The sequence below is a fragment of the Podarcis gaigeae genome (assembly GCF_964106915.1).
Source record: "Podarcis gaigeae genome assembly, chromosome: 2".
In the NCBI taxonomy this organism is placed as follows: Eukaryota; Metazoa; Chordata; class Lepidosauria; order Squamata; family Lacertidae; genus Podarcis; species Podarcis gaigeae.
In genome coordinates, this window is record NC_139679.1 from 105,092,603 (window position 1) to 105,353,495 (window position 260,893).

The 260,893-nt window shown below is 43.3% G+C and overlaps 1 protein-coding gene and 2 long non-coding RNA genes across 8 annotated transcripts; 2 read left to right on the forward strand and 1 right to left on the reverse strand.

Moving 5' to 3' along the window:
* The first annotated feature begins 71,437 nt into the window (after positions 1–71,437).
* CFAP20DC (CFAP20 domain containing) lies at positions 71,438–222,815 on the forward strand. 6 transcript variants are annotated; one of them, XM_083723738.1, is made up of 16 exons: positions 71,438–71,967; positions 84,607–84,699; positions 92,374–92,463; positions 93,299–93,392; positions 100,642–100,714; positions 124,638–124,752; positions 130,667–130,825; positions 136,279–136,444; positions 146,288–146,427; positions 148,341–148,521; positions 156,422–156,741; positions 160,658–161,047; positions 170,832–171,035; positions 176,205–176,266; positions 216,391–216,482; positions 222,248–222,815. In XM_083723738.1, the coding sequence occupies exons 2-16, from the start codon at positions 84,679–84,681 to the stop codon at positions 222,358–222,360; spliced, it is 2,220 nt and encodes a 739-aa protein (XP_083579864.1). In that variant the 5' UTR covers positions 71,438–71,967; positions 84,607–84,678; the 3' UTR covers positions 222,361–222,815. The 6 variants fall into 6 exon arrangements, with proteins under 6 accessions (XP_083579864.1, XP_083579865.1, XP_083579866.1 ...); XM_083723739.1 differs by having other exon boundaries at positions 130,667–130,823; positions 136,304–136,444; XM_083723740.1 differs by having other exon boundaries at positions 130,667–130,823; positions 136,304–136,444; positions 146,291–146,427.
* LOC310838324 lies at positions 166,664–169,316 on the forward strand. The gene is made up of 2 exons (XR_014560928.1): positions 166,664–168,944; positions 169,089–169,316. It is a non-coding gene; the product is annotated as an uncharacterized lncRNA (long non-coding RNA).
* A 6,129-nt stretch (positions 222,816–228,944) lies between the features above and the next one.
* Positions 228,945–230,885, reverse strand: LOC310838319. The gene is made up of 2 exons (XR_014560924.1): positions 230,730–230,885; positions 228,945–230,069 (listed from the first exon to the last, which is right to left on the reverse strand). It is a non-coding gene; the product is annotated as an uncharacterized lncRNA (long non-coding RNA).
* Between the last annotated feature and the right edge of the window lie 30,008 nt (positions 230,886–260,893).

Below are 260,893 nucleotides of genomic sequence, written 5' to 3' on the forward strand. Positions count from 1 at the left end.
CAGGATGCATTTCTTAACTTTTATGTGAAGAGGGTCATGATCGTTCTATTCATATAGTTGCTGCCGTTCACCCACACATGCTATTAAAAATTATGCAACATGTTTTTTAATGCTTGGGCAGGTGTGTGTGTGTGTGTGTGTGTGTGTGCACATGCGCACACCAGTAATTATGTGTTTTGGTTGCTCTAACCTCTCCACATCACAGTGGATGACTTTTGTAACTTAAAAAAAAATTAATTACACAGACAGCCTGGGACGGTGGTTGCCTCTCTCACTTGAAAAATGCCAACACCCCACGCTAATCTGTCACGACTGCTATGCTAACGTACTAATTTTGTTTGACAAACTCTCTGCGAGAGTTTGGCTCTTGCAGTGCGAAGCAAAAAAAGAAAAGGGAAAGTTTTCCTTTCACTCTACACTCAATGTTTTTGATTCCCGTGATTCTTAAGTAACCATTGGTGGGTGTTATCTCTGAGGCTACAGATCACCTGGGAGGGGCTGGCTCAAGTGGCTTCACACTGTACAATTCACTGTGGTGATTGCATGGGCCAGGCAGGCTCAGGCAGGCTCTCTTGAACCCTCTTAGTGTGCCGCATTCCATTCAGAGCAGCGGTTCTCAACCTGTGGGTCCCCAGATGTTGTGGGACTACAACTCCCATCATTCCTGAGCTCTGCCCTTGCTAGCTAGGGGTGATGGGAGTTGTAGTTCAACAACGTCTGGGGACCCACAGGTTGAGAAAGGCTGATTTAGAGGAAGGAACAGGAGTGCACCTCCAGACTCACCCCAAGTCACATGCAGTAGTCCCACCTAAACATAAGTGCATGCACTGACTGGCCTCGCCCCTGAGTAGCCACATGTTTCACATCAGTATGAATGGGCCCTACATGGATAGAACATTCAATGCATTTACATTCAAAAAGCAGGACCGCCGATTAGCCAGAATTCCTGCTTGAATGGTGGAGCCCCTTACAGGTGTGAATCTGTGTGCCCAAAGGGGGTCTCCACATTATGTAATCAATTTTATTAACAGTTTTGAACACAGAATACAATAAAAAAGCCAAACTGATTTTGATAAAAATGAAGCAGAGAGAAAAGAAGAAGAAGAAGAAGAAGAAGAAGAAGAAGAAGAAGAAGAAGAAGAAGAAGAATCTTAAACCTTATTCCACACAAAGGAGGCGAGTCCTCTCAGCTCTCACCTGGGAGCTTCCCCCTTTTCCCCCAGCTTCTCATTTTCCTCCCTAAAAGTGACCCTGCCCACTTTTGGTTCAGGCCCCGCTCGCTGTTGGTTTCTGGCCCTCAATAGATTACCACTAAAGGAATGCAGCTCTCATTTTTTTTTAAAAAAAAAGGCTGCCTGATGTAGAGAGTAGAAGGAATCAGTGTGACTAAGCCCTGTGTTTCCAGTTCATTTGTGCACTCTTGCAATGTTGATAAGTATGCCATTGCACTCCTGTCACTTCTTCTGGGCATTGCCTGGTAATTGAGGCAGGATGCTGTGGGCTGCAGCAGAGTTCAAAAAGGAATCTTTAGTATCTGCAGATCGTGGAAGGGAAGGAATCCCATGGGTGGGGCGAGAGGGTCTCTTCTTCAGTGGGAGACCCTGCAGAAGCGACTGTTGTTTGTGACCGCTTTCTTGTACCCCATCCATCTGACCGGGTTGCCCCAGCCAATCTGGGCAGCTTCCCACAAAGTATAAGGGAAAACACCAAAACATTAAAAGTGCCCTGAAACAGGGCTGCCTTCTGATGCCTGAGAAAAGTCATATGATTGTTCATCTCTTTTACATCTGACGGGAGGGCATTCCATAGGGAGAGCACCACTGTCAAGAAGGCCCTCTGCCTGGTTCCCTGTAGTTTCACTTCTTGCAATGAGGGAACCACCAGAAGGCCCTCGGAGCTGGACCTCAGTGTCCAGGCTGAACAATGGGGGTGGAGACGCTCCTTCAGGTATACAGGCCCAAAGCTGTTTAGGGCTTTAAAGGTCAGCACCAACACTTTGCATGACACTAGTGCAAAGGAGGAGAGGAACCTCTCCTAAGGAGCTTATGATCTAAACCCTCCCACAGAGCAAAAAGTCCCAGCTCCCTTTAAGCAACTACAGTTCCCATGATTCTTTTGGGAAAGTCATGTGCTTTGAATGTATGGTGCCTCCACAGCCAGTATCCCTTGAAAGTATTATTACCATGGGTAGGCAAACTAAGGTTCAGGAGACAGATCTGGCCCAGCTGCCTTCTCAATCCAGCCTGTGGACGGTCCGGGAATCAGTGTGTTTTTACATGAATAGAATGTGTGCTTTTATTTAAAATGCATCTCTGGGTTATTTGTGGGGCATAGGAATTCATTCATCCCCCCCCCAAAAAAAATGTAGTCTGGCCCCCCCACAAGGTCTGAGGGACAGTGGACCGGCCCCCTGCTGAAAAAGCTTGCTGACCCCTGATCTAAACTCAGTGACCCAGGAATGAGGTCCTCTTGAGCTTTGGGCCTTGAAGCATCTCCCTCTTCTGAAGAGGAACTTCCCAAATCTACATCTGGATAGCAGCTTTGACAATTTCATTTGCACATCAACTTTTTAGCATGGTCCATTTTCAGGTCCTGTTTGTGATATCTCAAAAAGTTGGCCAAGACAAGTGAAGAATAATAATAATAAAAAAAAAGTTGCTCGAGTCAAGCCAAGTCAGCCTAGGTTTTTACCTCCTCTTCCCCCAAAGAAATTACATCTGAACATTACCTACAAAAGAGCAGAGGAGGGAAGATTAATTCAGCCACAGTCTTTATGATCTCGCAATACACTAAAGAAGGGTAAATAATGCAAGGGTGTCCCATTTTCCCCAGCATAATTTAACTAATTACACAGTCGGTCCTGTACCATAACCAATCTTATGTAAACATAATGATCTCTTATTTGCAGAGAATTCCCACAGTTTAGTTAACCAATTGCTTCTGTAATTCTTGAGTTGTCATTAAAATCTCCCTAATTTAAATACAAACAGCTGTGTACCATAACATCATTGTCAAAATGTAACCCTTGATACTTTGGTAAATAAGGGGAAGGAAAAAATTCTATATTCCTCATGTGGTATTTAATTACAATGCTTGAAGAGGAAATAATGACTGCTAATGATGGAATTAAGAGCCTCCCAATCTAATTTGATCTAGCATGGCAGTATGTTTCTGGTGTCATGCTGTATAATTTAGCCAAATGATTCCATCCGTGTGTGTGTATATGTGTATATATGTATATGTATATATGAAATATGGATTACACCACTAGCTATTGAGCCAGTTCCATAGCTGCATAATCAATGCATTGTATTTTGTTTAGTCTTTTTATTTACATCCTTTCTATAGCACTTTACATTTCCAAACAGATTCCTAAGGGGTTTATAACCCATGTTGGCTAGAGTTGATGGACTCCGAGGACCACAAGTTCTCACACCCCTGATCTAGCCCCATAAAGGTAAAGGGGCCCCTAACCATTAGGTCCAGTCGTGACCGACTCTGGGGTTGCTGTGCTCATCTCACTTTCCCGCCGGAGCGGTACCTATTTATCTACTGGCACTTTGACGTGCTTTCGAACTGCTAGGTTGGCAGGAGCAGGGACCGAGCAATGGGAGCTCACCCTGTCGTGGGGATTCAAACTGCCGACCTTCTGATCGGCAAGTCCTAGGCTCTGTGGTTTAACCCACAGCGCCACCCACGTCCCTGGGTTGGCCTTAGGGGTGCCCTTTATTTTAGGGTTGGCATTCATACATTGGTGACGACCGGACAGTCGGGCCAAGATAAGTGTGTTAGCTTAACATACTCAATGAATCTACTTCCAGTCCCTTGCCGCGTGGCTACAGACTGTGGCTGTAAACATGCTCCAGAGAGGGATTGAAGCCTTCCATATCATTTAACCTTAACTGCTCGGATTACAGTCGTTCTTTAGATCACAAATGCCTTGGAACTCAGACGTTTTGGCTCCCGAATGCCGCAAACCCAGAAGTGAGTGTTCCGATTTGCGAACGTTATTTGGAACCCGAACGTCCGATGGGGCTTCTGTGCCTTCCGATTGGCTGCAGGAGCTTCATGCAGCCAATCAGAAGCTGTGCTTTGGTTTCTGAATGTTTTGGAAGTTGAACGGACTTCTGGAATGGATTCTGTTCGGCTTCCAAGGTATGACTGTACTATGATTTTGTTAATGGGTTTGATTGGTAGCAGAACTTCTAGACCGTTTATATTTAACAAATGTAACCATTCGCACCACACAAGCCAAATAACATATCGTCTTTATGACTGTGTCGACAAAGCGAGAAGTCGTTCCAGGACATACAACTCCCACACTGAGGCATCTGATTAAGGCCTGTATTTTAAAATGAGCTTAAAGATATATTTGTAAATGTTTCATGCCAGGCAGAAACCAGCTGGCTAAGTACTCTGGCACTTGTTTATCTTCCTGCTCTCCTGGACGAGGGCCCCCCTGATTTATAGCAGTAGCAGGAGACAAGTTTCTCAAAGTTGTAAAAGGGAAATGCAGGCTGGGAGCAAATGTTACACTGACCCTACATATTACAGAATACAATCAAGCTGCAAAAACACTAATCAAGAGTTGGTAAATAGCAAGATTTATTGTTTAACAGAAAATAATACCATGTGCCTCTCGTCAGACTCTAGATACTGAGAGAGTTAAAGGGCAATAAATTTTGGGGGAGAGCTAATGGGAAAAGCAGCTGGCTGGGAAAGGGGGGTGTAAACTGAAGAGGCTTCTTTTAAAAGCTGTTTTTTTTTACTGAGTTCCTTTTTACGTTGCAAAGGCCTTTTCTTCTAAAAAGCTATCTATGTTATGTATGAAATTTGTTGGCTTAATGTAATTAGGCAAAGGATTTAGAAAGTAAGAAATGTTAGATTTTTATGTTAGATTCTTATTTCATTGATGGTGTGTGAGAATGTGAACCCAAGATCTCTGTTTAGATAGAATTTAATACCATGAGCCATCTGTTTTAGCCATTTGTTTTGGAATGCAGGGGCAACAGGGGCAAAAGGTGATCTGGTAATTAAGGTGCCTTGTCGAGGCAAGTGTAAGATATATGGCTACTTGTCTGCCATTTATGGATAGAAGGAAATGTGGCTCTTTGTCTCCCATAAAAGGTAATAGGAAATGGGTGTATCTTTTATGATTGGTTCTAGCAAACAGCCAATAGGAATTTCAACCAGGCTGATTGGACAGAGGCAGCCAAAGGAGGAGCAAGGGGGCTGGGCTGAGGAAATATAAGTGCTGACCATCAGGGCTGGAGGGGGCAGAGCTTTGGTAACCATATACCACTGTGCCTATCATTTACTTGTCTGACAAATAAATTATTATTTTAATTTCTCTATTGCTGCATTGAATATTTCATTCCAGCTAAACATTAACCACAAGCAGAGTGCTACAACACGAATCTGCAGTGGCTCCCAATTAGGCCATCAGAAATGCAAGAATATGCTGTCTGGATGTACCCTGAGCAAAGCAAGTTTAATACATGACATCCAATGAGCAATTGAAGCAATTTGAGTCATTTGAACACAAGAGAAGTCGGCAGCCGGGGCGACAGAATCTTCGTTTTTCCACTTGCAGTGAACTCAGGTTCCTGCTGTTGACTTTAATGGGACTCAATCAACTTGAATCCCGAGTACTTTAGCTTAATTGGTTTGTGGAAGTGGCTGTTAGTCACCTTCTATTTAACCACATTATATAACTCTGCACCTGCAAGTTATGTTTATGGGCTTTTAAAAATCTGGTCCCTGGAAGAACCTCTGTATTCCACCCCCACCCCCTCCAGCTCTGGCGGATGTAATGAATGGCTTCGAGAAGGAAAGGGAGAGAAAATACATCTCTAAGCAGGTCTCCTTGCCCAAGACTTTAGATATATTTTGCACCAGACTGCACTTAAACCATATAATTAACAAGCCATATAATTAGACTTCTATGCAGCAACTTGAATTCATGGAAATGGCGACATCTTATTTGATCTGTTTCTTGCATGCCCCTGAGTCCCATCTCCTGATTTAACTGGCAGCAAGAAGGGTTTCCTCTTTTTTTTTAAGGAAAACAAAATTTAAAATGGCAATGTGGACTGAATTGCATACTGTTCCTGTATGTGTATCTGTATCACATTCCTGAATTCAGTTATAGTTGTCATTCCCCTTTAAGTATTCTCAACGCCCTCTCTCCTTCCTTACAGAGTGTGGGCTTTGCCAGTTGTCTTAAACAGGGCTGAGTAGGATTTTTGGAGGAAACCCCTGATTGGCCTTTGGGATTCCCCCCCGCCCCAATTTCACACTACCGGAGGATTCTAATTGACTTTAGAGTGACATAAATGGTCCTTTAGTTCCTTGGCATGTTGCCAAGGAAATGTGGAAGAACTGGTCTTCAGATGAAGGGTGGTATACAAATTTAATAAATAATAATAACAACAACAATTTTCAATAAATAAAATATTGAAAAAAGAAACCCAGCTTATTGTTCCCAAACTTTACCACAGAAAGACAAATGTCACCTCTTGGTTGTGTAAACTCACCCTATGCAAATGTTTGTGAAGTTTTCACCTATGACCATAGTGATGTGGGCTTGTGCTTTCTCCTACCTAGAAGAGCTTTCACAGTAGAAAGTTGTAATAATAATTTTAATTTGTAATAGTTTTATTATTTATACCCTGCTCATCTGTCTGGGTTGCCCCAGCCACTTTGGACGGCTGCCAACACACGTAAAAGTATAATAAAACATCAAACATAATAATATCCCAGAATAATAATAATAATTTTATTATTTGTGAAGCAGCCCCAATCCAAATCTCCATGCCCTTCTGCAAGGAAGCAGATAACTTGCAAATCTGAATAATTCAACTACTGTGTGGTCAATTACAGATAGCGTACATGTTGCTATAGCTCTAAGGGTGTCTAGAGCGGTTGGAGGATGGATGGCGGCTAACAGATTGAGGTTGAATCCTGACAAGACAGAAGTATTGTTTTGGGGGGGACAGGAGGCAGGCAGGTGTGGAAGACTCCCTGGTCCTGAATGGGGTAACTGTGCCCCTGAAGGACCAGGTGCACAGCCTGGGAGTCATTTTAGACTCACAGCTGTCCATGGAGGCGCAGGTCAAATCTGTGTCAAGGGCAGCTGTCTACCAGCTCCATCTGGTACACAGGCTGAGACCCTATCTGCCCGTGGACTGCCCTGCCAGAGTGGTACATACTCTGGTTATCTCTCGCTTGGACTACTGCAATGCGCTCTATGTGGGGCTACCTTTGAAGGTGACCCAGAAACTACAACTAATCCAGAATGCGGCAGCTAGACTGGTGCCTGGGAGAGGCTGTAGAAATAATGTAGTCACTGCTACTAACAATATTTTTTGAGAAACATATAAAGCCAGGGATCCGTAGTTGGCTTTATATGTTTCTCAAAAAATATTGTTAGTAGCAGTGACTCTTTTCATTTATATACATTCATTCAAAATAAGATGGGTTTATGAAGCATTCTATATCCATCCACCACGCTGATGAAGAATTCTACGAAACAGTAGTCAATATCCGGAATTACTGTTCAGTATTGGACATCACTGTTGAATACACAAAGCTTCCACCATATAAAGTTTGGTACCTCGCTTCATTTAAAGATTTTCAGAGACTTTGAGACTAAAGATTTCATTTTGAACTTTTTATGATTTGAAGGAATTCTATAAAGATTGTCTATTACATATATATATGGTCATCGTGTTGCCTAGACATTGCAGACATTGCTAGAGACAGATGATGTATGACAACCTTATTGGAACCAGTTCGCTGTATAAAGGTTTAATTTACACATTTTGCTCTTCCCCCTTTCTCCTCTGGCTCCTCACACCTGCCATGTGGCCCCTGAAATGTTGTTCAGAAGGAAATGTGGCCTTGAGGGTGAAAAAGATCCCCCATCTCTGACCTTTTTGGTATGGTGACCTAACTGATTTGGTCAAGCTCATCTCCTTTCTTCCTGATTTGGTCAAGATAATCTCTTCCTTAGTATGAAAGGTCGTCTGTGGAAGAGAAAGAGAGGTGCCATTCTCAGAGGCATGGGAGTAAGAACAGTTGATAGTTGGAAGCTGGAATTATGGAGAAAGAAGGAGCTTAACAAATCGGCTCCTACATTAATAGCTATAATAGGATGGTAACTGTTTCCTAGACTACAATGTTACCATTTTCTCAAAAACTGTTAATTGTCTAATATACCCTAATAGAGTAATTTATCGTGTTCTAATCCATTTTAGGGCGTTTCACATTGCACATTATCTACCTTCCTAGGAGATTGTTCATGGTTTTTACTGTGTTTGCTAAACTGCAATATACCTGAAAGCCTAAATATTGGATGACAATCCAATAATTGCTGCTTTTTTAGATTCACAATAATTCGCCAGAATTGCCCACGAAGAGGAATTTGGGCGTCCTTTAAATTTAAGCAGATCACAAACGAACTCCTCCATCCCTTTTGATTTAGCTGAAGTGGCAATCGTTTGTGAAAACAAGACATTTAAAACACACCTGGAGGGTATCAATAGCTACTAACCATTGATAGCATGAGATAGCATGTCTCTGAGTACCTGCGTACAAGTGGGTAGAGAATGCTGTTGTGCTCAGGTCCTGGTTGTGTGCTTCCTATATGCATCTGGTTGGCCACTATGAGAACAGGATGCTGAATTGGATGAGCCTTGGGTCGGATCCTGACAGGTTCTTCTTATGTGGCCTGTTGACATAACTGGAGAAAGAAAATGGCTAGTGAATAAATTCAATTCAGTTAATTATAATTGTGAGCTGCAGCTGTGCCCTATTTCCCAGAGCTGGTGTCAGACAAGATTCTTTGGGATAGAGGAACTTGTTTGCTGGTAAATATGTGGCTAGTAAATATGTGGCTAGGGATGAGGGTGGCGCTGTGGGTTAAACCACAGAGCCTAGGACTTGCCGATCAGAAGGTTGGCGGTTCGAATCCCCGTGACGGGGTGAGCTCCCGTTGCTCGGTCCCTGCTCCTGCCAACCTAGAGGTTGGAAGGCACATCAAAGTTCCAGTAGATAAATAGGTACCGCTCCGGCGGGAAGGTAAACGGCGTTTCCGTGCGCTGCTCTAGTTCGCCAGAAGCAGCTTAGTCATGCTGGCCACATGACCCGGAAGTTGTACGCCGGCTCCCTCGGCCAGTAAAGCGAGGTGAGTGCAGCAACCCCAGAGTCAGTCATGACTGGACCTAATGGTCAGGGGTCCCTTTACTCTTTACCTTTACTAAGGCCCACCCAAGCCAAGGTGGTAGGAAGTGACTGAGGAGTGTCCTTCAGAGAATAATGTTTCAGGTTTACCCATCCAGTTTTTCCACATTTCCTTGTGGGCCCAGGCTAAATGCCAAGGAGATAATGAAACACTTAAGCCACTCCAAAGCCAATTAGAATCACCCGAAGGTGTAAAGTGGGGTGGGGGGAGGATACCCAAAGGCCAATCAGTGGTTTGCTCTAAAATTCCTACTCAATCCCATAAAAGACAACTGGCAAAACTCACATTGTATAGGGAAGAGAGGGAGGGCATGGAGAAAAATGGAAAAAAGAATGGCTATTATGTGGCTCTTGCAACAGTTCTGCAGATTGAAGTGGTTGAGTGGGCATACATGGTTAAAGTGCAGGGAGACCATTTCATCCTTTACCTCTGGCCTATTCTCAGATTGGTCCCATGTACTCTGGGTGGTTACTGTGGGAATGTTCAGGGATGCAGGAGAGGATATATTGTTTGATTATATCCTTTCCAACTTGTGTCAACAAGTTCCACAATTTAGCAGAGTATCATTCCCCTTTTTAAACTTATACAGCGGATGCATTTGCTCAGGCTCGCAAAAGCCTCTATAATAAGTTTCATTGATAATTTCCCCTTTAGTCCCTCATAAAAAGATAGACATGACACAGTATTCTATAAAAGTATAAAAAGAGTTTACTCACACATTCTATTCAAAATTGGATCCCAGAAGGCAGACTTAAGTTAGAAAAGTAATATACCTGGAATCTATCCCATAAAGAGACAGTCCCTTTGTCCTCTCTTGACTGGAAGCCAAGAGAGCATCTTAGGCTAAGCAAATGTTGCTTCTTTGACAAATGTGGTCAGAGAGAGAGAGATGGCTGACCAGTCCTGCTCTTTTGTTACCTGGGCAGGTGAGGTCACACCCACCTCTAGTCCCATGCAGAGGAAGTCTGTCCCAGCTTAGGAGAAACAGGAAGTTCTGACTGGCTGGTCCAGGCATCCCCTTTTCCACTCTATGGATGTTGTACTTGACTGCTCTTGTGTTTCACATCCCACAGTTACTGCATGGTATCTATCAGTAGGGATATGAGAAGGCATCGTTTTCTGTTCTTCCCTGTTTTGGTCACATGCAGCCCTGTTTCTGTTTTGCTGCAGTTCGCCTCCTGCTGAAAACAACAGGTGGTATTCAACTAACTCCCACGCAGAGCACACCCATTAAAAATAATGGTCATAACCAAATTGGGTTCATTAACTTCAGTGGATCTATTCCGAGCAGAATACCACCCAACGCTATTTGTCTCACCGTCAAGTCTTGCAAAAAGTATGCAACGAATTCCATAAATTACATTATCGTTGTGCTACTCCACCTGTGTCCATATAAAGGAAATGAAATGGGGAGGGGAGATACTCACTTATGTATTGTTTGTGGACTGAAACAACAACAGCAGCAGAAATAAATAAATATATGTATATAAATAAATTGTCCAGTAGCACCTCAGAGACCAACTAAGTTTGTTCTGGGTGTAAGCTTTCATGTGCTTGCACACTTCTTCGGATACACCTGAATCAACAGCAGCAGCAAATACTGGTTGTATTTGCTAGACTGATTTCCGTTTCAGACACGGGATGAAAAAACAAACACCAGCAATTTCCGTTCCCGTTTCTGTTTTTGTTGGAATTCTCCAACACCCCTATCTGCCAGGGATGGTGGTGTCCCAGACTGTGCCTTGATGCCGTGACCAAACTCCAAGAATCTCAGCCCCTTCCAAGCCTGCAATTCATAGCCAGCTCTTCACTCTCTGCCACATAATACAATATCACTTTATCGATGTGTTATCTCCAGAGGAAAGGAGAGAGGTCCGTATGGTGTAGGCATCCATTCCTCTTCATCTTGGATTTGAAACCAAGATTATTTATCCTGCAAGGGATGGTGCTAATGGAGCTGCGTGTTGAGACCAATTAATTCTCTCAGTGTTCATGGAAAACCCATTGCAAAGTCAAAACATACAGGCTCATTAACATTTTCTCTTCATTATCCAAGAGTCATTTGTGCTAATAGTAACAAAGTGGAAAGAAAATATTTGTAGCCTCTTGCTTGTGCTAATAGTGTCTCTGGCTAGTGTTTCTTGATTGTGCTACTAGTGAGCTGATCATGCCAGCTCTCCATAAATTAATGACCATCTCATTAAGCAACAATAATAGCCTGTAAGCAACTGTATCCATGCAATTAGTGCCCCAAAGCTTCAGTGGCTGTAACTCCCTGTGGGCAATATTTTCTTTCCCTAGTGACACTAGTCTCACCTACTAGTCAGTAAAGGGCCATTACGCTTCCCCGCTAAGAATGTTTGAAGAACATCATCATCATCTGTTTATTTCTATGCCACACTTGGCGCCCAAAGCAGCTCACATCATACCAAACATTTTTAAAAGAAACAATTGGAGGGAATCGCAATATCAGTAAGTTAATACAGAAATAATCGATCCCTGCAACATCGTATAAAACAGTGCCAATAACCTAACCATTTAACAGCTGAAGCTAAACAGGAGAGAGAATAATACCCAAATAAATATAGCACAGCAGAGCACCAAAGAGCACATTGTTCCGGATGATACACCTAGATACAATAGTTTGGATTCAGGACTGAATCTCCAGACATCCAAAGACCCCCACTGCCTTCTGGGTAGTTGCCCTGCCCTGTGGAAAGCCCTTCTGGCAGATGTCAAAGAGATAGGCAATCATACGATTTTCTGCAGATATCTGAAGGCAGTCCTGTTTCGAGAAGCTTTTAATATTTGATGTTTTGGTAATTTGGTGTTTATACTTTGTTGGAAGCCATCCAAAGTGGCTGGGGCAACCCAGTCAGATGGGTAGGGTACAAGAAATGTCTTCTTCTTCTTCTTCTTCTTGGATTGTCCCATGGAAGATGGAGCTTGCTTGTTTCCTGCTGCTCCAGAGGGTAGAACCACCAAACCAATTTATTCAAACTACAAGAAAGGAGATTCTGACTACACATTAGGAAGAACTTTCTGAAGGTGAGAACTGTTCAACTGTGGAACAGACAACCTTGGAAGGTTGTGGAGGTTTCTAAGCAGAGGTTGGATGGTCATCTTTCAGGAATTCTTTAGCTGAGATTCCTGCTTTGCAGGGAGTTGGACTAGTGACACTTGAGGTCCCAATTCTACAATTCCATAATTCTAAATTGATGGCCATCACTGTCTCCTGTGGGAACCAGTCCCATGGCTTGGCTTGACTCACTCTGGCCACCTTGGGCAGAAGAGACTTTGCTGCTCATGTGGCTGGTCTTCTTGCAGTTTCCTCCTTTGGCCAGAGCTGTGTGGCGGTGCACAGACTGAATTACCCCTGCCTTGTATCCTTCCCATTGCTGGTTCAAAGCCAGTCAGTCATGTCCTGCTCAAAGGTACCCTGAGGGATTTGCCTGCAGCTGCGTACTTATCTTGGACATCACTTTTGTTGTTGTTGTTGATATTGTACTTTCCTCACGTTTTCTGCAGCAGCAAGGACAAATGCAAATCCGCCACATATTCCAATTATAGCCGAAGTCACTTAAGTGTTTTGCAGTTCACAGTTTTACACTTTTGACTTCCATATATATATATATATATATATATATATATATATATATATATAGTGTGTTTCCTGTAATTATTACAAGTCTCTGGTTTAATTCCAGCTGAGGCTTTAATGGGACTCATTCTGACAAGATATAGGATCCTGTCCTGATAGATCCTCATTTGGAAACAGGCCATTTGCAATTACCAGTGTGCAGAGCCTGTGTAAGATTAAAAGCACAGCCAGGATAATTTCTTCCTTGTGTCCCAGGCTCTGAGGATTTGTTACTCATCCTGGCTGTCCATCTGGGGAGCAAACAGCATGTACTCCTTGATGAGAAACTCTGGCCAACCGACCAGCTGTGAAAAAAATAGATTACTCTTGTCATTTTTTTCTCCTAGGTAATTTGCCGGGAGTAAAAATATAATTTCTTTGAAGGTATGCGGTTAAAAGAAAACCAGAGGGAGAGGGCTGATTTATATTTAAAAGTTCACTACACTTTTATTTGCTAAATCTCATTTTTAGAGCTATATGCCACCCTCAGAATAATATTTCCTGTCATTTAGGTCAGTGCGAAAGAAAGGGGGGGGAGCAGATTTTTCTGTTCTTTGAAGACTTCGGAGGTGATCTTTTTAAACTACGAAAAATTCAGTACAAAAACTCTGGCGTGATTGTTAAAGGGAAAAAGGGTTCCTTGTCAATGCACCAGCGCACTTGATAAAGGTAAAACAGGCATTATTAAAAAGGGATTAAGGAAATGGCGGAGGAGAACACGACTGGCCCCGCTGTGTCCAAGAAACTGAAATGATAGATTAGCCTCTTATGTGACAGCATTTAGGTAATTCTGTGTGTAAAATTCAGGCGGTCTAGGAAGCAGGGGTTAAGTGCAGGCAGCTGACCCAGAACCATTGCTCAAAGAAGAGAAATGCAAATCGGATGGCAGACGGTTGCGATATAATATGCTAATGAAAGTGGGTGGTTTTTAATGCAAGGTCCATTTCCCATGTATCTGGGACAAATGCAGGTGAATGGATACTAAGCCTGAACATGTAAGCAAGTGCTAAGCTGATCATCTGTAGCAATGGGTCAAAGCAGCGAGGAGAATATTCTTACTTCTCTGCATCTGTGCATTTGTCTGACCTGGTAAAAAATATTTGGTGAAATTCTCTCAGCCATGTGGCATTGGCATTCTTGACAGCCAGCTTCCTTCTGAGGGGATGGGGATGGTAATCCTTGTGGGGTCTCAGCAGAAGAGGGAAGAGGAGTTTAATCCTTTCCTCACAGGTGATGGTCCCAATGAAAATAGATGATAAAGAAACCTTCCCCTAACCTGCTGCCTTCCAGATGTTGCTGGACAAGAATCCTCATCATACCCAGCAAGCGTGGGCAAATATCAGAAACAATGGGAGCTGTAGTCCAGCAATATCTGGGCACTGTGGCGTTCGTATGGAGCCCCTGGTCGTCTCACGGACTATTGACCCATACACCACTAAACCGCTGCCACCAACCAGGTTCCCCCTGGTAAAATCACTTCAGTTTCAGTCAGCTTCTCAATTAATAAAGAAGAGTGTGTTTTATTTCAGACACAAACAAAACCTTTAAGGCATTCCAAACGTTGTTGCTCTTTACTTTCTTAGTCTTATTTTCTTCTCTCTATCTCTTCTACCTCCCCACACTCAAGAACCCACTGCCCTAACTGTCTCTCTATTACCAACTGCCTTTCCCAACCAGCCAACCCACTAAAACCCACCAACTACCCACCCACAACTCCCAACGAACTCCTCCCAGAACTCCTCCTAGAACTGGTTTTATAGTCCCACTGACTCCATCCCCCTGGGTCCTGACTGTGCAACCTGTTTAACTATTTCACCTCCAGCACTCTTTCTTATGTTAACATGACAGGCACCATCAGGTGTCATGATGTGGCTGGGTGCAAAAGAGTAGTGGGAGGCACTAGCTGGGGAACCACCAAAGGAAGAAGGCTCAGACTCAGGGGATTGCTGGTGGGATGGTTGGTCAGAGGGAGAGGACTGGGAAGAGGAGGTGTCGGAAGCTGAAGAGGTAACAGGGCTTAGTGAGCAAGAGGAGGCTGTGACAGAGAGCAGTCCAGACTCAGTCTGATGGGCTGGGGTTCTGATTCTGAGAGTGAACCGGAGGAATCCCAGCCGGCACAGGAGTCCCCGCCTCCAGGGCCGGCTGAACTGGGGCAAGGCCTAGATTCTGAGGAGCCTGCACCTGTGCCAGATCCTCAGGAGCAGGCACCAGGTGAAACCATTCTGGCCCCAGAGGTGCTTGAGGACTCAGTGTCTACAGGTGAGCCTCCCCCGGGGCCCAGTAACCCTTCGGCCTCTCCTGAACTGCAGAGGCTTAGGGCAGAGAGGCGAAGGGAACTGGTTTCTCCCAGGAGGAGTGCTCGCCTTAAGGCCAGGAGAGGCGGGGCTCCTGGGGGCGGGACCGCCCCTGGCCTTAGAAGAAGATAAAGGTCAGTCAGCCCGGTCCCAGGTTGCAGGAGCAACGTTGTTGTGGAGTACCTGCTCTTACCCGGACTTAGACCTGTACTTCCAGGGTTCCTGTTCCCCGCCCGGCTTCCTGCTTCTGACCTTCCAGCGTTCCTGTTCCCACCCGGCTCCCTGTTTCGGACCTTCCAGTGTTCCTGTTTCCTGCCCAGCTTCCTGCTTCGGACCTTCCAGCGTTCCTGTTCCCCGCCCGACTTTCTGCTTCGGATCTTCGAGTGTTCCTGACCCCGCCCGGCTCCCTGTTTCGGACCTCGCCTCTCATCTTGTGAACTTCTACCAGGCTAGTGACTCAGGACTGAACTTTGGCTATGGTAATAGTACCTTCCCCCCCCCCCCCCGGGACCAGCACACTCAGAGGCAGAAGCAGAGGCTGGAGGTGGGCCAAGAGGCAGAGATGAGGCAGGCTCCCCTCCCCCCCCCTTGTATCCCTGAACCCACAGAGGTATGAAGAGGGCGGAACAAAGACAAACCAGGCAAAGAGGTATTTGGTTGCTTGGGAAGGACCCAGGGGAGGAGAAGACTCAGGGAGCTGTGGGAAGGTGGGAACCTTCAGTCCTCACAACTGCTTCATTGGGGTAAGACCTGCTGGAAAGAGTTGTTGCGCTCACTGGGCCTGAGCTGTTTGGCTTCTTTGAATAAAGAGTTAACTTTACTTGTGAGTTATTCCTGGCCTGTTCCCGACTCCCGCCTTGACACCAGGTCAAAGAAGACTGGATTTAAAAAAAAGGTCCTATTTTTTATCCCATATCTCAACCTTTCCTCCCAGAGAAGAGTTTGGATTTGATATCCCGCTTTATCACTCCCCTTCAGGAGTCTCAAAGCGGCTAACAATCTCCTTTCCTTTCCTCCCCCACAACAAACACTCTGTGAGGTGAGTGGGGCTGAGAGACTTCAGAGATGTGTGACTAGCCAAGGTCACCCAGCAGCTGCATGTGGAGGAATGGGGACGTGAACCCGGTTCACCAGATTACGAGTCCACCGCTCTTAACCACTACACCACATACAATGTGACACAAACAATATAAGGGGTTCAACAGCCAGGCATGAGCAGAGCTTCAAACCTTAGTGGGAAGAATAAAGCTACAGCTGGCCTGGCCCATCCTGGCCTGGCTGACGGAGGTTACTGCGATTTACAACTCCTGACACTATCTGATCTTTCCAGCTTGAAGCATCAGTACTCTCTGGTCCACCCCACCACCCACCGCTTCTCCCCCTTCTCATCTCTAGCATGCTGGAAGAGCTGCAGAAGCAACTCCGCAGTCCTCGCTGACTGGCAAGATCTCCGACAACACCTTCACTGTCAAAAGGGGACAATCGCAGGGTGCCCACGCTGCAAGGCAGCGTTGAGATAACTTCCCCCTGTGATGTCAAAGACGGAACATTTCCAAGAAGTGGGGGTGATGCAGAGGCTGATGATTGATCCAGTGTACGCCGTCTAAAAATATTCACAGAAGTTTTATTCCACAGAAGATATGACCTTGTATTTCTTTTTTCAGAGAGAGATAGAGAGAAAAAGGCTTTATTCCTCTTAAGCCAAAGCTTGAAATATGTATCAGCTGAGATTCCTGCATTGCAGGGGGTTGGACTAGGTGACCCTTGGGTCCCTTCCGACTCTAAGATTCTATAATTTTGTGACATGTTCTCCCATTCTACAGATCCATTACTGCAATTAACGATTTTATCTCCCCACCCCATCCATTGATATTTAGACATTAAATTAAGCGAAAGCCTCATGCCACAATAATAGAAAAGGCAGCAGAGAACGACGACTCTCAGCCCAGATGTTCAGTTGTCAGCACAAGAAAACTTCCTGTGTTCCTATGGCCAATGTGGTATAGTGGTTAAGAGCGGTAGACTGGTAATCTGGTGAACCGGGTTCGATTCCCCGCTCCTCCACATGCAGCTGCTGGGTGACCTTGGGCTAGTCACACTTCTCTGAAGTCTCTCAGCCCCACTCACCTCACAGAGTGTTTGTTGTGCGGGAGGAAGGGAAAGGAGAATATTAGTCGCTTGGAGACTCTTTTGGGTAGTGATAAAGTGGGATATCAAATCCAGACTCCTCCTCCTCCTCTTCTTCTTCTAGGTTCTTTTCCCTTGAAATAAAGCCCACTGGAGGCTTTTGAAGGAGTTGTTGGTTGCTTTTTTACCATGGTAACTCAAAGCTAAATACAATATACAATATAAACAAAATAAACCTCATGTGGGGTGTATGGGGTGCTAGGGGAAGAGGAGGAGGAGTTTGGATTTGATATCCCGCTTTATCACTACCCTAAGGAGTCTCAAAGCAGCTACTATTCTCCTTTCCCTTCCTCCCCCACAACAAACACTCTGTGAGGTGAGTGGGGCTGAGAGACTTCAGAGAAGTGTGACTGGCCCAAGGTCACCCAGCAGCTGCATGTGGAGGAGCGGGGAAGCGAACCCGGTTCCCCAGATTACGAATCTACTGCTCTTAACCACTACACCACACTGGCTTTCTAGGGGAGATCTAGTACCTCTGGTGGGGGGCACATTGTACTCCTTCTGAGGTAGTTTGTCCACTTCTGGTCCCCACCCTGCACTCAGCTCTCACCTGTGGCTCCTAGGTGTCGGCAGGTGACAGCGGTCACCACCCAGAAATGGCATTGGCTGGCCGGCTAAGGAGGCATCGCATCCCAAAATATGCTCCAAATTCAGCTCCTCTTTTCCCTGCCCAACACTATTAGCAACTTTCCAGCTAGCAGAAGAAGTGCTCAGCTAAGTAGAAATCTGCTTAATAAGGAAAAGTGCTTGATTACTTTACCAGAACCACTAAGGTGATCTCTGGCAGCCCCCTGGTTTGGACAGTTTGGCAAAGCTTCGCCAGTGTTATAATCAAGAATCACAGGACCTGGGCTTAGTAGTTCTGTGAGGTGAATAGGGACATCCTAGCAACTCTCAGTACCCTGAAAAAACTACAGTTCCCAGAATTCTTTGGGGGAAGCCATGTCTGTTTAAAGTGACATCATCCTGTTTTCTATGCATGCTGTGGATGTTGTCTGAATCACAGTGTAAGATGACACGATCCACTCCTTTTGCCATATTATTGACTTGCTTCCTGAATATTTTTGTTTCGGAATGAGAAAAAGCTTGCCCAGATTCATGTAATCAGAAAGGACCAGTGGATTCTGCAAACAGTTGCCTCTCTCAGGAATGGCAGTGCAAGTTCTGCCTCACACCTCATTTCCAGTTCATTAGACAAAGAGAAGTCCTTAGGTGTCTAGACGTTATCCAAAACTTATGCTAGGAGATTGTGCTGCAGGTGGACATGAATGGTTGATGTTATTTCCTCACAAGGAGGCCACATCCCTGCCACATCTGTTCCCATGGTGGGCCGCGATGCAGCTCCTTCGCCAGATGTTAAGTGTCAGCAAAGAAGGCGGGCAAAGAGCCAGAATCAAGCCCAGATGCTGCTGTTGGGATGGTTCCAGAATTTGGCATCTGGATTCTGCTCTAGCCAAACACGCACCATCTGTAGAAAAAGTGATAAATGTTTTCTCTTGAAGTAGAAGCAGCAATGGGAGGCCTGAAGAGGAAGTCAATAAAAGTTTTTTTTCCCCAGCTGAAACTAAACCTTGCTTGCCAGCCCCCAAAAATTCCTCTGCAAATGTTGATGTCGAATACGCCTCAGATGTTCTTTGAATACTCGGTCATTTGCCAAATACTGACTTGGATGTTTTGGGGTCTGATAAAGCTTTGATAATGGGGTTTAAATATTTGCTTTTTGAGAAGACTTGGTAGGAGTGAGACAACAGTGACAGGAACACTGGGAGGGAGAGGCAGCCATTGTTCCCCTCAGCCTTGCCTTCTGGCAGCTGTGGAGATGGAGGCCAGAGGGATGAGAGCTGCGGAAATAATACATGACTTCACAGATGCGTGGCCTGGGGAGATTCCTGATGATCAGATACGTAGAGAGGCCTGGAGGTCTGCATTTGGCCTTCAGGGCTGAGGTTCCCCACTCCTGTGATATGTATGACTAACAGCGTGTGACTAGATAGACAGATCAATATTTTTAAAACAAAACAAAGCCACCCAAGAAGTGTAGGTGATGCTTTCTAGCATTCAGTAAAGAGAGTGGACTTCTCTCATTTATTCATTCTCCAGGACTGCTAACACTTTGCTATGCTATTACCTCAAGACAGCAGTAAAATGGTTCTCCTTCTTAATAATAATACTTACAGAGCAATTTCAAGTGTTCAGAAATTACCTTGTTATGATTATTAACAACAGAAGCAACAACAACCCAGTAAGGTATTATTCCTTAATTCCCAATTTGCATTATTTCATGGTAGGGCTCTTTTGTAATATTGATGAGATTTTTCTTGATAGATACCGAAATTACGTTGCATTTTGTTGTTGTATCTCGATGCGCGTCAACGTTTTGTATGTGATTCGTTTTGGTGCTTGTCTCATCAATGTACTTATGCACATTGTTGTGAGATCTTTTTTGTTGCCTAGTTGTGTTACTTACAATGTGGAATGTGTTGTTATTGTTAGCAGCGGTATTAGGTGTGGATTTTGTGTTCCATCTTGTTTATACTGTTTTTTTGTTGAGATATGTAAACAGCTTAGATATTTCTGCCGATAGAACGCAAGTTAAATAAAACAACAACAACAACAATAACAATGGGGGGTGGGGTGCACAAAGAATGTGGTTGCTCCCAGTAATTGTTGGAACCTGCAAATCAGTTGTGCTATGAACTGCAACTCAAGAAGCAGTGGAGGCAGGTCCATGAGGCCGAATGAGGCATTGCCCCACCTCAGTCCTTAGCCAGTTCCCACCTGCCTGCCTTCTTTCTCACATTCAGGCCAAGGGGTGGTGTTACCTGTCAGTCTCCTCCTCCTTCATCTCATTGTTGCCCCTTGTAGAAGTCAGCAGAGAGGAGGATGGGGGAGAAACTAGAACTGGTCTGTCATTGGGTCTGGCGCCACCTACTGTTGGCCTCCCTGCCTGCTGACCTATCAGTCCCAATGGGCACCAGCCACCACTGTCTACTGCCAATATATGAACAGGGGAGTTTTCTCTTCCCTTTTTTCCTCCTGTCTCTCTCCTCCTCGACATATGTGCTGTTTGCAGTGAGGCTTCACCAACCCCAAGCACAATGCGGTTGTTACGCGATCCTTTATTCACTCTGTTTTTATGGGAAGCAGCTAAAAGGAAGTGGAGCGTGCAGAAGAAATTCTAAGAGAGGGTAACTTTGAATCCAGTCCTATTTATAAAAAGAGATGGGGAAGCAAAGAAAGCAATAAAATACCCCGGCTTTCCACTCTCATATCCAAGGGTTTTGTGCAGTCACCTATTGCAGCAATATCTGAACACCTTAAAGGCAAAACAGATTGGAAGTAATGAGGTCTCTATTAGAGCTCCTTGTGTTGGGATATAGAAAATCCTGCTCAGGGCAAAATCCTCACCTGAAACCGAGGCAGCTGCTTTATAAATCAGCCATTCAAAAACGTCGGCAGTGGCACTACAATTAACTAACAGTTAACATTTTTGTGCTGTCACCCTGGAAAATTGTAATTACTTTAAGCTTTTAAGAGAGGCACACGTGCCCTCCACATTCAGAAGAAGAAGAAGAAGAATGAAGAAGAAGAAAATAAGGTTAGGGAGAAAGGGATGAAGCAAAAAGAAGCAAGTCTGTAGGCAAGCAAATATTCTCCATTCCACACCGACTGGAGGAAGCCAGGAAAAATCCTTCCGCACGTTTCACAGCGAGTGGCCAGAGTTAGTCAAAGGATTTGTAAAGAGGAGGTCACACTCCGAGAAATCTTTTGTGAGGCCGACAATAGAGAACTCTCTCAGGAGTGAAGCCTGGAAATTCAATGCAGTTGAACTTCAAGAAGGCTTTTTGTTGAGCGCCCCTTAAGACGGGGATAGAAGGTGAACTGGGATGGTATTGATAGTACAATCCCTAATTGGACTCAGCGCTGCATCCAAGGGCAGCAGTTAGGGGGAGATGGATGCAATTTAGGAGACTGGAGAGCAGAGATAAGCGGAAGAATGCACGAAGCCCAGCGCTGGGCCTGCTGCTCATGCTAGGGATGCCTTAGGCCACGTTCCCACCACACACTCAGAGCACTATGATGCCACTTTAAACCACCATGACTTTACTGAAAAGGATTGTGGGAGCTGTAGTTTGTTAAGCTGCAGTTCAGGGTGTATGGAGCGCTAGGGGAGAGCTAGTACCTTTGGTGGTGAATGTGTTGTGCTCCTTCTAGGGTAGTTTGTCCAGTTTTGGTCCCCACCCTGCACTCAGCTCTCACCTGTTGGCTTCTAGAAGCTGTCAGCGTGTGCAGCGGCCCACACACCCTGGGGAACAGCTTGAACTGGTCAGCTAAACCAGGTGAGGGTAGCCAATGGGTCTCAAAAACCCTCAGTGAGTTGGGGACTTCCCCCTGCATGCGAAGACAGCTTCCAGTGGATTGAGCGGACGAGACCAAGACTGGGTCCAGCGGTCAAGAAGGTGGTTTCTTCATGTGCAGTAAGAAGTGAGGGCAGATGTTGCTCATCAGCCTTGGAAGGTAGTGCCTCTAAAAGAAGGAAAACTCTGGTCCTAAACCTCTGCTGCCTTGTGGGATGTCTTTGAGAGAATAAATGGCTAAGGAGTAAACACAATCTGGAGTGGAGTCCCTAAGACAGTTGGATGACGCCTTGTACGCCTCCTTCCAGCAATTCCTGCAGCCAAGCTGGTGCCAAACGTATTGCTCTGCAACCCAGGACTTCTATACACACTTCCCAGACTTGAGCCCTAGAGAGATCACTCCAGTGTTGCTAACGCAGCGGTTTGACTTCATCCCCGGAGGTGCAATCCATTGTGTCTTGAGACAGATGGATGCCAAGAACCGTGACAAGCAGTTTGTTAAGAGAGCCGAGAGTTGTAAGGAGGGCCCCATTCCCTTCACGGGGTGACAATTCCTAAAGTTCCCTGAAAGGAGAGAGAGATTGCTAAACCAATAGCAGCAACATCTGAAGGGCGCCATTTTGGCTAACAATGGCCAGTGCAATCGGTTCTATCCAGATTGAGGCCCTAGCTTGAAGGGTTGGGGCCTTTAACTCTTAGTGTGCTCTGAATCATCCACACACACACACACACACACACACAAACAGGCAATTTGCACTGGAGCTGGGAGGGGAGAAAGAATTTCCCAATCTATTTGCTTTTCCCTCAACATGTTAAAAATGCATGGTTCTGTTTCTTTCCAGGTAAAGAACTAATTTCCACCACCACCAAACCTGCCTCTCTGCTATGAAAATGCAGTGTGCCCTCTCCACTCCACCCCAGGGCAAAGTCATGAAAACAGCCGGCCTATTGCCCCGAGGGTGGAATTTGCCACTCTAAATTATAAAGAGCCAGGTTGGTTGGCAGAAATGGGGGATATTTCTCCCTCAGCCACTTTGTGAGTAGTTTCAAGACTGCTTGGCAGAGGCGAATCCTTGTAAAGTGGAAATCAGCAAGCTGTGTGCTTAACACAGGCGTGGGAGGCCCAAGCCAGCAAGAAAGAGATTTCATTAAGGTAGCAAAGTCCTTTAATCGACTGGCCCAGTTTTTTTTTGAAAAGCCTAAGGACAAACGGTGAAAAGATACTGGGGATGTTGATGCCAAGTGTTGGGATCAGATGACCACGTGGATGATGCTTTCAGATCAAAGCCAGAAGAATAAAATGAGCACTTAGGCATATTGTCTGTTTATGACAAGCCACTCACAAGGTTTGGTTTCTTCCTTTTTTAAAAAATAATATTTATTAAAAATTTAAGAGTTACAAAAAAGAAAAGAAAAAAAATTAAACATAGCAAAACAATACAATACAATACAAAAACAAAAACACTACATATACATAACAAAAAACAAAACAAAAACAATTAAAAAGCACATCCAATACTTTCAATGTTATTATCTTTCATTTACTTGTTTCAGCGACCTCCTCACACCTCCCTTTTTTGTATTCCACTTCAATTAATTGTTTCAGCAAATCCTTTCCATCTTCCTCAATTTTCTGTCCTATCATTTATCTTAACACATTCTATCCTTATTTTTTCCTTTAATCCATTTACAATCTATTGTACTTAATTCTTTATAGCATTTCTGCTAAAGCCATGTAACTTCATTCCAACATCTTTCTAACATTCCTTAATTTTACAATATTTCTGTAGGTAATCTTTAAATTTCTTCCAATCTTCTTCCACCAAATCTTCTTCCACCACCATCGCTTCTCGGCCTTTTGGCTAAGATCAAGTGTAGTCACAAGGTCTGGTTTCTTCACAAACACATTCTGTGATTGGACCAAAAACAGGCCCTCATTGTTGAAACTCCACAGCTCTTTCAAATTTCACCTGAATCTAGTTGGATTCAGCTTCTTACAGCAGTGCCCACAAAGCTATTGTACTACCAACCTTACTGTACGCTTGTGAAACATGGACCACTTATAAAGCCAATCTCCAACTCCTCGAAAGATTCCATCAACGGTGTCTCCGAAGAATGTTATGCATCACTTGGGAAAACAGGTGAACTAATATCAGTGTACTGGAAGAAGCAAAGGTCACCAGTGTTGAAGCAATGATTCTTCAACATCAACTTCTTTGGACTGGTCATGTTGTGCGGATGCCTGATTATCGTCTTCCAAAGCAGCTACTCTATTCTGAACTTAAAGATGGAAAGCGTAATGCCAGTGGTCAACGAAAGAGGTTTAAAGACTGTCTCAAGGCAAATCTTAAAAAATGTAGTATAAACACCAACAACTAGGAAACACTGGCCTGCGAGCGCTCCAACTGGAAAACAGCCTTTTCCAAAGGTGTCATGAACTTTGAAGACACTCAAACTCAGGACGAAAGGGAGAAACATGTTAAGAGGAAAGCACACTTGGCAAACCCTCACCGTGATCAACTCCCACCCAGAAACCTATTTCCCCACTGTGGAAGGACGTGTGGATCCAGAATTGGCGTCCATAGTCGCTTATAGACTCACTGTTAAGACTGTGTTCCTGGAAAACAATCTTACTTGACTACAAGTGATCGCCAAAAAAGAAGACGACATAGGAAGTTGCCTTATATGGAGTCAGACCATTGGTTCAACTGGTTCAGTATTGCCTACCCCATTGGTCTGCAGCTGGCAGGATTTCACAAAGGCAGCATTACCACCATACAAATATAAGGCATAGCGCAAATTTGGCCACAGTCTGCCTTAAGTTCTGAACCTTGAATAGTGGTTGAACTGAAGTACCACAGTGCTTCCTGGGAAAATCCCTGGTTCAGTTCACACATTGGCTATGACCTGATTATTCTGAAGCAGCTTCCCACGTTCCTTACTGAGATATGAGAAGTGGTTTGAGTGCTCTCATGTGAACAATGACAACAGCACTGCTTTAATTTCTGAAGCTTCTTATCGCCTCAGTGATCTGAGGTTTATTTTGTCTTAAAGCGAACAGAGATTTATTTCAAGGGAGGGGTGTTTGTGATTTTGATGATGACAATGATTTGGAGACAGGAGGCCTCGTGTTATTTCCTGTCCCGCTACGGTGCTTTATTGGCACCGATGGGTGCTAATGCAACCCTACCGAGTTTCCAATGCTGAAAGGCGAAGATTTATATACACTAATGAAAAGTCAAAGTCGCTTTTATGACAAGTCACCGGCGTGATGCATTGCCAGGGGACGGCGTTTGCTGATTAGCGGCAGCAGCAGTGGCGGCACCATAATGCATTGCTGGCAAAGGGTTGAGCACTAGTAATTTCATCCTTTAATAGGAGATCAGGGCTGCATTTCTGTGTATCAGCCGGGGTGAGATTAATGCTTTCTGATGTCAGGCTAGCGCACACAGGAGGGGGCCTTCCATTGATGGAAGCATTAATGTTTGCAACATGATGGGCTCACAATCAGAAATTCTCCCGTCTCTTTAACTAAGGGGGCCTTTGAATACAATAGATAATAAAATGACATTCTGTTTAATCCGTTCACCAACAATTTGGAGCCACGACCTTGTTGTTTACAGCTGTGGGTGGGTGTGCGAGATAGGCAGCGGAGATCTGCAAGTATAAGTAGTTGTGTGGGGGAGGTTGCATGGACCGAAATAGTTGCATTTGGGTTTGCTTGTTTTTAGCAAGGCTGTTTTAAAACCATAAGCTTTGTCTTCTCACAGGTGCTGAAATTCCAGTAGCAGCTGGTGCTCATTCAGATTGGTAAGGCAGAAGGCAAAGGGACCAGTGGCAGTTGGAGGCAGAGCCAATGATGGGAACATGTATTAAGGAAAACCGAAGAGACTCCATTTTGTCTCAGACACCAGGCATTAGCAAGAGACCCCAACCTTGCATCGAACAGCAGACTTTAGCAAAGCCCTCTCAGTGCCCCAGCTCCAGAAGACCAGGGATTCTCTTGCAAGATCTCATGGGAACTCAGGTGGTCCCGTGAAATCTCATGAAACATCCCAGAATCTGCACACTGAGAGGCCCTTGTCCCTCAAACAAGACACAGGGCTTAAAAGTTATTTGGGTGCTGGTTCCACTGGGACAAGCCAGCCTGTCTATTGCAAGCATTAGGAGGGACTTGGCCTACACCTCCCCAAACTCATAACAATTTGTATGTATATAGTCCTACCTGCTGCAAGTACTGTAGTCCAAATTTCTTCCACTCTTGCTTTCTCGCACATTTTCCAAGAAACTTTTTTTTCTAGAACAAAACCACTTGCTCAGTAGTTTTATTGTAAAAAATAAATAAAAAGAGAGGAAATTCTAGCTAAACAGCAGCAAGCAGATTGTTCGGATTATTGTCATGCAGCCACTTTTAGCTGTGTTATATATCAAAGTTATAGCAATTTATTTGGCAGGGGCTATGGGTAGGGATGGAGGAAGTATTCCTTTGGTATGCTGCCTGAAGCAGTCTGATCCAATTTGATGGTCCTGAACATGCTTGCAGATCAGAATTCAACTCCTGTCTGGATTATGCACTTCTCAGGATTTTGCAGCACAGTTTTGGTGTGCAGAATGTGCATGCAAAAATGCATGTTTTATAATTAAAATGCATATGATATGCATTTGTTTAATGGTAAAGTGCAGGTGTACCTCAGAAGTCGAACAGAATCTGTTCCAGAAGTCCGTTCGACTTCCAAAATGTTCCAAAACCAAAGCGCAGCTACCGATTGGCTGCAGGAAGCTCCTGCAGCCAATCAGAAGCTGCGGAGCCCCACCAGACGTTCGGTTTCCAAAAATAGTTCTCAAACCGGAACAGTCACTTCCGGGTTTGCGGCATTCGGGAGCCAAAACGTACAGGAACTAAGCTGTTCGGAAACCAAGGTATGACTGTACACTGAAAAGCTTTTAAAGATACATAATTTGCAGAAATATGTGCAAAAATTGCACACAATTATGCATATCAGGATGTATGTATTTCATGCAAAGGATCCACACGATACAGAACAGACAAGTGCCGGTGAAAATCAAATGGGATATCTATCTATTCCCTTGCTACAGAACGCTAGAAGAGTGTATTTGTGAGACAGAGACAGGCAGCACACAGGTATGTGTGTATTTGATTTGGGTTCCTTCTGATCTATTTCTGATCTCCCTGTTCCTCCTTTTCTGCTACTTTCATGTTTCACTGCAAGGCAGTGGCAAAAGTCAAACAAGTTTCTGTTGGATTTCTCCCTTAACCACAGTTCACAAGGGGCATCGCAGAGAATAATGCATTTGGCCTGTGGGTAGGGTCTTGGGTGGGAAGATGGGCAGCTGCTCGTTCGCTCCCTTTCTCCCGGGAGCTTCTGAGGTGGTGGCCTCCGGACTAGCTCAAAGGCACACATGAAAAGCCGCCTTTCAAGCAGGCCTTGAAATCAGCTGATCTGGCTCTGCCTTCTGAATCCTTTCTGCTCTACCTTTTCACACCCAGAGCTCCTGCCACAGAAGCAAATATCCACCGGGAGAATTGAGGCGGGAGGCGGGGGGAGGAGGAGAGGCAGCAAGAGGAGGGAAAGGCTAAAGACAAAAGTCTCTAAAAAGAGACTTAGTGTGCACACCAGAAGAAATTCTCTCCCGTCGCATTCACCGTTCTTCGGTTTCCTGGATTCAGTTTTGTAGATTTGTCCCTTTGGGACTTGTGCTAGCAGAAATGAAAGAAGATGGGTTAAGCCATCACTTGCAGCAGGGCAGCGGGGAGCCTGTGGTGGTGCAGATGTTGTTTGACTCCAGTTCCCACCATTAGCCGGTGGTCAGAGGCAACCACATCTGGAGGGCCATTTGTTGTTGTTGTTGTTTAGTCGTTTAGTCGTGTCCGACTCTTTGTGACCCCATGGACCAGAGCACACCAGGCACTCCTGCCTTTCACTACCTCCTGCAATTTGGTCAAACTCATGTTAGTAGCTTCGAGAACACTGTCCAAACATCTCATCCTCTGCCATCCCCTTCTCCTTGTGCTCTCAATCTTTCCCAGCATCAGGGTCTTTTCTAGGGAGTCTTCTCTTCTCATGAGGTGGCCAAAGTATTGGGGCCTCAGCTTCATGATCTGTCCTTCCAGTGAGCACTCAGGGCTGATTTCCTTCAGAATGGATAGGTTTGATCTTCTTGCAGTCCATGGGACTCTCAAGAGTCTCCTCCAGCACCATAGTTCAAAAGCATCAATTCTTCAGCGATCAGCCTTCTTTATGGTCCAGCTCTCACTTCCATACATCACTACTGGGAAAACCATAGCTTTAACTATACGGACCTTTGTTGGCAAGGTGATGTCTCTGCTTTTTAAGATGCTGTCTAGGTTTGTCATTGCTTTTATCCCAAGAAGCAGGTGTCTTTTAATTTTGTGACTGCTGTCACCATCTGCAGTGATCATGGAGCCCAAGAAAGTAAAATCTATCACTGCCTCCATTTCTTCCCCTTCTATTTGCCAAGAGGTGATGGGCCCAGTGGCCATGATCTTCGTTTTTTTGATGTTGAGCTTCAGACCATATTTTGTGCTCTCCTCTTTCACCCTCATTAAAAGGTTCTTTAATTCCTCCTCACTTTCTGCCATCAAGGTTGTTTCATCTGCATATCTGAGGTTGTAGATATTTCTTCCAGCAATCTTAATTCTGGCTTGGGATTCATCCAGCCCAGCCTTTCGAATGATGAATTCTGCATATAAGTTAAATAAGCAGGGAGACAATATACAGCCTTGTCATACTTCTTTCCCAATTTTGAACCAATCAGTTGTTCCATAGCCAGTTCCAACTGTAGCTTCTTGTCCCACATAGAGATTTCTCAGGAGACAGATGAGGTGATCAGGCACTCCCATTTCTTTAAGAGCTTTCCATAGTTTGCTGTGGTCAACACAGTCAAAGGCTTTTGCATCGTCAATGAAGCAGAAGTAGATGTCTTTCTGGAACTCTAGCTTTCTCCATAATCCAGCGCATGTTTGCAATTTGGTCTCTGGTTCCTCTGCCTCTTCCAAATCCAGCTTGTACTTCTGGGAGTTCTCGGTCCACATACTGCTTGAGCTGCCTTGTAGAATTTTAAACATAACCTTGCTAGTGTGTGAAATGAGTGCAATTGTGCGGTAGTTGGAGCATTCTTTGGCACTGCCCTTCTTGGGGATTGGGATGTAGACTGATCTTCTCCAATCCTCTGGCCACTGCTGAGTTTTCAGGCTCCCCATTCTTGATTTACAGCGGGGTTTCCCAAACTTGGGTCCCCAGCTGTTTTTGGACTACAATGTCCATCATTCCTGACCACTGGTCCTGCTAGCCAGGCATGATGGGAGATGTAGTCCATCAACAGCTAGAGGCCGAAGGACTCAGTGGTCCAGCATCTGCTTTGTATGCAAAAGGTCTAAGGTTCAGTCTCCAGTTAAGGTTGAGAAAGACTCCTGTCTGAAACACTGGAGAGCCACCTAAGAAGAGCTTTGCTGGATCAGGTTGGTGCCCCATCTATCCCAGCATGCAGTTCTCACAGTGGCCACCCAGATGCCTGTGGGAAAACTGCAGGCAGGACCCAAGCACAAAAGTATGTTCCTCTCCTCTGATTCCCAGGAACTGGCATATTCTGGTTATTCCCATCAAGAGTGCATCCAACAATGGAGATAGAACTTAGCCTTAACCTCCATGAATTTGTCTACTCTTTTTGTCTACTCAAGTTGTTGGCCATCACTAGCTCTTGTGGAACTCCACAATTTAATTATGCCCTGTGTGGAGAACTACTTTCCTTTATCAGTCCTGAATCTTTCAACATTCATCTTTATTGGATGTCCACAAGTTTTATGAGAGAAGGAGAAAAGTTTTCCTCACTCTCCATTTCCTTCGCAGCATGCATAATTTTATACACTTCTGTCAAGTCTCCTCTTACTTGTCTTTTCTCTAAACTCAAGAAGCCCAGTTGCTACAACTTTTCTACACAGGGAAGCTGGTCCATTTCCTTGAGCATTTTGCTTGCCCTTTCCTGTACCTTTTCAGAAATGCTTAATGGAATGAATACAATTCAGAGGAAACTGTGTTATCACTTATATCACGTCAGACCAATAGCCCAGTCTAGCACAGTGTGGTCTACACCAACCTTCCCCAATCTGGTGCCTTCTACTTAGATCGTTAAGGCTACAACGCCCATCAGGCCTAGCCAGCATGTTCTGATGGAAGCTGACATGAGACTCTAACTGTATGCACTCAACCGAACCATGGTGGGGCCTAGACTCACGTACATAACCACAGGACAATAATAGGAACATGGCTGTCTTATGCTACGTCTTACCATCAGTTCATGTAGCTAGGGTGCTCCAACACATGGCCCAATGGTCGCATTCAACCTTCAAGGCTTTTTTGACAGCTCTCAGCAACATTTGACGCCTCCTCTGGCCTTCACGCTGCCTTCCCAAAGCAGTTAAGTGGGGCAATGGGCTTTGGGATTGAGGTGGGAGGACTCTAGGACCCTCCTGCTTGGACTACTGCAATGCGCTCTACGTGGGGCTACCTTTGAAGGTGACCCGGAAACTACAACTAATCCAGAATGTGGCACCTAGACTGGTGACTGGGAGCGGCCTCGGTCCAGTATACCTGAAGGAGCGTTTCCACCCCCATCATTCTGCCCAGACACTGAGGTCCAGCGCCAAGGTCCTTCAGGCGGTTCCCTCACTGTGAGAAGCCAAGCTACAGGGAACCAGGCAGAGGGCCTTCTTGGTAGTGGCACCCGCTCTGTGGAACGCCCTCCCACCAGATGTCAAAGAGAAGAACAACTACCAGATTTTTAGAAGACATCTGAAGGCAGCCCTCTTTAGGGAAGCTTTTAATGTTTAACAGACACTGTATTTTAATACTTTGTTGGAAGCCGCCCAGAGTGGCTGGGGAAGCCCAGCCAGATGGGCGGGGTATAAATAATAAATTCTATTCTATTCTTCTGGACCACCATGCCTCGCTTTACCGGCTTTGGGGAGGCAGCGTGAAGCCTAGTGGGAATGTCAAATTTTGGCCTCGCTCCCCTTTCTGCATGACAAGGCAATGTGCAGCCTGCAGTTTGTGTGTTGAAGTACTCTTGTGGACCACTTGCTATGAAAAGCCGTGCTGCTCTGATCTAGCTCATTGTTGTCTACTACAACTGGTCATTGCTCTCCAGGGTTTCAGGCAGAATATTTCTTTGGCCCTATTGGAGATGTCAGAGATGAAACCTGGGACCTTTTACACGCTCAACAGCCTCGCTTCCCCAAACTCAATACCAACTCAATCCCCCATGAATGCATTTGGTAGCCTCACCTCAGTCTCAGTCCTGGGCCTGAATGGAGCCTAATTTCCGCCCTCCCTTCCCCACAGGTGGGCGGGGTTTGCGGCACCGAGCAGGGCTCACCTGGGCGGGTGCCTCCCACCTGCTTGGGCCGGCCTTTGACCCACCCTCGGCCAGGGAGGACAATGGACGGCTGGTCGGGGGTGGGGATAAGGCCAAAGAAAAGAGGCCGACCCCTTTGTCCAAGCCGCTTTTGGTTTTCTTCATGGTTGCTGTATTCAGAACCGGGAAGGAATTTTCCCTGCATTGGCAGGTTTTGCCTTCCCCGTAGCATTTCGTCACAACTTTGGAGGTTTTAGGCCTTGGCAAGGTATCCTTTAGTCTAACATCAAGTCCGGGGGATGCATCTATGCTCCCTCCCCATGTGGCGGTGCTTGCAGGGCCCGTTAAAGGGCAAAACCGGGAGTCCCTGGCCCTAGAGCGGCGGCATGTAGGTCAAACTCCCGGGACGAGGTTAGTGGAAGGGCATGCTGTGTAAGTTTGTGCTTTACAGTCCCCTCTCACTGGACCTCGTTGTTGTTCTTTAGTCGTTTAGTCGTGTCCGACTCTTCGTGACCCCATGGACCAGAGCACGCCAGGCACTCCTCTCTTCCACTGCCTCCCGCAGTTTGGTCAGACTCATGCTGGTAGCTTCGAGAACACTGTCCAACCATCTCGTCCTCTGTCGTCCCCTTCTCCTTGTGCCCTCCATCTTTCCCAGCATCAGGGTCTTTTCCAGGGAGTCTTCTCTTCTCATGAGGTGGCCAAAGTATTGGAGCCTCAGCTTCAGGATCTGTCCTTCCAGTGAGCACTCAGGGCTGATTTCCTTAAAAATGGAGAGGTTTGATCTCGACCTCATCTGCCTGCATATCCTCAGCCAGGCGGGCTGAGAGGGTTACCTGCCAAGGCCTGTGCCAAGATTCCCACTTCTGAAGCTCAATAAAGTTGTGGCCAATTTGAACCCATACTCTGGTCTCTTGTCTCATTCTTTGGGGGAAAGGGGTAGGCACCACAGACAGAGTTTAGTGCGTGTGCCGGCAAGCTCTTTTTAAGCTTGTATGTGAGCGTTGCCTTATCTCTGTAGTTGTTTAGGGCTAATGATTCTTTGAAGGGAAAACAAGCAACGGCGCTCTGTAGTTGTGTTCTTCATTTTTCTCCCATTCCCTTCCGTTGCTAATTGGAGGTACTCGCCCAGCCCGATTTGCAACTGGTGGCACTGTCCCTTCCTCATGCCAGTCTTGTTTGATTAATTGCCTGCGTTTGGTAGGACCTCTGGCCTTAGGACACGTCGCTTCTCGCTACAATTAATGCCAATCAAAATGCAATGCAGTCATCAAGCGCGGACACTTGGACGGGCCCGCAAAGGGTGTGGTAGCAACATATCTTTGCATCCATGTCATTTGATTAATTGCCTCGCTGCAAAGCCTCTGGGTGGGAGAGGATGAAGAACTGTCACAATCAAGTGACCTGGAGAGCCGTATTTCACAGATCCGCCGAGTCCATTTATTGAATTTACCAGCCTCCCATTTGCTGTCATAAGCTGCTATAATTGCTGCCACTCACGACAGGTTTCCTGAGTCTCTTTGGCGAGGCCTCCTCCCTGCAAACTCACCTGCAAACATTCTCCAAGGGTTGCGTGGCGATTCCCGCCCCCTCCCACAGATGGAATAAATAAAGACACATTGACACCAGAATTTAGGTTAATGGGCAAAAAATGGCCACAAATTTATTGATTACAGGTAAGAGCTGTATTGGCTTTAGGCACTGGCCCTATCAGACTAACCGGCATAGAACCGGGAAGGGTTAAGCACCAACAGGGGGAGCCCCCGAGATGCACACCCCTAGGTGCTCCCCGAGGGATTACCGCTCAGGAGCGCGCTTTAGGCCCTAGCCTCCATAGGTTTCGGACGAGGCAAAGCCCCCCGGAGTCCTTTATCAAACTACCCTTCAACATTTTGGGGGAGGTGATGGCGTTCATCCCCCCCAACTCATTTGCATAATAATACCCCTCCCCAATGCCTAACTGCCCAAACCAAAGGTGTTGTGACGTTTTGCTACGAGGTAGGCGAAAAAACCAAGTGGCTTCCAAAATAATGCCAATTAGCCAAGTGGAAAAACTCCTACCAGGCCCCTTGCGGCGACCAGCCGAAGCCCATAGCAAAGTCCAAGTGAAAACCTAGAGGGTGGGTGGGTGGGAAACCGCAGCTGGCTGGAAGAAAAGAAAGGGCTGCTCCGACCTTAAATGAACTCTTCTAAGCCCGCCCCCGCTGCCAGCCAATTGGCTGGCGCGCTAAATGATGACTCCCAGGATTCCCAAGTCCCGTGGGGCTGCAGCCAGCCCCGCGAGGATGTGGGTGGGGCGTGAGCCCGCAACCCCACCCCCTTATGTCGGGAGTGGCTTTGCACAAACCCAGATGCAAGGCAAGGGAACAGTTTTACTTTCTAGTTGCTTGATCCATGCAAATTTAATGGCGTCCTTTAAAGATACCAAGCTTTAATCAGTCAAACTGGAAAATTAAGCAGCTGAAACTTTGTGGATTAATTGGCAGGGGGCACTTTTGATCAATCAGCAAGGATGCAGGTTAAGGGCGTTTTTGTTTATTTCATGACTATTTTGATCCTGGCGTGTTCTTGTAATAGAAAAGGGGGGGGGATAAAAGATGGTCTTTCCTTTTAAGCAGGACTGAAATCATCTCACACTTCCCTCAATACCTCAAAAATGACACCTGCATTGAGGCCTGTGTGGTATGCAAATTTATTTAAATTTGACCAATTAATAATTTAAATGCTGCTTATTAGTCAGCGGAAGATCCTTTAATCAGACAACAGTCCTATTTCCCCCCTGTAAAGCCATGTGTTGCAAATATAAATGATGTTGCTGCAATGTCACAAAGATGAAAAAATGTTAACATTTGGTGCTCTTGGCTTTGTCTCGCCTTATTGATGCTACAGAAATGTTGAATTCCAGCACTTGCATCCACAGTTATGTTTCAACATTATTATTATTATTATTATTATTATTATTATTATTATTATCATCATCACTATATGAAATTTGTATACCACCCATCATCCAAAGATCACAATGCAATTCACAACATGAAAATGCTTTTCGAACAACGGAAATGTTATCAATTGCATATTAGCCAACACATTTTGGGGTGCTGGGAAGTCACAGTTCTCTCAGACTTGCTTTATGCAGGACGCAGGTAAAAGAACTTAAGCATGCAATCACTCCAGGCAGCCTCACCTTGTTTTAAAGTGTTTGGCATTCGCACTGGCCCGTTAGCTGGATCACAGATCACTGCTGAACTTAGCTTAGTTACTTAGGAGGCAACTCTAAGATCCACTGGGGCCAGTTTTAAGCCAAAGATACATCAGCATAACTTGCTTATCGCTGCTCAGCCAGAGTATAATGAAGGCACCAGGCGAACTTCCCTGAGGAGAGCATTCTACATACGGGGAGCCACTGCAGAGAAGGCCCGTTCTCTTGTTGCCACCCTCCTGACCTCTCCAAGAGGCGGTACATGAAGGAGGGCCTCAGACGATGATCTCAGGATCCGGGCAGGTTCATATGAAAAGAGGTGGTCCTTGAAGTATTGTGGTCCTGACTTCCGGGTCGGCGCCATCGCCGAATGGCGGACTCCCTCCGAGCTCCGGAGGGAGCCTGCACGGCAGGGGCTGGGTCCTACCGCACCGGCGATGCGGGGACCCTTAAAAACCACGGCCACGGGGGCCGTGGACATGGAGACTCGGCTGGCACCGTTAGCGCCCTCCCGACTCGTGAAGGAGCCTTTTTAAAGGCTAAGGATCGGGTGCCGGGGAGAAGCGTGGTGTTTTGAGTCCTCTGCCATCCCTGCCGTGCGAAGCCGCATGCCATCCGGCGGAGAGCGCTGGCTTTTTCCTTTGAAAATTTGGACCTAAAAGAACAACCCGTAAGTAATTGGAATCTGGACTAAAAAGAGGGACAAAATTTTAAAAATTTCGGAGCGAGCGGGGGAGGCGCAAAAAAGGAAGTCAGCCACCCCCTCCATTGTAGAAGGGTCAAAACAAAGGATTTGATAACTAAGATCGGAATAACATCATTTTGGCAAGTTTGGAACCTCACGAGTGAAGAATATGAGATTGAGCTGGAGGAGGAAAGTAGAATTTGGACTTAAAAACACCCCCCCCCCTGGAACCCCGGGAGCGATCGATGACGGTGTTTGGAGAGGAGAAAGGCAAGTTTTGACAGCTGTCAAAGAGCTGTCAAAGCAGAAAAACAAGATAGAGACTATGTCACAAGGACTTTGCAGGTTATATTTGTTATAAATTGGACACAAATTGCTTTAAATAAGGATTACAAAGTTACTAGGGCTAATGGATGTGATCTGGAAGAGAACTCAGTTTTTGCAATCCACCTAGAGGAGCCGAGGGATATCACAAGTGGTTTTAGTTGGAAATTTGAACAGAATTTTTTATCTCCTGGGAAACTGCAGAAATGGAACATTATTATGACTACAGAGGCCAGTATACCGAAGAAGACAATGGAATCATCCGTTGTGGAATGAAAGGAACTTGACGTAATGTTTTGTTTCTGAGCAACAAGCCTCTGCAAAGGAACTAACTTTTGGAATTAGGACATTTGTGCAGGAAAACAGGGACAGAAAGAAATAGAAAGAGGAGTGTGGCCAATAAGAACAACAAAACAACAAGAATTGGACTAAGTCGAAAGTGGGGACATTTGGGACATCCAGATTTGACAAGCTTAAGGATTATAATTTGGAGTTTTTCACTCCTGGATATAAAAATCTGGATGGAAAAAATGGGCCTTTCTTTGAGACAGAATCCTTTCATGATTGGACATGCGAAACTAAAGAGGACTGGCAAAGGACTATGACTTAGAGAGACGTGGAAATATCGGACATTGAGGAATATTGGGAACGCAACCGGGAAAAGGGGGGGTGGGAAATGTGGAACCCAAAGGGCGTAAACTATGTTTTATTTAGGCTATATACATCTACATGGTATTCTAAAGTGGGGAACTCGTGGAGGGACTAAGCCGATTTTAGGGGAATGGAAAATAATTTTTTTTTTTTTTTTATAAAAAAAAAAAAAAATTTTGGGTTAAGGATAACAAGTTTGAAGTGAGGAGAAGAACTTGTTGAGATTATCTGTTTATTTGAGAGATTTGGAATACAAGGGGGGGAGGGAAGGGGAAGTCCTGAAAGGATGTAATTGGAAAAAGATTTGAAATTGGATGTTTTATTAATTTGTAATTAATTGGAAAACTTTAATAAATATTATTTAAAAAAAAAAAAAAAAAAAAGAAGTATTGTGGTCCTGAGCCGTTTAACTTGCTTATCTATGCTCAGCTGGGGCTCAACAATCTGAACCATGTGAGTCCTGGTGGAAAAGGGCTATTAGGGGGTAGGACCAGAGATGTGGGACTTAGGCTGGATCCTAAGCCCGTTCAGCTTCACCACCTGACCTGGCAACCTGGCAGAGGCACCATCTATGAGGGGCCATAGGTGCCCCAAAAACTTTCAATAAGGGGGCCTCTTTATTATTCTGCAGCTAGGCAGGCTCTGTCAGGCCTGCCCCTGGCTGTGGTGGGCTCCATTAGGCCTTCCTGCTGCAGTAGCAGGCTCCGTCGGAGTCCGTCACAGCAGGGGGAGGGCCTGGCAGAGCCCCTCACAGCCACAGCAGGCCCTACCGGCCTTTTGGAGGGCTCACAGGGGCTCCTCCCACCATGTATGCACAGCACCCACAGTGTTGGATGGAACCCAGTGCGCCTTCAACCTGGCATGGATGACTATTTCAATACTATTTTAAAGGCTTGGTTTCCTTCTGTCAGGCTCAGGCAGAGGAGGAGCAGCCCTGCTGCTGGACAGGGTTTGGGTCTGGTGCAACTTTATGCCAGCTTAATTTATACCACCTTGCTTTGTGCCAACTTCTTAGTTTAGTTGTACGTTGCTTTCCTGCAGTTGACTGTCCCCCAAGCAGCTCACAATAAACATCATTTATCAAAATGCAGCATCATATACAGGGGTACCTCAGGTTACAGACACTTCAGGTTACATACACTTCAGGTTACAGACTCCTCTAACCCAGAAATAGTACCTCGGGTTAAGAACTTTGCTCCAGGATGAGAACAGAAATCGTGCTCCAGCAGCGTGGTGGCAGCAGGAGGCCCCATTAGCTAAAGTGGTGCTTCAGGTTAAGAATAGTTTCAGGTTAAGAACAGACCTCCGGAACGAATTAAGTACGTAACCAGAGGTACCACTGTATATACCTTCTTCTTCTTCTTCTTCTTCTTCTTCTTCTTCTTCTTCTTCTTCTTCTTCTTCTTCTTCTGTGATCACTCGTAGCCGAGTAAGATTGTCTTCCATAAACACAGTTTTAACAGTGAGTCTGTAAGTGACTGTGGAGGCCAATTCTGGATCCACATGTCCTTCGACAGTGGGGACATTGGTTTCCGGGTGGGAGTTGATCACGGTGTGGATTTGCCAAGATTGCCTTCCTCTTAGCATGTTTCTCCCTTGCGTCCTGAGTTTGGGAAAGGCTGTTCTCCAACTGGAGCACTCGCAGGCAAGTGTTTCCCACTTGTCGGTGTTTATACTACATTTGTTTAGATTTGTTTTGAGACAGTCTTTAAACCTCTTTTGTCGACCACCAGCATTACGCTTTCCAAATATATATATTGTGGGGTGTGGGGGCTAATTTGTTGCCAGTCATGACAAAATTCAAACAAGCCCAAATCAGCGATTCAATGAGCAGAGAATAAATTCTGGACATGTTTAGACTGCAATGAAATGTGTGTTGGCAACCTGTTACTGCTTTAACCATGGGCTGGGCTTTTTTGTGGTGGTTTTTTGTATTCTCTTTATTTTCTTTCTGGGAACTGTGTTATGGGCTCTGGTTATTTTAAAAGAAGCTTTTAAACAGATAAATAATAAATACAACTTGATAAATCAAAGAAAGCTTGCATGCACCGGAGATTTTGCAGTTATGCTGACGGCCAGTAAAGCGACATGGACTTACTCTCCTTTGACGAACGGAGGCTGTGATTACAGTTGAGCATTTTGCTCACATAGCAGTGTGCATATTTACCAGTTCGATTTGCTAAAGCCTGGCTCTTCAGTGTGTATCTGAGGCTGGCTTCTTCTTCTTTTTTCAAAAAAGCAATATATTTTTCTGAGTCTTCTGCTTTCACAGAAGGGAGGCAGAGAATCCAGGCAGCAATCTGGAGGACTCTGTGGCATTCCTGACTTCTGTCCTGACATTGACGGAGGAGGTTCCGCCCGCAGTTCATCTCCTCATGGCCGCTATCTGCTGGGACTTCATCTCCTCACACTGATCTAGCTAAGCAGGCTGTGAGATGACATGGGATCAAAGGGGCGACCGCCTGACTGGCCGTTGCCTTCGCATGGCCGCTCAAGCTCACCCTTGTTACTGCTGACAGGGAGGGAGACGAAAAGAGACAATAATAATTAGGAAAAAAAGTTATCCTGCAAAAAACACACAAACAAAAGCCAGAACAGCTTTCAGGCGGCATCAGGCCTCTCCGCCCCTGTTTGTTGCAGTTATGGAAATCCTGCCAATCAAAATTCAGGCAGGCACCAGTGCTGTTTATTTTCTATTTTTTAAAAGTTTTCATTTATACTTTTCAGGTTTAAACGTTTCATTAGTTTTACAACCAATCTGAAGTTTCAAAGTTTGACTTCCTCACCCCTCTTTCTGCGGTTCCTTAAATTTATTTTTTAACTATCTTCTGCATATCCAAATTCATTTAATTTGCTCATTTAATTATCTACTTTAAATCTATACGCTTACATAGCTACAGGTTATTATAACAATCCTGCCAAGGTTTTTATCTGTTTGCAAATTATCTGTAAATATTTGATAAGCCATTTCCATAATTTTATTATTATTATTTTTTAAAAGTTGGTTATCTTGATTTCTTCCACTTCCGGTAAGTTTCACTATTTCTGCATATTCCATAAGTTTTTATATCCAGTCTTCCTTTGCTGGGACTTCTGCTTCTTTCCACTTTGGGGTGAGTAGAATTCTTGCTGCTGTAGTAGCATACATAAATAAATTTCTATACAGTTTATAATTCCCAAAAGAAAACCTTCTGGTTTTTTTTTTAATATATGTATATAGAAGTTATTTTTGAACATCCTTTTCAATGGCATCAGTGCTGTATGAACACTTAGAGCCACTTTGCCTATATATAGCAGCTTGGGGCTCTCAGATATGTGCCAAACATATTTTGGGAGCACGTGACTAAGCTGTTTCGTAATATACTGGGCTGTTTTCTCTGGTTCAGTTCTTGGTCCCTCCCGACACAAAGTGCTGGCTGTTCTCTTGCAAAACTGTGGTGCCCTCAGATGTTCTTGGGCTCCCATCATTCCTGCTCTTGACCATGCTGACTGGAGCTGACAGAGTCCAACAACATCTGCAGGGCCTCTGGTCTCCCAGTGCTTGCTCTGAAGTGCCAAGGGCTTATCTAAAAGACTGTCTTCAATTCATATCGGCCCACCTAGATCTGCGGGAGAGGCATCCTTTCACAGTCTGTCAACACCTGAATTCTGTTTGGCTGGGGTGTGGAAAGGAGCCTTCTCAATAGCCACACCTGCACTGTGGAACTCCCTGTCAAAGGGCACCAGGCTTGCATCCTCCCTGCTGGCTTTCTGACGGCTCAAAATATGTTTCCATTAAAGCCCTTTTGTAGGTTCCATTTGCAGCCTGCTAATCTATCTTTTCATTTTGTTTTTTTATAAATGAATGAATGAAACTTTATTTGCATCAGCCATCGGCCACAGCAGTAAAAGAACATTGGGATGTACACAGAACAAAATAAGAAGTTGATTATATAAAACACAGTTTAGGATCCTGAATCAGCAATCAAATAGTGGAACTTATTCTGATTGCCCCAGCTAAAAACCTTGCAACTTTTGCGGTCATCTGCTCCTCTTGATCTGCCAGGAGAAAAGACACTGTGGCAGTGGTTGGGCAACCCAGAATGGACAGTAAAAGAGGGGTGAAAATCTCGTTCCTCAGGTCTTTGTAAAGAGTGCACGCCAGGAGGTGGTGAATTGGCGGAGGTGGCTTAAAACAGGGGTGGTAACCCTGTGGAACACCAACTCCCATCAACGAATATTGACCATGCTGGAAGGTTAGCTACCCCTGCCTTAAAACTGCACAGACCCTTTAAATAAGCAAATGTAGAAGGCCACTGGGAAAGCAGGAAATGCGTGTCATATCCTGATCGCTTGGAACCCACACACTTCCAGGGTCCTGAGAGTGAGGCCTGAGTGCTGAGGTTGCCATGGACCCTAAGTATCTAGAGAAGAAATCATGGATCAGGATGGGAAACCAACCATTTCCCAAAATGGATTCCATGATGCTGGTCTTTTCCTCCCATGGCTAGACAGATCCAGCGAGGTTCTAGCTCAGATTGGCATTGACAAATGCTTCTTTAATAGCAAAATGTGCAAAAAAAAAAATGGAAATATCAAATTTTGGCTTAATTAATGTTGAGCAAAAGCGGAGGGGCTGCCAGACATAGAAGAAAATGTAGGGACATTCAGAGCCAAGGCAGGAAACATTGGTGATGTTATCTCTCCTAAACACAGACTGATAAGAGCCCTGACTTCCCCATTCAGAGGCATCACATCCTGACATACAGTGTGTGAGTCATTTCACAGTGCTGTGGCACTGCTGCCATCCAGAGCCAGACAGAGTGGTTGTTTGAGAAGCCTTCCCCTTTCCAAATGCACAGCTAGACTCTTTTTTAAAAAATGCTATAGCCTTCCCGAGATTCCTTCCTTCCTTCCTTTTCAAAGGCGAGTGCCACATTTGCAATGCCTTTCTCCAGGAACATCTTTGCTGAAAACGGTCCGGTGAGCGATAAGACTTTTTGTGTGCTATGCTCACGGACGAGATATTTGCCGCTGATCACTGAACAGAGTCAATGGCTTTTTTGCTTTCTTGTCTAATGAGCTGCCCGGCTTGGTTTACATGCCTGTCAACATTCTGCTCCCCCTGACCCCTCCCCTTAGCGATGCGGAGAAGCCGGGATCAAAGAGTTCAAGCTGAAAATATCAGGGAGGCAAAGATGCATTTCTGGCTGTTGTTTAGCATTCTCTTGCTCTCGGCACCAAAGGAGCACATCTGGGGCTAAAGGGATAGAGCCCATAATAACCTGCCATTGAAGTCCTAGTTAAACCTTTTCATTTCTAAGGGCAGAAAATTAATGCCAATGTGTTTTCAAATGGGGGTGTGTGAAAGTTGTGGGCACCCACACTGTGGTTATGGATCCTGAGAATCCACACAACCACTCCCCAAGTTGTATATCCTGGTTTTTGGTTAATGGAAAGTGGCTCATAATTAAAACTATGAAAATACATCAGAAGCAAAAAGAAGGAAGGAAGGAAGGAAGGAAGGAAGGAAGGAAGGAAGGAAGGAAGGAAGGAATCCTGTGCATACCCACATGTTTGGGAGAGGGAGAAGTGGTCAGGGGAGGTAGAGGAAGGAAGGTATGGGTATATGGTCTGTGAGAAAGAGGGAGAGGTCTACTTGAGCAGAGAGAGACAGATGTATCTGTGAAGTGTGTATGGACTCAGCTACACAGCTGCAAATAAAACATTTTAAGTGTGTTGCAAAGTGCAATATACAAATGTGACAGCAGATGGCGATAGTGAGCTATGACAAATGCAATATATTTTTCAAAACTTTTTTTTAAAAAGAAAGCATTTTCATAGCATTTTTTTATATGTGTGTAGATTCCACCTATGAGTGTGAGAGAGATGCATGTGTGTCTGTGGTCTGTATGTGTGCAGTGAGCATTCACAAGAGAGTGAGAAAGCCACCTTGTATATTTTCCCTGTTATTAGACAACAGCAGCATCATTTTGTGTGGTGTGGGTATGTACGGAGGGAGGGAGGGAGGGAAGGAGAGGGAGGGGTGGTCTCCACAGTCAGGACCATAGAGACATGGCTGATATCCGGAGGCTGTCTGGAGGGTTTTTTAGGGGGGGTTGGGGAAAGCACAGCTGGCTGTGCTCAGATACTTTAAGGCCTTTCTCAGTGGCCACACCCAAACTGTAGAATATGTTGCCCTATGAAATTTAGATGATTAAGGGCCACCTTCCACCTTGGTGGCTTGAGAAAGTGGTTTTTTATGATGTTATTGTAATTTTAATTGTTGCAAGCCACTCTGAGTGATGCGCATCCATTAGAAGGGTGGGGGCAGAAAATCTCATAGAGATCAATATTCCAATCCAGCAGGACTCTTCTTACGTTCTCAACAGTAGTCTGCTATTGTGTGTCCGATAGCAGCAAATCAGAAACAGGGCTGCGGGCCGTTAGAAGTCAGCTTGCTCTGTGGTCCATCAACCCAGACGGAAACTGCCGTGATGATGCAATCCCTGGATAGCTTCCTAATAGCACAGACGGGCCCCACTATTGCATCACAGCACCTTCTTCTTAACCAGCGTCCCCTTTCAATGGCAAAATTCCTCGGCTCTTAAGACAACTCATAAGTTGCCCTCCAGCAAAATGTCACTAGAGTAGGTGTCTTGGTGATTTCGAAGCCGTTCCCCGAGTTTCCAGTGATTGATGTAGGACAGAGATGATTATTTTCCTTTGTGCATTCCTTGCAGAAAGCAATCAATATATGCAATCTGAGAACTGTATGTGAACAAAGGGGAGCAGGCAGGCACCTTTGTGTACAACATGTGCAGCTCAATATCAAGGTAGTTTGCTTTATGTGTTAGAAACATGGGCCGTTCCGGAGGCTGTGTTTTTTCAGCAGCTTTTCTTTTCTTTCCAAATAACCTTTGCTTAATTATTGTGCTGGTTGAATTAATTTTAAATGGTTATAATCTGCACAGATTTCCCACCCCACCCCCTTTAAGAAAAAATATAAATGGTTGGCATCTGTCTGTCTTGGGAGACAGCCTTCAGGGCTGATGTCACACCGTTGGAGAGTTGCAGCGGCTGCTGTGGCTGTAGAGACCAAGACAGGAGAGACATGTTTTGTTGCAGCTGGGGCAGATGAAGGCATCCAGTTGTGCTGATGCAGATGCTGTCAGGAGGTCCTACACATGAGTAGGAATCCGACAAAGACACATGCCCGACTGGCATGTTCTCTCCCTCCTGGTCGGTCATTCGGGAGCTTCAAAAGCTTTCTTCAGCCCGAACATCACAGCGACTGAAACCAAAAGGCATGAGCACACTTCAGGATCAGCAGAGTATAGGCAGTCAGCGTTCAGACTCAGTAGCACAGCTTTTTGGCTAAACTATGTTTATTTAAATATATACACTCAGAGCATCGCAACTCAGCTCCTTCCTCTACAACAGCAAACAGCAAAGAGAAAGAACAAATGACAAAAATCCTACATTACGGAAACACAGTAATATAAACATCCTGCCTCCATCACTTCCCACAATGTGGAATGAAAGCATACACCGTCATGTGATAGAAACAATCCCATGACTGCAACGTGGGAAAAGAATCCTAACAGATGCACCATGGTGTTTTCTCTCTCCAAACTCCTCCCAGCGGTCATCCCTTCTCTGGTCACTGCTGTGGACGCGTGATCTGAATGATTATCTTCAGGCTCTGCGATTGTCGGCAAGGGATTCCCACACTGTGGGGTTGACGCTGCCAGCCTTCGTGTCATGTTGGCAGACAACTTTGTAACACAGAGTTGGACTGCCAATGGGCCTAGTGTGAACATGCTGGGAATGTGGGCTTGGTAGAGCACATCTTTGTTTGAGACGCTGTCCTGCCATGTGCTGCCCAGAATCTTCACGTCGCTCCTGGTGGGTGTAAGTTGTCCATGACCCACTTCCATAAAGCGGCATGCTCAAAACATTAGCCTGGTAGACCCTCATCTTGGTTTTGGACCCTCATCACATTCTCCCATACCCTTTTGGAGAGGAGGCAAGCCATGGCGGCAGCTGCCTCGCCAATACGCTTGTCCGGCTCAGTGTTGATGGAAAGGCTGCTGGTTATGGTGGGACCCAGGTAGACAAAATTGTCTACTACCTCAAATGTGCGGTCACCAATGCTAATGCATGGATTGCTGGTGATGTCCTGACCTGGGATGCTGGACGTTGTCAGGCTCATGGTAAGGCTTGGGCAAAACAGTTGATGGGACTCTGTAGAGCTTCCTCAGAGTAAACTGACAAGGCTGCATCATCTGCAAGAAGCATCTCTCTGATAAGGATCTACCACACTTTTGTCTTGGTGTGGAGACATGCCAGGTTCAACAGACCTCAATCGCTTCTTGAATGGATAGACACAATGTCTTCAGTCAAGGAGAGCAACAGAAAGAAGAATACAGTGGTACCTGGGGTTACATACGCTTCAGGTTACATACACCTCAGGTTACAGATTCTGCTAACCCAGAAATAGTACCTCGGGTTAAGAACTTTTGCTTCAGGATGGGAACAGAAATCGCACAACGGCGGTGTGGTGGCAGTGGGAGGCCCCATTAGCTAAAGTGGTGCTTCAGGTTAAGAACAGTTTCAGGTTAAGAACACACCTCTGGAACAAATTAAGTACCTAACCCAAGGTACCACTGTATGCCAAAGAGAGTTGGGATGAGAAAAATGTAAGTTATCAAAATTTAAATCAGTATGCTAGTGTCTGCTTGTGTTATGGGGAACCTTCTCCCCCGCCCCCAATATTTCTGAACTACAGCTCCCATTAGCCTCAATAAGCATGTCCAATGGCCAGAGTTTGTGGGAGTCATAGTTCTGGAACACATGGAAGGACACCTATTAAATTAATAACTTTTTTTAAAAAAAAATCTAAATTCAACATAAGGATGGATAATAATCTCCCCTTCTAATAGCTAACTAGTACAGGAGATTAGGGGTTAACTAGTTATTTTCAGCCTACCAGAGAACAAACTGGAAGGTGGTAGATTCCTCGCAGGTAGCAGATAGGCTGTCCTAGTTGTGAAGGGAAATCTTCCTTGAATTTGCTGTTTTTGTTGACTGCTAGTCATGAGTCATGTACCCAGGCACTATCTCTGGGAGTAGCTGGCTTTGAGAAGTAGATCAAGGCATGATCTCGGAAGAGAACAAAGGATTGTATGCCAGGTTGGAAGGGGTATTAATTGGGCAAGTTGTACATATGTCTCTAGACTTAGTAACAGCAGCAGCCAGATGGCGTCTAAATCTACATTTATTTTGTTCTAAAAGGTGGGAGGGGGGAGCCGTGCGAGCTTGTAACTGATCCTTGTTAATCCTTTTTCCGAAGAACTGTTTTCTTTTCTTTTAGGAAACTTTTAATCTTGTTGCATTCTCTTTGAATATCCACCACTAGCCTAAGCCAAACCAAGAAGTGTTTTTTGAGGGGGATACAAAGGAAATTCTGTTTTGGTGGAAGGCAGTTGGGGAGGGGGGTAGATAAGGATTTTTCACCTGATAGCAGAAATAAGTTAACGGGAAGGGCTGAGCAAGTAAAGAACTACAACCTGACTTGGCCAGGCACTGCCTTATTCACACAGCACAGAACCCAGGGTGCAACACCACCAATAGAAGCATTCCCATACCTTCTCCTGTCTCCCCCATAATATCCATTATCTGTTGTGGTAAGAAACTGAACTTTTAGTGTGGAATCACCTGCACTCTGAAACTGCCTGCCTATTGACATCAAGCAGGAATCTGCTTAAAACATTTTTGTTTAGGCAAGTCTAGCCTGACCCATACGGGACGCGGGTGGCACTGTGGTCTAAACCACTGAGCCTAGGGCTTGCCGATCGGAAGATCGGTGGTTCAAATCCCCGCGACGGGGTGAGCTCCTGTTGCTCGGTCCCAGCTCCTGCCAACCTAGCAGTTCAAAAGCACGTCAAAGTGCAAGTAGATAAATAGGTACCGCTCCGGCGGGAAGGCAAACAGTGTTTCCGTGCGCTGCTCTGGTTTCGCCAGAAGCGGCTTAGTCATGCTTGCCACATGACCCAGAAAAACTGTCTGCGGACAAACGCCAGCTCCCTCGGCTTGTAAAGCAAGATGAGCGCCGCAACCCTAGAGTCGTTCATGACTGGACTTAACTGTCAGGGGTTCTTTACCTTTTTTTTAACTTGATCCATACATGTTGACATGTTTTAATCTTTTTCTTTCTTTTTACTGTTAATTTTTAAACTATCTTCAAGTGTTTTTCATTTTTTAAAAATCTGGGTTTTATCAACAATTTTAATATTTCTTGTAAATATTTCTTGAAGTTTTACTACAATTGAGTGGTTTGCAGTAGTACCTCGGGTTACAGATGCTTCAGGTTACAGATGCTTCAGGTTACAGACTCCGCTAACCCAGAAATAGTACCTCGGGTTAAGAACTTTGCTTCAGGATGAGAACAGAAATTGTGCGGCGGCAGCGGGAGGCCCCATTAGCTAAAGTGGTACCTCACGTTAAGAACAGTTTCAGGTTAAGAACGGACCTCCGGAATGAATTAAGTTCTTAACCCGAGGTACCACTGTATACATTTTGTTATATGAATGGAAAACAAAACTCTTTCTTGGCCACCACTTGCATAGGGGTGGGGAACTCTGTAGTGTGATGACGTCATGCCCTGCATTTTGTAGTGCCACACTTTACTTGGGACATGAGGTGGAGATTGTGCCCGACATCTGCTGTTGGCAGCAGAGCCATTACCCATTTTCTCCCATCCTAAAGCAGAGGGTATGTGTTTGTTATCTATTCATCATTCTCCTTTCTCCTTTCCATCCAAACGATTCCATTGCAATGCTGTCAGTATCCTTAAGAAAAGCAAACAAATGCCAGCATGGTGATGGGGGTTGTATTTTTCCCCCTTTTCAAAAAAGCGCTTAATTAATAAATGGTTGCAGCAAAGAGGTCATAAAAATATCTTTGCTGGAATGAACAAAGCTAACTACGGAGCAGCTGGTGTTCACTTCACAAATGCCGCAACAATTGCACATATAAAAGCCTCCACTTTCCGGCTTTGCTAATGTGACCCTCTAACACATCACTGCTGCTTTTAGAATCGCTGCATGATTCATGCGTGTTGCAGGGTGGCCATTGTGTTTGCGGTTTCAGTGGAGTTCTTGAATGCTTTGATCTGCCTCTTAAAAGCTGAAAGTAACAGGAGCGTGCCAAGGTCTCAACTCAGGCTCTGTAGAATCCTCCATGCTGAATGTCTCCATGGGTTTGGCAGCATGCAGAAAGCCATACTTGATTCAGAGTGGCTCTTTTTGTGGCGATTCATGCCCCAATACTGCTCATGGAAATCGCTGTTGGGAACTGTCTGCAAGTCAGTCAAAGTGGTTAGATGACCATAGGAATGTTCACCGTTCATTCATTCATTCCATTTATATTCTACTCATCTTCCACAGAGCTGAATCCTCTTCTACCAGCCCTCAGTAGCCTAGTACACATTCTGAAGTCTAGCAACTTTGGTGGACTTATTTGCAAGCTGCTCATTGGCTCCCCTTGACCCTGGAGGACTGGACCAGACTGGGATCTGTGCCTAAAGGTAAAGGTAAAGGGACCCCTGACCATTAGGTCCAGTTGTGACCGACTCTGGGGCTGCAGCGCTCATCTTGCTTTATTGGCCGAGGGAGCCGGTGTACAGCTTCCGGGTCATGTGGCCAGCATGACAAAGCCGCTTCTGACGAATCAGAGCAGCACACAGAAATGCCGTTTACCTTCCCGCCAGAGTGGTACCTATTTATCTACTTGCACTTTGACGTGCTTTTGAACTACTAGGTGGGCAGGAGCAGGGACCGAGCAACGGGAGCTCACCCCATCGCGGGGATTCGAACCGCCGACCTTCTGATCGGCAAGTCCTAGGCTCTGTGGTTTAACCCACAGCGCCACCCACGTCCCACCACAGACTGGGATCTGTGCCTAGGCAGCAACAATTTTTGATCAATTAGGTCTCCATATATCAATATGAGGAATATATTGAAAGACAGAGAAATTGCTTTAGTTATAGGAAATGAATCACTGTGTGGTCAATGGAAGTCAAAAAAACAAAAGTATAGTAAAAAGATATCTACCCCAGAAAGGTACCCCAGAAGGGTCAGCATCTCGGTAGAGAAATGACATTCTGGGATGTCTATTATACTTACCTTTGTATTGCACTTATGTTCTTACTTTCTGCGTTTGCTCTGTTTTCTTTTTTGTGTATTTTTTTGTATTCAGTTGAAATGTTTGTATACTTTGTTTCGTTTGTATCTGCATAATAATTCAATAAAAATTGATTTTTTTAAAATGAACCTTAACTTTATGGCTACTGAGACCTGGCTTGCACCTCCAGTTCTTCACTTAACAGCCCACTTCTACAGAATTCTTAGTAATCCGGACCAATTGGCCATGGCTTCAGAGCTGGATATTCCACATTTGGAGGATTAAAGCGCAAACTCCAAGGAAACAAAACAGGGGAAGGGATTCCAATCAGTACCAAACCTGGAAGAACCTCATTTCCCCCAGAACCTCCACACATGAGGAGCATCGGGTACCTGCACTGTGACCACCTCCCAGAGCTAAGTGGGCTGTCATTACTCTCTGAGTCCTAGAACTTCAGTCCAGAAACAGCAACAGAGCCACAATGCCGCTTCCTGACGCTGTTGGAGCTGGTGCTTGCTAATTCAATCAAGTCCCCTTTAACTATAAAGGCTTCCTAAGCACAGACAAAAATAGCACCCAGACATCTAGAGTGCTCGGCGATTGAAGGAACTTCTTCTTCTTCTTCTTCTTCTTCTTCTTATTATTATTATTATTATTATTATTAAAGATTTCTTAGTTACAAAAGTATGTGCAGTGTCTCTTTTTTCAAGTTACATTTTCTACAGGTCAGTTTCATTTGTTGAGACTTTAGTGTTACATTAGGAACAAAAAAGGGGGGAAGAGGTGGAGGGGGCCGTGGGGGGTGTCTGGTGGCGATGTTTCTATTTTACTTAATGTATGTGTGGGGTTTTGTGTCAGCGTCGTTTGTGTAGGTTCTCTTTGCTATTCACTTGTGTTCCTTTGGTGGTGAAGAGAAGAAGAAGAGTTTGGATTTGATATCCTGCTTTATCACTATCCTAAGGAGTCTCCAAGCAGCTAACAATCTCCTTTCCCTTCCTCCCCCACAACAAACACTCTGTGAGGTGAGTGGGGCTGAGAGACTTCAAAGAAGTGTGACTGGCCCAAGGTCACCCAGCAGCTGCATGTGGAGGAGCGGGGAAGCGAACCCGGTTCACCAGATTACAAGTCCACTGCTTTTAACCACTACACCACACTGGCTCTCAAGGTTGAGAGAGGTTGGGGTTGAGAGAGGTTGGGGTTGGCCTAGGACAAATGGAAGAAGATGCCTTCACTCCAGTATGGCTCGCCTTTATCACATACACAGCCCAACAAAATAACAACAATAATCCACCAAAAGCATACAAATCAGTATGGCTAACCTGATTCAAAACACCCACCCACCCCACTCACTTATGAAAACAAAACTGAAGGAACATTTGAACATGCGAAGTTTGTGTGAGAATAGCCAGCCGACTCCACTCGGAGCTGTCCAGGGTCCTGCATGTAGCTGAGCTCTTGCCTGGACCTGGACCTCTGCTGAAACTCTCCACTTGAGTTCCCTTTAGTTATTTTTGCTACAGAGAGCCTGACGGTGATGACCAGCAGGTGCACTGTAATATTACTATAATATAATAATTCCAGTATAATACCACTATATGTCACCTTTTTCTTCAAATGTATTGGATTGTTCCTAATAACATAGACTGGAATCAGACATGGCTAAGATAAGCATGAGCCTCACTGGGGGGAAATAAACCTAGGACCACCAAGCAGATGTGGTGGAAGTTACTGAGGGCTGGTTGCAGGTGCTTTCAGAAAAGCAGAGGCAACAGACACTTGGTGTAGCATACTGGAAAAGAATACCCCTGCCATCTGTAAAGAAACAACCCAGCTGTTACCTGCTGCCCCTGAGGCAGCCATGACTTTGGCTTCCAGGTCATGATGATAACCAAAAGAAACTACTCATCTATGCTCCCTCTTCCACAAGACAGGGGACTATTGTGCATCAATCTTTTCATTTCTCTCTATTTTCTTTATTTCACTAATCTCACACACCTCTAGCATTCAGGAGGGCAGGGGCTTGTCTATTTCCATGTGTTCCTTTCTCTTTCCTGGTTGATTTAGTCTCAGCACAGATCTGCTAGGTTTATAAACACCAACCCTATACCTTTGTGTTAGGAACAGTGGGTTGGGTAGCCTGACTAATTTGTCGCAATGAACCATTTTACTATTTTATATTCCCGTCCAAGGCACAAGAAGCCATTTTATTCTGTTAGCAACCTTGTGTAACCAAAAATGCTAAGCCTACTAAGTTGTATGGTTCTGGTTAATTTCCCTAAGCAACCTGGCGTCTATTGATGTTTGCTAACTTTTCCCAAACTAAGCAAAGCAGTTTTAGCATTAACAGAGTAGCTGCAAAGGAATATTTGTAGAGCAGTTGTATCCACTGAGATAACTTCTGTGGCTTGCAGTCAACTTCAGTAAGGATATTCACATGCACCTGTGTTTAGAGAAACGTGCAGATCTGGAAACAAACATTGCCATCTACGTTGGGCAGCAAATTGAAGAGGCCATGAATTGGGTGTCAATGACTTTCAATGTGAGGAATGAGCAGAGGAGGGCAAATTAAAGAGGCCATAAATGCTTAAGCCATGGTTAGGCAAACTATGGCCCGGGGGTCGGATCCGGCCCAATTGCCTTCTAAATCTGGCCCACGAACGGTCCAGGAATCAGTGTGTTTCTACATGAGTAGAATGTGTGCTTTTATTTAAAATGCATCTCTGGGTTATTTGTGGGGCATAGGAATTCATTCATTATTATTTTTCAAAATATAGTCCGGCCCCCCACAAGGTCTGAGGGACAGTGGACCGGCCCCCTGCTGGAAAGGTTTGCTGACCCCTGGCTTAAGCCTTAGGCCGGATATAGTAAGTCACATGCAACAGTTCAATCACAGCCTATGAGACTGTTTGGGCAACATGTACTCCACCTTATGCCATGTGACCTGAATGAGGTCCAGATCAGATACCTCACATCTGAATATGCATTGCAATAACGATGTACATGGGGATGCACATGCACACACAGAATGCTGCACACAGAGTTCCCAGCTCAGCTGGGGAATCTAGAGAGCCAGTCTTGGTGTAGGGGTTAGAGTGCTGGACTAGGACCTGGGAGACCAGGGTTCAAATCTCCACTCAGCCATGAAGTTCACTGGGTGACCTTGGGAGTCAGTTACTGCCTGTCAGCCCAACCCACCTCACGGGGTTGTTGTGAGGATAAATGGGGGAGGAAGAAAGCTATGGATGCCACCTTGAGCTCCTTTGAGGACAGCTGGGATATAAGTACAACAGATAAAATAATAGTAATCATAAATAGAGATGGCAGCTGCTTCTGAGTTTCCTCCAGCTGGGTTGAGATGTTGGTACCTGGGCACCAACCCATTCCAAAATAAATCAGTGCAGTCCACTGCAGATGGAATGGGATGTATGATCCCTTTAATGGGAAGCTGGGGAATTTGAGAGGTTTTTGCCCCTTGTTCCCTCTCGATCCCTTGCAAATGGTGTGCAGGACTTCTTGCATCCCAGGGGTGACAGTGCTACCAGAGCAAAATGGGTGATAGGTGGGAGGCTTCGAGATTTAATGCATTTGCAGAATCTTGCTCCACAAAGCGCTCATATTCATCTCAATAGGGATGGAATCAGCAGGTCATGCCATGCCAACAGGATAATTACAGGCAAAATGTATGAGATTCTCCCTTCCCCCCCCCCCGCCCCCCGCTCTCTGCAGCATTGGTTTATATCAAGCATGAATGACAGGGAAGGTACACGAGGTCAGAGCAGATTCATACAGTACAATAAAGAATTTGCAGGCTATTATTGTGTATTAAGGATTTGAGCCAGCTTGCTTTAAACAGCAGCAGCAGCAACAACAATCCATCATATTTTTTTTCTTCCAGGAGATCTTTTCTTTTTTGAAAAAGAAAACAATCTTTTTCAGGATCAGCCCCACCTCTCCACAGTTTGAAGCAAAACTCAAGGAACACAACACACATTTAAGCAATTTATTAAAAGCAATTGCAGCTGCCGTCCCCAATTTCCACACTTCTGCTGGGACTGCATTTCTCCACATTTTGTTATTTATTTGGCAATTTCTTTCTCATCCAAGTATGCACCACTCAGACACAGTGTGTGGCTTTTGCAAAGGTCTGGCTTTTTACCCAATTTCGAAGCTTGGGTCGCTGGAGCATGCAAAGGTCAGGGCAGCGTGTCACTCAAGGCCCCTAATATTTTTGTTCTCGTTATTACTTTTCACGGCTGAATCTATTATTCATGGAAGAGAGACTAATAATTAGAGGAATAATGAGAGCCATGCAGAGAGGTCTTCTCAATTTCCTAATCGGAGCAGAATGGGAGGAGGAGACCTCTCCATCAACCTTCACATTTAAGAACGTAAGCAGGAGAGCCTGCTGGAGGGGGACAATCGCCCATCCAGTCCAACACCTTGTTCTCATGGGGGCCAAAAAGGCAACAAGCAGCACCCTGCCTGCCTGTGACTCCCAGCATCTGGTATTCAGAGGCATGCTGCCTCTGACAGAAGAAGTAGAAACAGCCATCATGGTTAGCGGCTGTTGATTGCTTTAGCCTTCATGAATTTGCCTGATCCTCTTTTAAGGCTGTTTGAGGCAAGAACCCCTTGCCACAGAACTCCTTTGCTTTTCTAGAGGGGAAATCTAACTGAATTGGTGGGGCTGTCACACCCTGTAGAACAGGCACCCCCAAACTCAGCTGTTTGGAGACTGTTGTTGTTTAGTCGTTTAGTCGTGTCCAACTCTTCATGACCCCATGGACCAGAGCACACCAGGCACTCCTGTCTTCCACTGCCTCCCGCACTTTGGTCAAACTCATGCTGGTAGCTTCGACAACACTGTCCAACCATCTCATCCTCTGTCGTCACCTTCTCCTTGTGCCTTCTCTTCCCCAACATCAGGGTTTTTTCCAGGGAGTCTTCTCTTCTCATGAGGTGGCCAAAGTATTGGAGCCTCAGCTTCAGGATCTGTCCTTCCAGTGAGCACTCAGGGCTGATTTCTTTCAGAATGAAGAGGTTTGATCTTCTTGCAGTCCATGCAAGAGTCTCCTCCATCTCAAGAGTCTCCTCCAGCACCATAATTCAAAAGCATCAATTCTTCGGCGATCAGCCTTCTTTATGGTCCAGCTCTCACTTCCATACATCAGTACTGGGAAAACCATAGCTTTTACTATACAGACCTTTGTTGGCAAGGTGATGTCTCTACTTTTTAACAACTCCCATTATCCCTAGCTAACAGGACCAGTGGTCAGGGATGGTGGGAATTGTAGTCCCAAAACAGCTGGAGAGCTGAGTTTGGGGGTTACTGCTGTAGAGCAAGGATTCACAGAATGCTGTGTGAGATAGTAAGTCTGCAGGCTTGAGTTTGCTAGCTGATGCAACTGGCTGATGCAATCAGCCTGCAATACTTCCTATGGAAGTTCTGGGTCAGAAAGACTCAGCAGTAATGTGCTGTCAGTTGATTGACTGTCATCGGTTTAAAAGGGAAACTTGTCCAGCAGTAAGTGGGTGGTGTAGAAGAGTGTGGTCAGAGAGAGAGAGAGATAGAAAGCTCTTCCTATTTGCCTTAGGGTGCAGCCAGGTACTCTGACTATATGAACTGCTCGTGTATTATAGACTGTAGATTATTGTATATATTTATGTATATATAGCTCACAATAAATATACTGCACTGCACTGAAGAACCTGGAACTCTGAGCATTTCTGTTAAAGCACTGCGAAGAACTCACGACATGCAAATGTAGTCCTCCAGGTCTCTCTGACTATTCCCCAAGCCAGACTATCACTAGCCCTAACAAAAAAAATTCCTTCCAGTAGCACCTTAAAGACCAACTAAGTTAGTTCTTGGTATGAGCTTTCGTGTGCATGCACACTTCTTCAGATACACTGCAGACCAACACGGCTACCTATCTGTAACTATCACTAGCCCTGTCTTGCAACCTTCTTGGGTGTTTTCACCTGGCTGGGATGTGCCCTTTAAAAATAGGGATAGAACGTGTCCTTGAATTATAATAGTAAGGTTCCGAAGTGGGCAACTTTTCAGTTCAAAGAAAGGTGAGTCAGAAGTTCGTGGAAAGTGTGCAAGGTGAGGAGAAAAGCAGACAGAGAACAGCTTTTCTCCCTCCCTCATAACACTAGAATTTGTTAAATGCTGAGAGATTCAGGACGGACAAAAGCTGGCTTCCTCAAACTTGGCCCTCCAGATGTTTTTGAGACTACACTTCCCATCATCCCTGACCACTGGTCCTGCTAGCTAGGGATCATGGGAGTTGTAGACCAAAAATATCTGGAGGGCCGAGTTTGAGGAAGCCTGGACAAAAGGAAGAACTCTGTCACACAGCACATGTATAAAACTGAAATTCACTCCCAGGACATGTGGTGATGGCTTCCAACCTGGATGGCTGCAAAGGATTGACGTCATCCGTCGGGAATGCATCTGTCGTGGGCTGTTGTCCATGATGGCTGCCTTTCTTCCAGCATCATCTCAAGTGGGAGGGTCATGCTCTTGCTTTTTGGGTAACCTGTTTGTGGGCTTCAACAGGCATCCATTTGGCCACTGTGAGAACAGAATGCAAGACTAGATGAGCCTTTCGTACGATCCAGCAGGGCAGTTCTTGCGTTCATATGACTGGTAGAAAGCAACAGGAAATGGAATGATATCACTGGAATTGGGGAATCTCAAACTTGTGGACTCTAGCAGCAGGACTCATGCGGCAGCACTTAAACAGCTGATTTGCTTTGTGCCAAGCAATGGAAACTGCAATAAACGATCTTGCTCCCATCTACACGATGTGAATACAAAAGGTACCCTTAAAAGATTTCTTTCATCTTCGAGGCTTTAGAATGCGCTGAAGAGTCATTTTCCACACATTGACGGGGGGGGGGGGGAGCTATCTCCTTACATATATTTTCAGGGTAGGATACCATTTAAGAGAAAAATGCTCCAGAGAAGAAAAATGTTGGCCATTATAAATCTGTGGAAGCTTTGTTCTCTGGTTACCCAAGTTTTTTTTTTTTCCTTTTCTGGTTGTTGTTATTTGAAGGCCTGTGGTGAAAGGATGCATTTGCTTGAAGGCCTGAGAAAGGATGTGATCTGTGGAACCGGGGGGAGTGAAAGAAAATCAATTGTGCCCTCCTATGTGCCACTCAAAAGGAAGCTGTGCCCATTTCTTGCTGTTTCATCTTCTGAACTCTCGTGGTGAAAGGAGTCCTTGCCTTGGAGAGATTGTAATGGATGCGGGGGAAATAAATGTTTGTGCCTGGAATCACAGTTGTCACAATGCGGCTGAAAAACGAGCTCGTGGCTGGAACATGACGTTATGGCAAACGCAGAGCTGCTGGCTAAAACATCTTAAAACCTAATTCAAGCCTCTGTGTGTCAGGAACGTTGCAGATCCAGTTTGATAATGTGCAGGCTGATCCCACCTCCTATTAGAAGAACTTAAGAGCCAATGGTCTATCTAGCCTGACTTCCTGGATCCCACTGATAAGCCTTTACCTGCATGAATGCGAATCCCCCTTTAAAGCCTGTTAAGTATAATTGTTGAATTGACATTGAAATGGAGAGTGCCTGTGTATTGTTAACACTGGGGATTTTCCATGGCATCACACTCTTTGAGCTGTCGCTGAGTTGATAAAAAACTGTTGTTGTTCTCTGGTAGTCCTCACATGAGTGTTTAACTTTAGATCACATGAGGGTATTCAAATGCAAATCTCCATCTTAAGGGAGTTAGTTGTAGTAGTAGTAGTAGTAGTAGTAGTAGTAGTAGTAGTAGTAGTAGTAGTAATTTATTTATATGCTGCCCATCTGGCTGGGTTTCCCCAGCCACTTTGGGCGGCTTCCAGCAAAACATTAAAATTAGCTGTTTAGAAGTCTTTTTCTAGAAGCCACAGTGAGAACAAAGTGTGTACAAATGAGCCTCAAGCTGGAATGCAAGATGGATGGAGGCTGTGTGTGTGTGTGTGTGAGAGAGAGAGAGAGAGAGAGAGAGAGAGAGAGAGACCTTTGATTCCAGGTCTGTTTGGAATAAAATTTCTGAGATGGTGCTGAGCCTATGCTTGAATAAGCATATGTCTTACAGAATTATTTGTCTAAATCATTGATGGTTTTGTACCTGTTTTGAAAAAGTTCTGGTTAGTGAAGCTTTGAACAATACTTATGGGTCTGGACAATGTTTTATTCCAAAGGGAATCAGTTTTTAGGCATTCAGTTGCAATATTAATATCTGCAATAAAGCCGTTTAAGCCAGTCTGTTGACATCTGTCCATCTTGGGAAACAATGGGGAAGTGAGCCTTTGGGGGTGAGGTCAAACTGTTGGAAGTCTGTGGTTGTAGAGACCAATGCGGGGAAAGCAGGTTTTGTTGCAGCTGGGACAGAAAAAGGCATCTGGTTGTGCTGCTGCAGATGCACCATGGCTCAGTTAGATTGATACCTGACCCCGAAGTAACTAAATATTCAGGAGGATGTAGGCTTTGAAAGATACCTCCAGGCACAAGGTGAACCTCCACACAAGATATCAGAAGCTGTACAAGCTCCGACATATTCCGGTATGGCCAAAATATTTGGTTGGATCCTGCACAACTCTATGCACGCCTACTCAAAAAGTAAGTTCTATCGAGTTCAGCTGGAACTTAGGTAACTGTGTATAGCAGGGCTGAGGAACCTTTTGGTTTCCATGGGCCAGATCTTTATCAGAATCGGCCTCACAGGCCAAATTTGACAGGTGGGAGGGACTGCCAACCTGTCAAATCCCTTGGCATCACAAATGACATCAGGTGGTTTTGTGTGGGTTTTTTTTGGTCCTTTGATGTCTGGACTTCAGGGCGTGGCCAATGGCCAGGAATGATGGGAATTATGGTCCAACAGCATCCGGAAGGCCGGCGGTTCCCCTTCCCTAAACCCATATGTGTTGGAATGACTTTTAACAGTGCCATTGTGCCTCCTGCAGTTTCAGCTGTGTGCTCCTTTGTGTCTGAGCCCTTTCATCACTCTTAATCCCCGTTTGTGTGGCAAGAGCTTTAATTAGAATTATAACTATCTCCCTTCTCCTGATGTTAACTTCCACTTTGGTTTCGGTGGAACAGGAGCCAGGAGGAATGAATAGCATTGCATGTGGCTTGTTAATTAACGGCAGCATGGTAAAATTAGAGTGGTAATGAGTAAAACATTGTTTAAACCTTTCACAATGTCAGAGAGCTGCAGATTTCTGGACTTTTCCTTCCCTTCCCTTTTTTAAATGCGCTGCTAATGACTTGCAACAACCCCCGGAGGGTCCGGCACCTTTTCATCACCGCAGTCAGAATGCTGCTTGTCATTCTTGTTATTACTGATCCACTAATGACACACAGGCTATTTCCAGATGCAATTATTCACTTCCCTAATATCTGGAGCCATGCTTTGAATGCTGCAGTCTTCCTGTCATTATCCCGCCAGGGTCTCAATGACAGCGAGGGTGCACACCCTCTGCGCCTGCCGCCTGAAGTGATGTGAGCTCCAGGCCTACCTGTAAAAGGAGGCCAAGATTAGTGCCAGATTTACGTACAATGGTACCTCGGGTTAAGTACGTAATTCATTCCAGAGGTCCATTCTTAACCTGAAACTGTTCTTAACCTGAAGCACCACTTTAGCTAATGGGGCCTCCTGCTGCCGCCGCACCGCCGGAGCACGATTTATGTTCTCATTCTGAAGCAAAGTTCTTAACTTGAAGCACTATTTCTGGGTTAGCGGAATCTGTAACCTGAAGCGTATGTAACCTGAAGCATATGTAACCTGAGGTATCACTGTATAAGCTAAGCAAGCAATAGCTAAGGACCCACTCTTTTGGGGGACCCCCAAAAAATTAAAGGGAAAAAAACACTGCATGCACATTTCTAAAAAATTAAGATAACAAATAAAATAAAACCTACACACAGCAAGTGTTTTGTGTTGTGTAGGCTCCTATGATGTAACTAATGGGCCCCCAATCATTTTAAGTTAGATTTTATTAATTATTTCACTATTAATATACTTCTTCTTAATTGTATTTCTTTTTTTAAAAAAAAAATATTTATACTTATACATCATACAAACAAGCATTGAATAAAACGAACAAATAATACAAAAACAGAAGAAAATACAAAAGCAAAATTACAAGGATATAAACATAATAACATAAACTACAATCAAAAATATAAAACATTATATTCTCCTTTAAAAAGATCGAAAAATTAATACCCAAAAAAAAGAAGACAAAAGGAAAAAGACTTCTTAAGTGTGTTTCAGTTCAACAATTATTTTGATAAAATACGTATTTTGTTATGTGCAAATGGTTTAGATACCTATTAGGTCCATGAATTACTATATAGCATATATCCAACAGAAAAAACAGCGATAATTTGTTGTTGACAAAGGACAGCTGGACATATAAAGGGCCCCATTACCTTCAGTAGCTTAGGGCCTCATCAAACCTAAATCCGGCCCTGACCAATATAAATCTTGGACCCGGAGACTCCTAGCTAAGTACAAGATGTAGTCAAAATATGCACATTCCCCAAGACCTGTTGGGATTATGTATTGTTATGAGTTTGCAGTGGGGTGGGTGGGGAGCTTGTATCCCAAGATCCTTCTAATGCCTGGGTCCCCTGGAGAGCCGGGTGACATGCAACAGTATACTGACTGGGAAAGGTGCAAAATTTCCTCTTCGTGAAATGATTGTGCGCACATTCTCTAAGAGGCCTGGTGAATATGCAGAGTGGTCAGTTATTATGTGGTTAGTGTATCTTTCATCTTTGTTGGAAGCCGCCCAGAGTGGCTGGGGAGACCCAGCCAGATGGGCGGGGTACAAATAATAAATTATTATTGTTATTATTATTATTATTATTACTGACCACTCATTCCCCATAAAATATATGAAGGAGGCAGATATGCAGATACACATCTCACTTGGCCCTGAGAGGGGTGCAGGTGGATAGGCAAGACGAGTGTGGAGTTTTGAACACCACCAACAGAAAGAACTCCATAATTTATGGAAGATGGTATGGCACTAGCTGATGCTTAGTGATATATAATAATAATAATAATAATAATAATAATAATAATAATAATAATCCTGACTCGGCCCCCGATACACTGGCGAGATGTCTGGAAGCTGTGGCTGGATGGTTACGTGGGAGCCGGTTGAAGTTAAATCCTTCGAAGACAGAGGTCCTCTGGCTGGGGCGGGACGATATGGGATTGAGGGGGCAACTCCCATCTCTTGCGGGGGTGCAATTAGTGCCAGCACCGTCCGTTAAGAGTTTGGGTGTAATCTTCGATACCTCCCTCTCTATGGAGGCGCAGATTACAGCTATAACAAAGGCGGCATTTTTTCATCTCCGCCAAGCTAAGCAGTTGGCCCCTTATCTCTCTCGCCCTGACCTAGCCACTGTGATCCATGCGACGGTCACCTCCAGACTAGACTATTGTAACTCGCTCTACGTGGGGCTGCCCTTGAGACTGACCCAGAAACTCCAGCGGGTGCAGAATGCCGCGGCGAGACTCCTTATGGGGTCTTCGCTGCGAGATCACATTCATCCAGTACTATACCAGCTGCACTGGCTCCCGGTGGAGTACAGGATCAGGTTTAAGGTGCTGGTTTTAACCTTTAAAGCCCTATACGGCCTAGGACCCTCGTACCTACGGGACCGCCTCTCCTGGTATGCCCCACAGAGAAACCTACGGTCTGCAAATAATAATACCCTCAAGGTCCCAGGCCTCAGAGAGGTTAGGCTGGCCTCAACTAGAGCCAGGGCCTTCTCGGCTGCGGCTCCAATCTGGTGGAACGCTCTGTCACAAGAGACTAGGGCCCTGCGGGACCTGACATCTTTCCGCAGGGCCTGCAAGACAGAGTTGTTCCACCAGGCCTTTGGTCAGGGCGCAGCCTGACTCCCTCCTCTGGCAACCTGTACAGAATCTTGTTTAATCGGTTGCCATTAATTTGATTTTAATTAATTTTTATAATGAAATATTTTGAATGTGTAACTATTTGATTGTTTAATTATTCGATTATTGTTAGCCGCCCTGAGCCCGGCTTCGGCTGGGGGGGCGGGATATAAATAAAATTTATTATTATTATTAATAATAATAATAATTAATAATAGAGTGTTATTTGTCACTCAGCAGTCTCACAATGCGTGCACCCACAACAGAACATTATAAGTGCCAAGTGTCCCCATTGCCAAGTAAAAAATGTCACTCAAACTGACCTTCCCTTCCCTAACAGAAGTCCTTTTTGGAGCAATTGGGAATTTTAAAATCCTAGATCATTGAATGTATATAAACAGCACAATGTCATCAGTGGTGACCTTGATTCTTTCAGCTTCTGGCCAGTCTAACTGACTCCAGTTAGTAAGTTTGTACTGGGTTCTGGTGGGTGAGGCAAAGTAGCCTCCTAATAATCTTTTCCCTATTAACGGAAAAGACCCAGCAGTTTCACACACAATCTTTTCCCTTCCGAGTATTTCATTACTTTATGTGACAGTAATGAGAACATCCCGGAAAACTGACAGTTCATCGTAGTTTACTGCTCTGCTGGGGCAACCTATCCTTAGCTTTAGCAGTTAAATTAAAAGCTCAGACGGTTTTCTGTGTATCTGCTAAGCAGCTGCTATAGTAATTATACTCTTATTCAGACACCCTATAACTATGTGTCTGAATCAGTTGTTTTATGTCAATAGCAGGTGATGACACGCCGAACCCTTTCCTTGCATTCTAGTAGGCAAATAATCGCAAGGAAAACAACAACTATGAGGGAGTTGAACTTCAGACATCAGCTCACTGCTTGGATTGGTAAATAATGGCTTGTATTTCTGAAAGATTCATGCTAGATGCAACATAGCTACTTCTGTCTATTTCCCAAAATTACTATCGTTATGAGCAGTGTGGGAATCCAGGGCTCCCAGAGCTTACCCAGGGTTCAGTTTCTTCAGAATGAAGGCCTGTGGAGACTGTGGCGCCTTTAAGATATATGGTTTTATTTACACTTATATGGAGCCTGAGCATAAGATGGAGGGGCACACAGCATTAACATCCACAACAAATCTTGCTTCTCTTTTAGTCACAGCCTTTGGGTTCCAGCACAGATCAAGCATGCACCCATTCTTTCTTCATTCCTCTCCTCTTCCTCACGCACATTCATTTCCCCACCTGATGTTGTGCAGTTGCCGAGAACTCGGAGATCCCAGTACATATTGAGACACTGCCTCATCATCATGTGGAAATATTAGAGGGATGTTTATACCTCAGAGCATGAGTTCAGCTTGCCATCGTGAGAGAATGTTGGGCTTTCACCTGAGGCTTTTCTGGTTTTCCCCTTCAACAGCAGCCTCATACACAAATATGTCTCAGACTATCTAATCCAGACCTGTTTAGCTTCAGCACAGCTGCATCACGAACGCTCAGACCATACCTTGTCCAAAACCCTATAAATATAGCAGGTGGAGCTCTTCTTGGCCTGGAGATAAGCTGCTAAATGTCTCTTTATTCGGCTGTTACGTTAAGGACAGCTATGGAGCCCAAAGTCAAGAACAAAACTTTGCTTAGCAATCTTATGCAGCAGTCTTAGTTCTTCCTGGGTCTGAATAAGTAAGCACCTTGTTTTCGCAGGATTATGTTTGCCTGCATGACATGAATTGCATGGCATTAATTGCTGCGCTCTGTGAGAAATGCTATGAGAGGGATACAGATTTCTAGGAGGCCCACTTTAAGCTAATGAGCTCAGTGTTCCAAGTACTTTACACCTGGTACGCATGAATGATTATCCTGAGAGGAGATGCGGTTGGTGAAGAGCGACATCACAGACCTGCTGGGCAGGGCTGATAGTAGTGCCAGTACTGTGTTTCAGCATTTACCTGTTGCAAGAAGCAGCCTCCTCTATGCCTGTGCGGAGCAGAAACCATCGCAGGAATACAGAACTCTGCTTCTGTGGACTGCAAACATTCTCCCCTTCTAACTTGAAGGCACTTGCAAAGAACACTAGTTGCCTGGTATCCTTTGATACCTGCTCACTCTTTTTTCCACATGCGCTACCAGAGCTGGAGCTCTTCTTACCCATAGCTGTCAACTTTCAGACTTGAAAATAAGGGATCAGCAGCCTCAAAAATAAGGGATCAGCAGCCTCACCTTTCCCAGGGACAGTCTACGGGCTATCTAACAATCCGGAATAGCAGCGGGAAGCAGTGAGAAATGGCACTGGAATAAGGGAATTTCCAATAAAAAAGGAAGGTTGACAGCTATGCTTCTTACTACAAGGTGGGGTGGGTTAGATCAAGATAGAGGTATAAGGACACACAGTGCTATTTTTCTAGAAAAAGAGGTGCCGGAACTCACCATGAACGCCTTCCTCATTCTCTTAGATTTTAGAATGGCAATGGCACCCACGAGGTGCTGGAACTGAATTCTAGTGAGTTCTGGCTGAAAAAAAAAGCCCCAAGGTCACATATTTTTAGGTATTTTGGGGGACTTTCCAGAACACTTGGCAAATTCACACTGTGATCAACTCCCGCTTGGAAACCAATGTCCCCACTGTGGAAGGACATGTGGATCCAGAGTGATCACCAAAGAAGAAGAAGATAGTAATTTTGATACCGCTACTTTGGGTCAAAGCAGTTATTTAGTTCAGTCTTACTTTGGGTGTTGCCTCCAGATGGGGAACTTGAGGAACAGCTGAAGGCTGCAGATTTACATGTGGTTGTTTAAACACCATCTACAAAAATAAGAAAGCAAAGAGAAACTTAGATTTATATAGAGAAACTAAGGGTGCAATGTCCTCAGTTGGAGGCAGGGGGCTCCCCAAGCATCCCATCTCCCTGAAAGGGCAGAGCAATGGAGCAGGGGTCCCCTCACCTTGACCAGTAAGAAGGAGACCCTGTCTTGAGGGAGCAGGTCTGCTTTATGTAGTTTGCCCCTGACATGGTCAAAATGATTTAACTGTGTGGTTAGGGAACATTCCCAAAACTTTCTGCACGACGTATTGTCATGATATAACAAGGATTAGGCACTTTGCTAAATTATTGTATGACAGAAGGTATCTGGACCTCTGGAGCATCCTTCAGCTGCGCGGTGGAGAACCTGTGCCCACCAGAAGTTCCTGGACTCCCATCAGCCCTAGCTACCCAATGGTCTGGGATGATGGGAGTTGGAGTCCAGCAACATCTGGAAGGCCACAGGATATGTTAATAATGGTACACGGCAGAGTCTGTTTCTCCAGGGCTGCATTGAAACACATAAGCCAGAACACATTACTTTAGATTGTTACTGAGTAATAATAATAATAATTCCTGCCAACCTAGCAGTTCGAAAGCACATCAAAGTGCAAGTAGATAAATAGGTACCACTCTGGTGGGAAGGTAAACGGTGTTTCCATGCACTGCTCTGGTTCGCCAGAAGCGGCTTAGTCATGCTGGCCACACGACCCGGAAGCTGTACGCCGGCTCCCTTGGCCAATAAAGCGAGATGAGCGCCGCAACCCCAGAGTCGGTCATGACTGGACCTAATGGTCAGGGGTCCCTTTACCTTTACCTAATAATAATAATAATCATATATTTATACCCCACCCATCTTATTAAAAACACGATAAAACATCTTGAGACAAGACCCCAAAATGTAGCATCAACATGAGAAGCATTGCATAATGATATTTATTTCAAATATCTCCATCCCTCCTTTTGGCTTAATAAGGCACCTTGCAGAATTAACCAAATTTAATAGAGGCAAAGCAGGTCCTGCTCCCAAGAGAAAAGCAAATGCAAGGATCTTAAGCACTTGTGTGAACAGGATAGTGCCTGAGATGCAGCAACCAGCTGTCTGCTGGCATTTTCTTTTCTCAAAGACTTGATAACACAGGTTGAATTTTAAAAGAAAATTGGTGTGTGGGCTAGGACTTTGTCATGGCTGTTTTTCAGAGAGCAACTTTGCTCGTTCTAACAAGTCGATGTGGGAGGAGATATTCCTTCACATAGCTGGGGCGTAAGTAATATATGGTTTTATTATGTGTCAGTGTTAATGCCATAAATTGGGCTTGGTAGCAAATTGATAACCAGTGCAGGTGTACAAAACCAGCACAATGTGTCCAGCCAGAAACACCCACAAGTAGCACAGAGACTGCAGCCCATTCTGAAGACAGCATCTGAAGAGATAGCAGGGCCCAGGGATATCAGCAGACCACAGTTATCTGGTGTCATGTGTCTAGCAGAATCCAGGGCAGCAACAGAATAGAGGGGTCATCATCTCCCCATTGCACCATAGGCCTTTAGACATATAAGATCAGGTCCAGTGCTCCGCATCTCTAAGCATAAATGTCCAATTTTGAAAAAAGCTGACAGGCTTATGAAGACAGACAGGCCCACGACTATAGACATTCCTTAGATCCTTTTCAATACAAGTGTAATAGGAAGCAGCATGAGCAGGGTAATATAGTGGCCCCCTTTTGCACTCATTTGTGAAGCACATTTGATGGCTGTGCATCTTTCCAGGGGTGGGTATCTTGCACCATCCTAGGCAGAGTTAGGGGCACCGCAGCACAAGGGAATCAATGAGTTTAGGCATGCCAAACTCCACATAGGATCGAGCTGTTAATGTGACCTTTGTAGAAGCAGATGAGGTTGACAGTGCTGTGCATTAATCAGTTAGTTCAGTGCTGCTTTTGCTTCAGAAACTAATTGATCTGTCAGATGAATGCATAGCAATCAGCCAGATATCTCAAGTGCTTCCCCCCTTTGGCCTGGAAGCATCTGTCTCAATTGTAAACACAGATAATGTCCTGGATTGTACAAGGATGTGTCTGAGGTGGGGGGAGGAGGAATCCTTCCCCCTGCCCGTCCCTTATCATACAGTTGCATCCAATGTCTGCATTATCTTCATTCTGTCTTAAATTGCCCATACGGTGGACGCTTTTTGCTCACTAGGGCAACTTTATTCATCATTTGTTGTTGTTTAGTTGTTTAGTTGTGTCCGACTCTTCGTGACCCCATGGACCAGAGTGCGCCAGGCACTCCTGTCTTCCACTGCCTCCCACAGTTTAGTCAAACTCATGCTGGTAGCTTCGAGAACACTATCCAACCATCTCGTCCTCTGTCGTCCCCTTCTCCTTGTGCCCTCCATCTTTCCCAACATCGGGGTCTTTTCCAGGGAGTCTTCTCTTCTCATGAGGTGGCCAAAGTATTGGAGCCTCAGCTTCAGGATCTGTCCTTCCAGTGAGCACTCATTCATCATATCTATAAATAAATTGTTTCTTGTTGGGAAAGATACCATCTCGACCAGGGTGGATTGGAGGTCCTCCCCCACATGTATCCTGCTAGTTCTCCTTAGGTTTATCACAACCTACCCCATTCACACTCAGTTCTGTTGGCAGGACAATGGATGCCCATCACCAATGCAGGCCTCCTTCCCAGTGAAGAACTCCTGCGAGGTCAGTTGACATGTAATAATGTTGCTTGGCTGGCTGATATTGGAGCTGTTTGTTCTATGGTACGTTATAACAACAACAACAACAACAACAACTTATTATTTATACCCTGCTCATCTGGCTGGGTTTCCCCAGCCACTCTGGGTGGCTTCCAACCGAATATTAAAAACAATACAGCTTCAGACATTAAAAACTACCCTAAACAGGACTGCCTTCAGTTGTCTATTTTAAAAGTAAAATAGTTGTTTATTGCCTTGACATCTGTTGGGAGGGCGTTCCACAGGGCAGGTGCCACTACCAAGAAGGCCCTCTGCCTGGTTCCCTGTAACCTCACTTCTTGCAGTGAGGGAACCGCCAGAAGGCCCTTGGCGCTGGACCTCAGTGTCCAGGCTGGGTGATGGGGGTGGAGATGCTCCTTCAGGTATACAGGACCAAGGCCGTTTAGGGCTTTAAAGTCAGCACCAACACTTTGAATTGTGCTCGGAAATGTACTGGGAAACCCTGCTCTCTGCCTGTGGTCCAACTAGAATCTGGATTGCACGTATGATCTGTAGCTATCCCTTGATGTGTCTACCCTGAAGCGGGGTGTTGGACTACAAGACCTTTCGGTACCTTTCTGATCATTAAAATCAAGACTAAGGCAATTAAGTCTGAACTTGGCTCTGCTCTTCTAATGATAAGAGTGATGGTTCTAAATAGGACCTGCAACCTAATATTGCCATGTGAAATGCTTCTGCTCAGCGTCTCAGCCAGTCAGCCAACCAGCCATGCCCTTTTCCAGGATATTCCATTTCATTCCACCCCCTTTCCACTGCCCCTCCAACATTCTATGACTAGGGAGCGTGCCCAGTCCTCATTTGGTGAATTTTTTTTTGTCTCATCCCCCCCCCCCCCATAAATGTTTTTTGTAGTTCTGTAAACCCTGAGGCTGCTGAAATCCCTCTCTAGTCTATGGATGGTGGCTGCTTTGGGTACATTAGGATTGGTACTCAGAGATTTGAATTCATTTTTAGTAAACAGGACTGTTCTTGTTGTTATAACATTTTCAACACAAAGCACTCAACAATAAATAAAATTGGGGGCACAGGGTTCAGCAGGTAGAGAAACGCAGGATTTAACTTGTGCAAGTGGATTTTAATTGAATGTCAATGGAACGTTTTATGTTGGCTTTTAAATATATTGACTGTGCAAGCATTAGATTGCAAGAGACCTCTGTGTTTTCTTCTTTACGTGCAGCCACCCCCACCTCCTTTGTGGACATCCCTTGTCTCAGCATTTTTGGGTATGCAGACCTCAGTTCTACAGATGACATCCTGATTTGCTCCAATCTGCATTTCATTATTTCTGTTGCTTCTGCATTAATCTATTGGCTTTGGTCCAGTGCGCTGACCTTTGGTGAAATGTGCACATGATGTTGTTTATAGCCAGTACTTGCATGATGGATTTGTTCACCCTATTCATTTGCACATGGTTTTGCTTCAGTACATGTTGAGCTTACTACCCAGCAGGTTTTTTTTTTTAAAAAAAAATTATTTCTTGTGGATTCCGTATGGGTAGCAAAAGCTGTACAGGCTTTAGCAAACCTGTTCTGTGCAAATTCCTCTTGTCTATTTATGCATGTATTTATTGTACTTGGGACTTCTTGCATGCCACCTTGGGGGATGGAATAGCCATTTTATGGAAATAACTTTCTAAGCTCGTTTAAAATATTTGGGTCTAATTTCCTCCCTGTGACCTTTTCCTCATTACTTCAAAAAAGTTTAGAAGTGATCACAAAATATTCACATATCATTGAAAGTGATGTTATACTAAAGAAGCCTTTCCATTTTTTTTTTAAAAAAAAGCTTTCCCAAGAGAGAAATGCCAAATCTAAAGCCATTTGTATTTTTTATATATATAAAAGAGTGGGTTTGATGTAGGCTCTCCAGCTGATAGATCTTTGATAACAGACATGTTCAGAGACATAATTTTACAGATCAAAACTACTCCTGTAAATGAACCAGATATATTTCAGAACTTTAATATGTGGCACTGTAGTTATTCAGTAATCATGATCTAATTGGATATAATAATAAAAATTCAGAGAATCCTGAAATGGTCCAAAAATTGTGGCTCAATCCTGAAGTGTTATTATTATAACCTTCTAGAAAACAACTGTAGACCGTACTCAATAATATGCCCAGCATATGGGCATTATACATTATATTTCTTTTATATATCTTATTTCTGAATAATCCCTAAAATTGCGTGCCTTTTAGACATTGGAATTGCATTGACAGTTACAAACCAAAATGTAAAACTCTGTTCAGGACATGTTTAAAGCACAGCTTTGAAGAGGCATATTTAAATACATTTGGACCACAATCCAAGGCAAAACCCAAAAAATTAACTCGTGGTGCCACTGACACCCCACACCCCACAACTTCCATTGCCTGATGCAACCACTTCATGTTATCTATGCACCTGTACATTTCACTTCATGACCTTTTTATCCCTTACCCTTCTTCCATGCAGCTCAGGTAGATGATCTCATTCCCAATTTTATTCTGACCACCTTGTGAGGTACGTTAGGCTGAGAGAACGACTTTAACACTTGGCAAACTTTCTTCCATTCCTATGTCACTTCCACACACAAACAAGTTCACATTCTTGTACACTATGTTAAATTTTTGATGCAAACGATTTTCCAGATTACAAAAAAATAACTATCTTGAACGTTGGGCAGAATCCACAGCCCACCAAAAGGCATGCAACTGAAGAAAAAGACCCTGCTATTTTATGGTTCATAACTATCTCCGTCAATAGCTTGCATGGGGAGAGGGAGTGTTTTTGTGTACGTAAAACCACCTTAGGTGTCATGTAAATGGATGTGGTCGATACATTATCTACATTAAATGAGAATAAATCAATCCATTTCTATCTCTCGCAGCTCCTGCACTAAAGCGCAAGTAGGAAAGTGAACTTGTTTGTATGTGGAAGTGACATAGGAATGGAAGAAAAAGGAAATCATTAGCCAAACTTTTATCACACAATCCATCTCACTGGCCTTTCCCCCCTTTTATCTGGGCTGGGCAGAAACCATCTGTAGTAACGGTCGCCTCCAACCTCTTGCCCCTCCCTTCTCCTGCCTCTGCTCTCCGGCCAGGCTAGGACGCCCAGGGCAGGGTTGGCGGACGTATTACTTTTTACAAATCCGAACAAACACGACCCGGTAGGGCTGCCACCACTCCCTCTTGTCCAGGGGACCCAGAATCACAACCCAGGGAGAAGGCTGTGACCCGTTATCCTGGCCGTCCCCCACTCCACAAGCTGCATCCACAGACTTGCAGGCAGAAGTTCTATGGTAGAGCGTAACCAGGCGTAAGGCTAGGACTTAGCTATTCCCCCCGGAAAGGCACACAACTAAAACAGTTTCATACTAAAAGGATTTATTTTAAAATAACATAAGAAACATGCTAAAATAGCAGGCACTTCTTTTGAGCATTACAGATAAGAAAATAACAAATTGGTATAGTATGACTAAGTCTACATACTCACAACTCTAACACAAAGATAGGACAGTTGATGTTCTTTAGGACTCTGCTAGTCGAAGACGATTGAAGATCTCCATCTCAAAAGATGAATAGTGGCCTATTAAGCTGGAACAATAGAGCCTGGCATCTTTGCGATTTGCAGAGTAAGGGCAAAGAGCAAAGAGCAGATAATCCTCTGATCTTTTATTCCCAATCCGCAACCTGCGTCGTAACTTTCAAGCCAATCATAAGACTCAAATTATTTTTGAATGCGCCAATGATCGGCTTGCTGGTCAATCAATTTACCTTTTGACAGCTGGGCCAATTTAGAATTCAACTTTTAATCAAAGGCTTCCTCCCTTCCGTGGAAACTAACCAGCGATACATTCCCAAGCAATTCAAGGACAGATAGCATCATTGGGGGGGGATGTTTACACCATCGAACTCAGGTGTTAGTTCTTTTCATTAAATCAAGACTTCCTTGGTTCTAATAAACCTTTCAGCTGAGGAGTCAGCTAGTCTAGGGTTTTAAAGATACACAACTTCTTTCCGAGGGCCCTTGTGGCTGGTGAAACTCCCACAAGGCCTCACTCCCTTTTGCTTGACCAAAGAATAATTTTCTAAATAATACTAACTTTACTACACCATCCCTATAGGACTTGTAAAAGAGTAGAAGAGTATTGGGAAATGATCCATAATGAATTGGGAGGGGGTGTTTAAAAGTACTTTCCCAAAAAAACTCAGAGTCCTTTCTGTTGGGGATAACTGAAACTGAAATTCCCACGTGTTAAAAAAGGTTATTTATATATGCTACTACTGCGGCCCGTGTTTCGTTAGCCCAAAGATGGAAAACAAACAAGGTCCCAACTAAAGAAGAATGGAAATTTGACAGAATATGCACAACTCTCAGACTTTAACATATAGAAGAGAACAAGAAGAACATACTTTTAAAGAAGACTGGAGAACTTTTATTAAATATATGGGAAATAATTGTGTACAGCTGAAAACTCTGGCAGCATTAAGATAAATTCAACAGTATAAACAACTTTTGATGGATGCCGTAATGGAATACTGAATGGTATAGGTTTCTTTGTAAAATGCAGGGAATTATGGTATGTAAAATGAACCATGGAACAAGAAGGAGGGAAGTCATCAATATCTTAAGGATGTAAAATGAGTCTTTAAAATTGTAAAACAGAAAACTTAATAAAATTATATATAAAAAAGAGAAAAAGAAACTACCCCCTTATACACCAACTAGAGGTGCTCAGATTCCGGTAGGTAGCCGTGTTGGTCTGATGCAGTCGAAAGAAAAAATAATTGTCTAGGAGCACCTTATAGAGGCATCCCCAAACTCGTCACTCCAGATGTTTTGGGACTACAATTCCCATCATCCCTAGCTAACAGGACCAGTGGTCAGGGATGATGGGAATTGGAGTCCCAAAAACAACTTGAGGGCCAGGTTTGGGGATGCTTGTTACAGACCAACTAAGTTTGCTTTGGTATAAGCTTTTGTGTGCATTCACACAAAAGCTTATACCAAAAAAAACTTAGTTGGTCTATAAGGTGCTACTAGACAATTTTTAGAGGGACGCGGGTGGCGCTGTGGGTTAAACCACAGAGCCTAGGACTTGCCGATCAGAAGGTTGGCAGTTCGAATCCCTGCAACGGGGTGAGCTCCCGTTGCTTGGTCCCTGCTCCTGCCCACCTAGCAGTTTGAAAGCACATCAAAGTGCAAGTAGATAAATAGGTAACACTCCGGCGAGAAGGTAAACGGCGTTTCTATGCGCTGCTCTGGTTCGCCAGAAGCGGCTTAGTCATGCTGGCCACTGCTGGGTCCCTCCGCCAGTAAAGCGAGATGAGCGCCACAACCCCAGTCGGTCACAACTGGACCTAATGGTCAGGGGTCCCTTTACCTTTTTAAGCCTCCCATATATACATACAGTACCTCGGGTTACATACGCTTCAGGTTATATACGCTTCAGGTTACAGAATCCGCTAACCCAGAAATAGTACCTCGTGATGAGAGGTACTTTGCTTCAGGATGAGAACAGAAATCGAGCTCCGGCCATGGAGCGGCAGCGGGAGGCCCCATTAGCTAAAGTGGTGCTTCAGGTTAAGAACAGTTTCAGGTTAAGAACAGACCTCCATAACGAATTAAGTTCTTAACCCGAGGTAACCACTGTATGATTGGGAAAAGAGGAGAACCCCTAAACACTTTTTTTTTAAAGAAAAAAAGTACTGGATACAGTATGTATCTTGAGGCCAGATGAGGGAAAGGTTTTCAGCAGTGCTGAGCCCCCTATATATACATATACGTATTTAACAAGCGCATGCAGTTTACAGGGGGGGGGGCTGCCCTGGAACCCTCGCGGAGCGTCCTTCCCAAGCCTCTCGGGTCACCATGGCAACCCAAACGCGAGGCGCCGGCCTGCCAGGGAGCCTGACTGCGGGCGCAAATCTCTCGGCACGACGGAGAGAAAACTAAATACGTTAAACCATTCTCGCCCTCCCCCTCTCCATGTTGAGGGCGGCGGCGGCGGCGGGCAGAAAGGCGTCCCAAAGCTCAGGAAAGACCTGGGCACCTTTCGAGCGGAGCGCCCAAGGCGGGAGAGAAGGACGCGGAGGGTCCCTCCTCCTGCGCCCGCCGCCTCAAGGCTCCTCCCGCGCCCGCCGCCATTTTGAGCCGTTGCGGTCGCCTGGCCGGGCGGGAACCGCGCCGCCTTTAGTCCCTTTTCCCTCGCCTTAGTTTGGGGCAGCTGGTTGCTAGGCCCGCATGCCCTCCCCACCGCCACCAGCAGCGCTGTTCCGCCTCGGAGGAAAGCCGGCAGGCGCCCCTGCTTCTTCTCCCCTCCTCCGCCTCCCAGGTAAGCGCCCCCTTCTCACGCCCATCTTCTCCAGCCAGGATGTCATCCTAAACACGCTTTTTCCTCGGGAGTAAAACCCCACTGGACTCTGTGGGGCTTATTGCTGCATAGACAAGCGTAGGATGACGTTGCCACACACACCCCGGCTCCAGGGCTTGAGGGGTTTTTTAAGTTTTGGTTAGAATTGCACAACCACCTCTTTGATTGAGTTGAAATCAAGTTCATTTTTCTTAGGCTGCACACAAGGGCTGGGCGTCCTTTCGTTGCCCCCTGGCAGAGACACTGCGCCTTTAGCAGCTGTATGGCAGCTAAATCATTTTAGCAGGTCCCCCTCGCTGGAGATGCAGTGGCAGGAACAAACCCTGTTCTATTACAGCTGCATTTCTGCCAGAAGCACAACGGTTTTTTTAGCACAATGACAACCCTGTTTAAGATTATGCAAAATCAATTGCATGTCAGTCTTACACACGTGTGTGCTCCTAAGCAACCCCCCAGTATGTACAAGTAGGGGGTTGTTCTCAGGTAAGTGTGTGCTGATGATGACAGCACTGCACCATAAAATCACCCTCTAGGAATTATTGTTATCATTACTATTGCTATTATTATTATTATCAGTGCTATTTTAGAAAAAGAGGTGCCCAAATTCACCATGAACTTGCTCTCTCTTTTAATGGCAATGGTGCCACCTGAGAGGTACTGGAACTGAGTTCCAGTGAGTTCTGGCTGGGGGAAAAAGCAGATTATTGTATTTATATTTATTTATATCCCACCTTTTCCCTGGACTGGGGCTCTAGGTGGCTAACAGATAAAAATAAAACACACACAGGAAAATAACAAAAACCCCATACACAGATAAAATAGAAAAGACTAAAAAGAATGCAACAGGAAGCCCAGTACGGTGTTGTAAATAATTGCTTTCCCCTCCTTTCAATATATGCTTGTATGCAAAATAGGGTTTCTATTTCAGGCCACTTTACTGAATGTGGTGGCGTCATTTATTTCTGACCCACCTTTTCGGGCCAGCCTTTGCAAGGCTGCTTAACACTGGAACAAATAACTGACCAAAAACAACAACAGCATGTAAGATAAAGTTATATTGGGGAAGGGCAGTACTCATATTAGTAAAAAGGATGTTTGAATAAAAAAGCGTTTTAGCGTTCAAGAGAGGGCGCTAAGTGGAATTGGTGGGAGGAATTGCACAGGTGTGGAGCCACTATTGGAAAGGTGTTGCAGGGATGGACAAAGGAATGTGCTACTTTTCACTGGTCCACACTGACTGCAAGGATATGACCTTGACATGTGGTGTAAATCATGTCTAAAATTAGTTGTTGCTTTAAAAATATGACACTGGATATCATTGCTCACTTTCTCGTTCTTTTAGTAGCATATTCTACAACCTCCATGCAGTTGCATTTGGGGGCATGGGTCCACATAAGAGAAAAAAGGCAAAAAAGACTATGTCAGTGAGACTAAGATATTTGTGTTTTCAGATATTTCACATGTAGTCTTGGAGAAAAGGTAATGTAGATTACTGGCAGAGCAACCCCTGCTGCTGTCTGGGGTGGGGGGTGCGGTGCACATGCGTGCTGTGCCATGAGGGCGTGGCATCCCAAGTGGGCAGGGTGTGCTGCCCAAGCAAATGCATCCCTCCTGAACCAGTGCTGCCAGAAAAGCAGCCGCCGGGAGGGTGCCGGGAGCAACACCCGGGAGGGACATGGCTGGCATGTGCTGGCCTGCAGGATGCCCCAGCTGTTGCATCCCTTCTGGGTGGACGGCCTGTGGCGCACCCCACACTGCTTTTTCAGACAGTGCTGGGCCCTCTGGAGGGTGCCCAGGAGGGATGGCGACTCGGGTGCTCTGCAGCCCCAATATAGCCCCACCCCTCTCTTCCTACGCTGCTGATGTAGACTATACAGGAGCAGTGACTAATTTAGAGTCCTAACTGTTTAAACGATTGTAGCCTTGTTCCTTGTTTATTTGAAATTAAGTCCCAATTGAATTCAGTAGGGCTTATTCCCAAGCATGATCCATAACTCATCAGAAAGAAAACCCCAAGCCCTCATCCTCCCTGCTATTGTGCCTTTTAATAGCACATTGATCTACCAAAATTCAGCTGGTGAATCTTCATGTTGTTGTGATAAGCATCATCACCTGCTAATATCTTTATATCACGTCGCTTTTTAAAGAACAGGAGCAATAAAGGAATAGGAGCAAAAGCTATGTAAGCTTGCAGAAGATTACAGCTTTATAGTCCAGTCCAATCCATATACCGTGGAAGTAATCTTATATAGAAAGGGCCAACCTAAATGATTAAGGGGATGGAGCAACTCCCCTATGAGGAAAGGTTAAAACATTTGGAGTGCTTCAGTTTAGAGAAATGATGAGTAAGAGGATACATGCTAGAGGTGTATAAAATTATGCGCCATGTGGAGAAAGTGGATAGAGAAATGGTTTTTCCCCTCTTTGAAAACACTAGAACTCGGGGGAATTCAATGAAGCTCAATGTTGGAAGATTCAGGACAGACTAAAGAAAGTACTTCTTCACACAGTATATAGTTAAACTATGGAAATCACTCTCACATGAGGCAGTGATGACCACCAATTTAGATTACTTTAAAAGTGGTTTGGACAAATAAGGCTATCAGTGGCTGCTAACCTGGATGGCTTGCCCGATGTAAGCAGTATGCTTCTGAGTACCCGTTACTCAAAATCTCAGGAGGGAACAGAGCTCTTGTGCTCAACTCCTGCTTGTGAGCTTCCTCCACTGTGAAAATGGAATGCTGGAGTATATGAGCCATTGGCCTCATCTTATGTGCATATAGAATTTTACCTGCAGGCCTTATTTTTATTTCATTGGATTAAGGTGTGCCTAACGGTGCAATATCTGGCTTCTATCTAGAAGCCATAAGTAAGTGGCTTCTAACTCACCAGCCTTACACATTGATCATAAATCCATTTACATGGAAGTCAGTCCCACTGACTTCAGTAAACTTTCTTCCATGTTAAGTATACTTAAGATGTCAGCCTTAGTTATTACCTAATATGACTGCAGATATGGAGGGGCCCCTCTCTCCCACGCCATTTTGAGCTGGTGTTTTCATGCGGCTACATTACGAGAAAAGGCAATGGGGTACAATATTAAAATGTCACTTCACCACACATTCTTTTGTTCTGCATTGTGGCCTGGTGACGTGTTGTAAAGTTGTCATCATATCTACTGTATTATCGCTATGGCGTAAAGTTGTCATTGCTTTATTGGATATGAATGTACAATGTTGGCAGGGTTGATAGGATACCCAAAATAAAAATGGAATTGTAACAATTTCATAACTGCAGTTTAAAATATGAGAACTTGTGGAGTTATAGATCCTCAAGAAGTTGCTGGCCGTCTTCTACCTTTGATGTTCTTTACTGTTAACAAGGAACTGAATATACAAGGAAGCAAAATACATATAGTCTTGAAAGCCACCTGCTTCATATTCTTCTTATTACTGTTATTACAGTCAGATGTGAAGTCGAGTCCTGCCATGATTTGCAAATATATAATTTTATTTTATGGTCACTCTGGTGTGTGAACTACATCAGCAACTGGGTGTGAGTGTTTGTTATTTAGAACCCTTAATCAGCTTTTGATACTAGCGGCTGTGATATCCTTCTGAATTCCCATTTTGAATTTTTCTTGTTTTTTCCTGACACTGATCTATCTAGAGGACTGGCTCTAGAAAGTGATGTTGAGAAGCTACTGTTCCTTCCTTTGAGTACTGGCCTATGAGTTACCACTGAATTCCATCTTGTCACCAATGCTATTTAGCATCTCCATAAAATGCCTGGGGTCCAGGGTTTTGGAGTGTGGTGTCATAAAATATATAGGTAGTGCCTAGCTTCTTTTTCATCAGATGATAGGGAGGCAGTTGAAACTCCAAATTAGTGTTTAGAGGCTATGGTGAGCAGGATGTGACTGAGACTTAATCAAAATAAGACAGGTACTTTTGGTTAACAGGAAAGCCAACCCAGGAATATATTCCTATCCTGTGTACCCTGACTGTGGTTCTTGTTCCATGCCTTTAACCAGGCAGTATACACTTGCTATTGTATACGTATTAGTTTACAAATAATGTACATATATTGATACATTATACCTTATGAAACAAGATGTTATGGTGGACCCAAGAAACATTAGTTGTTAAGAGAGGCAGCAGTCAATAATGCAAAGAAAACTGTCAATTCATTGTTGTGTGAGGCTTTGCTCACTCTTATCATAGATCTGTGACGTAAATGTGCAAATGAAATAGTACTTTCCCTCAAATACAAACACACAGAGGATTCCATTAAAATTTATTTTGTCCTACATAGAGGCTTGCTTGTAACATTTTTTGTTATTTGCTGTAAGTTACTAGAGAAGACTAACACATGACTTTATTTTCTGTATGAGGATTGGTAGCTAAAGCAGGAATGCAATAATAATTTGTCTTTAGTGTTATGCTTATATTATGTAATACCAAATGGGAATACTTATGCTACTAACACTAAGTGGGGGCATTTATAATGCTCTAAACATAATTATGCAGTATACATATTTCCCAATTTATTTCCATAGTGCAGGGTAAAATACTATATAAACAGAATAATAATTCCACTGTATTTTGTTCTATTAAAATTAGGGATGCCATCTGATGAAATAATTCTAGTCAATAAAGCACCTAACTTTTAACTACACAATTAATTAAATTTAAGCAAATGTGCATATGACCAGAATCTCAATGTAGATTTCTCTTTTTTTTTTGAGATAGTGAAACATAAAATTGCTTGCATCTTAAATAAAACTCATCATTCATTGGCATGGCTCTCATATAATGGTAAATCAAACAAACTATAGTTTATAGTACCAGGAATTAGCAAACATGCTGGTGCATGTTACTGAAGTCATGTCTGCTCCCCCTTCCCCTGCCATGCCAGGAGGAAGCAAACCAGAGCACTGGCATGGTGTTATGTGCAAACTAGTTCTCATGACCCTTTCTATCTAAACAAACCACAAGAAAAAGCCAAGCACAGATATGGGATACAGGCCTGATTAACTCTGGCTCACTGTTGTGTGCAAAGCAGGCCATTGTCTTATTTATTCACTATTGGAGCAGAGGACCACAAAAGAGGTAAACTTGTTTACCTTCAACTCACAGGCCTGCCAGATCAATTAATCAACTAAGTTAATGTTGATAAACAATGCAGTTCTGTGCATGCTTACACAGAAGTAAGTTCCATAGTGTCCACTGGGGCTTACTCCCAAGTAAGTGTATTTCCTCAATTACTTTGACTACTAAAATGAGTAATATTTCTTGAAAAGTCATCTTTTTCTAAAAAGGGCCTATGATCCAGAAAGAACACAGGGATTTGCTTTGATGAAGTCTATGTCACCTTGAATTTTAATGCCTCCAGCCTTTAGCATATTTTTCAAATAAATTGGCAGCTTATGACATCTTTATAGGATGCAATAAAGTAGCCATTCTCTCATTTTTCAGCCATGGATCAAAATTCTTATTATTTTACTGCCCTAAAAGCATGTACTTTTAGCACAGCATATCAGCCCAACTGGGGATACAGAACCTGCAGTGCTATAGTTAATGACTGATTAACGGAACAGTGTTTAAAGCTATGTCCCACTGAAAGACATTTTTTTATTTTCTGAAATTTAGACCACCAGACATTATTCATAGTCCAACTATCTGTATGTAAACGTTTTGATTATTGGCTCCATAATGCTTCTAACACTAAAAACAGAGAATATTCCCTGGAATCTCTTATTACTTTTACCACAGACCCTGCTTTTATCCTTATTGCACATGTTTGCTCCCCCAAGCACACACTATTTACTCCTAATGCTTGTTTTTCTGCCCCTTTATGTAGACAGTGAACAATCTGTTATGCAGTTTGTATTCATATCAATTAATTCCTCCTCATCTTTCTTCAAAATGTAATTTAGTTAAGACCGATAGAACTTTACATCTCCGTTTAAGTTTAGTCACTTTTGTGGGGAGGGCAGATACAGATAACCATGAGGGGTTGTTTAAAATATGTGTTTGAAGACCAGATCCTTCAGTAACACTCATACGTCTTGCTACTATTATTATGGCCATCAAATTAGGCCTTTTCATTTGATAATAAGACCATAGTTTTCTTATTCAGTCAACAACTAGCGCCTACAACAGAATGTTTCAGTGTACTGTATAGTACTTCTGTTTGATGTTGTATTCAGCCAGACGTACTGTCATGAACTGGCAGGATTTTGGGAAGAGGATCCTGATGAGGGGTGCAGCTGAGAGTGGGTCACACACGAGCAAGCTGGGGATGGGGAAGGAGAGGTTGTTGTAGACAATACTCAGAGGGTGACATGAGGGGGCAGGGGCTAGTGAACAGGAAGCCGAGCAGCAGGACCCCTCGCCAAAGCCAGATAGGTCCCCACAAACACGGCGGGTCCTAAGATGTTGGGAACAGCAGGTGGGGCACTCAAGGAAGGAGAGGCAGGCCAGGGCCTGCAGCCTAGTTCACTAGCTGGCCAGGTGGGGAAGGAGGCATGTGATTCCTTAGCTGGGCCAAGGTCACATGCCTCATCAAGCCCAGGTGCTGCAATCAGCAGGCACAGTAAAAGAAGGCAGCAGAGCTGAGGTACTGTGGCTGCTCAGCTGCCCATGTTGAAGGACCTTGCCTGGAATTCTCCTTGGACCTTCACGGGTCTCCACTTCGACTGCTGAACTTGGCTTACTGACCCCCAGACTGCATTTCCTGATCTTTGGACTTGGCTTGCATGGATTGGCTTCTAGACTTGGAACTTTGTCGTATGGATTCGCTTCGGGACTTGGAACTTTGCCTAGGCACACTGTCGGCCAGGGGATCAGGAGACATGATACTACCTTCATGATACTCTTATTACCCCTCCTTTTCCCCCTCTCTGCCCATAGCAGTCAGCATTCCATCACCACTGAGCATGCTCAGCCTCATTAGGATGTTCTTGGAGTTTTTATTCCCTTATGATTCACGCCCACCTACGCTCAACATTTTCTGTTCTTCTGTAAACCTTGGGCTTTTCCTAAGCCTGCTAATACCTCCTTCTAGTGTATGGTTGGTGCTGTTTGGGCTGTAGAGAAGATTCACACTTACCTCTGAACTTTGGAAACACAGCAAATGGTGATTAGCAGCTTTGGAAGTTGTCTTACATTAAGTCAAGCAATTTGTGCATCAAGCCCAGTATTATCCATTTTGACTTGTAAAAGTACTAATGGTGGATTGGAAAGCAATGATTACTGGTTTGTTTGTTTGTTTGTTTGTTTGTTTGTTTGTTTTAAGCTAAGGAATGTATAGTAAATTCCAGGTTACTGAAACCACTCCATCTTGAACTTTAGTTTATGCAACTTATGCACTACTACTAACATCTCCCTGGAGCATACTTTTCCAAAATCAAGTATTTAACAGAAAAGGTCTCTGTCCCTAAAGTCACTGCACATTTCCTGAGAAGGCTCACCCGGGGATCCTGGCCACAGTTTTATTCATATATATTGATATTATTTCAGTATCATAGGCCTTAAAACAGTGTTGATTTATGTGAAGCTGAGACACAACAACAGTTTATCACATATGAAGGGTCATAGCATCTTTCAGACAAATGAATTCTACATATTGAATATTTAAAACTAAGTCTATCAAAATGACATACCATATATTACCTCAAAATACAAGCTAACATAATAGATGGTCTTAGTAGGGGTGTATTAATGTTCTTTATTGGCTATCATTGTTTCAATATCAAAGCAAAGTAAAAGCAATAATCTTTACAGAGAACTTCAGAAAGACAAAATAACACATGACACTGCTCATCAATTTAAATGCATGTCCTATCAGTTTTTAATACATTGCGGGTTTGTGATGCATGCATAATTTTGGAATGGGATCTGGTCGAGGATTTAGATGTTCTGTTTGCCATGTTCATGATACAAACTTTGAAGAAGATGAAATTGCTCATCCTTCTTATGCATGGCATTCTGGCTGCCTAGATGAGATAGGAACTACTACAGTGGTGCCTCGCAAGACGAAATTAATTCATTCCGCAAGTCTTTTCGTCTTGCGAGTTTTTCGTCTTGCGAAGCACGGTTTCCCATAGGAATGCATTGAAAATCAATCAATGCGTTCCTATGGAAACTGCCTTCAGACCAGGTCCGGGGACAGTCTGTCCCCCGACCTCTTCTGAAGGCCGGCGGGGAGCGAAAGTCTTTGCTTCCCCCCCGCCTGCCTTCCCGGGACAGAGGAGACTTCTCCGCTGTCCCGGGGCGATCTTAAAATGCTGGCGGGTGGCAGCGAACCCTTCGCTGCCATCCCCCAGCATTTTAAAAGAGGTCCAGGACCTCTTCTGAAGGCTGGCGGGGGGCAAAAGTCCCCCCTGCCTGCCTTCCCGGGGGCTTTTAAATCGCCCCGGGACAGCGGCAGGCAGGGGGGACAAAGACTTTGCTCCCCCCCGCCTGCCTTCAAAAGCCGTCCGGGACAGCGGAGAAATGCGCTGCGTTTCTCCGCTCTCCCGGGAAGGCAGGCAGGGGGGAGCAAAGACTTTTGCCCCCCGTCGGCCTTCAGAAGAGGTCCAGGACCTCTTCTGAAGGCCGGCGGGGGGCAAAAGTCTTTGCTCCCCCCCACCTGCCTTCAAAAGCCATCCGGGATAGCGGGAAGCGCTTCCCTGCTATCCCGGACTGCTTTTAAAATGCTGGCGGTGGGGAGCAAAGCCTTTCGGCCCCCGCCGGCCTTCCTGGACCTCTTCTGAAGGCCGGAGGGGGGGGGGAAGGCTTTGCTCCCCACCGCTAGCATTTAAAAGAGGTCCCCGGAGATTTCCCTATGGGCTTTCTTCTTGCGAAGCCTCCAAAACGGAAAACCCTTTCGTCTAGCGGGTTTTTCGTCTTGCGAGGCGTTCGTCTTGCGGGGCACCACTGTATTACTTTTTAGGACTGTTACACTTTAGGAAAGGCTAGTAGCTGTTCAATATTTGCTCATCTGCTTGCAACACTATCCTAATACTCACGCCTATACAACATTAGGTTTCGTAATAGAGACAGTTAGTATGCACTATTGGAGCTATTTGAGTTGCTGTAGCTAGTCTTACATTATTATTGTTAGCTCCACATAAAGTATTTATTTGCAGTTGAAAAATGAATACAAAACCTCTATTACTAGAATGCATATATAAATACAGTGGTACCTTGGGTTAAGTACTTAATTCATTCCAGAGGTCCATTCTTAAGCTGAAAATGTTCTTAACCTGAAGCACCACTTTAGCTAATGGGGCCTGCTGCTACTGCCGCGCCACCGGAGAACGATTTCTGTTCTCATCCTGAAGCAAAGTTCTTAACCCGAGGTACTATTTCTGGGTTAGCAGAGTCTGTAATCTGAAGCATATGTAACCCGAGGTACCACTGTAATAAGAGCACACACGGATCAAGACAGATGCCCATCCAGTCCAGTATCCTATTCACAGTGGTTAGCCATATGTCTATGGGAAGCCAACAAGCAGGACCTGAGCACTAAGTTCCTTCCCCACTTGTGATTCCCAGCACTGGTATTCAAAGGCATTCTGCCTCCAACAGTTGAGGTACAACATAGGGCTATGAATAGCTCCAGCCATCATGGCTGTTCTCCATTAGTTTGTCTTATCCTCTTTTAAAGCCCTCCAACTGCATGACCTGTAATTTCCTGAATTCTGTGTTTAAAATTGGTGTTACAATGGGCACTTTCTACACCTGAGGCATGAACGCTGATACTAGGGGAAAGTCACATAGTTTTGTAGATTAGCAATTTCACTTGGAAGTTCTTTAGAAACTCGTGGATAGATGTCATTTACCCCTGGTGATTTGTCATTTTTAAATTTGACAATAAGGCCTAGAACGTCTCTTACCATCTTACCACTATTTGCCTCTGTTCTTTACACTCCCTTCCAGTGAAAGTTAGTTCAGGAACAAGGATCTGCCCTACAGCTTCCACTGTGAAGACGGATGCAAATAATTCAGCTTCTCTTCAATCTTATTTTCCTCCTTTAGCACACCCTTGACTCCTTTGTCATCTGTAAATCCAACCACCATCCTAGCTGGTCTCCTGCTACTGGTGTATTAATTTTTTTTGTTGTGGACCTTTATATTTTAGCAATGTGCTCTTTGAATTTTTCACACACACTCCATCTCTTATTGTCTGCTTGCAGGGGATGCGGGTGGCACTGTGATCTAAACCGCTGAGTCTCTTGAGCTTGCTGATCAGAAGGTTGGCGGTTCGAATCTGCATGATGGGGTGAGCTCCTGTTGCTCTGTCCCAGCTTCTGCCAACCTAGCAGTTTGAAAGTATACCAGTGCAAGTAGATAAATAGGTACCGCTGCGGCGGGAAGGTAAACAGCGTTTCTGTGCACTCTGGCTTCCATCATGGTGTCCCGTATATATGGCGGTATATAAATAATAAATAAATAATAAGTGGTTTAGTCATGCTGGCCAAATGACTCTGAAAGCTGTCTGTGGACCAACGCTTGCTCCCTTGGCCTGAAAAGCAGGATGAGCATCACACCCCATAGTTACCTTTGACTGGTCCTAACCAGGGTTCCTTTACCTTTTTACTGTCTGCATTTCTTTTACCAAACTTCATATTTTGTTTTGCTTTCTTCATCGGGACAAGACTTCCATTTTCTAATGTAGGCCTTCTTGCTTGCAATAGCTTCCATGTTGACAACATTCACAAGCAGTGCATCCCAGACTAAAATTGTTGGCTAGTGGCAGTTGTGAAAGCATCTTTATGGCTGGAGTATACGGGAGGATTTTTTTCCACCAAGAAGTGTGATCGTCAAAGAAAAATATGTACAAGTAAAAGCTGCAGTGTTGACACTGAGATATGTTTGCTTTCCTTTACTAATAAGAATGCCTTATTTTAAATGTAAGGCACTACCAGACTTTTATTTAAAGACCAAAGAAATTTTGCAGTGCTATTTAACCACATGTTACAATTTAATTCATGCTGTCAATTTAGTAAAGCAATTTAAAGTAATTACTAGATAATACATTTGCTTTTTATATAAATGTCTTAAACTTTTAGAAAACTGATATCTGCCTTGGGTAGCAGATGTGATGAAGTGCACATCAAAGTCCTGGTAATAGACACTGTTGAATCAGTAACATAAAAATATGTACACTAGATTATGATCATAGCACGACTGCTTTGAGATATTTTTCTTTTTAAAGCTCAGTTTTATCTCCCAAATGTAATAGCGAGTATTTTTAATGCACTAGCTAAAGAGGAGGTCATTGTTAATTTCTAAGGTATGGTAGACTTTTATTTCAGAAAGTATCACAAAATAGTTAATGTTAAAAGGAAGAAAATGGTACAGACACCATTTTATGGAAAATTCTTCTATCAAAGTTACTACCAGTGCTGTAGAGAAGCCATGCTAAGGCCTGATTTTCACATTCATGTATATTGCTTGATTTCTCTACACTTGATGACTTGGATACTTAACAACTGATAACTAGATGTTGGAGCCATTTCTATTGAAAGGCCTTGCATTTGAAGTAAATGTCAGGTTATTCTTTCTGCAGTGTTCATTCTGCAGTGTTCAGTGATGATTCATTCATTCGTGCAGGTCATCACTCCAAGTCACACTTATCAAGTGATGTGCAAGGCATTTAATAATCAGGACCAAGCTGTAGCCTTTCATGTGAATAGGCTAAATCCCAGTGCTCCTAAATTCCAAGGTACTTCCTTGACTCAAGTGCAGATGCTCCAGCTGTAGTTGCTCATAGAAAACAGCAAGAGAGAAGTTTTTGATAAATGTGCAAGAAGCATCGCCATCAGTTTGATCTTTTGATCTCTACTGGGCAGCAAAAGGAATTGGGCCTTTTGATAGTTTCATTCTAATTCATTGGTCTGCAGTTGGTGTACTGGAGCCCAGTAAAGTGTTGTGGTCTGATTCAAGGTGCGCTGCAACAAAAGTCATACTACCATAGAAATATATGGTTAAAAAGTAAGATATAAATCCGCAAGAGCATTTTTTGGGTTCAAGATGGGTTCTACTTCAGAAAAAGTTGAAGACTACCGTTCTAATACCCCGATGGGTCAAGTTTCTTCCTCTGCCGCCTAATAATAATAATTTTATTATTTATACCCTGCCCATCTGGCTGAGTTTCCCCAGCCGCTTTAGGTGGCTTCCAGTACATATAAAAAACATAATCAAACATTAAAAACTACCCAATACAGATGTCTTCAGTAGCCTGCTACTACCCTATCCCCAAGATAGACCATTGAACTACAGACCCCATGATCCTCAGTGGAAAAAGAGGCTGCCATATTTATGTGAGGATGTTGCACTACAATTGCTTGAATATTTGTCAGGATTGATTGATTGATTGATTGATTGATTGATGTCTAAGGTTGGATATTTGTCCTGTAAACAGAGAAAGCTGAACTAGCTAGTAAGCACACCCAGAACCAAGAAGGTGGTCCACAGTAAAACACACTTCTTTTGCTTCAGATATTATGGGATACTAACTAGTGCTAGGCAGTATTTCAAACACAGTACTGTTTACTATTTTAGTAAAGCTTTTGTGGAATTTCATGTAATGTTTTTTCTTTATTTCTAGTGACTTCTAGAAGCATCCCATTGTTCACTGGTGTATTGAAATAATTGTTCCAGCTGTGAAATTGCTGTCAGGATGTTCAAAAATGAATATCAGGTAAAACAGAAATGTTTATTCGTTAACTTTTACACAAACCTATAAACAAACCTAAAAAAAGAGCAAAATATTGAAAACGTTAGTTTGAGCTTTTAGTCTGAGCTTTTTTTTAAGCTCAGTGATTGATGTTCATTTCTGTTTTATAACGGTCTAGATCTTCTTTGAAGACTTTTCTGGCTTTGATAGTTAGTCAGTTTCTAATCATTCCCAGCCCATAAAGCTATATATACACAATTATTTCTTTAAAGTGCATTTGAAGCACATTTTCCCTTAATGAAATCTGCTTCTTCTAGCTAAGATCCTGCTCCAGCCCACAAGCAGAATACGAGAACAATAGGAGTCTCCCCACTTATTTTGTTTAACAACAGATGTTCAGAAGCATACCATTAATTTGTCTAATCCCTTTTAAAGTAGGGTGGCAATCGCATGGCCGTGAATTCCAGAGGTTTTTTTGAGTGTTTTAAAACATTATTTGCAATGTTTTTAAATACCGTATTTTTCGTCCCATAGGACGCACCTAGCTTTTTTGTGGGGGAAATAAAGGAAAAAAACCAAGTCGGGGAACAGCGGTATGGCGGCGCAGCGCCTCCCAGCTGTTCCCCGAGCTTGTGGGGCTGGCCGATGTCTGCCCGGCACGTGGGGCGCTCTGCTTAAGGACGCCCCGCGCACCGGGGCGGCAGGCTGCTATCCACAGTGTGGGGAGCCCCGCGGGAACTCCTGCAGGGCTCCCGACGCTCCAGATGTCTGCCCGGTGCGAGGGGTGCTCTGCTTAAGGGTGGCTTCTGCGCCGGGCAGCAGGCTGCTATCCGCAGCGTGGGGAGCCCCGCGGGAACTCCCGCAGGGCTCTTGACGCTGCGGATGTCTGCCCCGCGCGAGGGGCACTCTGCTTAAGGGTGCCTGTCGCGCCGGGCGGCAGGCTGCTATCTGCAGCATGGGGAGCCCTGCGGGAACTCCTGTGGGCTCCCCAGGCTTGCTGATAGCTTCCTGAAGCCTGGAGAGCAAGAGGGGTCGGTGCGCACCGACCCCTCTCGCTCCCCAAGCTTCAGCGAAAACCTGTATTCGCCCCATAGGACGCACACAGATTTTCCCTTCATTTTTGGAGGGGGAAAAGTGCGTCCTATAGGGTGAAAAATACAGTACTTGTTTTTACCTTTTTAAATCAGAATATTAATTGTCAGGGAACTGCCATCGGAGGGACAGGTGGTGGACAGGCTCCAGGAGAATAGGAGAGAATCTGCAGCAGAGGAAGGAACCAGCAGGGGGAGTGCAGGAGTCACAGCGGAGGGGAGGCTCTGGGATACTTCTAGTGAGAATAGCGAAGAGGTAACAAGACCCCCGTTAGGAACTCCCACCCTTCGCCGGAAACTGTCACGCAGAGAGTCACGAAGGCGCATGTCCGTCAAACAGCTTTTATGTTGGCGTAAATTCCGTAAACGCCCACTGTCAGATTCTACCAGCGACTGACGGATGTCATGCTTTGGGGGCTCCGTTAGTGCCTCGGTTTGGATGACCAGCCAAACCCCAGAGGGATCAAGCTTTTACGCACAAGCAGCTCACTATCCCATCACAGCAATCTGACAGTCCTTGAAAGCAGCTTGTGCAAGCAGAGGGCATCATGAGCGAACCAGCCGGAACCGGAGGAGCAGGAGCTGGAGCTGGAGCAGGTCCAAGCCTGGAAGAAAGGTACAGGGCGTTGGAGGTCCAGCTGGCGCTGCAAACGGCGAGGCTCGAGGAGAGGAGGGCTCAAGATGCGGATAAAGGGAAAACCACCCCACTTGCCAGACGGGTGCCTGGATTGGTGCAGAAATTTGGGGGGGATCCCAGGAACTATCAAGCCTTTAGGACAGAGATGCAATATGCTCTCAATCTACTGTTTGATGACTTCCCCGATGAGAACTCTAGAGTGGCGTACGTGATTGGCCATCTAGAGGGAGGGGCGAAGGACTGGGTTCGGCCCCTGATGGCAGCCAATAATGAAATCTTAAAGGACACAATGAAGTTTTTTCGCGCTATGGACTTGATGTTTTCCAGCGAGATCGAGCAGGGGGTGGTGCGCAGACAGTTAATGGCGTGTAAACAGGGGAGCCGATCTGTACGTGAGTACTGGACTGAGTTCACCATGCTGATTCATAGACTAGGGTGGGACCTTGCTAGTGAACCTATTCAAATGCTGTTTGAAGAAGGTCTCTCTCCGGCAGTGAAAGATGAACTTTCCCGGGCGCCTAGGGTGGAGTCTATGGATCAGCTGACTAAATCAGCGCTGTCCATAGGAGCACGCCAGGAGGCTAGAGCTATGGAAAAGCGGGAAGGAAAGGGGGAACGTTGGAAGGACTTCCGCATTCCAGAGATTCCGGAGCAGCCTTTCCCGCCAGCAGAGCCGATGGAACTTGGAACAGCGCGCGCGCGCGCAGTTTCAAACACCAGTGAAGGGCGGAAGAAGGAGGGAAAGAGCGGCAAGAGATGCTATCTCTGCCAACAGCCAGGTCACTTTGCCAGAGTCTGTCCGCAAAGGAAGGAATGGCAAGGGATGGCGGGAACTGTTGGGGGGAAGGAGGAAGAAGAAATCACGGAGCAAGTAAAAGCCAACGCCTGGTTGCCAACATCAGGGCACAGCAGCCAGGCCAGGGAGTAGTGAATGTGCCCACGCCGGAACCTCCAAGACCAGCGCTTGTGATTGAGGTGTTGCTGGAACTGGCAAACGGACACCCACTGAAGATAAAAGCGCTATTGGATTCAGGTAGCTCATGTAATTTCATGAGTAAGGAGTTTGCAGCTGAACACCAGATACAGACTATCCCATTAAGTAAGCCTTTGCAGGTTACCACGATTGATGGGAGGGAGCTGTTGGGAGGAGAAGTGAGCCAACAGACTGTACCAATGATAATGAGGGTGGCAAGACACACAGAACTGATAGCGTTTAACGTAGCCACCTTGGGGGGAGCTCCTATTATCTTGGGTATGAGCTGGCTGGCGCTACACGATCCGCTAGTAGGCTGGCATCAGAGAGTGGTTTCCTTTGGATCAGCACATTGCCTAGAACACTGCAAGGAGGGAGAGGCTCAGGCAGGGGCCAGGGCCACTCTAGCAGGGATGGAAGTGATGGACAAGGGGAGGGTGCCACCACAATACGCTGACTTGATTGACGTATTCAGCGAAAAAGAAGCAGATAAACTGCCCCCGCACAGACCCTTTGACTGTCAAATTAACTTACTCCCAGGAGCACAATTGCCAGTGGGCAAGCTGTATGCAATGTCAGACAGTGAGATGCAGGAGTTCATTGACAAGAACCTCAAGCGAGGTTTCATCAGAGAGTCACGAGCGGTGGGGGGCAGCCCAGTGTTCTTTGTGGACAAAAAAAACACGGGCAAGCCCAGGCTTGTATGTGATTTCAGGGCCCTAAATGCAGTGTCAGAACCAGTGACTTTCCCTATGCCTAGAATTGATGACATTCTAACACGGGTGAGAAAAGGGAAAATTTTTACCAAGCTGGACCTTAGGGGGGCATATAACTTGATACGTGTGAGAAAGGGGGATGAGTGGAAGACCACTATGTTCACCCCCTTGGGGGCTTTTGAGTACCGGGTTATGCCTTTCGGATTACAAGCGGGCTCCGCCTGCTTTCAATCATTCATGAATCACGTCCTGGGGCCACTGCTCTACAAGAACTGCGTAGCGTTCTTAGATGACGTCCTGGTGTACTCAGAGAATGAGGAGCAGCATGTGCGAGATGTAAGAGAGGTACTGAGCAAGCTGCGAGAAAACCGGCTGTGGGTGAAACTGGAGAAGTGTCAGTTTCATACCAGGGAGGTGGAATTCCTGGGGTACCGGTTGTCTGACAAGGGATTGGCCATGGATCCCAGCAAGGTTCAAGCGGTACTGGAATGGAAAACACCAAAGACCAAGAAGGACGTGCAAAGGTTCCTGGGCTTCGGAAACTTCTATAGGAAGTTCATCAAAAACTTTGCCCATTTAACAGCGCCCATCACGGATTGTCTTAGTAGCAAAAAGAAATTTGTTTGGACGGAAGAAGCGCAGCGGGCGTTCGAACGTTTAAAGCAGGCGTTTGCGTCGGAAGAGCAACTTTTGCACGTGGATCTACAACAACCAATGAGAGTGGAGACTGACGCGTCAGACCGAGCGGTGGGGGCCGTTCTTCTCCAGCCGGGAAAAGATATGTCTGAATGGAGACCGTGTGCATTCTTCTCGCGGAAGTTGAACAAATCCGAGAGGAACTACACAGTATACGACCGAGAACTGCTCGCCATTCATGAAGCATTCCGGAAATGGCGGCACTTGCTGATTGGGGCGCAGCACAAGGTTCAAGTCCGAACTGACCACAAAAATCTGGAATACTGGAGAACAGCCCGAGTGCTGAACCAGAGACAAGTGCGATGGGCCCAGGAGTTCTCCAAATTCCACTTTGAGATTCGCTACGTGCCCGGCTCCGAGAACGTGAGGGCGGACGCTCTTTCCAGGAAACCTGAGTACTTAGAGGGGGAGGGAGCGCCTGAGGCAAGGCATGTAATCCCTGAAGACCGCTGGGTGTGTGGGGCGGCATTGGTGGGGCAGAGGGAACTGATAGAGGGTACTGAGAACGATGAATACGCCCAAGAGAAACTCAGAGAGCTCAGGAGGACAGAGGAGAACACAGGGGGGTTTGAAGAAAAGAACGGGGCGTTGTATTACAAAGGGGCGCTGTACATACCCGATGGGGAACTGAGGGGCAGAGTACTCAAGCAGTTGCATGACAGCCCCACAGCGGGACATTTTGGACAGCACAAAACCATGTGGTTGGATACCAGGGAGTTTTGGTGGCCCAAGGTGAGGGAGGACGTACGGGAATATGTCAGGGGTTGTGACAGGTGCCAGCGAGCGAAAGAAGAGAGGGTGGCGCCAGCGGGGTTATTACAACCCTTACCCACGCCAGAAAGGCCATGGGAGGCAGTATCCATAGATTTTATGACGGACCTGCCAAAATCCAAAGGCAAAAGGTCATGGTGGTGGTAGATCTATTAACCAAGATGTGTCATTTTATAGCTTGTTCACATGCGGTCACAGCGGAGGAAACCGCCAAGTTGTTTGTAGAACATATTTTTAGGTTGCATGGCGCCCCCTTGAGGGTTTTGAGCGACAGAGGGAAACAATTTACTTCCAGGTTCTGGAGGAAAGTTATGAGCTTACTGCACGTAGAACTCAATTTCTCAACTGCCCGGCACCCAGAAACAAATGGGCAAGCGGAAAGGGCAAACGGGATTTTACAACAATACCTGAGGTGTTATGTAAAAGACAGAGAAAATGATTGGGTGGATAAGTTACCTCTAGCAGAATTTGCCTACAACAACGCGGAGAACGTGTCCACAGGGATGAGTCCCTTTCTGGCAAATTATGGGTGTCACCCCCGGGCATTCCCAGGAGAGAGAGGGGAGAGGTGGAGCGTGCCGGCGGCGGAATATTTTTTTGAAGAGATGGAAGCGATCCACCGTCAGCTTCAACTTAATTTAGAGAAAGCCAAGGAAGAATATAAGAAGCAAGCAGACAGAAATAGGAGGGAAGGTGAAACTATAAGGGTGGGAGACCGGGTGTGGTTATCCACCCAAGGACTACTGTTCAAGGGCGGGAGTAAGAAATTGAGACCCAAAAGATTGGGACCCTTTGAGGTCATACAGCAGGTCAACCCAGTAGCATTCAAATTCAGGCTGCCCAGTCACATGAAATTACACCCAGTATTTCACAGGTCATTACTGTCGCCGTACCGAGAGGGACGTGAGTGGGGGGAGCATGAGAGAGAGGCCACCCAAACACCCGTGATAGAAGAGAGAGAGAGCGACATGAACGTGGCAGGAATCATTGATTCCAGGTGGAAGGGGAATCAGGTGGAATATCTGGTAGAATGGGAGGGGGAAGTAGAGTCGGAAAACACTTGGGTACCAGCAGAGGTAGTCAATGACGAGGTCTTAATAGAAACATTTCATCAGCGTTTCCCAAGAAAACCGCAACCCGTGGCACGATTTAGAAGAGAACACTTTGGGACCACCGATGAGGAAGGAGAGTTTGAAGGGTTCCCAGAGTCAGGGGTGGGTGAGGAAGCCGACTCCGACGAAGAAGAGGAAGACGGAGAGAGAGACGGTACGCCGTGGCTAGAAGTGTTTGAATCCTCGGACGACGAGGAGAGTTCCTTCAGGGGCTTTCCGCCCTCACCGCCAGTGGGAGAGGAGGCGGGAGGGGGTGAAGGGGGCCCTGGGGGGGAGGTGGATGTCAGGGAACTGCCATCGGAGGGACAGGTGGTGGACAGGCTCCAGGAGAATAGGAGAGAATCTGCAGCAGAGGAAGGAACCAGCAGGGGGAGTGCAGGAGTCACAGCGGAGGGGAGGCTCTGGGATACTTCTAGTGAGAATAGCGAAGAGGTAACAAGACCCCCGTTAGGAACTCCCACCCTTCGCCGGAAACTGTCACGCAGAGAGTCACGAAGGCGCATGTCCGTCAAACAGCTTTTATGTTGGCGTAAATTTCGTAAACGCCCACTGTCAGATTCTACCAGCGACTGACGGATGTCATGCTTTGGGGGCTCCGTTAGTGCCTCGGTTTGGATGACCAGCCAAACCCCAAAGGGATCAAGCTTTTACGCACAAGCAGCTCACTATCCCATCACATTAATATTTTATTTTATATTTTTGTAAACTGCTAGGAAGTTTTGTTGCAATGAAGTGGTATATATCACACACACACACACACACACACACACACACTCCTTTTGTCTGTCTTGAATCTTTCCTAATTCAATTTCATTGGATAACCTTAGTTTTTGGTATTATGAAAGCGGAAATAAAACTGCTCATGTTCCTCACAGAATGCACAATTTTATATGTTCTTGTTCCAGAAATGAGCCAAAAGTTTATTTATTACCAGCTCTTTACCATAATTATACAACAATAATATATATAATAAAACAAAGCAGGAAAATAAAACAAGAAAAGTGTAAAAACAGTTAAAAACAAGACTTCTTACTTGGTCAGTCACCACCAAATCAGACCCCATTTGTTCATATTTGAATTGAGGATTTTTCCTCAATGTGCACCACATTATACTTGTTCAAGCTGAGCAGCATCACCCATTTTACTGCTTATTCACCCAGTTTGTAGATACAGTGGTACCTCGGGTTACAAACACCTCGGGTTACAAATACCTCAGGTTACAGACTCTGCTAACCCGGAAATAGTACCTTGGGTTAAGAACTTTACTTCAGGATGAGAACAGAAATCAGGCGGTGGTGGCAGCAGGAGGCCCCATTAGCTAAAGTGGTACCTCAGGTTAAGAACAGTTTCAGGTTAAGAATGGACCTCCGGAATGAATTAAGTTCATAACCAGAGGTACCACTGTACTCTTTTGGAGCTCCTTGCAATCCCTTGTTGTCACCCTGGATAATTTGGTGTCATCAGCAAAAGTACATCTTCTCCCATAAGGGGGACAGCTGGTGCACCAGCATTAGCAGATAAAAAGCACTTCTAATCACCACTGCCACCTGGACATCTGGGTGAATCACTCTTATTACTCTTGGTATTTATATCAGGAATTGGTTTCAAATGGATACCCTTATGATTAAATTATTGAGCAATGTGGTGAAAGAAAGCACAAGTGATACCACACTGGGCAGGTCATTGTTTGCTTTTCTTACAGGGTGGCCCATTTGTTGAAATCTTCAGTGCTCAAGGCAAGAACCCTGGAATGAAATGGAAGGTTTCTGGCAGTCCTTCGGTAATTGGGAAGGTATGTCTCATGCAGGAATGATAAGACCTTGGTATATAAACTACAGAAAATGTACATGAAACTTAACATTAGAAAGTAATAAGGGCTTTGACCTGACTGTGGAAGAGTTGTCACTTTCACTTCTTTTACTGTGACAAAAATAAATGACCACACAAGTTAGCACTTCGTACAGCTAAAAAATTCTAATGGCAGCAGGCTTAGAATAGCTTTTTTTTATTACTGCTGGTCTAGTCCAGTCTTTTTCTGGCATGAAAATAGTGATGAGGAAAGGTTCACCGGCTTAAATTCTGCATGTTGGGTTTCTTTCACAAAGGCAGAGAAGGAGGGAACTAACAAAATAGCAACAACAACAATTTTATTTATACCCTGCCTATCTGACTGGGTTGCCCCAACCACTCTGGGTGGCTTCCAACACACATAAAAACATAATAAAATGTCAAATATTAATAATAACAATCTGACCCAACACAGTATCCCAACTTTCAGCTTCCAGGGGTGACTCACAAAACAAAATAACTACTGAGTCCTGATAGCAGCCCCTAATCTCATATATGACTCCAAGATTTCCAACCGTTTGATTGTGAAAGTGATTTCTTTCTTTTCGCAATCGAGAGAATGAGTGCAGCACATCATCCTCAGAGGGTTTGGCAATAGCAGGTGTAGCCTTTGAGTTAAAAAAGGGTTACCCACCCCAGCATTGACAGCCAATTGTACTGCCTTTTGCTCGTGATAGGCTTCACAACCAATAAAAATCTTTGCATTTGTAGTAAATTGGTGTTTTTGGACAATTGTTTTGGCCGCCCCAAGTATAATATCTTCTTTGTTGTTTTGATAGGAGTTCGATAAGCAAGTGAAAGGCTTTGTCTTTGTTCTTGAAGGAAGCAGTCAAACAAACAAGATGCAACTTCCTAAGGAAACCAGGCAAGCTCGTAAGTACAAATGTATTAAATATAGATGTAATACAGTATCATAAAATGTGATTAGGCTTTGATTTTTAACCAGTAGTGTGCTACAAATATAAAATTTGGCCAGTTGTATCTTAAGCTAGGTTCTTCCAAAGTTAGAGGGAAATTTCTTTTTCAGCTAGAGCCACTTAGTCAAAATTACTTTTGCTCTTGATATTTTAATCATTTTCCCCTAGGCCTCCTGCTGCTTTAAGCCAGAATGCTGCAAAGAATAGAGTGTGATGCATAGATGGGGGAGAAATGAATTCAAGCCCTCACTTGGTTATTAAGCAGACTGGCTCACTTTCAGCATGACATACTTCACAACGTACCGGTAGTTAAAAGAATAAAATGGCAGTAGGAAGAACATGTACCCCACTCTAAATTCTTTGGAGAAAAGGCAGGATAAAGCTGTAATAAATAAATATATCAGGCATACATGTGTCACGTGAACTCAGAAAATGGAAAGTCTCTTCCTTGTGAAGTCAAATGCTTCCCTGTACAAAGTGCTTCCTTTCTAAGGAACCAAATGTCTTCCTTCCCTGTTGGTAAGTTTAGCAGAGTTGGCTAGCCAGTTGTGATCATATAGGCCCTCTAAAGATGATGACTAACTGACAAATACGGGCACACATTGAAGAAGGTCTTTGAATTGTTTCTGTGAATTCTGTAAAACAAGCTGTAATCCTGTATTTTCCATGTTTCTAGGCTTAATGAATTCCTATAAAATTCCTTTATGGGGGGAAATATTTCATATAATTATAGAGTTGGAAATGACCACGAGGGTCATTTAGTCCAACCCCCTGCAATGCAGGAATCCTTTGCCCAATGTTGGACTCGAACCCATAACCCTGGGATTAAGAGTCTCATGCTCTACCAACTGAGCTATCAGATAAGATTCTTATCACGAGTTACCAAGGCATTCTGTTAAGCTCTATTGACCTTTCCTCACATAATTTCAACTATTATATTGTGGCTTGATTTGTATGAAAGGCTTGCCATCTTCGCTGATGGCTTTCTCTGCCTCTGTTTATTGTGCAACAAATGCATGGTACAATTATACTAGACCACTTCCCTCAAGGAAAACACCTGTGTTTCTGGGTTATTGCCATTTTCCACTGTGAGGAGAGACACTGCTTTCTTTCACCAGCATTAGATTCTTCTCTTCCACCATTTTGTCCTCACAGCAACCCTGTGTGGTAGGTTAGAGTGAGAGATAGTGAATGTCAGGGCAGTCTGATGATTTTAATTTGGATCTCCATCGTTCAGGCTGACACTGTAAGGTCACAGTAGACTGCCTTCAACAAAGTCAGGGCATAGAATTCATTTCAGATACTGATGTCAAACCTTGCTAGTCTTCTGTATCTTACATTGTGCCTTTAAAAACAAAGAAACCCCAGAACATAGTTTCTGAGTAAGAACAGATGAACTTTCCTTTGCTCTTAAATTCATCACATGTGAGGCAATCAGACACATGTACAGAGAGAGAGGGAGAGGGAGGGGGAGAGAGAGAGAGAGAGAGAGAGAGAACGCGCTGGGGTTTGGAAGCAGAGTGAGGGCAGCATGTATTGCAAGTGGATGAGCTCTTAAAAACTATGTGCTGGCAGCAGCTGCGAAAACATGTACAAAGATATGTCCTGAATAAAAGAAGGTACATTTTGAGCATTAATAGTGCAGTTTTTATTTAGTGAGCTGAGAATTCTGGGAACTAAGAAAGTAGTATATCTGCTAGTCATATCACAGCTTATTATTGTGCAAGTAAATATTTTTGGTGGTAGTCACAATTACAAATGGGGTTGTAGCAATGAGTTACAGCATAACTTCATAAGGAAATAGTATTCAATAAATATGTCATTTGTCTGTATTTAAAATGTTCATTTAAAAATGTTTGGCAGCATGTGTTTACGGTTTCTACTGCTCCTTTTTGCTCTCTCTCTTCCTCTGTGTGTGTTTTCTAAAGATCTAGAAAATGAGCCATCAATGATTTTAAAATGGCTATATTTTGCAAACAAAGGAATGATTATTTTAAGAATGTCCAGAATGCGGCCTAATAGCTCTGCTATTCTCTCAGACAAGAAGGATCTGCCCCCATTTCTTTCATGATGACATTACAAGTCAGCCTCTAGGCACTGCACGTTGTTTATTGCCTATTCGTTTGTTTTGTTTATGTTTACTTCAGATGAAATATGTTAGAAGCAAATGTTAGAGGTAGCTTTTATTTCTTTTGACGAGTTTACATGGGCCTTTATGTCAAAATGAGTACAAATTTATTTTCAGCACAGGGAAAGAATAAGCAGCTTTTTCAGCACAGATGAAATGTACTCTGAGCTGGTATGGTGAAGCTACCACATGTGTATTTCATTTTCATGGAATTAGGTTGATTAGAATAATTTTTCCTTGAACATGTTTGGTATCTTGCTATTAGGGATCTAACTCATTCTTTGAGGCATATGGGGAAGCCCTTTTATGCATGGGATTCATGCACAGAATGGCATGCTTAGGGTTTGGAGCAAGTGAAATAACCTGTTGGTTAACCAGTTTCATATGCATGTTAGTAGTCTTCATATAGAGCAAAGTGATCAAGTCTGAGTAAAGTATAGACGGTTGGAAATCAGACTCAAATTTTCAGAATTTTAATGAGAGGTCTCTGAGAGTATTTTAGATGCTGTCCGCTATCTTCCTTTAAGATAATAAGCTGAGTTTAAACCTGTTAAGAGGACGGCCCTGTGGGGAGTGATCCTCAGGTCCAGGAGATAGATCAGCTGCTTATTCTGGAGAGGGTTGCATTCCCTCTAAATTTACAGTTACATAGTTTGAGGCTGCTCCAGGTCCAGTCTTTGTCACTTGAGGCACAGGTGGCCCCAGTAACTAGGAGCTTCATTTGCCAGCTTGGCTTGCTAAGACATCTAAGAGACTGTCTCAAAATATCTCACTGCCCCGCAGCTGTGGTGCTTAGATGGGGCACTGATAGTGTACCATTTGCCACAGAGGTGCACTTAATTTCTCATGGGAACCAGGCTTTTAGGGTTGCAGCTCCATCTCCCTAGAATCCATTACCAGCTGAAACAAGATAGACACCTACCATTCTGAAATTTAGGCACTGCCTATAAAGCTTTCTTTATAGAAAGAAAGGGGGACGCAGATGGCGCTGTGGGTTAAAGCCTCAGCGCCTAGGACTTGCCGATCGAAAGGTCGGCGGTTCGAATCCCTGCGGCGGGGTGCGCTCCCGCTGCTCGGTCCCAGCGCCTGCCAACCTAGCAGTTCGAAAGCACCTCCGGGTGCAAGTAGATAAATAAGGACCGCTTACCAGCGGGAAGGTAAAAGGCGTTTCCGTGTGTGGCTCTGGCTCGCCAGAGCAGCGATGTCATGCTGGCCACGTGACCCGGAAGTGTCTCCGGACAGCGCTGGCCCCTGGCCTCTTAAGTGAGATGGGCGCACAACCGCAGAGTCTGTCAAGACTGGCCCATACGGGCAGGGGTACCTTTACCTTTACCTTTATAAAGCTTTCTGCCATTTGAACTGTATCTTGGATTGGGATTTGCCATTTTCAGCTATGTGATTTGGTTGTCATGTGATGTTCTGGTTAAAGTGAACATTCCAATATTTATTGGATAATATTTTGTAATTGCAAATTAACTTTCCAAACACTGTCTATATGAGAAATGAGGTGCTTTAAAGTGTGCTACTGCATTAATGCTTATGGGGTTCAATTAATTTTAAATTTCTGCTGTAAAATTTTCAGATCTCTAAATATTTAATGCATCTTTAATGAGAAATGGAATTTTGAATTGTTTGTTGGCAGGGTTACAACAAAGTGCTCAGGCTTAATTTGAGAATTGTTAATTACTAAGACTATTGCAATCTTTGTGTTGACAGCTTAAATTTGAATTACCATTTCCCTTGATTTTGCAGTGAACTGTAGAGTCATTCTGACTCTTACCACTTTGTATTTATTTAGATTTATTTAGATTTATTCTGTAGGCTAATTATCACATATTTAAAATCAAAACATTAAACTAGGCTTTAAAACTGAAAGCAAAAATATATGGGTAAACAGCAGGCAAATGTTGGAGAAATTGCTTGAGGCTACGTTAAACTTAAGACACTGGGCTTGTTCTATTGAGTGCTCTTGAAAGAAGATTTTTGGTGTGAATTAAGGCAATCAAAAACTTTTGGAGACAAAATAAAAAAAATTCCTTACAATAGCACCTTAGAGACCAATTAAGTTTGTTATTAGTATGAGCTTTTGTGTGCATGCACACTTCTTCAGACACACTGAAACAGAAGTCACCAGACCTTATATATACAGCGGTACCTCAGGTTACAAACGCTTCAGGTTACAGACTCCGCTAACTGAGAAATAGTACCTCAAGTTAAGAACTTTGCTTCAGGATGAGAACAGAAATCGCACAACGGCGGCGCGGCATCAGCGAGAGTCCCCATTAGCTAAAGTGGTACTTCAGGTTAAAAACAGTTTCAGGTTAAGAATGGACCTCCAGAACGAAATAAGTTCTTAACCAGAGGTACCACTGTAGTGATTTTATTTTGTTTTGACTACCGTAGACCAACACGGCTACCTACCTGTAACAAAAACTTTTGTGATATGAACATTAAGAAGCTGCCTTCTGTTGAGTGAGACCATTGGTCCATCCTGTTCAGTGCTGTCTAAATTGAGCGACAGTGGCTCTTCAGCATTTCATTTCAGCAGGCAAACTGTGATATGAGAACAGGTGATTTAAAGATCAAGCCATGGATGCAAAGGAAGTTTTCTTTGCATCCCTGACTCATCATTTGCATCCCAGATTTGACTTCAAGCCATGCCTGAAAGGAAGTATTCAAACCAGGGATGCAAAGGAAGAATCAGAAGTGCACTCTATAGACTCCTGCTTCTTCATCTGCAGACAAAAGTCAGCAGTTCTTGAATTCTCCACCTTTGTGTCTCTGTGCGTGAAACAGTGTAAAATTCAAGAAGTGTCAACTTTTGGCTGCAAAGTCAGAACCAGGAGCACATTGAGTTCTTCTTCCTTTAGGTAGAGCCTGAACTTTTCTGTGCCCAATGTCATATATGATGTCAGGCCCATGTAAGGTGGATGTGGTGAGTCCAAAATAATCTGATTGGGCTGCCATACCACAGAGGTTGCCCAAAATTTGTAAATGGATTGGCCTGAGGTTTTCCCGGCACTGCTTTAAAGAGGCTTGTCCCCAAGGCCACAGTCCCAATTATGCTTACCAGGAAGTAAATTTATGACATTTATATACCCCCAGTCCAGCAAAGTTCTCAGAGGAATTTAAACATAGAATGAAATTCTATGATTAATCATTGAACCCAGTTAAACAGGCTTCTTTAAAACACAAAACCCACAGCTGCATATCTATTAACTCAGGCATAGGCAAAGTCGGCCCTCCAGCTGTTTTGGGACTACAACTCCCATCATCCCTAGCTAACAGGACCAGTGGGATGATGGGAGCCGAGTTTGCCTATGCCTATATTAACTATTAAAGACTCTGAAAGGGAAAAGCAGGAATGCCAACGCTTCTTTGGACTCAGCTACATTGGCAAAGAAAAAGCGCTTTATATGTGTTTATGCATTCTAACACTAACATCAGATGGCACTGTGGAGTTCATTTTTGCTAACCCGATTTCTCATACAAAGTTTGCAACGTGTTTAACGGAAACATTTCTTTGTGTCTAGATCAGGGGTAGTCAACCTTTTTATACCTACCGCCCACTAATGCATCTTTCTTGATGGTAAAAATTCCTTACTGCCCACCAGTGCTCGATGGAAGGAGGATTCAGCTTGTGCCGTAGAACCCCCTACCACCCACCTAGAATCCTGAAACGCCCATTAGTCTAGATCGTGCCTGGTCTAGATCGTGCCTTTTAAAATAGAAATCCAAGCATAGGGTAACACAATCTGTTGTTTAGGGCTGGTGAGTCAGTTACATCAAGGATCACAATCAGCTGGTATTAAGACAGTTGGAAGGGTGTGTTTTTTAGAATGGGGTTGGTCAGCTATTCTTTCAGTTGGTCATAGTAGGATAGTAGAAGTTGTTGTTGTTGTTTAGTTGTTTAGTCGTTTAGTCCTGTCCGACTCTTCGTGACCCCATGGACCAGAGCACGCCAGGCACTCCTCTCTTCCACTGCCTCCCGCAGTTTGGTCAGACTCATGTTTGTAGCTTCAAGAACACTGTCCAACCATCTCGTCTTCTGTCGTCCCCTTCTCCTTGTGCCCTCCATCTTTCCCAGCATCAGGGTCTTTTCCAGGGAGTCTTCTCTTCTCATGAGGTGGCCAAAGTATTGGAGCCTCAGCTTCACGATCAGTCCTTCCGGTGAGCACTCAGGGCTGATTTCCTTAAGAATGGATATGTTTGATCTTCTTGCAGTCCATGGGACTCTCAAGAGTCTCCTCCAGCACCATAATTCAAAAGCATCAATTCTTCGGCGATCAGCCTTCTTTATGGTCCAGCTCTCACTTCCATACATCACTACTGGGAAAACCATGGCTTTAACTATACGAACCTTTGTTGGTAAGGTGATGTCTCTGCTTTTTAAAGCAAAAAAAAAAAAAAAAAAAAAAGCAGGATAGTAGTATTGCATGGCTATTCTTGTTCATACAACTACAGGAACCTCCACCCCCACCCCACCCCCACTTTTTTAAAAAAGACTATTCTGTGGCCATTATTAATGAAAACCATTTTGTTTTTCCTGTCCTGAAATGGATTTTGATTTTTGCAAGAAACTTTTGCGCTCTGCTTTCCCATCTGAGCTTACATTTCTGTTTTAGACGTCCAGCTTAGAACAAACCCTCAGTTGCCCCCAGCTGTCCTAATCTGAATTCTGTTGTGTGATGAATTGTTTAAGTGGTTCAAATAAAGTTTAGATTTGTCATCTATGAGAGTGATCACCACATGCTTTTGCTGGAACATGCCTGTGAAATTTTAGATTTATTTTTATGTGCCCTTGTAGAGTCGTGTGTTTGTGTGCTGTCAACGTAATGAAAACTGTAAATAAAGTAATTAGGTCTCTTTTTTGTAGGAGTTCCACCTGAGCCACCAGTTGCTTGTTTAGAATATTATCCCCTTTTATTGCGGCTTGATTTGGTTTCCTCCTGTTGTTTTTCCTCTTTTTATATATTGCATAAACCTTGGGAAATAAAGTTCCTATCTCTATCTGGAATGCTAAATAATATGTGTAGGGTGTACTTTATGTATTTCTTTTTCTTTTCTCTTTTTCTAGTTGGACTGATCCAGCAATTTCTGGTACTTCAGATTTATGTACCATTGGGACAAGACTTCTCTACTGAATTGCTGTAAGATAATGCTAAACTTCCTATCATGTTTCGTGCATTGTAGACACTCAATCAATTGAACCAGCACCAACTGCTATTAATTGCAAGTGGCAGCTTTTGCATTAAAGAACAGCGACTAATCAAGTTGACATGGAGTAATTAAGCTAATTTGATCACTATTTCTCAGACTCTTTTGTGGTATATTTCCCTGAGGACTAGAAAACAAATTCTCTCTAATATAATACATCTATATATTTTTAATTATGAATATATATATGAACATACTATCTAAAACTTTATTATATTTTGTAATTAGAAAAAGTAGTGTAGGTGATCAGTTCCTGATTATGGACATGAAACAGTTTTATCACTTTAGAAGACTGAGAGAATTTTGTTTTACTTTCACTTGTAATTATTCTTGTTCTTTAAAGATCACTGATTTTGTTTAGTTCCTTATGTGGTTATGGACACTGCATTGAAAACTCACACTGCAGTTCTTCACCAACTTATGTGTGCTTAAGTCTTAATTGATATCAGTGCTTTTTTGGCTGCAGTACACATTCACGTTTTCTCAGCTAAGGAATAGGGCTGAGAGAATGTCATATTTCTATCCTCCTCCCTCATTTTTTCCCCTTTGTTCTGGCAGGGACATTCTTTGCCAGAAAATGTTAAAAGGTTGTGCATTTTCAGCCAGTCTTACAATCCTAGTTTTGTGCTTCCCAGGGTCCTCCAGTTTTCATCATGTTGATTACAGCTAGCTACTATAATCTGATTAAATTGTGAATTCAGCTAGTGAATTTAGGTGCTGAGCACCGCTAGAACTGGAACCATTAAAAAAAAACAGGAGAGAAGTGTCAGCATGCTAGGAGGAACCACAGTGGTTGGTAGAATACCTTGTTTGTTTGTTTTTTAAGAAAGATCGTTCGTCTTCCTCCTTCCCCACAAAAAACAGTCCAATGAAGATTCTGGTGCAATGTAAAGTGGCATTGAAAAAGAAAAATAGAATGGTGTGGAGAAGCAGTGTGTGAAATGGAAGGGAACTTGTGAATGGAGCCTTATCGCAGAATTGCAGAGCTGGAAGGGCACCAGGGTCATCTGGTCCAACCCCCTGCAATGCAGGAATCTCAACCAGATCATACATGACAGGTGGCCATCCAATATCTCCTTTAAAAAAATCTTCAACAGGAACACTCATTTAAAAGGGAAGATGCACTGCAGCATTTGCTGTAATACCCACTTTCACTGCTAGAATGCCATAAGGAGAAAATTTAATTGAAAAACTGTTGTATTGGATGTGACGCTATAACTGTTGTATTGGATGTGACGCTATATATCATAGAACACTGAAAAGGTGAGGCCTGTCTCTTCCTAGTACTGTAGTTTAGCTTTGGGGGCATCGTTGGCAGTGCATATATTTGAATTACCAATCGTATTAACAGCTTTGTGGTATTACAATCTGTTGAATTGCATTAAAGTCCATAGTGGTCTTCATAATTTGTTTCAAACTTTGTTGTATCCTAACCTATCCTTTGTGGTTCAAGGACCCGACCCCTGCAATGTGAAATGAGTACACAAGGACATGAGATATAAGGTTAATGGGCGAGAAAAGGCCACAACTTGATTACAGCAGTGAAAAGGTATTGGCTTAGGCACTGGATGTCTAGAACAAGGGGGTTTATTCACCAGTAGGTGGAGCCTGTTGATGCTCATCCAACTATAGGCTCTCCCCTGATGTCACCGAGGGTCGTGCCATGGCCTCCCGCCAAGCAGGCATCGGACAGAATGCACGACCGCCAGATTCCTTTAACAGAATACCCAAAAATTGAAGGCATAGGCGATGGCCACAACTAGCTCTTCGACACCACGACACATTATTCCAATGCCTAACCTACCCACCAATACCACGAAAGTTGTGACGATTGCTACAAGGTAGGCAAAAAACCAAAAAGCCTAATCCCAAATGGAAAAATTCCTACCAGGCCCCCCGGACAACCAGGGTGACCAACCTAAGTCCATAGCAAGGCCAAGGAAAACTAAGACCCTGAGCTATAAGGGAGTGGAGGTTGGGTGACTCGCGACGAGATGACGGAGAAGAATGAGGCCGAGGAGAGGCTGGCGCCGCAGCAAAAGGCTGCAGTACACGCCCCCTCAGAGGCACCTGGTTGGGTGCCTGCCGAGGGGCGTGGGCGCCAGCCAGGTGAGAGGAGGAGGCAGGGGGCTAACGCCCCCCTGCTAGGGGCGGAGCTCGGGCTCCCGCCCACAACCACTCCCCTTTCTTCCAGGGAGGAGAGTCTTTGCTTGAACCTGGGGGAAGAGCTGGGTGTTAAAACTCTGCCACAAATAAATATCCAAGGGCACCTGAATGAGATTCTTATCCTATGTGCCTCTGCACAATTGTACACCGTTTTATTTGTAAGATTCTGCTGGATGCAATTAATTTTTCACTGGAAGTTTGAAATACAAGATCATGGCCACTCAAATTATCTTCTGATAAATAGGGACATAAGTGCTGTGAAATCTTGAAGATAAAAACTTGGAAATCTGTAGCATAGTGGATTACAGCTAGTGGCAGTTTCCCTCTGTAATCTACTCTTGTATAATTTAACGTCATATGTTGCACACTCCTATTCTGTATTAGTAGCGTGCTTTCACTATGTGATTGCTTCTTTCTTAAACTGTTAATTTGAAGGAGACTAGATAATAAGCCTATTTTCCTAAACATATAACACCATGCTTGGTCTTACTTCACTTCAGAAGTATCTGCTTTCTGGGCTTCCTTCCAAACTGTTGATCTGACTTTAATTCAAAGTGTCTCCTTAGTGTTGTGCCTACTGGAATCTCTGGAACCAAAGTTGCTTTGATTGCTGTCTGGGGAATGAGTACAATTTCCTCCTAGCTGGCCATTATCTCTTGGGCTCCCTGTACTGAAGAAGGGCCAGATGCTAATTCCATCTGCTGTGTCCAGTGGGAAAGGAAGTTGCTAGTAATGTCCTGAAAGACTTAAAATAAGCATTGTAGCCGTTCTTATAAATTCCATATTGGTTTCTTAATCAAGAACTTGGTAAAATACATATTGTGCTATGGGGGTCTGAAGTGTTCAGTATTTCCATTAAAAAATGGTTCATTGTCCTCCTAGCCATAGTGTTCAAGACAAATTAGATCAAGGATCTAAAGATCAAGGATCTATAGGTAAAGTTTACTTTTGTAGTGGTTTGTTTTTTGTTTTTTGCATAGCTTCAGTACATAGGAATGCAGACTCCAGCCTTTCCCTGAGTTTATGGAAATCCTATTTGTAAGAGCAGACAGCTTAATGTTGAATTATTATGTCCTGAGAAAAGTATGTTAAGTGTAGAACTTGTAAAACTAATATTTGACATCAATTTCCCCATGCTCATCATTTTTGAGATATTCTGCAGTATTCTACCAGACTTTACTTAAATTCCTTCTTTATGTTTAAATATAGAGGGTCTGACACTTTTGGGGTTTCCCCTTGATGTGCCATCTCCATTGTTAATGTAGCAATAAATGGGAGCTGGGACGGTATATTTCTCAGAGCGTTTGATGATATGTTATCATCTCCTGTGTTGCTGGACGAGTCTTTTATGTGAATGCCATCTATCATACTGTTGCCTTTTGAAAATATGCATTCACTTTGACAGCAAGTATTTTGATTTGAGTTTTATTTAATTGTATTAATTTCCCATCTCTGCCCTTTTGTTTTCTTACCTTTTCCCTGTATTCGTATCAAATCGAAAATCTTGTTTCACCTGTTTATGAAATAGGAATGTATGGGAGAGATCCTTGGAGGCTTTGTCTTTATTGAAGGAGCGTTCTCCTCTCTCATAACCCCATTGTCTCATAGGGATGCTAATTTCAGGAAGGCCTCATTACTCTGTCTTCATATAGTTTGAAATGACTCACATAAAGTGATAAAATATAATGAAAACAGCAATTCATAGAAAGAACAAAAACATATTGGAAGTTGCACAACTGTTTTCTTGTTTGGTAGGAAAAGGACAGTCAGATGTTTGTGCTATCCAAGCAACACGTAGCAGCAGCATTTATTTTTATTTTCCAAATTTTTATTGACATTAACAACCCAAAAGTGCAGTAGCCACAGGGTATTACATCATGCCATATAAGACACAAATAAGCAATACAAAATAAAAAAGGAAAATTGTGGCACAGCAATATAAATCAAGACAACCATATTTCCCGAGCTGAGGTGGATGGTGAATATTGAGCATCAAGGTCTGAAACATAAGAAATAAAATCCCACCAGATGGCATAGAAATGTTCTGAATCTTCCAACCCTTACGAAAGCAGCATCAACTATGATCAATTTTAAGGAATGTGCACTACATGGACCAAATACTGCTCATGGATTGACATTCAGAATTATCTGTTGGATGCCATTTTCTTTCTCCTTCATATTTGATCCGTTGTCTTACCCTTACCCTTTTCAATAGGTAGTTCCATCTCTTCCAACTGCTGAAATAAAATATCCATAATATCAACACCAGTGGTATGAATACATATATTTATTTTTGTTAACCAGTTGGTTATTGTCAAAAGCTACATCTATGAAGCAAAGAATCATTGTCATTGGCTCACCATGGCTTACATTCCATGTTCAGTTTAGAAAGATTGCAAAGTACTTAGCAGTACAAGATGCTGACAGACTTTTTTCTATGATGGCACTGCATAAAGACTGAATTAACTCTTTCCCAATACACTGAACATGTGTCTCATTGCTCCTTATTCTACACAAGTGCTGATTCACAACTGGGTCGGGCACAGCTAAGTATTTTTCAAATCTGAGAAACCTTCTGTTACCAGATGTGTGTGTTTTTCATGTGTTTTCCAAGAAGTCAAATGATGTAAACCAAGAGCTCTCATTAAAAAAAAAAAGTCATTCTAAAATTGGTTGCCAGTATTTTTCTTTTGGCATGTTTTCTTCATCAACAATTTTTTTTAATGAAGTTCAGGTTCTTTGCATTTCTGAAATTTTTCCAGATGGTCACTAGTTCTCTTGTGTCCTTCTGAAATAGCAGATATGTTTTTCCAATCTCTTGTTCCTTTATCACAAAGAGATTGTGATGTTCCAGTAATGTTACGAGTAAGCAGCTTGCAACAAAACCAGAACACAGTTATTTGAAATGGAATACTGACATTGTTGGTGATTAATTATTTCTCATTGGCCAGTGTCCATGTATAATTCTAGAATGAGAATTTTCTTCAGTGGATTATTATCCTTGGGAAACACGAATTGTTGAATTGGTTCTGTCCACCAGAATTTGTGGCAAATAAGCCAAGCAGCAAGCTCACTAAAGTTAAAAATTGTAGACAATGTAGCATTTCCAGATTCATTTGCTTTCAGTTCTTGATGTGAAGTACTTCATTTGGTTTGTCTTCTGTGTTCAAGCTATGTTCCTCAAACCAGTAACTTTTCAGGCAGTATGTAAAATTCATTTCAGCTTCAGTTTCAGTTTGGTCCTTGAACTCCTTTCCTCTGCTTGTGGTTGGAGATACAACCTCCTTGTTTGGATCTCCTTTTCAGCCTTCCATACTGGGATCCAGAGAATTTCTTTTTGCCATGCTGAATAATAAACCAAACTAAGCTGCTTCTTTTTAAAAAATCAGAATAGAACTATCAACCCCAGTTTTGAAACCCGCTTCAAGTGTATACAAAATTACACAAACAAGAATTATAAATTCCCGGCTCCACCAACAATTGAGAAAGAAAACTACAAATACCAAAGAGTTTATACAGATATAAACGAGCAGCAATTGCAATTTCCCAGTCATAGCGAGAGGAAATTTGTCAGCTGGTAAGAAATGTTTGTTACAACAACTTTCATCAGTAGCTGATTCCAAAATGGTAGTGTGCCAGGGCAGCAGCAGCAACCAAGGTGAGCCGATCAGATGCACGTATGTGCCTAACATTTCTTCCCATAAACTATTTTCTTCTAAGCAAGTCAGTTTATAAATTTATGCTATTATTCGCCTTGCCATGGAGCAATGGTAAGTCTGTCATGTGCCTATGAATTCTGCAACCTTTTGAATTCCACTGCCCTCCTACTTTTGCTGCCCCTAACATTTTGCCACCCTAGGCAGCTGCCTAGTATTTAAACTATCTCAGGCTCCACAATTGGAATACATATCCCACTGTGTGCCATTTTCCGTTGATACACCTGTCCCCTTTGGTTCAGGAAGTCATCAGCATTGGAGAGGCACAATGTTCCTGGCAGCCATTTGGATTCTGTGCGAAGGGTCATTGTTAACTCCTTTCTTCATCCTTCCCAAAACTAATGAAACCTGTTTGCACTCCTTGGCTGTGATTGCTGAGGCATGTTTAGAGAATTGACTCAGCACTGCCACTCACAGCGATGGAGTTTGTTTTTAGTGCTAGAAGAAGGGTTCAGAGGTTCTCAATTGAGCTGTTTTAATCATGTTGATCTGCTGACAAAAACTTCTCAACCTGTCCTGAACTTTAGCAGTTGGGTAGACTTCAAGTTTAAATAAATAAAATATACCTAGTTCTGGTTTGCTCCAGGATAATTACATTATTAAGACACTGGAACAGGAAATAAGGCATTATTAATAGCGGTAAAAGTCTAATCAAAGTTTTCTGTTACTTTTAGGCATTTCATATACTCCTAGTTTAATTTCAGATATATAAAAATCCTAATTAAATCATGACCTCTGCACACCAGATGGATTAGATTCCCTTTAATAATCTTATTTATTACAATATGTCATAGTAAATTAAAAAGTCAGCTCTGATTAATTGGTGTATTCTAGAACTCCTTCAAGACATCCAAAATATTACAGAACAGTTTGTCTTTCAGCCTAGGGGCCTCCTGATGTTCAGATAACTAATGAATGTTATCTCTCTCATGGCTCCTATTGTGTTGGTGAGTTAATGTAGAAGTTTTCCTGATTTGACTCCTGCTTCTCAAATCTCAAAATCCAATCTTGAAAAACATCTTGGAAGGAAAGTAGCACAACCACTGAACACCCACATTCATTTTGGAAAGGTTTACACCAGATATTTCATTACGGTTGGAAGAGAACTGGTGAATTACTAAAATAGTAAGAGTGTGTTGAATTAAAATATCATTATTAGATAGTTACCTATTCTTCACCTATGCACAATTTATACATTCAGCACAGTTGATTGAGAAATAGATTTTTCCCAATGGTACTATTGCAAGCTATGTATGTATGAAGGAAGGAGGACCTGCACGCCTGACTCTGCTCCCATGGGAAGAAACACTTGGTACATAGAATACTAATGTCCTAAGGAGACCAGCCTTCTGCCTGGCTTGCTATATTTATTTACTTATTTCTACCCTGCAGGGACGCGGGTGGCGCTGTGGGTTAAACCACAGAGCCTAGGGCTTGCTGATCAGAAAATTGGCGGTTCGAATCCCCGCCACGGGGTGAGCTCCCATTGCTCGGTCCCTGCTCCTGCCAACCTAGCAGTTTGAAAGCACGTCAAAGTGCAAGTAGATAAATAGGCACCGCTCCAGCGGGAAGGTAAATGGTGTTTCAATGCGCTGCTCTGGTTTGCCAGAAGCAGCTTAGTCATGCTGGCCACATGACCCGGAAGCCGTACGCTGGCTCCCTCAGGCAATAAAGCGAGATAAGCACCGCAACCCCAGAGTCGGCCATGACTGGACCTAATGGTCAGGGGTCCCTTTACCTTTACCTTTACCCTGCAGTTTTGCTTACAGGCTGGACTCCCAAGTGCAGCTACTTATCAACTTTGTTTGTTTGTTTCCATTTATTAATCTTTTACTATAAAATTTATGGAAGGGTTATTGGTTTGTAGTTGTTGTTTTTTGTTCGTGTTTTTATTGTCTACATTGTGTTTTTATATTGTATTTTTCTGTTGTGAAACTCCCTGAGATCTACAAATGAAGGGCAGTATACTAAATAAATAAATAAATAAATAAATAAATAAATAAATAGAAGCAAGAACAATAAAACATGAAAAGTGAAATAAAACATAGGGATATAGAGCAGCAGAAAATTAGCCTGTTATCAGGATTGCTGTACTCTTCCATTATAGGTCCCAAGGATCTTCAGAATCCCAGCTTGTCTGTTACAAGTCTGGGTGCTCTTATCATCGGTGATCCTGCTTGGTGCATGTTTTATTTCCTCAGGCACTCCTGATTACAGGACCACATCTTTACTGCAGCATAGGTTCCTTGCCTCATTTTGGACTCACAGCTGTCCATGGAGGCGCAAGTTAATTCTGTGTCCAGGGCGGCTGTCTACCAGCTCCACCTGGTATTCAGGCTGAGACCCTACCTGTCTGCGGGCTGTCTTGCCAGAATGGTGCATGGTCTAGTTATCTCCTGCTTGGACTACTGCAATGCGCTCTGCGTGGGGCTACCTATGAAGGTGACCCGGAAATTGCAATTCATTCAGAATGTGGCAGCTAGACTGTTGACTGGGAGTGGCCGCCGGGACCACATGACACCAGTCCTGAGAGATCTGCATTGGCTCCCAGTACGTTTCCGAGGACAATTCAAAGTGTTGGTGCTGACCTTTAAAGCCCTAAATGGCCTCGGTCCTGTATACCTAAAGGAGTGTCTCCACCCCCACCGTTCAGCCCGGACACTGAGATCCAGCGCCGAGGGCCTTCTGGCGGTTCCCTCATTGCGAGAAGTGAGGTTACAGGGAACCAGACAGAGGGCCTTCTCGGTAGTGGCACCCGCCCTGTGGAACGCCCTCCCTTCAGATGTGAAGGAAATAAGCAGCTATCTTCTCTTTAAAAGACATCTGAAGGCAGCCCTGTTTAGGGAAGTTTTTAATATTTAATGGTGTATTGTTTTTAACACTTGATTGGAAGCCGCCCAGATGGGCGGGGTATAAATATTTATTTATTTATTTATTTATTTATTTATTTATTTATTTATTTATTTTTCTGGCCCTCAGACGTTCCTCGCCATCTCTCTTTTCTCTCAGTCTTTCTAATTTCTCTCTATGGCAAAGCCTGCCAACATTTCCTCCTGTGTCTCCTCTTACGTCTCTCTTCTCTTCCCCGTTTACTTTCTCTATATCTTCATGACTCAGAGGCTTTGACTATTGCAGGTGCTGCTGCCAACCTTTTGGTGGATGTAGGGAGGCAGGAAATAGTTTTGTCCTATTCTCCAGCAAATACCAGCAAGATTCCCTGTACAGTTTCACAGTCCAAGACTCATGCGCCTCAAATATGTCCTCTTCCATATGAACCTTGCTCTGTTTACATTCAGTGGGGTGGTTACTACTCCATGTGAAGTAAGAGCATCTGTTGCAAGAAGCATCGGCCCTACCACTGTTGGGCCAATGAGACTCAAGCTGTTCCTCTGGTTTATCTGGGCAGTTCCATAACCTAGCTGTTCAGAAAGGCCTAGTGTCTGCCTTGGTCCTCTTTCATTTGATTTCTATTGCATTTCTTGATTTTGGCTCTTATTTGTTGCTACTTCATTTTGTCAAAAACTCCTTTGGAGGGATGAGGCTTAAGTGTTTTACATAAATTAAAAATTGTAAATCTAAAGTGGGCTGGAAGTTCATTGAAAAATGTCCCATCTACATGTACCTATGGTGGCAGTCTGAAGCCTAACCCTGTTAAAGTAACTAAAACAGCTTCACAGCATGCATTTGTTCAGACATACCATTTGACATTCTCAGGATAACTTCTGGCACTATTCCTGTTACACACAGGAGTTACATTTCAGAATATATTTTGAAAACTGAACTGGATCCTGGAATCCTGTTAAATCCTGCTTACACAGATGGTGCGCTTGAGTTGTTTGAGAAAAGTCTTCTTTCTTGATTGGAAGCTGCACTTGTATAGGGGCTGGTACAGCAGGAGAAGTAAGGTTACTTGAGGGCATCTAAAGAAACCCTTGAAGAGAGCTGTGTTATTAGGCTAAAAGTAGTGGCAAAAGGTAATCATTTCCTGTAGTTGCCATGGCAAGCTATTATAAGTGGTGCAGGTAAGTTTTGGGGAAGGGAATAGAAAGAACATATCTTTAAAAGCAAACAAGAGAAAGGGAGATTGAAAACATTAAAAAGAAAGATTTTAAGTGTCTCCACTGCACAAAAAAACCAGTGTTTCCTTTGAGCAAAGGAAGAAAGTGAGAGAATTGTCACTTCAGGCCGGTACAAAGGAATCAGCCTACGCACCTTACTACCTCTTTTGAATATATTCCATGCTTCTCTCCTCACCCTGCGCCAAGTCTTCTAATCTTCTAAGTAAAAAACATTTTTAAGTGGAATTTCTTTCCCTAGTGTGTTATCCAAGAAAGTGTTTGAATGGGGAAGGATGTAAAATAAGTGCCTGTTCAGTGGTATTTTCCCACAAGCAGGTTTTTATGGTTTGAAGATTATAATGCATTCATTTTCCCCCATCCTGGTGTTATTAGAGGTTAATCGGCCTTTGCAAAACCAAGGTTTATTGAGTAGTTATTTCAGCTGGATCAAACCTGACAGTTGGTAAGAAATATTTTGGGGTCAAAATGTTCATATCAGAATAATGTTCTAGGCAGTCAGTCAGCATAAGGACTAGATTAAGGTTCAGAGAAGTGGAATGGAGCAGGAAGCCCATTAGAAACTGGACACAAAGCAGTGTAGTTGCTATTTGAAGCATATATATCTGCAGTAGCAACCCACAATCCTGGTTTTGCGATCAACACCTCTCACAGCTGCCTTCCCAAATCTGGTCTCTCCAGATGTTTTGGTCTACACATCCTATCAGCCTCAGCCATTATGGTCAATGGTCAGAGGGGATGGGAGTTGTAGAATACTGCCTTATGGGATGTTAAGAAACGTAATAAAAATATTTTCAGTGCATAAAATATACAGTACAAAACAAATGCTTTATTTACGATATTATATTCTTATCATAGCCACAATAGCCAATAAATATGTCTCCATACATGCAAATATAGTAAATAGATTATAATGTGATGATGTACAATATGCATATTCCAGAGCAAATAGCCAGTCATGTTTTATTATACCATAAGAAATTACACACTTGACCCAATAAGATAATCAAGTGCTAGAACACTAATATGAAAAGCAACTTGTTTAAATGTACATCAGAAAAACTCTGGAAACAAAGCCTTATGAGGAACAGTTGAGGGAGTGGGGTATCTTTAGCCTAGATAAGAGGAGACTGAGAGACAATAGGATAGCAATCAATATGATAGCGGTCTTCAAATATCTAAAGGGCTTTCAAATGGAAGATGGAGCAAGCTTGTTTTCTTCTCCAGAGGGCAGGACCTGAACCAATGGCTTCAAGTTATAAGAAAGGAGTAACACCAGGAAGAACTTTTTGATGGTAATAGCTGTTTGACAGTGGAATGGGCTCCTTCAGAAGGTGGCAGGCTCTTCTTAATGGGATGTTTTTAAGCAGAGGTTGGGTGGCCATCTGTCATGGATGCTTTAATTGAGATTCCTGCATTTCAGGGGGCTGGACCAGATGACCCTCTGGGTCCCTTCCAACTCTACAATTATATGATACTATAAAAGGGAAAGTCCCAAGTAGATGGTTTTAAGGAGACAGTAGTTACTATATCAGAAGCAGGCGTAGTGAGATCAGGATACCAAGTTGAAAACAGCAGTCTATTTATTGTATAATATGTGAATGTATAATTTTTGTATAATCTATTATTTTAATCCCGGGTGCGACCATAAAAGTTCACATTGAATTTAGTTAATACAGCTTCAGGAGACTGGATTTTAAAACATTAATTTATTATCCTGCTTAGTTGACTTGCTACGTCATAATGACTGCTCCCCACATTAAATGGGGGGCACCCTTTGCGTGGTCACGCGCAGCCCCCTGGACCCTATGCGGCACCATTAGCACAGGCTTGGCTTCGCCTTCCCCAGGTGGGATACCTGGAGGTCTCCGCCTACCTCAGCCAGTTGCCCAATCTTGCCTGGGGAGGCATTGCCAAGGTGACCAGGCCAGGTAGGGGGAGGGATCACCGTGCCCACACAATAGGGGGAGGATCTTACCTGGGAATCGTCAGTTGGCTCCAGAGTAAAGTTCCAAATCTTTGTAAGTTGAAACTTTCAATAAAATATTTTATTGCCTCCCACTGTCATTGTGTCAAAAAACTTGATAAAAATCCCTGTGCTTATAAATTCTGCATGCTGCCATATTTAGCAGATTGAAATCCTAAAATCCTAAAGGATTATATTAATAATTTACCCCATGTATACTTAGGGGCACAGCTGATAGCTGTTCACATTACTTCAAGTAGGGCAGTGTTCTGTGAGCTACAGCAGCTCATGTCATGGGCATCACATGACTGCCGAATCCTCCACTTAAGATGAGCCATGTATTCCTACACAATCTGTGCCAAGTATTCCTTTCACAGAAGAAACCTTTTTATTTTAACAATTTTAAATGTCAGGCTGTCTAAATCTTCCTTAGTCAGCCATTTGACTGCTGGCTATTTTGATGAGAAGATTATTCCTGGTTCTTTATAAGTTCGTTCAATTTAAGCCTAACTTCTCTTTTAAAGTATCTACTTTTATTCCATCAAAATGTCCTATACAATATATACAATATATAAAAGCGTTTTAGCAATGCTGTGTTGCCATTGGGACCGGAGTCTGCTACGGGGTCAAAGGAGGAAAGCACCCACTTCAGCAGAGTCTCGGACAAATTATCAACCATTTTGGAGTGTCTTGATATTTATACATGGCGATTATATGGTCCAGCTACTGGAAAATTGCCTAAAAAAAGACGAATGATTCATCTGCAGCTGCTTTCAAAACTGAAAAGAGAGTAAATGTTCTCAGTTAGTAGGCATACTTAGATTAACCTTCTATCATGCACATGGAACCAAACATAGGTTCAGGAACAGTTAAAGTTCATTTCACTTTTCAGCATTTTAAGTTGATTGATCTTACGTCACTTTACAACAGCTTTTGTGGTGGCATTATTATTATTATCAGGGCACATTACAGCCATTTAAAAATGCAATGTTGAAATAGTTTAGAACACTCTGGGGAGGTCACTTCGCTCCTGCTAACACAGCAGTTTGACTTCAACTCCAGAGATGTACTCCATTGCCAGCTATATATTTCCTCCTTTCCCTTCTTCCCATGAAAGTCGGGCATTCATGTTAGTTTAGAGGGACAGAACTTTGTGACTGCTCCTCTGCTTGCCCTTTCACTATATTAGCAGCTAAATTATTGCCAGTGGTTGGCTCAGCAGCTGAGCTGTCCTGCCATGTTTGCCTTTTCTGCTTTAACTGTTCACTTTCTCCGCTAGCTGTGCTCAAATACTTGTTCTTTATTGTCATTTATCTGACACGGATGTTGCTCAGAGGGTAAGTCAGGTTTCGGTTTGGTGGTTACCAATATCCACACACTAGAGAAATTGTGAATTTCTTTCTACTAAATACTGAGAACATAAAGTAACATCTTTCCATCACAGGGATAGATGGGTGCTTTATGTGTGTGTGGGTGGCTTTTGGGGTTAATTATTATTATCCCTTACTATTAATGAAGTTTGTGAAGGATGATGTCTTAATTAGTCCATGGGGGAATACTTCAGTTGATTATTGCAGTGGCTTCTGTGTACTCCTTTACTAATAAGTAGGGCTGATAACTGGTGCTGTTTAACATGTTATGTAGCATTGTCAGGGTGTAAGAAACTTTCCTTAAGGTGGGAGTAATAGTGTCCCTCCCTCCCAAGAAATCTTAACATTTAAGTCGGCCAGTTAGACAGAGTGAAAGGAGATGCTAACTTGATGAAGCAGAACAGTCAGGAAAGGGAGAGTTAACCGGTCTTGGAATGCACATAAAGAGAGAGGCTAGGGCAGACCACTACTGGGAGTGCATTTGCAATTATTGGCTATCTCATTGGTGCCGTTTTATTTCTGCTGTTCGCCACTCTGTCATTTTAGCACCGCAGTGACATCCAAACAAAACTGCAATCAAGACTGTTTGTCAGTGCTCTGGTGCGTAGGGGTGGAACATGAAGATCTGAAAAAAGAGGGCTTAGAAAAGAAATCACAGTAAATGATATTTGCAAATGTGTGAACTCAGTTTGGACATGTAATTACACAAAGCAATTGCCATTTGGAAAGGGTGAAAATTGTAATTGCATGCTTCGAACAGCAGCCCACGACCCTAAGCCTCCTCAGTTTCTGGAAGTCTTTGTGTGCTGAAACAAATAGTAAATGCAACTTCTGTACCCAATTAAGTGCTTGTTTGTCTTTGTATAATGAAGAAGCTCTTGGATATTGAAGTAGTTACAAAATGTTATCATTAACTTCTCAGTTGTTCACAATATATATCCTGTAGCTGCTTTGTCGTCTGTATTCAATCTTCTTATTCTTTATCCCTGGCCAAAGAGATGCCGCCATAAAACTACATGTTCTGTAAGCATGTTTCAGGATCAGCAGGACTATTTGATTGAAATGGGAGAATACTGTAATCAGTACTTTGCCAATACTATTGACTTTTTTTAGAAACTGTTTTATGAGGTGGTGGGGCTGCCGTGGTCAAGCTAGGCCTCGGAACCCTTACAGATTTCCATAAACGTAAAAAATAATTGTCTCATTTCACTTTTATGAAAATAGATGTAAAGACGTTCCACGAGCTATTTTCTCCCTATTTCATATGTGCAGTGTTCTGATGAATAGCTACTAAAAGAATCAACGAGACTGTATTTTCATAAACATTTTACTTCTTATCTTCTTGTTTGATAGAGTATGTGTGTTTCATGTTGCTAAGGGTGCTTCCACACACAGAGCTAGGCAGGGGCAGACGTCCCATTTTGCCGCTTGAGGTGCCGTGGTAATTTCCTGCTGCCACCCTTCCCCACACTGCCACCTTGCTGCCCCACTGCCTGTGAAGCATTTCATGTCTACATTGCACAGGAGCGCCTGTGGAGTGCTGGCAAAGGTGCTGGCTTGTGACATCTTAGGCAGTGCATGACCGCACCGCTTCTCCAATGGCAGGGGAGGTGGTGGGGTGCCACTTCTTGGGGTTCCACCACTTAAGGCTTGCCTCATGAGTGGGTTGACCCTGGAGCTGGGTCTGGAGAATGAGTAGCCGGAAAGAATACAGAATGTGGGTCTCCCTTTACATGGAACCCACCACCGCATTTACTATCCTCAAAGTAAAAAGCATATTGCACAACCGTGATGAGAGAGACCTCTGCCATGAAACTTGGCTGAGCTTGTTTAATATCCACTCTCTAGCTTTTTCTATTTACAGCTTTGTAGTATTTTTCTGATATTTGTACAAAGCAACTTCTAAGGGTAGATAACAAGGTTAGAAATCAAAAAGACAGCACTACAAAATGTGTTTAAGTAGTGCTAGCATAAAAACCCTGCTTATCTCCGAGTCCTAAATACTTACCGAAATAGAAGAGCCTCATATTGCTTCAAGCAGATGTTCATGTGTTTTCCAGACCAGTGTAGAATACCATAGCTGGAGAATGAGTAGCTACCAAAAAGGCTGCCTATAGGAATATTTCACTGTGGGGTTTGTTTGTTTAAGATACAAAGGGCTCTATTTGAAGGCTATATGCAGCAAATCATATTGCAACAGAAAACAGGGAGAGCTGATGTAGAAAAGCAACTAACACTGCTGTGAGCAGTATAGCAAGTTATAAGCTCAATTCAGTGAGTGGTAGATGATGATGATGATGATATTTGGATACAGCCTTACAGGAATATTGCGAGCATTAGTGAGATTCTGCACGTGAACTATTTCCATATGTAACAGGTAGTTTATGTTCCTTCCTTATAGTGGGACAGACCTTTGGTCTAGAATTTTTTTCTCCTGACTATTTTTTTTCTCATGTCAAAAAGAAAACAGATTTTTTTCCGCCTCCCTCATCACCATCACCATCATCATCTCCCAAAACATTTAATGCAAATTGGATAGTAGCCTTTGAAAATGTAGACTAGCTGATGGGTGTTAAACCCAGCTGCTTTCACTGTGTGAACAGGTATGCAGAGTTGAACCCCACCCATCAGCTGAAGTCACCAGCAACATCAGCTGAGGGTCAGCTGGGCATAGCTTAAGGGAAATGGCCTCTTGACCCAAATTGGACCCCTTGGAAGGTGAAGATTTGCCCATCTGCTGGAAGTTTCCCACCCTGACTTAAGGCGATGTCTAACAATCAAGTCCTGCTTGAGCAGTGGACTTTGGCTTGTGCAAATGTGTTGTGCGGTTATGGGGGAGCACACTGGGCTACAGGGAGGAGTTGGGGAAGTCTTCCTTTGTCTGCTAGAATGATTTAGATCTCACCCAGAAGCTATAGTAAATTGGTAAGTCTCTAAGGTGTCGCAAGCCTGTCTAAAAACTAAAATATTTCCATTTCCTGTAGACTTCTAAAATCTCATTATTTTTATTGTGAATAGAAGGCTAGCTTACAATGAGAAAATGATGACAAACTGGGATTAGAATAATATTGCAGCAACACCAAAAGTAAGAGAATGCAATCAACAAACAATTAGGAAGTTTCAGTGGAGCAGTTGACAACTACAATATGCTAATGACTGCTACACGTTGGTATATTAAACATATATAATTGGAGTCACAGAACAGTAATTGGAGGGAGAACAAGTTGAGTTTTGTTCTTTTTTTTATTTGTTTATTTATTAAAGTTCTAGACTTCATCCAAGGATCACAGGGCAGTTTACAATATAAGAACACAAAAATAATAACATTGTAACAAACAAAAGTAGTAACACACACACACACACACAGAGAGAGAGAGAGAGAGAGAGAGAGAGAGAGAGAGTGTGTTTTAAAGGCCATAGATAGTTTAATTAGCCAAAGGCCCGGGAAAAGAGGAATATTTTTTGGCTGGCACCTAAAGATACATGAGCCTCCCTGGGGAGAGCATTGTACAAACAGGGAGCCACATTGCCACTCTCTGAACCTCTTGTGGAGGGGGCACAGAAAGAAGGGCCTCAGATGATGATCACAGGGTCCAGGTCAGTTCTTACGGGGAGAGGCAGTCCTTGAGGCATTGTAGTTCTGAGCCGTTTTAAGCCCATCCTATCTGCTGGGACAGCAGACAAATTGGAAACATCCATGCAGGTCTAGCTCTTGACGTTTGCAGACTTCATATCTCAACTCTATACCGCCTGTTTTTCCTCGTAGGTTTACTTCATTCCTCTTTACCCTCTGCGTTCCCCCCATCCATTCCATTCTCTTTTTCTGACACCTTCATCTACTTTTGTGCCACTCCATAGCGCAGTTTCTTCCTTCTGTCTTCTGCTTCCATTTGTCTGCGTATGGTTTTTGAACAGTGATGTTCACAATAAACTCTTTTGCTTTGTACCAATAAATGCTGGTGCTGCCGTATAACTGCTACCGCCTACTCTTTCTAGAAAATGATTATACAAATTTGATAAAGAAAATTAAAATGAGGGCTGTCTTTTATGTTAAAAATTATCCTGCTGACCTTGGGCAACATCCAGTGATGTCCACCCGCTTATACCCTGGAAATCTAGTGATTTACCCCCTTCAGCAGCACCCCCCTGAAGATCTGCTTTGGAGGTTGCACCATTTTCTTATTTGCCTTTAATGTTCACAACTACCTTTTAATGTAACAAGCTGCGGTGACCCAAGTGACCATGGATGCCCCTAAGTCAGAACATTGTGACAAAATTAAATGGCATGAGGACAAATAGGACTGGGCAGCAGAGGGGGGCATCAAGAATCGACAGCGCTTGCAACAAAAGGCAATTGAACAGCACTGAAAAGAAATAATGTTCATAATTGGTTAAAAGTAGCCAAAAGGGGAGGGGTGTGCTTTTTGAGACTCGTGAAAATAAACAGAAAGCCATATGAGTAATTTAGGCTCTTCTCTATTTTACGTGTGACAGGTTAAGTTATCTTTGCAAACCAATTTATAGTTACAGCATGTTCTTTGCAAATGTCTTTTAATAGAGGCTTTGTTTTTTTTAATTTTCAAGGGGCAGCATTTTAAAACAATGTTGAAGGAATAAGGGAGTACTATGTATTATTTCTACAGTTCCCTTTATAATACAAAGTTATTTATAAAAGTAATGCCAGACATAATATGAAACTTACTGAATATATTCTTAGCAACAGTGATGTGATGTGTCTCTCATTCATACACACACACACACACACACACACACACACCAACTAAACTTTGTTCAGAGTAGACCCTTTGAAATGAAATGAACCTAAAGTAGCCATGCCTGTTAATTTCAGTGGTCTACTCTGAATTGGATACAACCCTTTGAATGGGATTGAACTAACAAATCCCACCAGTGGGAGACTCTGCATAAAGAATGCCACTTGTGCAACAAGGCTTTTCCCTGTACATCTGCCACATGCCCTGAAATTGTTGGGGTGGGGGCACAGGGGGTGTGTCAAGAGAACCTTCAGCATGGGAGGAAAAGGAGGGACCGTTCTATCTGGCAAGCTGAAATGCTTGTGCTGACAGAACGTTTGCTTTAGTGTGATGTTGAATTCCTCCCATTATTTCTAAATCAACACTTGTCAAGGTGATCTAAAGAATACTTTTAATATATCTTCTTGAACTTCACAAAAGCAGCGGAGTAGCTTCCGTTTTAAACTAGAGTAGGAGAATATGAGTGCCTACTAAACTTTGTGCCGGTCTCAGTCTTACAGTCTTGTAGAGACAGGTCGTCCTTCTGCAGCAAAGTAACCTTATAGAAAGAACAAAATGAAATGGATAGCTGCCAATAAACTAAAGAAGAGAAGCCAGCAGAATTAATTAGAAGCATAAATAGCCACGTTCTTAGTTATAAATAAGCTGGTTCTGGAAGACATTCATTAGCTGAACATTGTGCACATTTATACTCATTATAGGACCTTGTCTCTACTGAACAAATTAAAAGCTATTTTGCAGAATTACATGTTCCTAAATCAGCTGGCACAGATTTCCAAAGCTTTACTAAACAAATCATCATTCCATAAAACTGAATTTAGTAAATAGTTTAAACCCAAAGAAATAGACATTGGAATGACCTAAATTAAAGTTTTGAAATCAAAGTTTTATAAGACTCAGTAGTCTGTGCCCCTCCATCCCAAGTGTCTTATGTCTACTGCATCTTAAACAGCATCGGTGTTTTCTAAAATCCCTTGATGCTTCCACCAGATGTACATAACTGTGTGTGCAAGAGTTTGGGGATATGTTGTTTGTCTTTGTAAGTGCTTCACAAATGTATATGAATTCCCTGCTTTAGTGCATGAAACATGCCCTGACTCATGAAATTGAACAAGGCAGCCCTTGAGCACATGTAGTTCTGTATGAATATTAAAGCCACTACTTGTATTGCAGCCTTAACATTCTGTAACAACACACTTAACTGCAGGTATGCTAGTTGTACTGTGTGATTGAATTTTTCACAGTAGTTTGCCACTTCTGTGTTGTAAAACAGAAGTTTCAAAGGGATGTTATGTGGGCAAACAAGATGAAGATGGTAAACCAGTGAATCATTTCTTTTACGTACTAGCAAGTGGAGAGATTAAAGACAGTTTGAGGATTCAGTGAGGGCAACAAGAATTCATGGAGAAAGAAAAATTCACTGGCATAAGCAGGTCTTTGCTATGACCCAGAGACCATGCACCGTATACTCTGTTTACTCTGGGGGTGGTGATTCTCCAGCTATATCCCTTTAGGGAAAAACTGTTAGGACCATCTTCAGCACGGGAGACACAGCCTTGCTTCCATGATACCTTTGTCAGAGGAGGGGTCTTCCAGGGTGCCTATCTCCCCAGCCCCATAGGAGTCAAAGACTGTAGAATAAAGTGAGGGTTTGAAAGCCAGCCAGCTCCTCTGAGCAGGTGAGGTTTTTTGCACTGTAGTACAAGGTAAAGGTAAAGGACCCCTGACAGTTAAGTCCACTCGCAGACAACTCTGGGGTTGCGGTGCTCATCTCGCTTTACTGGCCGAGGGAGCCAATGTTTGTCCACAGCCAGTTTTTCCGGGTCATGTGGCCAGCTTGACTAAGCTGCTTCTGGCGAAACCAGAGCAGCGCATGGAAACGCCGTTTACCTTCCCACTGGAGCGGTACCTATTTATCTACTTGCACTTTTGGGGGTGCTTTTGAACTGCTAGGTTGGCAGGAGCTGGGACCGAGCAACAGGAGCTCACCCCATCACGGGGATTTGAACTGCCGACCTTCTGATCGGCAAGCCCTAGGTTCAGTGGTTTAGACCACAGTGCCACCCGTGTCCCTGTAGTACTGACAACATTTACAAGACTTCATTGGGGGGGCAGAGACAGCAGCTCATTAACTACCATAAGAGGGTCCTGGGAGCTCTGCCCTGGTGCCCTGAACACTGACTGAATACCCTTGGTTTTCCCCCATGAGCCTTGACCTCATACCTATTTTTAAATTATGCTGGCTTTATTTGTATATTGATAATTGTTTTATGTACAGCTCTTGGGGAATCTTTGAATGAGCAATTTTTAAATTTTTCTAAATGAAATAAATAAAATGGTCTGTGGTTCAACTTCCAGCATCTCTGTTTGTATGCAGTCATTTCTTTTTCTGTCTTTTGTTGACTTTTATCCCCTGGCTCTGTGTGCCAGATTTTTTTTTAAAGTGTTTCAACAGGTTTTAGATTTCTTCCATAAGCGTTCAGCAATATTCATGAAAGGTGATCATCTTTCGCTATAAGGCCATGTACACACTGAATAGTTTATAATAAAGAGAAACAGTTTGTAAGAAGTAGGAAGCCCAATGAACTAATAATCCATGCTGCTGAGTTCATTTTAAGCTTTGAAGTGAACATTAACAAACTGCCATAAATTGTCATATATACAACAGCAAAATGAATAGGTAATCTGAGTCAGTGAGTATATCTGCACTTCTGGGTAGTTGCTACCATTTTAACTCTTGTTTTTGCTGCATTTGCTATCAAGAGGAAAATAGTCAATCAGAGTTGAAGCTATGAGATAGAAATGAAAATTGAATTGAAAATTGAACTGAAAAGTAATTTTGCTTTAAAATGTTTTGCAAATGTAGACGTTAAGTGTGAAATGAATGCAGCTAATGACCATAGCTGGAAGAGTTATGCACCTGCTGATCAGAGGGATATTATTATAAATGAGGTTGATTTTTCCTGTTGACTACCTCATTCTTTCTCAACGTGGTCTCATTATTTTCCTGTCCCATGTCTGACCCCTCAGATAGGAAGACTCAAGCATAAACATAATAAAAACACATTAACTCCTGTAGAGCTTTTCAAATGCTTTCTGATATGATGAGAGCTGTGTAGTTTTGTTTGTTTTTTCCAAAAGTTTTGCATAGGAGCTCCTGCTTTTTTCACAGCAGAATTAAAGGTTGAATTTCCTGGCAAACACCAATCATAGCTCTTGGGTTCATATATTTGCAGATGACAGTCTTAAGTATTCTGCAGGTTTTAAAATGTGTTCCTTTTGTGGAGGGTTCCTTAAACCTCAATGAAGTGTGCTTCTTAAACAAAACCACGCTGACCAGCTAGGATTGTGGTTTTATCTTGCCAGGGCTATAATACTTGGGTTGAATGTTGTTGCTCTTGTTGTTGATGATGTATTAAGTTGTAGAGATTAGTTTTCACTCTCACTCTCTCCTTTCTTCATATGTTTGTCAGCTGAGCATCTAAGAAATGCCAATCCCCAGCATGACTTATAGTGGGAAGAGAAAGGAAGCATATATAGAAAAGTTGGTGTATTTAAAGGACCCAAAATATTAAATGTCTGTGTTGTGAAACCTCCACTGCTATTTGGGTGGTATAATTAAAACACATCATTCTTTAGGGGAAACAATGTGACTAACTTGATTTGGTAGTCTCTTGTGGCATATTCCAAATTTAGAAGTCTCATTTAACCAGATGGATAAATGAACAATCTAGCCAACTACATTGGTTTCTGGCAGTGACCAGCTAGAAACTATAAGAAAGTTGGTCATTGTGATAATACTCATCCCTTGTATTTAATTCCCACCATCTGACAGAGGTTTGCTGTCTCTGAACACTGAAGTAGCACTCCTGGCTTTCATACTTAGTGGTGGTGGGATTGAGTTTACTAATTCTAAAGAAAATTGCATATATTTTTAAAGATTTTACTTAATTTGCATTCCACTTTTCAGACTGAATGATCCCTCAGTAGACCAAGATTAATTTAAGCAATGTATAAGCCTACTTCTGAAAGTGTATTAGAAAGATCAGCTACCATTACGTTAATAAACCGCTTGGACAGTTGCTTCCATACCTGTAGTGAAACTGGAATCTTGGTTTTTTGCATTATGCAGTTATTCAGCCTGGTTTTTTCTTTAAAAAAAAAAATGTAAACATATGGGGGGTTTCAGTGCCAACATAGAGTTCTTATTTGTGATGGCTTCCTATTCCCATCACAGGAGAGAATGGATTGCTCCATATGTTAACTTGTTTATAGGGCCTGGTGAGTTGTTAAATCTGTTAAAGGTTTACGTAGGTTGACTGCATTTTTTTTAAAAGCTCTGAATCAACCTTCTTTATTCTGTACAAAGATGGCTGAGTTTCATCATATTTTTTCCTTTGCTTTTTCATTGATATACTAGATATTACAACTGCTGCTTTATAAATGTTGATTTAGAGAAAAGATAAGGTTACATAGGATGGAACATAGGTTATATTAAGGGATGTTGTCAATAATTTTTTTTCATTCAAATAGCTGATAAATAGAACCCATCTCTCGATAAATTGATTATTTTTCTAATTACTTCATACTTTTCTGTAGTAGGTTGTTTTGATCATTAAGGAAACTTCCCGAATTTTCTTTAGCCTTTTAGTCATAGTTGGAGTTTTCTTGTTTTGCCAAAGCTGAGCAATGCAGATGTCAGTGCTTGTGTGAACAGTTGTAACCATTTGTAACTCTATGTTGCTAACATCTGATTTTAATATGCATGAAAGTGTAGCTTTGTGGTTTCTAGATGTATTGTGGCCTGTAATTCTTGCAATACCTCAAGTACTGAATTTAAAAATTGTTTATTTTTTAAGTTCCAAAAGGTAGCTTTTGTACCTAAGTTACTGTTAGGAAAAATGGAAGAAAACATCATTATTTTGAGAACAAGTGTGAAGTTGTTGGTAAAAACATTTTCTCTTTAAGGAGAAGAAAGCAGGTGGTAGGAATTAAAAGTATGGTTGCTTCGATTTCCAATCTAAAAACATTTGTAGTGAGCCATTTTCTATTGGGGTAAATTCTAGGATGAAATTAAGCCAGCTTGAACATTCATGGAAACCACAAGGAAGCAGAACGTACATAGGAGCCTCTTTATCAATCTGAACCAAGCTGATCATGATTGCAGTCTAAATCTATTAATGATGTTCAGATCCAGTGTTCTGGTTGTCACTGGTGGAGCAGCCTGAATAGTTAGCAATAAACTTGTGTGTTGTTAATTCAGGTTTGGAGATATGTGCTTGGGAAGTAAAACCGACATACAATGTTTTGTGTCTATCTTTAAGCATACAAAGAGCGCATATGAAATGGCAGGTGGCTTTTTAGAAAAAGAGAGCCTATAATGATTTCCTATTTAGTGGGGTGACAGCATGTCCCAAGATAACACACACAAGCTTAAGGGACTGAAAAAGCATGATTATTAAAGGCTAGTGGCTTCTCAGTTCATACAAATTGAATTCTTTCATAGGTTGAAGTGCTGTGGAAATCTAGTGAAGAGTGAAGAGCATTGAAATAAAATTAGCATGTAAAGTGATTTTATATATTCAGGCTTGTAGCCACTAACTTTGAATTTGAGAGAGAAATCTCATTACTTATCTTGTAAAAGGGATAATACTTAAACTCCCTATTTGCTGTCCTTGATTTAAAGGTTCTGCATATGAATGATGGTTTTCTGTGGTTGCGCAGAGATAGTGGTTATTGTATTGATGGAGATCTCTTTTCCTCCCCCCTCTCACCTTTTCTCTTTTACAGGATAACTGATTTAGGAAATATTAAAAGAAGGTTGTATTTATCAACAATCCACAAGGAGTTGTCCGTAACCCCCCTACATGCAAAAATTCCTCTTTTTATGATCAAGCGCAAAATTGTAGGTATATTTCCTTCCAATTTATAGTTCCCTTTTCCTTTGCATTGCAATACTTCTAAGTATCTGTAAGAACTGTTAAAGTTGATCATCATGGTCCTGGATAACAGTACTTATGTCTGCAGAAGACAAGAAGTTGACTTTCTGGTTCAGTCCAAAGCAGTGATTTAAATTAATTGTATAAGCGGGTACATGTGCATGTGCAGAAAGAACTTCAAATTGGAAAAGTATTAGGAATTTCTGTAACATGAAAGTCAAACAGGTGTGCTAGTGAACTCTACCGTAGATCCTACTTACCACATTCAGACTGTTATTTGAGGGTTCCAAGCCCTGTCCAAACATAGGCAGAACTTGGAGTGAGTGAGCAGAGCACAAATTTTTGCCAGGGGCTCTTGATACCATTTTCTGTCACCACTGCCCTTCATGCAACACCAGGAGTCATTAGAAGTGCAATAGCGATCCCATTTCAATGAATCTATGTGATATGGTCTATAGCACCAGTGCTGCTTGCTCCAAGCTAGTGCTAAGAATAAGTCCTAGATATGAGAATTAAAACATCCTGTAAAATATGCCTTCCATCTGTAGGTTGGTAATCACTTTATTCACCCAATTGTGTGCAGAATGTATGAATTCTGAAAAGTAAATTTGCCAGAAGTTTCAGGTGTGACCATGAATTTTCCTTAACAAGCAGATGTCTGTCTGATATGTATTGCTATCTAATTGCATATTTTGGGCGAGGATATAGCTTCCCATTTGCACTGCAAAATGCAACTTCTATCCTTCAGGCCGCTAATCATGTGCAATATCTTCTTGCAAACTACAGCTAATTTGAAGGCATTGGTTTTCATATTAAAGCAAGATCCTGCCAAGGATGAAAACAGTCTTAGCATTTTTATTTAAATAGGTATTTGTAGGCATATGTCCTTTACAAGTAACTACCAAATACATTGAACTGAGAGAGAGAGAGAGAGAGAGAGAATGAGAATGAGACAGAGACTGTTTGCAAAATACTTACTTACTTGCAAAAGTCATTTTTCTACAACTTTTTGGAAGGCACTTATATTATACTAATAACTTCATTTTAGTTTTCTCCTTTTTTCAAGCATGGCCTTAAAAATTAATATGTACCAGACAGTCATACCACTGAGGCAGTGGTTAATTCAAGATCATAGATCAATTGTAGAGTTGGATGGGACCCTGAGGGTCATCTAGTCCAACCCCCTGCAGTGCAGGAATCTTTTCCCCAACGTGGGGCTTGAACCCATGACCATGAGATTAAGTCTCACGCTGTACTGAGTTTTCCCACATCTTTACAATGAATTATTTTCCTGCGTCTTCATTTTTGTGGAGACTGTGTCAGATTAACACCAGTGTTTCAAGACTTAAGTACAGTGGTACCTTGGATTACATACGCTTCAGGTTACATACGCTTCAGGTTACACACTCTGCTAACCCAGAAATAGTGCTTCAGGTTAAGAACTTTGCTTCAGGATAAGAACAGAAATCAGGCTCCAGCGACACAGCGGCAGCATTGGCTAAAGTGGTGCTTCAGGTTAAGAACAGTTTCAGGTTAAGAATGGACCTCCGGAACGAATTAAGTACTTAACCCGAGGTACCACTGTATTCCGTAATCTGGAGCAAATTAAATTCAGTCAAAATGTGAACTTTAGTTGTAAGATTCCACTCGAAGAATGAATTATTTGATGGGGATTTAGCAATTGGACTTTTATATGGTTGGGTGGTTTTTGTTTGTTGAGAACGTAGATATAACCTTCCTCGTGATGTCCGACGCTAGATTTTGAAACAGAGCAGATCTGTAGTCATATGAATACATGAAGCTGGTAGATACAAAGATCAAAATTGAAATTTTCTGGATACATAGCATGCAACTAAATCTCTAGGTGTTACAAATTAAATTGCAGACACAAGGGGAGGGTAACTCTTGCTGGGGATGCATTATGGGGCAGGGAGACATCTCCCTTCAGCTATCCTCCCCTTGTTGCAATCAGAACTGAGAGCACCCTCCAGTCCCCCGCATGGCCCCCCCGATCACCTCCCCGAATTCTCCTAGTCGTGTTGAGAGTGCATTCTGATTGTACAGAAGAGGAAATATATAAGCCTCCATTCACTCTGCTTTCCCAAAAAACAGTGGCTTTTAAGTAAGAAAAAAATCTGGTAGTGTAAAAATATGCCAGTTTCTTAGTACATACCATATTTTTAAGGGATTTTGAGGAAAAATTCTCTTTCACAAGCAAAACAAGTAATTTCTTCATTCGTAGTCTTAAATAATGCACACAGATTAGTTAGAACAATGTCATCAATGTTCCTCAGAGGTGGCAAGCCCATTTTGCACTGAAATTAATGAATGATTAAGACACTGATTAAAGCTTTCCCTTTACTTTTTAGTTTTCATCCAAATACTTTATTTTCATCTAAATATTTATTTTATTAGTGCTTAGCAAAGACAATTTCCTACACAGCTAGAGCTGCACATTTCCATTAGTACATACTAAAAATGAATATTGATATTTCTTGTTTCAGTATACAGTGTTTTAGTGTGTTTGTCCTCTGGTTGTGACAGAGTGTTTGTCTTACGTAATTTGATGCCATTCAGTATACCTCTTTTGTGGAAGTCAAATGGAATGTGCCTAATATTGTCAGGTGCTCCTGGAGAGAGTTTTCTCTATAGTTATTTAAGAAATGAAGAACACACACCATTTCTTAAATAACTCTGTAGGAAAATCTGTACAGGAAGGCCTGACAATATTAGCTATGCTCCATTTGACTTCCACAAAAGAAACATACCAAATGGCTTCAAATTGCACATAGTAAACACATTACTGCTATAGAGGTGAGCTTCACTATGTTAAAGCATTATTGCCTTCCATTTCCAGATTTATATATATTTATAACCCCAGTTAACATCCATGGTGCTAATCCTGCTCTTTACAAACACCATATCCTTGCACAGAAGGCATATTTGTACACAACTGCAGGACTGAAACCACATTAACATACCCATATCAGCAAACTGCCCGATGTGAACTAATGGGGGGGGCCGTACTCTGACAGTTGTTGGTCACTATTACTAATACTGTCCTTTGATTGACATTTGGCATATGGCTGCTCTTAAAAACATATTCTCAATTTTGGTCTTACGGATCCCAGTGCAATGTAGAAAAGGAGGCTATCTCTTAAGAATGTTCTGTTTCTTAGGGTAAGACACGCAGACTAGGCATGGGAAGCATTGACTTCTGCATTTAGCTCTCCTGCGGCACAAAAGTGGTGTGCAATCCCATGAGTTGCATGGGATAGAGAAGTTTCTTTGCCCAATGACTTTGAATGGAACAGGTAAAGTTGTCCTTCATACAACTGTTTTATCTGCTTACTTGCTTGCTATACTAACCAGTATAATCAAGATGTCACAAAAGATTGACACAGGCAATTCCGAAGGGCAGGACTTCTGTTCCCTGCCCTAGTCAGTCCAGTGATTGGCTTCCAGCACTTAAAAAGTGTGGAAGAAGCATGGGTTTTTGTAAGATAAGTGCAGGCTGCCACTGTACTATATTCAATGCAACAGGTGTGATGCGGCTGCATCATCCATCACAGCGAATATGAAAGGTGGCTTCTGTGTTCCTTTATGAAGGCTAGGTCAGTCTACATGTGCACATGTTCAGTGCAGGATTTCAGCTCTACAAGATAGCATTAGTCAGTGATGAAGCTCTTGAACTGACCTGGGGTGCGGGATTGTAAAGCTGGGGATCAAAAAAAGCTTGAATCTTTTCTCTTTAGGGAATGCAAAACATCAATTGGCTATTTCTGACCCAAAGTAAAAGACTTGAAACAAACTTCTAAAATTTTGCTACATGTTTATAAGTTGCTTTTATCTGGGGCTTGTTCCTTAGTTCCACTAAGATTTCTGTCTCATTTATTGCTCTGGCCCTGATTAGCCTCCTTCAGGGCTGTCTTGATTGTACTCCAGAGACATCATCAACCCTGAAGATTGAATACTGAGGGGTGCCCTGCTGGCTTGTTCTGTACCTGGGATTGTATTTTGAGACTGTGTCTAGGCTGTGAGAACTCTGTACTAAAGAGAAATAAAGCAAGATCTAGCCTAATGTGCTACCTGTATATATTAGGTAAATTTAAGCCAGATGCTGTTCTGGGTAATTTCTTCTGCTAGTCATTGAATGAGACAAGAAGTTATGAAAGACCCTGAACAACTGGAAATCCTTTTGCTCAGGAAGCTTCACTGGATGATTCCCATATACTTTGAAGCCAAAGTTTGCTGCCAGAAGGGTTAGAAATGCTTTTAAAAAAATATAAACGCTGATAGAATGCTGAAATCCCAAATGAAATTCTGTTCTGTTTTTGTGTGTGTGAAACTGCAGAACACAAACACATCTCTCATCATGCCACAGGTTACAAACCTGCTTGTTCCCAATAGGAGAAGGCAAACTTTCCTTTAGGGGATAAACATAAGACACTCAAATATAACATAACATTTCACAGACAATAGAACCATCCTTTATAAGAAGCTAGTGTTCGTGTGTCTCTTTCATACCTGACACGGCAGAACGATATACCCACACAAGATTTGGAAGTTGCAGTTTGGAAGTTGCAATTTGGAAGTTCATTATCTACTGCCATGGATTTCTGAATTTAATGTCACACATCAATGGTGTCCTAAATGCTGAGCTACCTGGGTAAGGCCACCTGGCTCCTCTGTGACTTAAGATCATCAAACCAGTGGCAGTCACAGGGGATATGATTTCTTTCTTACATGGGCCTATGGTTACATCAGAGAAAATCAGCCAGTGGTATCAAGGTGTGTGTGTGTGTGTGTGTGTGTGTGTGTGTGTGTGTGTGTGTGTTGAGACAAATATAGAGAAGGAGAAAGCAAGCAGCAGGAGAGAAGTGGATTGCAATTTGGCAGGGATCCTTGATAGTCATAACCATTTATATTGATTGCTCTTTACTAGTTTACCATCAGCCATTAATATGCACAGGCAACTCAGACTGTACACACTTAATTTGAAAGCACACTTAATTTAAAAGCAAGTATCACTGATTTCAAGTACAAGATGCATGCTAAAAGTTCAGAGTGGAGGCAATTATAGACCACTTGCATGGCTGCAACACTCCTTGTTATGGAGAAAACATATTCCATGGACTCTTATTATCTGGGTTATGAAGGCGCCCTAAAGACGTTAAAGCAAAGATTATGGGATAATATACACAGTGACTTGCGACCCCGATCACACACAGTCTGTAGTCCTTTGGCAGTAGGAGTACAATATGAGCATGTCTTTAAGTTAACACCTTACATTAAAAACCTGACAGTACCAAATTACTGAAGGTTATTCACCAAAGCCAGACTAAACATTTTTCCTTCTGCAGTGTTGGATGGCAGGTTGAGAGGAGTTCCCTACCAGGACAGAGTTTGCTTGTGTGCCCAAGACATCGATTCTATAAAACATTTTGCTGCACTGTACGAAATACGAGCAAGCCAGGGCTGAACTGATATTACCCATGCTGGTACCTTTTCCCGGGAAAATCAGAGGCTCACTATGTCAGGTTCCTATTGGAAGACCAGACAAACGCTAGAACATTAGCAGTGGTAAAGTTTTTATCGGTGGTTGCAAGAACCAATGATCCCTATCTTTAAGTCTGAACAGAATGCTTGTTTAACCTGGTGGTAGGCTGTCTGAATTGTGTATTGCTGTGTAATGATTTGTTGGGTCTCTGAACCATAATAAAGATTAATGAGGATGATGATGATATATTCCATGGAGCAGCTACAGGACCTGAGTTGGGCTATAATTATGTTCAGTGGTAAATTTCAGTGCTGATTTCTTTTACAAGACCAGCATCTTATGTAAAAATGTCATTAAATCTGTTTTCACTCTTTTCTTAGTGGTGCAACCTGTGCATTGACTTGGTAGCATTCACCAGTGAGATATTCAAAGGAGCCGTTTTCCAGTCCTTGGATGGCATTATTGTTTCAGCGAACTGTAAACTGCGAAAAATCTTCACACTGAAGTCAAAGCCCCTGGATACAGATGATGAAGATGGTGTGTTAACCTGAACCTCCTGGAAGTGCACTGAGTTACCGTCGTATCATACAGTTTCAAGCTTGTCTACCAGGCTTCTATGATTAATCATTTGAGAGTTTAGACGATTTCACTGCAATTAATGCAAGTACAGGTCATGTATCTCTCTGGCTCAGGGGTTGTCAATGACATTAGCTAAGTGTGGTGACAAGGTGGGAAGGCACTTACATTTTTATAAAGCACTGCCTTCATTAAAACTGCATTGTGGAAAAGGTTCCATCTTTAAATTAGCATACAAAACTGCTAATAATCTTCTGGCGAGCTACCTTCAGGTAAGTATTTCATTAAGCAATTTGAAAGAGAGCTTGTTATTTAATTATCAGTGGGCTCTTCTGCTGAGAGATGTCATTTTCTCAAGGTGTCTTCTAAAAAGAAAATTGTCAAGACTACCTACATAAAACCCAGCCGTTATTTTTCTTCATTTTGGAAATGGGACCTCTGAAGAAGGAAAAAGATGGTTTTGATAATGAGCTGCTCACTATATTAGTGAGAAGTCCCATTGCTCATCAGCCACATGTTACTCTTTGAATGCGACACTATCACTGTGTCTAAATAAAAGGAGTCAGGTCCCCCCTGCCCCCTTGCATTCAACTCTGCTCTTCATAATCTGAGCTGAGTTTCTTCCAATCAAATGAACTCCCCCACACACTGCAGTCTGTTTTAGACTAGATTCTTCAGTCTCCCAGTATCTTCTACAAAAGTAAGCAGTAAGAGACTTTTGGCAGATAATAATTCTGAGGCTAGTTCTGCATTGTAATTTGAGCTTTTCTTCCAGCCTGCTTATTTATTTAAACTTTAAGTCTTCTTGCTTTACACTTTGCATCTTTTTTGTATCTTGCTCTTTTGCTTCAATTATCTGGAAACATTTGCAATTACATTCTGCTCATAGCACACAGTGCTCTGGATTGTATAGGTTCCCTTGGGAGACAGCCATGTGGCTATCTCTTAACTTTTAAGGCAGGTGGTTAGACATTTCCTTCCTTCTATCTCCTTGACGCTGAAATAACCTTTCTTTCTTCAACCTAGCCCCATCTCTTTCCCAAATCAGTATAGACTTTCCATAGGTTTTTTTCTTCCAACCTACTCTTACTACATTTCCTGTTTGTGGCAGTGGAATATAAAGCAGCATGTGATAAGAGTTTTGATGTGGTGTCAGTAAACCAAGCTAATCTAATAAGTTTGCATCCCAACCCATCCCCTCTGACTAACTGCAGTGGTGTTGCTATTTCAAATACGTGAGTACATGAGAAGGGAGAATTCTTCTGCTTTAAAGACCTCTAGGTCTAGGAGGAGGCAACAATGAGTGAGCTCCTGCAGATAGTTAGCTTTGCTTCTCAGTTGTGTGCTGGGATGGAGCTCTGCTTGCCCACAGAGAAGAGCGGTCACTGGCTATTGGAGGCATTCTTGTAGGCTATCAGTGGAAGAGAAGACTGCTTGAGATGATTGCCTGCAGTTACATTCTTCCTTGAACCAGGTGGTCAATTTTGGATGCTCCTGCTATTGAGCAAATGTGTCTTGATTTAAACAGACTCTGTTTTCTCAGTCTGGACTATGCTCTCATGACCCTGATCCAAGTATATTGTTTTTGTTGTTGAGTTTTTTAAAAAAATGGGAAGGGAATAATACCATGGAGATGGCATTTTAATTTTGTGTTTATTCTCTCCAGGTGATTTGAATTTGCAAGGCTTTGGTTTTTAAGGACCAGCATTTTGTTTTGCAGAACTGTGCCATCTGTGCAGGGAGCCTTTCGCCATCCATTAGCTCGTTGATTTGTTATGTGTCAGTCTGGGAGGGAATCTGTCATATTGAAATGTTTATTGAATGGTGTTCACTGGGGTGACAGCTGAACAGGGGGTTCTACCAGCTGAAGGCAAAATAAAATTGGCATTGCTTTCCAGTTAGATTGACATGAAGGTGTATTCTTCCTGTATGTGCTATACTATACAGGGCATAAGATCATAAGGATGAAATTGCCATTATCTCTGCTTGTTAGGCTAGACAGTAAATGTTTAGAAGATTGCTAACGGGCCATTCACAGCTGTAAATTAGGAGGAGAGTCTCTTCATTCCAAATGCTGTTATATTTTAATATCCTGATACCTATATCTATATTTGCATTGCATTTCATTTCAAAGCAGTCAGAATTCAATGAATTCAAAACATTTTATCCTGCATTCAGGTTCAGCATATGTAAAGGGACCCCTGACCATTAGGTCCAGTCGTGGCCAACTCTGGGGTTGCAGCGCTCATCTCGCTTTATTGGCCGAGGGAGCTGGCGTACAGCTTCCGGGTCATGTGGCCAGCATGACTGAGCCATTTCTGGTGAACCAGAGCAGCACACGGAAACACCGTTTACCTTCCCGCCAGAGCGGTACCTATTTATCTATTTGCACTTGGACGTGCTTTGCATACTTGCATACATTTAAAATCAAACATTTTAATGCAATACAATAAAAAAATCAGATTAATAATTCAAAATGCAGACACTTTACTTTCTAATGAGATAAATGCAGTGCTGCAGTTAGGTCATTTTAGACTTTTGTCTCTTTGGAAAGGGGGCATCTTTTGACGCTAATGTTTATTGCCTTATCTTAAGAATGGAGTAAGACAGCTTTGCTGTGTTCAAAATCCTTCCCACGTATTCTGCTGAGTAACAGCTCTGCTCTTTGTAGCACCTGCCATTACAGGGTGAAACCATGAGGAGCAGGGTCCTAATCATGAAAAAAGTTCTTTTGTACTGGGAAATGCACATCAAGTCACCCATCAACTTCAGACTGATAAGGGTATGTGGATAAAGTAGACAGAAGTTTTGCTCCCTCATGATACTAGAGCTTTAGTTAGCTAATACAGCAGTCTGCTTCTGAACAGTGAGCAACAGCAAGGGAGGGCTGTTGCCTGCATCTCCTGGTTGTTGGCTTTCCAGAAACCTCTGGTTGGCCACTGTGAAATACAAGATGCTTGACTAGACAGACCTTTTGTGTGATCCAGAAGGGCTCATCTTCCATTTGTATCACATCACAAGTTGCATCTTTTTTAGTTCCAAAATTGACATTTCATGGCAACTTAGATGTTGCATACCTCTTGAGCATGATAATCTTGTTTTTCTTTCCACATCTGGTGCCAATTAACATAGCCCTGCTAGGAGCTGCGGAGTTATTCTGACTTAATCTAATCAAAAACACAACTGGGACATTTCCTGCTCTTTCTCAAGCTCCATGTATCAGTGAGATTTATGTAAGAGTGTTTCCCATTGAACTCTGCCAATATCACTTGCACGGTGTCAGGGTTTCCCAGGAGTGGGATCCCAGATCCCACCATGCAGAGTTTGTTCGAACCACTCACCTCATCCTGAAACAATAGCCACATCTTCTTGGAGGCATTCTCTTGATCTAGGGGGTGGGGGAGAGACTTTGTCCCATTGGGCCAGTCCGGAACTGAATTTTGAACTGATAGAAACTTTTGCCAGGAAATGGAGAAGCCATCTCAAATTATTTGAGTATAAATGTTCTTCACAGAAATAAACCTTTAAATTTATTTGTCTTTAAATAACTAAATGTGTGCGATCTTCCCATCAGGAAGATATGCCTAAATATACTCAGAGGATCCAATTTTTACACTCCTCGAAAGGAAAGTGTGAGGGAAAGCACAGTTATGGCTGGATATTTTTTTACAAAAGGAGGGTACAGAAGATGGTTTTATGTGTGAAACAATGCCGGCTAATTATCTTGCACTGAAGTTGGAAACTTGCTGTTCATTTAATCGGGATTAGAGCGGTGAGCCTTTGGGGCGATCCACGGCATTGGGAATCAGGTGGATAAGTAGATTTCTTTCTGCAAAGCTCTTTGGATATTTCTCTGGAGGTTGAGCTACATCCCCATGTTTTATTTTATTTTTTGTTTCAGCTTTTTTCATTTCTCATTAAACTGGGAAGTTGATACGCCTTGTGATACAAAATGATTGGCGTACTCAGCCGGTGCCTCTCCTAGCGTAGCTTCACTTCTCCGTTTGGGAATCTTCTTTCTTTCTTTGTTTGTTTTCCAGCAATGTGGCTGATTATGTAGAACGCTGTGTTCCAAACGTGTTTTGTTCTTCCTTTATAGTTTTGAGTCTCCATTACTGATATCAACACACTGCTGTGGAAGCTGGGCATGTCAGATAATATGAATGTCTGGGAGGCTTGGACAAAAAAAAGTACAGGCATTAAAGTAATACAGTCTGTTTAGAAAGCAAATTATGCTGTTTAATTTCTTAGATTGCTTGAAATGAGCAACAGACCAATACTTGTATATCCCTGACAGCATGGCAGTTGGCTTGATTCTGGCATGGGGAGCGGCTGCAGTGGGAATTGCTAACGCTATGGAGCGACATTGCAGCAATTCGGTGATGCAATAACTGGGCCAAAATATCCCGTTCTGCCACTTGTGTGATAGGTTACAGAGCTTTCTCAGATGTAACAACCACATGAGATTAGATAGTAACTGAATCTCAGCCATGATCTAAATTGTGAGGCCAGCTAATTGCAGGTGGAATTTAATTGCAAAGCCCATCCACTCTGAAATCTGATTAATTCTTAACCTCACACATAAATTATTTTAACAGTAAGTTAACCGCAATCAGGCATCTGCAATTATGCTTCCTAGAAAAGATATAACAGCTGGTGATTGCAGTTGTAGATTTATGGGACTAGAAGGACTGAGATCATCATGTTGTCCCATCCCCCTCTAAAGAGACAGCTCTTACATTGTCTATACTCTACCTATTGAAAGCTTAACTTCTATTGGGGGCGTCCAAACTACAGCCTTTAGGGAGTCCAGCTGTAGCACATAGTCCAGGAACCATTTTGTTTACCTTACACAGGAATACTTCACTTTTATCCTGGACCTGTCTGCACTCAATCCACATGTCTCTTCATTCATACTTTTTAATGCATGATTGACTGAGGGAACATCTCTTATTTGAGGTGATTCGGTTTTAGACAATATTTATGCTGTTGTTGTTGTGTTTTTTAAAAAACCTATTGGTAAGAAAAGGTTAAGTTTGAGGTCTTGTGGCATCATTAAATGTTTTTTCCTGAATTCTGGGGGCTCTGGCCCATTAGTTATTGATTAAATCCTCCTGCCCAGATGAGGTAAGGAAGAGCTCTAGTACTGCTAACTCCCAGTTCAGAAGTAATGAGTCTTGCCTGGAAAAAATCATGCCATTGAATTAAGAATCAGATGGTTTGGACATCAAATGAATAAGTGAGCTTTTGTTTTCTGGTTCATAACCCTTGAGGCAGCTAGAAGACTCTTCATTTTGTAACTATGGGGGGCTGGACGGTTTTTAAAATATAAATGAAAATAGGCTATATTGTTTCCTTTGTTCGTTTCAGCTACCGGGTGTGTAGAAAAGTGAAGCCTTCGCTGTATTTTACTCAGACTTGTATTGATATTGCATTCACAGCTGATGGGCCAACAGATACGATTCCTCGAGCCTGTCAGTTAAATTCAGATGTGCCGCAAGTCACCCAGCTGCTGAATATGAACAAGCTACGCCCAGCAGAACAAAAATGTGGAGGTCGGCTCTTAACTTCACCGGAATTAGGTAGGTTGTAAAATTAATTTGTGCTTATTGGATATGTTGGTGGCCTCTTAAGAGCATCAAAGCTGCTTCTTGGTGCATGTCCCCTGTTTAGAGACAAATTATGTTACATTCAGGTCCTACTGCTAGAATCAGGTGTTAGCAATCTTAAGGATTTTACATGAGGACCAGTTTACATGTTCCCCTCTGAATGAGAAAGTACGTAGAACGTAACAGCTACCCCTGGGCTTATGCCATTATCTCCATGTGTCACGCTTTCTTCTCCTCAGAGCGTTCAATTACATGTGAGAAAATGTGTGTGTGTACGTGCTGGAAACTTCAAAGCCTGTGATAGGTTTTGTCCCTCTCCCTCAAACTGGATGTCAGATTACATGCGCTTGCTCTGAGCAAAGTAACTTAGTAGGAGCCTTTGAAAACTGATTCCGTCTCTGTGTGCATAGCCTCACCCCATGAACTGTGTAGCCTGGACTTAGATTCCATTTCTTGGTTAGGTTATGGTATGATGAATTGTTGTGAAATGGGGCTTTTATAGATGGATTGATGGTACCAGTTCTAAGCATCTGCTGATACCGGGCCAGGAAGAAAAGAAAAAACCTCATAAAAGAATACATCTTTCTATAAGCCCTTCTTGTGGCTTTGCTCAGATGCAGAAGTGTGAGATGCTCTTGGAGTGTATTAATAAGGTAGTGTGCTTATCCATGGTTCTTAAGCTTTGAAAAGAGGGCCCAGCATGGCAAAATGAAGCCCTTGCCCCAGGGTTGGCAGGCTTGAAACCATTGGGAGGGATGGCCCACCTCTTCCCCCACTCCATAATGCTTATTATTATTATTATTTATTTTTACCCTCCCATCTGGCTGGGTTTCCCCAGCCAGTCTGGGTGGCTTCCAACAGGATATTAAAAGCACAGTAAAAGATGAAACAATAAAACTTCCCTAAACAGGGCTGCCTTCAGATGTCTTCTAAAAGTCAGATAATTGTTTATTTCCTTGACATCTGGGGGGAGGGAGTTCCACAGGGCGGGTGCTACTACCAAGAAGACCTTCTGCCTGGTTCCCTGTAACTTCGCTTCTCACAGTGAGGGAACCGCCAGAAGGCCCTCGGAGCTGGACCTCAGTGTCCGGGCTGAACAATGGGGATGGAAACGCTCCTTCAGGTATACAGGTATACTCCTCCCCCCTCGCCAACACCTCCTTGGTCACTACGCCTCACTGCCTGCTGACTCCTCCCCCTTTGCCGCCTCCTCCACCTATCTCACCACTGCTGTCTTCGGCTCCCTGGGTAGCCTCCTTTTTCTCCCCTTTTTTGCAGGCGCAGGGGGGTGGAGAGCAGCAGAGGAGTCATGGGGGGCAGGGGAGGAGGTGTCAGTGGCTGCAGGGAGTAGGGAGGGGCACTTTCTGTTTTGCCTCAGTGGCAAAATGTGCTAGGCCAGCTCTGGGGCTCAGTACAGTGGTACCTTGGGTTACAGATGCTTCAGGTTACAGACTCCGCTAACCCAGAAATAATACCTCGGGTACTGGATCTCCAGAACAAATTAAGTTCGTAACCAGAGGTACCACTGTATAGCAAATTGCTGATGGGCTGCTTTGGAAAAGCAGGAAACAAGCACAGTATGAAGTTATTGGAGTCACCTGTTCTTTAAAATTGCCCTTTGAATGTGCCCTTTAAGAGGAAATGGTCACTTATGTAGTCTCTAAGTCACATACCAAATTTTGCTCACAGATTCCATTTAAAGGGGGAGGGGAATACTTACAAAGCGGTTGTCTCCTTTCAAGACCAAAAGAAGAAACCCTGCCATTAAATTCTGTAATGAGAAAAGATCTTTATTAATACGAACTACAACAAAATAAGAAAGGTGAATAATTTAATTTAAAATACTGTGGCACTACTTCAGTGCCTAATATAATGAAAACAAAAAAGGTAATAGAGTTCATTTAATTTTGGATAACCACTTAGGGGTATAATTATTTTTTATTTTTATTTCATCCTCTGTATGACAGCCTGTTCTACTTTAATTTTACAAGACATTTAATTATATGTTTGAATAAAAATTCAAGACTACACCCAAGAATCCCAATGTCTTTTATCTTAAAGTTCAAGGACACTATGATGCATAACATAAAATGTAGGGGGGCAAGGGGAGTTGAGTTCATTGGGGTAGATTCATTGAGAACTTCTAATGACTCTATTAATTTTTTATGCATGAGTTAAAAGCTACCTTGCTGATTATTCAACTTAAACATGTCCTTTATTAAGTGAATGTGCATTACTATGAACCCATGCAAGCCAGGGAGCATAGGATAATTTCTGTTTCATAAGCTTGTGTACAATAATGCAGTAAGCATCAGCAACCTTAGTTACCTTGGTAGTGGGTAACTTATATATACACAACATATATACACCACTAGGACTTCTGGGGTACTGTATCGAGTCAGTGCTTTCTGAATTCATGAAACACCATCCAGTCAGGCCTTGCACTTTTCTGGGGGGTTTTTCCCCCTGGTCCTAGTCTTTTCCATCGGTCATTTATTTTGAATGGGAGCAAAAGCAAGAGTTGGTGTCTGATAATGATTCTGCTGATTACAAATAGAAGGTAATGGGATAACAAACTTGAAAAACTGATTGTTTTGGATTGGCTTTCATCAATCTAAGTAATTTCAGTGCCATACAGATGCAGAGAATGTACATTCTGCTTGCCAAGAACTTTACATTTTAGGAAAATAAGATGGATTACGTCAATATAATCTGGAAGTATATATAATTGAGAGTAATTTAGGAGGGGAAAGAGTATATTACAGTTGTTTACTCTTTCATATAATGCCTGCAGTATTAGAGATAGATGTGTTGTTCTTTACATATATGCAAGATTTTAAATCACTCTGTTGTGTCTATGTATGGTTTCTCATTTGGTTGTGGACATAGGCAGGAATCAAGGTGTTACAGTCCCAAGTTGTTTGCCAAGCAACAGTTCAATATGTCAGCAATAAACAAAGTCTTAGAAGTAATGGTGCCACGCTTCCCTGGAACAGAACATCAGAGCCAGACTCAAGGCTCTCTTCCTTGATACTGAGGACCTCTTCAGTATGCAAATAGACAATGCCCTAAAGAAACTTAAGGACCTTGGACAGCGATTTTGCATGCTGCTTCACACATACATGTACGCATCTTCTTGGCTAGCAGCTGAACGTGTGAATTGGCACCAGTGGGTTACATTTTACATGATACGAAAGTTCAATGTGTAGTGGTAGGTCTGTTATGGTCTGTTCGCATGTGGAAGTCCTCACATAATTCTCCATTAGTCAAGTAATCAGCATGAATGTTTGAACAAGGGAAGCTTTCCTGGTGCCATCATTACATATATTTAGGCACTAGGCAAAAACATTCTTATTCCCCCAGCAGTGGAGTGGCTGGTTGAGACAGATGGGGAAGGGGAACAGAAGGAAGACCTAAGGGAGGGCTGAGGCCAGGGAACAGAGGCAGGAGGAGGCAGACACCACCCCATCCTGGGCTCCCAACTCTCCTCTCCTGGGATGCAGCATTGGAATCTGAGGAGGACATCAGCCAAGCATTGTGGGCAGTGCTGCATTTCTATGAAAAATGGTGCCATTATGCATCATGCCCCCCATCCCACCACCACCATCATCCTGCCACCATTTGCCTGCCCACCTGTTCACTTGCTCCCTCCTTGCACCTTTGCCTACTGCTTCCCACAGCAGCAGTCACAGCCTCCTGGAGGTGCCTGGGCACAACGCTTTTATGATCGCCAAAGCTCATGCCAGAAAGGTGCCTCATGATCATAAAAAGGTCATGCCAAAGCAAAGTCAGTCAAAGGAGAAAACAGATTTGCTTACTTATTGTTACTTAAGCATCCATGTTTAGTCACACATTTGCCTACTTTCACTGTGTAAATAACTAATAATAGGTGCATAAGTCTCGTTTCTGCCCTTCTTACATCCACAAAGACAAAGGGAAAGTGTCTGGAAATTGTGTTGCTTCTACACACACACACACACACACACACACACACACACACACTTCCTTACAAAAAGGTTTTCTATTTTCTCCCTCCCCTCTAACATTTGCTAGACTGAAGTTTGTAATTCATTGTGTACAACTAATTTCCCTGAATTACAAATATAATGATATACTGTTGAAGAGCAATTCTGTGTTTTGAATGCTTTCAACAAAATTAATAAAACCAGCATGTATCCAGTTAATCATTGCGTGTGTAATTTGACTAAAAATTTTACGCTCTTAATTCCTTCAATTCCCAGCCCAGATTAAGTACTGACTGTTAGTCAATGTAGGACTGTAGGAAGTAATTCTGCAACCCCCCTCCCCATTAATGGGACCGTGGTTTAATTGAACACAAAATCAAGTCTGGTTGCTTAAATTGAGCAGTTCAACTTGCTAATGACAAGATGTAGTGGTCCACTAAGCACAAATCAAAACTGGTAATTTACTTAAAAATTAGCACTCTCTTTGCCTGAGTGCTTTTATTTCCACAGAAGCAATGCTCTGAGCCCCCCCCCCCCCGCTTTTAACTCTACATAGGTGCACATTACTGTCCACTTCTAATTGTGAATCATTCTTTGATAGCATACCTTTTTGCCATCCTGCATACAGTGGTGCCTCGCAAGACGAAATTAATTCGTTCCGCAAGTTTTTTCGTCTTGCAAGTTTTCGTCTTGCGAAGCACGGTTTCCCATAGGAATGCATTAAAAATCAATTAATGCGTTCCTATGGAAACCGCCTTCAGACCAGGTCCGGGACAGTCTGTCCCCCGACCTCTTCTGAAGGCTGAGGGGGGGACGACAAGGGCTTTTCTTCCCACCCCCAGCATTTTAAAAAACCCCGGGACAGCATTTTAAAATGCTGGCGGGCGGCAGCGAAGGGTTCGCTGCCGCCCGCCAGCATTTAAAAATCGCCCCGGGACAGCGGAAGACTTCTCCGCTGTCCCGGGGCGATTTAAAAGCCCCCGGGAAGGCAGGCAGGGGGTCAAAGACTTTTGTCCAGGACCTCTTCTGAAGGCTGGTGGGGGGCAAAAGTCTTTGCTCCCCCGTGCCTGCCTTCCCGGGAGAGCGGACAGCTTTTGAAGGCAGGCGGAGGGGAGCAAAGACTTTCCGCTCTCCCGGGAAGGCAGGCACGGGGGAGCAAAGACTTTTGTCCAGGACCTCTTCTGAAGGCGGGCTGGGGGCAAAAGTCTTTGCTCCCCCCTCGCCTGCCTTCAAAAGCCGTCCAGGACAGCGGAGAAACACGCTGCTTTTCTCCGCTCTCCCGGGAAGGCAGGCAGGGGGGAGCAAGGACTTTTGCCCCCCGCCAGCCTTCAGAAGAGGTCCTGGACCTCTTCTGAAAGCGGGCGGGGGGCGAAAGTCTTTGCTCCCTTCTGCCTGCCTTCAAAAGCTGTCCAGGACAGCGGAGAAACACGCTGCGTTTCTCCGCTCTCCCGGGAAGGCAGGCAGGGGGGAGCAAAGACTTTCACCCCCCGCCCGCCTTCAGAAGAGGTCCTGGACCTCTTCTGAAGGCCGGCGGGGGAGCAAAAGTCTTTGCTCCCCCCGCCTGCCTTCAAAAGCCGTCCAGGATAGCAGGAAGCGCTTCCCTGCTATCCCGGACTGCTTTTAAAATGCTGGCGGTGGGGAGCAAAGCCTTTCGGCCCCCGCCGGCCTTCCTGGACCTCTTCTGAAGGCCGGAGGGGGGGGGAAGGCTTTGCTCCCCACCGCCAGCATTTAAAAGAGGTCCCCGGAGATTTCCCTATGGGCTTTCTTCTTGCGAAGCAAGCCCATAGGGAAATTCGTCTTGCGAAGTGCCTCAAAAAACGGAAAACCCTTTCGTCTTGCGGGTTTTTCGTCTTGCGAGGCATTCGTCTTGCGGGGCACCACTGTATCTTTGTGCTGCTTATTATATCCATGTTTGCTCATCCGCACATCATATCATTATGCTTGTTTTCCATGGATTTAAAAACTGGGATTTCAGGGACCATTCAGATGTTCAAGATGATGCAAAGGAGTCAGTCCAGAATCACCATGGCTGACCCGTGAAAAGCAGCTTCCCCTAATTGAAGGTGCCTTGCACAATAAAGCCCAGTAATAGTAATACTAATAAGGGCACTTGCCAGTTTGGCTCCTGTTTGTCATAGACAAGGAACAGAGAACGTTTGACTCCAGTTGTTGTTGGACTACAGCTCACCTCATTGTTGGCCATGCTGACTGCGACTGATAGGAGTTAAAGTCCAGCATCTGAAGGGTCAATGGTTCTCTATCCCTGCTCTAGACAAAGCCTTTTGCTGTTGTGACACCTAACATTTCTAGACTTCATTATAGTTTAAACTGTACCTCTGAAATAAAGGATGGCATGCACAAGCAAGAAAAACTTAACTGAAACGTTCAAAGCATTATCTTCAGACCTTTGGAAGACCAAGGTTGGTTAGCAGATCCAGAAAAGATATCATGTTCTCTATCAATGGCTAGATGGTTAGACCTATCTGATGTTTTTCTTGCATCAGTTCTTGCCACTGGGAGTGGGTTTACTATGTCTGACCCTACCTTGTTTTGGGGCTACATGGTACTTAGTGCTACGTGTGCAAAGGCATGTCCAAAGTGTATCCGTTTGCATCCAGTAATATGCCAAAAGATATTGTGCTATTAAAAGAGGGTCCATTTTTTGAGTCGTTGGTTCTTACTGTTTCATCAGACCAAAGGAATGTTAATTTTTTTAACATTTTCAGCATCTGCATTTGCACATTCTCACCACATCCTTTCTGACAAACAGCAAACAAGTGCCTTAAAAACTGAAATGGAAAGCTTACTTAAGTTGGTTTAAAACGTGGCTAGCTAGTAATAGGTATGCTTCCTTCATGGAGAGCATTTCTAGGAATAGATGCATTACACTAACATAGATGAGCTGCTAAGCTCTAAAAATACCCCACTTTTGTGATTTCTGTGATTGTCAGGCCTTCATAATTTTATATAGGAATAACTCTTAATAGTTTCATATTAATCAAAGTATCCATAGCTTGATAATTATAGTTCCAGTTTTGATTTTGAAATTTGTTTTAAATTGTAAATCGGCTGTAGAAGTTATCAGCCATAGCCAATTTTACCAGTCAGATCTGCCTGCATTTAACTGTGCAAGCAATGAAAGGTGCTTGTCTGCATGGAATTCCATTAGTTAGTTGCCTGCATGCAGTTCCTTCTCGCCTATAGCTACTAGGTGCGTGCTTAAGTACAAGATGCCACAAATACTCAAGTTTACAGATATACAACCTCCCAAAGTGTTGGCCTGTAGTAAAGAGAAGCCATGAGTGCTCAAAAAGATTGCAGTTTTGGGAAAGAAATACAAAACAAAAACATATTTGGCTTATCTAATTTTTATTCAGCCTTTCCCCAAACTCAAATTATCATAATCCGTAAATATAATGACAGTATAATTGCAGATCCAAAAATACCTATACTTATTTCCTGAAACATTACAGTAAAAGAAGATATTATAATTCAATAGCTAAATTAATGAGAATGGTGAATCTAAAGATTTAAAAATGACTATGTTTAAAAAGGCAATTAGGCAGTGAACCCCCAGGTTTCACCATCTAAACTATAGCCCTTGGTAAAGTGGTAAAGTAATTAGTGGGTATATTCCTGACCTATGCCAAGTTCTTTTTTCTTTTCTTTTTTGTTAACCACAGAAAATAAAATGCCTGGAGCTTCAGAGTTTAATCCAATCTTTAGTTTTAACCTTGCACTATGAATAGGAGATGAGTTCTGCTACTGTCATTCCCTCTCTTTTCAAAGACCCCAAATCAGGCCTTTCTGGAAGTGAGCACTTTGATAAGTTTAAGCTTCGATTTATTTATTTAAAAAAATCTTTTAAACTTTCTTTTTTATGTTGTTCCAGTCCTAATCAAAAGCCCAAATTACTTTTTACTTTGCTTTTAACTATACCTTGTTGCTCAATATAGCAGATGACTTGTACGTGTTGATGTAGCCAATTAATTGCAGTCAGTTAATGTATCGCGAATGGAAACTATTCATGTTAATCTGTTTTTATAATTGATAGGGGGGCAGAGAACATCACAAAGCAGTCAGAAAATTAAAGAAGCTGATGCTTAGCTGAAACAGGTCACCTCTCCTGAGGTTGCTATTCCACCACTCCTTAGAATGTTTGAATCTCCAGTCTTTCTTGTATGGGAAGAGCCATCAAACAGTGGGAGATTATTCACTTTCATGAGATGAAGAAAACTTGTGAAACAAATTTGGTGGGTAATATTAGCCAGTCCTGTTTCCATCACCAGGAAGTAAATTGGAATCTCAGGAGGAAAGCCTAATGATGGCTTGCCAATGTCCCTTGGGCCTAGCAAAATGCCTCTTATTGTCTCTCTCTTTCTTTTAGTATGGTATCTTCCTCACTACTAAAGCATGGGAGGAAGGCCTGAGGGCATATACAGCTCAGTTCCACTAGTAATGTGTGGGAAAACTTGATGGCCAGCTTGGCGTTCATGTCAGAAAATAGGAGAATAATAATAATAATAATAAATTTTATTTATATCCCGCCCTCCCCAGCCGAAGCCGGGCTCAGGGCGGCTTGTTAGGTAAGGACTATGGGAAGGTGGAATCAAATCAAGTGTCAACCCTGAACTGAAAAGGTGAAATAAGTCTGTGCTATTGTTTAAAACTGGAGGAGACGCTTGAGAGTCCCATGGACTGCAAGAAGATCAAACCTATCCATTCTTAATGAAATCAGCCATGAGTGCTCACGGGAAGGACAGATCCTGAAGCTGAGGCTCCAGTACTTTAGCCACCTCATGAGAAGAGAAGACTCCCTGGAAAAGACCCTGATGTTGGGAAAGATGGAGGGCACAAAGAGAAGGGGATAACTGAGGACAAGATGGTTGTACAGTGTTCTCAAAGCTACCAGCATGAGTTTGACCAAACTGCGGGAGGCAGTGGAAGACAGAAGTGCCTGGCATGCTCTGGTCCATGGGGTCACGAAGAATCGGACACGACTAAATGACTAAACAACAACAAATTGTTTTAAAATGCACAACAACATTTTTCTTCCATTGATAAACAGAGTATTATTCACTTTGCAGTTTTTCTTTCCAAGTTGTGTCTGGTTGGTATTCCTCTGCTGAATGAAGGCACCTGTCTACAGAACAAGGAGGGAAGCATCTTTTGGGAATTTCCCCTCCCTCTTTAAGCCCCATCTTGTTCTGCTCTTGAGATTTGGGAGACGGGAAAAGATGGGATCGGTACATGGATTGCTACAGGAAGGAAGGAATAGTCAAAAATTGCCTCCCTCCATTCTACTGACATATTCTTTCTTTTGGTTGGTAGGGATCCTGGTTGAATAGCACCCTCTGTCCTACAGTTTCATACACAATAAACATATTTTAGAAGGAAAGTTGAATTTATTTAAGCTTCAAAGTTTAATACTTCTATTGATGGCCAGTGTTTGACAGTATACTCAGCATTTGATACATCTTCAGCAAGCTATCCAATAGTATATCTAAGTGTTTCCCTTTTTCTGTTTAAATGTGCATTTAAAACTGATTTCACACTAGTGACATAAATGAATAGCCAAACATATTCAATTCAAAACACAAAGATACAGTTTGAGTTCTAAATTATTGCCGATTGCCAGTTGCTGTGCCCAGTCCTTGCTCACAGCACGTTTTTGTCATATCACCTGACTTGTACGGCAAGAACTTCATTTGAGATTTTCTTTGGCGTGGTTTAACCAGAGTAGATGCTTATGACGATACATATGATTTCTCTTTGTTAAATTATATGCACCGCTCTTTATAAATCAGTATGATCACAATGCCAGTATTAATTTTCTGCCTTATTTTTTCAGCAGACCATCTATTAAACCGGGGATTGGCCACGACACGAAACAGTAAAAATCAAGACGTATCCCACATTGCATTTGGATCTAAGGTTCTTGGGCCGCCTCCACCTTCAGGCCGAAGGTTCAGCTCAAGGGCATCTGGGGAGGTAGGAAAACGAACTTAAGAAGAACCTGCTGAAACAGGCCAAAGCATCATATAGTCCAGCATCCTGCTCTCCTAATGGCCAATCATTTGCCTATATAGGAAACCTGTTTCTTTAAACAGTGAGCGTCATTGGAAGTCCCCGAGATTTAGTAATCAGTACATTAAATTGACACAACAAAACTGGTGCCGTTAATAAGGAAACAATTCTGAGATATATAATAACTGTTGGTGGAGATGATATAAGTTAGCCAAAGGAAACGGTATGTGTCAAGTCATAATATCAGGAAGCAGTGCTTGCTTTTTTTCTTTGTTTGTAATGGTACTGGTACAGGATACCATCACCTTTTTGTTGTTGCCCATGGCAGCCATTTTGTGTCAGTACTCAACATTTCTATCAGGGTGTGAGTGATGGCTGGGATAGCACAGTTGGTAGAGATTGAGACCCTTAATCTTAGCACCGTGGGTTCAAGCCCCATGTTGGGCAAAAGATTCCTGCATTGCAGGGGGTTGGACTAGATAACTCTCATGGTCCCTTCCAACCCAACAATTCTATTATTTTATGGCACATCATGAAAGAACAGGCTTGTGGGAGTATTTGTTTCAGGCATATTCTGGGTTAGGGCTGGTTGTGAAATGAAGTAAGAATTGCCCTTAAGGGTTTGGCTATGGAAGGACATGAAAATTTGGGAAGCATATGCTTAGCAATCTTTTTTAAATAGCTGTATAAGATTTATCTCAGCAATAGTTCTAATATTGGAAGAGGGAGAAAGGAGGCAGAAAGAAGAAGGAGACATGTATAATTTAGATTGTGTAATGTGCCCAGAGCCCTTAACATAGCTGGACATATTTTTAGTGGAGATGCAAATTTTTTTGCCAGTGGACTTACAGTGGTACCTTGGGTTACATACGCTTCAGGTTACAGACTCCGCTAACCCAGAAATATTACCTCGGGTTAAGAACTTTGCTTCAGGATGAGAACAGAAATTGTGCTCCAGCAGCACGGTGGCAGTGGGAGGCCCCATTAGCTAAAGTGGTGCTTCAGGTTAAGAACAGTTTCAGGTTAAGAACAGACCTCCAGAACGAATTAAATACTTAACTCGGGGTACCACTGTATTTTTATGTTTCTTTTAATAGTTTATTTTTGAAATATAACAGTCTAAAACAGATCCAGAGCGAGAGTACTACCTCCTGTCCCTATTGTGAATTGGCTTCTTTACTATGACAAGCCTTTGAAACATGTCACAAAGCCGGTTCATCCTCCATCTTGAAGTGAAAGAAAAACAAGCTGACCAGGAGACTCGTTACACAGTAGGCAAAAGTGTTTGGGAAAAGGAATCCTTACCCACAGTTAAGGTCCAGGTTTCTCGCAATACAATTAAATGTAGAAGTACAATAGAGAGCTCAAAACATGTGAGTGTGAAGGATTGCTTTGTTTGAAGTGCCCCCAACATGTTGAAGTACAGTGGTCCCTCTACTTACGTGCTCCTCTTTTTACGTATCCTTTGGGATACGCACACGGCAAACCCAGAAATATATTTACAGGTTTCGCTGCGCACACATGCACAGTAGTGCTCTATCACACCATGCGAATGCGCAGAACAGGCACCCCTGTTTGCGGAAACCTTGGGATCCAACCAGAGCTCCGAAACGGATCCCGTCTGCAACCAGAGGTACCACTTTACTATCAACATTTCTTTGCTTGAAGTACTATCAACACCAATAGCAGTTATAGTATTGCTGTGATTTTGTGGGTGTTGTGTGCTTAGCAAAAGTGTGTGTCCATGCACGAGCACAGACACAAAGTGACTTTGATATATTCTACTATTTTAAAATATTTTCTGGTGCTTTTTAAGTTTGAGCTGGTTTAATTGTCGATACTTTCCCTTCTCTTAAGAACTTCTTTTCCCCTGAAAGGTAACAAAATCTGGCAGCATCAGAACTAACAGATCATGCCAAATGCCAGCTTTGGAAAAGGGAAGAGAACCAATTCAAGACATCATCAGCTCTGAACGATCTCCCTCACCACTTGATATGGCTTTAGATCAAGGAAACAAAGAAAATGTTGACAACACAAGTCCAGTGTCACTGGACAAGGGTAAGGCACAAATGTGATAACTGTAAAGGGTGGCATACGGCTGCAAGAAGGTTTTTTGTATATGTGATGTTTAAAATGTTCGTTGATTCGTTGTGATAGCTTCAATAATTAACAATCATATTGATAGCTCTGATTGTTGTAAACAGTGCTTGTTCCTTCCCAGCTCATCATGCTTTTCTCCTTGACCTAATGTGCTTCTAGGATAATTGTGCTAACTTAGTTCCATAATCATTTTCTAATAGCACTTTTATCTGCTTTGCTCATGTTGTTTTATGCTACGTTAGAATATGAGACATATTCTAGATGTGAACATTATCAATTGTGCATTCCCATCTATGTAAGACTATTGGTCATTTGTTTCCTGTATCTTCCCATGATAAGCCTATGAAGTATTCAGTTGGTAAATCTGTAGTAGTGGTTCCACAAAACTGCAACTTGTAATTTGCAAAGCTCGGCTTTCAAGACATTTTTTTAAAGCGACAGTGTGAACCAGTCCTTAGATTTCTGCATCTAAGATCAATCAAGAAAGTGGAAGTGCTGGAATATTACTATTATTACCATGCCATCCTTGTAGATGATACAGTACAGAATTGCATAAGCAAGATGGATTGGTCCCTGTTCCCAGTGAACTTACAATTTAAAATAGACTGGAGGAACAGCAGAAGAAGAGACATGGGTAGTAGGAGAAAAATGTGGGAAATGCATATAGATATAGATAGATTTCAGCTGGGAATAAGCAAAGGGTCCCATAGAATTTGGGTGAAGTTGTTTAAGGAAGCATGAGACCCTTGGTTGGTGACAGATGAGAAGAGTTGGAAGAGTATGGAGAAGAAAACAAGGATGAATATACATCCCAGATAGCTTTCAAAGTTAAGACATGGAGTGTGCTTGATACGGAAGGGAAAGGGATGCCAGTGAAGGGATCTGAAGAGGAGCATCTCATGGTCTGGCAGAAGGAACAGATTCATTCTTTTGGCAGCTGAGTTTTGTGTAGAGATGAGAGTACTGAGGTATGAGACAGGAAGGCCAGAGTAGAGGAGGTTTCAGTAGTCCAGGTGGGAGACCGTTGCAACAGGAAGCAGACCGTTTGCTGGGGGGACAGAGAAGAGCAAACCCATTGTTTAAAACATTGTACAACCCAACTTGACAACTGAATGAATGTGAGAAGTGATGAGGGAATAGAATCAAAGGTGATGGGCAGGCTGTGTGTCCAATCAACAGAGAGAATGGTAACATTCTCAGTGGATATGAAAAGACTGAGCAAAGGAAAATCATTATTGAGCATGTTGAATCTGAGATAGCAATGAGACATCCAAGTGGAAATATTAGGCAGGGAAACTGAACACTGGAGGAGATGTGCTGTTGGGAGATGTTTTCTTGCAAGTATCCAGAGAAGGGAGAGATGCTTAGAAGCCTGAAGATGAAGTCCAGTGAGGAAAGGTTGAAAGGGTTTGATATGTTTAGATGGAGAATAGACAATAGACAACCATCTTCAAATGGCTATCACATAGTGATGGAGCAAACTTGTTTTCTGTTGTTTCAGATGGTAGGACCTGAACCAGTGGGTTCAAATTACAAGAAAAAGGATTTAGACAAAATTTTAGGAGGAACTTCCTGATGGTATGGCCTGTTCAGCAGTGGAAGAGATTGCCTTAGAAGGTGGGGAACGCTCCTTCATTAGAGGTTTTCGAGCAAAGGCTTATATAATTCCCTATCAAACATGCTCTACTAATGGATTTTCCTGCATCGACAGGGGGGTTGGACTTTCAACTCTATAGTTCTACTGTTCTGTTCTGTTCTGTTCTAACCTTGTGAGGGCAGCTTACGCTGAGAGATCTCCAGTGAGCTTCATGACTTGAACCCAGATCTCATAGCACTCTTATTCATTACACCACACTAGCTCTTAAAGATCCCTTGAGAACTATATGCTGCTGCTCTGGATAGGTATCCAACGTTTCCTTCATACATGCATGTGCATCACATTATGCTCTGCCTTGGATGGTTTGCACATGCATATACAACTCTTAATTTATGAAAAGCACATTGATCAGCATAAAAAATAGGCAGCTGATTGGGTGAACTGATCCCTCAGTTGATGAGAAGGATGAAATGAGCAAAGTGAAAGGGAAGTTTGTGATGATGTAATTACAGATGCAAATCATCACCGGATAAGCATGCAGTTATGAACGAACCCTGTTTTTTAGGTTCAGGCTTTTATGTATATACCTTCCAAATTTGCTTAAGGTTGCAACCCAAAACGTGTGTGTGTGTGTGTGTGTATTTATCTCTACATACTATGCAGCCACGCCCTCCTGCCCTAGTAACAGAGAGTGGTTGTGGAAGAAGTGATGGCCGAAAAGGCCCTGAGATAGTCAGTGCTCTAGCACAATTTTTATGTTCTTTAGCACAGTGTTTCCCAACCGGTGTTCCGCGGCACACTAGTGTGCCACGAGATGTTGCCTGGTGTGCCGTGGGAGGGAGGCGGGCGAGTCGGGCGGCCTTTCCCGGGGTGCGCAGGCCGAGTGGCGGCCGGCGAGGGGCGGGCAGGAAGCAGCTGGGCAGCGGAGCTCCTCCCGGGCCGGACGGGGAGGGGCTGCGGGGACTCGCCCCGGCGCCCCGTCCGCGCCTCCAGGTGAGGCGGGTGGCCGGAGGGCTCGGCTGCCCTGACTGACCCAGTCGCCCGTTCCCGCTTGGCCCTTCCCGGACGAGCGCCTCGCGCGCCCCTCGCGGAAAGACTTCCTCGGGAGTAAGCCCCACCCGCCGCCGCCGGAGTTGCTGCCGGGAGGAGGCGGCTTTCCCCTCAGCGGGGTGGGGCGCGCTTGGCGACGAGGAGGCGGCCCCCCACTTCTCTTCGGGCGCGCTGCTCTTCGCTCCGGGACCAGAGGAGTGAGGTGGCGCGTCTTTTCGGGCGCCCTCCGCTCTCCATTTTCACTCCCTCGTTGGATTCCCCTCTCCCAGCGCAGAACCAGAAAAGTTGACATTTCTTCCCTCTCACCCTCGCCTTTTGTGGAAACCTCCCTTAGCGGGGTTGCTGTCTGAACAGACAATTGTTCCGATTTCATTTTGAACAGTAACTTTAAAATTAATGTGCCTTTTCCAAAATCTTTGGCTCCGAGGCGGTTAGTTCATTTTGGCATGCGGAGTGACCTGCTTATTTATTGGTGGCCGTGAGGGTGAGGATAAACGGGGAAACCTTCCTTCCCCCCATTCCAGCTTTCCCCTGGCAGCGCCCACTTCTTGCACTGAGAATTTGCCCTTGTTTTGGAAACTCTTTGCAGTAGCCGCGCTTGGGCAACAACATTTTCTAATGGTGGTGTGCCTCGAGATTTTTTTCATGAAACAAGTGTGCCTTTGCCCAAAAAAGGTTGGGAAACACTGCTTTAGCATCTCTGCTGTCCCCAAATAAAAGAATAAATCTCTTTGTTTCAAAGGATTCTAAAGCAATTCACATAAATGTCTGCACTGCAGGGATTATGGAAATCAAACACCCTGCAACAGAATTTGCTTCAGAGCATTGATAAAGATTTGCAGGATTAAACGAAGACTACCAGAGCAGTGCATATAAATAAAGAACTCCCATGCTTTCATGATTAAAGAGAAAGAACTAAAAATAAATTATTCTTGTAAGCCCTTATTAAATTTAAGCACCAAAAGAACCCAATCATCAAGAATAGTGAAACTTTTTACTTGTCCTAGTTAGTTACTAATGTCTGCCTTTCATACTATTACATTCGATATCTCTATGGAGCAGGTTTCATTTTTAAAAATAAAAAACCAAAGTGGTTAGCTTGCCGTGCAGTTTGTCTTCTGGGCAGTGAGACAGCTACTTAATGAACAATTGGTCTCCTGTACATACCAATCAAACCTGTGCCACCACATTGTTAGCTCCTAGTCACTCTGGTCAGCTTTATAATGACCTAAATCAACTAAGGTGTGCAAAGGTGTACAATACGAAACAGTCCAGATCCATCACATGGTAGGCAGGAAGAGGCAAAATGGAGACACAAAGAAATTAGGACATTGCTGGCAGCACAGAATTTTCCCCTCAGCTTTTCCTGACCCACTTCACCTCTGCTCCAAGCGAAGCATCATCTTCTGTTATTCACTTAAATTTATAACCTGGCTCTTGTCAAAGTCTCAGAACAACTAACAGAAATATTTGATAATTCAAATTAAAGTCTTTTAAAAAATCTAATTGCTGAAAGCCTAATGTTAACTTTTTCAACCTCTACCAGGTTAACTTTTTCAGTGCCTCTGAAATATGTATGCACAAATTCATGGTAGTTCTCTAGCCAACGTTTGTAGAATTCATTGTGGTGGTCTCATCTCAAGATTATGTAAGCCTCAGTAGTAGGGACTAGTTCCAATCTGATTAGAAGGTCTGCAGCCTTTTTAGTTGATAGAATTGTTGAAAGGAGCTTCTGGTTATCAGTGCAACTGGAGTCCAAGACTCAGAAAGGTATGAAGCAGGCACCATGCTGCCAAAAACCTTATGATCTGTGATCCATCCCATCCTTAGCCCCACAGCTTTCCTAATGTGATTCCTTCCTCTCCAACACCTCCTTGCCGTCACAAAGCAGAAAGACAAGTCACGTACATGCCCAGATCTCCAAACTACAGCCTAAAAGTTCACACACACACAGTTGCAGGACTTTTAGAAACACGGAAGAACCTTGATTTATGTAATCTCTTACTGCTCCTATTTACCACTCTTGGTATTGCCTCCCGTCGCTTACAAAGGTGTGGGGAGCATTTGGGCCTCCATACATTGTTGGATTGAAGTTCTAGTTGGCCCCAGCAAGCTTGTCTAATGGCCAAGGATTATGGGGGTTGTAATTCAGCAAAGGTAACCCACAATTGATGTAAAGTGTATATATATAAGTCCCATTCTCTTAGGAACATGGCTGATAATCTTCCCTTGATACTGCAGTCAATATGTCTATAGTGAGTAATATATGGACAACAGAAAATGCCTGAATTAATTTGCAGTCTCATGTTAGAATCCTATGTGGTGGATTAATTTGCAGTCTCATGTTAGAATCCTGTGTGGTGTTGTTTCAGAGATAAATAACAGGACAGTGTATTAGGCAATAAAAAAACATTCCTAAGGAACACACTGAAGTTTGGAGAAATCAGGGAGATGTAAAAGTCATGCCAGAGTATTGAAGAATATATATTTGTCTCAGTCCTGGTTTTCATCTTGGTTTGACCCATAATCCAGAGATTATCCATATTGCTTCGTATTAGGTCCTTTCAAATTTAGAATTGAAATTCTTTAGATAGGTGGCAGAGAATACATAAACGTATCTTCCAAAGCAGGTGTGCAATTCCATTACAAAAAGGAAATTGTTTTGGGGCAAAGGAAGAAATAAAATGAATGAATATTGTGTATCATTCGTCAGTCTTATTTATGCCATGTTGAAACCTTCATTAAAATGTTAGGCTGCAATTAGAAGCTCCAGCATAAATCTGACTCTGCAGAGAAACTAATTAGACATTTAGGTGATCATTCTTGTATTTATCTTGTTTGCTGCAATACTGTGATTACACTGTAATTTACATATTTTTCCTAAGAAGATACACGAAATTATTCATTACAATTGATATGGAAACATTTTATTTATTTTTTTCCAGTGGAAGAATTCCAGTAAATTCATGGCTGAGAGATAATAGGATTTAGTTTGTTCTAGAACACTCATCTTGTTCACTTGTAAACAAGTATATACTGACTACAGGTCACATTAGTTGCCGAGCTGTGTAACAGGTGTGAGATCGCATTCTGCAATCCTACATGCTATCTTCTTTTTTCACTTCGTAAAACCCCTGGGTTGTGTATCTTCCTGCTCAAAATATTTGCCTTAAAAGGGAGAGAAAAGACTATCACCATCCATTTTCCAAACCATTTGCTTCTTTAACTACTGAATGAAAGAGAATCTGCATTGCCAAGTGTACATAGGGCATGGTGCAAAACCCCAGCTTCCTCTTAGTTGAAATGAATATAAATGTCAGAAATCAGATGTGTTTCTCAGATGGCGTGTCCTTACCATCTGACTAATGTTGGCTTGGGGCAGTGCCAGGGATGCCAACTTGAATACCATATTGGGGGGAGCAGGTAAGCCCCACTCTACATAATTGTTCACATGCCATTTGAATGCCCGTGTTCATCGACTTGGGGAGGATAGCCCCCTCAAGTATTTTATTTGGAGGGCAAAGGGACCCCAGCCCCTAGGAGTTGGCTCCTATGAGCAGTGCTGAGCATCATGATGTCACAAACTGGGATAACTATTCCTGTGCATGGAGAAACCTCTGTATTGGAATGCAATTTTCAGTGGAAATCTCTGTTTTACCTGTGCTGTGTCACTCAGGCTCAGTGACAGTGTTACCGGTATCTATTTTCTCCCTTACTGTTAGCAGCAGGTCATGGTGCTTTTGCAATGCAACTTCCAGTTTAGTATTTTATGTATCTCTCCCCCCCCCCAAAAAAAAACCCTATTGCTGGTGGGTAATATTGGTTTATGGAGCTAGGGAGTTCCAAGCTGTAGTGACCAAGCCGCACAGTGCTTCATCTAATGAAGATAAGGGAGTGATGAATACTTGAGCAGTTCTTCTTTTCCCTAGATGTTGTCTGAGATCCCCCTTAATCAATCCCATTGACATTTCCCCCTAACATAATTTCAAACAGTAAAGTATAATTTAACAACGAGATGGTAAAACAGCTCCGTCCCATGTTTATCTGGCACAGTCAATCTTTAAATCCATTTCATTGGCTTTATGTTTGTTTTAAAACAAGAAGATTAGCACTGCCTGCTTGCAGGGGGAATCTGGTGAAATGGATATATTCACACATTTTTTCATGCCAGCTCAAAGCTGCACTTTTGAGATTCAAATATAAATTGGACAAGGGTGTGTGGAGCTGAATGTAGAGGTTGGGACATTCGACTCCTTTGAAGAGGAAGCACATCATATAATTTTTAAGGAATCGGGCACTATTTATATAGATAAGCCCGTAACAAAGCTTTTGTCTTAGTCCAGCATGACAAAGAAACAAAACAGTGGATGGGGCCAGGTGTGCAGAGGGAGGGGTTTGTTTATGGAGACAGGGTGGGTGTGGTGGAACAAGAGGTAACACATCAAAGCTGTGACAGATGTGGAGGGAAATAGCTTACTAGCTCGCTATATACTTTGTGCACAGAATATATTAATTTATTAATTTCTTTACCAGATTTATAGACCTGGATTTCACCACATACACTGATCTCAGGGCATTTTCTAACATAGTACAACATTTGGCATGAAGCCACGATAAAATACAATTATGAATCAAGTCTTTAATAAAACACAGAACAACCTGGAATGTTATGCAGCACTCATTAATTTTCTCCAAAAGTTCAGGAGAACGAATGTGGCTTAACTTGGCGATGGAAGCCTAGTAAAATTGTCCCTATCTGCCTCTCCAAGAGTTGAAGATTTCCATAGTCCGGTGTAACAGAGACTATCATGTACAGTAGATGCTGCCTGCTACCCATGGGGCAATGAGAAGAGCCCTGAACATCACTCACTGCAGGGTCTAGATCAGTTGATAAGTGAGGAAATGCTTCAACAAATAACTGTGTCCTGCATTATGCAGTACTAACACCAGGTTCAATCTGGCTAGAAATGATGTTCAGTTGTGGGTCAAGAACACCCGGAGAGCCATAGGTTCTGCATCCTTTGTTTAAAACATCCACTTATATTCTGTAGTAATGTTATAGCTTCGTTTTATGACTTTTGACAATCTCCATTTTATTTCTCAAGCAGCACTCAACGTTTGCTTGATAATTTTCCTGAAAGATACATTTTTATATAGAAACAGTTACTATCTGTGTTGCTTCTCTCCCCCCCCCCCCCACTTTATTTACAGATGAGTGGATATTCCCTGATAAGGAAACTTCTCAACTGGATTCCAGCAATCTGTCGCTGAAGGATAGTGAAACATCTTACAGTTTTTTAAACTTGGCATTGAGTGATGTTGAAGCATGTGAAAACAAGCAAGCAGCTGAAGACCGGCGAGAGGATGTTTTCACCTATTCCTCAAAACCTAGATCAGCACCTCACGGGAAGCCCTTGAACCTGTCATCAGAAAGCTGCAGCTTTTCTGTGGATTTAAAAGAAGAGATCAGTGGGGTTTGGCGAGGAGCTCAGATGGAAGATGACTTTTATGGAAATGAGAGCAATGAAGAGGTGAGTTACTTCGGTGGTCGTTGGTTTGATGTAGCTGTACTCAACTGGCATTGGCACTATCATCTGTCATTCTTTCTCGTGAATAAATTGCTGTGTGGGAGTGGAGCTCCTTTCAGAGAAAAATCGGTGTGTGTGTGTGTGGGTGTGTGTGTGTGTGTGTGTTAGAGAGAGAGAGAGAGATCACTTGGCTGCTCTAGGCATTGAACTGACACTTAACAGTGACATCAGCAAAAACAGATCCCTTGAAGAGCTTCACTCACATGCACATGCCATTTGTGAATGAGAAATCACTGATCTGAGGTGCAGGTGTTAGACCCTCTTCAGTAGAGAAACTCTACACAAGGGAGTCATTGGCCAAGGCCTGGATCGAGGCATTCCTGTAGAAATATATATATAACACTGAACCCTTAATTTAGTCGAACACTTTTAATGAAACGTCTATGCATTTTCAGTATATGGAAATCATATCAAGACAAGATAACTGATTTGAAAGCAACTTCATCTACTCCTGCTCTCAACTGTGTGCCTGTACAACGTTGTTTGACGTTGATGTTTTGGCCTGTTCAACCAGCACATTGCATCTGATATAAACTGCTTTGTGGCATACGTAACATAGCTACCAAACTGTCTCGGTTCTAATGCTGTGAGCGAATGCATATTGGAAATATATTCTAGGCCATCAAGGCCTAGTGCCCCTCATAAACATCTGTCCTGAATGGTCAATCAATTTCAGTTTTTTTCTAGTCTTTACCTTGTTAAAAATGTTGTGCAACACTTCTAAAACACTTGTGAACTAAATTGATGCATAGTGCAAACTTTTTGCACTCTTTTTTGCCTTGTTTTCTTGTTAGTTGATGTACCCCCCCTTTTAAAAACCTTTAAAGAGAGAGATAGTTTCTCTATTTTAGATATGCATTATACACTGCAGATGAGAGTTCACAGTGCAGTGGCATGTGAAGAACATGATTTCCCCACCCCCAAAAAATAATAATCTGATTTTTAAAACAAAAAAATGCTGGTTGTTTAGACTTTCACCCCTTAACATGGGTGGCACCTGCAGGAATGTAATGAAGGATTTTGCAGCTTTGGCAGTATGAAAAATATTGAGCTCTAAGATGACTGAAAAAGAACCAATAACGTAACTGGAAACATCAGCTGCTGCTATAATTACAAAAATTCAGCAGATTGTCATGTCAATCAGCCATTACATCAGGTTGTTATGGCAACCGCTATGTTTCTCTGCCTTTATTAACATTCCAGACTCTTGCCTATTTAATTATGGAAATCATTTCTTATCATTTGAATCTCTTTCCACTAACTTAGAAGTACAAGCGAGTTCTATTGCAGCTAGGAAGATAAAACTTTTTTCTTCTTCTTCTTCTTTTTTTTTTTTTTTTTTTTTTTTTTTTTTTTTTTTGCAAAATTATGTCTCCCTGAGAAAATTGCAGTTTGCATGCTAAATATAACCAAAGATATAACCCTACCTTCCTGTATCTCTTGGTTATTTTTTCACCTTAGATTTGACAAGTATCATTAGTTATATTACAATGCTATGATTTTAGGGTTAAGCCAGTTAAAGTTGACATACTGAATTTTAAATCATAGCCATCATCTGGTCTCTGTTTTTGGAGTTCTTCACAAATACCAAGATATTCTCTTTGCCAGTTATAATCCAGAAAGATAAGACCAGTTACTAATTAGGAAAAGGACTGAATTATAATGATGTTTATTCTTATAGATATTTGTCACTTTGTGCTCTTTCCCATTTAAGTTTTACTTTGGTTTACTTTTATTTCCTACATAAAAATAAACTGGAATGGGTATGCATTGTGGATTTTCCCTTGGACACAAATCATCCATTTTCTATGCTTAAATCAATAGCAAAATTCACATTATTGTACACGTGAACAACAACTCTGTCCTGTGTCAAACAAAGGTAATGAGAATAATGTGCAATCTATGTTCAGGGGCCAATACAGCAAGTTATCTGAACTCTGCTTTGAAGTTCAGCTTCATTATTTGCTTCTCCTTCTTTTAGGTAAGCAGTTGGATCTGTAAAGGTAAAGGGATCCCTGACCGTTAGGTCCAGTCGTGGCCGACTCGGGTTGCGGCGCTCATCTCGCTTTATTGGCTGAGGGAGCCGGCATACAGCTTCCAGGTCATGTGGCCAGCATGACTAAGCCGCTTCTGGCAAACCACAGCGGCACACGGAAACGCTGTTTACCTTCCAGCCGAGCGGTACCTATTTATCTACTTGCACTTTGACGTGCTTTCAAACTGCTAGGTTGGCAGGAGCAGGGACCGAGCCACGGGAGCTCACCCCGTCGTGGGGATTCGAACTGCCAACCTTCTGATCGGCAAGTCCTAGGCTCTGTGGTTTAACCCACAGTGCCACCCACGTCCTGTTGGATCTGTAGACTTACCTAAAAGAAGGAGAAAGTTTTCCATTCATTGAAAATGAACGGGGCAACCCAAGTTAACCAAACGTATCATCTGTGCAATGACATACACCAGAAAAATGCTAGATCAGGGGAAAGGCTATTTGAAGATGCAGAAAATGAATTTCCTTTGGACGTAAGGGAATTTGCCGTTTACCACCATCCGCCTTTGACCAAAGGACAGAACTACAGGGAAACCAACAGCAATTTTTCTGTAGGCCAGAGCAATTCAGATGGTACCTTGACCCATCTAAAAGCTTCTGTATGTGGCTTGCTCACTGGCATGGGCAACTTGGAAATCTTACTGGCCGCAGAGTGCCTTTGCTTCCCTCCACCTCCCACCACCATCACCTTTGCTTTCCTCTGTCCAGATCTGCCCATTTTGCTGGGTGGGGGAGCGGGGTCAGTGTTAAGATTTGGCCCACGTTCTCATTATACTCCTCAGGTTACAATTTCTAAATACTGTCGATCCCTTTAAAAACCTATGGGATTTATATTACCATGACAGTGTGCAGCATTGCAGCCCTCACCCTATGAAGCTCTTCCCACTCTTCTCATTCACATTTAAATGAGTAAGACTGTCTTCTCTTCACAAAGCATGTTAACTCTGGCTTCTCAACATTAAAGATCTGGATACAAAGGACTAGGTCCCATCTGCTCCAAAGTGGGCTCTCAAGAATGATCTTTTAGAAATTACAACTGAGCAAGAGCAATCAGTTTTCTGTATCCAGAAATTATTGTCCAGATACCCATCTGCATCTTCTTTCAAGGAATGTGGCACTGCAATAGAAGAGCCATATCCTTGGGGAAATCAGTCTCTTCAGTGTACATATGTCGTGCTACAGTTAATCAGACATACTTTATTGAAGCTTTGGCACTGGTGCATGATTGAATAGGGTTTTTTTTTAAAAAAAAAAACTACAAGGGAGACTTGCAGAAATAGAAATGTGTATTGGTGGGTAGTGTGAAGATACGGGGCCAGTGTCAGCTAAAATGTGATATTGCAGAATATGATATTGATGTATATACAATCTGCCAAATTATATTAGTGTATGTTATAGTATTTCCCCATATGGTAAATAAAAGTGTGTGTATCTGTGGAAAAGAGAGGCCTTGTTGAAATCCCTACTAAGGGGAATGATGCAACTCTCCATGAGGAATGTATCTAAGCATTGTGTGTAGGTATGTGAAGGTTGTTGGGGAAGGAGAGAATGCAGAAAAAAGCAAAGGTTTGCAAAGCCTGAGGTACAAAAATGGAGATTTAAAGCAGGGTGGTTGTTGTTGTTGTTGTTTTTAAAAAATAATTACTTTGCCTCCCTAAAAGCCACCTGAAACAGAAAAGTTAGGAATATGGCAGACTTTCAGATGTCAGCAGTGTGTATACTCTGCATTTATGTTGAATGAGAAAAATAGTAAGAAATTGTGAAACAGGCCATATTTGGGTATCATTCATATTTTGTTGTCTTTATGTATTCTAGGATGATAACGACAGTGAATTTATGCAAGAGGCTCCGACCAGCCCCTCATTATCAGGGTCATCTGAACTTGCAGTTTTCAAAGAGATCCCACTCCAGATGACATGCAGAAGTCCAGAAAACAGCACAAACAAAGAATATGCAAAGCACACCAGTGAGGAACTGTCGCCAACGACAGAAGATTCAGTTGTGATGGTAGGAAAGGCAGATAACATCCAAAGGAACTTGTTGCCGACTTCCTGCTTGTCCCCAACAGGAAGCATGCCTGAGCCCAGGATGGAGGCATCTTTTGTCTCAAAGGGTACATCAACCAGTCCATTAAGAACTTCCATCAGCAGAAAATCCCTCAAAGAAATCCCACAGGAGAATTCAAATCTGATAGTCCAAATTCCTGTAAGTGTTTTGGAGCATGGAGAAAGTATTAAGGTTTTCTATCTATATTGTTTGAATAAGAGGGCATTGCAGGTTCTGCGTATCCCTGCATGTCCACTTTGCACCTAGTGATGCGAACTTGGTTTCATATATTTGAACTCATTGGCCCAGTACAGGGCAGTGACCAATAACAGAGCATGATAAATCTGTAAAGCAAAGATAAATTAATAACAAATCAAGGTCACAAAGGAACAGTCTAAATTCATGGCAGGTAGGGCTATGAATAGCAACTGGAAAACAGCACAGTCCTAAAAATGTCTTCTTATTGGAATTACTCCCATGTAAGTGGGGTTAGGATTCCCACCTAAGATCAAGAATGTACAGCATAAGCCATAGACAGCATGTGGCCTGTGAAGCAATTTAATGTACATCCAGATGCGGGTTTAAGTTGCTTGCCCATAGGCTACCGAATCAAATTCAAAAAATGTTACAGCAAATATATTGAAGATAGAAAATACAGAGACAAAGTTTCTCTGAAACTATTGTGCTTTTAAAAATCTCTCATGATTTGTCAATCCACATGTCAAGATTTGTCAAGGACTGATTTAAGTTTAGAACATTTGGAGGTATTTTTTTAAAAAATCTTTTGAATGAGTGCAATCTGTCCAATTGTAGTTTGACATTTGTTACAAAGATGACAGTGAGAGAAGAATGTGGGTAGAAGAACTAATGAATACCAATGGGCCAATAATAAATATAGCTTGTAAATCAAGACTGGGGGTATAAACGCCTGGGAAAAGCTCACTGGAACAGTTGAAGAAACAAACAAAATTGTTTAGTTTCAAGAAAGTTATGAAAGTATCTCAGATTTTTGCTTTATCTCTTAGCTGGAGTCTTCCGGAGTCAGAATCAATTCAAATAAATATCCCTAAGATCTTGGGGACTCTTTTGTGCCATTGCAGCTTTTGGAATTGTGATGATTGAAAAGGGGTTGTTGAGTGGGTGGTTATATGCACTGCTGTCCTTGGTGAGCATGAAGGAAAAGCCATTCACCATCTGATTGAATGCCATCTGATTCTTGGCTGGGAATAAATTTCTCTTCAGCTCATGGATTAGTGGCAGGCCGAGAAAGGATTTTTTGGCACTTGACTTGTATGAGCCACTTGGGACTATCTGCTCTGAAAGGACCATCATGTTACACATTTTGCAGTTGTGCTAAGGGGAATGTATTTTTGGTGAGCCTGTGAAGGTTGGACCCGATAGACTACCTGGTCCATTGCACGTGCAGTGAAAATATGCAGATTAATTCAGTGGCTCACTCGTGTAGGTTCCCCCCATCCTCCTTAGCCTTCATTAATGAAAATCATGACTGAATAGGTTTGTTACTTTATAGTCTGGGCAGCAGACTCACTAGCATGGTTCTTTTTTCCTTAATGTGAACTAGGGGCCAGTTTATGTCCCTGTCAATTCTGCAAGTCCCAGTCGCAATAAGAAAGGAGAAGAGAGAAGAGTGGACTGAATGCACCTCCATATGTTGTGCTTCTGCAACTCCCACCATCCCTGACCATTGACCACTCTAGCCGGAGTAGATGGAAGTTGGGTCCAATGTCATTTGGAGGAGGCACCATGTTGGCTGCCTCTGACCTAGTGAGCTTGCCATGGGCCGCTGCTCATAGTGAGCATTTTGGAGAGCACTGCACTGGCCTGGATAGTCTGATGATCCAAATCAGTGCCAGCACTTTTGTTCTTATTTTTCAGTTGTACTCTTCTGATTAATTAGCCTTCCAGTTGCTACCATAGTGGGGGTTCGGGTGGGTGAAATAATATGACTCGAAATTTTCATTACAAACGGTGGTAGCTCAGACTTCCAAGCAGGGCAAGTTTATTGTAATCACTGGCAAACTTTTGAAGTCTGTAAATTACCAATGCAGGTTCAGTTTAGACGACTGAAGTCCTGGAGAGGAAAATTGACAGATTTTCAATAGCAATCTGCAGGCGAACTCATGAGATCATTAGTCTCTACACTTCGTAGTGTCGCTGCAGCCATCCAGAAAAATAATAAATGACATGATTGAAGGCTAACAGTAAGGTAGTGTCATATACCAAATCCCCAGGCTATTTTGGGGACTATACTCATGCCCATCAAATTGATTCTTCTCCCTCATGTGGTTTTACTCCCTTCCCCACTGTGTACTCTCGTTACAGCAACAGTTATGCAAGAACAAATTAGTCCACTGCAAATAAGGTGACAATACTTTGTACCTTTTTTAACAGTTAAGATTTCCTCACTCAATTTATGTGCTAAATAGTCTGCTATGAATAGAGAGTTTTAAAATGGAATGTGTGTTGTGTTAGAGGTGGCCGCTCTTAAGCTGTCAGATTCTTCTGACATTTTTTGGACAGTTAAATGTCTTGCTGTGCAGCATATACAATTTTATTGTAATGTCTCTTCAGATTCATTTCTAGTGGACTGTATTTGTTTAATGCATGTAAGCCCAGTCACTAAGTGTACTAATTGTAGATACAGACTCTGTTCTGTGACTTCTGCCACTTCTTCCCTCTTGACCAAGGATGTGGCCCTCCAGAGGTGATTGGACTCCCATCAGTCAACAAATATTTTATGAAATAAATTCATGAAAATAAAAAGACAGGATTCAAAATTGAAAATGCTACTTGGCACGCTAACCAATTTGCAAAATTTACCAATAATCATAATATTTCCTAAAGTGGTTGTGTTGCCTGAACCGTGGCTCTGGGCTGGAATTGATGTAGGCAAACTGAATAGCGGAGACACGAACAATACTAAGTCTGCATAGCTGCAACTGTAGACTTGGCACTGAGATGGGTCTTATCATACCATCCCTGCTTTACAAAGTGCTTCATAACTCAGGGCTCAGGATCACACTGCCAGGGGTCTGTGGTCTGCCTAGTTTGGTCAGAAGAGGGAATTGGTGGGCTGTTACCTGAGTGAGACAACAATGGACCTATGTACACCTCACCCTAACTCTTGTAGTGCAGCGTGTAGAAAGCAATGAGAAGCAGCAGACCTGGGAGGTCCGCCCAATAGATCCGGCCCCTGGTGGCCTGGTAGTAATACTGCAGGAAAAAAGGAAACCTTTACCCAAAAGCATGCTCATTTGAGACAGTCCTAGGAGATTATAGTGGACTGGATTGAAGCAGGGAGAAAGAAGCCAGTTAAAGAGACAGCAGCTTCTTTTGTCAGGGATGGAGTGTAGCTGACTTCAAGAGCCAACAGTGAGGCAAGTTCTTAATTTATAAAAGTTTCTCTCCTTTCTCACTTTGAGGAGATACTTCATTTGCTACAGGTGACCACCAGGCAAGCTGCAGTTTGCAAGCTTGTGATAACTCCTCTTCCATTCCCTCCTTTCTCAGAGCAAGGCAAAAGGATGGTGCAGATACGGCCTAATGTGTAGGGTTTCATGTCAAAGGAATTTTTGCAGTGGAAACTTGGTGTGAAGAAGTCTGCTAATCCCCACATGTATATGACTAGTGAAAAAATGCTCAAACAACTCTTAATGAAATTGATTTGCTAACTACTTAGTAAACTTTAAGGACCTGCATGCTTGCAATGTTTTATTCATGTTTTAATAGAGTTCTCTATTATTAAGTTCAAATATTTTTTAATTAAGAAAGAAGTGCAGCCCTCTGGGTAATATTGCAACCAAGTAGATAGCTGGTAATTAAACTTTTCCGCACGTATAACTAAATTTAAACAATTCTGAATAAATCATTTGAACCTAAGAGAATGCAAATGTCATTATGTGCATCTCTAAACTGGAAAAAATGGCTTTTTTATAACAGGTTTTGTCAATCCGTTGAATGTTTTAAAAGCTTAATAAAAATGCTTCTTATCGTATGGAGAGGATATACAGAAAGACAAGATAAGCTTTTAATTGCCAGCCGAAGTGTTGCATTTAGAAGAATCTTGGGAGCCGTGTGAAATTACTTTTTGCATGAAAAACCCCTTTGAGAATAAAAAGGAACTTCAGTTTGAAATCCGTTTTAGGAAATCCCCATTTAAATATCACCAAACATAAAGGGGCTGTATTTCAGACCAAGGAGAGCATTTTTAGGGATCGCGTTGGTAGGTCACATTCTCAGGATTGTGACCTAACAAAGCATTTCTACTTTCCTTTAAACTTGCAGCATTACAAAGTATTCCTAAGAGGTAGCCCTTAAGAGGTAATCTCAGATGTCAGATTACAACCTTGTGCCTGAGAGGAATCTAAATAAAGGTCAACATTACTCATCTTCCTCTTGTGCAGCTGGTTTTTTTATTACAGCATGCTTTCTAGCTGCCCCTTCACCGTTGCCCATGCAGATACTGTACATTTTACCAAGAAAAAAAGGGGGGGGCATTTATTTATTTTGCCAAGAATAATGTTCACAGCAGATATTTTGAGAAAATGTGTGGTCAGATCTTGTCCAATGCAAAGCACAAAATCTTGGAAGTTTGGTTTTCTCGCTTTCCAATAGTTTTTATTGTTTAAAGGAGGCACCGCTCAGACTGGGTCTTGCACTGCCTCCCGTCATTTGCAGCTTCCAAGTCTCTGTGATTCCTGGCTGCAGGTGACAGCCAGGTGACCCCCGGCCAGATCCAGTTCCCTAACCAAATTTATAATTACATAGTTGCACCACTGGCAGTTGTGGGGAGCTATTGCATTAGAGTCTGTGTGCACCTGGTCTTTGCTTGTAGCATACTGAGCTCCAGGTTGTAGGTGTTGATTTGGCGGTGGAGAGGGGGATAAAAAGGCAGGTTGTCTTACCTTGTTTTGAAGCATGGAATTAGACTAGTTGAGGTGTCATTCCACCCCTAAGCTGCTATTAAACATACTAGATCTCCTCTCCTCTCAGTATAGGGTTGGTTTTTCTGATGATGATGATGATAATATCCCACCCGCCCAGCCAGTGGCTAACAACAGTAAAAATAGCACAGTTTATATAAAATCACAGTCAGTTAATTGAAATACATTCTAAAATCAATTCAGAATCAAATTAATGGCAACAGTTGGGCTAGACTTCTATGCGGATTACAGAAGGAGGGGGTCAGACTGCCTTGGCCAAAGGCCTGGCGGAACAGCTCTGTCTTGTAGGCCCTGCGGAAAGATGTCAAGTCCCGCAGGGCCCTAGTCTCTTGTGACAGAGCGTTCCACCAGATCGGGGCCACGGCCGAAAAAGCCCTGGCTCTGGTTGAGGCCAGCCTAACCTCCCTGTGGCCCGGGGCCTCCAATATGTTTTTATTTGAAGACCGTAAGGTCCTCCGTGGGACATACCAGGAGAGGCAGTCCCATAGGTACAACTCAGAAGCTGCTGAGGTGGGGTAGCCTCCCACTCCCCAATGGGAAGGGACCCTGTACACTGTTTTTAGCCTAGCTAGCATCACTTCCCTAACAAATTTACACAGAAAGGAGCACTGAGCCCATGATAAGAGCAGCCAGCTGTCAGACACTCCCCTCCCTAACACCTTTGCAGAGGAGGAGGTTACAACGACTGGTGGGTCTCCAACTCCTTTACGGCATGGCTACCGAGAGTCTGGCCTCACATGCGGAAAGGTTGATGCAAGGCTACTTACTTGCTGTGTTGATCAAAACTACATTTTCAGTAAATCTGGTTTATTCCCAGGTGTCAAGGAAAGGACGATAGCTTGCTTCATTAAAGTCTAGACCTTACAGAACATAAATATTCCATGGGGAAAACTGCTCATCCTTGTACAAAATACAGAAAGGGCCTTAAGACATGCAATTAACCAAAAAGCAAAAGGACCTGCAAAATAATACGCCACTGTCTTAAAACTTTTTTGTGTACAAATCAATGCTGCAATCATTTCTTGGCCACTTCAAATCATAGAATAATGAACCTTGGCCAGCGTGCAACAGGCATATATTTCCCCCTCTCTCAGGCATATATTTTCCCCTCTCTCAAAGTACAATGTTCACTCCATTCTTTAAATTTCAATATTATGATTAAAAGTCTTGAGTGCACATTGCTATTTGTGTTCAAAAAGGCTCACAGTGTGTGCTAACGTTTGGACTGTTAAAGAACAGAGAACAACATGAGGAATTTCTAAGTTCCTCCCTGTCCCTCAGTTCTTTCAGCCTACTCTTTTTTGCAATATAAAGGAACACTAATTATTGGTTCTAAGTGAATATATATATAGAGAGAGGAAAGTTGTGGTCCAAGCTGGGGGTTCATTTTGAAAGAATGTTCATGATTGACTCTCAGGTTGGGTAAATGGACCAGGCTTATTTGAATTGTCAAATGCAAAAGGCTTAAGTACACACCCACTAAAAAAAGGTTTCAAAAAGGATTGTGTGTTTTTTCAAGCATGCCCAAGGGAGGCTTGGAGACTTTGTCTTTCTGAATGTGTAGAAGGTAGCTAGAATGTAAGAGGTATTACTGAAATCCAAGTAATAAATTAACATTATGAAAGAACTGGCACATGTTGTGGACAGTTGATTGAGTTGTTGTTGTTGTTCAAGCAGCTGAGGGGGCAGTAAGTTTATTTTTAAAGCCTTTTTCAAGATTGAGCTGCCAGTGAATAACAACTAGTTATCAACACTAATAATCCATGATGTTCAGGGTAGATGTAATTTGGCCTAGAAGCATTCAACACTTTGGCATGATTTTCTATGTACCCTGTTGGGGGCTGAAGCTGCTGAAATGGGAATGAATTTCTGTTGCCATCATGAGCCATAAGTGCAGTCTAGGGTGTTAAAAGGCGAATTGCTTTTCTTTCTTTGAAAGAGTTTTTGCACCAATTTAAAAGCCATATTCCATTTGTTATTGTGAGTGCAATAGGGCAAAGGGAGCACTCAAATGTTCAGTGAAACCCCTGGGCCGATGATGATATATACCCTACCTTTTTCCATGATGGGAATCAAGACGGCTTACAGATAAAAAAAAGAACTGCTGAAAAACATTTTTAAACCATCATTAAAAATCAATGAAACTTTAATAGAATTAAAACTACATACATGCATAAAATAGATTAAAACCGTACCAAAAATTACCATAAAAACAGCGTGGCACCAGCCCTTTCATTAAAAGCAATCAGTTCCCAAAAACCTGTTGGAACAAGAAAATCTTCACCTGCCAGGGAAGGGCAAGGAGGGAGCCAGTCTAGCTTTTCTAGGGAGGGAGTTCCAAAGATTGGGAGCAGCCACCAAGACGACCCTCTCCAGCATCCCCACCAAGCATGCCTGTGAGGATGGAGGGACTGAGAGAAGGGCCTCCCCTGAAGATCTCAAACCTCAGGCAGGTTTTTATGACTATCTTTCAGATGGCTTGGACCTAAGCCATGTAGGGCTTTATAGGTGATAACAAGCACTTAGAATTGTGCCCAGAAACAGATGGGTAACCAGTAGAGCTGTTGTACCAAGGGAGTAGTATTCTCCCCATTGCCATACCATCTGTATAAAATGCAGGTAGAAAGTCTTCCTTATCACTTGAAGCAAACAGGGTAGCCCCTGCTTGCATAATTTCTGCGTGAACACCAGACCCCTTCAGAGCTTGGGAATAGATCTGTAGGTACCTGCAGTTCCCAGAAAGCTTTTGTGCAGAGTGGCTGCAGCTATATATACAGCTGTGCTTGTTGTTGTTGTTGTTGTTGTTGTTGTTTAGTCGTATAGTCGTGTCCGACTTTTCATGACCCCATGGACCAGAGCACGCTAGGCACTCCTGTCTTCCACTGCCTCCCGCAGTTTGGTCAAACTCTTAATGAAATTGAGCTTCTGTAATTGGAGGAGAAACATTTCTGTGAATTTATCAGACTTAGTTCTGTTTTGAGAACTCACTATTTCAATGGCTTTCATCAGGAAAAAGGGCGCTAGAGAGGGCTTGTGTGAGGAAAAGACTATTGTGAAAGCTAGCAGCTTGCTTTCTCTGGTTGTCTAGGCCAGTGTTTCCCAACCTTGTGCCTCCAGATGTTTTTGGCCTACAACTCCCATCATCCCTAGCTAGCAAGACCAGTGGTCAGGGATGATGGGAGTTGTAGGCCAAAAACATCTGGAGGCACAAGGTTGGGAAACACTGGTCTAGGCAGCACAGAAGGAAGTTGCCCTCTGTTGACAAGTGCATGCAACTTCACTGATTCTAAACCATCACATTTGCTTGGGAGTAAATCACATTGGATTCAGTGGGATTTACTTCTGGGTAATTGCAGGGGTTTGACTACATGACCCATGGGGTCCTTTCCAACTCTATGATTCTGTGAATAACAGCTCTTGGATCAGATCTTGGCCATCACCATAGTGTTCCCCTTTTTCCTTTTTTTTTAAACAAATGAAAGAATTCCACAGACCCTTAGTTGAGATTACACATGGGCTGAAGCAGATATTTTAATAAGTAAATGTTAATGCATAGAACATTTACAGTTTCACTCAGCATGTGCATATTACTTTTCATTTCTTCAGCTCGGGATTTAGTTCTAAATAAATCTACTTGGGGAGGAGTGTTGTGGGAGCTCACAGTAGAATCTTAGTCATGTAATAAACAACTCGCCCACTACTGACTTGTGTTGGTGACAAACTTTGATTTAACTTTGCCTCCATGCCAGGAGTTAATAGTGCAGTCCTTCAGAATTTACTTAGAAATAAGTCCTATTGAGTTTGGTGGTTATTTCAGGTAAATAAGTGTAGAGTTTTAGCCCAAAGTTGAAGTCTTGCAACATCAAAGCATGTTCTGTCTTGATGCCATAGTCTTCTCAATTCTCACCCCCCCCCCCATAGAAATAAATATGAGAATAAATAAACTTAGGTGAATCCACCTTCCAACTGATGATCTGGTTTATTTTAATTCATTGGATTATAGTAATTAACAAACCTTGCAGTGTTTGCAATCTATCCTAGTTCAATTAGTTTTCTCATCTCTTATACTCATTTATACAGTATTAATCAAACATTCCTGGCAGCTTTATACACCATGCAAGTCTCAAAACTACTAGAATACAAGCTGTCTCGCATAGCTGTATTTTTATTCAATGTTCTTTCTGTTAAGTTGTCGATGCAGTTATTATCCGTAGCAGAAGCTGGTGTGTATATTAATGAACGCTTTTCCCTGCTGCAAATATCACATGACCTCTTTCCCTTGCAAGAAATATTGGATCTTTTCAACTGCTCTAGAAAAGTGTGCATGTCTTCTCCATAGTGACAGAGACGTAGGAAGGTCAGGTGATACCTGGGGCGGAAAATTTCTTGTCACACCCCCCCCCCCCCATTTATTTATTTTATATATTTTTTGCCTGCAAAAATGGTTTTATGTTATTTCCTATTTTCTTACAAAGGAATCATAACAAGTAATAATAATAAACTTATTTATATCCCGCCCTCCCTGGCCAAAGTCGGGCTCAGGGTGGCTAACATCAGATACATAACATTGGTATAAAATCAAACAATAATTAAATTACCTCCTAAAAACATGTCAAAATCAAATTAAAATCTAATGAGATGGCTTCCCGCAAGGTTAGGGTTGGGAACAGTAAATGTTCCAGTGAATTGAAATTTCAGCCTTCACGACATAGGAAAACTGCCAAGTAAACAGCTATTTTCGTGGAGGAGAGTCAAGATATTAACTGATATGCGTGAAATTTCATATATAGCTATATAATCCCTAGCGTATTAAGATAAGACCTTTGGAGCAGGCATTTTCCCCCCAAAAAAGTTTTTTTTATGAACCTTCCTAGTAGGGCAGTAATTGTTCCTTGATAATTTGTCACACACCCCTTCATACGCCCCCGCATAGTACCTTCCAGTACCACCCTCACGTTTCATTTCAATACAATTCATAGGAGTATGACTGGAGAAACTACCAGCCGAGCAACATGAGTGCTTCTGAACTGCAGATGTTGGCTAGTATGAAAAGGCAACAGAACGAAGAGCTGGAAGATAACGGACCTTCGCATGGGTTGAGTGCATCTCAGATAGACAACTGTAATATCAGCATCAGTGCAAGCAGTGATGACACAACCACCTGGAACTCATGTCTCCCAGCGGTAAGCTTGAGCATGCCTTCTATATGTTCTCCTAGTGGAGCCCATAGTTCTTCTGGGCTTATTTGAAGGTTGGATTGAGAAGGATCCTAAATGCTATAGATCTTGGATATATACAAACATTTTTTTCTATACCTTTATGGTCTTTTAGGGTTCTACCTTTAAGCGATGTCCGCATAGATGCTCATGACTCATGAGTGAACTCTGCAGCCATGCGTTACTGATAAAACTTTCCAAAAGTGGCAGTAAGGTTCTTAGGAGAGTTTCAAACACATTCAAGAGCCCTTCCATGGAGTATTAACGTGCAGGGTGCAGCTACAGCATCTGTGGCAGATGGCTCCGTTTAAATGCCTCCAGCAACAACAACAAAACCCATCAACTCCTAAGGCAGTCAGTCACACTGCCAAACAGCTCTAACCATTAGGCTGTTTTCTCCTAAAGTTTGGCCAAAATCTGTCACCCAGAGCTTCTGTTTCTGCACTCTGGACAACTCTGTTCCATCAGCCGTCGTCACTGAAGATAGATGCTTCTGAAACAACTCAAAGCTACTGATAGAATGACGTGGGACCTGTCTTTCTGAATATGAATGTATATTGAGATACATGCTGCCTATTCCTAAGCATGTTTACTCAGCATCCCTCTGTGTTCAGTGTGATGTAGTGGTGAAGAGTCGTAATCTGGTGAACCGGGTTCGCTTCCCCGCTCCTCCACATGCAGCTGCTGGGTGACCTTGGGCCAGTCACACTTCTCTGAATTCTCTCAGCCCCACTCACCTCACAGAGTGTTTGTTGTGGGGGAGGAAGGGAAAGGAGAATGTTAGCCGCTTTGAGACTCCTTAGGGTAGTGATAAAGCGGGATATCAAATCCAAACTCTTCTTCTTCTTCAATAGGCCTTACTCCTAAGTGTGTCTAAAGAACAGGTTGACCTATTAGACCATCAAGCCCAAATATAGCTTATCATGACGGGCGGAGGTTCTTAAGAGCGTGAGGCAAAAGGTCTTCCCCATCACCTGCTAGCTTGATCCTCTTAACTGGAGATTTAAAGTTTTGAACCTGAGATCTTCTGCATACAATGCATGTGCTGTTATGGCTGAGCTTTGTTTTTGCTCCGAAAGGATTTCATTATTACTCTCTATCATTCCTCAAAAGCAAGCGATCGGAGTAGAAATCCTTTATTTTTGCAAAGTGGGCGGAGAACCATGAGCTACCTTTTAAACTGAAATAATCTTTTCAGGCTAGAAAGATAAGGTTTGAATATTCATCTTTTCCTTGGGGGAGGGGACGATTACAACATTTATGTTGACTTCAAAGTGTCCTAATGTTCAGTATAATACATACTTTAAAAATACTATATTACAGAGGGAAGAATGGCACTCATTTTTTATATCCAAAAATCCATGGTGTTTCAAAAATGCTCTGCTGCCCATTGTAGCTATCACCCCTTTCCTTTATGGAAGTTATAGCCAGAATGCAGAATCTACTCAGCTCTCCAGAGGCAATTAAGAATATGTCCGCTCCAGCACCTCAGCAATTTTTTTGTATTATTTGTTCTGTATGAAGCTTGAACAATCACAGTCTATTGTAATAAGATGCTCTACTTCCTTTGGAAGGAAAGAAGCAGTTTTGTTACAAAATAGCCATTTACTGCTTTGCCCTTAAGCACCACCCATGCCATTCACCAGACATCACATCCTTCTCCACCAGCTTTATTAGTTCCATGATGTGATCCTGAACATGCTGCATATAAGTTTAGTCTCACAGCAACTACAGAAACTTAGGTCCGTGTTAGATGGATAAAGCATCCTGGTCCAGGCATAGGCAAACTCGGATTATACATGCCTATTTTAGTTTTACGTAATTTTAGAACAAAAATACTCAGAATAAAACGTATCTTGGTACTTAGCAAACTCATGTTTGGGTTCAAAGTGAGCACTTTGATCAACTTCTTGTACACTTTGGACTAATGTGTCTCTCTTGTTTTTTTTAAGCTTTAAGATATAATGAATTACTCATTTAAAAGTATAATTAGATATATCTGCAGCTAGTGATGAATGTTTTGTGGGTGCCTCTCTCTACAGAAAACCAGACCTCTTTATGGATTTTTCCCCTTTCTGCTTTTTTAACTTGAGACCAAAATTCTGTTAAGACACTTTTCAAACAAATGAACCATTCAGAACCCAAGTAATCATTCAGTGGATTCTGATGTTGCCTATCTTTACACATTGCAATCTATGAACTTGACTTTTGAAACTGTTTTGGTTCAGTTTAGCGGACAATATAAAGTTTTATGCGATGTCAAGTTGACAACGCTGGCAATTGAAATTCGTTGCTTGTCCAAAAAGCCACTGAGGAAAGTACAGCTGAAAGGCAAGCTTCCTTAAGCTGTCCTTCCAACATGCTTCAGCTTTTTGCCTAGTAAAAAACCTTTCCGTATGAAAAGTTGACTCTATTATTCTTTTCCAAAGCCTGCTTGATTCCATTATTCTTTCCAAAATGGGCAAGTATAAATGACCATTTATACCAATTTTTACCCTTCTGTATATCTGCTGTCTCAAGAGTTCTCCCAACCGCGTGTATTTTGGTGACTTCCGTAGCAATGTAAGGCAGGTAGCAAGGTAACACAGCCAGACTATATCCACAATTGTACATGCATCCAGTTTGCACCTAAAATTCCAGATCCATCAAGTGAAACAAATCCTTGTACAAATCTCATTAACTGGATTGGGGCAGATGTTTGGCAATGTCTGGAACCCAAAATAACAACTGTGCCTCAGTGTTCAGAAAATTATGCACAGAATAATAGAATTGTCGAGTTGGAAGGGACCATGAGGATCATCTAGTCCAACCCCCTGCAATGCAGGAATCTTTTTCCCAACCTGACGCCTGAACCCATGACCCTGGGATGAAGAGTCTTGTGCTTTACTGGCTGAGCTATCCCAGTAGGACATCTCTCAACCCCACCCACAAACTCGTTGTTCATTCATGTGAGAGGACAGAGGGCCTATTTCTGCTAATTCCTGATGTTCAAAATCAATGAGTAATTATGAGACTGGAAATGAAATCGTGAGACCTGACAGCATAATATATATTTCTGATTACTGTCACTTTCCACTTGTGTTCTGCAACTATGAAGGCTATAGATTCTGAGGTTTGTAATATGTGACCTTCCAGACTGCCCTCTCTGGAATGAATTAAGAGTTAGCTTCTGCATCAAACAAAAGGCATCTCACTGGCATCTCACCCCAAGTTAAGATTTAAGGTACATGCCCATTTTGGATGAAAACACCATGGAACTATTCACTCATTACTCATGTGAGGGCAGCGGCATGTTTTCTCTGGAATGGGGGGGGAGATTTTATCCCCACCCCTGACTTTGCATCTGTTTCCTTCAGCAACAACACTGTGTGTGGTTGTGTGTAAGAAAAACTTGATACACAAGCTCCTGCTTACTTGTAGACCACCGTGCAATTGGGACACCTACACAGCCAAAATGTGCACAGTTGTTCTAAAGGGCAGGTGTGATGCTGGCAGCAGGTCTAGAAGTCATCACATGCAAATTAATCATCATTGCATGCAAATAATGCATGAATAGGGCTTGTGAGTTTTTTCCATTCTGTCTGTGATCTTGAATTTTTGCTGTTAGGCAAGGCAGATTTTGACTCATTTTTTGTTCTCTTTTACCACTCATAGCTCTAGGGCTGATGAAAAGTAAACCCCGCATAAGAATTGTGTTTTATACAAGTGAAGCAAACAGCTGTGTCCCAGTGTCATTTTGTATTCTGCAGTGTGCAACTGTTCTAATACATGTGTTTAACAATGAAGGGAACTTATCAATAAGGGGACGTATTTATAAAGTTTTCCTTGCATTGATGATCCTGGAGAAAATTGTATTTTGTGCATTCTTCTCTTGTGTGAAACAATAAAATCTTGTCTTTTCCAATTAATCATATTTTCCCCACTGTTACTGGCTCATCAAATCTTTGCTAATTTTTTCCATATAGATTATAGGCAGCTTCTCCCCAGAAAACAAAGCTTTCTGTTCTAAATATTGGCTAATTTTACATAACCTCTTTGTCCCTTGGCCTAATCTATGGCAACAGCACCACCAGAAGGCTGTTTCTTGTCTCTCATTTATCTTTGCTGCAAGTTTCAGTTCATATGCTTTGTACATTCCTGAATAATAAACACTCAGCTTTATGTATTCAATTACTTTTCCCATGTTCTTGGACCTTAGTCCTATACTAGGTTAGGCATTTTCATCTGTTATGCAGCTTGATTCTCTGTTGCCCTTCTATTCGTATCTTTAGTCATATTTGGGGGTTGGGAGTAGAATTGTCTCTTGGCCTGTGAAGATACCAGGATGCAAGGCAAATGCATGAACAGATGCTCTCAGGCAACTTACAAAAGTGATATAAGAAAAACTATACTTTCTAGCCAGTGATAGTTTACCAAGAAATGGAATGTAATAACTAGGCTGTCAGGGGAAAAATGTTGAAGTATAAATTGTTTAGCATCTGCTCCAAACTGTCAGTCCAAAATGAACATAATAGCTTTGAGAACTACGTATTACTCTGCTTAGCTGTCAGGTGTAATAATTTCTTTAAAGTGACTTTTAAATCTTCTTAAAATATAAAAAATTGCCTTGTTTCTAAATCGGGCTGAGAGCATTTTTCTGAAATTATGAATATTTAAAATGAGAATTTAAATGTTAAAATTGAAATCAATTATACCTAGTGTTTTGGTGCATGTGGCCAACTGGTGAAAATACAGAAATTTGCAAAAGTGTGAGTGAGAGAGAAAATGCAAATGATTGCTACGGATGAATATTAGCAAATCATAAATATACTCAGACTTTTCTCCCATCCTTCAGACCAGCGTGATGTTACTTTCCTTTCATAAATACAAAATGTTGTATTATTTTCCTGACTTGGGGAGAGCACCTATATTAAGGCATGGTCATTCTACATGGATTCTCCCATTGTTACCCTTCCCTCCTCATTCTTCCCCTCCCATTGGTGACCCCTGCCATTAGGAAGTAGGGCCTCATCTTTTTACTTTTCTAACTCTGTAAGCACTGCATATATTGATTGCGTGAAATGGTTAATAATAGCTTTGAGACAGAAAGAACATTGGCAAAATACATTTCTCACTCCTGCTTCTTGTCTTCCACAGCCTGTCAATCAAGGGTGTCACTATCAGAAAGAAATGAACCCTCTTTCCCATTCCAACCCACGGTAAGCTGCTGTTTATAGCCCAGGCAACAAGGATGTGTTCGGAATGTTCTAAAGAACCGATCAATATGACTTTTCTTTGGTAGACTCTTAAATCTTGTTTTCAGCTATTGTGCCTGAGAAAGAGATGTCCACCCTCTCTGCCTTCTCCACGCACACATGAAACTTGGTAGCTGCTAACATTTATGTGTGCATGTCTGAATGTGAGAGGAAGACAGGCAAGGAGGGGTGCAGATGTGGGGTAGGACAGTGTTTGTGGTAGGGTCCTTATTCCTAGAAGCCGCAATGCAATGTTAATGTTGACATTGGAAAAGATCCGTATTGGAAAGCACTGAAAGAATTGTCTTTGGTGCTGGTCATGTAATGAAACGCTAGAGGGGACTGGCAATTTTGGCATAGGGCAGTTGTTTTCAAACTTCCTACTTTCAAGGGTCCCTTTCTTAAATAACTTCACTGGTCTTGGGGTCCGAAACAGCTTTGAGGGGTTTAGTACTGCTTGGAGTGGCAAACACAAGAAGTCCTAGTATTCCTATCCCCACACTCGTGCTTGTTTCTCTGCTTTTCCCTGGGGAAATCCGCAGTCCGCCGCTGAATTGGAACTATTGGTTTCTCTGCAGATTCAGCGGCATACAGTGGATTTTCCTGGAAAAAGTGGCGGGCCAAGCAAAAACCACTCGGATATGTGCCTAGAAAGGATGGGACAGGCAGAAAACCTTTTGGACCTGTGCTTTCTTGGCATGGGACAAACAGAAGTGTGAGCAAGCCCTAAATTGTAGGTGACTTCTCAGCGAAAGAACTGGCACCAGGAAAGGGGGGGGGCTAGGAGAGAAAACCCACTCCCGCAGGAGTGTCTTTTACCGGGGGGGGGGCAGGGTTCCCTATCCCTTACGTTTCAGGCGGCAGCTCTGCATAAGATTCTTATTATAAGACTCTTATTAAAAGAGCCATCTAGAAAAGCCATTAAGAAATGTCCTCGTGGCTTTGCTGGGAGACTCTTTCAAAGAGCTGCCCCTGGGGGAAATGGAGGGGGGCGCAATCCCCAGTGGGGACACACAACCCGAGGTAAAAGAGAAGGCTGGGATTTTGTGTCCCGCTCCCAGTATCTCTGGGAGCTACTCTTTGAAACAGCCTGCTTTTAAGCCACAGAGAAATGTCTCTGTCACTTTGCTAGGCACCACATTGAAGAACTGCCTGGATTGGTTCAGTAAGGAGTGAAGTCATTTTCCAGTTCCAAGGGAAATAGTATAACTCACTTCTAAGCCAATCTGATGGGAGCCAAGGGAAGTTCACCTGTCTCTCTTATTTCTGCATCAATCTCTGCCACAGCAACGGCTTGCGGAGCATACTGTAGAATATCCAAGGGGCACAGACATTCACATGGACCTCTGGTTTAGGCTCTTTGGGTTTCTGTGTGAACTGAGAATGCACACCCAAGCCTCTTCTACAGCCACATATTGCAGCTGAAAAAGCTGTAATGGAGGAGAAGCTAGCTTTTAGGGGTTGTCCTCAATTACCGATATACTCATTACAGAAACCTAACAAGCTTCCAAGAAACCCCAGGATTCCTTCAAACACAGTTTGAAAACCTCTAGCCGAGAGAAAAATACAATTTGAGGAGTCATGCTGACAATTCACAAACATATCAGAAGAGGAAAGAAGAATAGTATATATCCATTCAAGTCAGAACAAAATGCAGTGGGCTTAATTCTGCAGATTGAGGTTTAGTTTAGTTCCATTTAGGGATTCAAAAGCATACAGTATATCGAATGTCCGGATCCACAGCTCTCACCTTCCCCTGCATGTCCCACTCAACCACTTCAGTTGATGGAATTAGCACTACTACAGGGGCTACATAATACTCCTGGGTTTGTAAGAATTCAATGGTTTAGTCAGTGTGACAGCACCAAAACTTCCAAACTCCCTGCCTGTTGAGTTCAAGCAGGTGCCTTCACTGTACTCTTCAATTTAGACAAATCTAGTTTAGACACGCTCTTCAAAAGTTGAGGTCTATTTTAGTATTTTAATTTTGTCTGGCTGTATATTTTTCTTGATTTTCTTTTATTTTTTGCAAAGTGCTTTGAGGGCTTCTTTTCTTTCAATCAAACTGCATACATTTTATGAAATAAATAAATGTATATGTGATGGGAAAAGGGGGCTGCTCGTGCGTAAGCGTTTAAAGCCTCCAAGCTTTACCATCAGTTCCTAAACTTTCCCAGTCTGAGGAGCCATGGGTGCGTGGCTACCTCAGTCGCTGGCAGAATCCGTCAGTGGGCGTTTCCGGAATTTACTCCAACATAAGAGTTCCTTGACGGAAACTCTTCTTCTAGATTCTCTGTGTGACAGTTTCCTCCGCAGAATGGGCGTCCCCAGCGGAGGTCCTGAGCCCTCCCCGCTATTCTCACTGGAAGCATCTTGGAGCCCTTCCTCCGATTGAGTTTCTGCAGGAACTCTCCCTCTCCCCCTACTGGTTCCTTCCTCTGCATCCGAGGCTCTCCTAGCCTCCTTGAGCCCTTCCACCACCTGACTCTCCGATGGCAGTTCCCTGACATCCACCTCCTCTCCAGGACCCCCCTCACCCCCCGTTTCCCCCTCTTCTCTGGGTGGTGAGGCTGGGAACCCCCGGAAGGAATCCTCCTCATCTTCGGTGGACTCGAAAACCGCTCTCCACCTACTACTGTCCCTTCTTCCCCCATACTCTTCCCCATCTGATTCTTCTTCCTCTTCCTGTCCTGATTCTGGGAACCCCTCGAACTCCTCTTCCTCATCAGTGCTGCCGAAGTGTTCCTCCCAGAACGTAGCCAAGGGCTGGGGCTTCCTTGGGAACCGGCGATGAAATGTTCCTACTAAGACCTCATCCTTGACCATTTCTGCCGGTAACCAGGTATTCTTTAGCTTTTCAAACGTTCGCTGCGCCTCTTCCGTCCATGCAAATTTCTTCTTAGTACTGAGACAATCGGTGATGGGAGCCGTTAAGTCGGCAAAGTTTTTGATGAACTTCCGATAGAAGTTTCCAAACCCCAGGAATCTCTGCACGTCTGTCCTGGTTCTGGGTGTCTTCCATTCCAGTACCGCTTGGACTTTGCTAGGATCCATGGCCAGTCCCTTGTCTGACAAACGGTACCCCAGGAATTCCACCTCTCTAGTATGGAACTGGCACTTCTCCAGCTTGACCCACAGCTGGTTTGCTTGCAGTCGGCTTAGGACCTTTCGGACATCTCGGACATGCTGCTCTTCGTCCTCTGAGTAGACTAACACATTGTCTAAGAAGGCTACACAGTTCTTATAGAGCAAAGGTCCCAGCACGTGATTCATGAATGATTGGAAACAGGCTGAGCCCCCCTGTAGTCCGAAGGGCATAACGAGATACTCAAAAAGGCCCCCAAGGGGGTGAACATGGTAGTTTTCCATTCATCCCCCTTCCTCACCCGTATCAGGTTATACGCCCCCCTCAAGTCCAGCTTGGTAAAAATCTTTCCCTTCCTCACCCTGGTCAAAATGTCGTCAATCCTGGGCATGGGGAAGGCTACTGGTTCTGACACCGAATTGACGGCCCGAAAGTCCACTACAAGCCTGGGCTTATTAGTGTCTTTTTTGTCCACAAAAAACACTGGGCTGCCCCCCACCGCTCTTGACTCCCTGATGAAACCTCGTTTCAGGTTCTTGTCTATGAACTCCCTTAACTCCTGCATCTCCCTGTCTGACATGGCGTACAGCTTGCCCACTGGTAGCTGGGCTCCCGGGAGTAGGTTGATTTGACAGTCAAAGGGTCTATGCGGGGGCAGTCTATCTGCTTCCTTCTCACTGAAGACGTCACTCAGATCGGCATATTGTCGGGGTATTTCTCCCTTTTCCCTCACCGCCATCCCTGCAATACTGGCCCTAGCCAGCCCCTGCATTTCTCTTCCCTTGCAGTGCTCTAGGCAATGCGCTGACCCAAAAGAGACTGTCCGCTAGCGCCATCCCACTAGTGGGTCATGTAGCGCCAGCCAGCTCATTCCCAAGATGATGGGAGGTCCCGCTAGTGTGGCTACATGAAAAGCAATGACTTCCATGTGTCTTGCCACTCTCATTGTCATGGGGACCGTCTGTTGGTTCACTTCCCCTCCCAGCAGTTCCCTCCCGTCAATCATTGTCACCTGCAAGGAAGGAATTAAGGGCAGGGTTTGTATTTGGTGTTCTGACGCAAACTCCTTACTCATAAAATTGCAGGAGCTGCCTGAGTCTAAGAGGGCCTTTATAGTAAGTGGATGTCCGTTGGGTAGCTCTAGCAGCACCTCCACGACGAGAGCAGCTCTTGGGGGTTCAGGCTTGGGCACGTTCACTGATCCTTGGCCTGACTGCTGTGCCTTGTCGTTGGCAGCCAGGCGTTGGCTTTTACTTGCTCCTTAACCCCCTCCTCCTCACTCCCAACAGCCCCCACCATTCCTTGCCATCCCTTCCTTTGCGGGCAGACCCTGGCAAAATGTCCTGGCTGTTGGCAAAGGAAACATTTCTTGCCGCTCTTTCCTTCCTTCTTCCACCCTTCGTTAACATTTGAAGTTCCGCGCGCGCTTGCTCCTCCAATCTCCATTGGTTCCACTGGCGGGGAAGGTTGCGCCGGCATCTCAGGAATGCGGAAATCATTCCAACGCTCTCCTCTCCCTTCCCGCTTCTCCAGCGCTCTCGCCTCCTGGCGCGCACCAATCGCAAGCGCTGCCTTGGTCAGCTGATCCATGGACTCAGGACAGGGCGCGCGGGAAAGTTCATCTTCCACCGCTGGGGCTAGACCTTCTTCAAACAGCATTTGTATCGGGTCCGAAGACAGATCCCACCCCAATTTATTTATAAGCATGGTAAACTGTGTCCAATACTCTCTGACTGATTGATTTCCCTGTTTGCACGCCATTAACTGTCTGCGTACCACGCCCTGTTCAATCTGGCTGGAAAACATCAAGTCCATCGCACCAAAGAATTTCCTCACGTCTTTTAAGGCGCTATTATTGTTTGCCATCAGGGGTCTCACCCAATCTCTAGCCCCTCCCTCGAGGTGTCCAATCACAAAAGCCACTCTCGATTCCTCATCAGCAAAGTCATCGTGTTGCAGGTTTAGTGCATATTGCATCTCTGTCTTAAAGGCTTGGTAGTTCCTTGGATCACCCCCAAATTTCTGTACCAACCCAGTTACCTTCCTTCCAATGGGAGTGGGTTTCCCCTGTGCATCCTGCGCCCTCCTTTCCTCGAGCCGCGCCATTAGCAGTGCCAGCTGGTGCTCCAAAGCTCTGTTTCTCTCCTCCAGAGTTGGTCCCCCTCCAGCTCCTCCTGCTCCTCCGGCTCCGGTTGGGTTGCTCATGATGCCTCTCCTTCGCACAAGCCGCGTCAAGGACTGACGGATTGCTGTGATGGGGAAAGGGGGCTGCTCGTGCGTAAGCGTTTAAAGCCTCCAAGCTTAACCATCAGTTCCTAAACTTTCCCAGTCTGAGGAGCCATGGGTGCGTGGCTACCTCAATCGCTGGCAGAATCCGTCAGTGGGCGTTTCTGGAATTTACTCCAACATAAGAGTTCCTTGACGGAAACTCTTCTTCTGGATTCTCTGCGTGACAGTTTCCTCCGCAGAATGGGCGTCCCCAGCGGAGGTCCTGAGCCCTCCCCGCTATTCTCACTGGAAGCATCTTGGAGCCCTTCCTCCGATTGAGTTTCTGCAGGAACTCTCCCTCTCCCCCTACTGGTTCCTTCCTCTGCATCCGAGGCTCTCCTAGCCTCCTTGAGCCCTTCCACCACCTGACTCTCCTATGGCAGTTCCCTGACAGTATAGATTGGAACTCATCTATCCAATAGATCTTGCACTTAATCAGAATCATGAAACACAGTTCTTGGTATTTCAAACCTATCAAAATAAGCATTTAAATGTGTGTATTGAGAGAAAACAGGCCTTGAAATAGGTATTTGGAGAAGTTTTTAAAGGTACAGATTCATGGGGAAAGGGAACAGAGCAGAATAATAGGTTAAAACATGCAAAGGTGCCATGGATGAGAAATAGGAAGATTCATCCACTCCTGGTTTTTGTTTCGAGGTTAAAGCTAACTGTCTCCAAAGGCATATCTGTGCAGCTCCATCGGAGGAGTGGGATGTGCGTGTTTCAGCACACCCAACGTACTTCAGGACACACAAGAAGGGGTACTTCAGCCCATATTGGTCCCCTGCCAATCGACAGCTGATGGTAACCATATGGTCGCCTTTCCACAGTGAGCGCAGGGATGCCCAAAGGGACAAAGTGACAAATTGCCATATAAACTGCCTACAACAGCAGAAATACATTGTAGAGGGTAAAACAGGCCAGACTGAGAAAGGTGAGAGTTTAGCTTTAGAGCTGAGAGCTGCAGAACACGTGAAGCAAGAGCAAGGCTCCCAGATGGAGGCAGGACCGTGTCCAACCTGGAATGTTTTCACATATGACACTCAGTGTACCTTGAAGCCTCTCTCACGCTGTTGCATGCACATGTTCACATCGTTAATGTGAGGCACAGAGAACGTTCATTCTTGACAATGTAGATATGAGTATTTCAAACCACGATTTGAGAAATTAAACCAATTTAAAGCTCATTGGTGAAAATGCCACAAGTCTGTCTGGAGTTGTAGATAGCTGTGTTTAGTCGTTACGTAATATTTTTGCTGAATTAATGGGATTAATGTTCTAGGCTCTGTGGGGCAGAGTGTACACCAGGCATAGGCAAACTCGGCCCTCCAGATGTTTTGGGACTACAACTCCCATCATCCCTAGCTAACAGGACCAGTGGTCAGGGATGATGGGAGTTGTAGTCCCAAAACAGCTGGAGGGCTGAGTTTGCCTATGCCTGGTGCACACCATAAGGCTGCAGCTGAAAATACCTGTTCCTGTTTTCAGCTTGTGCTACATTGGGGCTGGCTCCTATCTAGCTTTGAATGGAAGTCGTTTTCTACCTCTTGACTTGGGGGTTTCTTCAGTGTTAATCATATTCTAAAATAAGTTTTGTTTCTTTGGCTTCTGGCCAGAGGTGTGCCTAGGATTCTGTACTTTACTTCAGTAGCTACATTACAAATCAGTACATTTCACGACCCAAGTGTCTGGAGTAAGGGCAAGGTAGGAAGGGCAAAAAAAAATCACACACCTTTGTGCCACGGTGTGAGAAGGACAGGAGGCTTCTCCCATGTTTGATCTTGTCACGGCATATATGCATCATGCAGATTTTTGCGCCTGCACCCCCAGTGGGGCCCAGTTTCACTAACCCCTCTGCTTCTGGCAGCTTTCCAATATACATCGCTTTTCCCTTTTAGGCAAAATCATTAATTTCCCAACATTTGCTCACAAGATACCATCTAAAATTAACGTTTATCTCACTGATAAGGCCTGGAATTGATTCCACCCCTTATCAAACACTTTTGAAATCAGTTCCCTTTTATAATCTCAGATATTGTGTCATAACGTCTCTTTGAGCGTGAATTCCACGTGACATACAGCTGCATGGAGGGGGGAGCAGGGTTGCACCCGCTAGTACCACTCAGTTGTCTCACCCCTCAACCCCTACCATCCATCTGCCCATTTATTTGGGCACTTTCGTCATCTAACCCATTTGATTCCGTATGTGAGCCTATAGAGACAGAACTATTAACATTTAGAAAAATGGCCGTCGGCCAAACTGAGCCATGGGATGCAGCGGGACATAAATCAAATGCATAACAAGATGGCTCCTCTCTGCAATGTGGCCTAAATTGGGTTCACAGTTTCTGGCAGACAGGTTGACAATGGGAAACTATCTCCATTCTCTCCCACAGGCATCTCTGATAGAATTGTTCTTGTAAGGAAAAGGAAGGGAGCTCTCAACATTGGTTCATCTTTTGGCGAGCAAGTGTTATGTACTCCTTCCACTCTTGACTTTTCGTGGGCTGCTTCAAGGCAACCGATTAGTCACTATATGAAACGAGATGTTTCCAACACTACAATTCTATGATTCTATAAATACTGAGGCCTTTTGGTTGTCTTAGATTTCCACCTTCTGTTTTCATTGGACAGATAGCAGGTTGTTGTTTTTCATTCTGAAGATATAGAATCGAGGCTTAGACAGTGACCTTCCCAAAGTTACTAGTGTGCAGTGTTATTGTTTTAAAAGGGGGAGGGGATCTAAACCTATTTCTCCCAGTCCTTTTATCAACTGTGTCCAGGTGAAATTTTATTCATTTTAGCACTTTGAAGCACATACTGCAGCCCAGTGAAATTTGGAGCACATGGATTGAAGCTCTTCTATTCTCACTGTTTCCTGTGGAATTAATCTGATATATTCCAAAACACTCCATTGTGACTTCAGTCCTGGGTGGGTGGACTTGCTTGGGAGTAGGCTCCATTGACCTCAATTCAACTTACTTCCCAGTGAAATGATTTGTTTATTTATTTGATATCTTAAAATACTGCCTTTCTCTCAAGGCGCCTTACCACATTTAAAAACAATGTTATAAAAAAGGAAATAAAAACAAACAAGCTTAAAAACAATAATTGAAATACATCAGAACACATTTTAAAAAACTGAATTTACAAACAGAATTGCACAGCTTAACTGTGTTGTAGATTTCCTTTTTTTTTTTAGTTATCTCCAAAAAAAAAACCATGGTGAGGGGAAGCATAGTAAAGATACAAGCATTGTGTTCCAACCACCTCACTTTATAGTCCTGAATTTATTTATTTATTTTATTTCTGAGATGCACAGGCAATCCGTAAAACACCTGACTTGTTATTGCCTCCATAAATTCAGTGACCCTTGTGAACTGCCAGAAAGGTGTTACTGGGCTGTAAATATAGAGGATGACACAATTATGAGGTCAGCTTACATCATGGTATAAAAACTGGAGGAGATGAATATAGTAAATCTATTATATATAACCTGAAAAGGCAGGGTCCACGTTGCTACTCTCTTTAAAACAGAAAAAAACCTGAGCTGTTCTTCCTGGAAAGGAGTGATAGTGTTCCAAAAAGGAAAGAAGGAAGGAAAAATTATTGCTTCTCCGAGTCTTTGATCTAGAGGTATTCTTTTAAAACCTGTTCACAGAATTTCCTCCTATAAAGGAGAAATCAGAATCCGACATTCTTGGGAAGCACATCTTGGAAGCAAAAGAAGATACACAAAGAACCAAATGTGATTTGAAAAATGAACATAATGTGTATTTGCACGTTATACCAAGACAACTCAATCAAAAGTCTAAGAGACTTAATGAGCAAGCATTAAGTCTAAGAGACTTAATGACTAAGGGGTCAAATGGAGAGGGGCAAAGAGACTGGGAGATACATTTTCAGCAAGACTAAATCCCTTTTAAAGGAAGTATATTTTAAGAGTAGTCAGTGTTGTTTTTATTTTTAAGGATATCCATATCCATTTGATCAACACAGGTGAAACTACAGGGTTTTTTTATATGAGCAGAGGAATTTATCCATTTGACATATATGCCTAGTGGATGGTCCGTTTAAGTGTTTGTATCTATCAGCCAGCCAGTGTGTAGAACTTGATGTACCAGGTTACAATCGATTTCCTGTCTCTTAATGGGCTTGGGAAGACCATGAAAAGGAATGGGGTAAGATCATAGCTGCTCCAAGAAGTCCTGTCCAGCAAACTCTGTAACTTCCACAGATTCCTTCTTATGAACCACTGATCCAACCTTCCCCAGCCTTCCATGTATTTTTGGACTAGACCTCCCTTCAGCATGCATGGCCCAGGGTCAGGGATGATGGGAGTTGTAGCGCAAAACACTCTAAGGGCACCAGGTTGGGGACAGGTTACTGGTGCCATGCTGATTTTATTGTAATTATTTGTGTGGTTTTAATAGATTTACAGAGAGAGAGAGAGATATCAATGTTTCATTACTTTTTAATTAGTGTTTTTCTGTTTTAATGGTTTTTATTTTTATCTGTAAGCCTTCTTGAGTCCCACCGGGGGGGGGGGGGGGGAGCAAGTTCGGTATAAATAAATACATAATAATAATCTCTCTCTGCTGTTTGGAACTTCTCAGTGTAGATGCCTCAGATCCAGTACTGTTCTGTCAAGTCTTCCTTGAACGACTCACACAGTAAACCTTTCTCTTTCATCATCCTCTTCCCAGAACAGTAGCTACGCCAAGTCTGTTGTAGTAAAAAACACAAAATGGTTTATGGTGATGTGGGTGCCAATGTTCCTCCTGGTAGCCAAAACAATGGTGGTCACCATCTTCTCCTGGAAAGCCCTCTCTGTGTGTGACCTAAGTCAAGATGCAGTTTCATATGGAGGAGACTTTGTGAGGGAACTGTGACCGCCAACCATTGGTGGCCAAGAAGGGAGCAGGTGCCACCTACCTTAAAAAAAAAAGGTGAATCGGGTGGCCATCATCAATAAAGCAAGTTTGCCAAGTTTGCCAAAACGAGTCTTTCATCAGTAGCCACTGGTATGCAAGAACTAAAAATGGCTGTTGCTCCCAGCTTCTTGCAGCTGTTAAAAAGCAAGTTCCTCCTATCTGGAAATCCAGCACTCTTTCCCACCACTGCTCAGCATCCTTCAATTTGCTGCCTTTCCCTCTTGCTAGGGTTGAGCTGTGCCCTGAGAGGAGGGTATTGGGTGAGCCCATGATCAGCTCCAGGTCACATGTGTTCGCAAATAGACACCAAGGCTTGCGGCAGCCATTTTCTATCCTTGCAACAGCATGGCGTAGTTAGCATTTGGGGTTAATGTTGAAAAAAGCTGAGGTAAAGTTAATGTTTTTTTCGGGAAATGTTTCCAAAAACAAAGTAATGTTCTGTCACTTTCTATTTAGGAAAGCATTTTTATAAACCTTGGCTCTGCCTGCATCTCGCCAGCTGTCCTAGAATTGAATCAGTGTCATTCCAGGCTCTTCCCAAGTCACCAACTGAAATTCATGCATCTAAAGATCAAACAGCTGTTTTGGGTTGTTCTTCTTCTTGTTTTTTAAGTAACTGCAGAAGCAAGCAAAGATAGAGCATCAATATTTCAGGGCGTTTTGGTCTCTCAGTCAAAGGAAACTTATCGTGTGACCTCCAATGCAAGGCAAATTTCTACAAGTTTTGAGTCTGGCCTATAGAAGTGGACCTATAGAAGAGTCAGAAGGGTCATTTGAAGCTGCCTAGTCCAGCTGGAGCATAGGATCTGCCTTTCAGGATGCAGTTACAGCATCCCTGAGAGATGGTTCTCTTTCTTCTGCTAAAATACCTCCAGCAAAGGGCAGCCCACCAGCTCCCAGACTGACCCATTGTCAAAGAGGTCTTCTTAGTAGGGGAAATGGCTCCCCTGAAATTTCCACCCATGTGGCCTAATGGACACATTTTTCAAAAGAAATTTCACTAATATATGCTTTCACTAATATATGCACCCCTTGACCCAGTATGTGCTTTTTGTACATGTTACTCAGCTACAGAAAAGCATTGCAAAATTTGGAGAAGTGTGGATTTCAAAAGGACAGCTGTGTTTAGCTTCACAGATAGTTTTATAAAGTGTAAATTAGGTAGGTTCACTTTTAAATGTGAGCTGAAATAAATACCTTCCCCGTCCCTACTATGCACATGCTTTTACAGAGTAATCCAAATGCATCTTGTATCATCGTTTGCGCAAGTTTGCCACCTGAACAGACGAGAAATAGCACACATTATCTTGCTAGCATACGGTGGTCTTGAGGAACAGTTTATTTGCCCAAAACACAGCCTTTCTTCATCCTTACTCTATCACTTTTGTCTTGTGATGCTTTCAGATAGCCACCCTACCACCTTCCGCAAATAAGCTAATGGCAAGGCAACAACGCAACTAGGACTATAGTCAGATTCAAGTTGTTGGAGTACATATAATTGGAAGGAAGAGGGGTCCTGAAAAACAGTCACACCTTTCTTTCATGTTGAAGGCTAATTCACTATTGAATCTTAAGTGGACAGGAAGCATCAATAATTACACAAACTAGTGTTTTAATTACAGATAGGTAGCCGTGTTGGTCTGCCATAGTCAAAACAAAAAAAATTCCTTCCAGTAGCACCTTAAAGACCAACTAAGTTAGTTCTTGGTATGAGCTTTCGTGTGCATGGACACTTCTTCAGATACACATCTGAAGAAGTGTTCATGCACACGAAAGCTCATACCAAGAACTAACTCAGTGTTTTAATTGTTCCCCTTGTAGCAGAATGTATTGTTAACATGCCAGTTGAGCATGGGTGACCTGGTTACAGCTAATGGGGATGCACAGCTTTCCTTAGAACTTGTTAGGGCAAGAATGTCTGCAGCTGTTTTCTTCTTTGACTGTAGTTAACAGTAGCACATGAGACCCTAGATGGTAACAGGCCTGGCTCTCGTTCCAGTTTGCCCTTGCATTAACTTAGCCATGGTGCAGACAGTATTCAGATCTGCGCTGTTTTGTCCCTCTTGTTTACGGTGCTGTATCGGAACGCAACAGTTTGCTACCTAAATTATTTAATGCACTCTTGAATGCCAGGCTCTGAATCAACTTCTTTATTTCTTTTCTGCTTTTGCATGAACCAGTGATTCCTCCTTTGAAAGCATGGCCACTGGGACTGCTGTCTTGAATCATAGTGCATGTTAGCAACATACAGTGGTGCCTCGCAAGACGAAAAGAATCCATTCCGCGAGTCTCTTCGTCTTGCGTTTTTTTCGTCTTGTGAAGCAAGCCCATTAGCGGCTTAGCGGGCTTAGCGGATCAGCTGATTAGCGGCTTAGTGGATCAGCTGATAAGCGGCTTAGCGGATCAGCTGTTAAGCGGCTTAGTGGATCAGCTGTTTAGCGGCTTAGCGGATCAGCTGTTAAGCGGCTTAGCGGATCAGCTGTTAAGCGGCTTAGCGGATCAGCTGTTAAGCGGCTTAGCGGATCAGCTGTTAAGCGGCTTAGCGGCTTGGGAAAAAGAGGGGGGAGGAAAAAAACCCCGCAGGAACTCGCAAGACATTTTTGACTTGCGAAGCAAGCCCATAGGAAATTTGTTTTGCGAAGCACCTCCAAAACGGAAAACCCTTTCGTCTAGCGGGTTTTCCGTCTTGCGAGGCATTCGTCTTGCGGGGCACCACTGTATCCAGCAAGCTAGCATCAGACACCCTAGATGGCAAAAAGAGATAGCCGTTGCTCTGATTATCATTTGGTGGAAGATGCAAGGGAATAGGGAATGCTCTTGTGTTCAGACCATGCTTGTGTGGATTCCCACAAGAATCTGGTTGGCCACTATGGGAACAGGATGCTGGACTAGATGGGTCACTGGCCTCAGCAAGCTCTTCTTGTCTTCTTCCGTTGCCTCAACTGTCTGTTGCAGTCACAGCAGTCAGGGTGACGTGCCACAATTTCAAAAGGGAATGTTAATAATACTGCAAAACATTTCAGAACAGGTACAGCAGATGAGGTTTTGAAAACTACTCAACCCGACAAGTCAGGTGATGGAAGAGGGCGCCAACTGAATTTCCCAGGGAAAGGAGTTACCTAGGTATGGCCCTCTCCAGTGTCTCAACCAACCAGGCTTCCCCCACTGTTGTGATGTAGAAAGGAGCTTCTTCTGCATGGGAGGAGATGGTTCATTAGGTATGTTGGACCCAAATCGTAATGGTAATAACCAGCACTTTCATAATATACCCATGCAGTAGATGTACTCCAAGAATGTGGTCTCTGTTGATGTGTCAAGGCTACTTGGTGTTCAACTTTCCAGGGTCGGGTGGGGGGATTGGAATTCCCCCAGTTGCATATACAGTCAGTAATAGCACTAGTCAGACTGTTTGAAGTGCATTGCAGTTGTCTGAAATTTCCCTACAAACCCTGTGTCTTGTCACACCCATGTGCACCCATATTACACCTAGCAACTCTCTTTAGAGCACTTTTTTCCTATGGTGTACAAAGGACCAAATAAAACATTTCCTAATGTTTACTATCTTCTTAAGAGATCTTGCCAAAACGAGGTCCCTTAAAAACATTGTACAGCAAATATATATGTAAGTAAGCAGTTATTTATATTTCACGAGAGCCTCACCTACAATTTGAGCTGAGAAATCAACACTACTGAGGGGTGGGGAGTGATGAAGATTTAATAGCAGAACAGCTCAAGGTTGAATGTGTACATTAAAAAAAATGAATTCAGCTATACCAAAAAGGCATATTCATTTTTATGATTCATTAGACGAGTGAGGTCATATAACTTCATTAATCATATGCAACAACCTACATGATGTTATGAAGTATCAGAGAACTATCTTGCAAATGCCAAAATAAGCGAGCAGCAATAATGTATCACAAAATGTGCTTTACTTTTATATTGGGCTTGTTCACTAATTCACAAAATTCAATAATTTGCAACAGGGCTGTACAACCATTAATCTGAATTAGTACTGTTCCACTGTATTCATCAGCCCAGCTCATGCATCAAAAGAAATAGGATAATAAAGAAGATAGTGGATCAGAATTGTCTCTAATAGTTTGGAGACTTTGTCATCTGAGTAATTTATATGGCATGGGGGAGAAGGATATCATACCCTTTGGCATTTCTACACTAAAGTCTTGTATTGGTTTATTTCTTCTTCTTCTTGGGAAACTTTGAGAATTTTAGGGAGATCCTTAATCCCCATTCCTAACAGATTTACTAAATTAAAACTAAACTATTATTCTTATTATATTATGATGGACACCATCATAGCTAAAGAAGTATAAAACCAATAGCTAAAGAAGTATAAAACCAATGTAGGCATGTAATTTATTTACACCAGTCTTTATTTAAATAAGCCCACAAAAGCTGCTAGCCTGACTTCTTTTTCTATATATAACACTAACTTGCTAATAGGCTAGTACTTGCCGTAGTAGCCTTCAGTGACCAGCATGGATACACAACCCTTTCCTTTCCAATAGAAATGACTACTTCCTCTGTTGAGTTGGCACATTAACTTTGTTCACAAACCGGGGGGGGGGGGGCAGGAATAAAGTTAGACAGAAGTATGTCCTTGATACCATTTGTGAAAGCAACATCAGTTTGTGCTATGTGTGGGTTTGTACCCAAATCCGTCTGGTGCAGAAAAAACAAAAAATCAGGGATTTAATGTTTAAAAAACTACATTTGAGACTCATCCTGGCTACACTGAAGTTATCAAATGCTGGACACTTGGGGAATAGGTGGTTTGTGTTGCTTGCTCTTTAGCTAGCTATAAGAAGCTGCTCTCTGATATGAATGTGATGCATTCAAAACATTTATTTAACATAAGTTGTTGCGTAAGTCGTGTTATGAAATGCAAGAGAATACCGCAGAAAGCCATTTAAATATATTTTGAAGGGGAGGGAGGGAATGGTAAACTGAGAACAATGGATCCCTGTTTTCAAGTGAGTTTTGAATGTGAGACCTACGGAAACAGATTTCCCAAGGAAGCAGGCCCTAATGATTGGGCTCCCTACTCAAAAGTTACTTGAAAATTTGTAAAGAGTCTAGAGAAACTCTAACCTTTCTGGAAATATGGTTTATCTACTGGTGTCAACCTTCCCTAGCGGATTACAGCCACAGAAAAAGTCTTGTGTTAGAGGTGTTAGAGACCTCACTTCCAGTGCCCACCTAAAGGAACATGTTCGCTGGGACACTTTGCAGAGCCTCTGACACACACACAAGTTCCCTAACAGATAGAGATACAGTAATGGTTTTCTATAAGTTTGAAAACAACTGCTTTTCCAATAGTTTAGGCTAGCTGTAAGTGTTTCCAGTGACTTCATTTCCAAAGGCCATTGCAATAGGCTTTTTTACTTACAGAATATCCCCCTGAAAGGGTGAATCCAGATTAAATGGGGGGGGATCCAGTTGCTATTTTGATGCAAATGACATATTGTGGATGCTGCAAAGAACTTGGCATGTGTGAGGAACACCTTTTCTATCCTGTTAACGAATGCATGAAACCGACTCTGATCGTACTTGAGAGTAATCCCGAAACTTGAGTCTGTTGGTTCACTACGATCAAGGGAGCCGTCATGCTTTATTTTATTTTATTTATTAAATTTGTATACCGTCCTCCACAGCATGAATATACAAAATAAAAAGACAAAACTCATTTAACTCATTTGGAAATCAGGCCTATGCTGCAGGGCAGTAGTTCTTAAACCTTTTTCAGATTCCCCCACCAGGGAACCCTCAATATATGCATTGCATAAGATTGTGTGGCCTTTCCCATCAAGTACTTGTCTGGCTTGTTGGGTCTCACTCCTGCCGTGAATGAAGTGAGAGTACAGTCTCTAGCGCATTCTCCTTTAGGTTTTGACAGTAAAATCAGCACTGATAAATAAATAAAGGCAATGAGCACGTGTGAGTTACTAGAATGACTATTGCTGTACAGAAGGCAGAAGTTCTGCAAGCTGCATATAGCTGATCTGATTAAGCTAACATAAGATATTGCTCTATTGGCTCTGTTGTCCATTGATTTTGCTTGTTTTCCTAGCCCCTTGTTCTCTAGTCATCCATTAAGAATAAATGGGTGGCAATCTATAGTACAAGGCAGCAGAATGCTCTCAGGCTCAGGCCCGCAAGAGAGAAAGCAAGCTTTGTTAAACGCGAGGCAGCTGGTTATTAGAAGACAGCTTCAGGTGTTTTATGAATTGCTGAAGCATTCAAACATAATTCCTAAAATGAATGGTTTGCTTGTGCTCAGCTTTTCACTAAAGAGAGAGAGAGAGAGAGAGAGAGAGAGAGAGAGAGAGAGAGTGAAAGAGAAAAGAAACAGCTAATTGACACTTTGTTAAATGCGTGGGCATATGAAGCAGCAGACAAGCAAATCTAGGGCCTGACAGCTCATAACTGATACGCTTCATTATCGCCTGTTTGACTGAGATGAAATGAGAATATGGAGGAATCTTGCCGAGTATCTCCTTTCCCCTGTGCAAGTTCTTTAATGCAATTTTTATATAGCTAATAAGCTGATAAACACATGAATCAAAGTTTGCAAAAGGGACAGGACAGGGGTTTTGTTGTTGCTGCTGCTGCTGCTTTTGTTAAATTAGGTAATAAAACATGGGGCTGCTTTTTCTTCATTGGCACCATTTATATTGTCACCAAGCTAATGCTGCAATATAGTTATAAAATATCCGTATACATAAAATCGCACTTTAAATCCTCAGTCCAAAGCCTCCACAATGAACATGGGATTTGAACCCCAGTAGCAAGCATCAACGAAAGAATTCACATGAGTCTACAGTTAGCTCAGTTGGTTAGAGCGTGGTGGTGATAATGCTGAGGTCATGGGTTTGATCCCCTTATGGGTCACCTGCACATTCCTGCCCAAGGACCCGCTTTTGATGTGCTAGTGACCAGCAATCAGCACATTTGTCTGTTAATGGCTTATCCGCAGCTGTGAACTGGCTGTGCTAATAATCCTAAACTATAATGCAACAGCACTAGGCATAGTTTTAACCAAACTTTGCTTAACTCACGAATGTATGAGTTGGCTCAAATTCTAACCCTTTATCTAGGGGTTACAGGGAATCTGCCCCTCTCCCAAACTTATAACAATATATTTCCAGTAACAAATGTACAGAAGACACAACGAGAATTGTTGAGGAATGCATAGACAGAGAGTGTATATACTCCCCCTCTCTCTAAAATAACACTGACAAATTTTGCCTTACCATGCCAAAATGGGGGGCACACAATGTAAGGGGAGACACACATCTGTTTGTAATAAGCTTGTAAAATGAGTCTTTAGACTGAAAAATATTCCACCCTCCTTCCCCCGCCAAATAGGGCCAAACAGCTCACAGAAGGGCAAGACAAAAAGTTGTTGAGATGGCCAACAGAGTGTCACAAGTTCTCCCACCCCACACTGACACCACTTAGGCTTTTTCCCAAGTAGACCTAGTGCTTCATGATGTGGTTAATCCATGCTGGCATGCAGTAGTGTGCACTCAAGCTGCATGATGCAGAAACATCAGAGCAACCCATGAGCCAGCCTACAATTAACCTACCCCTCTGCAGCCTTGATATATGGGCCCCAGTATATGCTCTTAGAGCATGTGGTGCAGATGTCTTGCTGAAGGTAACTGCTGTGGTCAGTGCTTTCTGCTGGTAACCCCATGCCTTCAATGGTGGGGAAAGGTGTTGTATACATTTATTAAATACTATAAGAAGTCTGCAGCTCCCATTTCACTTTGCTATTTGCAAGTAGAGGGCTGATTATCAATGCATAAGGACCAGCTCTCACATTATTAAATCCTGTTGAACAGTACTGGAAATATATCCAGAAGACTGTGGTGAACCACATGGGGAGTGTCTATAACACAGAGAATGTTTTCTTTTTGTTCTGTAACACCACCAGCCCCCCAAAAGAAAAGCGTCCCCCTAACTTCCAGCCCTACCAATTAAAATTTCCCTCCTACTGGTTAATCAGCTAAAGCTTTAGTTGATGAATCTACCAATTAAACTGATGAACATGATTGTGTCCCCGACCGCGTCGGAGCTGATGTCAGGTGCTGTGCAAGTTCTCCATGTGGTGTTTGATTTGTGGTGGCCGTTTGGTGCCTCAATTATCAGGAGGTGTTCATTCACTGTTTGATGTCCCTGTGGAATATTCCTATGGGGCCTCTTCAGTTATCTGGGCTGTATGCATCCAATTCCTTCAAAGTACAAAAACAGCCCCTCCTGAATTCAAAGGGATTTTAGGGCTAAATGGTCTGAGGGTTGTAGTTTCAAGCTATTAAAAATGCTGGACGTGATGAAATCTTTGCTTAGATTAACAGCACTTGAAATTTAGTTGGCTGGACTTTCTGAAGTGCTGCAGAAAGAGGCAGGAGCAAGGATTGTGACACTGTGTATTTGCTTGCGATTTTCTAAATCTCAGTGCTAGCAAAAAAAGAGAGAGAGTTTCCTGTAAGGCACATACAGTAAATGAAGATATTATGTATTAGGGATGGAATGAATCTGTCACTTTGACGGATTGTGAGGCAAAGAACAGATTAACAGATTACTCATAGTCAGAATGCAGCTTACTGTGAAAAATGTGCAGGAAATGATAAGTGTTGGTTTGTGCTGATTTAATGATATTTTAACACTACAATAACACTCTAGAAGAGTAATATAATGTCATTCTCGCCTCGCATTTTTAAATCATCAACACGTTGCAAGTTTTGACCTTAAAATAATTTTAAACAATATATGTCCCCCTACAAAAATGCAAACTTTTAATGCAATTTAAAGCCCTGGGAAAGGTGTTTACATATTACAATTGTGTAGTCCCCTCCACACACTTTTGTTTGGTTTCCGTGAATTTACTGTTCCCCATGCAGATAGGTAACAACATTTTTTAATATAATTTTCCTTTTTTCCATATACGTCTTGTCATTCATTATAGGATTCTGTTTGTTTAGACTTGGGCATGGGTGCAGTTAAGCAGCTCTCTGAATTAGGAACTTATTGTGAAGCATTATTCAGTTTTATTCCACCGTTTGATGTTAGAGATTGTGGGAGCAATCTTATACACAATAAGATGGCATAAAGTAAGCCAGAATAAAGTGTGCCAGATCCATACTCCTTTCAGGAGCAGAGCTACTGCTGGATGAACCAGCCTAAGCCTGGCAGAGGGAAAACAAGTCTTTAAAGAGAGTTTGAGTTACACCACCATTTCTATTGGCTTAATCTACACTGGGTTGCCAGGTCACATGGCGAAGCTGGATGGGTTTTGGACCTCCCATGGCAGGTCCTGGCCCCACCACACCCCTTTATTGGGGCTCTGTGGTTATTTGAGGTGGTTACGCCAGTGTAGCTCAGCTGGGAGCCTAAGCTGCTCATCCCAGCATATCTTGCTATATGGTTTGTTTTTCCCCTGTAAGGCTATTTTAAAAACAAAAGCACAGGGCGCATGCAGTCCAAGAGAACTGCATGTACTCCAAAATGCAAGTCAAATCCTGAGATAAATGGTAAGTTTCTGTCCTTCATGCGTATGGAAAGTAGCTTTAAAAGATGGCTGCAACTGGTACCTACAAATAAGAGTGCAAATATAAAAGAAGCTGAGTGTGATCCTTTCTTTCAGCTAAGGGACAAATAACTTTATCTTTCAAGAGATTGCATCAAATGGGAGTTGGATATGCTTCTGCATACAGGCCACCTTTCGCCTGGCATGCTAACAGTTTATAAATTTGTGAATGACATTTGTGCATGGAAAATATTGTTGATAAAGTTATCTGTCCTTGGTATAGATACCATTATCAGATAGTGGCAACCTGAAATGTCTTTTCCGATTTCTCTGTCCAGATGCATTTGATGAAATGGACCCTGGCCCATGAAAGCTTGTGCCTTGTTAGATTTCAGCACATCAGAAGAGCCCAGCTGCAAAAAGGCTCACTAGTCCAGCACTCTGTTCCTACAGTGGCCAACCAGATACCTCTGAGAATCCTACATGCAGGACATGAGCTTATTAGCATTCTCCCATTCATGTTCCCCAGCAACTGATATTCAGGGACATGCATTTCTTTAGTCCTTAAGTTGACAAAAGACTCCTTGTTGGTCTTACACAGGTACAGCATGTCATCCTGAAACTCTGTATTCTAAGGAAGCATTTCTGGAAGCAGGTGGGGACTATTCCAGAATACAAGGGTTTTATCAAGACTAATGAGCTAGATGTTACCCAGAAACTCTCTTTATTCCTTCCTGTTAATAAATTTTAGGCATATGGGCTACCAACTTTATGCATAGTTTTTTTAAAAAACAGCAACACCCTACTCCAGAGCCCTTAGTGTGCTCCAGTGTATGTATGGATTTTCTGCACCATCAGATTTCTCCGTTCACTTCAATGGAGAGGGCAGCTCTTTATACTTAAAGGATGCACATGTGTAGCTGTGCCCGCTCTTGAACTGAACAAAGATTTTGTGAATTGGGTACATACCTGCAACAAAGTTTCATTCCTGTCAATGGGAAATAGGTTTTCTCCTTAATGCCTGTGTGCACAGAAAGGAAGATGACAGTTCTACAAATTATGAAGACTATTAGCAAGACAGGGAAGGTTGTTTGTTTTACAAAAAGAAACCCAAGAGCAAACTTTAAATGTTCATTTATCATATGCTCCAAGGCTCCTTTAAAACTATGTGTTTTTAATACCTAGGTCACCTTGTATTGATTTATATATGGTACCTAGTTGATCAATGCTAATATGCCTTAATTAGAATATACAAACAGATGTGCAGCTTTAGAGTCCTTTATCATGTCTGAACAGTTGCATATAAATGTTGAACTTGACACCACAGATTCTATTATGCATATTAACCTCATATGATGGGTTGCTCCAGAATCAATTAATGTTCTGGTGAATAAAGACTGCTATCACTATCTATCTAATTTCCCACACTCATAACTCTCTGTCTGTCTGTTAGTCCAACTCCTCCTAACATTGTTGTTGTTTAGTCGTTTAGTCGTGTCCGACTCTTCGTGACCCCATGGACCAGAGAACGCCAGGCACCTCTGTCCTCCACTGCCTCCCGCAGTTTGGTCAAACTCATGCTGGTAACCTCGAAAACACTATCCAACCATCTCGTCCTCTGCCGTCCCCTTCTCCTTGTGCCCTCCATCTTTCCCAACATCAGGGTCTTCTCCAGGGAGTCTTCTCTTCTCATGAGGTGGCCAAAGTACTGGAGCCTCAGCTTCACAATCTGTCCTTCCAGTGAGCACTCAGGGTTGATTTCCTTCAGTATGGAGAGGTTTGAACTTCTTGCAGTCCATGGGACTCTCAAGAGTCTCCTCCAGCACCATAATTCAAAAGCATCAATTCTTCGGCGATCAGCCTTCTTGATGGTCCAGCTCTCACTTCCATACATCACTACTGGGAAAGCCATAGCTTTAACTATACGAACCTTTGTTGGCAAGGTGATGTCTCTACTTCTCAAGATGCTGTCTAGGCCTGCCATTGCCCTTCTCCCAAGAAGCAGGCGTCTTTTAATTTCGTGGCTGCTGTCACCATCTGCAGTGATCATTGAGCCCAAGAAAGTAAAATCTCTCACTACCTCCATTTCTTCCCCTTCTATTTGCCAGGAGGTGATGGGACCAGTGGCCATGATCTTCGTTTTTTTGATGTTGAGCTTCAGACCATATTTTGCGCTCTCCTCTTTCACCCTCATTAAAAGGTTCTTTAATTCCTCCTCACTTTCTGCCATCAAGGTTGTGTCATCTGCATATCTGAGGTTGTTGATATTTCTTCCGGCAATCTTAATTCCGGCTAGGGATTCATCCAGCCCAGCCTTTCGCATGATGAATTCTGCATATAAGTTAAATAAGCAGGGAGACAAAATACAGCCTTGTCGTACTCCTTTCCCAATTTTGAACCAATCAGTTGTTCCATATCCAGTTCTAACTGTAGCTTCTTGTCCCACATAGAGATTTCTCAGGAGACAGATGAGGTGATCTGGCACTCCCATTTCTTTAAGAACTTGCCATAGTTTGCCGTGGTCGACACAGTCAAAGGCTTTTGCATAGTCAATGAAGCAGAAGTAGATGTCTTTCTGGAACTCTCTAGCTTTCTCCATAATCCAGCGCATGTTTGCAATTTGGTCTCTGGTTCCTCTGCCTCTTCTAAATCCAGCTTGCACTTCTGGGAGTTCTCGGTCCACATACTGCTTGAGCCTTCCTTGTAGAATTTTAAGCATAACCTTGCTAGCGTGTGAAATGAGTGCAATTGTGCGGTAGTTGGAGCATTCTTTGGCACTGCCCTTCTTTGGGATTGGGATGTAGACTGATCTTCTCCAATCTTCTGGCCACTGCTGAGTTTTCCAAACTTGCTGGCATATTGAGTGTAGCACCTTAACAGCATCATCTTTTAAAATTTTAAATAGTTCAGCTGGAATACCATCACTTCCACTGGCCTTGTTATTTGCAGTGCTTTCTAAGGCCCATTTGACTTCACTTTCCAGGATGTCTGGCTCAAGGTCAGCAACCACACTACCTGGGGTATACGAGACATCCATTTCTTTCTGGTATAATTCCTCTGTGTATTCTTGCCACCTCTTCTTGATGTCTTCTGCTTCTGTTAGGTCCTTTCCACTTTTGTCCTTTATTATGGAAATCTTTGTACGAAATGTTCCTTTCATATCTCCAATTTTCTTGAACAGATCTCTGGTTCTTCCCATTCTATTGCTTTCCTCTATTTCTTTGCATTGCTCGTTTAAGAAGGTCTTCTTGTCTCTCCTTGCTATTCTTTGGAAATCTGCATTCAATTTCCTGTATCTTCCACCATCTCCCTCGCATTTTGCTTGCCTTCTCTCCCCCGCTATTTGTAAGGCCTCATTGGACAGCCACTTTGCTTTCTTGCATTTCCTTTTCATTGGGATGGTTTTCGTTGCTGCCTCCTGTATAATGTTACGAGCCTCCATCCATAGTTCTTCAGGCATTCTGTCCACCAAATCTAAATCCTTAAACCTGTTCCTCACTTCCACTGTGTATTCATAAGGGATTTGACTTAGATTGTATCTTACCGGCCCAGTGGTTTTTCCTACTTTCTTCAGTTTAAGCTTGAATTTTGCTATAAGAAGCTGATGATCTGAGCCACAGTCAGCTCCAGGTCTTGTTTTTGCTGACTGTATAGAGCTTCTCCATCTTTGGCTGCAGAGAATATAATCAATCTGATTTCGATGCTGCCCATCTGGTGATGTCCATGTGTAGAGTCGTCTCTTGTGTTGTTGGAAAAGCGTGTTTGTGATGACCAGCTTGTTCTCTTGACAGAACTCTATTAGCCTTTGCCCTGCTTCGTTTTGATCTCCAAGGCCAAACTTGCCAGTTGTTCCTTTTATCTCTTGACTCCCTACTTTAGCATTCCAATCCCCTATAATGAGAAGAACATCCTTCTTTGGTGTCACTTCTATAAGGTCTTGTAAGTCTTCATAGAATTGGTCAATTTCAGTTTCTTCAGCACAAGTAGTTGGTGCATAAACTTGGATTACTGTGATCTTAAAAGGTCTGCCTTGGATTCGTATCGAGATCATTCTATCATTTTTGAGATTGCATCCCAGTACAGCTTTCGCCACTCTTTTGTTGACTATGAGGGCCACTCCATTTCTTTTACGGGTTTCTTGCCCACAGTAGTAGATATGATGGTCATCCGAACTGAATTCACCCATTCCCGTCCATTTTAGTTCACTGATGCCCAGGATGTCAATATTTATTCTTGCCATCTCATTTTTGACCACCTCCAACTTACCCAGGTTCATGGTTCTTACATTCCAGGTTCCTATGCAATATTTTTCTTTACAGCATTGGACTTTCCTTTCGCTTCCAGGCATATCCGCAACTGAGCATCCTTTCGGCTTTGGCCCAGCCGCTTCATCAGCTCTGGATCTACTTGTACTTGCCCTCTGCTCTTCCCCAGTAGCATGTTGGACGCCTTCCGACCTGAGGGGCTCATCTTCCAGCGTCATATCTTTTATATGCCTGTTGTCTTTGTCCATGGAGTTTTCTTGGCAGGGATACTGGAGTGGCTTGCCGGTTCCTCCTCCAGGTGGATCACGTTTGGTCAAAACTCTCCACTATGACCTGTTCATCTTGGGTGCCCTGCTCGGCATAGTTCATAGCTTCTCTGAGTTCTTCAAGCCCCTTCGCCACGGCAAGGCAGTGATCCATGAAGGGGCCTCCTAACATTACCAGCTGTAAAAGTGAAGTCTGGGAAGGAAAAGTGTGTCATATGCTGTTTTGGGGAGGGGGTTTCTGTCCTGTCACCTGGGGAACAGCACTCAATATGTTCGTTCTATTGGAAGAAATCACATCAAGGCTGCTTATGCAGACATCTCTCTCTGTTATCAGCACAAAAAAAAAATTCTTTCCAGTAGCACCTTAAAGACCAACTAAGTTAGTTCTTGGTATGAGCTTTCGTGTGCATGCACACTTCTTCAGATACACTGAAACAGAAGTTACCAGACCCTTCTATATAGTGAGAAGGTGGGGAGGGGTATTACTCAGAAGGGTGGTGGGAATGGGTGATTGGCAGATAGCTGTGATGAGCCTGTTGACGACTCTTAACGACTGCAATAGGTCTTACAGGAAAAAGCAAGGGGTGAGAAGGTGAAAAATGGCTTTGTCATGTATAATGAGATAAGAATCCAATGTCTTTGTTCAGACCAGGTTCAGACTGTTATCAGCAGTCATTTATCCAAACCTTTCCCTGGACCAATTTGCACAACTGGAAATCTCTTTATGGATGGCCTATAGCGGGAAAGAAGAACCTGTGGCCCTCCAGATGAGGTTGAACTCCAACTCCCATCATACCCAGTCTGTATGACCAAGAGTCATGAATTTTGGGATTTGTAATCCGGTGGCATCTGGAGGGGCACAGGTTTCCTGTCGCTGGCCTTTGGCTTAGTAAGGGAATAGAGACATGAGCCAATGCAGATAACTGGCAGAAGCAAAGAGCAGGAGGGAAGAGGTGATGGAGGAAGCCGGTGTAGAGGAAAGAGAACCCAGCAGAAAGGAAGCTGGAGCAGGATGATCTGGGATCTAGGAAAGAGAAAGCAAATGGGGGCACTGAGTGCCTGAGGTATTAGGAACCAGTGGACACTAGAAAGAAGCAAGAGATCTAACGTTGGACTGTGTTGTGTTGTACTGTTATACTGTTTTATTGTTGTTAGCCGCCCTGAGCCCGGCTTTGGCTGGGGAGGGCGGGATATAAATAAATAAAAATTATTATTATTATTATTATTATTATTATTATTATGAAGCAAGAAGACTAAGAGAGCAGAGGGAGAGAAAAATGAAAGTTGGGCAAAAGCCAATTAGATACAAGAAAGGAATGGGAACTTCCTTATCCACACGAACCACAGCTTATCGTTATTATCACATTTCCAGCAGGTATGCTTCCATCCAGTCCAAATCTGCTTTTAAATGCATTTGATGATCGCCCCAAGTGAACTGGCATCTGTTGATTTCATTGGGGAAGCCACCAGTCGCAGGGATGTCCCAGCACCATGCTGGGACTGTGTTCATGCGCAGTGGGCCCCAACATCACACCACATCAAGTCATCGCCCTGTAGAATGTGTTGGTAGTCTCTGCATGCTCAGCAAAATCTGCAAGGCATTCCCAGCTCCATTTTGGAACGCTGCACAAGAATGCGTATGTACAAGTAGGTCTAGTGTGGAAGGAGGTCCAGCCTGACAAATGTAGCTCTTCCCCACAGACTGCATCCCTTTTTCTATGTAGCCAGCTCATAACTTTATGTCCTAATCCCTTCAGTGGAGATTCTTTGGCGATCACTCGTAGGCGAGTAAGATTGTCTTCCATGAACACGGTTTTAACAGTGAGTCCGTAAGTGACTGTGGAGGCCAATTCTGGATCCAAACGTCCTTCCACAGTGGGGACATTGGTTTCCTGGTGGGAGTTGATCATGGTGTGGATTTGCCAAGCATGCCTTCCTCTTAGCACGTTTCTCCCTTGCGTCCTGAGTTTGAGTGTCTTCAAAGCCCATGACACCTTTGGTAAAGGCTGTTCTCCAATTGGAGCGCTCGCAGGCCAGTGTTTCCCAGTTGTCAGTGTTTATACTACTTTTTAAAAAAAATTGCCTTGAGACAGTCTTTAAACCTCTTTCGTTGACCACCAGCATTACACTTTCCGTTTTTAAGTTCGGAATAGAGTAATTGCTTTGGAAGACGATCATCAGGCATCCGCACAACATGACCAGTCCAACAAAGTTGATGTTACCTAAACAGTGAATCCAGCCTCAAGTGAACTTAACTTTGACTCCTTATAAAACGACCCTCTCTGTTCTTTAGGCAATGTCAATCCCAATGTCACACAGGCTCCTGCATTTAACTTCTGTTATCAGGAAACCCATAGATAGCTCCTTTTGCATGTTGATTATATTGATTTTGCTTGAGGCTCTGATAACATAATGAGAGTATGTCTCTAATTAAACAAAATCCTTGATTAGGATTGGGAGGGTTGTTGGGTTTTTTTCCTGTTTTGAGAAGATAAAACTGGCTCCCTTTTTTAAAGAAGCAAAGTATTTTCTTCCGTCTTTGTAGGAAACATGTTAGATTGTCACATGTTGATTGCCACAGGTTGCAAGTGCACACGCAGGCAAGTGTGCTGTTTGTCATACGGAAATGCTTTCTGTGTAAGAAGTCTGCCTTGGTTGAAACAGGCCCAGGAATAAATTAGAGAGACTGGTGGCAATGTCCACTGGGCTACAAGCCTGACACCTGAGATCTTACACAATGCATTCTCTTATCTTCCTTCAGGAATCAGGGTAGGGCAAGCTGGGGGAGGTGCAGGGCATGGAGAAACTCAGTGGTAGAACACATGCACTCGATCCCAGGTTCAGTCCCTGGAATTTCCAGGTATTGTTTTGTTGACAAAGCCCCCACCCTGTCTGAAACCCTACAGAGTCGCTGACACTCGCCCAAGGCACATAATGCTAAGACAGAGTGACTAAGCAGTGGTGTCCAAACTTTTTTCAAAGAGGGCCAGATTTGATGAAGTGAAGGGCTGTGACAGATGACCAAGGGGCCAACCTTTTTTAGGATTGAAGTTGTTGAGGGTTTTTTTTTAGGATTTTACTCCAGGAAATAAACTGCCAGGATTAGGCCCCCGAAACAGACTTTGGACATGCCTGGACTAATGGGTTGACTTGGTAGAAACCAGCTTCCTATGGCCCTATCTATCCTGGCAAGGAACTGTATATTTTTTTTAAGTTGTGTGCCCCCACCTTTCACTTTCTCTCCCTTGCACACATGCACATTCTGAAGCACTTGCTAGAAAGCTGTTGCAACTTAAGAGGCAGTGTGCCTAACACTTGTCTTGGCTGCCAGAACAGAGCATCTGTCAATGTTTCCATGATAAACCGGCTTTTTTCGTGGTTTATCCATCAACTGCAGATCTTTGCTGAAACTCGGCAGATAAGATCTCGGCGCAGATGTGTGTGCATGTGTGTTTTGTTTTGTTTTGTTTTTGGTTAACCAATTTTAAAGAGAGTTTTGCCATTTCTTTTTTAAAAAATGCATTGGGAGGAAGAATGGTAAAAGGGTGCATTTTCCTGTGTAATTGGCTGATGGCATCATTATCCAGGAGAATCTGTCTTGTGCAAGCCCCACTGAAAGGGATGTACCTTACACAGTATCACCATGTGTGCTCTTGTGCACATCGTATACATTCTGGTTGGATTTGTGCAAGAGAAATTCCTGGTGGATTCAACCCTTAGACTTTAAAGCAAGATGGGCAGCAAATGTACCACTAAGGACTGTATCGGAAATCCATCTCAAGCTAGGTGGCCTTACCTTACTAAAGATTTTATGTGCTTGTAGTTGACATAATTAGCATTTGCTTTCCATGGCTGTAGTTCACACCAAACAATGCTTGATGACCCATTACCATACTCCTATTTATAATCATAACCCCCAGATACGATCCAGCCCTTTGAGTTGAAATGCATAATAAAGCCAGGTTTCTTGTGATATTTCCAAACTTGCACGACTTCATAGCTACCATAATGTCAAATCTATCTCTATAGTCATATGGTCTGGTAGCATTTTTTTTTTTTAAAGCTGAGGTTTTCATAGTTTAAATAAAGGCTCAGAGCTCCTCAGAGAGTTGTGTATGGCATGCACATTGCGCCCTGTCTAGATGGCATCTTTTGATTAATGTCTTTTATCTTCAAAGATAAATATGTTGTTCAGTATTATTATTATTTTTAAAAGTTTGTAGTGATTCACAGTTACGATAACATTTGGGTAAAACTTGCAAGCGCAAATTGAATGGCTCCAAAAATATCTCGCTATTTTGTGACCCTGCGGGCACATATAAAGGAAGTGACGTATAATTGCTTACCTGTTGTGGGTTTTCAAGAACGTGATTTGGTAGATGGGGAAAAATTCTTGTTGTTTCCCCTGTTTTTGTTCTGTGTTGGTGGATATGGGCAAATAATGGCCCAAATGCTGGGTTTCTGGGGTGGGGGTGGGGAGTTTGGGATTTAAAAAAGCAACCTTATCAGGGAGATAGATGTACAAACCAGGGGTGAATTGTTAAGCAGAATGGAGGTAGAGGAGGCATAGGAGACTGGGTTTGAGATGGGCAGAAAGAAGCATTACCTGTCATACAGATAATTAGAATCATTTTTAAATGTTCAAAGCACCTTCTTCACCTGTACACATACCGTGAGCTCTTCAAATCCTTCCAGCATCCACCTCTCTGTTCTAAGAACCCCCTAGGCATACCTGTGGTTGGATCTGTGCTGATTCCCACTGACAGGGGAGGATTTGTTTTATTGCCCACGTTAAACGAACAATTAATTGCTGGAATTCATTGCCACAAGATGGGATGATGGCCGCTCGCTTAGATGCCTGTAAAAAGGCCAATTAGAGAAATCCATGGGAAAAGTATCTGTCAGTGGTTATTGGTTATGAGGATTAGGCAGAATCTCCATATTCGGAGGCAGTATTGCCTCTGAATACAGTTCTTAGGAAGCAACAGCCGCAAAGGGCTGTTGTCTTCATGCCCTCCGTGTGGATTTCTCTGAGGCAACTGGTTGGCCAGTTTGGGGAACAGGATGCTAGGTTAGAGGGGCCTTTGGTCTGATCCAGCAGGGCTCCTCTGATGGCAATATGCTGTGTTAAAGAAGAAGCGGAATAATCATATTAAGTTTAAAGTTTGCCTGGACAAAGTAGACACATGAAGTGTGTAGCGTAGCCATTATATACAGCAGATGTTTGCAGCTATTCATATTTAGTGTCTTCTGTTGATATAGTCACTAATTGTACCCAGTACTAATCATCCTCAAACACCTCTGTCAGGTACTGTTGCTCACTTAGAAGTACCTACATACTGATTGACATTTCCTTACTATTATTATCATTATCATCATTATCATTATTATACCCTGCCCATCTGGCTGGGTTTCTCCAGCCACTCTGGGCAGCTTACAGCACGTAAAAAATTGTAAAATATTAGACATTTAAAAAATTCTGATACATTGACACAATGTGTCAATGAGTACTTTTACTATGTAAATAACTTTGTCCTTTTTTATTATTTCTTTGTTTCTTATCTCTGTTACTTCTTTATTTTTTATTTTTTTCTTTCTTTATAAATTTTCTATTTTATATAAAAAAAAATTTCTACCTGTTAAGAGATGGTGCATAATGTTTGTATAGACATGCAATTTTTTTAATCAATAAAGAATTATTTTTTAAAAAAAAATATTCCCGATACAGGGTTGCCTTCAGATGTCTTCTAAAAGTCTGGTAGTTGTTTATTTCCTTGTATCTGAAGGGAGGGCGTTCCACAGGGTGAGCGCCACTACCAAGAAGGCCCTCTGCAAACTCATAACTGCTACGGGCACCATGTGGGAAAGCTTGTGTGCACAGCTACTTCTTATTCTCATAACTGATTGACAGTTAGCACTGTGGTCTGAGTAAAGTACAGTACTGCGTAATAAGGAGAGGGAAGCCGTACACATTTATTGTGGCACATACTGAAATTATGAAAAATTCAATAAACACCCTTCCCAAAATCCACAATGGAACTTTGTAGGATTTCCACATTAGCAGTTTTGTTTGCTGAGGCAGAATATTAGAGTGGGTTCCCTCTCCCCCCCTCTACCTTGGCTGAGAAGGAGCAGGTATTTGTCCTTAGATTCACCCCAGATTGTGTGTATACACCAGCAGCAGATGATGTGGAAGCAACATCCGCTTGCACTAGCGGCAGAGGAGCCAACGGAGAGATGGCAAGCCAATGGCAGGTTTTATCTGCCACAGCGTTTTCGATGGCTGCCAAGATTTTCTGCAGGGAGCAAATCTTATCGGGAATCAGCATAGCTTGCCGGAAAGCAGAATAAGCACCATATCTTTCTTTGAAAGAAAACAAACTGTAAGATACCATTATGTAAATACGAGATTTCTCCATATTGAGTCAGACCATGGAGAAGGGCCACAGCAAAAATGTTGCAGCACATGCATTGCATGCATGATTCTGTAGTTAGGGCTGAGAAAGATTCCCTGTCTGAAAGCATGGGAAGACACAGTAGGGTCGGAGTCAACAGGACTCCGTTAGATGTAGCAGTGGTCGGACTTGGCATAAGGCAGCTTCCTAGGTTCCTGTGTGATGGCAATCTAGGGTCACACTATCAATAAACCTCAGGTGTAACACTGCACAATCATGTAACCATGCGGGAGGTGAAAACAGATGTTCATCATCTGTAGACATTTGTGTAGGCAAAGACTAAAGAATGGCAAGTCCACAGAGTTTACTGTTTGGCAGGTAAAGGTAAAGGTAAAGGTACCCCTGACCATTAGGTCCAGTCGTGGCCAACTCTGGGGTTGCGGCACTCATCTCGCTTTATTGGCCGAGGGAGCCAGAGTACAGCTTCCGGGTCATGTGGCCAGCATGACTAAGCAACTTCTGGCGAACCAGAGCAGCACACGGAAACGCCGTTTACCTTCCCGCTGGAGTGGTACCTATTTATCTACTTGCACTTTGACGTGCTTTCAAACTACTAGGTTGGCAGGAGCAGGGACCGAGCAACGGGAGCTCACCCCGTCGCGGGGATTTTAACCGCTGACCTTCTGATCGGCAAGTCCTAGGTTCTGTGGTTTAACCCACATCGCCACCCATGTCCCTGTTTGGCAGGTAAAAGGTAAAGGTACCCCTGCCCGTATGAGCCAGTCATGTCCGACTATGGGGTTGTGCGCCCATCTCGCTTAAGAGGCCGGGGGCCAGAGCTGTCCAAAGACACTTTCGGGTCATGTGGCCAGCGTGACAAGCTGCATCTGGCGAGCCACGCAGCACACAGAAACGCCGTTTACCTTCCCGCTAATAAGCAGTCCCTATTTATCTACTTGCACCCTGGGGTGCTTTTGAACTGCTAGGTTGGCAGGCGCTGGGACCGAGCAACGGGAGTGCACCCCGCCGCGGGGATTCGAACCACCGACCTGACGATCGGCAAGTCCTAGGTGCTGAGGTTTTACCGACAGCGCCACCCGCATCCCTGTTTGGCAGGTAGGGAGTCACAAACTCTGTGACTCATCTGCTGGTGGAAAAATGATCGTATTGGGGCAGGGGGTTGTCACTTTTTAACCTGGCACATATAACACTGGTCCTGAGAGAGCTACATTGGCTCCCAGTACATTTCCGAGTACAATTCAAAGTGTTGGTGCTGACCTTTAAAGCCCGAAATGGCCTTCGCCCAGTATACCTGAAGGAGTGTCTCCACCCCCATTGTTCAGCCCAGACACTGAGGTCCAGCTCCAAAAGCCTTCTGGCGGTTCCCTCACTGCAAGAAGTGAAGTTACATGGAACCAGGCCTTCTCGGTAGTGGTGCCTGCCCTGTGGAATGCCCTCCCATCAGATGTCAAGGAAATAAGCAAATATCCTACTTTTAAAAGACATCTGAAGGCAGCCCTGTTTAGGGAAGTTTTTAATGTTTAATGCTGTATTGTGTTTTTAATATTTGATTGGGAGCCACCCAGAGTGGCTGGGAAAACCCAGCCAGATGGGCGAGGTATAAATTATTATTATTATATTACATACAACCCCATTTTTAGGACAAAGAATATCAAGGCCCTTGTTGCAGCCTCCATCACTCTTTAAGAAAAGCACAAGCGCTCCTAGTAAAGACTGGTTTAAAGTTTCACACAGCCCCTTGTTGACTGGTCACTTTAAAATGTGAAGGTTCATTATTGCTTCACAAGTTGTGTATGTCTTTAAGGGCCAGGGCAAATAACGAGACCCAGTCTTACAGCTGTGAAACATAGCAGGTGCTACTGAGTTGTGTTAATCAAGCTGTGCCAGCAATTGGGTATAGTATATAAGGAGCAGCACCCAGCTCTCCCATTACCCTGGGGGATGGGTTGGTGGTTGGGTCTGGTTTGTTGTTGATGTATTTAGTGTATAAGGAGTTTTTGTTATTAAAACCTTGTTTAAGTTATTTTTGAGTCCCTTTTTAATGCGTGGTCTCCCCAGCAAGCTCTCTGCAGCGCTACTAAACTGCAAATAGTCAACACCCCTATCCCCACATTGTGTCAAACTTTATCCTGCAAGAAGAGAAATATCCCTTACGTGAAAGGGCTGCAAAGGTGGTGGTTGTAATGTAAATTTCACCATATCAGAAAGTGTAGCATTTACTTCATTATATTAAAATAACAACATATGAACATGCAAAGTTGCCTTAAACAGAGATAGACCATTTCACCAACCAACCCAGTGCTGTCTACTCTGACTGACAATGGCTTTCCAAGGCCTCAGGGACATCTCTCTCTGTCTCTCTTATATGACTGCTGCCTCAGTACTTTTTAACTAGACTAGGCATTGGACTATGGACTTTCTATGTACAAAGTGTGATATATGTCACTGAGCTATGGCCCTTCCACAAATGTAGCAAATTTGTGATTCATGTAAAATAATTGGATTGGGGGATTTTTGCTTCTTATAAGAAATTATGGGCAAACGACACTCACAATGTTGTTAACTGCTTGTAGACAATTCATTTGCAAAAGGAAATGAGTGACAAGCCTGTGTATAGGTTTGGGGGGCAAGGGTGAGGAGCTGGGATGAGGGAAAGGAAGTGCTGTTGAGGTTATAGGAGCTAGGCAAGAAATACTCAAAGCTCTAAAGAAAGCAAGGCAAATCCATGGGCCAGCCCTACCATTAGGCAGAATGGGGCAGGCAGCAAAGTAGCATTCCACTCCCTTCTGTACATGGGATGGGGAAGAAGCACTCCTTTGTCCTCCGCCTCAGGCAGGAAAATGTCTTGGTCTGGCCCTGAAATTCTGTTAACTTTTAGGAGTGTCAACAGTTTCAAAAAAGCATGAGAAGTAGTGACTTAATATGGAACTTTCTCCAGAACAAGTTTCACAAAGTAGATCAGGTCTAATATGGTAATAAGCAAACAGTATGTGGAATTGTGGATTAACCAACCCAAACTCCCTTCTTAATTATAGGTCTCCCCAACAAATCTTGTGATTTACTGGAGCAAAACGCTGCCTCTGCAGCCATTTCCTAAAGGAGCCATTATCTGGTTCTTTCTGTGCAGCCAGGAGAATGGCGGTGGATTACTTAACTGTTGTGGTGATTACAAGAAGTTTGAGTTAAACTCCCCTGACATTTTCTTTCCTTTTTTTAAAAAAGAAAAACCAGCCTATAATCTCCAAAAGGGAGCCAGAGTGGGGAGAAGGGTGCATCAACCTCTTGTATCCACCTTTTGTATTCCCCCCCCAATGTTATATCACCCCCCCAATACCTTTTCACTCATGAGGCCAAAACAGCTTGAAGGGGCCTGTTTTCACTGAGGAAACCACCACAGTAGAAACAATAAGGTGGCCCTTGTTGGTCGTCCTTCAAAGTCCTATCACCTGGGTAGCTGCTTTAGTGTTTTGTTCTCGCTTTTTATAAGGAAAGAAAGCATACATGCAGTGGATTATGGAGAAAGCTAGAGAGTTCCAGAAAGACATCTACTTCTGCTTCATTGACTATGCAAAAGCCTTTGACTGTGTCGACCACAGCAAACTATGGCAAGTTCTTAAAGAAATGGGAGTGCCTGATCATCTATTTCCTGAGAAGTCTCTATGTGGGACAAGAAGCTACAGTTAGAACTGGATATGGAACAACTGATAGGTTCAAAATTGGGAAAGGAGTACGACAAGGCTGTATATTGTCTCCCTCCCTGCTTATTTAACTTATATGCAGGATTCATCATGCGAAAGGCTGGACTGGATGAATCCCAAGCCAGAATTAAGATTGCCGGAAGAAATATCAACAACCTCAGATATGCAGATGACACAACCTTGGTGGCAGAAAGTGAGGAGGAATTAAAGAACCTTTTAATGAGGGTGAAAGAGGAGAGCGCAAAATATGATCTGAAGCTCAACAGCAAAAAAACGCAGATCGTAGCCACTGGACCCATCACCTCCTGGCAAATAGAAGGGGAAGAAATGGAGGCAATGAGAGATTTTACTTTCTTGGGGTCCATGATCACTGCAGATGGTGACAGCAGCCACGAAATTAAAAGACGCCTGCTCCTTGGGAGAAAGGCGATGGCAAACCTAGACAGCATCTTAAAAAGCAGAGACATCACCTTGCCAACAAAGGTCCGTATAGTTAAAGCCAAGGTTTTCCCAGTAGTGATGTATGGAAGTGAGAGCTGGACCATAAAGAAGGCTGATCGCCGAAAAATTGATGCTTTGGAATTCTTGTGCTGGAGGAGACTCTTGAGAGTCCCATGGACTGCAAGAAGATCAAACGTATCCATTCTGAAGGAAATCAGCCCTGAGTGCTCACTGGAAGGACAGATCCTGAAGCGGAGGCTCCAATACTTTGGCCACCTCATGAGAAGAGAAGACTCCCTGGAAAAGACCCTGATGTTGGGATAGATTGAGGGCACAAGGAGAAGGGGACGACAGAGGACGAGATGGTTGGGCAGTGTTCTTGAAGCTACAGACATGAGTTTGACCAAACTGCGGGAGGCAATGGAAGACAGGAGTGCCTGGCGTGCTCTGGTCCATGGGGTCACGAAGAGTCGGACACGACTAAACGACTAAACAACAACAACTACCCTTTGATTTCCATCACATGTGATTTGATCCTCACACTGGACTTTACTATATGAATCCTGAACCAGATTTCTGCCCCCATCCCTGCCCACTTCAACATCCAGCTTTGGAAGGCTGCCTGAAATACTGGGAGATCTTAGAGCTGGGTGGGCTGTGGGGTGGCAAGCTAAGAAAGCAGGCTGACCGAGGTGAGTTGCTCAGACAGGTCTGGATTCATCCTGCTGATTTGAAATTGGGCACACAGTTTAAGGCAGGCCTAAAGGTGGGGGGTGGGTTGTGAAATGAAAGTGTGTGCCAGCCTCACAGTCTTTTTTTGGATGGTTCTGGGATAATAAATCAATACAGTATGGTATCATTTATCCAGATGCTTTGGCAGATGGGAAAGACTCCACAGTGAACAGATGCCCATAACATTATACATAATGGGAGGAAGGGACAGAAATACATAGCTGTCACATGAACTGATGGGCAAGATATTGGAAGAACAGATAAAGAAACGTTGGCACTATAGTGTGGCTTTAGTTTGCCACTGTGCTTGATTTCCAGCGATATTTATATCTTGAAGGGGTGTCTGTAGCTGTTAGTCCTGGCCATCTCTGAAAATCACGCTAAAACGTGCCTGTCTGCCTATTCATCTTCATTCAGCTTCTCCCCAGAAAACGTTCCCACTGCCTTGCAAGTGTCGTCAGGCTCCTGCAGACTCTGCAGGCTCCTAATAACTGGTTCAGTAACTCAGCTGATTATTATCATTAGTTCTCATTGTCTACGATTGGAGCTTTAAGATCATTAGAGAAGCCTGTGTGTTTTACAAATAAAATAGTAAAGGGGGATAGCTTTTGTGGGACAATGCCTGTTCCAAAGGAACATAAAAAGAGGCCTGAAACTGAGTCAGTCCATTTGTCCACCTAGCCAGGGGTATGGCCTGGGGGGCTGTGTCTGCCAGGAGGGCCATGGCGTCGGGCACAATTTTTGAGGGTGTATAAACCAGGTAGGGACGCAGGTGGCGCTGTGGGTTAAACCACAGAGCCTAGGACTTGCCGATCAGAAGGTCGGCGGTTCGAATCCCTGTGACAGGATGAGCTCCCATTGCTCGGTCCCTGCTCCTGTCAACTAGCAGTTTGAAAGCACGTCAAAGTGCAAGTAGATAAATAGGCACCGCTCCGGCGGGAAGGTAAACGGCATTTCCGTGCGCTGCTCTGGTTCGCCAGAAGTGGCTTAGTCATGCTGGCCACATGACCCGGAAGCTGTACGCCGGCTCCCTCGGCCAATAAAGCGAGATGAGCACCGCAACCCCAGAGTTGGTCACGACTGGACCTAATGGTCAGGACAATTTTACTAGACTAGGTAAACTCATAAATTTACTAAACAATGAGCAAACTAAAGTGCAGTATTCATAACCAAGCCTGGAGACTCATAAACATAGAATGAACTAATGTCTCTCTCTTTACTATACCGGTTGTGTATGCGGTATTACATTACACGGCTGGAACAAACAAATGGTTCTTCAAATAATCGTTCACTGGAAGCACAAATCCATATATGTAGGAGCGGCTGCGAGAAAGCGTTCTTCAAATAGTCATTTGCTAGAGGCGCAAAGCCTTATGTGTAAACTTTGCTGGAGGCGCAAAGCCATATGTGTGTGCACGGTTGCGGGAAAACAACAACTCACCACTCCCACGGTAAAAGTGGTACAAGTAGTCAAATGGAGCCAAATTGATGAGACCTGTTCTCCGGATATTATCCAGGTTTCGCAGCAAGCTTCATCAGTCAATAGTGCTAAACAATACAAAATGCATTCCAGTTACAATAAATATGTGCAATACCATCTCATGTTGTGTCTTACCTAATCACTCAACACGGTTCACTCAAGACAGAAGATCGTACGAACTACTCACAGTCACAGTAAATATTGAAACTGGCAATAACAAACATTTAAATACATTACAGGTGCATGGAATCAATCATCACATTTGTACATTGTTGAGGGTATAGTAACACCTCTGTTGTTGCTAAACAAACAATGGCACAAAAATTGATTTATATATAACATCCAAGGTCAAATTCGGTATTCAAACCTTTTGGAAACAAGGTTCCTAATTGAAATATTAGTTTGTACTGTTTCTGTAACAAGGCTCTTCGTACATCAATGGATCCAAAGGGTAGTTTTTTTTAAAGTCAACAGAATGAAGAAACTCAGGTCATTTTCAGTGTGAGCTCCTTGCTGGAAATGCTGGACTAACAGGGTGTCTAGACCAGTGTTTCCCAACCTTGGGTCTCCAGCTGCTGTTGGACTACAATTCCCATCATCCCTGACCATTGGTCTTGCTAGCAAGGGATGATGGGAGTTGTAGTCCAAAAACAGCTGGAGACCCAAGGTTGGAAAACACTGGTCTAGACAAGCATTGAATATTTTGGACCTATTCTCAGAGATTCTAGACCAGATTGCCCGAGTAGTACTACCAACATATAGAAGCCCACAAGCACATCAGATACAGTACACACAGTTTTTTGTAGAACAATTTGTAAACTGCTGCAGGACAACCTTTCGCCCATTTACTGTGTTGGTAAATGATTTCACGGGCAAAGCAAATCTGCAACATGTGCAATGACCGCATCTATAATGCCCTTTCAACGTTGTGTGCGGGTCATCATTATGATATTCAAGTAGATCAGTGTGGGGAAGAACGTTCCTAAACGATCTAGTGCGCCTTTTGCTTAAAATAGGCACATTTTCACAGCCTGGAATATGGGAAATGATGTGCCAATGTCGCTTAACCAGTTTCAATGGAAGAAGATAAACAAGTGTACTCTATAGAACCAAAAATCCTGTCCTGTTTGTTTTTAGGTTTTGGTGCCATCAATTCCTGCCTAGAAGTTCTTTTAGCCCTTTCAAAGGCTGTTTGAATTATTTCCTGCGGATAACCTCCATCTCTTAATGAAGAGGAAAGGGATGCAGCATTTTTTTGAAAATCAGTTTCAAGGGAAGAATTTCTTTTGAGTCTAATAAATTGGCTAAACGGGAGACTATTTTTTAATTGGACCGGATGATTAGAATGATAGCGAAGTAAGGAATTCCTATCAGTAGGTTTGCAAAATGGACGTAAATTAATGATACGTTCATTACGTTCAGTGACAAAAAATAGATAGAAAGGAGACGCTTGCCTCACTCTTTTTACCAATAAATATTAAAACTGTATCCCATTGATGTAACCAAATGTCAAATTCCAAGAACATATCCTGGTCCAAAACAAAAATTAAATCATCGATAAAACGATAATAAGCCAATAAGTGCTTCCTAAATGGGTTCAAATCACTCAGAATGTATTCTCAATCAAAATAATGCATGTAGATACAGGCGAGGGATGGCACACAATGGGCTCCCATCGGCACGCTCCTACATTGAAAATAAAACTGTTCTTTAAAGCGGAAGAATTTATTTTTCAAGCACCACAAAGACCTGGAAAGCTGATTGACCAGAGTGCCTCTTTCATATCATATCTTCAGCTCTTTGAACTACCTGTTGTCAAACTCCAGCCTTTCTTATACCACATCCCCAATCTCTCTGAAAGTTCAAGGGGCCCAAGAAACCTCCTGAATCAATAACATTGCCGTTCTAGAGTTTGGCTGGAGGTGAGATACCTGTGATTGTTCTCTGCCTCTTTGCAGCGATAACAAAAGGAACCGGTATACATGTTTATTATGGCTCTGATTCTTAACTAATGTTTCGAGATTAAATTCTGGAAGCTCCTGGCTCCTATATTTGCTGAATCAGCTCTAAATAGTGCTGCACACTATATTGAAACAATGTCAGTATTAGATTATTTTCACAGGAGAGCATTTTCTCAAAGAAGCATTTTCTTCAAGTTGCATTTCTCTGCCGACTGGGTCAAATGCTACCTTAAAGAAACAGTGCCTTTTAGAACATTGGGGTTTTTTTCCCTGGGTTACAATTTGCTAGTCTCACCAAATACAGAGCAGTGGTTACAGTGGATTATCCTTGCGTGCCCATGAAGCACAGTAAACAAAAAGTGAGATACACAGCTCAGAGCTTCCCGAAAAAGGAACACTAATATTGTTTTTCTCACTCCCATTTTTGTTAGCACATTAGCATTTCCGAGCACAATTCAAAGTGTTGGTGCTGACCTTTAAAGCCCTAAACAGCTTAGGGCCTGTATACCTGAAGGAGCGTCTCCACCCCCATCGTTCGGCCCAGACACTGAGGTCCAGCGCTGAGGGCCTTCTGGCACTTCCCTCACTGCGAGAAGCCAAGTTACAGGGAACCAGGCAGAGGGCCTTCTTGGTAGAGAAGAACAACTACCAGACTTTTAGAAGATATCTGAAGGCAGCCCTGTTTAGGGAAGCTTTTAATGTTTGATGCATTACTGTATTTTAATATTTTGTTGGAAGCCACCCAGAGTGGCTGGGGAAGCCCAGCCAGATGGGCGGGGCATAAATAATAAATTATTATTATTATTTTATTATTAGCATATCATTTTACTGCCCTGCCAAATTGGAAGCAGTGGAAAGGAATGGAGGTAGCAAGGTGGAAGGGGGAGAGTTGGATGTTCAAAGGCCTCATGATACACAAAGCCATATCTGCTGCTACATAAGCTGCACATCCCCCCCCCAGCTTTAATTATTTAAATTGTGTTTTTCAGGGATTGGTTAAATGCGTTCAGCCCTCCTATCATTCCTCCAAGCCAGCAGCTGACAGAACATCCTGAAGTGACAGCACACCTGAGCACTCAAGGTAAGACCAGTGTGTGTGGAAGAGGTGTGGGAGAACTTGAGGGCAGCTGGGACAGACTTGGCGGCTCAGGCACCCTGAGAGCCCAGTGCCGCTCACAGGGGCCAGTGTGTGCCTGTTGCATCCTTCTTGGCCACCAGAGGGCAGTTAGGGGAGACACAGCAGCTTGGGTGCACTGCAAGCCCATCCCCGAGCAGCTTTTGCGAGTGGTGTGTTGGGCTCTCGAGGCGCCTGGGCTCCGTACCCCTTGTGCCGCCCCCAAAGGTAAGTGCCGCCTGGGGCGATCTGCCTCCTCCGCACACACACACTCCACACTACGCCACAGCTCTCTCCCCACGTTCGCCATGACACTGCTCTCATTATTGCAATGGGCTCCTTTGCTTTTCCTCCAAACACGGAAAATTCATGTGATATCTCAGTATACCTCCGCTACATCTTTGGGCTACCCTCAAGAATGAAGCCATCTCAGTGATTTATTCTCAAATATAGACGATGCTCCTCAAATTGGGAATCTTTTCATGGGCATTTAAAACTGCCGTTGCTTTTGACAGCAGACTAGCTGTCAAGGCAGGACCTTGCTGTGAGGGATCTGGCAATACTTTATGCTAAGGGCCCTAAACATGCCAAAGGGAAAGGATGGTAATCCTTGAGTTAAAGACACATTAGATATATATTTTTGATAGGGACCTGAGAAGATTCTTAATAGCAACCTCATGACATCCAGTGCTTCCTGTAGTCATGCTGCGATTCCTGATTCCAAAGCTGCTTGTTGAGGAGCTGGACCTTAGAAACTACTTCAAATGCAACCAGAACAATTCTGTTCATCTAACCTGCCTTCCAAATCTTATTTTTATTATTAATTGCGGGGGGGGGGGGGTAAAAACAAAAAGTGACCCAAAGTGACTTACAACAAAGTCCAAAAACTAAAATCAAAAATTGAAATTGAAATACTTTATTGTCACTTGTACAACTTGTATACAGTGAGATTACATTATAATATAATATAATAATGTAATTAATATAATGTAATGTAATGTAATATAATGTAATATATAATGTAATATAATATAATAATAGCCAGAACAGAATAAAAGCCTAAGAATATCTCCAAATGTACATAAAAGGTATATAAAAGGTATATTGCACCCTACCCCGCTAAAAGGTAGGCAAGGAAGGGGCCACAAATATACCTAAAACCAGTGCTTTTTTCTGAGAGTACTCAAGGGCATGGAGTATCGGCACCTTTTTTTCTAGAAGAAAAGCACTGCCTAAAACCCAGCAAATCAAAAGCCTGTGGGGAAAGAAACATTGTTGCCTGCCATACTGGTCATGTTGTGCGGATACCTGATGATCATCTTCCTAAGCAATTACTCTATTCCGAACTTAAAAATGGAAAGTGTAATGCTGGTGGTCAACAAAAGAGGTTCAAAGACTCTCTCAAGGCACATCTTTAAAAAATGTAGTATAAACACTGACAACTGGGAAACACTGGCCTGCGAGTGCCCCAGTTGGAGAACAGCCTTTACCAAAGGTGTCATGGGCTTTGAAGACACTCAAACTCAGGACGCAAGGGAGAAACGTGCTAAGAGGAAGGCAAGCTTGACAAATCCACACCCTGATCAACTCCCGCCCGGAAACCAATGTCCCCACTGTGGAAGGACGTGTGGATCCAGAATTGGCCTCCACAGTCACCTACAGACTCATTGTTAAAACCGTGTTTATGGAAGACAATCTTACTTGGCTACGAGTGATCGCCAAAGAAGAAGAACTTATGCCCTGGTGATCAACTTCCTGTTTGACCATCATAGGAAGCAGGATGTTGGACGTAGATGGTCTGATCTAGCTGGGCTCATTTGATGTTCTTTTCACAATTGGACAGGTAGAATCGGTACAGATGTGTAGGATCAAAATGTGTTTTCTTTCTCTGCCTTCCCATTTTTCTCCTCTCTCTTTCTTGTTGTTTTGGTGCCACTATGTTAGGATTAAGGTCATTGATTATTCAAGAACTAGAAAGGGGTTTCATCTCACAAACAATCAGCAGCTCCTCAAATACGTAGTTTCAGCAGACACATCAGCTGCACCACAACCCACAAGCAACATATTGTAGTTTGGGGCACTTCAACAAGAAATTGGGCAAACACCCTGCTTACACAGCAAGAGCTTAAGTGCAAAATTAAGCCAAAGTAGAAGAAGACACACATTTGAAGGTGGGACCTCTAACCAGGAGTCTGAATAGAAGACATCACCCTAAACTTCAGACATAGAATCATTGAATTGCTTCATCAGCTTATAAACCTGCAGAGATATTTACAGCGCAAACCCCCAGATGAGTTGCCACTCATCTGTGCCTCAAAACAGAGCGGAGACATGATTAAATCAAGCAAAGAAGTTGTTTTACACCACATTTTAAAAAAGTAATTGTTGCTTATGTCCAACCTGATCCTTGAGACAAGTTTAAATGCCGGGGCCGAAAAGATAGAGGCAGCTCCTTTGGACGTACCCAGTGTGATTGTTGACATTTTCCTTTAGAACAGAAGACGTGCACACACACCCCAAGGCAACAGCACAAACTTTTCATAATTCCCCTCAGTTTCTAAGGAGGCTTGCCCTCTTGAGCATATGGGACTAGTTGTGCAATCCCTGTGATCCCAGCCCCACTTTAAGGCCACATTATAAACTCCCTCAGTGTCAAGAAAAGCTTTGCAACTGGCATTCTCTCGCTGCTAAATGTGGCTGTCAGCTCCCCTTGCAGGGACTGGGGTAGGGGTCACGTCCCAGGATGAGCGGTCTCCTTGTCTTAGCATAAGTACATCTCCCCTGAGTTGCATGGACTATTTCTGCAGTGCAGTGGCCCTTGTCACTAAGTCGCGAATTACAGACATAGTGGAAGCTGCAGTACAAAAAGCAGCTGCCATCCGAAGGAGGTTGATGCCTCCTAAATCACAGAGACACAGAGGCTTGAAGATAACAAAATCAAGTTATCAGGCAAGAAAACCTGTGGTTATTTACTACTACAGAATATCCTTGTCAACTTTTATATGCATCTCTAATGAGATCCTAAAACAAAAACTCAATTTTGTTGTTCATGCTAATAAAAGATCTCTGTGATATCCTTTATTTGGAGGCATAACTCACGGCTAACACATGAAAGGCCCGTTTTTCCATTTTATAGCTCCCTGTTTGTTTGGTGAGCATCTGCTTCTTCAGAAATGTATCTTTACTTAACCAAGGGTGTGTATAGATTTGAAGGGATAGCATGGACTGTGAGAGGGGATGTGAGTAATGCTTCTTTTTGTAAAAGCCCCCATTATTATAACGACGACCATGTTGGTTCTCTTTTCTTCCCAGCCTAAGAATTACCATCCCAGGTCAGACCCTAGAAGGGTCCATCTGGTTCAGCACTCTGGTTCTGAGAGTGAATAGACAGACAACTCTAGCTGCTCATGAGCAGAGTATGAGGACAATTGTTCCAGTATGGGATGACCAGGTCCATACCGCCTTCTCTATCTGCAGTGGCTTTATTTGGCTGCTTAGACAGTTTTGTAGTGCTGCCCAACCAACTGGGCATACTGGCTCCACTGGTAGAATATAGGGCTCCTCCAGATGAACTATTTATTTTGCATTTGCTTACACAGAGTTTAGCATTCATTCCGGCTTGCTTACAGTGAGCATTCATCTCACATCCATCTTACTTTGCTTATAGGATGTTTTCAGGTCTGCCCATTAGTCTTTCATCCATCCCACATTTTCAGATGCATCCCCTCATCACCCTTCAGACTGCAGAAAGGCCATGTGTTCGAGCATATTTGTTGCACTAGGCCAACAGAGCACTTTAATCCGTTTTAATTGCACAAAGCTAAAGTTCTGCTGTGCGCTTGAATCCCTCTCGCAGCTGACAGCCTGGAAGTGCCCATAGTGTTATGAGCTGTGAACAAGCAGTATACAGTAGGTACCAGTCACCTGCTGCACATAAATCTCATGTGGTGCCATGCAACAAAAGCTCGCACTCAAGCCAGTTTAGCTACCAAGCTTTTAAAATAAAATGCACCATTCAGTTCATCTGTCTCCACTCTGAAATGGTTTAATCCAGCTCCCTAGGGACAGGAAGTTGTGTGTTCTTAAGGATGTAAAAAGCTGGTTAAGGAACAAAGCATGAAGGAAAAAGCACAACGGAACGGGAGTGGGGTATCTGCACACAATATGTACCCTCCCATTTCCCATAACCTGTAACTTGTCTGGTCTCAGCTGTAAATACATTCTAAACATTGTGAAGCCGCTGCTGTTGGCATAACAGGCCATTACTCTGAGTCAGCAGAGCTTACAATGCAGTTACTTCGCACTGTCATTCTGAGAAAGAGGTAAGCACTTTAGATGAAATGTAGAATACAGCCTGCATTCAACTGTGAATTATTATTTGCCATCAGGTTATTATCCATCATCTACCTTACTTTTTAGCTCTTATAAAAAGACTTTTTGTGAAATGGGCTCATAGCTCTCTGCCGGCATTCTTTTTTTAAAAAAAAAAATGTGTTTGATGGAATAAAGAAACACTGGGAATTTCTAGCCACAGTTGTGAGTTTCTCTCTGACTTCTACTCAGCCTGGCGTCTTTGTGTGCCCAGTTCGAGGTCATACCAGAGTCCCATCTAGTCCAGCGACCTGTTTCTCTCTGTGGCCCACAAGATGCCTCTGGGAAGCCCACAAACAGGACCTGAGGGATGTCCCACTGTTGTTCCCAGTGAGTGGTGTTCAGAGGCAAGCAGCCTCTCAACACTTGGTTAGTCACTGTTGATCACCCTAACCTCCATGAATTTGTCTAATCACCATTTTAAGCCTAATTCTAAGTTGGTGCCCATCCCTGTATCTTGTGGTAGTGAATTCCATAGCATAACTGCTATGTGGGAAAGGACGGTACTTGCTCTTGTCTGTCAGTCACCCGTCATCAAAGTTCATTGAATAATTGAGTTCTAGTATTATGAGTCAGGGAGGAAAACCTCTCTCTGTCCCCTTTCTCCATCCCACAAGTAATTTTACACACTTCTACAATGTCCTCCTTTGCTTCTGATTTTAGTAAACTATGAAGCCCCAAACTTTCTAATCTTCCCTCATAGCGGTCAATTGATTGATCTTTCCAGTTTGACAATATCCTTTTTGAGACATACTGGTCAGAATTACACACATTCTTCCAAGTAAATTCCTACCATGGATTTGTATAAAGCGGGTTGTCAACCTGGTCCCTACTGCCCACTAGTAGGCGTTTCAGGATTCTAGGTGGTGGTAGGGGGTTCTACAGCACAAGCTGAATCTTCCTTCCATCGAGCACTGGTGGGCGGTAAGGAATTTTTACCATCAAGAAAGATGCATTAGTGGGCGGTAGGTATAGAAAGGTCGGCTACGCCTGGTATAAAGGCTTTACAGTCTTGACTGTTTATTTGTGATCCATGAACTCTTACGTGGAATTCACCTTCTTCACAATGGCTGGAGAGATGCATAGGCAGCCCCACAGTAAGTAACTTAATTTTCAATAAAAGCTAAAAGTGGTTCCTGTATCTTACCATTGCAGTACACCTCTATCAACAGGGGAAGAAGGCCTGTTGTCTTATGCCCTGCTTGTGACCTTCCCAAAGGCCACTGCTGGAAAACAAATACTGGACTAGATGGACTTTTGGTGTAATACTGTGAGACAGATGAGAATATTGTCTCTCCTCCACCTGTGGTGGTTGTTTTCCTGGTAAAACCAGAATTAATTGACTCTTCATTTCATTTTAGGTGAAGCGGGTGACTTTGAGGCTGAAGAAGACGAAGTTCTCACTCTCTTGTATGACCCATGCCTAAACTGTTACTTTGATCCTGAAACTGGGAAATATTATGAGTTGGCATAGCCACTTGCAAGAGCAGGAAGTGTGGCGCTTGTTTGGCGCTGACCCAGAACTTGGGTCATTGGCAAAGTACTGATGCAGAGCTAACTCTTTTTCTACTCTGCAGTCCAAGACTTTACATCAGTCCATAGTGTGTGTAGACAAACCAAGTCACTTGCGAATATGATACAATCTTATTTTTATAGATTTGTGCTATATTTTAATAGAATGCTTAAGCAAGGTTTGGGGGTTTTCACCTACATTTGTTCGGCTAGCTGATGTTACATAAAATATGGAAAGGTTTGTCTGTATGAACAAATTACGCTGAATCAAATATATTTGCCAGGTTCATCTATGAATGATGGTGTGGTACAAAAAAAATCACTTGTTCTTTCATCTCTGTTAATTTAAGAGGATATAATGCATCTTTGTACTTCCAAAAATACAGTGTGATGTTCAAGGGGAATTGTACCGTAAAATGTCTTTTCACTTTTTTTATTGTTGGATAAAACCATTTTTATTCTTATTGTCAAGTGGCATTCCGGGAGGGGGTGGGATATCAATTCACCTTACAGCTTTTTCGACACATTGCATAAACCTTGAAAGGATGAATACACAGCCCTTTTATTCCAGAGTAATTAACCACCCCGTGCTAATGCCTATGAGAATTAAAACTACACATATACAGTGGTACCTCAGATTACAGACACTTCAGGTTACAGACTCCGCTAACCCAGAAATAGTACCTCGGGTTAAGAACTTTGCGTAGTTCTGCCTCTACAGCTAAGCTGGTCAAACCCAGTATGTGCAACATATACAGTTCATATGTACGGTATATAACCTATGAAACTAATTCCAATATTAACACATTTTGTCTTTTCTTATCTTTTCTTATTGTTTCTTCTTGTAAGATCCTGTATAACACAATCCTTAGGTAAAAATAGAAAAGTCATTAAGGTAACAAGAACAACACAGCTGATGTAGACTGCTGGCACAAGCTGGCTGGTGCAGGTGCAAACTGCTAACTTGGGCAGAACAAGGTTTCCAGATATCTCCCTTGTTTCACCCCGAAGGGCTTCCTCAGCTGATATTAGATCTATACAATATAAATAAACACATGGTAATACAAAACTTGGAATCCAAAGTACAAGAGTGAATCAGATATCTGCTGTATCATTACTGAAATTATTATTAAGTATTAAAAAATCCTTTTCAATTATGGTGCTGGAGGAGACTCTTGAGAGTCCCATGGAAGATCAAACCTATCCATTCTGAAGGAAATCAGCCCTGAGTGCTCACTGGAAGGACAGATCCTAAAGCTGAGGCTCCAATACTTTGGCCACCTCATGAGAAGAGAAGACTCCCTGGAAAAGACCCTGATGTTGGGAAAGATGGAGGGCACAAGGAGAAGGGGACGACAGAGGACGAGATGGTGGGACAGTGTTCTCGAAGCTACCAGCATGAGTTTGACCAAACTGTGGGAGGCAGTGGAAGACAGGAGTGCCTGGCGTGCTCTGGTCCATGGGGTCATGAAGAGTCGGACACGACTAAGCGACAACAAATTTTCATTGGAGAAATGTTGGAGGAAGCTGTACATACTGTCAGCGTGTATAGCAGGTACATAAGTAATTGTACATGTATGATTCGCAGTAGTAATGCCAAATACATTGCAAAATACTATAAATAGGCAACACCATCTGATGGAACACCACCTAGGAACACCACCTATGCCACTTTTTGGATGAAGGACAGCTTCCAGACATAACAAATAATGGGAGAAGGCCGTAAAACTGAATTTGAGAGTAGGTGGGCTAGTGTGGAGCAGCAGAGGTGGGGGGAAAGTATAAGAAAAATTCTAGTTGGTGGCGAATCGCTGTAAAAGTGAGGAGAAGCCTAGAAGTTTATGCAGAGCATGGTGTTTATCATTTGGTTTCTGAAGAAGAGAAATGCAGGGAGGAGCGATGTCATCAAAGGTAAGACACAACCAGAACATAGCCAAACATTTTGGCAGTTGATAGAAAGAGGAAAGTTTGGGTTTTAGGGATGCAGACAAGGCAGGAGCTGGCAAATCATTTGATGCTGGGGAGGGACACCGATACCGTGCCTCAGACACAGGAGATGATGAAAGGTTATCTTGAAACAGTGACAGAAAAAGGAAGGGAAGTAGCATAAAGGCAGAAATTTATTGATTGCCAAATTCTGAGGGCCTGCAGTTAGTTCGGCTATTTCCAATGGTCTTAGTTTCACAAACCAGGTCTCCTACACTAGCTCAGCTCCTTTTGGCTACAGGATTTGGACATGCCGTGGCTGTCACAGTGCACCCACAGAGCCCTACTTGCTGCCAATTTTCAAAACAAGGGAAGTGCAGGCACTGCTGCTGCACAGGAGATCTCATTTGACAAAGCATCAAACTTTCTGACAGTGTCACTTACAGGATGTCACACCAGCTGTGTGTCTGGTTACTGTGCTCCATGGCTCACTTGGCATGTGGCATATGAAAAATGACAAGGGAGATTGTGATGCGGCCTTTGTGTGCAGGAACATCCTGGAACTGGTGGTTTGTGACAATATACTTGAGGCTTTGAGCTGCCTGCGAGGAGGCTCCTTGAAAGAAGAAATGCAAATGTGTCACCTGACAGCTTTTCCCCCTGAGAAATAACAAGGTCGCAGACAATAGAAAGGGGAGGAGAGGGAAGGGAATTAAGAAAAGCCATGTGCATGGCTTGTTGGAGGAGTGAATTGAGTGTTTTGGAGGTGGGAAATTGGAAGGGGAGAAAGGGCAAAAAGATTAATAAAATCCCCATGCCTTGGAGGGATGGGATTACACCGAAGGGTGGGCTTTTCGCATCTTGTTGGAAGTTTTAAAAAACGGATAGCAACATGGCTCCTCCAAATCTTGCTGTTTGTAAATATGTGACAATTGGCTTCTGTCTTTGTTTTCAAAATGAAGGAAGGGGTTTTTTTCTGAATATTCATGGAAATATTTTCCCCGCAAGAAAACAGCTAGCTATAGATGTAGACTGGAAGGCAAGTGGAGGGAAATGGCCAAGGCAAGCAAAAAGGAAGAATGGGTCATTTCAGATGTAACCTTTTCTAGGTCTGTCCATTTTTGTTGCTGCTGCTGGAGCAACCGCCTTACTTTGAAACGAGATGATCAGGTTGTACCGTCACCTTTTGAGGCTTTTTAATGAAAATCCAGGCATCACAAAAATAACAAACATTTGGAATACAATTACATACACGTCGCCTGGTACAAGGGAAGAGCAGGTATACACCCTGGTTGTGAGAATGATAGGTGTGTACATCTGCTTCCAGAAGCCTGATACAGCATAAGGATATCAACATGGTGCCCTTTCCTAACCAAAAGAGCCTTGCCAGTTTAGGCCAGGGGTCCTGTTAAGCACCCTGGGAGGTCTTGCACCAGGGCTCACAGCTGTCAAGTCCAGCACCTTATTTCTTGTGCCACAGTGCAGTGTTTTTTTGCCGCAAGCCTATTTCAAAGATGTGAAATAGGCCATACCACATGACTGGGCACTGTCAGCTTGCCCCGTCGCAAATGTACAATTAGTCTCCACCAGAGCTTATAAAATCCCATTCTCAGAGTCTTCCTTTCAGACTGAGAAGTTTTCTCACAGCAAGAGTACCCAGCTAGTCTTAAGTTTTTCCTTCCTTCCACCAGACGACAGCTTATGGAACTCTCCTGCCAACCTTACATCCAGCATCTTGATTTTGGCACTTCTGATCTCCAATAGCTTGCCCTGGACTCTACTATTGACACCAACCCCACAGTAACACAGGCTTAAGGAGACAACAGCACAAGCACACACCCCAATTTTGAAATACAAATCCTTGGGCTCAAGTCAAAAGCAGTAATTGGCAGGTTGACTCTTACACCAACGTAATACCCATCATCCAAACCAGGCTTCCTCCTAGCAGTTGCTTTTAAGTCTTAAAAGGGAGAGTTGATCTCTCTGTTACATGAGTTTTAGCCCCCAGGAACTCTTAATGGTTAGGAACATGAGCTACATGTTTGTGGTTCCAATATCAGCCATAATTTCACTTAGAAGACTTAGGCAAGCAATAATCTCTTGGCTTCAGCTTCCTGTCTGCATAAATAAAATAGTGGTCTACCCTATAAGGTAAAGGGATCCCTGACCATTAGGTCCAGTCGTGGCTGACTCTGGGGTTGCGACGCTCATCTCGCTTTATTGGCCGAGGGAGCCGGCGTACAGCTTCTGGGTCATGTGGCCAGCATGACTAAGCCACTTCTGGCGAACCAGAGCAGCGCATGGAAATGTCGTTTACCTTCCCGCTGGAGCAGTACCTATTTATCTACTTGCACTTTGACATGCTTTCTAACTGCTAGGTTGGCAGGAGCAGGGACCGAGCAATGGGAGCTCACCCCGTCGCGGGGATCCAAACCGCCGACCTTCTGATCGGGAAGTCCTAGGCTCTGTGGTTTAACCCACAGGGTTGTCTACCCTATAGTAGTGTGTTAAAGGTTACCAGCATGGTGTGTGTAAGAGCACTTAAGGCAGGGCTTAGCAACAGGAGCTCTTTGGGTCAAATGGAACCCCCTTAGGAGTAGGGCATACCCCACAGTTGTCAACCCAGCAGCAACACAGGAGTATTGTAAAGCCTGAGGTCTCCGTTCCTGACTGCATTCTTAAAAGTGATCCTCTGGGAAATCTAGCTATTAGCCAGGGACTCAGGGTATAGTGCTATATAAATATTAAGTACTATTAGTACCCTATTCAGCCTAATGAAACTATCAAAAGGAGCTGGCTAGGTTTTCAGGAAGCGAGCCCATAATCACACTGGCGTTTTGAAACGCAATCCATTTTCATAAGGCCTCATTAATGTGCCGCGGATGTGCTCTGGAGCAGCAGGAATTAGAACAAGCTTGGGAGAGCGCTGCCTGGAGTCAGCATATCTTGACAGAAGGTCATCAATCACGGCCTTTGGTTCCTTTCTGCATATTCCTTGTATGTGTCAGGAGTGATAGACTCCTCTGCACATTTCAAGCTGCACAAGTTGGCAAATCTCCCTTAAACTAACAGGCTTCGAGAGACAGCTTCATTCCTTTCTCCCACCACCTCACACCTTTTGTAAGAAGGATCTTACAAATGCTTGCCTCCCAAATGCTTGCCATTTGCCTAATTTAAACAGTTTCTGAATTCACCCAGGATGGGCCACTTCCGCTCTTCCTGGCACAACACTTACAAGCAATTTCTGTGCAGTGCAGCCATTTTGCTAAAGTTCCATCAGCCCAGGGGCTTATGAAACGTTACCATCTGTCAGCCTCCTCCAGCACTGCAGAAGTAAAGGGGCGATCTCATACGGCTGTGAGGTCAGGTGCCCCCCCTCCCAAGTTTTCCTTCCAGGAAAGATTCTTTGGCTGGGCGTCGATGGTCGTATTATTCATGAGGGACTAAGGCAAAAGTAGGCAACCTAAGGCCGGGGGGCTGGATGCGGCCCAATCGCCTTCTAAATCCAGCCCACAGACGGTCCAGGAATCTGTGTTTTTACATGAGTAGAATGTGTGCTTTTATTTAAAATGCATCTCTGGGTTATTTGTAGGCCTGCCTGGTGTTTTTACATGAGTAGAATGTGTGCTTTTATTTAAAATGCATCTCTGGGTTATTTGTGGGCCATAGGAATTCATTCGTTCCCCACCCCCAAAAAAATATAGTCTGGCCCACCACGTGGTCTGAGGGATGGTGGACCAGCCCACTGCTGAAAAAGGTTGCTAACCCCTGCACTGAGGGTTACAGGCAGGGGTGACGTGTCCCATTTTGCAATGTGGACTAAAATGGGAATGCGCTGCTCCCCACAATTCTGCTGCCCTGTTGCTGCTACCCTCATGCCGCCCTTCTCTTACCTGCATCGTGCAGAGGTACTGCCAACAAAGCTGTGGCACTCGTTTTCCGGCGAGATCTTGGCCACGTCTCACGAGATTTCTCATGTTCCATGAGCGATCTCATGAGATTTTGGTGATATCTCACCAGAAACCACTGCTGGCAGAGACGGCTGGACAGACTCAAGGTGGGCATCGCCTCCTGGGCTTCCACCACTCAAAGCATCAGCGGACCCGGCCTGGTTATAGGATAGTCCCTGTCATGGGCAAGTGACTCCTCTGGAAGTTACCCCATAGATATACCGTATTTTTTGCACCATAACACTCACTTTTTTCCTACAGGTGACATGCCTATGGATTTTCCTCCTCTAAAAACTACGTGCGTGTTATGGTTGGGTGCGTGTTATAGAGCGAAAAATATGGTACATGCATGCCATTTCTAGAACCAGTTATAGTAGCTACAAAATGCCATATGAGTACAGTGCAGCTCCTTGTCACCCACAATTAGAAATTTGCTGATGTTGATCAATACATTTTTTCCCCCTGCATCTAAGAAATAATTTTTATTTTGAGGGCAGAGTTCTGAGCAGTGCAAGAGGGTTGCTTTAAAAGCTGTGGCATCAGTATGAAGGTATATGGATAGAGTTATTTGATTGGAGGCACAAGCACAAGCTTGCCTTCAAAATGTGGGGTGGGGCAGGGAATGAACACATCTCTGATACATTTCCACAGAGGACTAGAAACTTGCATTAAAAAAATTCTAGGCGTTTCAGGAGTCTGTGCCTTCTAACGTATTTTGTCCAAACTTCCACATGTGGAATTATGACAGAAAATAAAAAAGCTCAGCTCATTGCCAAATTACTTTTTGCAACTTGGGGGAATCCCCTGTTGCCCTCCTGTTGCCCATATTTGCACAGATGACCTCGAAAGAGTTGTAGACATGACTAGTTTTCATTGGCACATGCATGGGCTGACAAAACAAGGCCAGAGTTTTTGCCGTCTCAGGTCTTTTGGGGAGCTAGTTGTTTATGGGACTATTCACAGAAGATGCTTTAAAGTGGAAATCATTCCTCAATGAAAATACAGAATAGGTTGTGTGAGTTGCCGGTTCACATTCTGACAAATACTGCTTGAACAACTTGGCACACACTGCAATATTATCTAAGTTAGAGAGGGTAGTTTGTTGGATGGGGCCCTTAAGGAAATGCAGTAGCCCTAGCTGATGGAACAATACTAAGTGCAAACTGATGTCCAGAACTCTCTAATATGACGACAGCCACATGGAGCTCAACTTTTACTGGATCCAAGAACCTGAATTGGCCTAACGGAGTGTCTTTTTTATCTACAGAACCAGTTGTCATCATTTTTGAACATACATTGCAATAAAGCACTAGTCATCTCTATCATAGCATACACTTCCTGTTCTCCACCCAAACTAGTTTGTGGTGTGTTGGTCTAATCTGTCTTGGTTCTTTTTGTATCTCTCTGCTCAACAATATCATGTGGAGTTAAGAAAATTCTGTGACACTCTGTTATAACACATTAAAATTCCTTAGCACCTCATGCTGGAGTGGCATGTAGCACATACAGTACTGAGGTTTTCACCCATGGTGATGGAAATGTGCAAACCAGGCTGCCATAGTCCGTTGACTAGAGATGAGAAAATCATACCATTCTTTATTTCTCAACAATTAGTGGGAATGCATTCTTTTCTTCCTGTGTGTGAAAGTGAATGCTTCTTCAGTGAATTGTCCAGCAAAGAACGTCTGGTAGTTTGTTTGATTTTCTTCTCCAAAGGACACGGAACCATTTCCAAAGCCTGCTTACAACTGGGAAATAGCCAATTCCCAAAAATCAAAGCGTTCAAACTCAAGGGCTGGAACGGAAGACAAAACTTGGTTGCTATAAAGCACCATGGAATCCAACTCCAATGCAGCGTCTTATAATAATAGCAAATCCAGCACAAATTTGCTACCGTTCAAAAATCTATAACAAAAAGTGGATATTTGAGCAATTCCAAAGCACAGATGATAAAATAAGATGTAGACAAAGCAGCATCATTTCAGAGCTTTCGTGAGTGGATAGGACTGTCATAATTAAAATGAACAAAGCAAATCCATAAATTGATGGACCCTGCAAAGTTAACCTAAGGAAGTCCATGGAAGAAAAGTTTTGACCACCCTTTTGCCCCGCAGCCATCTGTAGGCCCCAAGAAGCCTTTCCAGAAGCTCAAGGTTTTAACCATAACTTCATAACCACCCACATGTGGACTCTGCGTAATTGGGGGGGGTGTTCAGATTCACCTCTTTAAGAATGTAGGTGTGGTGTAAGGGGCTTTTGGGGGAAATGACATCACCTGAATTTGGGCAGAGGAACAGAGGAGTTGTTTTTAGAAACTTAAGAAATATTCCTGGTGGGAAATCTAATCATACATACATACATACATACATACATACATACATACATACATACATCATACTTCCAAAGGAAAGATGTAAGAAAATGGCATGCCATTGCCACTTCTAATCATACTCACAGTTGATAACATGGACTAGTGGTATTTAATGCCAACTCACAATTCCAACTCACATTTATTCAAGTGGGCTTCCTGGAGGTATCTAGCTATGCACTGTGAAAAACAAACAAAATGCTGGACCATATAGGCTAGAAGAACAGAAGAAGACCTCTGGTGGATCATCAGACCAAAGGTCCATGTAGTCCAGTGCAGCGGCACTCTCCCAGTTTATGTTCCCCAGAAACTGGTATTCAAAGGCAGACTGTCTCTGGCAGCGGACATGGTAGACAGCTATTATTGATTTGTAGCTATCAATAGCTCAATCCACTATGAATCTGACTAGTCCCATTTAATAATATCCAAGCTGGTGGACGTCACCACATGGTCTGTAGTTTAACTATGCACTGTACACTGATATTTAATTGTGTCTGTCCTGAGTCTTCCAAAACTGAGCTTCATCACATGGCCCCAAATTTCTAGTATTATGAAAAGAATAAAACCTCTCTGTATCACTGAGAGCCAGTGTGGTGTAGTGGTCAAGAGCGGTAGATTTGTAATCTGGTGAACCGGGTTCACTTCCCCACTCCTCCACATGCAGCTGCTGGGTGACCTTCGGCTAGTCATACTTCTCTAAAGTCTCTCAGCCTCACTCACCTCACAGAGTGTTCGTTGTGGGGGAGGAAGGGAAAGGAGAATGTTAGCCACTTTGAGACTCCTTAAAGGTAAAGGTAAAGGGACCCCTGACCATTAGGTCCAGTCGTGGCTGACTCTGGGGTTGCGGCGCTCATCTCGCTTTATTAGCGTACAGCTTCCGGGTCATGTGGCCAGCATGACTAAGCCGCTTCTGGCGAACCAGAGCAGCACACAGAAACACCGTTTACCTTCCCACTGGAGCGGTACCTATTGATCTACTTGCACTTTGACGTGCTTTTGAACTGCTAGGTTGGCAGGAGCAGGGACCGAGCAACGGGAGCTCACCCTGTCGCGGGGATTCGAACCACCAACCTTCTGATTGGCAAATCCTAGGCTCTGTGGTTTAACCCACAGTGAGCAGGATATCAAATCCAAACTCTTCTACTTTCCTTACACTATGCATAATTGTATACATCTCTCTAATCTCCCCCATTTACTCCTTTACTAAACTAAAACTCTCCAAATGTGGCAACTAAAACTCTCCAAATGTGGCAACCTTTTCTCAGGGGAGATTTGGCCAAACCCCTTGATCGTCTGGGTTGCCCTCCACGTTCCCCCCATCTTTACATTATCCTTTTTGAGATGGAGCAACCATGGATCTGTATAACAACATTATGGTCGTTCTGTTTTCATTCTTAGCATTCACCATTTTTGTCACACTGTGCTGACTGCCTCACCCAGAGACCTCCAGGTTCTGCCAATGGGGCTCTCTTTATGGACTTTCCATTTTTCCCTTTCATTATGCTTTGTCTTTCTGCTCACACCAGTTACAGATGCTACCTACCCCCAATGTTAAAATAGCAGAATTCAAGACCGCCAACTCCTTCGATTGATTTAAGGTGGCAAGATTCTTAAGACCTAACACACCGAGTTCTTTGTTATCATTCCCTATTGTTTTCTGAGCCTTTTATACATATACTGCCATGATGTTTACAAGCTTTTCTTGACCTGCGATTTTCACAGTTCAAGCAAAACGCCTGGGGAAGGAAGAATCTTTTCCTCTGCTGATTTGTTTTGTAACAGGCTTTAAAGCAAAACAATCCAAACAGGACATTGTACTTTAAAAAAGATAAAGGTCTCTCTCCCCCCAAATTGCTAATTTCAACTTCCCCCCGGTATTTCACAGAAACAGCATCTTCCAGCAGCCAACTTTTCGATAGTGCTAAAAAAAGCTATTTCAAATCGGGACCCCTCACAAAGTGGGAGCTTTTGCATACAAACTCCCCAGCTAGCAAAAGTGCTAAAATGCCTGTGGTTTCTCGTCGCCAGTTTAACCTGCTTGTTAGCGGCGTGAATTGGAGGAGCTGAGATGTTTCTGGCACCCTCCTCCTAGCTTTCTAGCAGGTCTAAACATATCAAGCATAGCAAAGAAACCAGAAAGTGGCATGAACTCTTCTGAACACCCAGAGTTTTCGCAGGATCAAGTTTCTGCAAAACAGAGCAGAACACGTAAGTATCATAGAATTGTAGAATTAGAAGGGACCACAAGGCTCATCTAGTCCAATCCCCTGAAAAGCAGGAATATTTTGCCTAAGGGTGGGGATTGAACCCACAACCCTGAGATTATGAATCTCATGCTCTACCATGGTGGGTGGGAGCCAGAGGCAAAAGTTGGCAGAGCAACAAATGCAATTTTCGCCCTTTGTACAGTAGTCTAATTTCTACACACAGGCTCACACACCCTTCTTTACCCAGGAGAGCAACAGGCGTTATCAGAGTTCAAAGACACATTGCAGCCAGGCAAAAACAATCCTTCCTAGGCAAGCACAACACTTTTGGAACATCACCCTGTTTGGACATGTGGGGCACAGGTAACAAGGCTGAGGCTGGCTCATAGCTTCTGTAGAGACCAGCAGACACGAGAGCAAACTACTGAGAACATGGGGCTTCAGATAGCATCACTCCTGGTACGCTCTTAAGCCTCACTACCAGAAGAGAGATATACAAATTGCACAGAATCCATTGCAATCCTCTCCTCTCTGGTTTGTTGGGGTTGAAGGGTCCATGTCTGGACTCTACAGATCAGAAGTGCACACCCAGCCTTGCAATCTGATGCATATCGATTTGCCCAGAATGCGGAAAGATACCACAACACTACAATAGTTCTATGAATTTCTAACACAATGCCTCGTTCAAATTAAACATCCCCAACCCTTGCAAGACATTCACTTCATGGTGACCTTCCCGTTTTCAAATAAACTTGGAAATTAGGCTTTAGTTAGATATGCAACTACAGTGGTACCTCGGCTTAAATGTGCTTCAGGTTACAGACTCCGCTAACCCAGAAATAGTACCTCGAGTTAAGAACTTTGCTTCAGGATGAGAACAGAAATCGTGCTCCGGCAGCACGGCGGCAGCAGGAGGCCCCATTAGCTAAAGTGGTGCTTCAGGTTAAGAACAGTTTCAGGTTAAGAACGGACCTCCGGAACAAATTAAGTACTTAACCCAAGGTACCACTGTATTACTTTTTCACATACAAAACAAGGACAGTCACATTTTGCTTGAATGACAGAGAGAAAGACGAAAATGTGGAAGAATGGGCCTCCTTCTGATCTTGCATATGTAGTTTGTTTTTAATAACCCTGCATATTTATTAGGCCATCTGCTTCCATGGCACTAGAATTATTATTTTTATAAAAAAAGAACCTTAGTACAGACAACTTATTCATGGCTGCAGTTTTACCACTCAGTTTGCAAAGCAAAAACAATATATGAACCCAACACACTTGGTTGTGTTTATTCTAGCACTGAGTAATCAAGCATTGTGAGGTTTTTGTTTTGCTTTTTTCCAGGGAGTTGAAAGTGATCTGACGGAGCTGCTGCAGCCCGTTGTGCTGTTCTTTTCTCAGGGTGGGGAGAATTGTGTTTTCCTAGTAGCTCAGTGGTAAAGCATGTGCTTTGTATGCAGGAGGTCCCAGGTTCAGTCCCCAGCACTTCCATATCGGACTGAGAGTGTCCCCCCCCCATCCGCCAATCTAGAACCTTGGAGAGCCACTACCAGCCATAGTAGACAATACTGTAATTGGACGAACCAGTGATATGATTCAGGATAAAGCCGCTTAAGTTCCTTATGGTTTAAGAACACAGGAAGCTGCCTTATACAGAGTCACACCATTGGTCCATCTAGCTCACTTGCACTGACTGGCAGCAGGTCTCCAGGGTTTCAGACAGGGAGTTTCTCCGAGTCTTCTCTGGAGATATTCGGGGTTGAACCTGGGATATTTTGTATGAAAACCATACGCTCCCACTGAGCCATGGCTCTTTCCTTGGGGAGGGCCCTCCCCACCTCTCAAAAGTGGCCTGCAGATGGTAGGTCAGATCTGGACCCATCCTACTTCCCAGATCCAGTTCCCCACCCCTGCCCTAGCATGTGGTCTGTGGTCACATCAGGCAGCCATCTTGCTTAGAAAGCTTAGAAAATATTCGCGGCCCGAATGAGAGAACACCTGAGACCACCAAGTAGGCCATTTTGATTTCCATGATTCAAGGACAGCATGAAACAGGGCTGCAGATTAGGGCTGGGTGATATATCAACATGTTGTCCAAAACTGGTTTGAAATCCATATTGTGATATCGGTCTCATAATTTTTGACCTGGCAATATATTGTGAATCATGGGGGGGGGGGGTGCTAAGCAAAAATCACAATGTGAGGAAACCGTGAAGTCAGCCAATGCCTCTACATAGCTCCATCCTTATTCAGACATCGTGATATATTGGTATATCATGATGTCTAGCTGGTGATATACCACAGTGCTGAAAACCATATACAGTTGTACCTTGGATCCCGAACGCCTTGCGAGTCAAACGTTTTGGCTCCCAAACTCAGCAAACCCAGAAGTGAGTGTTTTGGTTTGCGATCGTTCTTTGGAACACAAATGTCCGACGCAGCTTACGCAGCTTCCAATTGGCTGCAGGATCTTCCTGCAGCCAATCAGAAGCCGTGCCTTGGTTTCCGAACATTTTGGAAGTCCAACGGACTTCCGGAACGGATTCCGTTCAACTTCCAAGGTACGACTGTACTGCCCAGCACTAATGTATAAACACTATATACTGCTGGGTGCCCATTTTCCCCCTCAGAGAATTCTGGGCACTATAGTTTGTTAAGGGTTACCAGGAATTGTAACTCTGTGAGGAGCAAACTACAGTTCCCAGAATTCTCTGAGGGAGAGAATGTTCTTTGAATGTGCTCTAAAGGTGTGTGTGTGTGGCCTATGTCAACCTGATAGGTTTGAGAACCTCTGTTTCTAACACCAGCTGGCGGAATGGCGCAGAGCTGTGAAAAGCGCTTCAGTTGGACTTGCCTCTCCCCCCCCCCGCCACCGCCTTTCCCACCCGTAAACCAGAAATAACAGACGTATGAAATGTTTATTAGAAAGAGTTTGCAGCAGATGGCTCAGTGCCCACACAAGATGCAGAGGGACAAAATATTTATATAGAACCATTATGGTCAATAAAGCGTGAATTCGGAAGGATTTACATGATAGCCTGTGAAAGTATTTTAAAGTGCTCTTCCCTTCCATGAGAGCTTCCAATACACGCCCTTGAATGGAGCTCTTAAAAGGCTGTTATGGACCGTTGCGCGAGGAGAGATGAAGCACCTGAAATATTCAGAGCTACTAAAGGCACTTAGCCTTTCCCACACATTTACTTTGGTTTACACAGTGCATAAAAAAACAATTGTCAGAATGTCTGGAGAAAACGCAAATCAGGATGAGCAAAGGTTTGCCCACCTCGGTGTGCCTGCGCCCGTGTTTAATGGTTTGGAATACTAATGTGAGTCGCTCAAGGAGGAGACAGAGAGCAGCAGCAACAGGGAATAAGTGCTCCTGAAAACTGCAGCCCCTGGTGCTTTTTTATATCCCAGAATTGGGAATCGGAGAGAAATTTGGTGCAGTTCGTATTTTCCTCATACACGCTTTCCAAATCAATACATTAGCTGAAACGTAGCTAGCCGCCCTTCAAAATTTGTACTTTTCTGAATTTTGCAACGCACCTCTCCAGCCAATAAATGTGGGCTGATGTGAAACGTGTATAAGAATACATTTATTAGTGCAAATAACATACAGAACTGCAGAGGGTGCCGTCTTGGTTGTCCCATTGCGCAGGAGAGGGCATTCTCTGTGGTGGCCCCCTAAGCTGTGGAACTCCCTCCCCACAGAGGTGTGTCCAGCACCTTCATTATATAGCTTCCAGAGAACTTCGGAAGCACACCTGGATTTTGGAACTTGAGGTGTATACTTAATCAATAATAATAATAATTTTATTATGTATAGGCCACCCATCTGGCTGGGTGACCCCAGCCAACCTGAGCAGCTCCCAGCACAATATAACACATTGTACCTTTGTATGGATTTCAACTGTAAGGTGCTTTTGGAGCCAGCAACAGCTGAAAAGCTGGCTGCTGATATAATTATAATATTAATAATATTTATTATTTATTATTTATACCCCGCCCATCTGGCTGGGCTTCCCCAGCCACTCTGGACGGCTTCCAACAAAATATTAAAATACAGTAATGCATTAAACATTAAAAGCTTCCCTAAACAGGGCTGCCTTCAGATGTCTTCTAAAAGTCTGGTAGTTGTTCTTCTCTTTGACATCTGGTGGGAGGGCATTCCACAGGGTGGGTGCCACTACCGAGAAGGCCCCCTGTCTGGTTCCCTGTAACTTGGCTTCTCGCAGTGAGGGAACTGCCAGAAGGCCCTCAGAGCTGGACCTCAGTGTCTGGACTGAATGATGGGGGTGGTGACGCTCCTTCAGGTATACTGGACCGAGGCCGTTTAGGGCTTTAAAGGTCAGCACCAACACTTTGAATTGTGCTCAGAAACGTACTGGGAGCCAATGCAGGTGTATGAGTGAAGAAATAATTAAGTGGTGGAGGTACAGAAGGAGAGACACCCTGTGTGTTGTTTTTTTCTTTGTTCTCCCCGGCATGTGCTTGAGTATCTTCCATGGAGTGGGCCACACAGTCCATTGGGGCAAAGGGCGCACTGCCCCACCAACCACAATCTGCTCTCACCAGCCCCTGCCTGCCTGCCTCCTTCCTTGCACCCAGTTGAGAGGGTGACCCTTCCTTAGTCTCAGTTGTTGCCCTTGTAGAACTAAGCAGGAATAAGAATGGAGGCAAAACTGGAACAAATTGGCTCTGCCTGCCACTGACTCTGGCTCCCCCTGCTGTTGGCCACCCTGCATTCCACCCAGTCCTGATAAGACACCAGTCACGGCTGTTTAAAAGAGTGTGGAATGTTTTGCAGTGCAGTTTCCCAATCGGAGTTACAAAAATTCTTGATTGACCCGGAGTAATGATGTCCCTTCATTCCCCCGCCCCTTACTCGGATCTTTCATTTGGAGTCCCTCATCTCTGGTCTCCTCCTCCCCTTCTGAGGCTTTTGCTTTTCCCCCTTTGATTAATCCAAATCATCTATGCGGTTTCAAACACTTCATTATTAATGCCACAAGACAGTTATCGATACCAGCAATTTTGTCACGGCCACAAATGAACAAGCAAAGTCCTTCGGTGCAGGAGGTCAGCATCCTGTTACTTAACTCCAGGAGAAGAAATGAGTCAATTAACTGGAACTTGTTCCCTTTTGTAGATGGCACGGATCAGGGGTCACTGGCACCTCCATTAGGAGGCTGGAAGGCTGGTGTCAACCGTGGCCTTTGGGTGACCGCTCTCACCTCCATGAATCCTTTATCGCTTTGGCTACCGAAGTCCTACGCACGTTGCTTTGGAAGCCTGTAAATATTTTATTCTTTCCTTGCTAATAAATATAGCAGACTTTGCTTAGAGCATTATAACTTTGCACTTGGAGTTTGAAAGTTTGGAAGTGACCAGGAGGCCATAGACATCAAGTCCAGGAGTGAATAAAGTGATGCACGTGTACAGTTCTGAGGTCATTTTATGGCATTTCAGACTCTAGGACTCTTGCTTTGGGGCAGGGGTGGGGAACCTCACGCCCAGGAGCTGAATACAGCCCTCCAAGCCTCTGTAGATGACTACCCCTAGGCCACGCCCCCTCTCCAGACCACACCTCCTCTCTCCAGGCCACGCCCCTCACTGGTCCTGCTTTGAACCCCAAGTGTTTTTGCCTGGCTGGAATGGGTCTTGGAACTCTAATACAGTGATACCTCGGGTTAAGTACTTAATTCGTTCCGGAAGTCTGTTCTTAACCTGAAACTGTTCTTAACCTGAAGCACCACTTTAGCTAATGGGGCCTCCCGCTGCTGCTGCGCTGCTGGAGCCCAATTTCTGTTCTCATCCTGAAGCAAAGTTCTTAATCCGAGGTACTATTTCTGGGTTAGCAGAGTGTGTAACCTGAAGCGTATGTAACCTGAAGCGTATGTAACCCGAGGTACCACTGTATATCATATTCAAGTCTGCTTTAAGTTCTGTGATTTTATACTATTCCCTGCATATAAGACTTAAAAATGCCATTATAGTTTTTAATTAGCTAAAGTGGTGCTTCAGGTTAAGAACAGTTTCAGGTTAAGAACGGACCTCCAGAACGGATTAAGTACTTAACCTGAGGTACCACTGTAGTCCAAAAATGGCCAGCGGGGGACCCACAGGCTGGGTAAAAACCTGGCCCTCAAGACAAACTGATTTAACCCTATAGTGTTTTAGTCTAGGTTTGGTAAGGTTTTTGCTGCTGCTCCTTACACCCATCCCAGCTTTACACACTGTTGATGCAGCATTACTTTATGTAGTCAGTTTTCCCAAAATTACTCTCTTTTCCTTCCTTCCCTGGTAGCTCACAGCATTACTCTTTCCTTTTGCTGTTGTTGACATGTGCATTGCTCTGAATGGATGTTTGCAGCCAAATACTCACAATAGCCTCCAGCTAACTTTGAGTCCAACGTTCTGTATCTCTAATTAGCATCCTTTGCTTCTGATGTACTTTTCACTTATTCACACCAAATTCCAGTTGCTTTTCTGCCGCTCGTCCTCCTGCACCTTCTGCTGCAACTCCTCTCAGTCAGTTTTGTATATAATCTATTTGCATGAAAAACTCTCTCGAAAACATTCCTAAGCCACCTCAAAAGTCAAATAAGCACACACACAAACCTGCACACCACCCATGACATTTTCTCTCCCCTTTGATAATTTCTGAAAACAGTTTCATTTCTCATTAATTTCATTTATTCATTTGTACAATTTGCTTACAGTGGTACCTTGGGTTAAGAAGTTAATTCGTTCTGGAGGTCTGTTCTTAACCTGAAACTGTTCTTAACCTGAAGCACCACTTTAGCTAATGGGGCCTCCTGCTGCTGCTGCGCCACCGCTACACGATTTCTGTTCTCATCCTGAAGCAAAGTTCTTAACCCGAGGTAATATTTCTGGGTTAGCGGAGTCTGTAACCTGAAGCGTATGTAACCTGTAGCGTATGTAACCCGAGGTACCACTGTACTTATTTATGCAGTTTCTTACTCATCCTTCACCCATTGCAAGGCGGATTACAACAATATTATATACCATGACAAAACCATTGCATGATGATAATAATAATATTAATATTAATATTAATAATAATAATAATAATAATAATAATAATAATAATAATAATAATAATAATAATTTAAAATCAAAACAGTTCCAAATGGAACAAAACAGTATAAATTCAGCAAAAGAGACAGTTCCCACAAAATCCCTTAGCTGTCAAAGGATTTCTCCTGGGCTACCCTCTCCTGGGCTTTCCACTAGTGCAGAATAGGGGATGGGGATAAATCATGGGTGGGGGATGTCTCCACACTAGCTGCAAGATACCCTCCGTGTGGTGTGGAAACCCCCTCTCTCATGAGTTGATTTGGTGTTCCTCAGCTTTCCTGATGCACGCAGCGTTCTGCTCTAATACCACACTGTGCCCTAATTAAGCCGAATGTAACAGAAGAAACATTTTCACCCTGTTAGAGTTAATGGACCATTGCTAAAAGCACATTTCTAGTTGATCTTATCATTTAATTTCCAGAGCTACAGCAACTGGCCTCAAAAACTCGTGTGTCAAAGCAGTGCCTTTGAAAAAGCAAAAGCTATAGCAGGTTATTGAGGGCGGGTGGAGAAACCCAACTGCGGCACCAGAGGTAGTTGGTGCTCAAAGATCCCTGCAGTAGGTGAAGCCAATGGGAGGCAGAGCCAGCTAAGTCTTGCTTTCTCCCCATGCTTACTCCATGCTGAGTTCTACAAGGAGCAACGCAGAACCTGATGAGATAATGCCACAGAAACTAACTACAGCTGGCCTTGTGTAAGTTGCTGCCCAACCGAAGTGAAGCCCTCTGAACCCATTAGTGCTGCCCCAAAGCATTCTGCCATAAAGCACCATGCTGCTGAAACCCCCCCAAAAAAACCCAGCCAAATTCTGCATTAAGGGCCCTTCCTTGGCAAATGCACTTACTTACCAGGTTCCTTGCTCTGTTTAGGACAGAGTTGGGAGATGTGTGGCCTTCTAGAGTTGTTGCACTCCAATTCCCATCAGTCCCAGCTAGCCTGGCCAATGGTTATGGATGATGGAAGTTGTAGCAAAATCTGGGAAGGCCGCAGATTCCCTACCCATGAGCCAGGTGTTCATCTCTTCTCCCTTCATATGTGAACACATGAATGTATCTTAACGCTGCAATCCAGAGAGGTGAGGGAGCCAGGTGTCAGTAGGCACCTGTTCCAATGCCTTGTGGTGACAGGGCAGACGTGAGGATGGAGCAGTAGTCTTACGCTCCTTTCCAGGTTTTCCCCAACCCCTTTCTTGTACCATCTCCCTTCCTTTTGAAACAATAGGAGGAGATAACACCAGCTCCAGTTTGTACCACTGACCGTTTAGGGCTTTAAAGGTCAGCACCAACACTTTGAATTGTGCTCAGAAACATACTGGGAGTCATTGCAGATCTTTCAAGAGTGGTGTTATGTGGTCTAGGCGGCCGCTCCCAATCTAGCAGCCGCATTCTGGACATCTGGTTGGTCACTTTCAGAATAGGACGCTGAACTAGATGGCCCATTGGTGTGATTGAGCAAGGAGCATTTTATGTGATCCAACATCTCCAATGTTTCCTGAGATGCCCTCCCACCAGACCATGGGGTTGCAGGATAAGACACTTTGAAGCTCTGTTATTTGCAACGGCAGGATTATCAACAGTAGGTGATGCCTGAGCATAGACTGGGTGAGATTTCTCTTGTTAAACAAATGGAGCTTCATTGGATACATTTTCTAACGTTGGGTGGGGCAAATCTGCTCCTCGGTGAACCCAGAGGGACCACTTGCCTCTCTCTGTGTGGGCAGCCTACTGACATTTTATCTCACACAAAAGCTGCACTACGTGGAGAGGTAAAAAGAAATCCGAGCAAACAGTCTAGAGGCTGATCAAAAAAGATGAAGCTCATCTCCATAAATCAACTGGAATAATAGAGTAGGAGATGTCCTATAGCCCAAAGATGCTGACAAGCTGGGTGAGATATTGGAGGAAACTGAAGAAGAAAATTATATTACTAATGATTTTCATTACCCACATTATTATCGACGGTAAGCCACCAAAGATCCTAAGCGTCAAGTTAATAATCCACAGTGTTCATTAATTCATATCAAGGAAGCGGATATGGTGCCTGCTTTGGACAACGGTTTTCCCATTACATGAAGGCAACTTGGCTCAACTTTATAAAATATAGCTGGTTGGGTGCAGAAGATCAGCATCGAGTGGCATCACTCATCGCCAGTAGTTAACTCAATGAACGTTGTCAGGGTACATATAATGATTGATGGCCAAGGAATAAGGCTGGCCACTATCTCCCTGCCCTTGGGCACAATGATGGCTGCATTTATTATTCCTCATAGTTTTCAGCTTCTTAAGTTATATCCACTTGCAATTGTTGCTCTCATCAGAATAGGCAACTTGAGGCAGGTGCTCTGCTTAAGCCAAGGGTGGGGCAGCTGTGGGGCACCGGATTTTGCTGCGTTATGAAGGCCACCAGCACAGCCAATGGTTGGGGGAGATGGGACTTGCAGTTCAGCAACACTGGGAGAGCCACTCAAATTCCTTGGCCGAAGATCTTACAAATGACTTTTATTAAGAGACAGGTGCATTCACACTCCAGAGTCAGAAGCACATGCCTCTAATACAGGAATGGGAGCTGTTTTCGGAACAAGAGGCACAGTCCCATTTGAGCAGACTTCCAGGGGCTGCATTCTATGTTGGGCAGCACCAAAGGCAAAGTAGGGATTCGCAGGACTGGGGCTTTCCTGAGTTTGCTCTCAAGAGGCAAGGCCCGGCCACTCAGGTAAGGTCAATTGGTAACACACAGCACCTGGTGGCAAGAGCCGGGAAGGGATATAAGGTCAGCATTTCCCTTTGGCTCTTTGCCACAACAACACACTTCCTGCCTTGCTGCGTTTGGCTGCTTGACTCCTTGCCGCCTGATCCTCAGACCCTTAGCTTCCAGACTCCTGGCTTCCAGACTCTCATTCCTGCTCCCACCCCACCGTCTTGCCCCCGGTCCTGACGTCCTCCACCAGGACTTCAACTGCCCGTAAACCGGACCGTAACACTTACGGTGTGTGGTGTAATCCAGTGTGGTGTAGTGGTTAAGAGTGGTGGACTCGTAATCTGGTGAACCGGGTTCGCGTCTCCGCTCCTCCACATGCAGCTGCTGGGTGACCTTGGGCTAGTCACACTTCTCTGAAGTCTCTCAGCCCCACTCACCTCACAGGGTGTTTGTTGTGGGGGAGGAAGGGAAAGGAGATTGTGAGCTGCTTTGAGACTCCTTCGGGTAGTGATAAAGCGGGATATCAAATCCAAACTCTTCTTCTTTCTCTGCATATCAGCTCAGGATGTGAATGAAGTTTCTGATGGGTAGGATGGTTCTAGGATAAAGCATTTTGTAGGAGACGTTAACTGACTTCTGTCTTGAGGAGTACACACAGCTTACATGGCAGCTGGCTGGCTTTCTAGGATGAGGCAGGATCTGTCTAAGGATCCATGTACTAAAATGACAAAGGTCCACTCTGACCTTAAGCACATCTCTGAATCACTGGAGGCCGAAAGCTGCCATAACTCTCCATAACAGGGAGACACCTTCAGTCGCATAAATAACGTTTCCTCAGACCCCCGAAGTGAAGTTGTAAAGGCTTAGATGCCTTAGTATGAATTATACACTACAACAGAACAACGACACTTTGCCGCAGATTTTCTATTTATCCTGGTAAGCGAGCGCAGTGCTATGTTTCATCAAACTATATTGATTTCTTTCCCCCAGGTCTTTTCTTTTTCTTCATCAATATAAATTTTCATATCACTAATTCATGTTTTGCTTCCAGTGTGCACAGATTAAAAGCGTCTAGAGTTCAAAATGCTTTTCGGTCCCAGGCGTTCCTCTTTTTGACAGAGCAGAACGTCAAAGGGAGAACTATCTTCAGAAGCTCCACACAAAGAATGTTTTATTCATGGCATATGAATGGCCCCTAAGGGGATTTCGTTGGGAGGTAATCTTATATGTGGGTCTGCATCCAGTTCATAACCTTTTAGGGCTGTTTGCTCTGGGCAGGTGGGCAGGATTACATTTACAAGAGATCAAGCTCTGGAATTCCTTTCCACTCTATTCATAGCTTCTCAGCCTTTTCCAAAATGGCGGATGCTGAGTGAAAAAGGCAGGTACTTTGGCCTGAAAACTCAATGACATACACAGGGGGGGGAGAGAGAGAGAAGCTGGCCATTCCATCCCTTCTCCCACATAGGCCAGGCTTGATGGGGCAGGTTGCAAACCTGTCAATCACTTGATTTGTTATATTTATATTGATTTATATGCCACTTCCTAGATCAAAAGACCTCTAAGCTGTTATAATGGTCTAAAATACTCATTTAGAATACCAATAAAAAACAACCAAGTAATCAATGTTACATGTTTGTGTGTGTACACGTGACCACAGTGAGATTCATTTGGAGCCCCTTCAACACCCCTGGGAGCTCCTAGAGATCTGATTTCCTTGCATTTATACTACAGTAACTGAGGCTGCATCCACAGCTTACCCTTAAAGCACATGACTCCCCCCAAAGAATCTTGGGAACCAGGTGCTGCTAAGAACTGTAGTTCTGTGAGGGGTAAACTACAGTTCCCATTATGCTTTGGTGGGAATCCTGTACTTTAAATGTATGGTTTGTACACAGTCTGAGACCACTCGAGTTGCATTCTCTTTCCTGAATGGCCCAAAACAGATTAGGCAAGGATTTTTGCCTTGTTAAGAAACAGTTCTCAAAGTACAAGTCTGTTTTCTCTTAAAATAATACAGTGGTACCTCGGGTTAAGTACTTAATTCGTTCCGGAGGTCCGTTCTTAACCTGAAACTGTTCTTAACCTGAAACACCACTTTAGCTAATGGGGCTTCCTGCTGCTGCCGCACTGCCGGAGCACCATTTCTGTTCTCATCCTGAAGCAAAGTTCTTAACCTGAGGTACTATTTCTGGGTTAGCGGAGTCTGTAAACCTGAAGCGTCTGTAACCTGAAGTGTATGTAACCCAAAGCAGCACTGTAATGGCATTATTTAACACACTCATCTGTAAACCTGTGCATTGGTTCTAATGAACTTGTCTAAACAACTGGAGGAGATGTCAAAATCCAGCCTCAGACCCACTGAAGTATAAAATCCCACCTCTTGTTCCACAGATCTCCAACTAATGTCTCTGTTATATAACCTCGCATAGCACTGTAATACTACCGGAGTTTAATGCTTGCCAAGCAAACTCCAGAAAGTAATTGGCTCTGCATCACAACTGAGCATCAAAATCCTCCATCTTAATAAGGATTACTTGCAACTCTGCGCCGAGAAGATTTCCTCTGGTGATAAATCGCAAGCAGACCGGGATACCAATGAAATAGTGATGTAGAATCACAGGGCAGCAGGTAGAAAAGTTAAAGTTAGAAGCTTTTCAACCTAACCCTTAAAACAGTTTGGTTTCTGAGATTAGATCGGGCATACATGTATTTTATTCCAAGCTCATTTCTGCATCTGGAAGGATTGGGAAATTGATTTTCAAAAGAACTGAAAACTGAGTTTTAGATTGTTCCAGAAGCCACATTCTCACAATTGCACCCTTCAAGATGGGTGCATGCTAAATACAAACAGCCCTCACCATAGATGAATTTTCAGTCTCTATGGGCATTGAAACCAAATTGCTACAGTTTATTTGGGGGGGGATTTTTAAATTGAGGCTCTTTTTGTTTCAATTAAGTATGTGCATTCTCACTGAACATCCTTCTGTCAAGCTGAATTTACATTTTTATCTGATAAAAGCCCCTCAGTTTATCTATTGAAAGTATTAAATTATGTTGGAGCCACCTCCCCAACCTTAATGAGACCGTTGTGACTCCAAATGCCCTGAAAAGCAAGGCAGATGGGGAAAATCTTTGCTTCTTCTTTTTCATTGCTGAACCACAGATGCTTCAGGAGGACAATTGAGAATGAGCTACTGAAAAGACCTTTCTCCTCTTTTGACCCTCATTGCAAAACCTGGGTCGAGCACACCGGAGTCCAGCTCCTAAGCGCACACCTGGGTGCCTCAATAAGAGTGTCCAGATGTGTTTCTGCAACACATACATTCTACTTTTAGGCCAGCTGGTTCGCTCCCCAACTGTACAACTGGAGGTGCCCAAAGCAATATAACCAAAAGTCAGGAAATTGACACTTCTCCGAATTTTGCAATAGTTTTCCAAACCCCTCAAAATTTGGTTTTTGAAGAAGCATTTATCAGGGGGAATGGACATTAAAATTCAGATACCGGTGAAAATAACACAGAAAATGCATTTTATTTGGGGAAATTGCTTGCAAAAAACAACCACCATACACTTGTTTGGTAAAATCATAGAAAAATAGGTATAAGAAATTTATTTATTTCATAACCACTTAATTGTAAAAGCAAAAAACACTCAAAGAGAATAAAACAATTAAATGACCAATTAAAAAGAGTTAAATGTCATAGAATTCTACTCAATATTTATCCAGATCAGAACTCAGACGTATAGTTAGCAAAGTAAAAACTTAAAACACATTGCAGGATTCCCAAAAAAATAGACCTGAGGCAATTATATTTCATCCAGCAGAGCTTTAATGCAGTTGAAGGTAAATGAGCACAATGGTCACAAATCCAATACATTCAGGATTGGCACTTTTATAGTCTGCATGACCTTGACAGAAGAGGTAAGAGAACCAGTTTAAACCAGCTGTCCTCAGCTTCTCTGAAGGTATAACCCAAACATCAGGAACTTTCTGCTTGTTTCTCTCTTTTTTTAAAAATAATATTTATTACTTTCCCAACAATTTAAACACTACAAAAGAAAAAAAATTAAACAAAACAATACAGTACAATACAAAAACAAAAACACTACATAACACTAACACTAAGACATTAAGCTAACAAAACAAAACAAAAACAATTTAAGACACATCAAACAATTTCAATATCTTATCTTTCATTCACTTGTTTCAACGACCTCCTCACGCCTCCCTTTTTGTATTCCACTTCAGTTAATTGTTTCAGCAATTCCTTTCCATCTTCCTCTGTTTTCTATCCTGTAATTATCTTAACATATTCTAACCTTATTTTTTCCCTTTAATACACTAATAATCTATTTGTACTTAGTTCCTTATAACATTTCTACTAAAGCCATATAACTTCATTCCAACATTTTTCTAACATTCATTAATTTTACAGTATTTCTGTAAATAGTCTTTAAACTTTTTCCAGTCTTCTTCCACCGACTTTCTGCTTGTTTCTTTCACACAGAGAAGCTTCCACAACCCTCTTGAATAATTAGAATCAGAAAGATCTCTACACATCAGATCAATACTTTCTGCACTAAGAAGTGCAAACTGACATTAAAAACTATTTAAAACTTTCAAAAAATTAAAAGTAGCAAATAAGCTAAACAAATCAAAACACACATTCACATTCTACATATCTGGGAATTGTGCATTAAAATGCTGGTGGGTGTTTCTTTTTCCTTACTTAAAAAAAGAACGATGAACTTGTGCAGAAATGGAGCAAACTGAACTGAAGAATGAGAAAATGAGAAAACTCAGAGAAACCAACATTGGCAGTTTCCCCCCAAGCCCTACCTGTGGCTGACAGGGATGACTGCAGGCTGCCAAGCTGAGGGAGGTAGTGACTCTCGTGCTGAATCATGAATGTGGGCAGCTGCCACGAAGATGACTCCCAAGGCAGCCCGCCAGCAGCACATGCAAATAAAAAGGCAGCATAAAAGGCTGACACTCTAAATCTTTGAACTGGTAGAACTTTAAAGACAAAGCCTTCCTCGCACAACAAAGAGCACCACAAGTTCAGATGGGAACGCTTTGTATGCATCAAACCATCCCAAGTGGCACCTGGATGTAAAATTCAAGTCCCTCTTCCAAAGTCTTTCGCAGGTTGACAAGTTCGTTTTTTGCATTGGTGACCTATAACAGCTGTACAAGGGATGAGGAACCTGTAGCCCTCCAGATGCTGCTGAACTCCAACTCCCATCACCCCCAGACAGCATGGCCAATAGGAAAAGGAGTCTAGCAATATCTCAAGGGTCAAAGGCTAGCCGCCCCTCTCCCATGCCAATCTTGATATTCCATTAGTGGTCTCCATGGCACTAGAGTCTTGGCTTCCTCCAAAAGACTCAAATTTGCATTTCCCAACTTACACCTCACCTGGATTGTGCTGCCACTAAAAAATTTACCAGTTTCCCCAAGGATCCCAGTCCAAATTATGTCAGAGAAGGCAACGTACAGTAGATGGCTCTGGAATGCAGAGTAACTGCTTCCAACTTCTCAAATGGAAACTATAGGCTGACTTGGGTGTCCTGGTTCACTGATAGACCAATGGCCAATTTCTGACGTCATGTCTGTCAGTTCCTGGGAATTTAGCAATGAATGCTGGCTTAGACAGGCCTTGATCTGTTCTAATAAGGCTTTTCTCACATTCATATGCAAAAGTGTATATGCAAAAGCGCATGTGCAAACCCCATTGGTGGTTTTCAAGCAGAGGTTGGATGGCCATCTTTCTTGGATGCTTCAGCTGAGGTGTCTGCATTTCAGGGAATTGGACTAGATGACCCATGGGGTCCGTTCCAACACTACAATTCTATGATCACTGAGCAGATATTAGTTTGCCTTCCTTGTTAAGACATTCTGAGTATGCATTCTTGCCACGGGGATTCTAATAATAAAAAAGCAAAATCTGCAGGACTGCAGCCAGACCGTTACTTTGGTCAGATTCTGTGTCCTTATCAACCACAAGGTCATCCATATCCCCTTACTGCCTGAGAAGGAAAACAAGAGCCAGTGCTGGAAGAGAAAGAAAAAGAGTGCAACCATAGAAAAGTTATCCCAGCATGAAACCACAGCTTTTCATTAGGGCAGGGTTGGGGGAACCTCGGCCCAGTATACCTGAAGGAGCGTCTCCACCCCTATCATTCCGCCCAGACACTGAGGTCCAGCTCCAAGGGCCTTCTGGCAGTTCCCTCGCTGCGAGAAGCCAAGTTACAGGGAACCAGGCAGGGTGGCCCCCACCCTGTGGAACACCCTCCCACCAGATGTCAAAGAGAAGAACAACTACCAGCCTTTTAGAAGAAATCTGAAGGCAGCCCAGTTTAGGGAAGCTTTTAATGTTGGACAGACTATTGTATTTTAATAATTTGTTGGAAGCCGCCCAGAGTTTCTGGGGAAACCCAGTCAGATGGGCGGGGTATAAAAATTATTATTATTATTATTATTATTATTATTATTATTATTGGCATCCGGATGTTGTTGGACTCCAACCTTCATCAGCCCCAGAGAACCTCATAATCTCTGGGGAGGGATGATGGCAACTGTCAGCAGCCAACATCTGGGAGACTACACTGTCTCCTTCCTTGAGTGAGGGTGACAGGTTTCTTTCTGCCTTTTGCCACCCTTAAGCAGAAGCATGAGAATCAAGAACAGTGGAGCTTCCATGCAGGGAGTTGTTCTTATTTGCAGAATGGAAGCTTTTAGCATTGACTTTGGGGGAAGTGTGTAGCAGAACGAATTTGTGACCAGTGTTCTCATCCCCCAATGGAATATTGAATGTGGGAAGTGAAAAAATAGCTTAACAGCAGCAGGCGCAAGAGGAGCCCATTTGCTCAGCTCAGAGAGTCACAGGAGAAGTCCCCATCGCTGTCTGTGGGTCCCTTAGGAAGGAACTGAGCTACCCCAGCAAATTACCTAGCCTCTTTCTTTCCCGGATCTCAGTTATAAATCTGCCGGTTGAGTCAGCCCAGGCGATGTAGCATGTTACATTTAGGCACAAATGAGGGGGTGGGGAAAGAAGAGTAGGTGGGGAAGAGGACGAAATTTCATTATCTTGACAGGATCTTCAAAGGACTGGGAGGCAGGGGGTTCAATTAAGTGCCAGCAGCCGCTCACGGGTGGTCTTCACTGGGCAAAACAAGCCATGTTTGTAATAAGGCCCCATGGTGCTCGACATGAATAACTCAGAGCTCATCTAAATATCTTTTAATGGCTTAAAAGAAGCTGCTCTGGGTGGGGATGTTTTTGTGTTCTTAGCCATTCAGAAATTCTTTCATCTCCAGAATCGTTTTTAACAAAACTTCTCTCTTAAAAGAAAAAGGAAAGTTCCAACAATTAATTAGATTTGTGATGCTCTACTTCACTTATATGGCATTTTTAAAGTTTTCGCAGTAGAGGGAAAGATGGCCATCAGCATCTCGGAGAAATGTGAAAAGAGCGTGGTTTCCTGATTCATTCGCCAGAAAGTGATTTGTCTGAGGTAAAACATCTGTTTGGGTTTGGGCTAAAGAAATATAGGGCCTGCTTGGGGAAGTATTTGGCTGCTAACTAGGGGTGAGTGGGTGTGAATGAGAATGAAATTTATTTAACTAATTTATATATATCACCTTTCATCCGAGAATCCCAGAGTGGTTTCTAGTATAAAGTTAAAGGGACCCCTGACCATTAGGTCCAGTTGTGACCGACTCTGGGGTTGCGGGGCTCATCTCACTTTATTGGCCGAGGGAGCCAGCGTACATGTGGCCAGCATGACTGAGCCGCTTCTGGTGAACCAGAGCAGCGCACGGAAACACCGTTTACCTTCCCGCCAGAGCAGTACCTATTTATCTACTTGCACTTGGATGTGCTTTCGAACTGCTAGGTTGGCAGGAGCTGGGACCGAGCAACGGGAGCTCACCCCGTCGCAGGGATTTGAACCGCTGACCTTCTGATTGGCAAGTCCTAGGCTCTGTGGTTTAACTCACAGTGCCACCCACGTCCCTTTTGGTTTCCAGTATAAAAACACAAAAATACATAACATAATAACAAACAAACCAATGCTCTCTCTTCAATGCATTTTTAGCAGTTCAAAATTAGCCTTGCTAGCATGTGAAATGGCAAGCTGTATGGTTCCTTAATGTTTTAAGTGCATTCACTTATTTAATCATAGAATCATAGAAATGCAGAGTTACAAAAGGTCCCTATGGTCATTTAGCCCAACACCAAGCAATGCAGGAACTTGTTTATGTGTCTAATAAAATTTACACACCGCTTGATTGTAGCAAAAACCACAAAGCACTTTACAGAATTTATCCATCTTCCCACTGAGAGATTTAACTTCTTAAATTCTTGAGAGGGACCTAAATCCTGAAGATGTACCCTGGCAAGTAATATATAGATATGGTATATAGTGGCATATAGATATTTTATAAATAAATAAAGGTGTAGAAAGCATCACCAATGAGGTGAGAGTAACCCCACTGATCCTATCTCAACCTTCATCCAGGATACCAAAGGTTTGTGAAGTCTGATGTTCATATATACAGGCGTGGAATATTTCTCTCAGAGCACATTAAATATGGCCACTATAAACTTTCCTTCTTATCACACAAGTGTCTGAAAATGACTGTTATTAATGTGGCTATCTGCTCCAGTTAGCAGGATGCAAAGAATAGTGCTACCGAGCCCAACGACTCAACATCCAAGGATCATGGAAAACAAACACTAAAACAAACCAAGGAAACACTCTTCTCTTTTTAAAAAAACCACAGTGGTACCTCAGGTTAAGTATTTAATTCGTTCCGGAGGTCCATTCTTAACCTGAAACTGTTCTTAACCTTAAGCACCACTTTAGCTAATGGGGCCTCATGCTGCTGCCGCGCCACCGGACCAAGATTTCTGTTCTTATCCTGAAGCAAAGTTCTTAACCTGAAGCACTATTTCTGGGTTAGCGGAGTCTGTAACCTGAAGCGTATGTAACCTGAAGCGTATGTAACCCGAGGTACCACTGTATCTCTTATGAAAAACCCAACCATATGATTTCTAGATCCGGAGTAGCAAGATGGCGCTTTGCTGATGTTGTGGCCTACAATTCCCATCATCCCTGCCCATTGTTCATGGCGATTGGGGCTGATGGGAGTTGTAGTCCAAAACTTCAGGAGCACACTCCCTGTCTGAATCCCTGGAGTCAGCCAGTGTAGACAAAACTAAGCCAGATGGACCAATGTTCCTATGTGGCACCCGCAGCACTTGCTCAAAAGTCGAAATGCTCCCATGGGCCTCACAGGGTTGGTGACTTCCATTCTGCATTGACACCAACACACCCTGCACCTCATAAGCCTTTAGAGAGGAAGAGGTGTCAGATGGCTGCCACCAGGATCTCAGCGCGACATTCAGTGACCTTTCGAACACAGACGGGAGTAGAAGTGTAACACCAAGTGGGTCTCAAGCAAGTTCTACCTTCCAGGCAGCAGGTTGAGGCCTGGGGCTGCTTCCCCCAGCCATTTCATTAATGCTGCTCTGGGCAATAATTCCTTTTGCATCGATCCCTTTCATGGGCCGAGTAACCTGACTCTTCTTTTGCAATCTTATCAGACACACCAAGCAAAGCGAAAGGGCTACAGGCCTTCAGCAACGCTGTTCAGAACGTAGCCTTCAGAAATCGGCTGACAGTTTTCCTTTCCCTTGTCATTCTCGCCTCCCCATCATCCCCACCCCGGCCATTAATTAGGCCGATCTGGTGTTGCGCTTTTATCTTTTCCACCTTGTAATAAAATCACGGCTAGTGCTTAAAGTAACAAATTGACTAATGTGATGCTAATAGGTTTAGAAACATCCTGGGTGAGCATTAATAATAACTTACATCGGCACTGGTTTCGTAACGCTGGCTTCGCTCCTTCGCCGAGGAAACGCCTGAGTGGTGCTGAGTCCTTTCTGTCCTCTCATTTGCGCATTACTCGCACAGCTGTAAGAGTGGCGGCTATCATGAGGGAGCTTTAGTTAGTGTGCTGACTCCATCTTCACCCCAAATTTGCTATTGCTGAGGAAGGGACCCTCATGGCTGAGGCAAAGCTTGCAATGGTGGCGTAGGGAGATTGCAGAGGGCAGGGCTGTAAGGAGCAGCCAGGAACCCCCCAGACCCCCCCCAAAGTGTCCCTATTCTCTAGGGATAGTCCCTGGAGGGTATGGTGGGATCAGTGCCAAATTGACATATAAGCTAAACAAGCTTTTGGGGGCCCCCAAAAAATTAAAGGGGAAAAAACTGGGTGTACATTTCCAAAATATGAGATAAAAAACAAATAAAATAAAACCTACATACAGCAGCAGTGGCAAAAGGCTTTAGATACCTATTAGGTTCATAAATTACCATATAGCATATATTCAACACAAAAAACAGCGACAATGTGTTTTTGACAAAGGACAGCTGGACATACAAAGGGCCCCATTACCTTCAATAGCTTAGGGCCTCATCAAACCTAAATCCGGCCCTGGGTAGGATGTCCCTATTTTCATCTGAGAAATGTTGGAGGGTATGAAGGTATGCAACCCCTCCCCTGAGCCAAGGAGCTAAATAACTATACAACTTTTAGAAGACATCTGAAGGCAGCCCTGTGTAGGGATTTTATTGTATTTTAATATTTAATGTTTTATTATGTTTTTATATATGTTGGAAGCCACCCAGACTGGCTGGGGCAACCCAGTCAGATCGGAGGAGTGTAAATAATGAAAGTATAAAAGCATTATTATTATTATTATTATTATTATTATTATTATTATTATGGCTGTTCCTATTTTCATTGGAGATGATGGCCCTCATGACTGCAAGCAAGAGGAGGGAATCAGGCAGAATAATAATAATAATAATAATAATAATAATAATAATAATAATAATAATACATTTTATTTATACTCCGAACTCCCCGGCCAGAGCCGGGCTCAGGGTGACTAACACCAATAAAATCACAGTAAATCACAGTAGAAGCATAATAGGGGAAAAAGAGGGGGGCCCAATTTAAAATAAATGTTAAAATGCAATTTAAAATGCAGCCTCATTTTAAAATAGCCGATAAACGCCTGCTCCCCACTCAAGCAGTGCTTGGGGCAATGTGGGTAAGTAGGCCGCATCCAAGGAAGCGTGTTGGTCTTTCTGAGGACAGGACAGGTTTAAAAGGAAATGGATAAAGAAAGAAAGATGCCACGTAGATGGTACCTACTGCCCATTGCCCACTAAAGATGGTGAGACGTTACCCTAGGCACCTTCTAAGTCAAAGGTGGAGAACATCTCTTAAGTCCTAGTGCCACATTCCCCTCTGGAAACCCTTCTGCGGGACATGTATCAGTGTTGGGTAGCAGTGGCGTAGCGTGGGTTGTCAGCACCCGGGGCAAGGCAAGTAATTTGTGCCCCCTAACCCGTGGATTTGCGTCCCCTAACCCGTGGATTTGCGCCCCCTAACCCTAACCCCCAGATGTTGCGCCCGGTGCGTCCGGGCCCCCCTGCACCCCCCACGCTACGCCACTGTTGGGTAGAGAATGCACATTTTTTCCTTTGTATAGTAGTCCTGTTTCCACACATCCGCCACACATCCACCTCCCTCCTGACAAGCAAGAAGCCTTATTCAAGTTGACGGGCACATTACTGCAAGGCAGAAACACTTCCGAGAAGTGAGGCCTGTAAGGAGCGTGGTCTGGCGAAGAGTTCTGAGGGCCACATGGGGAAGCCTGGAGGGCCGCAACTGGTCCTCAGCTCTGGGGATCTAGGTAGCATGGCCACGTGTCCCATTTTACAGGGAATAGTCCTCTAGTTGAACATGTCCTGTATTTGAGGAGCTGTCCAGTACCAGTCTGGTTTTAAATACAAAGAACTGTTAAGAAGGGAGAGTGTGGGAGCCTTGAAGTTCCACGTCAACAGTTAGCACCTGGGCAGCAGGCGAGGAGAAGGAAAATTGGTCACAGTCACCCACAGACCCCATGTGAGGAATAATAAATGTTGCTTTTTCAAAAAGAAAAGCCATGAGCTTGCAAACGGCTAGGTAATCACGGACTTAGTTATAGGGCGCATCTTTAGTACAGTCTGTGGTTAGGATACTCATAGGTAGGGCTGTTTTGCTGTTTATTGTATGCTTCCATTGTATGCTTTGACTGATACGGAACTCATTTTCACCCACTAGTGGTTAGGCTTTATCGCTTGAGTCAATGTGCAAAAACATAAGAAAATGGACTGCAAAAGAAATGAAATGTTCTTTCATATAAAAGCCACAAGGACCGCAATTATTAGACAATTCTAAGGCATAATGTTGCCTCGCTCAAGGCCATAGATACTAGACTCCTTCAGGCAAAATGTAGCTTTTCTTCTTCCGTGGACTACAAGGCTGGCCGTAGCACTAGATAATTTTAGAAAGTTTCGATTAGCAGGTGTCAGCAATCATAGAACTTGCTGGCACCTGCTGGTGGTCAAGATGAAGCACCGGGAAGTATAGAAATTAATTCACATTTATTTCCAGGTATTATTTTTGTTTGGCTTAGCAAATAATTGCATAGGGTAACTAGGCGGTCATGATAGGCTGTAAACCTTGTTGTGCCCCAGCCAATGGGGAGACAAGGGAGGGAAATTGCATTTGGTATAGAGAACAAAAGCTTATGATTTGTTAATTCTTGGGTGTGCTTACTTTCTGGACACCCACTCTTGCAAAAATGTATTGTATTCAATAAACTCTTTGCTGCTTCACCGATTTTGTTAAGATTTTATTTTGAGGGTTTCAGGCCCACTTCTAACACCCCACAACAGTGACATGTAATATATTTCTATTCACAGGATAGTAATTATTTCTAAGTTGGTGTCTGTGCATTGGAATTACAACATGCATATGCCCTCCTTGGCGCTGCACCCTAGAACAGGGTGAGTAACAATCCTCTCAAAGATGTCTCTGTGAGGGTGACATGCTTTAGGCCTTGTATAAATGTGGATTTTTGATATTCCATAAGATGAACAGTATAAATGAACAGAAGTAGAAGGAAAGCACTTCTTATACCTTGCAAGTAACTGCCAATTAAAAAAATACGGCTGAGCGCGTTTCAACATTTAGTCTTCTTCAGTGGCCCAATAATTATTATCTAAAACAAAATAATATTCCTTGGGGAAAAAATTGAAAAGGCATAGGGTTGTATGGTGCTGGAGGAGACTCTTGAGAGTCCCATGGACTGCAAGAAGATCAAACCTATCCATTCTGAAGGAAATCAGCCCTGAGTGCTCACTGGAAGGACAGATCCTGAAGCTGAGGCTCCTATACTTTGGCCACCTTATGAGAAGAGAAGACTCCCTGGAAAAGACCCTGATGTTGGGAAAGATGGAGGGCACAAGGAGAAGGGGACGACAGAGGACGAGATGGATAGAGGGATAGTGTTCTCGAAGCTACAAACATGAGTTTGACCAAACTGCGGGAGGCAGTGGAAGACAGGAGTGCCTGGTGTGCTCTGGTCCATGGGGTCATGAAGAGTCAGACACGACTAAACGACTAAACAACAACAAGGGTATTTCCGTCTTAAACAAGAATTGTTGAGCCACTGAAGGAGACAAAATGTCAAAACATGCCCGGCCACTACATTTTCAGGACTGTCACCAAGGTTGAGTACGCACCCTAAATTTAAAGCATGCGCATGCACACCCGAGAATCTCAGCACCCATGACAAACTACGATTCCCAGGACTTTTGAGTGTGTGTGTTGTTTTAATGTGCTTCAAATGTATGCTGTGAAGGCAGCATCTGTGTGTGTGTGTGTGTGTGTGTGTGTCTGTCTGTCTGTGTGCGCGTGCGTGTGTGTTTATGGGTAGGAGCTCACCCTACCTGACCTCCAGCTGTTGAACAAAGTCCAGAGTTTGGTCTCAGGATGTTCCTCAAAGATTTTCTTGCCAATATAAGGCCCTTTGCGAAGCTGTTCTTCCTTGGAGCCTGCGTTCTATTTTTAGCTCTTATGTAAGACTTCTAAAATATGAACAGTGTCTTACAATATTTATCCTGCCTGTGTGCGGAATAATTCTCTGAGGGACATCGCTATATCTCCCGTGAGGCGAGGGGCAAGGAAATAAGATGCAAACGCACCCTTCCTGTGTGCTTGAGAGAAAGCTGGTCATCCCTAAGGCGACACCTCACCACAACGACTTCCCTCAGTGGTTTTGGAAGCACCATAACAGTCAACAGTAAAGATTTGTCCATTTGTTTTCTAGTTATTTTAGACCCACGGAGAGGGGCCGATTTACATTTTAAGGTGTACACATGAACCGCTTTCAATAGACACTGCAGATTCCACATACAGAAGCTGACTGGAGCTGAATCTTACTTCAACACCCTTATTTTATCTGTTTGCTTGTTTTGTTATATTTATTAGTGACTTACAAAAATGAACATTAAATACAAGGGTAAACCAACCTAAAATGCACTGTTTGTGTGTGTGTGTGTGTGTGTGTGTGTGTGTGTGGACAACAGAAGTGAGGCAATATCTTCCCAGATAGGGGTGTAGCTGGGCCACCAGCCAAAGCTGATGGAAGGGACTTCATATCGCCAAAGCCACTTGAGCCTCAAGTGACAGTCACAGTTCCAGAAGTGACCCTGTTATCCTTCACACACCTTAAGGCTATCAGTGGTTGCTAGCCATGATGGCTGAGTTTTTCCTCCACTGTTGGAGGCAGTATACTTCTGAATGCCATTGCTGGGCCTGGACTGACTCCACCTGCAAAAGCTGAGGATGCCGAAGAGGCCAGAAACCACCTTGGTTGTGAATCCTGGAAGACCTGCTCTCTGCCTTGCAGGCCTTTTCCTACCTTGCCTGGGCGGGCGAGGCCTTGACTGACTCCAGCTACAAAATCTGAGGCTGCTGAACGGATTCTTGGGCTGGGGTGCGGTTTAGTGGATTTTGTTTTGGGATGTTTCTGTTGATTTTTGTATTTTGATTTGTTGCGATTTATGCGGAAATTGTTCAGTTTCGTTGTGTATTTTGTAATGTTCAATATGACTTTTGTTATGTTATAGTTGTGTATGTTTTTCATGTTGTAAGCCACCTTGAGCATGGCTTGAACTGTAGAAAGGCGGCCTACAAATAAAATTATGTACAGTGGTACCTCGGGTTACATATGCTTCAGGTTACATGCGCTTCAGGTTACACACTCTGCTAACCCAGAAATAGTGCTTCAGGTTAAGAACTTTGCTGCAGGATAAGAACAGAAATTGGGCTCTGGCGGTGCGGCAGCAGCAGGAGGCCCCATTAGCTAAAGTGGTGCTTCAGGTTAAGAACAGTTTCAGGTTAAGTACAGACCTCTGGAACAGGAGCAGGAAGGTGCCAAGAAGGTTATTTTTCCTCTCACATTTGCAGCAAGACTGAAAGAGCCACGGGGTAGGGCATTCCTTGTGTGGGGGGCCTACTACGATTGGCCCACCTTCCCAAGCCAGCGTCTGTGAACACACACTAAGGGTCTGGGGACATCTGGATGCAGACCTGCACTTCAGGGCTTCTTCTTCTTTCTTTCTTTTTTGCCATCAAGAGCCTGGGGATGATGGCTGACGATGGGAAATAGATAGCAAGCGTTATAGCTGTCAAAAGAGCAAATGGATATTAAGCTGCTGCGGACCAAGCTACTTCGCTGTTAGCTCGCCTCAGCCCGATCCTGCTTCCTTTGCACAGCGAAAAGCTAAAACTGTTGCTTAGACAAACGTCTGTGGTCTCAGGCTGCGTCCCTTGCTGTTTTCTTGATTTGTGTCCTTAGGGAGTTATTCTAGAAAGTGGCATGGAGATAATATATCCCCTTGTAATTTGCAAAGGACCGTACATGTGTCAGTTTAATTCCCAGGCATGTGTTCAGAAAACGTTCCGAAGATGGTGGACCATATTGTAGGCCGAGTTCAGTAAACGTGCAGGGGAATGCAGTATTTTTTAAAAGGGGGGGAGATGCAATCGAAACATGGGAATGCAGGTTTGCAACTGGATACCTAGCAGCTCATCTAGCTTAACTGCAGCCCTGAAGCATTTCATCCTCTTTGTGTCCCTTCCCAAATGCTTCTCCAAACTTCTTGATAATATTTAGTGGGGAAAGGGATGCAATGCCCTTGGAAGAGGTGCCAGCTTCTCAAGAAGATGGAGAGATCGTGAAAGATGGAGCAAGCTTGTTTTCTGCTGCTCCGGAGGGTAGGAACCCCAAACCAAAGGATTCGAATTAAAAGAAAGGAAATTCCATGTGTACATTATGAAGAATGTTTTGATGGTAATTGGTGTTTGACAGGCTCCCTTGGAAGGTGGTGGACTCTCCTTCGTTGAAGGTTCTTAAGTGGAGGTTGGATGGTCATCTGTCAGGAATTCTGATTCCTACGTTGCTCGGGGTTGGGCTGGATGACCTTTGGGATTCTTTCTGACCCTACAATTCTATTATGCCATCCTGTTATGAAAAGCATCCTCTCTGTTGCCCTCCCAGGCACAAATGTTCCACCTGCATATTTTGAACATCCAGTCTATAGCACGAAACATAACCTTTTGGGCAATAGCGTGGTATATAATAAGTAGTGGATGATGAATGAGGCTTTGACAAAGTGCAACCAAAACTAATTTTCTAGAATAGGTCTAATTACTGCATTTGAAAAATGTTACAAATGCCACATTCGGGATAATCAGTGGATGCTTATTTTCTGTGTCTATACTCTGTGAATCTGGCTAATGTGGAATAATTACCCTCCTCTTAAACACTTAGTGTGTGCATCATCCTTTGGTTCCAGGGACCTGCGAAGAAATAATAAAAGTAAATTGCTAGTGAGTTTGATGAGGACCCTGTATTGTGAGCTTTAAAAACGTGTGTGGACTGAGTCCACCCCCCTCCCTTCCTCTCTCATGGCAAAAGCAGTGGCAGTTTTTCCTCCTCCCATAGCACATTATGGCCAGGGGAACTGCTAGCAAGGCCATGCGCTGCACAACAGCACCACCTACAGGCAATGCCCCAATAATGTTATCTTGGCTGTTTTAAGAACACAAGTCTCATCTTTCCTTTTATTCTCCATTGCCTGCATCATCATTTGCAACCCTGGCTCGTCTCCTATGATCTATACGTACAGGGAGTTTGCAGCCCCATCTCTTCCCGGCTCTGTTTTGCCCACAAGGCAGTCTTGGGAACACATTTCCACTCTGAAATGTCCCCCTGAAACATTGCGGGGTGTCGTTGGTGTGGGTTTTGTTTTGTTTTGTTTTGGGCGATAAACCTTAATGCGAAAAGCCATTTGCGCCACGTTGTGGCAAAGCCTGTTGAATGCGTAATCAGCTTGCTAATGCGCCTCGTCCTTTAGCTCAATTAATACTTCTGTTTTGCCAATTGCGAAAGTGTGCAGAGGAGGGGGCTAAATGCTGTTCCGTTCCATAATGGAGCATCTTCACACTCAGCCCAGGAAGTGGCAATCCGGAGCATTAATTATCGCAGTTCTGAGGACAGCAGGCGGACTTTTGGTGAACTATCTGTCAATTAACGTCCTCAGCACAGGCAGCCAAGTGGCATGAGTTAGCGGGTTGGGGGCTTCCCCCCCCCCACCTTCCTTATAGCACTGCCGCAAAATTCCTTGCAGAATTCTGCATCTTCATTCAAGCCGTCTTCAAAGACGGCTACCAAATAGATTTGTTTATTTTAAACGTTTGCAGCCCCGACTCTTTAAAAAAAAATAAAAATCCTGCTCACACTCATTATTACTATTATTGCCGTTATTTTAAAAGCAGCTCTGTCATCCAGCTCAGGGAAATCTTAACAGATTCATCGTGTTGAACCCATTAATCGCTTAACGTTTGCATATATTTGCGTAAAAGCAAAACAGCAGTTTGGGAGGGGAGACGCCGGCTGCGCTGGGAAGTTGTGTGCCTGTGTCACTGCAGGCACCATCTTAAATGAGGCGCTCCTTTCTGTCTGCGAGGGGAAAATGGCGCCTACCATCTGCTGTTTTTACAAAGTACTTAATCATCTACTATATATTTTTGGAAAGCTGTTTTGCTCGCCAGGCATTTGGACATCGCTTTAAGTGATCGTGCCCAAATTTGGCATGATGGTTCCTGAGATCAAGGATAAGATTTTCGTCTATGGTTGGATACAATTGGACGCCATTTTGAATCAAGATGGTGGGCAGACTCAGTCAAAGGTGCACTAATTTCAGTCACAGATTTATTTCAAAACTGCACTGATCTTTTTAGTTTCTTAGAATTCCCAAACAACACCTG

Excerpts from the sequence above, each read along its gene's own strand:
- CFAP20DC (XM_083723738.1), top strand. The coding sequence starts at position 84,679 with ATGTTCAAAAATGAATATCAG. Across the intron at positions 146,428-148,340 it reads GCTCAAGGGCATCTGGGGAG|GTAACAAAATCTGGCAGCAT; the intron begins GTAGGAAAACGA and ends TTCCCCTGAAAG. Across the intron at positions 161,048-170,831 it reads ATCTGATAGTCCAAATTCCT|GAGTATGACTGGAGAAACTA; the intron begins GTAAGTGTTTTG and ends TACAATTCATAG.